The sequence below is a fragment of the Notechis scutatus genome, chromosome 7 (genome assembly GCF_049901735.1).
Source record: "Notechis scutatus isolate UNSWTSFEM ecotype Mainland chromosome 7, rNotScu1.2, whole genome shotgun sequence".
Classification (NCBI taxonomy): domain Eukaryota; kingdom Metazoa; phylum Chordata; class Lepidosauria; order Squamata; family Elapidae; genus Notechis; species Notechis scutatus.
Genome location: NC_142015.1, coordinates 13,678,264 through 13,953,706, shown reverse-complemented (window position 1 = coordinate 13,953,706; position 275,443 = coordinate 13,678,264). Strand labels below are relative to the sequence as shown.

General features: G+C 41.9%; 6 protein-coding genes, 1 long non-coding RNA gene, 1 other non-coding gene and 1 pseudogene across 11 annotated transcripts; 4 read left to right on the top strand and 5 right to left on the bottom strand.

Annotated features, from left to right (window-relative positions):
* Positions 1-9,046: 9,046 nt before the first annotated feature.
* Positions 9,047-35,392, bottom strand: ATP6V1B2 (ATPase H+ transporting V1 subunit B2). Its single transcript, XM_026671357.2, has 14 exons — positions 35,252-35,392; positions 26,614-26,669; positions 16,185-16,283; positions 15,244-15,337; positions 15,031-15,108; positions 14,110-14,249; positions 12,744-12,845; positions 12,390-12,487; positions 11,918-12,041; positions 11,306-11,456; positions 10,539-10,621; positions 10,114-10,218; positions 9,678-9,807; positions 9,047-9,288 (listed from the first exon to the last, which is right to left on the bottom strand). The coding sequence occupies exons 1-14, from the start codon at positions 35,373-35,375 to the stop codon at positions 9,146-9,148; spliced, it is 1,527 nt and encodes a 508-aa protein (XP_026527142.1). The 5' UTR covers positions 35,376-35,392; the 3' UTR covers positions 9,047-9,145.
* Positions 35,393-46,917: 11,525 nt separating this feature from the next.
* On the top strand, positions 46,918-76,293 carry SLC18A1 (solute carrier family 18 member A1). The gene is made up of 15 exons (XM_026671356.2): positions 46,918-47,092; positions 48,194-48,545; positions 49,239-49,297; positions 51,029-51,112; positions 52,111-52,203; positions 53,402-53,491; positions 53,743-53,786; positions 54,122-54,182; positions 55,216-55,311; positions 67,076-67,154; positions 67,682-67,733; positions 72,890-72,953; positions 73,336-73,455; positions 74,433-74,566; positions 75,361-76,293. Exons 1-15 carry the CDS (start codon positions 46,951-46,953, stop codon positions 75,472-75,474), a joined length of 1,584 nt encoding a protein of 527 aa, XP_026527141.2. The 5' UTR covers positions 46,918-46,950; the 3' UTR covers positions 75,475-76,293.
* Positions 76,294-94,084: 17,791 nt separating this feature from the next.
* Positions 94,085-102,382, top strand: MAK16 (MAK16 homolog). Its single transcript, XM_026671352.2, has 10 exons — positions 94,085-94,221; positions 95,102-95,151; positions 96,583-96,692; positions 97,331-97,395; positions 98,597-98,748; positions 98,894-98,948; positions 99,598-99,672; positions 100,456-100,569; positions 101,741-101,797; positions 102,077-102,382. Exons 1-10 carry the CDS (start codon positions 94,207-94,209, stop codon positions 102,269-102,271), a joined length of 888 nt encoding a protein of 295 aa, XP_026527137.2. The 5' UTR covers positions 94,085-94,206; the 3' UTR covers positions 102,272-102,382.
* On the bottom strand, positions 100,574-112,554 carry TTI2 (TELO2 interacting protein 2). Its single transcript, XM_026671351.2, has 7 exons — positions 111,609-112,554; positions 110,976-111,162; positions 105,513-105,605; positions 104,304-104,488; positions 104,067-104,210; positions 103,265-103,427; positions 100,574-102,670 (listed from the first exon to the last, which is right to left on the bottom strand). Exons 1-7 carry the CDS (start codon positions 112,265-112,267, stop codon positions 102,569-102,571), a joined length of 1,533 nt encoding a protein of 510 aa, XP_026527136.1. The 5' UTR covers positions 112,268-112,554; the 3' UTR covers positions 100,574-102,568.
* Positions 112,555-113,379: 825 nt separating this feature from the next.
* LOC113414507 (small nucleolar RNA U13) lies at positions 113,380-113,477 on the top strand. The gene has a single exon (XR_003371189.2). It is a non-coding gene; the product is annotated as a small nucleolar RNA U13 (small nucleolar RNA).
* Positions 113,478-115,907: 2,430 nt separating this feature from the next.
* RNF122 (ring finger protein 122) lies at positions 115,908-181,456 on the bottom strand. 3 transcript variants are annotated; one of them, XM_026671355.2, is made up of 6 exons: positions 181,029-181,456; positions 155,803-155,959; positions 132,692-132,737; positions 128,364-128,405; positions 123,733-123,812; positions 115,908-116,907 (listed from the first exon to the last, which is right to left on the bottom strand). In XM_026671355.2, the coding sequence occupies exons 1-6, from the start codon at positions 181,051-181,053 to the stop codon at positions 116,793-116,795; spliced, it is 465 nt and encodes a 154-aa protein (XP_026527140.1). In that variant the 5' UTR covers positions 181,054-181,456; the 3' UTR covers positions 115,908-116,792. The 3 variants fall into 3 exon arrangements, with proteins under 3 accessions (XP_026527140.1, XP_026527139.1, XP_087826110.1); XM_026671354.2 differs by having other exon boundaries at positions 123,733-123,815; positions 181,029-181,455; XM_087969984.1 differs by lacking the exon at positions 181,029-181,456 and adding an exon at positions 167,747-167,894 and having other exon boundaries at positions 123,733-123,815.
* LOC148130034 (uncharacterized) lies at positions 116,646-117,884 on the top strand. Its single transcript, XR_015750357.1, has 2 exons — positions 116,646-116,752; positions 117,616-117,884. It is a non-coding gene; the product is annotated as an uncharacterized LOC148130034 (long non-coding RNA).
* LOC148130033 (uncharacterized) lies at positions 144,666-147,806 on the bottom strand (annotated as a pseudogene).
* Positions 181,457-203,087: 21,631 nt separating the features above from the next.
* On the bottom strand, positions 203,088-223,025 carry DUSP26 (dual specificity phosphatase 26). Of its 2 annotated transcripts, none has more exons than XM_026671350.2 (4): positions 222,889-223,025; positions 208,763-209,045; positions 205,774-205,988; positions 203,088-203,712 (listed from the first exon to the last, which is right to left on the bottom strand). In XM_026671350.2, exons 2-4 carry the CDS (start codon positions 208,939-208,941, stop codon positions 203,513-203,515), a joined length of 594 nt encoding a protein of 197 aa, XP_026527135.1. In that variant the 5' UTR covers positions 208,942-209,045; positions 222,889-223,025; the 3' UTR covers positions 203,088-203,512. The 2 variants fall into 2 exon arrangements, with proteins under 2 accessions (XP_026527135.1, XP_087826109.1); XM_087969983.1 differs by having other exon boundaries at positions 208,792-209,045; positions 222,889-223,002.
* Positions 223,026-275,443: the final 52,418 nt, after the last annotated feature.

Sequence of the window (275,443 nt, the reverse complement as noted above, 5' to 3'; positions counted from 1 at the left end):
AAGCTACCCCACAGGGCCCCATGGGAGTCTGACAACCAATCAGAATACATTTTTGCCAGAAGAGCAGGAAGCAAGTTAAAAGCCCAGAGAGGGCATAAAACCAAGGGACTCTCAGCATCTCTTCCCTTTTCACTCAAGAGCTCCAAGGTATGTGGTCCTGTCCACCATTAAACCTTTTTCCAAGCAACTTCCATTAATCCAGTGTCTTTTTCCCAATTTGGAACTGAACCCAGAAGGATATTTCTTCCAACAATGGCAAAAATCAAAGCAGTGGGTGAATTTCCTTCAGGCATTATACTGCAGTTGCATTTGAATTAGTGTTAACCAACTTCAGCTGATTTTGAAAAAGCTAGGAGACATGGATTGGGAGCTGAAAAACATCCTGAAAGGCTGTTTTTAAAGATTTTTAAAGCAAGTTTGCAAGCCATTAGTAACCCCTCCCCTACTCACCCACTGGCCCTGGATCACATAGCTGTTATGCCAGCAGCAGAGCTTATTTACAAGCTGGAAGCAGCCCCTCCCCTACTCACCCACTGGCCCTGGATCACATGGCTGCTATGTCACGTGGCTGCACCATAATTGATAGAGCGAATTGAAAGCACAGGAATCTTGGGTGAGAGTGACCATGTCATACTAGAATTCAACACAGCACAAACACAAGCAATGGAACACAATTATATCAGAATCCTAGACTTTAAAAGAGCTGATTTTAACAAGCTCAGGGAGAACTTGGGAAAGATTCCTTGGATGAAAATCCTAAAGGGGAAAACAACTCAAGAATCTTGGGAAACTCCGAAAAATATGATAATAAAAGCCCAGACCAGCACAATACCAATGAAAAAGAAAAACAAGAAATCCAAGAAGAAACTAGCATGGCTGCAACAAAGATGTCTCTGACAAATTGAAAGACAAAAAGGACAAGTACAAAAAATGGAAAGAAGGACACACAACTAAGGCAGAATATCAGCAGATAGCCAGAATCTTCATGCAAAAAGAAACTATAGCCCAACCTACCAAAAACATAACTGTAAAAGACAGACTAGAAACAAAAGTTAAAATAGTAAAAGAACACCTGTCTGATCTTGATGAATACAAATCACCAGGACCTAATGGATTACATCCCAGAATTCTAAAGGAGCTGGTGAATGTCATCTTAGAAACACTGTACCACATCTTTCAAAAATCCTCGAGCAGTGGGGAAGTACCAGAAGAATTGAAAAGAGCTGATGTGATTCCCATCTTCAAAAAAGAAAGAAAAAAAAAACAGGCCCAGGAAACTACAGACCTATTAGCCTAAAATCAATACCTGGGAAGATACTGGAAAAGATAATTAAAAAACAACAACAGATCTGCCAATTCCTAGAAATGAGTAATGTAATAACTAGCAGTCAGCATGGGTTTGTTAAAAACAGATCATGCCGAACCAGTCTTATTTCATCCTTCAACATAATGACTAAATTAGTAGACCAGCGAAATAATGTGGATATAATATATTTAGATTTCAGCAAGGCATTCAACAAAGTAGACCACAACCTACTTCTTGGTAAGCTAGAAAAAAGTGAGATAGATAGCATCACCATCAGATGGATTCATAATTGGCTTACAAACCATACTCAATGAATAGTCCTTAATGAGTCTATGCTTACATGGAGGGAAGTAAGCAGTGGGCTTCCATCTTAGGCCCAGTACTTTCAATATCTTCATAAATGACTTATATGAAGGAATAGAAGGTGAACTTACCAATTTGCAGATGATACTGGCAGGAATAGCTAACATCTTAGAAGACAGGCTCAAGGTCCAGATGGATCTTGACAGACTTGAATACTGCACCCTATCTAACAAAATGAAATTCAATGTAGAGAAAAGTAAAGTCTTACACTTAGGTAAGAAAAACCCAAAGTACTCATATAGACTGGTTGAAACCAGGCTTAATAGCAATAACTGTGAGAGGGATCTTGGAATCTTAGTGGACAACCAGTTAAATATGAGCCAGCAGTGTGCAGCAGCAGCCAAAAAAAAAAAAAGCCAACACAATCCTAAGTTGCATTAACAGAGAGATACAGTCAAGATCAAGTGAGGTACTAGTACCATTCTATAAAGCCTTAGTAAGGCCAAACCTAGAGCACTGCATCCAGTTTTGGTCACCACACTATAAAAAAGATGTTGAGACTCTAGAAAAAGTGCAGAGAAGAGCTACCTGGATGATTAGGGGACTGGAGACTAAAACACATGAAGAACATTTACAGGAACTGGGTATGGTTAGTCTAGTGAAGAGAAGGATCAGGGAAGACATGATAGCAGGGTTCCAATATTTGAGGGGCTGCCACAGAAAGGAATGGGTCAAGCTATTTTCTAAAGCACCTGAAGGCCAGACAAGGAATAATGGATGGAAGTTGAACAAGGAGAGATTCAACCTAGAAATAAGGATAAATTTTCTGACAGTGAGAACAATCAACCAATGGAACAGAAGTTGCCTTCGGAAGTTGTGGGAGCTTCATTGCTGGAGGCTTTCAAGAAAAGATTGAAATAGTGTAGGGCCGTGACTTGAAAAGTTGCCCGGAAGAGCCCCACTGCACATGCGCGCCCCAGCCAGCCAGCCAGCTGACTGTTGGGTATCTGTTGTGCATGCATGGGATGTGCGCGTGGGAAACACACGTGCATGCACAGAGGCATGCGGCATGTGGGGGGGTTGTGTGTGCATGCGCAGAGGCTTGCAGTGTGGGCAGTTATGCGTGCATGCACAGAGGTGCACAGTGAGCATGCAGGGGGTCGCTCTCGCATGCATAGGGGGCGGGGAGTCATGCATGCATTGTATCATGGGTGCAGGCACATGAGCGTGTGCACATGCACATACATGCTCACTTTTGGCATGCAATGTGGGAAAGGTTAGCCATCACTGTAGGGTCGTCTCTTGCTTGGACGGGGGATTGGACTAGATGACCTACAAAGTCCCTTCCAATTCTGTTAATCTAGTCTAATCATAACTACTTTGAATAGAAAAGTCTCCATTTAAATCTAGTTCCCAGCATCTGAGGTTACAATTAACAAATGATGAAAGTTTCATGCTTGAGAAAGAACCTAGAGCTCCACGACCAGTCTTGAATATAGAAAAGAATGGTGTGGGAATTGTTTTATGTGGAAGTCCCAAAGGTGGTGTTTTTTTTTTCCAAAAGGCAACTTAACTTTTGCCTCTTATCCAATAAGCTTTCTTAATTCTGACTGGAGGGGAATGGAAGCATTTAATGGATGAAAAATGAAACGTTTTGAAAGAAAATAACCCAAGAAAGTCCAGTTGCCTTTGGTGGGGGGGGGAAACCACCTTTAGGACAACTATGACCTGGATGATTAAGAACATCCATAGACTTTTATCTGAAAGCTTCCTATTCTCCTAACACTCTGTGGCATGTAAAGCAGAAGCAAATTTACATTTTACTATTTGAAATATCCCATTTAAACCTTTAAATCATTATTTCTCAACCCAGCAAAAGCAGTAGTAAATGAAATAGCAGTTAACTTAGAGATGCAATAAGGGTTCTAACCTATTGCTAACTTTCAACACAAAGCATTCCCTTCTCTGGCAACACCCACTTGATTAAAAAAAACATCTTCCCCCAAAACTAATGTTCCATTGCTGATGATCCACATTTATTCATCATTCCAAGGAAATACATTCCCAACAAACCTTTGGCTTTCAAACAACAAAGAGCTTCTCTTATTTCACCTCGCCAGCCATTCCTCTGATTAGACATAATTATGCCTCACAAAAATCTCCCACGCTGAACTTTTCTATCCTTCCTTTTTACCTTAGTTGCTGTTCTCCCATTGGAGACACTAATCAGGGAGCATGTGTTGCTTACTAATTGGTTTGAGATCTCAGCTGACCACCTATTGTCTTCTAAGATAGCCAACATTTGAATTAGTCCCTGCAGCTATACTTCTAACAGACCTTCCTTGCTAGCAGTTAGCAGATCAGGTTTGGCTTTAAAGTTGCCTACCATTTCTTTCTGCTTAAAATAAATCTTTTATGGTTAAGTGTGCCCAAGCTACCCCTATGGGAGAATGGCCTATTGACTAGGGTTTTTCATGCTTTGCATGGAACAAGCAATGCCTTAATGAAAATCTTTTTACAATGAAATTTTACAATGTGTTTGTCAAAAGATACTGTCCTGAAGGTTGAGAAGTTAAATTCTGGATGAGAAAGCATAACATTAAAAAAAAAAAAAAAAAGTCCAGGTACCTTTTGGGACAACCATGACCTGGATGAATCTCCACAGATATAAAAAGATATTGTGACAACACTGTATGACTTATATTTCTGCTACTATCTATGAACAAATACATAATAACCAATTCTCCATCACATTTACAAAGAGAAAACTAGGAGGGAAGATTAGCACCCCAGTTGTGTTCTTCACTGCTACTGGCAATTCTTTGGGTATAGCAGAGCTTTGCTTTCAATTCTTCAACCACCATAACTACTTGACCATCACAATCTTAAACTGAAAAGTCTCTTTCCTTCTTTCTGAGCTATATGCAGATTAGAAGTGTTATCCAGGCTCACATATCCCATTAAACTATATTGCTGTACAGCAGGGGTGTCAAACTCACATCGCCATGGTGGCATATTGGGACTATTCTCCCTTCGCTACGCTGGGCATGGGTGTGGCCAGCGCATGATGCATCTGGCCCATGGGCTGGGAGTTTGACAGCCCTGTTATACTACTTCAATTTAAATTTGTTCAAAAGAATGCATTGTAATCTATAAACCATGTTCATCTCTTAAGATGTGTGAATAAATGCAATTGAGGTTTATTTAACTCACTGTTAAACAACCCAGAACTCCATAGTGTAAACCCAGTTGTTCTTTGTTAAGAGTAAAGGAACTCTGTTCTTATTCATCCACAAACTTCAATTGGTGATTCTGCTGTTATCTGTTTTTAGGGAATGCTCCTTAATTTCTGGTTCCTATTTTGTCTTGTGATTTCTGGAGATGCTTTGTAGCTGATTCTATCAGATTCATTTCTTCTCTCCCTGCTTCAGTCAGGATCTGTAGTATGTTTAAATATAGACTGATGGATATATTTTGACAATACCTAGACAGTATTGATTCCTCTGTACTCTAACACAGACTCCTAAGAGAGGCCTGTTTAGCATCTTCTTTGTTTTTGGAGAAAAGGTAATCCTCATTTAGCAAATTGCCTTATTTAGTGACTGTTTGTAGTTTTATGGTGTTAAAAAAATAACTTTACAACCAATCTCACACTTATGACCTCAGGTCTATAAAGCAAAGGGAAGCTGAAGAAAGATCATAAACACAATGTAGATGGCCTTTCTTAACAACCAGTTGCGTGTCCCAATCATGAGCACTAAATGAGGATTATCTATAGTAGTTAAAACCTACTTTTCCAGCTGCTTAAATTGTGCTAGCAATTTAAAATGTCTCAACTCTGCGGTCTGGCTCTGCTTTCCATATAAATTGCTTTGTTGCTTATTTCTTATTTTGAAATCATTTGTGATTTGTTGTAGTAGCAATATATTTTGTTGTTTTATTATACTCTAAAGCCCTGAATGTGGTTAATGCGACTAATGAATTGTATGGCTCAACATGCCACCTACCACAATTGTTTTATCATCTTAAAAAAATGTCTGTAAGCATTTCAAATTCCATTTATCTGACATCGACTGTACAATTGTGATTAAAAAACTGTAGTGCAATCTTAATATAGTCTTAGTTGCTTTTGAAAATTATCCAAGACTGAACTGAGAAAAAGAGCAACACAAGTTGCTCTTTTTAGGGGGTGTGCACAAGCACACCAAGGTGCCTATCGTCCCTGTCCTATTTTTTTTTTCTTATATGTATCCATTTCATGTATTCATAACTATGTTTATACTTATACCTGTTATCTTATAATTGCTTCACAAAATAAAATAAAATAAAATAAAATAAATTCTCCTACAGTTCCAAACCATCTGCGTCTTTGCTGATTTGCTGACATATGAATCTAGAAGCAACTTGGTGGCCTCTGGGTAACACATATACTCTTCTTAGGGCCCACCAGATTCTTTGTCTCTCCCGATTTAATTTTTAGAAGATTCTTCTTTCAGATGCTGCAATGCACCAGTCTCTAGCATAATTACTCAGAAAGACCCTGGACCCCCTTCCAGTGGCCCCAACTGGGATAAGAAAAAGGGAAATATTCATGAGATGAAGAATAGAGGCTGTAGGTGGGTGGAGCAACCTTGCCACTTTGTTTAAGGTAGTCAAACAAAGGTAGTCCTTGACTTATAACAGCTCATTTAGTGACCGTCCAAAGATATAACAGCACTGAAAATGTAATTTATGAGTTTTTCACACTTATGACAGTTGCTGCATCGCCACGGTCATGTGATCAAAATTCAGACGCTTGGCAACTGACTCATATTTATGACAGTCGCAGTATCCCGGGGTAATGTGATCCTCTTCTGCAACCTTCTGACCAGCAGTCAATGGGGAAGCCAGATACACTTAACAAGTTTGTGACAAATGTAACAAGTGCAGATTCACTTGACAACTGTGGCAAGAAAAGTTATAAAATGGGGCGAAGCTCACTTAACAAATGTCTCGCTTAGCAACAGAAAGTTTGGGCTCAGTTGTGATCATAAGTTGAGGACTACCTGTATTTTTGATATTTGGCCATGCTAATAATAGCAGTCAGTCACTAGAGACTCACAACCTTCAATGATCATAGGATTTCCACTGTAGTGTAGAAAATCAGTGATCAATGGAAAATGTCAGATGGAAAGCAGAAATTTGCAAGAGTGGGTGATGAAAGATCTCTCCTCATCTTTCTAACAGCTCAGATATGTATGGAGGCAAAGATGAACCACAACGAGCTGATGACTTGTATGGCTACGGGCTAACTTTTGAGTATGAAATAGTTCTTGAGAAATTTCAAGCCCTAAAGGCTCAAGATTTATGAAAGTCCCACCCCTAAAGAAGCTTCCATATGACCAGTACAGAACAGACTCCCATTTTCTTTAACATTTATTCATCATGTTTAACTTATTCAGGTATCACAGTTTTTTTACATTAAAATATTTCCATGCTATTTCCCCATCCCATGATTCCCAACCCTCCCCAGATTCGAAGAAAAATAGAATTGACACAACTTCGATGGAATGCATCAAGAGTAAAGGGGGGGGAAAGGCTACTGCACCCAAGTTACAGAGCACACAGAACAAAACAGTACAAAGAAGATTTGCATAGGACAAAGCTTGGGAGGGCCAAAGGGGTCGACAATCTTTGTAGCCTGAACATCACAAACTTCTCCAAGCAACACCCAGCTGAGACCTGGGATGCTGTCCTGTAGTTTTGTGATCTAGATCACCGAAATTGGGAGTGGTGGAACAGGCCCCCAGGAAAAGTCTGGAAACCAAAATCAAAGTGAAAATATACCTCTTATTTGCCTCTGGGCTTTGAAATTCACGCAAGCCTGTTCTAAAAAATCATTGGGTTGCCAACACCATCTACTGCCTGGTGCCAAAGCAATGTTTAGAACTGTGCTCAATGGCTAATGAACTTCTCCTTTGGAAGATGACTTAAGAAAAATCCAAGGGGGGGATAGGGTTCAAACCTAAATACGTTCCAAAGGGTCTCTCAGTAACAAGACTTCAAAATGGCCATTTGCATGTTCAGTGTGCCTTCTTACTTTCTAGATCATTAGGAATTGAACAAGAAGACTCCTTGGTCCAAACTTTGAAATGATTTACACATATTTCAAAGGCTCCTCAGCATTGTTCAAATATAAGGGTCTGCTGCAGTTGGAAACACTGGGCCTTTTTCAGAGTATTTTGAAAACTAATAAAGGAGAATATCTGTAGCTCAGAATTGATATGAAGGGTCCTTGGTGCTGTCTGAGCTGGTTTGTTTTCTTGCAGATATTTCATGACCCAACTAGGTAACATCATCAGTGCTGGTAAGGAGTGGGTTTGCTCTCAATTTATATTCTGGTGGCTTGCATGTCAGTGTTATTGGGGTGGTCTTAATTTGGTTGGGCTGTTTACTGTTGGCTCTTTGGTAGTTTCTTGATACCCCAGTCAAGTAACTTACGAAGAGCCCATAGTAAACAACCTAACCAAATAATCTCTAAGACCACCTCCACCAACACTGACAGGGCAAACCACTAGTATATAATCCGACAGCAAACCACACTCTTTATTAGCACTGATGATGTTACTTAGTTTGGGTAATGAAATGTCTGCAAGAAAACAACCCAGGTCAGACAGCACCAAGGACCCCTTCATATTTTGAAGACTGATGCTGTACCAAACAAGATAATCGTTAGTTGCAGGCATCCTTACCCTCAACATTTGCCTTGATTACTTTGCATGAAGCATAGGAAAAAAAGGGGGGAGGAAACTCCTGTTTTGCTGCTGTTTCATATTTATGTTCACAACTGCATAAACGTGCAGATGCAACCAGGCAATGGGACTGGCCACCTGGAAAGTAGTCCCTATGCCAAGTTTTCACAGAAGAGGTAGGAATCATGTACTTTTCCTGGGCAGACAACAGGATGTGCAAATATTGCAAAATCACTGTTGGGCCATTTCCTAGCCATACAGTAGCTAAAGCAAATGGTGTTTTGTGGGCTTGAAATTCTACCAGTAGCCATTGTAACCTAGTGGGTAGCTTTCTCTTGCCCACTTGTCTGCAGGATGGCTTAAGAGTGGAGTAACCCCTGAATACCAAAACTCCCAAGTGGACAAAGATGGCCTGACCAAGGAATACAACTTTTCTCAACTTTTGATGGGTCTATCTTTTCCTTCAACGACTAGATGATTTTTCTCATGGTCCAACAGTCCGAAAATGGCATGGCAGCCAACTCTGTGTACTTTCTTCCTTCACGACCACATAAAGGAGAAGAAACAAAAACCCTTGCAGCAAAGCAAAGAAAATTCTAAAAATACACAATTTCCTCCCAGTATATGTAAACCACTCAAGATACCAGTGTTTGAAAAGGAGCGTATTTTAAACTCTTCAAACATCAGCAACACTGGCACAAATATGTCACTTATTCTTGGTTTAATTACAGGGCTGACAAGTAAACACCAATACAAGGGAAGGGGGGAAAATCCAGTATTTTTGAGGGGAAGCAAAAGGTGCAAGCTAATGTTTTGCAGTGGAGTCTCGGGGATAGAACTCTGCCAAAGTGCTCTGAGGAATCCTCTTCAGCATCTCCTTGGGGAAAATACGCAGCAGCTGCCAGCCAATGTCCAGTGTTTCGTAAACAGTTCGGTTTTCATAGGGCCCTGAAACAATAAGAGAGCAGGGTCACATGCTGAGATCCAGATGAAACAACAATGCCCCCTGTCATCTGAGAGTCAGCTTGATCTAGTGATTAAGGCACCAGTCTAGAGACTAGGAAACTGTGAGTTCCAGTCCCACCTTAGACGTAAAAACCGGCTAGATGTCTTTGGGCCAAACATCAGGAGACTGTGAGTTCTAGTCCAGCCTTAAGCATGAAAGCTGGCAGGGTGACTGGGCCAGTCACTCTCTCAGCACACTCTTTCACCACCTCACAGGGTTGTTATTGTGGGGAAAATAGGAGGAGAAAGGAGTATCATGTGTGTTGGCTGCTTTATTTGTAAAAATAATAAAGGCAGGATATAAATAAATAAATCTGAAAGACAATCCCTACCCTGAGCAATGAAGTTCTTCTCAAACTTCTGCAGAAATTCAAGGTAGAGAAGATCATCAGAAGTAAGTGCTTCTTCTCCTACTACTGCCTTCATGGCTTGGACATCCTTCCCAATGGCATAGCAGGCATACTAAACCAAACCAAAACAAAAAATTAAAGAACTGTGAAGTTTGTCTCCATATTTCAAGCAATGCGAGCTTCATAGGAATTTTGAGATTATTTCTGGCATCAAAGGCAATTAGATATACTTGCGATTTATTGGGATCCTACTTCTCATAAAAATTGAGTTTTTATTATTTTATTAAATATTTTTTCTATAAGTAAAAAAATAAATCTAATAAAGGAAAGAGAAAGGAAAGAGAAAAAGAAAGGAAGAAAAGCTTTTTAATGCAAGAAAATGAAGGAATTACAGACCTCTTTTAGTAATTCCACTTACCAGCTGGTTTGATACTTCAGCATGATCCTTTCTAGTCATTCCCTCCCCAATAGCAGATTTCATCAATCGAGACAAAGAAGGAAGTACATTGATGGGTGGGTAAATCTGGAAGAAAAACCAGGTTTTCACAACAGCTCTGAAAATTTGGAAATGTGATTTCCAGTGAAGAAATGATGGACTGAAGAAGGCTCTGTGAAAAGTGAAGCCAGTAATCATGGCAGAACAAAGAGTTGGCAAATAGATCAGCTCTTTGATAATTCCTTCCTGGACAATCAAATGATGGACTGAAGAAGACTCTGTGAAAAGTGAAGCCAGTAATCGTGGCAGAACAAAGAGATGGCAAATAGATCAGCTCTTTGATAATTCCTTCCTGGACTTCATGTATAACAGGCACAAAGCGGTATTTCACAACATGAAATACTAACCTGTCGATTGTGCAGCTGTCTGTCTACATAGATTTGGCCTTCGGTAATATATCCCGTCAAATCAGGAATAGGATGCGTTATATCTTCAAGAGAAATTGAATTAAAGCTTTTCAGTTTCTGTGCAAATTACATGACCAATTACTGATTTGTTTCACATGCAACCTATTGAGCCACAAGAGCTGTGGTAGCATAGTGGTTAGAATGCAGTATTACAGGCTAATTCTGCTCGAAATGACTGTGAGCTGTTCGATTCTCACAGCTCAAGGTTGACTCAGCCTTCCATCCTTCCGAGATGGGTAAAATGAGGAACCAGATTGTTGTGGGCAATATGCTGACTCTGTAAGCCACTTAGAGAGGGCTATAAAGTACTATGAACTAGTATATAAGTCTAAGTGCGATTGCTGTTTATATCTTAGTGTATTCAATGAACCCAGCCATTATGGTTTATTTATGATTGAGCACGAACTATAAATCCAGCCACTATGACACACTTACCTAAGCAGAAGGAATAGAAAAGGTGATCCAAATACAAAGATGGGGAAAGCAAAAACCACCAAATGCTGGGGGAAAACCCCTCCCTTGCCTAAGAAAGCTCTGCAAGGAACTCCTGGAATTACAAACACAGCTGCCCAGATGCTCATAGTACCAGTGTCTGAATTGTGAAATGTTTGCCCATCAGGCTTAATGCATTTAATCTAGCCTGCAGGGCGAGATGCAGAGGTTGAGAGAAGTTCCAGGATTAAAAATAAGCCTGAAAGAGAACTTACCATCATTGGGCATGGTAAGAATGGGAATCTGGGTAATGGACCCACTCCTGCCTTCTACTCGTCCAGCTCGTTCATAGATTGTGGCCAAATCTGTATACATGTAACCAGGAAAACCACGTCGGCCTGGAACTTCTTCTCTGGCAGCTGAGACCTTTGGGAAATGAAGGTAAATAGGTTGGAATAACCAGCAGAAGCAAGAAAATACAAAGGGGTCTTCAAGCCTCTGCCCCCAACGCTACCCTTTGGCCCTGCACACCAGATCACTAGTTTTCATCCCTCTGATCTCTCTGTGAAATTTAAGATTGTTGCCATCGCCTTAACATAAAGAAATATTTTCCTGAAACCCAGAGTCTAGCTAATGGGCATGCAACAGGTTTTCATACCCACTGAGGACTTGAATACCGTACACTTTTACTAAATGCTCTTGTGAATTCATTCATGTTATATATGAAAGACAATAATGTCAGAATATTCTATAGTAATTATTCTCAAAAAACCATAACCTTCAGATTGTTAGTTAATTTTGTGCCTTACAAGGTAGAAAATTCAAGCTGGGGAAAATATTTGGCTGCACAGTTCAACAGTTGTCTAATTAATAGGCTAAATATGTACCTCTCTCAGAGCTTCTGCATAGGAGCTCATATCTGTCAGAATGACTAAGACATGCTTCTCACACTGATAAGCCAAGAACTCTGCTGCAGTCAGCGCAAGACGAGGAGTGATTATCCGTTCAATGCTGGAAAAAATAATGAGCTCTATTAAATAATCGTGCCAAAGTGAAGGACTTGGTTTAACAAAAAGACAGTTTAGAAGAAAAGCCTTAAAACAAGATTCAGGATCCATTGGGAGTAATTAAAGATTAACCCTGGAACATGAAGAATGCATATTCCTCCATGGTCTCCTTAAGGGAGACTGTCTGAACATAATGAGGAGACAAAGGGAAGGACTTCACTCTCCTTTCAGTCACCAATAGATGCTTAGATGTTCTATGAAGGCCTACACAATCAATATCAAAGGCCCCACTTTTGGGTAACACAATTAATAGCCAAGACAAAATCCAAGAATAAAGATTCCAGTCACTTACGTTGGATCATTAGCCAAATTCAAGAACAGGCACACATTGTCCATGGACCCATTTTCTTCAAAGTCGGATTTGAAAAATCGGGCTGTTTCCATGTTCACCTGGAGATGAAGTCAACCAGTTCAAACTCAGCTTACAGAAAATATCATTGTATACTTATAAAGATGTCTACTACGTTCATAAGTTTTGACCTTTCCACCCTGATTTTTATTTGTTTAGCAAGAAAGGAAAAAAAAATGCTGTCAAAAGTTTGCAGCAGTTTCAGAGTAACGGGAACAAGTTACTCTCCCATAGAGGTGCCCATATTTTTTTGGCCAATGAAGGAGAAAATAATTTTGCATGCATTTAATTACTTACTCCCATTGCAGCAAATACAATGGCAAAGTTCTCAGCACTGTAGTCCACCACGTCTTTGGATTTCTTCACCAAGCCAGCCTGACGACAGATCTGAGCTGCTATCTGGGTAAAAAAATGGCAACGTATGACTTCAATGTAATAGTTGATTATTAGGAAGAATGCAAATGATAAGACTATCAAAGTGTCATTTATGAGAGTAACTGCTTTAATACAGGTAGTCCTTGACTTGCGACCACAAATTGATATTATTCTGTTAACTGAACCCAGAATGTAGGAGAACATAGTCATAGCCTGAGGATGGAGTCAAAAGAGTAATCAGCCTAGTCATTATGTTCCCACAAGTGATTCAAGTCCAATTCCTCTTAAATTCTGTTAACTTTAATTTAGTTTTGACCATTAGTTGACTAGATTCTCGTGAGTAGGCATGAACAATAAATCAGCTAAACTAGAATTTAAAATACGGTCCTAATTCTTTGTGCCCAGTACAGAATGACAGTCATAACTCATGCCAATTAAAGAGGTCATCATGTTACCAACCGGATTTTACAACTTTTTGTCAGTAAGTGAACACCATGATTATTAAGTAAGTCCACTGCCTGCAATGGCCTTTTACCAGAAGCCCAAAATAAAAAAATGGGTTTCTGGCAAAAATATATATATAAATATGGAATTGTCACATGACTGCAGGATACTGCAAACAACCATAAATATGATCACAGGACCGCTGGGTACCCTGGGCATCATAACTTTGAATTGTTGCTAAGCAACTGGTCATAAGTCAAGGACTGCTTATATTTGGTTTGATTACACCTAGTAGAGAATGAAGAATAGTAGAGATATGTAGGCATATAAGTGATCTACCTATCCAATCTCTGAGTAATGATGTTCTGGAAGGAAAACTGGATTACAAAGCAACCTACCCTCAAAAAATCGCTAGTCTGAGAGATACTTGAACAGAGAAAGCACGTCTCTGAAGATCAGTCTTCATCTCATGTCCTTCAAGAATTTTTGCAAAGGGAGATGAAGTTGTGAACCACATTCTGTGGAGAGGTGAATTTATTTGAAGTGCCTCTCCGCATCACCAAGGCATCCTTGGATTTCCTATGTCTTTTAAATGAAATATAATGAAGTTCAGCTTTCAGTATGATTTTTAGCTTAATGTTTTGACCTGTCTTAATGTTTGGATTTATTAAACAGTTTTATTTTAAGCTTGTTTTTATTCTTGAGCTCCGTGAAGGACTTGCCAGAGAGTGGCCTCCAGTTTTTTTCTTCTCCTTTTTGATCTGTCCAGGAATTCGACCAGATAGTCATCTCCAAGTGGAGGAACTGAGATGACTACTCCATAAAACGCTATTCAAACCCTTACCTCATTATGGGGCAATCCAGCAGCAGAGAAAATGGGGATCTTCTGGCCTCTGGCAATACTGTTCATACCATCTATAGCAGAAATGCCAGTCTGAATCATTTCTTCTGGATAGATTCGACACTGAGGATTGATAGGCTGACCTATGTCATTTTAATGGGAAAAACAATCCTGTTTAGTCTGAATTTTCCAAGAAAGTATGACCAGCATTTCCCACAAAGAATATGAAAACTCAACATATCCATATTACAATTCAAGCAATTTGTCTAAGGAAGTGGATATTTCTGAAGCATCTATACCAGGGTGTCAAACTTGTTTCCATTGACAGTGGCATCAGAGTTGTATTTGACCTCGGAGGGGGGGGGGGGATGTGGCCAGGGTGGGCATGGCCAGCTCGATATCATTTGTGTTGGGACACCTGTGGTGGCCCAGGCAGGGCTGGGGGAATCCACTGTCTTCAGTGGAGGAAGGCGAGACCAGGGAGAGAGCCAAACCCTTGTCCTCCACGGGAGCCTTGCCATCCCTCTCAGGCCACAGAGAGGATCCCCGGATGGCGACGCAGGCTGTTCAGAGCCCTAGGCAGCAGAAGGCAAGTGCCCGGCCTCGCCCACATGTTCCCAGGGCACCAGGACCCCACAGGCCAGGCCAGCCCCGCTTCCCCAAGGGGATGCCCGGCCGCACTTACTTCCTCCTCAAGGCTGCTGCTGATGTTCTCACTCTGCTGCCCAGGTTGAACATGGTACACATTTTCATTGATGGCCTTTCTGCAGCCCTTTGCCGGCAAAAACGGCAGCCCCTGAGCTCCATTTTCGCTGCCAAAGGCACTGCTGGCTGGCTTCGCTGTTTCCAGGATGGTCCCATGGGCCAGATCTAAGCACCTTATAAGCATTTATATTAATGATATATTGAACATTTTAAACTTACCCATGATATCAAGGTAGTCTTCAGCCAAGACTACAGGACCTCTGTCTATAGGTTTTCCTGAGCCATTAAACACACGCCCTACAAAGATTAAAATGAGTGGGAGGGAGGGATGCATGCATTATTATCATAGAAGCTGTCATCCTGCATACAAAATAGATATCAGGACTAATCACATATAAAGTTTTCTATCCAATAAACAAAATCTGGTACTACCGAGCATATCTTCAGACACTGGGGTTCGAAGGATATCTCCAGTGAATTCACAAGATGTTCTCTTAGCATCAATTCCCGAAGTTCCTTCAAACACCTAGAAAAGGGTAAATATTTTACTTTGTGTTTTTATTTCAAAAATAGCATTATATCCATTATCACCCATGGTTTCCTAGCAAACATTTAAACATAGCAAAGCAAAAATAGTTACGCTTGTCCTTTATTTTAGGCTCCAGCTTCAAGAGCTCAAAAATAGTTTTATTGTCACAAGATTATTTTGATGGGAAACTAATTCCAAGCCCAACAGGAAATAAAATTATGTTAAGCTTTCCTGGAACAAAAATATTGTGAGACCAGAAACTGAATGTACTTCTCTTTCATAAGAAGCCTTGGAAGCACAGGGTTTCTAAAATATTACAGCTCAATTTAATAAGCTCAATGTAAAATCTTATGTAAAAAAGGTATTGGACCCTAGAATAGCAGGCAAGAATACGGGCAGTCCTTGACTTACAACAGTTCGTATAGTGACTGTTCAAAGTTACAACAGCATAGAAAAGTGACTTATGAGTATTTTTCATACTAATGACCATTACAGCATCAAAAACCAGATACTTGGGAACTGGTTCATATTTATGATGGTTGCAGTACCCTGGGCTCATACGATCCCCTTTTGCGACTTTCTGACAAACAAAGTTAATAGAGAAGACAGATTCACTTAACAACCATATTACTAACTTAACAAATGCAGTGATTCACTTAACAAATGTGGCAACGAAAGTTGCAAAATGGGACAAATTCACTTAACAAATGTTTCACTTAGTAACATAACCTTTGGGCTCAATTGCAGTTGTAACTCAAGGACTACCTGTAAAAGGGTTTATCCAACTAGTTCACATAGCTTATTTTCATTGCAAAATTTGAAATATGACTGGGACTCAATTTACCTGAACTACAGCTTTGGATCCACTGACTTCTAGGACTTGTCCACTTCTCTTTGTTCCATCAGGGAGTGTCAAATGCACAATCTCTGCATACCTGGGAAACTGAATGATAATAAGGACAATCAACTAGGCCAAAAGATTTTTCTTAAGAGCAGCAGAGAACACAAAATTAAAGCACAGTACATCAAGGGTGATCAAGTTCATGTCAGGGAGTAAACGTCTTGAGCCCTGTAAAACCAAGAGTTAATTTTTGGTACAAATGAAGGGTCCAGACGCAAAACCACCCGGTTGTCATGAAACATACACAAGTCTGGCCTCACTGAAAGGGCAGCTAATTCAGACACCCTCCTGGATGACGTAATAGCTACCAAAAAGGATACCTTGAGGGTCAAAAGACAAACGTAAAGGCTCAAAGGGAGAGCCCGAGAGGGTTTGGAGAACCTTAGACAGATCCCAAGTGGGATACCTATGCACAACAGGTGGCCGCAGATTCGAAGCTTCCCTCAGAAACCTGCGGACTGATGGGTGGTGGGCAAGGGAAGTGAACCTGTCCCATGAAATTACTGAAGCTAAAGCCGCCACCTGTCTGCGGAGGGTGTTTGGCGCAAGGCCCTTGTCCAGCCTGTCCTGGAGAAACTGTAGGACCTCCGGAACAGATGCTGAGGTGGGGTCCTGGATCCTCTCAGAGCACCACTCACAGAATTTCTTCCAGGTGGCATCATAAAGTTGGGTTGTTGACTGCTTATGTGAAGCCTGTATTGTATTACACTATCTGAAAGGTTGACCTCCCTCAACATTTTCCACTCAACCACCATGCGGTCAGCTGGAACCATTGGGGTTCCGGATGCAGAAGGACCCCGACAGAGAGATCCTCGAGGCCGGGATTTTCCATGGCCTCTGAACAGACAGGTTCACCAGGTCCGCAAACCAGGGTCTCCTGGACCAATGAGGAGCCAGCAGAATCAACTCCGCCTTTTCCTCCAACATCTGGATGATTGCCGGGATAATTGGAAGGGTGGGGAAGGTGTAGAGGAGACCTGGGGCCATTTGCTCCAAAGTGCATTGGTCCCCTCTGCTCCCTGGGTTGGTAACCTGGAGAAAAACCTGTTTACCTGTGTGTTCTGGGGAGTGGCGAAGAGGTCCACCTCTGGAGTTCCAAAAATGTAGGACAATTCTATGAACAGGGGAGGATGGAGTCTTCATTCCAAGTGGTCGACTTGAGTCTGACTCAACCAGTTTGCCTGGGAGTTGTCAACCCCCAAAATATGGTACACCCTGAGGGAGAGGAGGTTCCTCTCTGCCCATCTCCCCAGACGTTCCGCCTCCCGTGTCAAAGCCCTGGATTTGGTTCCCCCTTACCTGTTGACATGAGCCTTGGCTGCTATATTGTCTGTCATAACTAGCACATGGGACCCTGACACTAGGTTCCAGAAACTTCTCAGGGTGAGAAAAATAGCCCTGAACTCCAGGAGGTTGATGGGAAGAGACCTGTCTGAAGACGGCCAGTGTGCTTGGGCCATCTGGCCCTGGGCATGCGCTCCCCAGCCGTGAAGGCTGGTGTCCGTAGTCACTACAATTCTGTCCCTCACCACAAAGGGATGATCCTTTGTGATGGCCTGGGACTGCCACCATCGAAAGGATTGAAGCACCTGTGGAAAAAGCAGTATCCTGCGGGCAGAATGGCTGATCCCTTCTCTTTGGAAGGGGAGGAAGAACCATTGCAAGGTGCGTGCATGTAGGCGTGCCCATGGCACAACTTCGATGCATGAGATCATCTTCCTAAGCAACTGGGACAGGAGGGAGAGTGGAACGGAGTGACTTAGTTGAATTCTGTTGATCAACTCATTGATGCTGTCCTGTCGGTCCTGTGAGAGGAAGACTTTGCAATGATGACTCTGAGGTGCAACAGTCAGGTCGTTGGAGAAAGATGGCTCTTGACCAGGTTGATGGAGAAACCATGTTCCTGCAAAACCTGCATCGTGATTCGAAAATCCTGTTCGGCCGCCTGGACGGAGGTAGATTGAATCAGAATGTCCTCTAGATAACATTGGACCCTCACAGGTAAGGCTCAGACGAGGGCTGCCAATGCTGACAAGACCTTAGTAAAGACCCATGGTGCTGATGCAAGGCCAAATGGTAGGGCCCGGTATTGGTAGTGTTCACCACAATAAGAAAAGTGTAGGAACTGGCGATGGGGAGGCCAAATTGGGATAAAGAGGTACACCTCTATGAGGTCTATGGAAGAGAGGAGATTGCCCTCCCGGACGCTCTGAAGAATAGAATGTAGTGTTTGCATTTTAAAATGCCTTTATGGGATGAATTTGTTCAGGAGCTTGAGATTGCTCTCCACCCCCACCCCCTGAGGCCTTTGGGATAACAATATAGAAGCCTGACCTCCACTGATCCAATGGAACCCTCTCTATGGCTGTGATGTCCGTCAGCTGATGGATAACTGAGTCCATTGGGGCCTGTTTAGCTGTGTCTCAAGAGATCGGACAACTGACAAAGAAATTTGGAGGGGGGAAAAGAAACTCGAGGTGAAGGCCCGATGATATCGTCCTGATGACCCAGGCATCCGTAGTTGATTCTTCCCATCTGGTTTTATAAAAGGTCAAACGACCTCTGATGGGAGGGGAGTGAATCCAGTTACTTAGAGCGCCTGAATGAACAACCTCCTCCCCCTTGAAAGGGCCGCTTACCCGAGAACTGCTGTTGTTTGGGTTGGCGGTCTTGCTGTTGTTCCCACCGAGGAGGATACGTTCTCTGATTGCGATTGAAACGAGGGGTGTTGTCTGGCCGGAAGGTTTGAGGCCTGGAGTATGTGGTGTGTCGAAATTCTGACTCCTTGGAAGAAGTTGACAGCACCTTTCTCTTGTCTCGGGTTTCCACCATGTATGGTTCTAAGACTGCTCCAAAGAGGTTTTCTCTGGAGCAAGGAGCCCCCACCAACTTCCACTTATGTTTAGAATCAGTCTGCCAGTTGCGCATCCAGAGAAGGCACCTGGCAGACACCGAAGAAGCCACTGCCTTTGAAGCGAACTTGGCGGAGCTTATAGTGGCATCGGCGGTGAATTCGGCTGCCGCTATTGAGGTCCTGGTGGGACCTGACATCGGCACTGGGAACTCTGTCCTGAAGCTGACGCAACCAGCAAATGGCAGACCTGATAAAAACGAGGCCGCAGTGGAAGCTTTCATAGCCCAAGCTGCGGCCTGGTGTGTGCACTTCAGAATTTGTTCTGATTTCTTGTCCTCCAGTCGTAAGGCATCCTCCGGTTCCGTAGGAGTGCCTGAGAAAGTGAAGATGGCTACCACTGGAGGATCTAAAGCTGGGAGAGCTAATGCATTGGCCAGGGAGGGACCAACATTAAAGAACCTCTTGTCCTGGGATGAAGGGCGAGGCCCTGACAAGGGGCTGTCACATTGTTCCTTAACTAAATCCAAGAACAACGGGGATGGGAGAACCTCATTTCAGACCACTGGTTTTGAGAATAATGCATCTCCTTGGCCCGAAGGGCCAGACTGTGGTTCTGAGGCTACCTCTTCCGGGCTTAACTGGGCTATAGCTAGAGCCTTTTGTAGTAATGGCTGAAACAAGGAGGGTTTAAAGACAGCCGTAATGGAAGGCTGCTCTGGTTTAGTGTCCTCTTCATAAGAGAGGAAGGGATCTTTAATTTCCCCCTCTTCCTCCTCTGAGGAGCTACCCTGTTCAGAATGGTATGAGGATCCCCTATCGTCCTCTCTCAGGTAGAAGGATGGGGGACATACACAGGTTCCGAAGTGGGAACCTCCCTCCGTAGAGGAGGATTACCCTGACAGAAAGAAGGATACCCGGGCCACCCCCTGGGGGGTGGAATAAGTGTTGGACACCCTCAGCGATGCCCTGTCTGACTGCCACTGAGACTACAGCCTGGATGTCCTGAGGCCTGTTCTCCAGGGAAGGGCCTATGATTTGGGGCCCAGTTCCAGGAGGGATAAGGTCTGTTTCCTCCCTATGTCTATAGACCCCTAGGGGCACAGCCTGTTGAGGATTAGGCTTAGGGACATTCCAGGTAGGTGGTCTGTAATGGGCCTGACAAATTCAGGTCCTGGGGAAGGGTCTCTTCCTGCCTTTCAGGCGACCAGGCCCGTAGATGGCTAGCAGGGTTCCCATCTGACCTTCTCTTTCCTAATGATTGGTCGGTGTAGACCAATGATTGTTCTTGCAGTTGCTGAACATTCTTTGCAAATTGTTTTTCATGTCTCCGTTTTTCTGCCCTAATTTCAGATTTGGAGGCCTTCTTGGGGGCAAGGGCCTTCGCCCTGATCTTAGCTGCGGCCTCCCTGTTAGCTGAGCGGACTCGTGGTCTTTTCCTCTTCAGAGTCCTTTTGGATGCCTCAGAGGCCTGAATGTGCTGCAGGCCTGATGGACCTGGCTGGGCCCAATCGATTTCCATTGCTCAAGGAAGAGCACCGGAGGTGCTGTCAGCTCCTCCTGAGTGTGTCTTCCGAGCTGTATGGCCAGTACAGAGAGGATCACTACCTTGGGGCCCACTAAAGAATGGCACCCGAAGGGACTCGATCACAAAACGGCCGGCCGCCACAAGGCACGGGCCTTTGAGAGCTTGTAAGATGATCTCCTGGGGCCTCACGATGGAGTCTTACTGTAGTAATTAGAGCGATCAGATTATTGCCTTACCATAGGAAGATAGTATTTCCTATCTATCTAGCAGCCTTGGTGGTTCAGATCGGGATCGGCCTAATTTGGTCTGTGGGACCACAGGGTTGTCTGTGAGATCTTGCAGTTTGGGGCCTCAAGAAGCTCGGGAGAGACCCAAGCTGCTGGAATGAGTGTGAGAAGCCGTCCCAGTCCAATCAGCTCTTTACAAGCCACGCGCCCTGGTTTTAGGAGGCTGTGTGATGATAATTAGCCCCAGTAAAAGTTTGGGAGAGATTTCATGGTGTTTTAAACTAGCTCACTTACTGCCGATGTGTCAACGCCGAGTTGAGGCAGTTGACAGGCAGATGAGAGCAGATCCCCGCTCTCCACGTGAGCGAAGCTCTACCGGAGCGCCAGGAGCGGTTCGATGGTGTTTTATCGATTCCTGCTTTGTTCTTTTCTGTGTGAGGAACGCTAACAACTCAGAGTCCAGAGACAATAGCTTTTATGTCCAAGAGCTGAGTCGAAAAGCTGGGGCTCTCAGCGCAGGCTGGCCTTTTTATAGTGGATGATGAGGATTACCCTCTCTGGGAGATTAGTCTCCCTTAGCCGTTGCCGCTCAAGCGCCACACGGTCAGCTTGAGCCACTGGGGATCCGGATGGATCAGGGTCCCTTGATGCAGGGAGATCAGATGGGCTGGGATCCTCCAAGGAGTGGCCACAAACAGGTTGACCAGGTCCGCAAACCAGGGCCTCTGTGGCCAATATGGTGCCAGGAGAATTAGCTCTGCTCATTCCTCCAACAACTTCCATATGACCACCGGAATGATGGGAAAAGGGGAAAAGGCGTAGAAGAGACCCGTGGGCATCTGCACCGAAGAGCATTGGTCCCCTCCACTCCCTGGCAAGGAAACCTGGTGAAAAATCTGTTGACTTGGGCATTTTGAGGAGTGGAGAAGAGATCCACCTCCGGAGTTCTGAATCTGAGGGAAAGATCCCTGAATAGGGACGGGTGAATGGACCATTCTGCCAGTCGGCTTGGGAGTTGTCGACTCTGGAGATGTGATCTGCTGAGATTGACAGCAAGTGTTTCTCTGCCCATAGCCCCAAACATTCTGCCTCCCTCATAAGTGCCTTGGATCTCATCCCCCCCGCCTGTTGACGTGTGCCTTTGTGGCCATATTGTCCATCAACACGAGAACATGGGAACCGGTCACAGAGGCTCTGAAATGCCTGAGACCCAGAGATATAGCTCTGAGCTCTAACCAATTTATGGGACGGGTTCTGTCTGACCTGGACCAAACCCCTTGAGCTATCTGACCCTCCATATGGGAGCCCCAACCCAGAAGGCTGGCATCTGTAGTGATAACTAGCCTGTATGGTTCCTTGAACTGGAGCCCCTTCCAGAGGGACAGGGAGAGCCACCAATTGAGGGACTGCTGGGCCTGTGGAGAGAGCAGGACCTTGATTAACGAGTGGCTGGTTCCTGCTCGTTGAAAGGGGAGCAGGAACCATTGGAGCAATTGGGAGTGAAGCCGTGCCCAAGGGACGATGCCAATATAGGATACCAATACAGGAAACCATCTTTCCCAATAATTTGGACAGCAGCTACAAGGGAACAATCTGTTGCTGTTGAATCTGGCTGATGATCTCTGCAAGGCTTTTCCCACGATCTGGAGACAGGAAAACGTGGCACAAAGTTGTATCGATAACTGCTCCCAAGTGTAGCAATTTGGTCGTAGATGAGAGATGGCTCTTGGTGTTGATAGAAAAGCTGTGGCTTTGGAGGCAGGACAGGGTAATCTCTGGGTCTGGATGGGCAGAGTGGATGGAGGAGGACAGTATCAACATGTCGTCCAAGTAGCACTGGATCCTCACTGGAACAGAATGTAGTGAAGCCACCATTGCTGCTAGAATCTTTGTGAAGACCCTTGTCGCCGATGAGGGGCCGAAGGGAAGGGCTCGGTACTGGTAGTGGGCATTCTGGTAACAGAAATGGAGAAACTGGCAATGATGAGGCCAGATGGGAATATGGAGGTAAGCCTCCGTGAGATCAATGGAAGAGAACGCCCTCCCGAACGCTCTCTAAAATAGAATGCAGTGTTTGCATTTTAAATCGCCTGCATTTGACAAATTTGAGAAATTTTAGGTCAAGGATGGCTCGCCACCCCCACCCCCCCAGAGGCTTTGGGAACAGTGAAAAGACGAGAGTAAAATCCATGTCCCCGTTGTAAGGTGGGGACTGGTTGAATAGCCCTTATGTCGAGTAGGTGTTGAATGGCCGAATTCATAAGGGCTCTCTTTGAAGTGTCCCGTGAAACAAATCAAAAAATTTTCTGTGGGTGACAATAGAAATTCCAACTGTAGCCCTGACCTAACAGTGTTGAGCATGCAGGCATCCATCGTTGACTCCTCCCATTTGGACGTGAAGAAGGCTAAACAACCTCCAATGGGTGGGGAGAATGAGATATTACTTAGAGCGACGGAAGGAACGACCCTCTCCCCCCCGAAAGGGCCGTTTACCAGCAGAAGGTTGTTGTCTGCCAGGTGCTTCTGGGCGTTGTTCTTGGCGTTGAGAATATGCCCTCTGTGGCCGAGTAAAGCGGAAGGTGGTCTCCGCCCAAAAGGCAGGTGGGCGATAGTCAGCTTTTTTCCCCGAGGAGGAAATAATTTTTCATTTATCTCTGGTGTCAATGAGATATGGTTCTAGAGCCTTGCCGAAAAGCTTGTCTCCTTTGCAGGGGGCAGAAGCCAGCTTCCATTTGCGGCGTGACTCCGCCTGCCAATTTCGGAACCACAGAAGCCTTCTTGCTGCCACCAAAGATGCCATGGCCCTTGATGCAAATTTGGCGGAACTGAGGGTGGCATCCGTAGTGAATTCTGCAGCTGCTATAATTTTGTTAAGGTCCTGATGAGACCTGAGGTCAGAGGCAGGCAATTGGTCCTGCAGTTGGTGCAGCCATCGTAGAGATGCCCTCGTGAAAAACGATGCAGCGGTCGAAGCCCGGACAGCCCACGCAGCTGCTTGGTGGTTGCATTTGAGGATCTGTTCGGAACGCTTATCTTCTGCTTTAAGTACAGCTTCTGGCTCGGTGGGAATGCCAGAAGAGGAGAATGATGCCACAACTGGAGTGTCTACAGAGGGCACTGCAAGGGAGTTGGCTAGGGATGTGCTGATATTATAGAACCATTTGTCCAAAGATGATGGACGAGTACCTGCTGAAGGGGAAGCGCACTGCTCCTTGACCATGTCAAGAAACAAAAGGGGGGAAGGCAAAACCTCCATGTGTACTACAGGCTTGGAGAAGAGGGAGTCTCCTTGCCCAGATGGTTCCCCTTGTGGTTCAGGGACCACTTCCTCAGGTGACAGCTTGGCAGTGACCAGGGCCTTGCTAAGTAAGGGTTTAAAGAGGACTGGTTTAAAGACCAATGCAGAGGAGGGCTGAACTGGATGAGTCTTCTTCCTCTGAAAGATTGCGATCACAGATTTCGCCCTCTTCGCGTTCTGAAGGAGAGGAGCAACTGTGTTCAGATGGGGAGGCACCCTCTTCTCCTTCATAATCCTCCCATTCTGCCTGTGAAGAATGGGCCCTGAGGTCCTGGGGCCTGTGGAAATCTCATTGAGGAGGAAAGGAGCCTATGGACTGAGGAGGGAGAAGGGCCTGAACCCTTTCCAGAGGCCGAAGAATCTGTTGAAAAACTTCAGCCAATCCCTTTCTAATGGCCAAGGAAACAACATCTTGGATCTCCCTGGGCCTGCTAGCAAAGGTAGGGTTGAAGGGCTGCTGTGGGTGTAAAGGTGGCTTCTGGCCTGATTTGGGAGGAGGCCTGAACTCTAGAGGGAAGAGGGGGCATAGGGCCCAGAAGCTTGCTGGAAATATGGCTCAGACCTGCTCAAATCCTGAGGATCTACTTGTTCCTCAAATGCCTCAGGAGACCAGGCCGGGGGGGTGGGGTGTCCAAAGGCTCCATGAACAACTTCCCCTCCCGGGGGGGCTTCTCTGGGAACTCTGATGTTCACCTGGCTGGGAAGCTGTTGCAGTTGCCCGTTCATTTTTGAATAGTTTTGTTAAATTGTCTCTCTAGAGCCACATGTCTGCGTTTCTCTGTCCTCAACTCAGCCTGAGTTGTCTTCTTGGGGGCTAGAGCCTTAGCTCTGATTTTTGCAGCCACTTCCCTCTGAGCAGTACACTATCTGCATCTTTTCCTTTTAGTGGGTTGGAGGGTCTGTTCCACTGGGGAGGAAAGCTCTTCATGAGCCCTGTCCTGATCCATTTTAAAATAGGCAAGGCTCAAGCGTTGTGAGAATGGCGCTCAATATGCGCTTAAGGTTGGCAGAGGGTGAAATTGGGTCTTTTGTTGGCCTGAAAATGGCCGCCAAGCCACTTAAAATGGCCGCTCACTTCGTGTCTGAAGAGACTGCACTCCAAGATGGCTGCTGCTCGTCGAGGGCTCCGAAGAAGTAGACGTCGCTCCTTAGGCTATTGCAAGCCCCGAGTGATAGGATCAGCCAGAGAAGGTAAGAGTCGCCACCTAAGCAATCAGCTAGCTGGTGCTGTTATCGGTTTGCTGATCAGTTTTACGATCGCGCAAACCGCAGCTATGGGGAAGGTAGCTCAGACGCTTCCCTGCTTGCCTCGCAGAGTTTGGGAAACGTTAATCCCAACGTTGCAGGAGAACGGAGCCCTGCTCTCCTGAAGTTGCAGCTACCTGGATCCCTGGGAGCTGATTGAAGCAAAGATAGCTTCTGTGAATTTCGCTGAAAACAAATTGCTAACGCTTTCAGAGACACAGCTTGTGATTTAAAGAAGCTGAGTCAAAGCTGGGAATACTCCCGGGGGTTGGCTTTTATATATACAAGAACAGACTCAGCTTAATGGCATCATAAGAAGGAGTCTACCCATCCTGGGCTCTCGCTGCAGCATGGAGGAGAATTGATTTTTTTTTTTCATTGAAATTTAAAATATTTTAGAGGTGGCTTAAGGGGGAAGCGCCATGAGGAATCTGATTGAAAACAGATTTATATTAAAATATACATATTAGGAGATGAATGTTATAGTTGTTTAGGGGGATCATTTAAAAGCAGAATGTTCAATGGGATTTGAAAGAGAACTAACTATAAGATAATCACAGGGGAAACCTTGTTTTGTAATATCTGAAATGTGGAGGGATTCTTTGGGAAATGATGATATAAGAATATGTAGTGAAACTGTAAACAGGACAGATAAAAGTATAAGTATAATAACTGTGAAGACATGGAAATTTTGAAAAGGAAATGAAATAGATCTGGAAATGAATGAGAAAACTATAAAATAAGCCTGAGGGAGGTATTTGAGTAAAAATAGAGAATATATAAAGTAGTGATAAGAAACTGAATGTGAAAAATGAATATGTAACTGAAATTATATCTGTGTGGAGATGTGAAAACCTGGAACCATGTTGTTCACGAAAAAAAGATGTTCTATTTTTCCTTTTGTTTTGTGAAAACTCAAATAAAATTGTTTTTTAAAAAAGTTATTTGTCTATGAATGTTATTTTAGTGCAAAGGATGGGATGAGAGTTGCATGTCTGTCTGCATTGAACATGTTGAGAAATGCTTTCTGTGTCCAAAAGGATGGTATGTCTATACATTGGTTTGAATGTAATTTTCATTACAATATCAACCAAACTAGCATTGAAATGGACACAAAATACACTTAGACATATAGAAATCCTTCTATAATTAAGGAAAACACAACCACAGAAAACTGCAGTTCAAATCAAGTGTTTTACAAACCCATCAAATCTAAAATTTACCTTTACTTGATCCAAGATTACGAGCGGTCCATTAACTCCAGATACTGTTTTATATGCTAAAAAGCCAAAATGAAGAAAAGATATTTAAACAATTTAACGCACTCTTAAGTCAAAATTTACACAAATTTAGTAAGTTATAATGGAGGCTAAGTAGCCACATCAAATACATTCTTATGCTTGATAGATCATCTCTGGAAAAGAGATCACAACTAGCTGAGTCATATGCTAGATATGGAGTGCCAATTACAGATAGTCCTCAACTTACGACTGCAATTGAGCCCAAAGTTTATGTTGCTAAGTGAGAAATTTGTTAAGTGAGTTTTGTCCCATTTTACAACTTTTCTAGCCATATTTGTTAAGTGAATCACTGCAGTTCTTAAATTAGTAACACAGTCATTAAGTGAACCTGCTTTCTCAGTAAACTTTGCTTCTCAGAGGTCACAAAAGGGGATCACATAACTCCGGGACAACGCAACTGTCATAAATGTGAGTTACTTGTCAAGCATCTGAATGTAAATCACGTGAGCATGGTGATGCTGCAAGAGTCATAAGTGGGAAAATGGTCATAAGTCACTTTTTTCAGTGCTTTTGTAATTTTGAATAGTCACTCATTCAGTCAACTGTTGTAAATTGAGGACTATCTATATTGTAAGTTAGCTAAAGAGATTTTTTAATGCCACTGTTTTTTTGCCTCGTCTCTGAAAATGTAAAATCATGTAAATAGGCTATCAACCTGCTATGGAATTCTAAAGTTACTGATCAACTAATTCAAAGGATGTGTGCTATTGTTAAGACTGAATATATCTAAGTTATATTTTCAGGCACTAATTTGATTATAATTAATTATATGCAACAGCTTTCATTTAAATTACAGAAAGACTGGAGGAAAAAAAACAACCCACCTAAACACCATGATCCAAAATCACAATTCCCAGAGTTTAAGTACACCACATTTATAAAGGCTACAGAGCCTGCCCTATACCATGTTAATACCAGCAGAGATAACACAGTTTTCATAAAATCATGAATCCCATTATAGCAGTTCAATAAAAGCCTTCTTTGTTCCACCCTTTGCTGCAAAAGTCATGGGGTGGGGGTATCACCATAAGTTCAAAAGCTGCAGATCCTTAATCTTTAGGACAAAAATTTTGGCACAAGGAAGCAAGTCAGAAGCTGCAATCTTCTCAGAGCACGCTAAGGCTCTATGCCAGAATTGCCTTCAATGAATAGCTGGGAAAGATCATACCCATTTGCATTGGCACCAGTTATCTGCACCTTCTTGAGCGCTTGGCAGTGGGAAAATAATCAAAGGCAGATGTTTGACATCCCAGAGTTTCTTACTCTGTGTTAAGGAGATCTGAACTAGCCTCAGTTGGGCCCACGCATGTCTGGAGGATGTGTTATTTCATTTCATTTCACTTTTTATTCATGACACTCGTAAGGATCAACTGGTTTGAACTAATAATGCATTCATTTTATATTTCCTAAGAAAATGTGCTATAGAGTAGGGGTCCTCAATCCCTGGTCCGCAGAATGGTCCGCAGAATGGTCCGCACTGGTCCACAGAATGCCAGAAACTGGTCTGTGCAAACAAATGAATCTGCGGGACACAGGCAACAAACCAAATCACGCCCCGCAATGGTCCGTGGGAAAACTTTGCAGAACCGTCCCTGGTGCCCAAAAACTTGGGGGCCACTGCTATAGAGCACTATCTCTGCCACTATCAGTCCCTATAAAGAAAGAGCAGAAAAAAGGAGAATAATTGCACATAAACTGAAATTTGATTCACATATCACTTTAAATGAGTAATTTTCAAAGTGTGATCTCAATAAACTCTCAATGATTCTGGGGAGCAAGGAAATTACAATGAAATCAATAAAAAGTAAATATTAAGGAACCATGAATTAATATGAACTCGATCCCTGTACCTTTGCCTGGCTCAATGCTTTTGCCAAAGAAGTTTCTCACACTTATGTCTCTCCCGTAAGAAGAGGCTACTTTATTGGGCGCTTAGTTCTTTATACTTTGCAGTAAACAATCCATTTGTACTTTATAAAGCTAAGCGCTATACAGATAAGTCTTCAACTTACAGCAGTTTGTTTAGTGATCTTACAAAGTTACAATGGTACTGAAAAAGTGACATGACCATTGCAGCATCCCCAAAGTCACATGATTTACATTCAATGCTTAATAAGCAGTTCATATTTATGATGGTTGCAGTGTCCTAGTGTTCTGACCCAGGCTTCATTGAAATTAAGAAAACACATGCTGTGTGTAAAAGCAAACCTTTTTTTAATGCCCTGGGAATTATTTGCATTCCCAGCCAAAACTCATTAAACACAATTGTCTGAGATAAGAGCATGCCTTTCAGGGTTGTAAAAGGCTGCCAAGAAACAGATGTCCACTTAATTAGCAGATAAACAGACAGAAGTTCCAGCAAAGACAAACCAGAGTCCACAGGGCTTTGATGAGGAATCAAGAATCTAATGAACTTCTTTGCTTCCTGCAAAGAGCATATCACTGAGGGCTGGCTTTTATCCCTTATGGGAGGGGCAATCACCTCCCAGCCTTACTCCCAAGTCACCCCTGCTGCTTTAGCTGCTCTTTCCTTCTAGCAGCCCTGCGCACAAGTGCACTGGGAACAGGCTCCCCAAGGTCCTCTGCCTCGCTGCTGCCAGACTCCAAAGGCTCCGAAGGCAGCACCCCACTCTCAGATAGTCCTGGCCCTATCCCTGCATCAGATACAGGACCCTCGTCCAAGTCTTCGCCAGACTCCCTGACTGGTTCCCTTTCATCCTCACTGTCCAGTACCTCTGCCATCCACACCGGCTGCCAGCAAACCACAACACCTGGGGCTATCTGATAACCTTTTGCAACCTTCTAACAAGCAAAGTCAATGGAGAAGCTAGAGTCATTTAACAACCATGTTAACAATTTAAGAACTGCAATGATTCCCTTAACAAATGTGGCAAGAAAAGTAATAAAATGTGGCAAAACTCACTTAATAAATTTCTCACTTAGCAACATAAATTTTGGGCTCAATTGTGGTTATAAGTCAAGGACTACTGTACCTCCCTTTTCCTGAATGGATCCAGAGATTTTTAAAAAAATCTGAGGAATCCTCATAAAAGCCTGGATTCTCAGGAGCTCATAATTCTAGAGCATCTCTCTCATTCACCCTCTAAACAAAACCACCTGGAAACTAGAAACAATCACCAAGTTTCAGTCATTTGCTGGATGATAATCCTTAGCTTTTTTACTTGTTGACTAGAGTAGTGGAAATGGGTTTTAGAAATGCTTTCTCTCTCCACTTTAGCTTGTCTATGAGAAGCTTCTGAAGATTAAAATGTGCATGGCCTAATTTCTTGCAGGTTAGGTTACCATAATGTATAAGGCATGAAGTGTCTTCTAATATTTATACGCTCAGAAATAGTATGACCTGGTTCTTACACCAAGGTTTATCAAACAAGTCGCAGTTAGATGAGTATATATAACATGCCATAAATCAGAGTTTTAAAATGAAAAGGGATGATTTCACAGCAAATCAAAGCCATGGTTTGCTTATAATGCCACAAGGACCTGGATCCATTCATCATGCTAAATTTTAAGTTTTACCTCCACCAACTGTACATTTTGATTTAATACATACCTGTTCATTTTGTAAATAAATAAAACTCTGTGAAGCACTATGGCCTGTTGCCATTGTCAAGAGGGCTATAAGAAAGTCAACTATCTTGGTGATATGCAAAAATTTTTATCTGGGCTCATAGATGCAGCCAAAAAATGTGTAGGAATTATTTTACAACAATCTATTTGGAAAGGAAGTTTGAGACATTGTATAATGAATAAAGGATGGGGGAGGAAGTAAAAAAGAGCGTGCGCAAAGGTATAAGAGTCCTTTATCAGCAAAAGCTTCAATGTAATTCCACATGACTGTAAAAAGAGAAGCACTTCAAAGAGCACAAGGGCTTTATCAGGCTCACAAGACAAAAGAGTAATAATTAATCACTATTCCCAAAAATTAAGGAAACAATGAACAAACCAGATTATTTCTAGAACAGAATAATTGAGTAAGAAGCTGCATCCAATCCATAATTATCTAGAAATAAATCTCATTAGACAATAGTGATACTTAAAATATGCCAAAGGGATTGTCCTGTGAAGGTCATACCTAAGCACAAATCTTCATGGAATCTAACAGAGTCAGATCCAATTAAAGATTTGGTAGACAAGAGATTAGCCATTTGGTCAATGGTTTTCACAGATAACTATGTTATAAATCTGCTTTAGTTGCTGCCACTGTTATTGCTATTTACAAACTGGATGAGGGACAGAATAAATTTGTTCTTCCTTAGTCACCTCACTTTGTCAATTTAAACCAAGGTGGCCACCAGACATTTTGCTCAAAAATTCCATTCAGCATGATCATTAGAGGCTACAGGTAGTTCTTGACATAGAACTATTCATTTTCTGACTGTTTAAGGTTACAAAGGCACTGAAAAAAGTGATTTATTAGAATTAGAATTCTTTTATTGGCCAAGTGTGATTGGACACAAAAGGAATTTGTCTTGGTGCAAATGCTCTCATATGACCATTGCAGCATCCCCAGGCTCATCTGGTCAAAATTCAGATCCTTGGAAACCGATTCATATTTATGCAGTGTCCTGGAATCATATGATCACTTTTTGCAACCTTCTGACAATCAAAGTCAGTGGGGAAGCCAGATTCACTTAACACCCATGTTACTAACTTAAATAACTACAGTAATTCACTTAGGAACTGTGCCCAGAAAGGTCATAAAATGGGGCAAAACTCACTCAGCAAATGTCTTACTTAGCAACAGAAATTTTAGGCTCAATTGTGGTAGTAAGTCAAGGACCACCTGTACTCATTTCTAGTCTCAGGAAAGGTAAACCCAGATTCTTATTTATCCAAAATGTCTCACCAGGTCAACTATCCCATAGCATTATTTTGTTAGGCTTCACATAATATGTTGTATTTGGTGGTTGGCTTAATATGTGTGAATCCAGTAATAATTTTAATGGAACAGTTTGTATCTAGATTAAAACATTTTATGTAAGTAAAATTTATTATCGTTTATTTGTGCTTGGGATTACCATGAGGATGTCTCCAACTTAACTGGAAGAACAGCTATATGAAACTATTCATAGCAAACATGATAGTATGTTACCTGTGTTGTGTCAACACAGTAATATTTACATGCCTGGTGGATTTGTAACAAAGTTTTTGGTGTACAGTAAAGACGTTTTTACAATATCACCAATTATGCTGCTAATATTTGGGTTTTAAATGAAAACAATGTTAAAGTATACACCTTTTAAAACAATTAGTCCTAACTTTAAATATTTTAACATTGTACATATTTGCTGCTGTTCAAAAGATGTGTGGTAAAACAGTTATTTACTCTGTGTGTGTGTGTGTGTGTGTGTGTGTGTGTGTGTTTCATAGCAACTGAAGAGCAATGGACAAGTTTTTTTTTCCTTCTCTACCATATTTGGGTGTTAGCTATATCCTTAAAATCTATTGCACAGCTGCAAAATATAGCTGCTAAAATCTTGCCAAAGTGCAAATCCCAGTCTCTTAGTGCAGGGTCGCCAACCTTTTGGACCTCAGGGACCACCAAACTGATAATTTAAAATCCCGGGAACCACTAATATGAATTTTGACTGATGGTGGCTTGCTGACATTGGTGGTGGTTGTGGGGAGGGGAGAGAGAGAGAGATCTGACGTAAACTCTCTCTCCCTCTCCCTCTCTCTCACACACACACAAACACACAGAGGCAGGGGTGGGATTCAAATTTCTTAACAATCGGTTCTGTGGGCATGGACTAATTTGTGGGTGTGGCTTGGTGGTCATGTGACTGGTTGGGCATGGCTTGTATATAAATATTATATTTATACAAATATTGATTTTTTTTATAAAAAAGAGCAACTTTTACCCAAAATCAATCAAGGCGGGCAGGCAGATTGAGTTGCTCACAGAATCATTCAGAGTTCTATCTATCTGCCTTCACATAAAATTTGCTTGCAGTGAGTCTGCACTGAATAATAGAAGCTTCAGTCCTAAGGAAGGTTCGGCTCTGCTCAAAAGCAGAGCCGAAGATCTAAAGACTAGCAACCATTTCCTGCTTTCTAGCTAATCTAAATCTCCCGGCACAGCAGAACAGCTGATGGTTGGGGAACCCCAAAAAAAAAGGAAAAATAGCAACTTAGCAGGCAAGTTTGTCAAGTAAGGAGTGAGCGGGCAGGGAGGGTTCCTGCAGGCCATGTGGGCGGTACAGCTTTGTGTTCTCGCGCAGCCTGGATTAATTGCTTTGGGGGGTGCTCTGTGGGTGACATTTCTCTGCGGACCACTGTCTTAGAGGTCCCTCAAAAGGTAACATCTAGGATGCTGTTTGAAAGCAGGCTTGTTTTATTGGCTTTGTAACAGTAAAGTTACTGATAATTTTCAGTAACTTCAATATTTCAATATTGACAACCTAAGCACAGTCTTACATATCTTATCCTAGATAACATATTCCTTGCAACTGCAGAAACAATATACAAATCTAAGAACTGTGGTCACAAACACCCAATTTTACCCCTAACCTCCCCAAATAAGAGTTCCAAATTAGTTAAAATGTGGCTTTCCAGGCCAATTCTGTACAACTACCATATAAATCTTATGATTTTTCAGTTCATCCCACTCTTGTATCTGTATGGGATCCATGAAGCAATTTTTCACTGGCGTAACACAGGATGTCCCCGTTCTGGGAGTTCCACAATTGCAAAACTTTATTTGCTGACACACTGCTTTTGATTTATAGCAACAAAATCAGCATCAGGAACATCCCTGTGCCTAATAGTAACCAAACTTAATTTCCCAGGGAATAACTGGGAAATAATAATAGCCTATTTCGCCTTACATCTGATTTAATTGCCTACATTAAACTTGCATACCACCTTATGCAAGCAGGACCATCATAGCTGAGTGGCAGTTGCCAAATAACCAGCCAGCTCAACAATTTGAAGAGATCAGCCTTCTACATTTCCTCTCCCTTCTGATCTAAAGGCAACCAAGGCAATTCCAGATCAAGCAAATGAATAAAACCAGCTGTCTCATGCAACAATGTTGGAACTCTTCCTAAATTAACTCTTGCCTCCATCTTTCCTCCATTTCATCTGGGAACAATAAATCTAAGCCCCAAAAGACCTGAAAGTCTGTCTCATCCTTAGAGCATTTCACACACTGGGATGTGAGAACAAAAACTCAGAGAATGCTAGAGCCATCTTGCTTCCACTGACTGCTTTAATGCAAACCTGCAGTGTGTCACATGATGTTGACAGAATCTATTAGTCAGAAGGTTTCACAATCTCTCATTCTCATTTTAATAGCAAACCAGGATGGTTCTGTTTGAACCTTTAAGAGAGAGAGATACAGAGAAAAGGAAAAAAAGCTAGGCAGGGAGAGTGTACCAGCTTCAAGGGGCAGCAATAGAATAAGACTGGCAAAAACCATCTCTCAGTGGAGGAACGAGAGCATTCTAGTGGTTTTTTTAATGCACCAAATCAGCATGGGGGAATAAGCTGATCAAGAAACTAGAAGACAGCCCATATTAAAAAATGGGGGAGAAAGACATGATTGGGATAAGAAGGTGATAAATCATGTGAGTTATTGCCTCAGATTAAAACCAAGGAAATCATTTACTGAAGTGTATCTGTTAAGAGAATGGGCATGGAGTACCACAAAGAAGCTTATCTGATCCTGCAGGGGGTGGCATTGCAATATAGCCTCCTTTGGGCCTCACCATTCCCAAAATTATCTCTTCACCTTGGGATTTATTTTATTTTAGGGCAATTTACCCTACCCTTGGACATTCAGTTCTAACTATGGGAGGTTTACTTGAAAATAAGCCATCCTGGATTTCACTGGCTTTACTGGAAGCAGAGACTGGCACTTGCAGTCCTGTGTGTGTGTGTGCCTAGCCTGGAGTGTTGGAGGGGTGCGGGTGTCTGATGCCAACCATTCAAGGAAGAGACACTCAACATCCTTGGAGAGAAAACAAAGGTGACAGAGATGCTCTCCCTGCAGGATGACGTGCAAGAAGCAGGTAAAAGGAGGCAGAAGCTGGGCCTGGCTGTGCATGCAAGGTCTGGTCTTCGCTGCAGGGCTTTGGGGCATGGAAACCCCTGGAAAAGGCTTGCATTCCCTTCTCGGGCAAATGCACAGAGCAGGAGGATAGGAACACCCTTTTTGATGCCAGGATGAGATCTGAAGAAGGAGGGGCTGTATCCCGGCCCCCACCCAAGAAGAGCTCCTGCATCGTCGCCCCCACCCCCAATTCCGCCCCAAGCATCATCACAACACACGGACCAAATCGCCCATCATCCTCAGCCAACATGGGATTTACAATCCAACAGAGGACGCCAAGGTTGGACCTGCTGCATCCAGGGGGATCCTCTCCTCTTGCCCAATGAACAAATCTTAGTTTTCCCCCTTTCGAGAGAGAAGCCGAGCCTGTCCGACGGATCCCGGGCGAAGGTGACCCGAACCGCGCTCCCCCTCCCCGGTCTTTTCCCAGCTCCACCAAGGGCTAAAAGGAGAGGCACTAAGGCGCTGCCGGGCCCCAATACTCACTGAGGCGGGGCTGAGAGATGTAATCGCGGGTGACGGCGGCCGCCTGATCCCGCGTCGCGCCTCCGCCGCTCAGCTCCGAGACGGCGCCGTTCACCATCCCCCGGATCGCCCGCATCGCCGCCATCTTGTCCCGTCTGGACTGCCGCGTGACTGCGCAGGCGCTGATAGAAGCGCTTTGCGTCACCCACCTCTCTCTCCGCCTTTCTCTTTCACGCCAACCCGGAAATCGCCGGGAAAGGGGAGGAGGGAGAGGGGCGGGGCAGGAGGAGAGGAGCTGGCCAAAGTGCTGAAGGGCGGGGCCGGGAAAACGGGAGGGAGACGGGCAGGCAAAAGCAGGGCGAGACGCAAAGCGGGCAAGCTGCCCCTGAGCATGTGCAGAGCGCAGAACAGCAGCTCCCTCGTCTACAGGTTGCATTGGAAGCCATAGAAGCGAGGAGAGGCTCCCGACTGGGCTCAGGGTTCTCTGTCCATCCCAGGTGCTACAAAGACAGGCACAGCTTAATCGGGGATCAAGTTGCATCAGAGAGCTGGGACAGTTGGTTTCCAACAATCCCTGATACTGCAAAGTGGTTGAACTTAGCCTGTGTTATATAGATCTGCATCATACAACAATGAAAGGGCTTTTAAGCACCTGCAGAATGGCTTCTCCAAGTGCCACCTGCACATCATAGAGAAGTCAAAGCTCCCAATCTGGACTTTGCTCTATTTAAAACTGTTGTAGAGCAGGGAGATGTGCATTAATCTTGTAAGCCTCAGAGAATTACTGGCAAGATGGATGGCTAATAAATTTTATAAATAAATGAACAAGGACCATGTCCTCCCCTTGAAAATAAAGGCAAAACTCATGTTGTAAAATAGATTAAGATAGCCTTTTCTACCTCTCAGGTTAGTAGCAGTCCTTTCAAAGTGAATTATAAGCAATATAAACAGTTGCAAATAAAATATAAACAATAGGAGAGAAAAAATGTTTTAGAATTTTGTTAACCATAGGAGAGTCTATGTCAATAGCTCTCCAGGTAGAGGTAGAAACGGGGTGGGAAAAGGCCAGATAAGCATGTTATTGCAGTGATTGCCAGTCTCAGTATCCTTCTCTTAGAGTAGTCAATGGCAATGAGTCCCCTATTGTATCCAGAGAACTTGCTGTCTGGGGCTGATGGGAGTTTACCAGGTTTGAAAAAACTGTTTCAAAAAAATAGCACAGAGCACATTTTTGTCCTGAGAGCTAGTAAACAAAAGAGACAGATGGAAATGGGGTGAAGAGAAGGTCATTCAGTCTGTTGCATTTGCCTGGCAGGAGAAAGCAGCATAAGAATTAGGAATACAAATTGGGTTTATATTTGATATACAGCCATCACTGGAATTCTTTCATAATGTCTTGACAGCATGAATTTTTCTTAGCTTTTTTTTTTTTTTTTTTTGCCCTTGGAAATCTCAAATGTTTTTTTTCCTTTGTTAGCTGAGGAAAGACTGATCTCTCCATTGCTAATAAATTCCTAGTGTGGCTAGCATTAATAGTAAAGGCAAGATCTTTTCTCTTTTTCCACTGTGTTTTTGCACTTGATTCCCCTCTTGTATATGTACAAAACTATGAGTTTCTCAATCTCATTTAGCAGCAGGTGGAAGCAAATAGGATTATAAAGCTTCCCTATGCCTTGTCACACCATTGGAGTGCATTGTATCAGTCAATGTTGCTTCCTACAGCCATCCTCTTGAAGCCTTTCAGAAGCATTGGAATATAATTCTCATGCTCATTCTACATGCTCATTCATGACAAGGATCTACTTTGTTATATGGGGGTTGTACCTGTTGAGAAGGATATTTAGAGTGGATTTAGGTAGGAAACTTTCTTGAGGAAGATGGGAATTGAATTTAGGACTTTCTGTATTCAAAGTAGGCCTTCAGATCTTGAGCTATATGCTTGACCCACTCAAGTAGAATTCTTCCATGTTACAAATTCAAGGAAAGAGAAAAGGAAAGGATGAAGCATCATCCTACTTCCCTTAATTTTCATATGAACAACTGGCTAAGTGTCATCTGCTTCTTTCTCTGGAGAAGTGATTAATATATGCATGTTGCAGACTCATAAATGTATCCCAATGGAATAAATGTTCATGCTTTTGGCCTGAAAAATACAGATTGTCCTTGATTTACAACCATTCTTACAACAGCACTGAAAAAGTGACCTATGACAGGTCTTCACACCTATAACCATTGCAGGCTGCTTATAAATTATAGTCACATTTCCAATTAATTTATCATGCTAGGATAATTTTCTTATGGATATCTAAGTCCAAAATAGTTTTCCTCTTCTTTCTCCTTTTGATTGAACAGATTACATAATTTAATTTAAAAAAAAACATGCACATCAATAATCACAATAAGTGGAGCTACTGAACGTTGCATAACTGATCAATTAGACTCTCACACAAAGGATTTATTTCACCCATTTTATTATTTTCCAACTTGAAGCAGTCACTTTTTTAAAAAAATGTTACTAAATTGAATTTAACATTCTTTTATAAAAACAGGTCCTGCAGAAACTAGCATATGTGTGTATGTACGTATTCGAAATTAATAGTTAATTAGAATAACATGATTACTGAGAATTAATATAACTCCTTTTAAAAATATTGTCTATTTTTATTAGACAAAAATTAGATGAAAATTTAACTCGTGACTGTTCTTTGGAAGGACAGCTACTGAATGGCTCAAATACTTTGGCCACCTAATGAGAAGAGAGGACTCATTGGAAAAGATCCTCATGTTGGGAAAGCCTGAAGGCAAAAGGAGAAGGGGATGGCAGAGGATGAGATGGTTAGATAATGTGATCAACACAATGAACATGAACTTGGGCAAAACCCAGGAGACAGTGGAGGACAGGGGGGCTGGTGTGTTCTAGTCCATGGGGTCGCAAAAAGTCAGATCCAATTTAGTGACTGAACAACAACACAAAAACACAGTGTTGTCTAATCCCCCTTAATGCACATTATTAATTACTTCCATAATATTGCTATCAAGCTTCGAAGTGTTTTCAGGCTGCTTTCACTTTTACTGCTTCACAGCTTGTCAACAAACCTAGGGGGAAAGTGAGGGAGAGATTGGAATGTTCATTCCAGACAATAACAAGAAACTGTCCCATGTGAACCAAGGATGTTTCAGCAAGGGTTTGTCAGAGGTGTGGAGGTTTTCCCATTCCAGCACCTGGATATCTAATTGGACAATGTGATCTAAACTAATGTGGGGAGGGATTTACTTTAATTATATTGAATTCCTCAGGTATTAGCCAGAGCTGGTTTTGCTTTCATTCTGTGCCAAACGATGTACTCAATAAAGTTTTGCATTAAGAGATTGGACTGTTTCAATGGAGCCTGCTTGGTTGGGTTTGTCAGTCAAAACTTTGACAATTGCCCTAAGCTGAATTGTTCTCTTTCAGCCCTTGGTTGATATGGGAAAGGATGAAGAGGAAGTACTATGTATAATGCCTGGAGCAAATCTAAGAATTAGATAGAGAATTTAGAGCTGCCTACCAATAGCAATTGCACATAAGGTTCACACAACAATATTTATTTTAAAGCAGACCGATAAATATATAATGTAAGCCATGATTTTGTTTTCTTCAAATGCAGCTTCTCCTGTAGAGCAACCCAGCTTATGTACACATCAGCAGGATATGTTTAGATATGATTCTTTTTGCAAATTCATTTCCACCCTCAATTTATTTATGTAGTTTCTCTGTATGGGCAGATGGGCTGTCATCTTCCAGGTAATTTTTCCCATTCATCTACAGTTTATAACAATGTTTGTTCTTCAGAGATTTATTATTCTTATGGCTGATATCTAATCAAACATCTGAGTAATAACAGTGTCTGGCTCCTATTATAATTTGCAATGACAATGGTACCCTCCTCAGTGTACATTTGGTTAACGTCAGTCACTGCACTAGCTTGTCCCCCTTCACCCCAGCTAAAAGGATTTCAGATGATTGATTCAAAGCATTTCCATCCTACTCTTCAGCCAGTTTGCCTTGATGCTACCATCAATTTACAATTCAATAATTTATCAATATAACTGAGCTGTATATGCCTGTGAATACATAACCAGTTTGTACATATAAAAAACCAAATTTGAACCAATTTTAGTTTCTTTCTTCTTTTATAATTGTGTCTATTTTTTCTTTATTTTTCTGGATTTAGTTAATAAAAGGATGGAGTGGAAGGCCACCTCTGCATTTATATTTACACTCTAAAGCAAACAATAGCATAAAAGGAAAAAGAGATGGGGAGGGAAAAGGAAAATGACCCAAATCAGTGGCCAATTTTTAGGGTATTATAGAACTTTTATGCACAACAGTAGTGCAGAGTGAGTGGTATAAATATAAAGGGAAGGGGGGGTTGTTTTCAGCACCAGCTGGACTTGTATAGTTTGAAGATTGAAGGGGACAAAGGTTGCTGGCTTTTCAGCTGAGCTCATACAATAATATTATTTCCTTTAGCTCTTTGAGCTGAATGGAATAGAGTTTCTCAACCTTGGGAACTTGAAGATATATGTACTTCAAGTCCACACATCTTAAAGCTGTTGAGAAACTTCAAAACCAGTGGATTATGGACAGGTAAAATCCAGTGAAGCTGATTCTGTGCAGGGCTGATGCAGACTCTGCCATTCTTTTTTCCTCTTGGAATGGCTGCTAAAAGACCTAACTATGTTGGAAAAACAACAATAGCATTGTCACAATCTGTTTGTCAAAGGCTGTTCTTTCAAACACAAAACTATCCAAATGTTTTGGTATGTCCACTCTTAGAATTCCTAAACAATATGATCCATTGTTTGAGCTGGATGAGGCTTAAAATTGACAGATACTTCCTCTTATCCTTTTGTGGTTTTCCTCTGTTCTGTATTTGCATTCTTGTAACCCTGTATTCTGATTGGCTAGGACGCACAGCGTTCGGATTGGTTGAGTGTACAGCACTGATTGGCCGTTATGGATCAACCGCGATTGGCCTAGCCGATCGCGGGAAATTCGAACGGCTGTCATTGGCCGCGGCGCCTGGCACAAGTTCTATATAAGCTGCCGCCGAGCTGATGCAAGCAAGCCGATCTACCACTCAATAAAAAGAGCTTGAAAGTAACTGGTCTCGCGTCTCTCCTTGGGACCGATCCACCAACGTAACACTGGCGACGAAGGTGGGATCGTGAGACAAAGACCCACCACGCACGTGGCACCACGGCACAAGCAACTGACAAGATGTCCAGCAGCACCGCGCCACCCACACCCTTCAACCAGGCTGCAGAGGACTGGGAATCGTACATCGATAGATTCCTCATGTTCCTGGAAAGCAGCAACCTTAAGGACGCGAATGGACAGAAAAAAAGGGCCGTGTTCCTGACACACTGCGGGCCTGCAGTATTTAATATGGCGAAAGCCCTCGCCAAACCCGAGGACGTGAAGGCAATGGACTGGGCCGACCTCGAACCCCTGTTGCGGAGCCACTATGCACCCGCTGTACCCACCCTCATCAGATGGCACGACTTCTACCGAAGGGACCAGAATGAGGGTGAGAGCATCAGCGACTTCTTGGCTGATCTACGGAACCTCGGGGGCATGTGTGGCTTCACCGACATCGACGAAGCCCTGCGAGAGACCGTGTCGTCCTGGGGCTCAAAGACCTGGTCCTACAGAGCCGGCTAATGGCAAAGGGCGACATCTCCCTTGCCGACACCCTCGCCGAAGCGACCGCAGCGGAGGCTACCAGGAAGTCGGCGGCTCGGATGAGGCAGACGAGCGCAGCGGACCGGCCGACGACTACCGAGGCGACCCCGACCCCGGAGAAGCACCCCGAACCAGGCCGCCGAGCGACCACCACCACCCATCATGGCGACCTCGACTCCCTCTCCGACACCAAGGACGAGGAGGAGGACATCCACCGACTCCAGGCGGAACGAGATCGGCGCGAGCGGCGAGGTCGTAAGTCGGGGTTCCAGTGCGCCAGGTGTGGGGGTGACCATCCATGGTCAGAATGCCGGTTCCTCGACGCAATCTGCCGCCATTGCAACAAGCGGGGCCACATCGCCAAGGTGTGCCGATTCAAGCGGAACCATAACCCCCAACTATGAGATGGCAGCCCCCGGGGACGAGATGGCACCCCCCCCAGAACCAGAGACCGGTATGCCGAGAGCCGATGGAGCCGGGACGGAAGAAACAGACGTCTCAACGAGGCCAGACAACGAGAAGAAACCCACCAAACGGTCGTCATCGGCCACTCTTCAAACGGGGATGCCCGGAAGGTACGCGTGGAGGTAGGCATTGAAGACCAGCCATGCAAAATGGAGGTGGATTCTGGGTCCTACCTCTCCATGGTTGCATGGCGGGAAATCAAGCGCCTGGTGCCTACCATCCACAGGCGCGAACTGGAAAGCCAGAAGCTCATCCTCAAAGACTACCAGGGAAACCACATTCCCGTGGTCGGAATAGGACACTTTAAGATTGCATTTAAAGGGCGCACCGAGATACTTCCCCTGACAATTGTGGACAAAGACCGCCCTAGCCTCTTGGGACTGCAATGGTTCGTGCCATTGGGAATAGAAGTGACGGGCATCAACCACGTCACCGAGGCGGACTGGGAGGAGCAACTCGCGAAGGACTTCCAGGAGGTCTTCGACGGCAGCCTAGGCAAGTACCGAGGGGCCCCAATATCCTTCAGCCTAGACCCTAACATTGCCCCAATCCACCTGAAACCCCGGCGAGTGCCCTTCGCACTCAGACCCAAGATCGATGAGCAGTTAGACAAGCTCATCGAGCAAGGGGTACTCGAGCCAACAGACCATGCCAGGTGGGAAACCCCTATAGTCACCCCGGTCAAACCAGATGGGTCGGTGAGAATCTGCGGTGACTACAAGGCCACCCTCAACCGCGCCCTGCAACAAAGTGCCTACCCCGTCCCAGTGGTACAGCACCTCCTGCACTCACTGGGGGGAGGCAAGGTTTTCGCGAAACTCGACCTGGCACAGGCTTATCAGCAATTGCCGGTTGATGAAGAAACCACAGAGGCGCAAACCATAGTCACCCACCGGGGGGCTTTTTGCTGCAAGAGACTCCAGTTTGGAGTCAGCGTAGCACCGGGGTTCTTCCAAAGCCTCATGGAGAGGCTACTCCAAGGGATTAAGGGGGTCGTGCCCTACTTTGATGACGTGCTGGTGTCAGCGACCAACCAGAAACAATTAGAAAGCCGTCTAAGTGAGGTGCTACAAAAACTCAAAGACTCGGGGCTGAAAGTCAAAAAAGAAAAATGCCAGCTGTGCACCGAGAAAGTCGAATTCCTGGGGTACCTCCTAGACCAGCACGGAATCCACCCAACGGAAAAAAACATCAGGGCCATCAAGGAAGCCCCTAGACCAAGAAATAAAACCGAACTGCAGGCGTTTCTTGGACTGATTAACTTCTATTATGTTTTCCTGCCCCAAAAGGCGACCGCGGCGGAACTGTTGCATAGGCTGCTGGACAAGACAGCCACCTGGAACTGGGGTAGGCGAGAGGAAAACGCATTCAACCGGACTAAAGACCTACTCACATCGGACGCTGTCCTCATCCAGTACAGCGAGGCCCTACCACTAGCAGTCACTTGCGACGCATCACCCTTCGGCATCAGGGCCATCCTCAGCCACACTCTTCCAGACAGAAAAGAGGCACCCATCGCCTTCTTTTCAAGCTGGACAAGGAGGCCCTGGCAGTCATCGCCGCCGTAAAGAGGTTCCACGAGTACCTCTACGGCAGAACCTTCACCATCATCAACAACCACAAGCCGCTGTTAGGGATTCTGGCAGGGAACAAGGCTCTCCCCAAGAATGACAAGGTGGTCCGAATTCCTTGCCGCCTACAGTTACCGGCTAACTCACCGACCCGGTAAGACAATATCACATGCAGACGCCTTGAGCCGCACGCCCTTGCCCGACCTGGACACCGACCCAGCACCCACCGCGTCCACTCTGAGTATAGAGACCTTACCCAATCTCCCCGTGACTGCATCAGACATCGCCCGCGAAACCAATAAAGACAAACATCTGGCGCAGGTCTTAAATTGGGTGGAGAAGGGGTGGCCGGAAAAAGACGATGACGAACAATTCAGGACCTTTCGAAACCGACAAACAAAACTTTTCACTCAAAAGGGTTGTTTACTGTGGGGGGACAGGGTTGTTGTCCCGGAAAAATTACAGAAAAGGGTCTTGGAATTGTTGCATGAGGGGCACCCGGGCATCGTTAAGACTAAAGCCCTGGCCAGGAGTTACGCCTGGTGGCCAGGGATGGACAAGCAAATCGAAGCCTGGGTGGCAACATGCAGGCAATGCCAAGAATCCAGGCCGAGCCCTCCCGCCGCCCCAATCCTGGAATGGGAAACCCCCAGAGGGCCATGGTCCAGGATTCATATAGACTTTGCCGGACCCACAAAGGGACACACCTTCCTCATAACGGTAGACGCTTACTCCAACTGGTTGGAGGTAAGCAACATGAGAACTACCACCACAGAGGCCGTTATCAAAGAACTCAACAGACTATTCTCAACCCACGGCCTCCCAGATGTAATTGTATCAGATAACGGGCCCCAGTTTACTGCTCTGGAATTCAAAAAATTCCTAGTGGAACGGGGAATACGGCATGCACTGACAGCGCCAGCACATCCGGCGGCGAATTTACAAAAAAAAAACAATCCAAAAAATCGAAACCAGGGAAATACAAGACAAAATTAATAAAATGCTATTCATACAACACATAACTCCAAACACGACAACCAACAAAAGCCCGGCAGAACTATTAATGGGGAGGAAATTAAGGTCCCCACTAGACAGGCTGCACCTCACGTACGACCCAGAAAACCCCCCCGATTCATCTAGCAAGCACCGAACATTCGCACCGGGCGACACAGTATACGCAAGGAACCTCACAGGGGACCCACTCTGGGTACCAGCAACAATAACCCAGATAACAGGTCCCCGCTCGTACCGGCTACAAACAACCAACGGACGAGCATGGAAGCGACACATCGATCAGCTAAGATCGAGAGCTAACACGGGAAATACAACTGACACGCAGACACACAGAAACAAAGAACCCGAAGAAGGAAGGGGAAACCCAAACAGCAGCCCAGAAAGAGAGGGAAACCCCACAACATCAAACAAACAAACCCAACAAAAAGGAAACCAACAATACTCACCAGCAGAGCCACTGACGGACGATCAGCTCGAAGCCTCACCTGGAAGGAGCAGCCAAGCAAGTTCAACCAGCCCGGGAAGACCAGGCGGGAACAGCAGAGCCAGCAGCTCGACCAGCCCGAGTAAACCGGGAGGGAGCTATGGCGAAAAGCCCGACTCACCCTTCCAGGTGGTTCCATCGATGAGGCAGGGAGCAACACAGAACCCAACCAAACCGGTCGGAGATCAAGCAACAACTAACCTGCGCAGGTCCAGTAGACAAGTACGGAGCCCCGCCTACTTACAGGACTACATCACATAGGACCATACCAAGAGGGGAGGGGTGTTCTGTATTTGCATTCTTGTAACCCTGTATTCTGATTGGCTAGGACACACAGCGTTCGGATTGGTTGAGTGTACAGCACTGATTGGCCGTTACGGATCAACCGCGATTGGCCTAGCCGATCGCGGGAAATTCGGACAGCTGTCATTGGCCGCGGCGCCTGGCACAAGTTCTATATAAGCCACCGCTGAGCCGATGCAAGCAAGCCGATCTACCACTCAATAAAAACAGCTTGAAAGTCACTGGTCTCGCGTCTCTCCTTGGGACCGATCCACCAATGTAACATCCTCTGTCATGTTTTTCTTGGATTAACTACTGTATCAGAATGAATTGGGTAGAATAGTTGTTGCTTCAAAGAAGGGAATGAACTAGATCAAGGGTAATTAAACCATCATATTCCAGATATTGCCCACCACTGCGCTTATTATTTGGGGCAACTAGATATGGTAAGTTAGCAGTTTCTGGATAACTTTAGATTGCTAATCCTAGAATGTCTAAGATAAGATTGTTTAATTCCCTTCAATCCTATAAATCAGTAATTTTGGCTAAAAATATTTAGAAAGGGGTATCTAGAGAAGGAGTATTGTATGTTGAATATCAGTTCCCTGAATACTCCTATGGGATTTTGTTATCTGTCCCACTTTAAGTTGGGATAAAAGTGTGTACTTTTGAATGATAAACCCTGACTTTAAAATTGGGTATTTTTGAAGCGGTTCTTAATGCCAGTAATCTCAATAGTCTACCTCCCATTTTCCTAGCTTTGACGCACATGGAGCTGCTTAACTGATTGGGGCATGTTTGAGCTATTAATTATGCCTTCCTGGTCAAGAGATCCTCATATCCTTTTCAGATAAAAAGGAACATTAAATTCACTTGGCAAAGCATTTTCAGAGCACTGCAATAAAGCACCAGGAAGAAAATCAGTGATATATTCAAGAATGGTAAGGACTCCATTTCTCAATATTGGGAAGTATGATAGGGTGGAAATTGACGAGGCCACTAGAAGCCTAATGGCAGGCAGGCAGGCAGGGAGGAAGGAAGCTTAAAAGTGTAATTCGACACTTGCATAAACTCAAATCCAATGAGTTGTACTAACTTCCAGTATCTCTCTTTGCTGTGAATAATATTATGAAACTTCTAAAATACAAATCTCATTCAAAGATAATGCTTTTAGGTTGTTCAACTTTAGGTACCCCTGTGGTTTACAAGAGCCCTTCTTTAAAGAAAGGGTATGTTAGGAGAATGCAGTAAGTTGAATTAATTTGGTACAACTAGCATGCAAACTTTCAAGTTCTACTTATAGAGATTGTTCTGTGATTGAATGTTTTGTAAACTGTGGTGATGGAGAAGACCAGTGATTGCTGCTTGTAACTTTTTAAAAATAAGCTTGTCGGGATTGATCAAACCTAAAAGAATAAGCCTCTGCTAACTGCTCGTGCTAAACAGTTTGCAACTCATACTGCATCAAAGAAACAATAATACGTGTATGTGTATGTTTGTAAGTCTGTACTTGGCTATAATACTGTCTGATTCACACCAGAACAACTGAATAAGGCAGAAGCTGAAATCCAACCTTCTTATTGTTAGTTAATTTTTAAAAAATCATATTTTGCTCCATGTTCGTTCAGGATCCAGAATAAGTAAACAAATTTAAAATGATACTTTAGCAGTCATTCAGGTATGTATATTTGTTTTCCCTTTTTCTTTTCTAATGTGCTCTTTTCAGAAGATTCTTTCAGGAATCATTTTAGACTTTTATATGGATGTTTCAGAATAATTTGGATCAGAGGTAAAGAGAGCAGCAGTTGACTGACAGAATTTTCTGTTGTATTTTTTCATTCTTTGTTTTGGAAAACTGAATGAGAGAGCAGTCTGAATACCTGTGAAGGGTGTGGGAATCGATATCCCAATTAGGTCAATATCTTTAATTACTCAACTCACTGGCATGAAATAAAATGCAAGATTTTTACATACTTGATAACCATTTCTGGAAAGTTTTGCATGCTGTTTTGTGCTTTGTGACTGGTTTCAAAAAGAGGTTGTCCTTAAGTCAATTGTGGAACTGTCCTTTTAGATATATTATTGATGCTGGAGTTTGAGTGGATATTTTGCTAAAATCTTTCCCTTACAGGATACACAAAAATTTCTAAGAAGCAGTGAAAAGAAACTTGGAAAAATGAAGATTCAACTCTTTCCTAAGCTAGCAACTGAATGCTCCCTGTGGTTCTTGTTAAAAGAGGAAAGAGAATCCCGGAAATTGGTTTTACTAGTTGTGTTTGTGGCTTTGCTAGTAGACAATATGCTTTTCACAGTCGTAGGTATGTAGTGTTTTGATTTGCTCATTCTTCCTAAATGTGGAGGCTTTTATATTGCTTTTATATTGCTTTCTCTCACACAGCAGCTTATTTCAGCAGCCACTTTTTAATAGTATCCATTCAATTTACCCAGAATTCCTCATACATCGTTCAAGGGCATTCTGAATAAAATAATATTGGCTGCCAGTTGAAATGATATTAGTTGCTGTATATATTCATGTACAAGCAGATAACCTTATTAGTTACAATATATACTTCTGTATAAGCGGATATGCCACACCCTATTTTTCATGGTACAGTGTATTGGTTAAAAATTCAAGGGTTTGCTTATCTGTAGATAGGTGTATATGCATATGGAATATATGGATGCTATAGTTTAACATATGCAGTGGTGGGTTTCAAAGTAGTTAACCACCGGTTTGGTGGGCATGGCTTTTTGTGTGCACACGCACCAAGCACTCACTTTGTGCAGGCACAGAGGCTTTCCTGCTCACCTCCTGCACTCCTGCACTCTCCCTGTAGCTTCAGCAGCTGATATGCAAAGCAGCTGTGCTTCAAAAGTAGGGAATAAAGGTCAGTAAGGGAGCCTGGATGGGCAAGTGGGCCCAATAGCAGCTCGTTAGAGAAAACCAGTTCGGTCTCCACTGATCCTCGGCACTACTGGTACACCAGAATCGGGCTGAACTGGTAGAATAGATGTACTTATGGATATGTCCATCTGTAAATAAGGCAAACCCAGTTTTGAGGGTACATTTTGGCACCTAAAATTTTCAAGTTTATCCCAAAGTTTATACAACTTTATACTCCAAGTTTGTATTTGACTGCCATCATCCCAAACCTAATCAGATTGCCCTGCAATAGAGCGAGTGTGTATATTAGGGGTGTCCAACCTTTTAAGACTTGTGGACTTCAACTCCCAAAATTCCCCAGCCAACCATGTACAAGTCTTAAACTTGACAAGGTTGGAACCTCTGTGTATGTGTTTGTGTGCATAGATAAAAAAGCAGTTGGTAGAAGGCAGAAAGCAATACATTTAAGATAAAAACAAAGAAACAAACTTTTTTTTGCAGGAGAAATATTGCCTCAGTTTTCTCTTTCTTTCAGTGCCAATCATCCCTTCATTTCTATATGCTGCATACAAAAATATCAGCCACTCTGCAATTCAGGCCACACTTCCCAGGGTTCCTGTGCCTTTCTCAGCTAATCCCTCTACCTTGGTCTTGTTGGACTATGACAACATCACAGTGACAGCCTCAAGCCGTGATACTCTAGCCAGTGTCAGTGGGAGCCAAGAAGGAACAATTGCCTCTCCTTTCCCCATGGAGGCTTTGGACAATAGTTGTGCAGATGGAATGGACTCTCTTTCAAATGAAAATGTTCGTGTTGGTCTCCTCTTTGCCTCAAAAGCTTTGATGCAACTCATAGCAAATCCCTTTGTGGGATCCTTGACCAACAGGTAGGTCAGCTTTTAAACAAACAAATCAGAAAGACTTTCTGTATTATAACACACTCAATTTGCAAACTTTCCAAATACTCAGTAGGAGCTAGTTTGAGCTAGTGGTTAAGCATCAGGCTAGCAACAGGAGACTCTGACTTCTAGTATTGCCGTAGGCCAGTCTCTCATTCTCAGCCTTAGGAAGGAAACAATGGCAAGTCACTTCTGAAGTCTTGCCAAGAAAGAGCTGGCTTCGTGCTCAAGGCAGGACTTCTTGTTATCTTAGCAAAAACTGGGGAGGGTCCTGTCTGAGACACTTTTTAAAATTACATTTCTGCCCTGGACCCAGTTTTCTTTTATCTGACTATTATCTTGCAGTTTTTCTTATTATTCTTCAAGATTACTTCTTAAGCCTGTGTTACAGTTGCCATATTCGCAATAGGGCCTCTATGATGATTCACAACAGAGTCAGAAGACATGCATAATGGCAACTAAAACAGGCAACTGCAATTTGCAGTTTTAAAGCATCTCCAATATCTCATTTGATCTGATATTAGATCAGCCTAAGGATTCAGGAAATGAAAATTGTGTCCCCTACTGCGATAGACTCATACAGGGAAATCTTCTGTTTCCTCGTTCCGCCCAGTCATTCAAGAAATGTTGTGAAGTAGCTTGTGTTGTACAGTGAACTCAGAAACATTTTTGTCCCTGTAGGATAGGATACCATATCCCTATGTTTCTTGGATTTGTTATTATGTTCGTCTCTACACTCTGTAAGTATGAACACCTATACAACATGTATTTCCTCTGATGTTGCTGGATTTGAACCCATGGGAGTAGAATACAGCAGTTCCTTGTTCACCCCATTCAACTATGATTTACAGAATAGAGATGTGAACAATACAGAAACCTGTTCTTTAATTTTAGAAAGTGTGCAGAGAAGAATAACAAAGATGATAAAGGGTATAGAGTTAAATTGTATGATGAACATTTGAGGGAGCTAGGCAAGTCTAGCCCAAGAGAAGGATTGTGGGGGCATGATAGTTGTCTTCTAGTATTTCACAGAGAAGAGGGGATTGACTTATTCTCCAAAGCACCAAGGCCAGGAAAAGAAGTAATGGATGAGAGCTTGTTAAGGACAGATCCAATCTAGAAGTAAGGAGAAATTTTCTGACAGTACAATTAGTGGAACAGTTTGCCTCTCGGTGTTGCAGAGGCTCCATCACTAGAGATTTTTAAGAATAGACTGGTCAAACATTTGACTAGGATGGCATAATGGTATAAGGTCTCCTGCTTGTGCAGGGGGTAGGACTAGAAGACCTTTGAAATCCCCTCCAGCCCCATGATTCTATGCTTGTATAATCTATATTGAATAGTTTTGGTTCTGGGGCAGGCAATCTAGAATCCTGCAAATATTTTGGTCTCCAAACCCATATCTTGGGCCTTAGTTATATTGACTACAGATGCTGGGAGATTAAAACATTAGAACAGCTCAGTTTGCTTCATCTTGATATTTGTCTAATATAATTCAATAAAATAATATGTAACCAGAATTTCAGTGTACTGTCTTTAAATGTAAATTGGTTCTTGTTATTTTACAAATGACTGTTATTACTCAATTGGTCTATTGAATGGATAACTGGCAGTTTCTGCTTTACTTCTCATTTCCCAATATAAAATCAGTGTTGACTTAGGCTTCCATCAATTTATTTTTAAAAAATCTACATGAAAATTCCAGCATATGCATTTCGTCTCATCTGCATTGCTGTATGTAATTTTTCCCCTATATAACACTTTTGTCAGGTTTACAAGTGATGAAATCCATTCAAAAAGAAAACAGCAAAGTCCATCTTCCATAATAATTTCTTTTATTTAGAATAGCATCAAATTGGCAAAGTCTGTTGTAATTCCGGATCTGACACAACCTGAAATTACACCACATAATATTGGAAGTTACATTCTCCAATAGAAAGTCACATTCTCCAATAGAAATAAATCCACATTGCCTGGTGTCATCAAACTCCACCTCTGCGTCTCAGCAAGGGCAGCTTTTGTTCCCACAGGAAGAAACACCACCTAGCCTAAACAACTCTATCTCCATTCCTCCCACCTTACGAATGTGGCAAGACCGAGACTCTTTCCCCCAATAGCAGCAAAGAGAAAGAAAGAAAAAGAATATATAAAAAGGCTAAATAAAATGGCTACACATGTGTCAATTTCAGGCTTGACATACTTTTTGCAAGTAAACTTCTCCTAATGTAATACATTTTTATTCTTTCTTCCTTTTATATAACTTTTTTGTTCTGAACATTGTACAAAAAAATCAGAAAAATGCAGGTTTTGGCACATAAAGTTATTGAGGTTCATGAATTGCTTTGGCAAATCAGACCAATTAATGAACTACAATCATTTAGCAATGAGGCAATCAAGTTCTCTGCAAAAGTCCTTTTTTGAAAGCATCCATAGTTCCAGTAATCTGATTCTGCACCTTTTTCTTCCTTTAGTGTTTGCTTTTTCAAGGAGTTACACCTTAATGTTCATTGCTCGAACGCTGCAAGGCTTTGGTTCTGCCTGCTCATCTGTTGCAGGTAAACGTGCTGGAAGGTATTATTGGCAATGCTATAGATCTTGCACAGCTGGGACAATATTCTGGAGAGCCAGGAAGCACTTATTTATAATTAAATATATTTATATGGCTAACCAACTCACACTTGCTGACCCTGGGTAGTATACTATATTAAAAATCAACAATACAACCCCCCACACACACTGTAGTGGCAATAAACACAATAATAGAAGCCACGCAATTAACTCCGAATCAACCTGGAGTCCCCAAACTGGACTAACAAAATCATGTCTTCAGGGCCTTCCAGAAAAGTAGCAAAGAGAGAGTCAACTTTATTTCTGGGGGAATGATGTTCCAAAGGGAAGGAACCACTACAGAGAAGGCCCCTTTTCTAGGCTCTATTAGGTCTACTTTTTAAATAGATGAGATCTGCAACATTCCCTGTCTTCCCACTCTGATGAGTTGGGAGAATATTACATCTTGAAACTGAAAGCCCTTGTTTAACTTTGGTATCTCCAGTGATAGAAAGAAAAGTTGCCTACTTGGAATCTTTAATTGTTGCTATTCACATCACTTAGCTGGATGACCAAAGATCTCATTCCTTGTTCCCCAAAAGGGACCAAGAAAGATATGCCTCCTGTGATGTATAATTTTGATATCAGTTCTACATTACTTCTTGGAGAAAAGAGACTGATGCTGAAATTATAAAGGGAAAATATATTTATTGAGTTGAAAAGTTTGAGGTCATAAAAGAAATAAAAAAATAAAATCTTCAATATTGGAGGAGATTCGGGGTGGAACATTGGGGGAGCATCCTTTCTTCCGTATCACATGAAATTACAGCTTCCACAACAGCTGGTGGTGAAGAACAGGGGAAAAGAAGAATTCCATAGACCATGAAGGGAGTCTCAGTCTTTCACTTCTGTACAGTGCAATAACCCATGTCTAACACTAACCCATGTCTGTTGCTTATTTCCAACAAATCAAAACTGATTGGCTCAGCTGTGTCTCTGCCTGCAGGTCTGGGGATGCTTGCAAGTGTGTATCCCGATGACTGTGAGAGGGGAAATGCAATGGGAATAGCATTGGGAGGTCTGGCTTTGGGAGTGCTTGGTGAGTAAATGTACATTTAATACTGTTTAGGCATCTAGGAACTCATGCAGAGCTCACTTTGGTGCATCTCCCCAGCTGCTTCCTTTAGGACTCTGTTCATTATTCAGTTGTCTTTGTCTGTAGTTCTCTGGTAGCATTTCCCAACAGCCAAGCTGGAAAAAAATAGATCTGCTGTATATCCAAATGGGTCTTTGCATGTTAGCATGATCTACTGTGGATTATTGCTTAGCATTCCTGGAGAAGAACAAGTAAAGAACATTGGAGTATAGATACTCAAGAGTAGATACTTCTAATAAGGTCACCCAAGGCTCACTCTACTTCTCCCCTCCCAAACACAAGCAGGGATCTATATGGCAAGGATAGAAGAAGATACTGGAAGGTGATCACTTTAGTGATAGTAGTAAAGACATCATTTTCAACCTACTGGGAGAAGGCAATGATAAACCACTCCTGTATCTGACTAAGTAAACTAAATGTCTGGACAATATACTATCATATATTGGATGATGTTCAACATGCTACTGGGGAGAAGCTGAAGTTCTTTTGGAGTATTAGTAGTGTTTATAATGCATATTGTTGGTGATATTTTTATCTATTTGTTTATTAAATCTATATGTTGCCCATCTCACTGATAAGACTACTTTGGTAAGGCTATGTTGATACACAGGAAGAGAAAATCCAAACCTGCAAAATCAGAATTGCAATGGGAACATGAAATATTAGAAGCATGAACACGGGGAAGTTCAACACAATCAAAGATAAAATAAATTGACTACATGCTGACAGGTATCAATGAACTACAATAGGTTGGAGCTGGAAATATTTAGTCAGTCAGCTATGTTATAGCAGAACAACAATGGCAACAAAGAAGGAACATTGTAGCTTTGATAATCAGAAAGGATATAGGCCAGATACTATCAGGTAGACCTCTTGGACAACCATTGTCTAAGTTATCCACTGATGCAGAAGGCAAGGAAATTGATGAGTTTTAGGTCAAGTTCAATCACATCCTGCAAAGAAGGTGTGTTTTTATAGTTTGATACTATTGGAAATGGTTGGACTATTTGATCTAGAAAACAGAAATGAACCAGGAAAAGAACAATTTGCCAAGCAACTAACCCCAAATGCAATGTGGTTTACATTCATAGACTTGTGAGTCTCTTTTCATATTAGTACCACTAATGTGTTTTCTTTGCAGTGGGAGCTCCATTTGGAAGTGTGATGTATGAGTTTGTTGGGAAATCATCTCCTTTTCTGATCCTGGCAGTCTTGGCTCTCTTAGATGGAGGTAAGTCATCCTTTGAAGTAGTCAGGTCAGGGCCCACCTTGAATCATTGATCTGGAAAAGGCAGTTCCATCTGCCAATTTTTCTGTGAATAAATGTCATTGAGCATAGTGGGGCTTACATCTCAGAAAACATTCTAAGAAGATGGCAGGGTCAAGGGAGAACTGAGTTACTGAACAGAAATAAGATTGAACATAATTAGTAGAAAAGATGGAAAGATATTTCTATACATGAAATAATTATGTCTGCTTTAGTTTTGCAGCTTTGTATCCTGCATCCAACAAAGATTTCACCCGAGGTAGGGCAAAAATTCCTCTTCATGTTTCCTTTTTTGTATGTACTATAATATTTTTACCCTACTTATTGATGCAAAGGATCTACACATCTATTTACTGTTACTTTTAATGCAAAATAAGATGATTGTTTAAAAGTAGCAATCTAAAATATCAGATTAGGAGTTATAAAATCAAGAGCAAAACAAGCATTTTACTCAGAGCAAAAATATAGGAACTCTGAAAGCTACGTGAAAGCAAGCTTTTTTTTTTGCAACAAACCAAAACAAAAAACAAAACAAAACAACTCCAATTAACATCTTCCTCTGAAGCATATCTGTCTTCTCTGTGTATTTTCCAGAATATCAAAGGAACCTCCTTTTTGACCTTGTTGTGGGATCCCTATATTTTGATTGCAGCAGGTAAGTTTTATTGCCTCTGTTTTGGGCATTTGGTCTTGAGGATACAATAACCATCATCTCAAGTTAGCTTCTGTGGAACTGAGGTAGAAAAGATTATTCTGATTACTAGCATTTGTTGTTTCTGGTCCTGCCTGCTGGAATAACACAGCATAAAGCATGCTAGTCTCCATATAGTTGAAGATGGTTTTACATCTCTCAAAGCAAAATGCACCCTACTCTTTCTATTGTCCCATGTGGCAAATGTAGAATCAGACAGTCTAAAGGGGGTATTAGTAGAAGAGCAGTCAGAGCCAGGGGCAGAATTAAATGTGTCATCAGCCTAGAAGATGTTTCTTGTATTCTTTGAGTTTTCTTCGTACAAATGGTCTAAGTCCAACCCCTCTTGAATTCTTTTGACTCTTATCTATATCAATTTAGTGCTGAACATTAGTTGACTAGATTCTTGTGTATAGGCGTGAGCAATAAATCTTCTTCATTGCAACTTAACATATGGTCCTGATTCTTTGCACCTGACAGTATTAGGTCATTGCGTGCAGTGCAGATTTTCAAATTAATTGCTGTCCAATGTCTCATTCAACACATCCAATAAATGTGAGCTCAGTCTGTGTAGAAGGTTCCATTTTCAAACTAATAGAAGAATTGTAGGAAGTCCTTACTAAAATTATCTCTGCCTGAAAGGTGTTATTTCATATTTTGCATTTGCCCTCTTGGTCTTTTTCTTGCATTTCTTTGTCTTTTTCTTTGGGATAGCTTTTAGTTACTGAATAAGGGCTATCATGTCCACTCTCACTTGGGGTTTTGCAAGTCCAAGAACATATCAGTTCCATCTATCTCTTGTCATTGGCTTTCAATCTCCCAAGCATGCCAAGAGGGCCTTTCTTTCCATCTGTTTTACTTTCCCCATGCCTTTCTTCAGATGTGATGCTCTTAATACATCCTATAATTGACCCTATAATTGAGGTGGGAGTTTGGCTGATGCTCTGCTAATTGCAAGAAAACTCATAAAGGTTCTGCATCTTTTCTCTTCCTCCAGGTGCAATTTGCTTTGGAAACATGGGAGTTGCTATTTTAGAGGCTACTTTGCCCATTTGGATGATACAAAACATGTGCTCCCCAGAATGGCAACTGGGTATGTTTTTTTAAAAAAATAATTTTCATAGGAATTGGGTGGTAATATGTTTAGATTAATTTAGTGTTTAAATTTTACACTGATACAAATTGTATATATTTAAACTCAATTCAGGAGGAGTTCAAAACTATTTGTGTTCCTTGGGATGAGCTTGATCTTTGAATGGCAAGCTGGAAACCATACTTCAAAAATAACAGATGGGTCAGGAGTAAATCTAGATTTCTTTTCATTGAGTTTAATTAAACTTAAATTAAATTATTTAATTGAAATGAAAATAATGCTTATAAAAAGATAATTTCCTCTTCTGTCCAATGAAAAACATTCAGTAGGAATTGTAAAAGAACTCTGGGATTGCTACTATATTGTATCTTTGATGCATCAGTTTTGAGTATGTTGGAAGAACCATAATTTTCTTCCTGTATGAAACAGGCTCAAAATGGGACATGTTCATGGAGGTTGGCTGTTAGCTTCATCTGGACAGGAAATGCTATTATAAACTTCCTGTTTGGGCTGCAGCCTTGCCCAAACCACAGTAATCTTTCTAATTCTTGTATGGATTTGTGTGTCTCTCAGCTTTATTCCTAGTCTCATATCTGTCTGCCTTATCTTTCAGTGTCATCTTGGCAGCAACACCTGTAGGCTCAGTAAAGCAGTATTAAATTTGAAAAAAAGAGTCTTCTTTTATCTATTAATGAAAATTGACACAGTCAAGAAAGAAAAAGAAAGAGCGAAATCTGGGCCTATGGCTATTGAAGAGTTCCCTACTGATTAAGGAAAAAGCTTCTTTAGAGGCAGAGGGTTGGTGACTCAGCATATGGCAATTATATGCCACCACAGAGATGGAATAATGAAATAAAATAGCTGTCTTGTTTTGTAAAAAGCACTGAAATTGAATTTATGGAGGAATAATGCTCTCAATGACACAACAATTGAATTGCTACCTTGGCTTAGCCAAGTGACTGAGAGTTGCTAATCAGTTTAAAGGCTGGCTAAAGCTAAGGCAGCCAGGAGAAACCCTTGATAAGATGGAGGGTCTTTGAGGATGACTTACCATCTTCTTTATGCCTTTCTGAAAAAACAGCAAGGGGGAGATGAGTGAAGTTGTTATCAAGAGAATGGCAAATGTAGGGATGATGATGGTGAAGGGATGCCCGCACTGGACTGGAGACAACATCCATGCAAGACAAAGTTCTCCAAAAATTTTCTAGATCTGTGTTCCCCTAGTTTTGTAACACTGTCCCATTTTCCTTTCCATATCCATTCTCCTTATTTTTTATATCCCTTGATATTTGCTCTGCTCCATTTGTGCATGGCATCTTTGTTTTATCTTGAATACCTTTTTGGTAGAATCTACATTGATTTTCTTTTTTTTAAAAAATGCAAACAATAAATATGTGGATCCTCAAGTAGTTAGAATCTGAGCAGTTTCTCTGGTCATTACCAGAAGGAACATTCTATGCAGTATTTAATCATATTCTAAGGATTGCTAATAAAACTGGCATTTCAAGACCTTGGAGAGTCTAAAAGAACTTGTATTCACAAGATAGGGCAGAAATTTAAAGTGTCTACTATGCTGGAATCTATCCTAGTTTGTTCTCCCAGGTGCTTTTCTTTTCCTGAATAGACTTGGGGTGGGTTGGGGTGGGGAGCAATGCTTTGATCTTGAGACAAAAGGCATATTTATTTATTTGTTTCATTTATAAAGCTGTCCACCTTACAGCAGTGACTCTGAGTGATGTACCCAGATTAAGACTATCACCACAACATATAATCCATGTCACCCTGATTAAAACAGCCACAATAAAAGACACACCACCAATAGAAAGTCTTGGCCCTTGTCCACCACTTGTCACTGTTTCTTGTAAAGATGTCCAAATCCTTGCTTGTCACCATATTCACTGAGTGATCCTGAGCCACATTTTCTTTCTTAGTCAATTCTAATCTACCAAGTAAAGATGAAAATAAAATGAAAATTGAACCAGGATGGGACTTCCGGTGGTGAGGTCATGGCGGAGCAGAGCAGGAGAGCAATCTCTGCAATCCTGTATCCAAATTTTCATGCTTGGAAGCTCTCAGAGGCATCGTGAAGCTTGGAGAGACACACAAATTAGAAGGGGAAGCCTAGGAGCAGAGTGGAGGAAAGCAACCTCCCACTGCGACGAGGGGAAGCCTTTTGAATCTGGCATGAAAGAAACCCGGCATCTACGGCGGGTCCGAAGCTGTGACAGCCAGCTGCGATTGGGAAGCAGGAAAGTGGATCAACGCAAGACATCAGAAGAAGAACGGCAGACTGGGACAGTTTTTGAGAGGTGAGAGAAGAGAGCCCAGTGAAAGATTTTGACAGAGGGAGTCTCCGGAGAGAGTGAATACAGTGGCTAATTGGCAGGTGATAGCGGAGCAAAAGGGAGAGGAGGAAACAGAACAGTTTGACAGCTGAGAGAGAGTGCCGCAGAAGAAAGGATCGAGACTCTGTGAATAAAATCTTAAAATTTCTACAATTTGGATTGATTACTAGCAAAGCAGAAAAGAAACATTAGAGAGAACAATTGGAACTTTAATGGAGAACTGTAGTTGAACGGAGAGTGGAACCATTTTGATAGAAAGCTGTGACTGTGCAATTTGAGAGTGAAAGTGACTAAGTAATTAAAGACAACCGATGAAACAGGAAATGAGGAAAGTAATGTGACGGTGTGCAGAAGAAAGGGAAAAGAAGAAGGAAGAAAGAAAAAGAAAGCACCAGCCTGAAGATGGTGAGTGGGACCTCGAGGACCTCATTGAAACATTGCCAAGATACTCTCAATCTTACATGGGAAAAGACCCAAACACGCCAAGACCTGCATACCTGTACCTGTGAAAATCTACGAATATATATATATCAGGCTTCTGTATAGAATTCTGTATAGAAGCCTGATGATGGCAGATGAGATTCTGCTGAAACGTTGCTACAACTTTAAAAGAACAACTACAATGACGTGGGAAAATACCCAACAAAGCCGAATGCCATACATGTAAGTACCCTGAAAACTTAACAAATATATATATATATTCTGAGGTTCTCGCGGTATTTGTATGTGGATCTTTGGTTATTCGGGTTTTCTCCCGCGTAAGATTGGAAGTATCTAGGCAACGTTTGATGAAGTCTCATTCATCATCTTCAGGCTTCTGTCTTCAGCTCTGTGCTTCTCAGAGTGATGTGAGCTTGCAGCTGCTTCTTCCTTTTAACTGCTAGTGGGGTGTGACTTGATTGGGTGGGGGCTTGGCTGTGTTCTGATTGGGTGGGGGTGTGTTCTCATTGGTTGGGGGTTTGGCTGTGTTCTGATTGGTTGGGGGTTGGCCATGTTCTGATTGGCTGGAGGTGTGTTCTGTTCAGGTGGGGGCTTGGTTGTGCTCAGGTTGGTCTTAGTTACTGGGGATTTGAGCTGGTGAGCTGTGATCTTGCTGTTTGGCTTCGAGTTTGTGGTCGTGCTGCATCTTCATGGTGGGGGTCAGTTCGCTCATGTATGGCTCAGGGGTTTTAAGTGGGCAGTGATGCAGCTGCAGTGCGGCTTCTGGTCTGTGGTCGTGTCTCATCTTCTGTGTGGGTGTGAGTCTGCTTTTTACGTGGAAGTGTGGTGGTGGCATCTTGTGTGGCCCTCGTGGGTGTGGGTCTGGTGTCATTCATCATGTTAGGTACTGCTGTTCATGAGGCGGGTTTCCAAATGGCTGGTAAGCGGGAGGTGTCATCTCTTTTATTCATGCTGTGTGGGTGTTTTTCTATCTCTATGGCTTCTGATTATTCTGTTGTTGAAGTGTTCGGTAGAATGAGACTTCATCGAAACGTTGCTACTTCCAATCTACGCGGAGAAAACCCGAATAACCAAAGATATATATATATATATATATATATATATATATATATATATATATATATATATATATATATATAATCTGTGTGTGTGTGTGTGTAGGTCTAGGTGTGTTTGGGTCTTTTCCCGTGTAAGATTAAGAGTATCTTGGCGATGTTTTGGCGAGGTCCCACTCGCCATCCTCAGGCAGTGCTTGCATTGGCACAAAGATACTCTTCACCAAGATACTCTTAATCTTACATGGGAAAAGACCCAAACACACCTAGACCTACATACCTGTACCCGTGAAAATCTATGAATATATATATATATATGTTGTGACTCGGAGATTGGAGCCTGCTCTGTTAGAAGACACAGGCTCGAGTGATGAGGAAGATTTGGCATTGAGGTTTGAGCCTGCTTTGCTGGGAGACACAGATGTGAGCCAGGAGGAAGAAGACGATTTGGCTGAGGTTTGAGCCTGCTTTGCTGGAAGTTTCGGAATCATCTTCCTCCCCAGAATCTTCCTCCCTGGTTGTGCCTCAGGTGTCGGCAGATAATCAGGAGAGCGTGCCGGAGTCCTTGGCTCAGGATCAAGCCGAGGAATGCTGGTTTGATGCAAGGCAAAGACACAGGCAGAAACGTGAAATACAACGTAAAAGGAAATGTCAAATCAGGGACTGAGATAAGAGACTGACACGCCCCTCAGGGAATATAAGGGTGTGTGTTAGCTCTGAATCTAAATCAACTTGTTTATTTGAGTTAGCAGTTTGGACAAATTCTCTGTGTGGTGTTTGCCTCTGATTTATGGTTCTGCTCGTTATCAGACTTGGCAGGCAGCTTCTGGAAGACTGCCTAGGACTGCTTCAGCCAAAGGAATTTAACTCTGTCATTCCTGGTTCTGTCTGTTTGTGTATTTTCCTTTGGAAATTTGGACTCTCACCTCTCTCTCTCTCTCTCTCACACACACACACACACACAGACAGATATATATATATATCTCCTTAAGTTTTCACGGGTATTTATATGTATGGTATTTAGCTTTGTTCGGGTATTTTCCCATGTCATTATAGTTGTGCTTTTAAAGTTGTAGCAACGTTTCGGCAGAATCTCATCTGCCATCATCAGGCTTCTGTATAGTGTTTGTCTGTGAACACTATACAGAAGTCTGATGATACAGAAGCCAGACACACACACATATATATATGATTGCTTGCAAGAAGAATTAATTTATGTATGCTATTTTATAGATTGCTACATTCTTTATAACTGCTATACCCTATATATCCTTTATATCCTTCCTCAATTTGATACTTTGGATATCAACTAATTAATCAATTGATGTATAACTAATTAATGGCTATTTATTGATCCATAGACTTAATTGAACTATAAAAAAGTTATAAGATATAGTATACAAGAAAACAATCAAACACATTTTTATCTATATTTATTGAATTATATATGTTTACTATATAAGCTATTATATTATATTTAGGATTATACTTAATTCATTTATTAAAATGATTAAATAAGATTAGAAAATTAAGAGGATTACAACTATCATAGATTGTAAACAATAACAAAATTTGGTTTTACATTGTTGTATAAATACATATATATATAAAAGGTGTGCATAAAATTAAGGAGAGACATTATTAAGTATATTAGACCTTGTAGTGATAAACTGAAGGGATTAGAATAAGATAAAAGGGAAGAGATAAACCCAGAAAACGCAGAAGGGAGTTGATACCACAGATGATAATATTGAAAGACTTTCTTAAGAAAATAGGTAGATTTGAGAAGCCTAAGATGCCCACCACGACAACTATTGCTAAGTCTGGGAAGAAAACAACATCCAACCCAACATCAACGATATAACATCACCAGCAGGATAACGTTCGATAGAGGACATGCTGAATCCTGAGGAGACAAGTCAGGTATCAAATATGCAAACAATTCAAATGGCATTAACAACAATACAAGAAATGATGGTGAGAAACCATGCAGACTTTAAAACTGAAATGAGGGAAATGAAAGGTAAAATATGGAAACTAGATGAGAAGATAAGTACAATCCAACAAACAGTAGCAAAGATGGAACATAAGATGAAAGCAGTGGAGGCAAAGGTCGAACAAACAGATAAAAAAGTAGAATCAATAGAACAGAAATTAATGGGAGAGAACAGGAAATTAGAAGAGGCAATTGCATATTTGGAGATGGAAAAGGCTGATTTCTTCCTCAGATTTCAGAATGGAACAGAAGAAAGGGGGGAGGACTTGCCCAAATTAATGGCAGATCTCATAGCAGAAGCGTTACAAAAAGAGGGCCAAGAGGTTTGAAGGGAAATGGACGAGGCATATAGAATATATACCAACTATGCAAGATGTTTTAAACTTCCAAAAGAGGTTCATATACGATTCTCAAAGAAACAACTGAGATATGAGATATACAAAGTGACAAGAGATGAACTGCTGATATTTAAGGGAACAGAAATTGTAACATTGGAACAAATTCCAAGAAGAATAAGGGAACACAGAAAGAAATACAGATTCCTGGCTGCCCAACTGAATAAGAATAACATCCTGTTCAAATGGCTCATCCCAGAGGGAATGTTAATATCATAGCAGGATAAAAAATGTAAAATAGATAGTATAGGTAGTAGGCTGTTGGGCCAACAGCTCAAGCCAGAGCAGAATAAAGAAAGCGGAAGGTACCCAGAAACACACTACCGCAACCACAAAACAACAAAAACGAGACTTTTAAACCGTTCAGAACCTGGCAAACTGAGCTGTCAATTGAAAAAGGATGTATATTGTGGGGGGATAGGGTTGTTGTTCCAAGAAAATTACAGGAAGACGTGCTGAACATGTTACATGAGGGACACCTGGGCATGGTAAAGATGAAGTCCCTGGCCAGAAGCTACATCTGGTGGCCAGGAATAGACAAAGACATTGAAACCTGGGTAAAAACATGTAATAAATGCCAGACGTCCAGACCTACCTCCCCGCTTTAGCACCGGTCCTTGACTGGGAGACACCCAGAGCCCCTGGTCAAGGATCCACATAGACTTCGCCGGACCCACAAAGGGATATACATTTTTAATCATTGTCGATGCCTACTCGAACTGGTTGGAGGTCAGCATCATGAGTTCAACAATGATTGAAGCCGTCACTAAACAACTAAAGAAACTCTTCACCACTCATGGATTACCAGACGTGTTAGTCTCGGACAATGGCCCACAGTTCACAGCCTTAGCTTTTGAACAATTCCTCGCAGAACAAGGCATACGACATGCCCTGACAGCGCCAGCTCATCTGGCGTCAAATGGACGGGCGGAACATATGGTTCGATACACGAAAGAAGCATTAGAAAAACTTGAAGGGGGTGACATGCAAGACAAAATAAATACAATGCTCACAATTCAACATATAATGCCGTGCACATCAACAAACAAGAGTCCAGCTGAACTTTTAATGGGCAGAAAATTAATAATAAAGAAAAGGAAGACCCTCCTTTAACACAATTAAAAACAGGCCACCAACCAGCAACAGAAAGCCCAAGAACAAATAAAAACTACTTACCAACAGGCGAGTTTGAAAGAAGGGAGCTGGAGGAGAACCAGGGAAGAAGCAGCCGAGCCAACTCTACCTGCCCGAGTAAGCCAGAAGGGAGCGGCAAAGCCCGCTCAACCAACCTAACAAAGCCCGGCGGGAGCGGCATGGCTGACTCACCCTTCCAGGAGGTTCCTGAGAGAAGGGCAGGAGAAACATCGATCCCGTCCGAACCGATTGAAGACAACACAGAGACTGAGCTGCTCAGGTCAAGTAGGACCCACAAAAGCCCCGCCTATTTGCGTGACTACGTCACGTAAAGTTGGACCGTACCAAGAGGGGAGGGGTGTTGTATATAGACATTTGCATACTAGTAATACTACATTCCAATTGGACAATCACTACTGCCTAGCGATTGGTGGTTAACAATAGATTATGATTGGCTGCCTAAACGGCGGGAGGATTAAAATGATGCCATTGGTTGAGTAAAATTAATAAAGGAAATAGAGGAATTTGGCAAGGTCATAGGCCTTAAGATTAATGAAAACAAAACAAAATTATTGACTAAAAATTTAAAAGATAAGCAAACAAACAAACAAACCAGAATTAGAAGGAAAATCAGGAATGCAAAGTGTGAAAAGGTAAAATATTTAGGCATTTGGTTAACAGCAAGATGCTCTTCAATCAAAAAAGATAACTATGACAAATTAATAATACAAATTAAAAAAGAATTAGAAATGTGGTGGAAATTACAGCTATCATTACTGGGGAAAATTGTGGCAATTAAAATGTCTACTCTACCAAAAATACTATATCTTTTTCAAACTGTACCAGTAAGATTGGATAAAGCCTTTTTTAGAGAATTAGATTGAATAATAAGTAAATTTGTTTGGGATGGGAAAAAAGCCAGTATAAAAATGAAATTATTAAGGACAAAAGAGAAAGGGGTGGCTTTGGACTCCATGACTGGGAAATGTATTACCAGGCTGTGGCTATGGTATGGATTAAAGATTGGATCAACCTGGAAAATAGAGGAGTATTGTCAATAGAGTATTGCAGAGAGGGTAGCATAGTTTCTTATGGGATGGGAAATGTAAACAACATGCATATTTTCAGAGACACATTATTAGAGATTCATTAATTCGGACATGGAACAAGATTAAAAAGAATCATTATACTAAAATACCAAACTGGTTGTCAACTATGGAAGCACAAATCTACCCAAACGCAATGGATCTGGGAAAAAAGAGGAATTATAAAGACCTATTAGACACACAAGGAAGATTAAAAATGAGTCAAGAATTACAGCAACAAAATATAAAGATAGATTGGTGGCCATACATGCAAATCCAGGCGAGATACCAGAAGGACAAAGAGCAATTTGGTTTCTGCACAGAAAAGCATCAATTAGATAAAATTCTACAAGAAATGGAAAAGAAAATTATTTCAAGAATATATAGCTTTCTACTAGATTTTAAAATGGAAGAGGAGGTGGTCAAAGAGATGATGGTGGTATGGGCCAAAAATGTTGGCCATAGTATAGACCTGGAAAACTGGGAGAGAATGTGGGGATCAAAATACAAACTAATTACATCCACAGCATACAAGGAAAATCAATACAAAATGTTCTACAGATGGCACCTTCCCCCTGCTAGACTGGCAAAAATGTTTAACTCAGACCCAAATTGTTGGAAATGTGGAAAAGAAAAAGGCACTTATTTTCATACCTGTTGGACATGCCAGGAAGTAAAAAAATATTGGAATACAATTAGACAATGGATCGAAGAAATCACGAAACAGAAAATTGAACTTAATCCGGAAACTTTTTTATTAGGTATAATAACACAAAAATGCAATAAAACAGATAGATATATCATGTTACATATATTAACATCTGCAAGGATCTCGTACGCACAACTCTGGAAGGAAAAAAGGGTTCCACCGGAAGGCATGGTTATAAAAAATAATAATAGATTGTATAGAGATGGACAGGCTAACGATGAAAATAAAAGACAGAAAAGATTCAATTTATTATAGGGCTTCGGATGCCTGGTATGAGTGGTTTAGAAATAAAAAGAAAATAAAATGGCAATTAGGAAAAGAATGAAGGAATATGTAAATATGTAAATATACCATGGAGAAGATTGATATGTAAGGATAAAAGATATTGATTTATAGCAAGAGTAAGACGTAATGGTAAAGGAATAAGTAAATACATATACTGAAACATATACTGAAAAATGTGAGGAGATGCAAAAGATGTCTTGATGTTGATAACAATGTATAAAGTTTTATTTTATGTTTTTAAAATTTGAAACTTAATAAAATGTATTTAAAAAGAAAAAAGAAAATTGAACCAGGATGAATTTCATGGAGAAAGGAAATCCTAAACATGTATTAGTTTTGCTTAACAATTGAAACAGCAATGGGTGAGATCCAGATTTAATGTCATTTAGAGCTGACTCATTGAAAAAAAAAAACCTTTCTTATTGGTATCTCTAGATGGCTCAGATTATGTTTTTTTTCAGTGGATGGGGATGGATGTTTTTTCAGCTATAAAAGAATCATATTTAATATCATATTCAAGGATCTCCAATCCACAATAAATAAATATTAGAACACTTTTGTTTGTTCCTTTAATAAAAAAAACCTTATAATTGCATACAATGGATCTTCAATCAATCAGTCAATCAATCAATCAATCAATCAATCATTAGAATAGAGTTGGAAGGGACCTTGGAGGTGTTCTAGTCCAGCCCCCTGCTCAAGCAGAAGACCCACTGCCATTTCAGACAAGTGACTGTCCAGTCTCTTCTTAAAAACTTCCACTGTTGGAGCATTCACCACCTCTGAAGGCAACCCCTTCCACTGGTTAATTGTCCTCACTGTTAATGAAATTTCTCCTTCATTCCAGGCTGCTTCTCTCTTTGATTAGTTTCCACCTGTCATTTGTTGTTCAGGTGCTTTCAAAAATAAGTTGACCTCCTCTTCTTTATGGCAGCCCCTCAAATCCTGGAATACTGCTATCATGACCATGATTAAAAACAAACAAACCAGGAGATCTGAGAGGATTTATTCTGCAGTGACCATGGTTCCTTTAAATATAAATATATTGAAAAGATATGCTGTAAAATCAGGTTGACACTATTGGCTGACATTTACACACTGAATAGTTTTTGAACAACTAATACTTTTTTGTTTTTAATTTGCTCAACCTGCTGTTTCTTAGCAATATAAAAAGAACGCAAATTTCCACAGAGGACCTGCAAAACAAGTAAAAAATTGATAGAAAAGTAAACATTAATGATTGAATTTCTATAAACCCATTGTGTCATTTTCAGGCAAACAGAGATGCTAGTGATAACATCTGTCACCTGCTGGAGAATAAATTAATGATAAGTGACAGTCTGTCAAATGTTTGATTTTGGTTCAATTATAACTGGAAAGCAAATTATTATCATGTAAAGTAGAAACAAGGGAGGAAGGGATGGGCAGTAGGTCAATACCAGGGGTGGGATGCAAATATATTTTACTGCTGGTTCCATGGGGGTGGCTAGGTGGGTATGACCATGTGACTGGGTGGGCGTGGCTTCTTTTTGTGCAGCACTCCCCCCCTCCCCCCGCACTCCATTTTTTGGCCTCCTGGGCATCAGGAAAGCCTCCTGGGGGGGGGGCATTTTTTGCTCCCAGGAGGCTTCTCTGAATCCCAGGAAGACAAAAAATGGAGCGCAGGGGGGCTGTGCAGCACACCCACACCCACATCACTTTTTGCCTCCTGGACCTCAGGGAAGCCACCTGGGTGAAGCAGTAAGACAGCAAGGGGGATCCCGGCATAGCTGATCATTGGAACAGCTGATAGTCAGGAGGAAAAAAGAAAGAAATATTGGTTCAGCCAAACCAGTACCTGAATGGTAGCATTTTTTTACTACCAGTTCACCCGAACCAGGCCAAATAGGTAGAATCCCACCACTGGTCAATACCTGCAAGGACTTGACCATGAAACTTGTTTTGAATTTTATGAAGCACTAGATAAATTTTGCAGAGATAAGATTAGCTATCTCTTAGCATTATCTAAGAGATAGCTACTGGATGCTGCCTCTAAAAGGTTGAGTTGAATTATCATGCTTAGTATCTTTTGTTAGAACTGACCTCCATATACTGTCTACTTTCAATTGAATACTGAGTTTCTTTATAGGACGACCTGCAGTGACACTCTGGTTTCTTATTTTTGTTGAAGAATATGTCTTTTGCATTCAACTAATTTATGTACAGACACACAAGTACAAACATACACAATAGCATTTTAAGCAAAGGCTCAGGAAGGGACTTTTGCCCTTGGAAATGCTGTGATGCCTTCTTTTCAAATGGTTTTCTTTTGTTTTACAGGTGTAGCTTTTCTGCCTGCTAGTATATCTTATTTAATTGGGACCAATCTCTTTGGGATACTGGCGAATAAAATGGGGCGGTAAGTAGAGAAGTTCAAAAGATTTTTGAATGTTGAAGAATTGTGAAATCTTGTTGCATCTGTGATGGTGTTGTCATGGAGAAAGGAGTGATTTTTGGGAGTGCTTCCTTTGTGATGTTCAGGAGAAAAACAACAACCAGGATTTATCCTAACCTCTGTCTGTCTGTCCTTCCATCCCTCCATCCCTCCATCCATCCCTCTATCTATCTATCATCTATCTATCTGTCATCTCCATTCCTCCATACCTAACCCCATCTATACTTATCTATCCATTCATTCCTTATTCATCTATCCTGCATTCTTTAGCTTGCCTGCAGTAAAAGATCTACGTACCTACCTACCTATTGGTTAAATTTCCACAGATATTTATTGCAGGTATTTTAGGACAGTTCTGACAGGGGAATCTATTGTTGATTTCTGCAAAGAAAGGTATCCCAGTATTGATGGTTTTATTGAATTTGCAAGATGAATCTTTCAAACAGCCTTCAAAACTTTTGATATTGTTTCTTCATTGCTTTTCTTGGCAGCTGGCTGTGTTCATTGATTGGGATGATGGTCATAGGAGTCAGCCTCCTCTGTGTGAGTATGACAACACATTGCATAACCCAAAAATGAAGAAACCAAGCAAAAAGTCTTAATTCTAGCTTAATATCTGCCAACATTGTTGCAGATAGCACAGGAGTTTCAAAGAGGATATGGAGGTGGCAGCCTGCATCCTAACAGAATTTTATAAGAAAAGACATATACTAATAAACAATGACAAAACATGGGGAAATTTAAAAGTGAAGGAAAAAAATTCCTTCCAATCTTCTACCAATTTTTGTGTGATTTTCCCATCCTATGCCACCATTTTCTTCTATGGTCCTTCATGGTTCTAGTCTAGTAAACTCCTTCAAATTAACTAGAATCTGACCTGGTTAGGACATAAACCGAGCTAAGCAATGGTGTTTTATTCTGCAAATCTTATGCAAATCTACTCATTATAGTTTAGAAACCATGATTTATTGTGTATTCTAATTAGTTTTATTAAACCATGAGTAAACAAATCTTAGCATATCTTGGCGTGATATGCTAGGAGATCCAAAAGACTGATAGAAAAATATACTTTGAGGGTTTTCTAAAAGGTTTTAAAGGTTGGAGCTGACTTCAACCCATTATGTCTAATGATTGAATGTTGCATATTCAATATTTCTACTGCCTTATGTCAATGGGTTCCAACTGATGAATTCAACCAATCAAGCACGGTTGAGACAATCCAAACTCTTAAGGCAACTTTATTGACTACATCATTTCTGCACAGACTGAAAGCAAAACCAGCTCTACTTTATTCCCACAGTTTTAGCATAGTTAAATAATAGTTTCTCCCATACCCACCATTAGTGCAGGTCACATTGTCCAATTAGGTCTAGGTATTGTTAAGGAAACCTGTCCAGGTCCTTGCCGACCATCTGGTTAGATGACCTTGGTTCCCATGGGACAATTTCTTGTTGTCACTGGGAACTGGCCTTCCAATCCTAGTCTTCCTTCCCCCCTGGTTCTGTGGCAAGCTGAGAAGTGAAAATGGCTGCAACAGCATAATCACATGTTGAATTTGACAGTTGGACCCCCCTAGCATGTGGAGGGTACCTGGAAAATAGTAAATACATATAACATATCCCATTGTTAAGCCTGGATTCCCCAACGGGTGTTAAGGAAAACAAACTAAACAGAATGTACAGCGAAGTCAGATAGGAAGACAGGTAAATGTGTGAGATAAGTTTTCTAGTTAACACGCAGTAAAAATACAGATACGCTTGTGCTATCAAAAATATAGTTTATTCCATTTAAGAATTATAGCATAGTCAAAATAAACGGTCCATTAGTCATATATCAATTTCATTCAAGTCTTGTCGGGGATACTCTATTTGCAAAGTCCGTGTTGAATAGCCAATGTCAGTTCACTTACAATAAATCAGTCCAATCTTTATCTTCTCTCGTTGAGAAAAATCAACACTCCTTATTCTCTCCCCGTTTCAGCAAGAACGCAGTCATCAATCCATCAAGTAATCTTCAAGCCAGAGAGAGCGAGCTGCAATTGCCTCGCTTCTTATATAGTGCTTTTACAACCACACCCTTAATTACATTCTTGCAATTAAAGTTACACACACTTTAACTAACAAACCATGATACCTTATTTATTATTTTTACCCAAACCAGTTAGGGTAAACAATGTTATCCCATATATGTATGGGATAACCCCACTAGGAAGAGCCCCCAGGTTTTGGGGGATACTTTTCACGGAATCTCCTTATGAACTGGTCCACCTTCATATTCTGAGCTTTAACCCACCATGCTTCTGACATTGGGTAACCCTTCCATTGTACTAAGTACTGGAGGTTTCCCTTATATAGCCTGGAATCCAAAATTAATCTAACTTCATAATGCTTCTCGCTCCCCAGTATGATGAGATCTGGAGCCTCTTTCATCACTGACCTTAGCATGGATAGGGTATTCTGGCACAAATTCTACCCACATTGCTACCTTAAAAGGGGTAAGTCCCCTACTACTATGCAAGGCATTATTGTAGGCCACTTCAGCAAATAGCAGGATTTCTGCCCAGTTAGATTGCTGATAGTTGACATAGCAATTCAGGAATTGTTCCACCATTGTATTAGTATGTTCCACAGCCCCGTTTGTGCTCAGATAAAAAGCCAAGCTAAGCCCCTAGGATGACCCTATCAGTTTGATGAATTTCCTCCAAAATTTGGCTGTGAATTGACCCCCTAGTCCAAGACAATTTGATTTGGCACCCTATGTAGTAAAAAATGCTACCAGTTCAGCTGAACCAGTATTTCCAATGATCAGCTATGCCATGTGATTTAGTTTAGCTAGAAAGCAGGAAATCGTTGGATTTCTTGCTTTCTAGCTAATCTAAATTGGGCATGACAGCTGATCCTCCCCTCGCTGTAATACTTACCTCTGAAGGCTTCAAAATGCTTCTTTTTTCAGTACCCAGGAGACTTCCCTGAGACCCAGTAGGCCAAAAACAGGGTGCAGGAGGGTGCTGTGTGGCCCCGCCATGCCCCATTTTTGCTCCCACTAGGCCAAAAACAGGGTGCTGTGAAAGAAAAAAAGTCACATGACCACATAGCCACACCCACTAAGTCACATGCCCACCTGGTCATGCCCACCTAGCCACACCCATCTATCCACACCCACAGAACAGATAGTAAAAAATTTGAATCCCACCACTGCAGTAGATATGCTGCATAAATATCTTAGCCAATTTATGGGCTGATGGGAGGTTTGGACAAGCTATGAAATGCCACTCGCCAATGAGCCATCCACTTGCTCAAAATTCATAAGGTGGTGTACCTTCTCATTCATAACCCCAACTTCAGCACTGGCTGCAAGCTGATTAAGCATCGGATGCACCCTGAATCTATGAGCGCTTTCACCTCTCCCTGGATTCCTAATTTGGGCGCTAAGATTCTCATGGGGACTGACAAGGGATGATGGTTCCACTTACCTTCGGATCATCCTCCCCCTTCATTGTCGCTCTCATAGAGGTTAAGCTGCTGCTCTTCCTCACTCAGAGTTTCCTCACCTTCGCTGCTAGGGGAAGTGACCTCCATGACCTGGTGTGATTTTTTCTCATCCCTTCTTTTGGGGTTTCTTCCACTAGGGCAGGGCTGGGGCCCAGTACCAGGCACACAGCCGCTCAGTGTTCTTCCTGGCCACATTGGAAGGACAAGCTGGATTTGTGCCTTGGGGCCTCCAGGGGGGCTGGTATTGATGCGGGCAATGGTCTCCTTCCCAATGGGCATCTCTCCTAACTCTTTTTTTGGCCAACTTTCACGCCCCCATGCCTCTTGTATTCCTTTATATTGAGCTCCACCACTGTCGCCAGTCAATACCAGTCACAGATCCAGTTGGGTATTCCCCAGGGCAAGCAGGTGTGGAACAGCTCCTCATTCAAGCCATTTCTAAAATGGTAGACCAACAGCTTCTCCAGCCAGTGCCTCAGTTTCCCTGCAAATTCTCCAGAACTCATGAATGTACCCCATTACCATCTGACTGGTAACGAACAGGGGTGGGCCCACCACCCACCACCCACCAATCCATGCCCACAGAACTGGTAGTATTTTTTTTTTAATCCCACCACTATTCTGTGCGCACCCTGTACTTACCTGCATCCAAAATGGGCCACATGGGGATTCCTGGGAGGGGCGGGGGAGGGTAGGCATGGCCAGCCAGGAGTGGGATTTGGGGGTTCTGCAAACTGTACAGAATCTTAGCTAGAGGATCTCCCAAACCCCTGCGAACCCCCAGCAACCCATCCCTGGTAATGGATGGTTTGCATCTCCTATTCTGGTCACTGGACTTGGGTGTCATCTTCAAATCTGGCTCTGAGCTCCATCAGAAAAGCATCAGCATTCCCTAATTCTGGTGCCCCTTTGTCATGGTACTCCTTCACCCAATCTGCTGCATCCCCCTCAAGGTTAGCGAAAATGGTGTCTACCTTTGTTACCTTGTTGGGTTAAGCCAGAATGTATTGGTCTAGGTGTGCTCACAACTGGTTTAGGAAGAAAGTTAGTTTCTCTGGGCTTCCGTCAAATGTAGTCTTCATTGCCAGAGGATCCATGGGTTGGGGAGTAAGTACCCCAGTGTCCTGGCATCCAGCCATATCCAGGAGGGTAGGGCCAGGGTTGATTGTCAGCCACCACCAGCTGGGGTGGTAGCCAACCAGCAGCACTGGCAGGTGGGATGACGGCTCAGCATGGTCTCATGGCTCCTCATCCTGTGCCACGATCGGGTGGAGGCATGGCCCCTCACTGATGGTAGCCAATGGACTTGGCCCCAGACATAGTGGGGGTGATGGAGCTGGCAGGGCGACTACTTCAGCAAGTGGCACCATCCTCTGCCCCTGTTCCACCCCATGTACTTTCAGGCTGAGGAACTTTTCCCTCAGCTGCTCCATCGAGGGGCTGTGGCGGGCTGCCAGGTATCTCCATTTGCCCAATTCCTCCCATTTCACTGCCCTCTTCACTCTCCACCTTAGTGCTTGAATGAATGATATTCTAGGGGAAATCAATGGGTACTTGGCTTTGCCTGCCTTCGGTACCCTCCTCCGCCAGAATTCTTCCTCTACCTGGTACAGTTCCCCAGTTGCTGTGTTATTTAACCCTCTCCACTCGGGCTTCTGGATGGGTCGCCATTGCCTGGGTTCCAAAATCTGCCTGGGCCACCACTGGGACTTCCTTCACCACTGACTCTCCTTTGTGCTCCATCTCTCTGATCTTCCCTTTGCAGCTCTTCCAAAGGTGACTGGAGCTCAGGATCCCAAATGTTGGTTTGTTAGTTGGATTTTGGCAGAGCTGGGTTAATGTCAAGGATCTGACTGATGAACCCAAGCAAGCACTGTTGAGACGATCTAATTTCTTAATGCAAAACTTTATTGACTACATCATTTCGGCACAGATTGAAAGCAATATCAGCTCTACTTCATTCCTGTAGTTTTAGCATAGTTAAAGAGTTTTCCCCCTCCCATCTTGTTGTCACCTGGAACTGGCAACTACAGTTCCTGGAACTGGCATTTCAAACCTAGTTTTCCCTCCCCGCTTCTGTGGCAAGCTGAGAAGTGAAATTGGCTGCAACAGCATAATCACTCTTTGAACTTGACACCTTAAGTTTTCATCAAAAATAAGAGTTATGACTTCTGAGCTTTAATCCATCCTTTCTCTTATGCACCCTAGATTCCCCTGGCTCATAATATCTATGGACTTATTGGACCTAATAGTGGACTTGGTTTTGCCCTTGGTAAGATTTTCAAAGACTTGGTAACCTGTGACTAACCAATTCAGGACAATTATCTTCAGTTAATTTTACTAGGTACAGATGGAACTGAATTGTTGTAGAAAATGAAGTGAAACTTTCCTGCAGTCAAGCCCAGCTGAGCGATTTTATGGCCACACTAATTCTTGGCAAAAGATCTTACTCTGGGGGTGGGGAAGAGCCACTATTCTGAGGTTCAAAACTGAAGGGAATACAATGTATATTTCAGACTGTTCATGATGGCTATTTCATTCCACATTTAGGGAATGCAAGCATATTTTGGAAGCATCATGACTTGTTCATGAAACATGAATGGGGGATGAAATGCTATTTCTTATTAGATCTTTTTGTTTTATTTTGTGGACAGGCATGGTGGATTCATCAATGATGCCTATCATGGGATACTTGGTGGATCTTCGCCATACTTCTGTTTATGGCAGCATCTATGCCATTGCTGATGTGGCTTTCTGTCTGGGCTTTGCTATTGGTATGGACTAAAATGCATTATAATGAATTACATAAATTACCTTTTTGTTGCATCTATACATTGGCAATTCCTAGGAAACTAATTGACTAATTGTTTTTTTTACAAAAATAAGCTTTTTCTAACATGTACCTGACAGAAAAAGAACGAAAACAAAAACCAGATGTAGTTGTAGTTCAAGGAGACTCATTCCAATCAATATAGAATGTTATCATAGATAACATTTTAAAATGGATTTCAATCAGTCTATGCATGCATCATTAAGTCTGGATCTAAATGGAGAGAACGTGGGGTGGGTGGGATGGATGTTTAGTTTGTTAGAAGTAAGTTTGTAAGTTTTGAATTGATAAGATGTAATTTGCTGGAAGGCAGAGATGTGGCAATTATAATCAATTATTTACTGTGTTTGTTACATCCTGACATTCATATAGGAACGGAAAGTGCTCTCTTTCCTTCAATTTCCCCACACAAAAGTAGGCTGGGCAGAGGGAGTGATTGGCCCAAAGTCACTCATGTTGATCCCATGACTGCATCTGGTCTCCTCATGCTTAGTTCATCGTCTCTCTGTGAGAAGAACAGAAATGGAAGGGCAGAATCTTTACCAGCTGTTTGAAATATATGTGTTCCTAAAGAAGATCTGTACTTCAGCACTTTTACAGCTCTCCCCAAATTGCTGATTCTTCTGGGCACATAGATGCTGTCGCTTGATTGTGGCATTAATTTTTTTAAGATTGGCGATTCTTTTCTCAGAAAGAAGCCTGAGTCCTAAATCCACTCTTAGTGTTTTTAAAACCAAATTTTCTCACCTTTTAATTTTTTGCCACAAAGCAAGCCAATGTAATACTGCTTGAAAACTATGCTGCGTTACAGAGAAACACATTTTAAAAGCAAAGAATCGCTGCACAGTCTTCCTCCACCTCCTTCATTGACTAAACTAAGGATAGTTCTTTACAGTCAGAATAATGTATTGTTTTTGACAGGTCCCTCTACAGGCGGTGCTCTCATACGAGCTATTGGCTTCCCTTGGCTCATGGCCATCATTGCAGGGATCAACCTCGCATATGCGCCTCTGTGTTGGTTTCTACGAAACCCCCCAGCCAAAGAGGAGAAGACTGTGAGTTTGGACAAAAATGGGGGTGGGGTGGATTTCTGGTGGTTGAACCCCAAGGGGAATAAAGAATAAATATCCAAAGGACAGTATTATTTATTATTAATTAATTATTTTTAATTATTAGATACTTAACTAAATATCTCTTTATTTAAAATTGATATTAGACCCATCCCAAGAATGGTCATAGAACAATCTAGCCAAGTTTAGTTCTTTATTTGCTTATATCATATAGAGAGATTCTCAACCTTTACCACTCTCGTCACAAAGGATGCACCGTTAGAAATTCTTAGGAATAGTTGTCCTAAATCTCTTCCTCTTTCCCCGATCCAGCTCTGGGCTGTGTTGTGCCTTATCCTGTCCACTATTCTCCTCAAAATGTGCTCTCTCCATCCTAGGAAACTGCCACATCACTATAGTCCTTCACGCAATCCCCTTTTGTAAACACAATCCCTCACACTTGGTTTTGCTTTTCCATTTGCAAAATACATCGCAAATGATGACAAACCTTGAATGATAATTAGTTTTTTTCTGTGGTTTTTATTTTCTGCCTCACATTTTGTTTTTTCTTTCTTTTTTGAGCTGGCTGGTGACTGTCCTAAAGCAAGAGCCTGAAGTTCAACTTTTTCTCAAATTGTTCTTCAATCCCCTTATGGGAGGGAGGGAAGGAGGGCTGAGGAAATATGTGATCTTAGATACCATAACAGATCGCTTGAAGAACAAATTCTGGATTGATATCACCGGGTGTAACAATGATGCTCATGCTGGTCTTTTGCTTCCCTTCTCGTCTCCTCTCTCAGGCAATTCTAAGCCATGAGTGTTCCATGCAATCCAGAAGTTCCATCACTCAAAAGACCCTTCAAGAGTTTCCACTCACAGACAACACCGATGAAGAAATCGAGACTGATTTCTAAAAAGAGGGATCCACTTTTCCCTTTCTTTCTCTCTTCTAAATCCTCTATATCCTGTATTTTTCCCTGGCAAAGTCCATTGCTGCAACTTATGGAATGACCATATAAAAAAAAACCTCTGAGACACCTCTAGGGAGTTATTTACAGTTCTTAGAGGAAGGCCTACTGTACTGTAAACCTTTCTTCCCTCATCTCAGAACAATATTTGACAGAATAACTTTTTCTTAACACGGTTAGCTGCTTCGCTGCTTTTAACATGGGTTTGCACAACTCTCCATATGATTATTGGCACTATAGTAAAATACGCATTGCAAAAAGAGAAAATTGCCCTTACGTTGAGCTCAGCTCTTACATGTCCTTGGAATTTTCTCAGCAACAGTCTGAGATACATTTGTCCACTTCCAAATCAATTCTGTAGCCCAACCCAGCTCCAAACATATATTGGTAGAGTGACACCTGTTATAGTTTGTCATGATCTCTTATGAAAACAAATGGCTCATGATGTCATTGTGCGAAATATTGGAAGTGCAAAGTCTGACATTTTTGACCCTCTCTCCTTACAGATGCCCATGTGTAAATGACACTGGAAGAATACTTGAATGTTAGAGGCAGCATTTCTCTCATTCTCAAACATTTTATGTTACACAGATTTTGTGATATTTTGGGTAATCCTAATAAAGATATTTCTTAGTTATGTTTCCCTTCCTACCTTTGTTATTTTTTATTTTTTTTTACAGAATATGGTATATTCTATAAACGCATGCTTAGGCCCTCTTGTGGATGAATTGATCAGTGCAGGCTCATCAAATCTATGTATGAGCTATTTGGTGAGCTAACTTTTAATAAGCTTAAAATGTGAATGCTCATCAAGTTGATGGAAAACAAAGAAGATATACTCAGACGTATTCTCGTGCATTAATTTCTTTGGTCTGCTTGCATGTGGAGCAGGGAGGGAAAGAACCATTATACTGTTTGTTCCTGAAATTAAAAAAATACGTAATAAAATGAGAGGGCGGAGCTGGTGTCACAACGATATGGCATGCGATCTTGGAGGTCTGAGATCGCTGCCAATATCTTTGCTCCTGGACGATCCTATCGGATCTAAACCGTCCCGAAGAGATGGTGAAAGTGAAGAGCGCATCCTGTCGATCCCAGGACCGCAAAGTCCCTGGTAGATCCAGGAGAAGCTCTTCTTGCCAGCGGCAAAGAGGCAGCCATTAAAGCTGCTGAAGTTGGGACAGCTCCAAAACGGAAGAGAACAGAAAGAGAGAGTGTGCCGGTTTGGTGAGAACTTTTTCTTTATTCTAAGATCTGAAAGGACACCCTAAGGAAAAGAAAGAATCTGTAAAAGTTTTGACAGAAGTGATTAAGCAGCGATTTTAAACAGGAATGTCAAAGTAATGTTTTTTTTCTCATTGCTGGATTTTCTATACATGATCTTATATTTTGAAACTGGACTGGTTTTTTCTTTTTCATCTATTTTTTTTCTCCTTTTTGATTTTGTAACTATTTTAGGCTAGAGACTCCCATTTAGTTATTTCTTTTTTAAAAATATCTTTTTCTTTTTTTTAAATTAATTCTTATTGCATTTTGCTTGGAAAAAGAGGGGGAAAGTGAAAGCAAAGAAACTTTGTAACACTGCCAACTAGAGGCTTGGAAATATTCTATTTCTCTTGTGACCAGACAAAGCTGAGAAAGAACTGAGACTTTTTTTTCAAGGACATTGCTATTCGATAAGATAGAGGAAAGAGCATGGGAGAGTATTATTGCAGGTGCTCTTCGGGTTCCTATCAACAGCTGGAGTCTGGTGCTGAAGGTTATAGAAAAAGAAAAGGTGATAAGTTTCTGGAGAAGAGTGTTATAACTCTATTCACTGGATGCAATACTGTTGAAGACCATTACAACATATTTTTACTTGAAGTCAAAAGAGTCATCAAACTATATGTACCAACAACAACTCCCAAAACAAAACAAAAAAGCAGATTACCCATAACAATAAGAAAACTTCAATCCAAAAAGAGATCACTCTGGCGGAAAAACAAATCTGGTCACGTTGCCAATTTCAAAAGCCGATACAAAAATTTATGCCACCAGATAAAGACCGAATGCACCAATTATCATATTAAACAAGAGGAAAACCTTCTAAGCACCAATTCCACCCGTGCTTTTTACAATTTTGTAAACAACAAACTAAAAGACTCAAGGTCCATCCCACCCTTGATAGGACCTGATGGTAAAGACTGCAACGACGACACCATTAAAGCCAACATCTTTAACACATTCTTCGGCTCAGTATTTGTAAACAGCAATGGATCATGCCCAGTATTTCCTAGCCGTACCACAGATAACAACAATGATCTAATACATATCGATTTTACAGAAGACAATGTTGAAAAAGCACTACGCAATCTAAAACCATCTCTATCTATTGGACCGGATGGAATATGTGCCTACTTCTTAAAAAAGCTATCCACTGCCATAGCCAAACCTCTAAGCATAATCTTTGAAAAATCTTTCAGGACCAGCTCCTTGCCTAACCTATGGTCACAAGCCACAGTCATCCCCATCTTCAAAAGGGAGACCCAAGCCTAGTTGAAAATTACAGACCAATCTCCTTATGCTGCGTCACCTGTAAAGTCATGGAATCAATTATTAACCAATCCATCATCCTCCACTTAGAGACAAATAACCTACTCTCCAATAAACAATTTGGTTTCAGAAAAAAAACTATCCTGTAATCTGCAACTCTTACACTGCAAAAACATATGGACGACACAACTCGACCAGGGCAAAGCAATAGACGCAATCTACATAGACTTCTGTAAAGCCTTTGATTCAGTGGTACACGACAAACTACTCCTAAAAATAAAATCTCTGGACAACTGAATAACTGGATAGAAGCATTCCTGTCAAACAGACAACAAATGGTCAAAATTGGGAGCGTCCTATCAAATTCTGTACCTGTCAATAGTGGTGTCCCCCAAGGCAGTGTGCTAGGACCAACTCTCTTCATACTCTACATAAATGACCTCTGTGATCATATTAAGAGCAATTGCGTTCTTTTCGCTGATGATGTAAAGCTGTTCAATACCACAGACAATACTGCTACCCTACAAAAAGATCTTGACTATGTATCAGAATAGTCAAACAAATGGCAACTTCAAATCTCAACAAATAAATGCTCTGTCTTACATATTGGCAAAAAAAATCAGAAAATAAAATACAAGCTGAATAGTCAAGATCTTGTTGATGACCCAAGCTCTGTAAAGGACCTTGGAATACTCACCTCTAATGATCTAAGTGCTAGAGCCCACTGCAACTACATAGCCAAAAAGGCATTAAGAGTTGTTAACCTAATCCTACGTAGCTTTTTCTCTGGTAATATCACACTACTAACCAGAGCATACAAAACATTTGCTAGACCAATACTCGAATACAGTTCATCAGTCTGGAACCCACATTACGTATTTGATATTAGCACAATTGAGAAAGTCCAGAAATATTTCACAAGAAGAGTTCTCCACTCCTCTACTCGTTGTAGAATACCTTATGCCACCAGACTTGAAATTCTAGAACTAGAAAACCTTGAATTACGCCGTCTTCGGTCTGATTTAAGCATGGTATATAAAATCATACATTGCAATGTCCTACCTGTCAATGAATACTTCAGCTTCAACCATAACAACACAAGAGCACACAATAGATACAAACTCAAAGTTAACCGCACCAAACTTGATTGCAGGAAATACGACTTCAGCAATAGAGTGGTCAATGTCTGGAATACTCTACCCGACTCTGTAGTTTCTTCCCCAAACCCCAAAAACTTTAACCTTAGACTGTCTACTATTGACCTCACCCCTTTCCTAAGAGGCCTGTAGGGGGCGTGCATAAGTGCACCAACGTGCCTACCATCCCTGTCCTATTGTTTCTCTTATTCTTCTTTTATTTTTCTTATATGTACCCATTTCATGTATTCACAACTATGTATACACTTATACTTATTATCTTGTAAACAATTGGCAAATCAAATAAACAAACAAACAAGAGCCTTGGATAACTAAACAAAGTGCAGTGTTTTTTTTAATTTTTTCTAAGCTGTGCTACCCCTCCTCAACAGTTTACTTTTTGAAATAGCTATTTGGACTTTTAGTTCTTTGGAAGTTGTCTTTGCTTTTTTTATGCTTGTCTTTGGAAGTTAATTTTTTACATTTGTTTTTTATTTTAAAAGAAAAGTTTTAGTATTAATGATTCCCTCCCCTTTCTTTTTTTTTCTTTTTCTTTTTTTGATTTTCTGGTATTTTTGTTTTTCCATCTACCTCCAATACTGTTTTTTTCTTTCTTTTTATCTTCCTGGCTTTTTTTCTCTTTTTCTCTTATGCAGTCTTTTATATTTGAGACCTCTTAATTGGATTAAGGTGTTGAAGAACCTGAAGAATTTTTTCCTTTTTTTTTTTAGCTTTTTATTCTTCACTTTCCCATCTTTTTTAGGATTTTACAACTTTTTCTCCTTTGGCTGAAGCTTTGGAAATAATGGAAGAGAAAATGATGGATGGAATAGATGAGGTTTATCGAGTCTTCACAAGATACGCAATGAGAAATAGCCTACCAAGAGAAGTTCACATCAGATTTACAAAGAAAGCCATTAAAACGCAAATATTGCAAGTGGCAAGAGAGAAAACATTGAAATATAAAGATAAGGAGATTGTGGTTTTGAAACAAGTACCCAGAAGAGTGAGAGAAATGAGAAGAGAATACCGATTCTTGACCAAATTGCTACTTAAAAAAGAGGTGAATTATAGATGGCTGATTCCAGAAGGTTTAATGTTCACATGGCAAGAACAGATACAGAATTGATTCAATTGAGAAAGCTGAATCATTTTATACAGAATTTTTCAGAGGGAAAGCGGAAGAGGCAGAAAAAGAAATTTCACCAATTGAATTCCAAGAGGACTGCCAAATGACGACTGAAAAAGAGGAAGGTGCAGTCAAGGAGGAAGGAGGAAGCCAAAGGTCAACGTGAACAAAGATCCACGAGAGCTGCCAATCCTAATTATAAAATATAACCATGGAAGAGAAAAAATTGATTACAATTAATATAAATGGACTTAATTCAGCCATTAAAAGAAGGAAAACTTTCCATAAATTAGAGAAATTAAAATTTGATATAATCTGCCTACAAGAAGTACATATTAAAAAGCAATGTGAACAATTGTTGATACAGCCAAAACTAGGGAAAATATTTACCTCCTTGACACAATGCAAGAAAAGAGGAGTGGTTTTAAATATTAAAGAGACTATTCCAGCGAAATTGATTTATACTGATGACGACGGAAGAATACTAAAGGTGGAAATAATGGATAATAAAACACTCCTGATTGCAATCTATGCCCTGAATGATAAACAAGAAGAATTTTAGAAAAAATTACATAGCAAAATAATTGAACTGGACTATGCCAATATAGTTATGATGGGAGATTTTAATGGAATTGTAGACAACAAACTGGACTATACAGCACAGAAAACAATAAACCAAAACAGAAAGACTCTCCCTAAATCTTTTTTTAATATGGTAGATGAAATAAACTTAAAAGATACATGGAGAGAAAGAAATGCTAAAACTAAACAATATACCTTCTACTCAAATAGACACTTATCATGGTCCAGAATAGATATGATATGGATGTCAGCAGAATTGTTAACTAATATCCAAGAAATAAATATTGAAACAAGTACTTGGGCAGATCACAATCCAATGACAATTAAATGGAAAGGACAAAGAAGAAGATCTAGATGGACACTAAATAATACTATTTTAAAGGAAAAAGACTTCACACAGTGGATGGAGAAAGAACTGGCTTTTTTCTTTAGAGAAAACAAAAAAGAAGATACATCAATCCAGAATGTATGGGATACAATGAAGGCATATTCCAGAGGCTTGATAATAGACTATACAAGGAAAAGAAATACCATGAAAAGATTAGCCTCTAAGGCATTAGAGGATGAGTATAAAGGACTTGAAAAAGAGCTACAGAAAATGCCACAGAAAAAGGACATTAAGTTAAAAATGGATATAACTAAACATAAAATGGGTCTAATAGAAAAAGAAGAATTAGCACAGAAAATTAGAGGTGCTAAACAGAATTACTTTGAAGATGCAAATAAACCAGGTAGATGGTTAGCATATAAATTGAGAGAGGAGAAAGAATCAAGGAAAATATTGCAACTAATAGATGACCAAGGCCAAGTTTGCTATGGTAGTAAAGAGAAGAAGGAAATCATTCGAGACTATTATGGGAAATATGGATTTCCCATATTCCCAAGAGAATATTGATGTGGAAAGAGTCAAACAGTACCTACAGAATGGTAAGTTACCCCAGATACCTAAAGAGATTGAAACAATGTTAGAAAGCAATATAACGATGATGGAGTTAACTGAAGCACTCAAGAAGCAAAATAATGGAAAGGCACCAGGCCCAGATGGACTTCCGGCAGAATTTTACAAAACATTTCAAGAATCGTTGAATCTTCCATTGCTAGAAGTTATGAATGAAGTTATGTTAAAGAAGAGGATACCTAATTCATGGTCAGAAGCTTATATTACACTTGTTCCAAAAGAGGAGGCTGATCCATTACAAATCAAGAACTATAGACCTATCTCCCTACTAAATGCAGATTATATTTTTTTTGCTTCAATATTGGCAGAAAGACGTAAAAAATACTTAAATAATTTTATTCATCTTGATCAAAATGGATTTCTGCCAAAGAGACAAATTAAAGACAATATGAGAGTAATTTTGGACACTTTGGAATATTACGAGGCACATCCTGAAAAACAGATGGCTTTGCTATTTCTAGATGCACAGAAGCATTTGATAATGTGAATTGGCAATTCATGTTGTTACTGCTGGAACAGATGGGCTTTGCTAGAAAATTTATTCAAGCAATAGAAGCTATATATCATAAGCAAATGGCAAAGGTAATGATAGAGGGAGAACTGACAGACTCTATTGATATAAGAAAAGGAACAAGACAAGGGTGCCCACTGTCACCTCTGTTGTTTGTGTTAACTTTGGAAGTGCTAAATAGAAATATTAGAGATGAAAAGAATATAAAAGGGATGAAAATTAAAAAGGAAGAATTTAAGTTGCAAGCATTTGCAGATGATCTGGTTTTTATTCTAGAAGACCCACTAGAAACAGCATCAAAACTGATAGAAAAGATAGAGACCTATGGAAAGGCGGCTGGTTTGAAAATAAATAAAGATAAGACAAAGATCTTGACAAAGAATATGCTATCAAGACAAAAGGAAGAACTGGCAGACCTATTGAAAATTCAGGTCACGAATAAGATCAAGTGGGGATATACTTGACAGCAAGATGCAGTACACTAAAAGAAAATAATTATATCAAACTTAAACAGCAGATAGTGCTAGATTTGGCAAAATGGGAAAATTTACAACTGTCATTAATAGGGAGAATATCAACAATCAAGATGAATATATTACCCAGAATTTTATATTTGTTTCAAACAATTCCAATTAGGCTTGGAAAAGACTATTTTGAAGATTTAAATAAAATTGTGTTGAAATTTATATGGCAAGGTAAGAAAGCGAGAATAAAGTTAAAACTTTTGCAAGATGCTAGAATAAGAGGAGGATTTGGTTTGCCTAATTGGGAGTTGTATTACCAAGCTACAAATTTGATGTGGGTTAAGAAATGGATAACATTAAGAAATACTAGATTGTTGACATTAGAAGGACATGATCTGTTGTTGGGGTGGCATGCTTTTCTATGGTATAAAGGAACTAAAACACAGAGGTACTTTAGAAGACATTATATACGGGAGTCTCTGTGGTTAAACTGGGAGAAGATTAAAAGACAATGTTATTTGAAAATTCCAGTCTGGCTATCGACTATTGAAGCATTTTCTTATCCTATAAGATACAAAAAGGAACAAACAGTTAGATATGGTGAAATATTGAATGAAAAGGGTGAACTTAAATCTATACAAAAACTAGAGGAACAAGGTATAAAGATGAATTGGTTTTCATATGCGCAAATACATTCAAGGTATGATAAAGATTTTAAAATAGAAGGTTTCTATGATAAACTGACTGATTTAGATAAGATTTTGACAGGTAGTGATGAAAAGGTGATTAAAAACTTGTATGGATATTTATTAGAAATTAAACTAAAAGAAGAACAAGTTAAAGAAACTATGATTGCTTGGGGGAAGAATTTTGGATATGGGATTGATCTAGAGAAATGGCAAAAATTGTGGTCTCAAAATTATAAAATGACAATGTCAACAGCATATAAAGAAAATTTGTATAAGATGTTTTACAGGTGGCATTTCCCCCCGACAAGAATAGCAAGAATGTTCAAGAATAAATCTGAAAAATGTTGGAAATGTCATCAGACACCTGGCTCATATTACCATATGTGGTGGACTTGTGCGGATGCTAAAAAATACCGGACTAAAATCCACACATGGTTGGAAAAAATGACAAAAAAGCATATAGACTTGAAACCAGAGATATTTTTATTGGGAATTTTACCTGAAATATATAGTAAAGATTTGAAATACCTGATTGTAAATGTATTTGTAGAGTGGTAATTGCAGGAATGTTCCAATCTCGGATGGCAAACCTCAGATAAAGAATGTTTCCAAGCAAATACAACTCAAATAAACAAAGTCACTAATCTAAAGGAGGATGAGAGAGAGGAAGTAAACATATGTTAGACTTTAACTAGAGATAATTAATTGCATGGATTACTGTGCTAAACAGTAATGAAAGTTAAGCAGTAACCAAAGTTAACCAGTGATGGAGGATAACTAAAAATGTGTATAAATGCAAGACTAGACTCCAATAAAGATCATCATGATTCAGTTGTTCATGATCAAACAACTTGACTGCCTCGTCATTACAACATGTATTAACAGTGGCTAGAATTGTATTTGCTAAAAACTGGAAAAATGAGAAAATACCATCACAGGAGGAAATTATTAAGAAAATATTGGAATGTGCTGAAATGAGCAGATTGACATTTGAAATTAGAGGACAGGATGATAAACAATTTTATAAAGTTTGGGATCTATTCTATCAATGGTTAGACAATAAAGTATAGTAACGAAAAATGTAGACTTTTAGAAAATACTAAATATATAAAGATGTATTCTTTTCTTATTATATCTACAAAATGTTTTTAGGATAGATTTGGGGTGATAATATGAATTGTCACAAAACAAATTAAGTAAAACATGATTATTTTCCAAAGCATGAATGAATAAAAGTATAGTCAAATGATTGATTAATAATAATACCAATATTGGATTGAAAATATGAGATCATATACAATCTAATTGTAATTGAAGACTACGAAATGGAAGCACAAAACAATTTGTAAACCAACCGGCACACTGTATGTACATATATGGAAGATGGCCTAATGTTTTTATGTTTTGTTTGTTTATCTTTGTTTTAAAAACCAATAAAAAATTTATTTAAAAAAATACGTAACAAAATATGCTCAAACCTGTTGCCTTATGGTTCCTTTATCAATTTGAGAAGTGGAGCAGCAGTAGGATTACAAGAGATCTGAACAAGTAAAAGAGGATGCAGATGATTAGAAAAGAGGAGAAATTGGAGAAAGGAAGATGCTGAAACTCTTAACTTTCTTGGCCTCTGTAGCAAAAATTATGGTGAAAAGCTGCCCTCAAACTCTGGCAGATAGAGTACTGTTGGAAGAAATGTCCATCTGGGTTCAATTCCAAGTGGGGAGAAATATACTGGAAATATGGAGGCTGCTTGGAAGGATGGTTTAATGGTGAAGCAGAACCACCAAGCACATGTGATCTGGGTAGCTGAACACATGGAGAAGATATATTTATATCCTAACTTAGGCCTTGCCTTCGAGCTTCCTGTTCCTGTTCAAGAAATGTATTCTATTGGTTGTTGTAGGGGTCATATGGAAATCCTAGAACTTTGTCTGAGATAAGTTTGATTGAACTGTGCTGGGTGATGTAATGTCCCCAGGTGGTTTTGCCATGTGGTTAGCTCTGCTGATAGATAATCCTATTATGTCCTGGAGGGTCATGTCTTAATCCCATCATCCTGGAACTGGAGGACTTATGTCTTGTAGATAGGCTGGTCCAGTCTTTCTCAATGAGCACCAAATATCTGATGGGGGCAGGGAGCTGCAGGGAAGTACTCTTTGTCCTTAAAAACATGTTTCTCCTGCCTTCCGGTTTGCGAGGCTTCGGCAGCGGCAGGGATTTGCGATCCAGCACGATCCCTGCCGAGCTCACTGCCAAGGTTCCCCCGATCCGTTTGGATCTGGGGGATATAGCTCCTGCAGGGGCAGCTGAAGACAGGGGGATCTGGAAAGGGGGCAAGGGGTGTCGCAGACCCTCCCCAGCCAGCAAAACCCCCTTTTCCTGAGGCAGAGGAGCGGCGGTCAGCAATGGCCGCCATGAAGAAACCTGCAAACGGATAAGATTGTGCAGGAGGAAGAAAATCGGAGAAATTGTGAGAGTTGTTTCTGGACTGGGATAAAGTTGCCAAGGGATAAGAAAGTTTCCTGGGGCTTGAAAATTGCTACGGAGAAGTTGCTACATTGTTTCCAGAGAGAGTTACAAGCGGCGCACAGAATTCTAAAAGGGAAAGTTTTTTCTTTTTCTTCACTCTCCTTCCTAACGTGACAACAGATGGAATAACAAGAGAAATCTGAAAATCTAGGTAATTAAATACTGAAGAGATAAGGATTTCTGAATGATTTTTTTTTAAAAAAGACTTAAAAATTTTTTTTTTTTGCTGTGAGTGGGAAGGGAGAGGGAAAAATTGGATTAGAATTTGAAAATAAGGAGAAGACTGCCTGGATTTTTAAAGAGCTATAAATACTAACAAGGCTTCTGAAAGATATATATTAAATGGAACTTTGTGATCAAACTCCAATCCCAGAAAGAGAAAGTGAAGGAGAAAGTGCTTAAAAGAATTAACCTACTTGGATTGCTTGGTGATTTTACTACTTTTGAGAATTATCTCTGATTAAAAGCACTTGGGTGGTTGCTTGGGAAAACTTTTCTCTTTATAATGGCATTACTTGTGGACAGATTGAAACGTTTATATCAAAAATATGAGAAAGAAAAGCAAGAAGGGAAGGATGTTTTTGATACTCTTTTTCAGTATTTAGAAATGGCGGTCTACACTTATGTAAAATTGAATGGACAACAGGACGACTGGGACAAAGAAGAAGCCATTTTTGATGAACAAGTGACTTTGGCTGGGGAAGGAAAGGAGAAAGAGAAAAAGGAAAAAGAGACTTTAAGACCTATAAAAGCAATCAAAAAAGAGAAAAACAAGATGAAAAAGAGATATTATGTTAGAAGACAACAGAAAGGAGGAAAGCAGAGAAAAAGGGAGGTGGAGAGGCAAAGGGGTAAAGAGGACAGAGAGAAGAATAAGCAAGGGAGAAAGGGGACGAGAAGCCTCAATAGTAGAGAGCAAGATGTAAAGAAACAAGAGTTTTTAGAGATAATGGGTAAACTTTATTGATAAAGGGATTCTAAAGGTACATAAGATTGTTTTTATATTTGTATTTAGAAATAATTTTAGAAAGTTGGAAATAATGTGTAATTTAAAGTGTGATAAAATGTTTAATATAACTTAGTGAAACTTGTCTTAAGAAAAGGGGAACATTTTATGAAATAAGGATTTGAGATATGATGGGGGGGGGGAATAATGGTGGAAAATATATTGGCATGTTATTTAATTGAAATGGATAAAATGGTTAAGATATAAAGGAGTTGGAGAGAAAGATACAAATGAATGTCAATATTAATTAGATTGTGTTATTTCAGTGAAAAAAAATTTTTTGAAAGAGATTTGAAGTAGGAGAAGCAGGAATACCTTAATGAAATAATGATTTAAAATATGTGACGTGGGGGGGAATAATTATGGAAAGTAGGTGCTCCCACAAAAGTATGTTAATTAATTGAAAAGTAATGTGCTAAGTGTTTATGATATAAAAGAATATGAATATTAATGAATAGATCAGTATTGGTATTGATAATATTGTATAATTTTAGAATGTACCAAATAGAATCCCAATGTAAGTTAGGTATTTTATATTAAGTATTATAAATGTAGGGGAAAGAGGTAAAGGCGTCATACTCCAATTAGTGTACAGGAGAAGCTTTTTTTTTTTTTAAAGAAGAAAGATAAATCAATAGCTGGAAATAAACAGACAAAGAATAATAAATATTATGATTTGAATTGAGATGAGATAAATAAAATAAAATTAAGAGAATCTAAGAGAGAGAAGAAGCTATATAAAAAATTGAAAATGCTAATAATGATATGGAATGGCATATAGAATGAATATAAAATTGAGTTGGTGTCTGTACAAAGAGTTTTGACCCGGGATTAAGCAACTTTCAGAAAAGATGTTTTTTTAATGTTTATATGTTTTGTGTTCTTATGTGTTTATGTTTGAATGAGTTAATAAAACCTTGGAGAAAGGTTAGAAAAGGACAATGGAGAGAAAGATAGAAGAAAATAAAGCAAGTTAGAAAGGGAAAATATGTGATTGTAAGGAAATGTGTTAATGTTGTTAAACTTTCAAATAATTTTTAGAAATTTTTAGAAAAAAGGTTTTATGTTTATCTTGTATGTTTTGTATGCTTTTAAAAATTAATAAAATTTGTTTAAAAAAAACATGTTTCTCCTTTTCTCATCCAGGAAAATATAATATTCTGCTTTTTAAAAATATTCCTCAAATATTTCATTCTTCTAAGAGGGGTGGGTGCCAACTATTGTATAGTGGGCTTCAGCAGGTAAGCAACAGGCCAGTATAGTTACAACAGCAATTTATTTACTCAAACTGGGACTGAGGAACAGCAGGCAAATGCCTGTAATTTGTACTCTGGGCCCACAGGGCCTTAACCAATCATAAGACTTGTTCTAAGTTTCCCTCCAAAACAGTTGGAGTTAACATTTAAGGTCATCTAAGTCAGGGTGCTTTTGGTGTTTCTCATTCATGCGCTGGGGCAGAGCATGGTCTTGGTCTAGACTCCTGACAAGGTTTACAAGTAGCAACCCATTCGACTATTTGCCCATCCATATTAGGCCACCATAGCTCCTGGCCAGTGCTTTCATCCTGTAGGGCCTCTAGCACTGGTTTCTTTCATTTTGGGAGTACAACTACTCGGTCCCCCCCACAGTAGAAACCCTTGGGGGCTGAAGAACTTCCGGTTTGCAGGGCTTCAGCGGCAGCAGGAATTCGCGATCGTGTGCGGTTTCTGCTTGCGCTCGCCGCTGGAATGTCCCGAGCCAGCTGGCTTCGGGGCTAAGCCACCCCGTAGAGGTGGCCGAAGATAGGGGAGACCCGGCAGGGTTTGAGGGGAGCCGCACCTCCCCTCCTCAGCTGGCTTAACTCCCTTTTCCGAAGGTGGTAGAGCGGCGGTCAGAAATGGCCGCCACAAAGAAGCACTCATCCAGAAAAGAATGTGCAGGAGGAAGCTAAGAAGTGAAAGTTTTGGCTGACCGGGATAAGAAGCAACATTCAAGATACCCTGGAATTTAAATTTTTTAAAAAAGATACATCGCTCCCAAAGAAGATCCGGAAGCAGCGAATGAAAGTGAAAAGGGAAAGTTTGTTTTTTCTCTCTCTCCTTCCTTACGGTGACAGCAGATGAATGAGAAATCGGAAAAACCTGCTTTGGCACCACCAGGTAATTAAACTGGAAAATCAAGCCAAGGGGACAATAAAGATTTCTGATCACTGAAAAAACTTTTTTTTTTCTGTAAGTGGGAAGGGAGAGGAAAAGAATAAGAGTAAGATTTGGCTGGAGGAGACTGCTTGGAATTTAAAAGAATCTAAAGTTAAATTGTAACAAGACTTCTAAAAGATACATTTTAATTGGAACTTTGTAACTGAATTGTAACCCCAGGAAGAGAAAGTGAAAAAAGAAGAAAGTGTTAAATGAAACAGCTTGTGTGTATTTGGACTGCTTGGTGACTCTGGGACTTTTGGAAATTATATTTCAATGATTAAAAACACTTGGGTGGTTGTTTAAATTTTTTTTTACAATGGCATCACTTGTGGATGAACTGAAAATGGAATTTAAAAAATATAAAGAAGAGGAACAAGAAGGGAAGGGCTCTTTTGGCTCCGTTTTTCATTTTTTAGAAATGGCGATTTCTACTTATGAGAAACTACAAGAACAAGAAGATTGGGACAAAGAAGAAGCCATCTTTAATGAACAAGTAACTTTATCTGGGGAAGAAAGGGGAAAGGGGGGAAAGAGAATGGAGAATTTAAGACCTAAAAAAACAACCAAAAAAAGGGAAAAATAAGGTGAAAAGTGGATATAATGTCAGAAAGCAACAGAAAAGAGGAATACAGAAGAGGGAAATGGAGACGGAGAGACAAGGGGGTAAAAAGGGCAGAGTGAAGAAGCAAGGGAGGAAGGAAGGGAAGAGAAGCTACAAAGGTTTGAAACAAGATGTAAAGAAACAGGATTTATTTAGAGATAATGGGTAAAAATATAACTGAAAAAGAGATTCTGCAAAGGTACATAAGACTGTATTGTTGTATTTGTATTAGAAATAATGTTAGAAAATTGGAATAACATATGATTATAAAATGGGATAAAATATTCAATGTAATTCAGTGAATCTTTTTTTTTCTTGAACAAAATAAATGAAATGACATATGAGAGAACTGAATTAAGAAGGAATGGTAACATTTTAATTACATAATGTTTTAAAATATAAGTGAAATGGGGGGGAAGTAATTACGCAAAATTTATAACTGTTCCCATAGAAGCATGATACCTATTTGAAAAGGAATGTGTAAAATGTTTAAGATTTAAATGAATATTAATTTTAACGATAGAGTTCAATTGGTACGGATTGTTGCTTTAATTATATTATATATTTATAATTTTTTCTTTTCTTAAAATAGCTTTAGAATGTACTAAGCAGAATCTGAATGAAAGTTATGTATTATATTAAGTGTTAAATTTAGGGGAAAGATATAAAGGCGTCATACTCCAATCAGTGATAACAGGAGAAATTTTGTGTTAATGAGAAAAGATAATAGACAGCTGAAACAGGACAGACAAAGGATATAAGTATAATGATTTAAATTAAGATGAAATAAATAAAATAGAATTAAGAGAGTGAAAAGAGGGGAGAAGCTATATAAAAAATGTAGAATGGTAATAAGATATGGAATGGTATATGAAAGTGAGCATGAACTTGAATTTATGTCTGTACGAAGAGATGTAACCTGGGATCAAGCTGCTTTCAAAAAAGATGTTTTATGTTTTTCATGTTTTGTGTTTTGTTTGTATATGTTTGTTTTTTAAAAAATTAATAAAAATTTTTGGGGAAAAAAAAAAGAAACCTTTGGGGGCTGATAACTCATGTTGCCATGCATTAAACGGTTATAGGTCACCCCCCACATGACCCCTTTGGCCACCCGTTCCACACCCAGCTCAGAACCTGTGCTGAAGTTTTATCTCTGGCCGAATGTTTATTTATTTATTTATTTATTTGATTTGCCAATTGTTTACAAGATAATAAGTATAAGTGTATACATAGTTGTGAATACATGAAATGGGTACATATAAGAAAAATAAAAGAAGAATAAGAGAAACAATAGGACAGGGACGGTAGGCACGTTGGTGCGCTTATGCACGTAGGGGTACAGACCTCTTAGGAAAGGGGTGAGGTTAATAGTAGACAGTCTAAGGTTAAAGTTTTTGGGGTTTGGGGAAGAAACTACAGAGTCGGGTAGAGTATTCCAGACATTGACCACTCTATTGCTGAAGTCGTATTTCCTGCAATCAAGTTTGGTGCGGTTAACTTTGAGTTTGTATCTATTGTGTGCTCTTGTGTTGTTATGGTTGAAGCTGAAGTATTCATTGAAAGGTAGGACATTGCAATGTATGATTTTATATACCATGCTTAAATCAGACCGAAGACGGCGTAATTCAAGGTTTTCTAGTTCTAGAATTGCAATGTCTTGCAATCTCGGCCGATATAATGGGGCCAAACACTAACTCCTCAATGAGAAGGAAGGGTGCAATGGGTGCGGGGTCCTCCATGATTTCTGGAAGCAGGCACCGGCTGAGAGTGTTTGCGTGGGCCAGGGACTTGCTGGTGATTTAGTCAGTATTTATAGGCTGTCCTAAAAATTGTCCATTGTGTCATCCACGGCGATAAAATGTTTGGGATCGGGCAGTCCCCAGCAAGCAGTCCCAGCATCAGCTTATGGTCAGTTATCAGTTCAACCTTACCGTAGATGTATTCGTGAAACTGTTTGACTCCTGCCACTGCAGCCAATACCTCCTTGTCCAGCTGGCAGTAGTTCTGCTCAGCCGCCAATAGAGTACTGGAGTAGAAGACAATCGGGGCCTCGGTCCAGTTAAGCATTTGGTGGCTGAGGACAGCCCCAGTGCCAAATGGGGAGGCATCACAGGTCAGGATGAGGGGCAGAGTCTCATTATATTGAATTAAAATGCTATCGGAAGACAAAAGTCTTTTGACTTCACCAAATGTGGTGGCTTCCTTTCAGCCCCAGGTCCATTTCACTTTTTTATCTAGCAGCCAATGTGGTGACACTGTCACCTTCTGCAGCAGAAAAATACTGTAAAAGGCCCAGGAATGCCTGGAGACCCAGGAATGCCTGGAGTTCTGTCTGATTTCGGAGTTTGGGGCCTTCCTTAATTGCCCTGACCTTGCTTTTCATGGGGTGTATTCCCAAACCGTCAATCAAATACCCTAAAAACTCAACCCGTGGCACTGCTATCTGGCACTTTTCCCTTTTTATTTTTAACCTGGCCTCTTGAAACCGGCTGAGAACTATCCTCAATCAATTGAGGAGTTCCCTTTTGTTGGCCGTGGACACCAGGGCATTATCAAAATAGGACACTATCCCAGGAATACCCTATAACAGGCATTCCATTATGGTTTGAAAAAGCCCTGGCTCACGCTGAATTGCAAACGGTGGCATTTAAAGGCACCTCGGTGGGTTACAATGGTCTGTGCCTCTGCGGTGGCTTTGTCCACCAGTAGCTGCTGATACACTCATGCCAGATCGAGTTTTGTGAAAGTTTTATCCTTTCCTAAAGAATGCAATAAATGCTACATGGGACAGGTGCTCTGCTGCAGTGCCTTGTTGATCGTACATTTATAATCCTGCTGACGTGGACTGAGCCACCTAGTTTTATTGGTGTGACTATAGGGGTTTCCCATTTGGCATGGTCTACTGGCTCCAAAACTCCCTGGGCAATTAGCTTATCTAATTGGCTGTCAATTTTGGACTGAAGAGCAAAAGGGACTCTTCGTGGTTTCATCCAGATAGGGGCAATTTTGGGGTCCAGGCTGAAGGAGATGGGTGCCCCTTATAATTGCCCAAACTCCCATTGAAAACATCAGTGAACTCTTTGACCAACTCATCGGTGCTGTCATCTTGGAGGGTGTGGATGCCATTCACCCCCAGGCCCAGGGATGCGAACCAGTCCAAACCAAGCACACTTGGCAAGGTGCCATCTGCCATGGTCAGTGTTAGCGGTCTGACAAATTTTCTAAATTTGATTTGGAAGGTCCCGCTCCCGATGATTGGGATGCAGTTCCCCTGATAGTCCTTTAGCTGCACTCATCGAAACTTCAGATGTTTCTTTGCAATACCTGCAACTGCCTTCTTGATGGTTGTCCATGATATGATGGACGTGGATAACCCTGTGCCCACTTCCATGTCACACGGTGACCTCTCAATGAGGACCCTGACATGGATTTTCTTGGGTGAGCTTGCCTGCCCGATGGTCCTCTGGTAGCCATTTTTTGGTTCTGCGGCACAATCTTCTCTTTGCCTGGGTCTCCGGAGCTGCGTCTTTCAGGGTCCCATGTGCAATATGCGGCTAGCTGGCTGGCACGGCAGACCCTTGCTAGATGCCCCTTCCGGTCACATCTTTGACAGATGACATCCTTGAATCTACATGCTGCTGTAGGGTGATTTCCCCCACATCGATGCACAGTGACAGTTCAGCGCGAAGATGGCAGGCTGCCAGTTTTCTGAATGGCCGCCATAGACCGGTTCAATGACTCTGCTATTCTGGCCTCATCTAGCGCTGTCTGCAGCGTGAGGTTAGGCTTTGCTAACAATCACTTTTGTAAATTGATATATAAATAATCACATTTAACCATTTTCCCTGCCAGAATGGCAGATCTGAGTGAAGCCTTCGTTCCTTGGCTTCAATCTCTTATTAGAGTATTCAACATGCCTCAGTCTGCTTTTTCCATCCATCTCTCTGAAGCTACTTCTCTCTCTTTCCCAGTGGGTACCAGCCATCACTTAAAAGTTTTTCCAACTTTCAAGTGGTGTTTCCCTCTTATTCCTGGCACAAAATCAACCCCAAGTTAAGAGAAATAAGTGTCTTTCATTTAATTTGAGATGCCTTAAGTAGAATTTTTTTTGGTCTGGGCAGATAAGGCCACAGATGGGTGAAAATCAACAGAACTGATTTCTAATGGGGGAAGAAGCGAGCAGGATAAAGTTCCATTGAACCCACCAGCGCACCACAGCGCACATATCTTCCAAAATCTATGATGGAGCATGCGCAGTCGTCGCCGTGCCTCGCGAGGTTTAGTCTTCTGAGTTCTCGCGATATTTCCAAGTTCAGGCTTCCATCCTCGTCTTTCCGACGCATTTCTTTCGCGGTGGTGAGATGCATTCGGACGACGTGAGTTGGGAGAGAGGTGACCGGAGATCCCGGGTGGGTGGGGAGGAGTTATTCTAGGAAGCGCGGTTCCATTTCGGAGGCTCCGGGGACCGCCCGCTGCGCTGCTGCTCCCAGATGGGCTTCTTCCTTCCACGTGGGAGCGGAGCTTGTTGAGCTGCATTGAGCATCGGGATCCGCTCCTTTGGACGCGTGTTGAGCTTTTAGGGAGAATACGTGCCAAGAGCCCTCTTCTTCCTATCTACAGCCTCAAAAGAAGAGAATGCTGTAGCATGTATAGAATGCCACGGCTTTATCCCCGACTCCAACACTAGGATCTGGGTGTAAACATTAACTCTAAGCATGTACAGAATACTATTGCTGCATACCTGACTCCAGCATTAAGATATGGGTGTGGAGAGAAGAGCAACCCTGAGCATTGGTAGAATGTGTGTGTGGAAATTTGCAGACAAAAGACAAAAAAAGGGCAAAGCATATTTATATTTCAGTAGAAAGCTCAACTATATAAGGTACAGATATGCTTTACATAGAATTGCTTGCTTTGATGGCCTTTTAGCTTATATCGCTCCCTCTTTGTACATATTGCCATGTATTTTAATATACTAATAGATCCCTAGAACTGCATTGCTTCGTTGTTCTGCTTGAATAATGTTGTAGTCACATGACATCTTCGTGCTATTTTATTAAGGAAATTGTATGTCCCTGTTAGTAGAGTGCCCAAGGTACCTAATGTAAGATGAAAATGGGTAAACTAAAATGGCATCAAGTGTGCATCATTGTTAAAAGGGAACTTGTTTGGTTCACTAAAAGAACCTCACCAAGATGTTTATATTTTCAGTTGAAAAGCATGGGAAGAATCAGTAACACTGTCTTTCCTTCTTAGATCATTTGGGATACTCTTGGCAACAAACAATTCTGCTCATTTAAGATCAAGTGAGTATTTTTACTATATACTGTATGCTGAATTCAAGAGTTAGAACTGAAGGGAAGATAACTAGGCTCTTCTAGATGTTCTGGATTACATGATTGATGATGCTATGCCAGTGATTAGGTTTTATGAGATTTATGTTCAGAACATTTGAGAAACTCCAGGTGGTTTTTTCCTTAGACTGGTTTTTTCTATAATTAATTTGAATAATGAATTCAGTCACATTTTCCTCCTTGCAAGGAGACTATTATAAAAAATATCAGCAATAGCACTTAGACTTACATACCACTTCATAGTGCTTACAGCCCCCTCTAAGCAGTTTACAGGGTCAGCATATTTCCTCCAACAATCTGGGTCCTCATTTTACTGACCTTGGAAGGATGGAAGGCAGAGTCAATCTTGAACTGGTCAGGATCTAACTTCTATCAGTCTGCAGAATTAGCCTGCAATACTGCATTTTATAACTGCTTCACCACCATAGCTCATTGTGGCCCAGAATATACCTCTTTGCAGTTGAATAGAATCCTTAATGCCACAGCTCAAAGCAACACCTAGCCTAGTGATGGCAAACCTTTTTATTGTGGTGTGCCAAAAGCGTGCGTGCACTGGCACCCACAATGCAATGTGCCCTGCCCCCTGTGCATGCGCGCACAGCACCCCTGCCTCGCCCCCTTACCTGGACTGCACATGTACGTGCCTCCCAGCTGATTTTCGGCCCATTTGAGACCATTTTCGCCCTCCCGAGGCTCGAGGGAAGCCTCTGCAGCCTCGGGAGGCTGAAAAACGGGCCGTATGGAAATACCGGAAATGCCTGTTTTCAACCTTCTGAGGGCCTCTGGAGCCCGGGGGAGGCCATTTTTGCCTTCCCGGAGGTTCCTATTTCAGCACTTCCGGTGTTTCTGGGAGGCTCGTTTTTCGGCCTCCCAAGGCTGCAGAGGCTTCCCTCGAGCCTTGGGAGAGTGAAAACGGCCTCAAACAGGCCGAAAATCAGCTGGAAGGTGCGTGCATGCGCAGTGCAGGTAAGTTTGGCTGGGGCTTGCTCTACATGCCATTTGTGGCACAGATGCCATAGGTTCATCATGGACCTAGCCCATTTTGGCTAATTTTAGATGCTAAGCAAGACAGGACTGGACTTGAGGACACTTTTACCTTTTAGAATTTTTATACTATCCAGAAATAGTGTTTTTGCATTACTCAAATTACAGTATATCTACATAGGGAACAGGAGTGAATTTTTAAGGATTTATTTTTCTTGGCATTCTTCCTACGTACAATGATGCATTTGGGCCATGGGAATTTTGGATATGGCAGTTCCAAAGCACGTGGATTATAGTTGTTGTTGGGCCTAGTGATTCTATGGTAATATTCAATAATGGAGAAGAGAAACAATGCATGGTATTTAAAATGGACTACCTTTACAACTTTTTCCTTTACAGAACAAAAACTCAGAGCTTTTGCCGAAATGAATATAATATAACAGGCCTATGCAATCGCTCATCCTGTCCCTTAGCTAACAGTCAATATGCTACTGTTAAGGAAGAGAAAGGTAAGCATTCTTACTGTGGCTTTTCAATATCACAGTATTTTTGCTTTAATAGAGCAGGACTTGTTTAGATCCATTAACAGTAAGATTTGGAAGAAGGTTAAAGGGCTGCTTAACTTGCTACAAAAACAATAATAGTATACAAATTTACATGCAGACAATGACTGCGTTATTACGGTTGTTAATAACAAAGAATAATACAAAAATACAGAAACAGCTCAGGACAAAAGATAGGAAAGAAAACATGAAAGGTAACAAGGAAAAGAAAGAAAGGGATGTCAGTTGTTCTCACGGAAAGCCTGGCTGAAGAGCTAGGTCTTTAAAGGCCCTTTGAAATACTAGTAAGGTGGGACCTCTTCAAATCTCAGGGGAAACTCATTCCAGAAGACAGGTGCTGTGATAGAGAAGGTGCAATTCCGAGGTCCCAATTTGATGGCATTCTTTAATTGATGGACTAGAATGAGGCGCTTACCCTGAAGATAATTTCCTGGGAAAAGACTGGAATCTTGTGAGCATCAATCACAGGAACTTGTAGAATGTATGAGTTAATGCTTTTGGGATAGATAGCATGTATCTGTAAGTAAGAATGTGGCAAATCTAATGATGTTTCATATCACTGCTTATTTTTGCTCATGTTTTAGGACAATGTTACCTTTACATGAAGACCATTGAACGGTCTGCTTTTCCTAATCGGCTCTGGGAACGAGTAAGTTCTCCTTTTATATGTGCCAGGACTGAATTTGGGATCTTTTAAAAAATTCCTTTTAAGTTTACAGTTGGGACTGACTACCTCAGTAGACAATGATAGCCTTTTAAAAAAAATTAGGTATTAAGTAAAGAAGGTGTGAAGAAGTGTCGTTGTAGGGATCTGATTGTTGACTTGGAAAATGCATTGACCATCGGTGTTCCTGTGAAAGTTAACATTGATGCACATAAAACTATGGTGTGTATGTGACCCTTATTTAGTTCCTGTTGTCCCATCTCCAAAAAGATAACATTCTCTTGCCTGCTGCTGATATTCTAGAAGATTCTCCTGTTTCAGTGTTGCCCAGGATGGATAAAAATTGATGATTTTTTATTTTTTTTTAAAATTTAAATCAGATTTTTTTTTATTTCATCAAACTTATTTTAATAAAATGCCTTTGAAGTAAAAATCTATCTATAGTTTTCTGTTTAAGATACATTAATAATTTAGTTTATTCAGCATGAAATGGAGCTTAGTTATGAAACATGAGGCTGTATATTCTGCAATATTTTAAGTTTTGGTAAACTCATTCAGTGAATCCAAGTTCTGCAAAGTAAATAGGAAACAGTCATTTTGTTTGCAAATAGTATTAAAGATTCTTAACTACCAGCAAGAATGAGTCCTTACATTTAAAGAGCACCGGTCATTTCAGATCCATCATGGCAGCGCCTGTTAGCAGGCATTCACTTATTTGCTGCCCGCTATGTCCTTCACCTTGTGTCACTGCCACATCAACAGCTGTCCCATTAAAGTGGTACTGTCGGTGAGAGCCGCTGCGGGACAGAGATGACAGTTGCTCTTTAAAAATTATGATTTAAATTGAGTAGATTTAAATCAAGCCTTTTTACTAGTTATTTAAATCATAATTTAAATTGTGATGGTGTTGCTCTTTCTCAGAAATAGCAATAGCACTTATACATACCTATATACTGCTTCACAGTGCTTTACAGCCCTCTCTAAGCAGTTTACACAGTCAGCATATTGCCCCCCAAAATCTGGGTCCTCAATTTCCTGACCTTGGAAGGATGGAAGGCAGAGTCAACTTTGAGCCAGTCAGAATCTAACTCCTGGCATTGTGCAGAGAGTCAGCCTGCAATATTGCATTCTAACCACTGTGCCACCACGGCTCTTTGCTGCATGCCTCCTCTTTCATTTCTGGCAGGTCCGATTGAGCAAAAACTACGAGAAAGCATTAGAGGAGATTGATGAGAATCTCATCTACTGGCCCCGCTTCATCCGGCACAAATGCAAACAGCGCTTTACCAAGATCACCCAGTACCTGATCCGAATCCGCAAGCTGACATTGAAGAGGCAGTAAGTGGCATTACCTAGGCCTGTCCAGTTCAGCAGGGGTTATTGCTGTAAGTGTGAGACAAACCTGTTGCTGGCCTGAGAGAGCTGCAGCTTCTTGGCACCTAGTTTGCAGAACTGTTCAATCAACATCTTGTGTCTCTTTCAGGAGGAAACTTGTTCCGTTAAGCAAAAAGATTGAAAGGCGTGAAAAAAGACGAGAGGTAAAGCACCTTATCTGCCAGATTCCTCATTCTTTGCTGTTTTGGCTCTCAAAGCAGCCCCTGTGGAAATTCCCAGGCTTTGCTGCTGTCTTCTTTGGTTGTTGCAACATTTTGAGCATAAAGTTTGGGTGCCGGCAGCTAGTGGACATCTTCGCCCCATAAAGTCCAGGGGTCCCCCTACTAGATGAGCAAATCCTCAGATGGTGATCCACTTTAGAGTTTTAAGATTTTACCCTGTCCACCCCTTTGGGATGTATCTGTTTATACTGAGTTTGTATTGAGCATGATAACCAAGAGTGCACATAGCAATAGCATTTAGACGCATATACCACTTTATAGTGCTTTACAGCCCTCTCTAAGCGATTTAGAGTCAGCATGTTGCCCCCAACCATTTGGGTCCTCATTTTACCCACCTTGGAAGGATGGAAGGCTGAGTCAACCTTAAGCCTGGTGAGATTTGATATGCCAAATTACAGGCAGCTGGCATGACTCTAAAGTTTTTTTTGGGGTGGGGGTGGGGGGTGGGGAATGGCCTTTGGAAAATAGTATCGTTTTTTGAGGAGGATGGAAGGAACCAACCCATTCTCACAAAATACTATTTTTCATCTTCCACTGTCCTGTTGACTTGTTCCTTGTTTTCATCTACTAGGAAAAAGCCTTAATTGCAGCTCAGCTGGACAACGCAATTGAAAAGGAATTATTGGAGAGACTCAAGCAAGATACGGTACGATCTCTTAGCAGGAAGATCAAAAAGGAGTTGGGTTGCCAGGCCATTTGCATAGTGTGGAGGAAGGGCACTCGGGTAGCTTACCTGCTCTGGTCTTTATGTCTCAGAGGCAAGAGCTGAATCATGATAGCAACAGATTCTGTGATGGAGCAGAAAATAATCCCTGGAGTTCAGGAGTAGTAGTTTATTCAATGGCTGGCAAGTAGTCTGGGCTAGAGATTCCCAGCTCCAAGTTCTTAGAGAAATAAAAGAGTTAGGATATAGGACTGTGATGGTGAACCCATGGCAGGCGTGCCATAGGTGGCACGCAGAGCCATATGTGCCGGCACGCGAGCTGCAGGAAAACTTACTTCACTGTGCATGCCCGCACCTCACAGCTGATTTTTGGCTGGTTTGAGGCCTTTTTCGGACTTCCAGAGGCTTCAGGAAGGCTTCTTCAGGCTTTTCAAGTAGGCCCGTTTCATCACTTCCTGTTTTTCCAGAGATACCGGAAGTGACAAAACGGGCCTAGTTGAAAAGCCTGCAGAAGCCTTCCTGAAGACTCTGGGAGGCAGAAAATCAGCTATGAGGCACAGTGCAAGTAAGGGGTGAGGGGGTGGGAATTGCATGTGCATGCGTAGGGGGCGTGGGGGCACCTTGCCTTCTGGGTGCTGGCGTGCGAGTGTGCAAATGCACGGACAATTTTTGGCACAGGAGCCCAAAAAGGTTAGCCACTACTGATATAGGATATTAGGAAATTGTCTTAGTATGTTCCCATTCTTGACATATTTCTCTCATTAGTACGGCGATATCTACAACTTCCCTATCCATGCTTTTGATAAAGCTTTGGAGCAGCATGAAGCTGAAAGCGAAAGTGACTTAGAGTTGGAGAAAGAGGCAGAAAAGGAGGAACAAGTAATGCTTTTAAAACTCTTGATTTATTTAAACCAGTGGGTGGGAAAGAGTGCTTAACAAATATATGTGCCTACAGCAGTACAGGATTGCATGTATTGAGGAAAAAAATTCTGGCTGGAGATTCTAGGAGCTGTAGTCCTAGCTTGGCACTTCAGAAAAGAGTAAGATGATAGAACATGGGCCCTGCTTTATGGCTAACCCAGAACTTCAGATTGTGTTAAAAAAACAACAACCAAGCTTCATAATGGCTGCATTATAGTAGGTTCATTTACTTGGTGTACCCTGCTTCCCCAAATAAAGTGTCCACAGATACTATTTCCTTCCTTGAAGACTGGAAATTGGGGATTGAAATGTCATAAAATTGATACGCTGCCCGATTCTGAGCAACTCTGGGAAAGGGGGGGGGGACTTACAAATTGTTTTTAAGTAATTTTTAGTATTAAACATTTTACATAAGCTTAAAAAACTACAGAAACATAAAAGGTAGGAAAATCTATAAAGATTCCCATATTGATAAATTCAGAGCAACTCGGTGGTGTACAAATAATTCTTTAAATTTTTTTTATCATAAAACAATTTTACATAGGTTTAAACAACTACAGAAACATAAAAGGTAGGAATAGAGTAAAAAAGTGAAAGATAACAAAAGAGAAAGAAAAAAAGACATCTAAATAAGTGTCTTCATAGTAATTGTTAACTCTGCTATTCCAAATCGCATATTGAGGTTCTTTTCCCCATAAATAAACTTTTTAAACCAAAAATCCTCAGTTCATTTTTATTTATTTTCAACAAAAAGTCCATAAAGAGGTTCCAGGCTTTTACAAAAGTAACTAGTTCTCCCACTTAAACAACTCAGTTTAGCCATCTCTGCACACTCAGCCATCTTCACAATCCCTCCCTCTATTACGGATATGTCTGGAATCTTTGTGCATATAACAGCTGTATACTATATATAAAACTGGTCCATGAGACTTCTATTAGACTGTCCACAAGCCCTAGTAAAAATATTATTTCTGGTGGTTTACAAATTATTTAAAAAATACAAGAAAACAGAAAATGAGAACGAAGATAACAGATAACAAATCAAGATATGAACAGAGAAAGGAACATTTTTTATGCATGAACAAGTGCTACTGCTCTGTGGATCAGTTATCTTCTTTCATGCTTGTAGGATTTGAATAAAAGGGAATACATAGAAGTTGATGAGAGTGATCTTAGCGATTTTGAGGTAAGTGCAGCCCATTGAAGATTGCAATTCAACAACTTATAAAATACCAAGATCACGTAAGAATAGCAATGAAGTAATTTTAATGTTAATCTTATTGTCTCTGGGGATCAAAGAGACCTCAAATTGAAAGCAACGACTTCCAGATTTGTACTTCCTGCAGCAGTCATTTGGTGGAGAATGTTGACAGCAAGGAAGTATAGAGAGAGGGCTGGGAGTAAGTAATATGTGTTTGGATTGCCTCCCTGTTGTTTCTAACCTTCCTTTTTTTTTCTATTGAAGGAAATGGATAAACTTGAGTCAAGTAGTGAGGAGGCAACATCCAGTGAGGAGGAAGAGAAAGAATCAGAACTGAAATCTAAGGGGAAAACTCCATTGAAAGGCCCATTTAGGCAGAAACGAGCTTATGTTGAAATAGAGTATGAGCAGGAAGTGGAACCTCTGTCCAAGTCCAAAGAGACATTACTTGGAAGTTGAGGACCAAAAAAAAAACAAAATTGGACTATGAAATAATTGTACAGATCTTCACCATGGAACTGTCTGGAGGCTTTTTGTATAAAAGGAGATGAAGGAATAAGCAAATTAGAACAAGTGAGTCAGTGGCTTTTTGTTTTTAACATTTGCTTCTGCTGTCCTTCCCAACAAGCAGATGTGCAAAAAAAAGTTTCTTTTTAAAACCCGTTGAAGATTAAGAGCATTCTCTCATTAAAAAGCTGAAGTTTTTCCTTCCAGGTTCAAAAAACAGGCATCCCCTTGACCAACATCTCTCTGGAGTTATTCAGTAGACAAACCTGGGACAGGATCCTCTTGTATTTGCTGTAGGCATTCCTTGAAGTGTTCATTTTCACAGTTTTGGTAGACTCCTTGCAATAGGACCTGGCAGAGGAGAAAAAGATTGCTTTTTGCTGTGCCCTATTTGTTTCCCAGACAGCATCACACACTTAGATCACTGATAAACTTAGCACAGTGTTTTTCAGATTTTGTAACTTGAAAAGATGGATGGACTTCAACTCCCAGAATTCCCCATGCTGGTGGAAGAAATATTCTGGAAGTTAAAATTCTTATATCCTAGAATTGCCAAAGTTTGAAAAATACTGACTTAGTTTATAACTGACTGTGCCCTCGTGTTAGATTTCATGTTTTCTGTTCTGAATTCTTGCCATCTTAGCAGGCTGTGCCCTAGAAGAAATACCTTGGGGGGGGGGGAGAGAGGAGGGGACATTTTTAAAGACCAGGGAAAATATCCTCACAGGTCCATTTTCAAGTTCAAATAAGAAAAGGGGAATACTAAGCATGCTTCTAAAATGGGTTTTTAATAGACCTATGTACATTGAGACTTCTACGAAATTAAAGGAATTCTGAGCATGTTAAATCAACTCCTAGCAAAGAGATATACAAATCAAATGTATCCAGTTGAAAACCTAGGCTTTTTCCACACCTTCAGTTCACCTTGAATGAAGTTTGGCTTACCTTCACCTGTCCTTGGGAACAGTGATTCAACAGGAGGAGGCATTTGGTGGCTCTCTGAAGCAAAATTGCTTTCACAGGTTCAGGGGTGGTGCTCCTGTCTGTGACCACATCCCACATCATTTTCAGCAAAGCCTTGAGAATTACAGCAAGACGACAAGTCATTCTGTGGCAGGAAGATGGAGATTTGGTTGGTAGGACTATTTCTGGAGACAAATGATACCCCGGTATACCTGGGAACCCAAACTCAACTTAGCTGGAAAAGCTACATGCCTGGGATCTACTGACACAGGATGACTATGATCATTATAATCAAGATAATACCGTAGCCTTGACCAATTCTTTACTGCAGTGGTCCCCAACCTTTGCAGCTTGATGGCCTGGCTGAGAGAGGAGGGGAACTGGGCCATGTGAATGGAAGGCTGGTGTGTGCATGCAAACTCATGTAGCTCAACTTAAATGAGTGCACGCTTGCGTGGCCAGGTTCTGAATAGCCATGGCCCAATACAGTGGCCCAGGGTTGGGGACCCCTGATTTACTGAGCTGGAATAAAAGGGTCTACTTTCTCAGCATGTTTTCTTGGCATGAATGCCCCTTTGATTCTAAAGCAGCAGTTTGGGTCTTTTTTTTCCTACTAAACTGTACTCCAAATGCTTCTGCCTCATAGGATTACTGATTATTTCTTCCACAATTCTCCCCTTCTGATATACAATGCATATATACCCATCAAGTTTTATGGCAATTTTCTCCAACTCTGTAAGGGAAGCACCCAAGGCTTTTAGGGTTCATGCCTCTTCTTAAATACCTAGGCCAGGCGTGCTCTATTGTACACTTCAGAGTTTCTAACATTGCAATCCGAGCAGCTTCCTCTGGTCCATCAGGGATTTCCAGGTATCCCACAATCACTCGCTGCAGCCGCTTCAGATGATGAACAATCCGGATGCCAAGCCTCTCAAAAGACAAAAATGGTTCAGAAGCCATGTGAGAAGAGGACCCTCCTCCTTACTAAGCAGTGAAGAAGAATGGATGGGGCATTTTTTACCTCTCGACAAAGGCAGGCAGGGTCTTGGCATATATTCTCCGCAAAGAAAGCTGGCTCTCTGCTTCCATGTGGGTCAGTAACAGCTGGAGCACTTTGTCAGAGGCTGTGACACGTCGGGGTTTAGGGGACAACTGTGGGGCTCTTTCCAAGATTGGCAGCACGTCCAGTATGCACAGCAACACAACCTGGGTTAAAGATGAGAACAGCTGGATCTATGAGCGTCTGCTTGGGACAGATGTCCAGAAAGAGTGGCTGAGAGATGGATTCTCTTTTATGCTGTCATGAGATTCCCTGCTGTTCAGCTAGCTTGTCACCCTCAGCCTGATGGACTTAGCAGGTGGTTGAAATTGTATGTTCGAGCTAATATGCAACGTCTTAGAAGATGCAGTACAGAAACTGTATGTATATATGCATATGAATATGTGCGTGTATGTATGTTTGACTCATCTACAACAGAGTTTGGCAGCTTATGGTTCAATCAGGCTATGATACTAAGCCCTAACAGAATTAATTTGGGCATAGTAAGTCACATAAATGCAGTATTTATATTCAATTCACCTTGAGTAAACTCAAGCCACTTTTTTATTGCACAGACTTTGATCACAATTATCCAGAAGTAAAGTAATTCTCAAAGGTTTACTTAAAAATGGAACCTTAAATACTTGTCTTCCTTGCTTTTCCACTTAGGGAGATGTTTATGTGCAATAAATCCCAGATTTAATTCATAGACTCTCTGGAAAGTCAAAAATTAAAAACAGCACAACTACCATTACCATTTTAGAAAAACCAATGGCAAGATTTCTAAAAGAGCCTTCCCATTTCACATCCAAGATTCAGCTTTGCCCCTCAGCAAACACCATAGTGGGTCTTGTCTTGAGAATGCCATGCTCTGTACATCTCTTGGTTATCTGGGCAGCCAAAAGAACAAGCAAGTTTAATGTCAAGAGAAGAAGAGCAGAGTTGCAGGGCCTTTCTTTCAAGGGGTCCAAATTCAGCCCAAAAGCAATTACTTAAATATGGATTAATCACTTTCAAATAGGGATGTTGAGAAGAGAGCAGCAATCTAAAGACTGTATGTTGAGGGGATAGTTTGTAAAAGCAAAGCTAAGGCTGCAATTCTAGGGTTGTTTGGGTAAGGAATGAGTCCAGTTAAAATCAATGACATTCATTTTTGAATAAATACTTGCAGTGGATTATGTTGTACGTTACCTGCAAAAGTTGAGCCTCTCTGCTGTAGAGATGGTTAAAGAGAGCATGATACACAACTTGAACTCTGTTAAATTGGCCAAGGACAGCTGCTGGCTGCAACAAGAGAACATCCATGATTATCTCAGCTGGAGGTATATTTAGCTAGGTTATGCAACAATCATGCACATACACCTCTATCATTCCCTTTTTGTTACATGTATGCTAAATTCAGCTTTTCATATAGTTTTTAGGAAAACAGGTTAGAGTAGAGCATTGGATTATATGCTGTTTTGCATACTGTTTTCCTTTTTGTTTATTTAAACTCCTGTTCCTTGGAGGAAGAGTCATGTGGAAATAATCAGATTACATATACCTCTCTTCTGCATAAATACAATATCTCCATTAATACTGTATACTGATTAGCTCCTGCCTATGCATAAATGTTTATCCCCATTTAAATCTTTTTTTAAATAATTCATGTTTTATTTACAGTTTTCTTTTCACACCATATATATTTTGTGGACAGTGTGTTGACTGGGTCAATGTCCTTTTTAAAGAATGCTAACAATAATAATACAATTTACTATATATAATCCTAACCTTCCAACTTTAACAATACTATTCTCTCTTTAAAGTTTTTTTCTCATTTTTCCATTAATTCATTTAAGCATAAATAACAGTTCTTTTCACCATGTATTTAATATCACCATTAAGTCACTTATATTGAATATTTTAAAAATTACTCATTAGCCCACCATAATTTCAATATCCCAAATATCTAGAACTATTAATCAAACCAAATATTAACAAAGTTTAATCAGTCCCAGGATTATATCTCAAAATCCCCACAATTTCTAATCCTTAAAAGTTTTAAGTTCACAATATATTTTAACACAGTTAGTATTAATAATAAAATTAAATTACCTACCATGTTTCTCATAAAATAAGGCCAGGTCTTATTTTTTTTTGAGCCCCCCCAAAAATGGCTAGGCTGTCTTTTCGAGGGTGGCTTAATTCCCCCCCTTGCATCCTTGCCTAGAGGGCCCCACGGGCAGCAATGTTTCACCACCAGCTGCTCCTAACGGGCGATCATGGCGGAGCGTGGAGAGCTCCCTACTCCCGCCAAGCACCTTTGTTGCAGACATGAGACCTTTGGCGCCCGCTGCTGCTGCTTCCTCCGCCGCCGTTGCTTTCCCTTCTTCCTGTGCCGCCACCGTGTTTGGAGCTGCCGCTTCCGTGTTTGGAGTGCTGCTGCTGCATTTAGAGCTGCTGCTGCCATTTGGAGCAGCGGCGGCGCTCCAAACGCAGGCATGATATTCCCCTCTGAAAAAAAAATCGGGGCCGGCCAAGAGACCCCCACCGCACGCCAAGAAATCGCCCGCCCCCGCCCGCCCGCCGCCGCCCGCCCTGCCCGCCGCTCGTCCCGCCCGCCCGCCACTCGCCCGCCTGCCGCCCGCCCGCCACTCGCAACACCCAGGCGATTCCCAAAAAAATCGGAATTCTGATTTTAATCGGAAAAATATGTCTGCAAACGGTGGCGGCGCTCCAAACGACTGGCGCTCCAAGCGCGGCTGCACAGGCAGAAGGGAAAGCAATGGCGGCAGAGGAAGCAGCAGCGGTGGGTTCCAGCATTAAACAGTATGTCAAAAACAGCTGATTTTCCGTTAAATCCAGGGGGTTTAAGAATACAAATAAAAAAGACAGTTTCTCCCCAAAATCATCTTTCAAGTTGTTTAGCTTTTTTCCAGGCTTTCTATTTTTTAAAACTTCCTTTGGGCATTCTTTCACCTTTTAAATTTCAATCTTTAATCTTCTCCATGTGTCTAATCGCCACTTCCTTAGTGCTTGGAAGTTATTTTTAAAATTCTTATATTTAAATCAAGTCTTTAGAGTAAGAGTTGGATATTATCTCACCCAATTTCAATGCTCTGTCTATGCACTGCTTCAGCATAAATCTTTTAGTTCCGGTTGTCTCAGCTTGTGACTGCCAAAAATGACTTGTCATCCTACTGCCGCTCAGGAGAGCTTGCTTCTGACCTAACGAGGAAATTGTGAACTCCTCATAGTCCACAAAGCGCCTCTCTTTTCTTCGCTGCCCCTACAAGGCGGCTTTGACCTTGTAGGGTCTCCCGACAGCAATTGCCGGCTGGATTTCACGAGGCTCGATGGAGCCTGCTAATTTCCAAGTCGTTCTCATCGTGAGATCAACCAGAAGCCCATCTCCATTTAAATCTAAAATAGCAGTCATAAACATATCTTCTCCTTTCCAAAAAGACTGAGTTAGTGAAATAAGGATATTGAAAACTGAGTTGAATAAGTGATTTAAATAAAATACTAACCCTAATGCTAACCCTATCTGTCTAATGTTGCTTATTCTGATTAATATTTCAATACCATAAAACAATTTTCTGATTAATAGAGTTGGAAGGAACCTTGTAGTCCAGAGGTTGCCAACTGGTGGTCCACGAGAAAATTTTGGTGCTCCACAGCCCACCCGTGTCTACAACAGGGGTGATACTGGTGGCGGATGGATTGATGCGCGCAGGCAGGGAGGGTAGTACGGAGGAGATCACGGCATCGGAGCCCTTTCTGGGTGTTCCCTGGCCTGTGAGGAAGTGAGGGGAAAGGAACCTCTGAACTGGTGTTGCGTCCTGCCTCCCCCTCTGACAGCTGCCAAGCCACCTCCTTTCCGCTGGGCATGTGAGCGCTTCTGGCGAGAGAGGAAGCATGGTGGGAAGAGGCTTGGCAGCTGCCAGAGGGGTGGTGAGCGCTTGGTGGCTCCTAAGGGGAGGGGTTGAGCCTCTCCCTCGCAACATCTTCACTTGAGGGCATCACTGGCAGCTGCTCGGCCTCCTCGATGCAGGATGCAACACCAGTTCAAAGGTTCCTTTCCCCCACCCCTTGCAGGCCAGGGAATACCCGGGAAGGGCTCCAATGCCTCAATCTCCCACGCCTCTCCACTCAGGAGCCTCCAAGCACTCGCCGACCCTCTGGCAGCTGCCAACCCTCCACCCAGCGGGAAGGAGGCAGCTTGATGGATGCAAGAGGGGGAGGCAGGAGGCAACACCAGTTCAGAGTTTCCTTCCCCCCCCCATCCCCACCCCCTCACAGGCCAGGGAACACCCGGGAAGGCTCTGATGCCGCGATCTCCTGTGCGCATCAGTTCATTTGCTGCTGGTATCACCCCTATTGGCCCATGTCCCCACCAGCCATCTGGTCTTCAGCACGTGTCTCAGCCTCCAGACATCAGAATCCCACCACCCAGCACCAGTTCAGAGGTTCCTTCCCCACCACACCCCTGGACAGAGAGGAGAGGGAAGAGAAAGAGAGAAAGAGGGGGAGGGAAAGCGCGAGAGAAATATAAGAGAGAGTGAGAGGAGAGGGGAGAGATCCCAGTGTTTTGTTTTCTGTGGGAAACGGGTCCAAATAACTCGAGTATTTAAGGTTGCAGAAACAGGTAGTCAAGCCAAGTGCCTGAAGGACCCCATCCTGTCAGTGGGAGTCCAGGCGCTTCAGTGAGCGGCACGCTGGATTTGTATTAGTGGTCCACGGGATTTAAAATGAGTTTGGTGGTCCCTGAGGTCCAAAAGGTTAGTGACTCCTGATCTAGTCCAGCTCCTGCCCAAGCAGAAGACCCTACACCATTTCTGACAAATGGTAGTCCAATCTCTTCTTGAAAGCCTCCAGTGATGAAGCTCCCATAACTTCCAAAGGCAAGCTATTCCATTGGTTCATTGTTCTCACTGTTAGAATTTTTTCCCCCTTTTTTCTAGGTTGAATCTCTTTTTGATCAATTTCCATACATTATTCCTTGCCTGGCCTTTGGGTGCCTTGGAAAATAGCTTGACCTCATCCCCTCTCAAATATGAAACAGTGCTATCATGTCTCCCCTAGTCCTTCTCTTCACCATACTAGCTATGCCCAGTTCCTGTAATCCTTCATATGTTTTAATCTCCAGTCCCCTAATCTTCCTGGTTGCTCTTCTCTGCACTTTTTCCAGAGTCTCAACATCTTTTTTATAGTGTGGAGATCAAAACTGGATATAGTACTTTAGGTGTGGTCTTACTAAGGCTTTATAGAGTGGTATTAGTACCTCTCTTGATTGTATCCCTCTGTTAATGCAATTTAGGATTGCATTGACTTTTTTGGCTGCTGCTGCACACTGCTGGCTCATATTTAACTGGTTGTCCATTAAGACTCCAAAATCCTCACAGTTACTGCTATTAAGCCTGGTTTCAACAAGTCTATACGTGTACTTTTGGTTTTTCTTGCCTAAGTGTAAGACTTTATTTTTCTCTACATTGAATTTCATTTTGTTAGATAGGGCCTAGTGTTCAAGGAGATGGATCCTGTCAAGATCCATCTGGATCTTGAGCCTATCATCTTGGGCAGTGGTTCTTAACCTTTTTGAAAGAATTGAGCCATTGAGGAAGTTATCATCGCCCCCCTCCCCCAGCATAACCTCTCAATCACAACACAAGGAAATAATTATTCAATTTATGCAAACACGTTTTTTGTTTTCTTTAAAATTGTCATCAGGACATATTGATGCAAATAATTTATTTCCAGTCTTTTTCCCATATCTCAACTGTGTGAAAAATTCTGATGCCACCCATCACTTTACTCCCAAACTTCATGATGCATGTATTTCATTATTTTATTTATTCAAGACACTTAAATGCAATGAACACTGAAAACAAAATTTGATTGCAAGAAAATGAAATTCCCGAAAAAAAAGTAACATTTAATGATTTAAATACAAGTGAATTTTAAGACGCAAAAAGAAATATAAAAAGGGCATAAGAACAAACCGCAATGCAGGAACTAAGAATTTCAAGACGAAAACTCTTGAAACTAAATTAAGATTTGAGGAAAATATATATTCGTGCACACTGTAAAAAGGGTTTTTACAGGGTAAAAAGGGTTTTTAAAATTTTTACAGAAGGAAAGCAACAAAAATCAGAGCGACAAATTTAATGGGTAGAGTGATAGAGGCTGCTGTGCAACGCGCATGAAGATGAGCGTGCGTATTCACATATGTACAGCGTTCTGTACTGAAGCTAGCTGGAGGAACATTTTAAAACACAGTTCAATCCATTAATAGCGAGCAATCTGATGTTTTTGTACGAGAGATATACAGTGGTTCACTGTACGAAAAAAGTCTCAAAAGTGTCCCCAAAACTTCTTGCTCCATCGCCCCCATATCACCCCCTTTCCATTCCTTTGCCCCCCTGAAAAATGAAATTGCCCCCGGGGGGCAATATCGCCCAGGTTAAGAACCACTGATCTAGGGTGTTAGCTAGTTGTGTCTGCTTCAGGCTGATATAGGAAAATAATTCTTTGCTCTAATCAGGTGAGATTTAATAGCCACTTCCGTCATTTTATTTATCTGTAGGGAGAAGAGAGGATTTAAAAGACTATGGCCTCTGCATGTTTCTGCAGGGAATGGGCAAAAAATAGTATAGGCATGCAATTTCTCCTTACCACATTTTGAATAATATGATGTAGGCACTGTACACCCAGAATTTTATTTTCTACTCGGTAGTCATCTGACAGCAGTAGTGAAGGTGGCAGAACTTTTTCCAGGTGATCACCAAGCCAAGGTCTCTGAATCTCCTGGAGCACGAAGCAAAACACGTACTTTGTTGCTGCGTTATACTGCCATGTTTCTCTGAATCAGAGAAAGAAAATAAGGGTTAGACAAAGAGAATTCCCCATCCATTAGTTACAGGGTATCAAACTCAAGGCCAGATGCAGCCTGTGATGTAGTTGGATCCGGTTCATAGGGCTATCCTGGTCTACCCAGTGTGAAGAGGAAACATGTCAGCTGTGTGAAGAGGAAACATGTCAGGGGAGTGGTGTCCAGCTGCAACAATCATAAATATGAACCAATTACCAAGCATCTGAATTTTGATCACAATTGTGGTGCTGCTACAAATGTAAGTGTGAAAAATGGTCATGTCACTTTTTTCAATACCGCTGTAATTTTGTACGGCCACTAAATGAACTGTTGTAAGTCAAGGACTACCTGTACTGAAGGACATTTTAGACTTTATTTTAGGCTACAATGGGACCTATATCTTTGTTTCCGGAGATCAACACTGGGCTCTCACTCACTTTGTTAGTTCTGGCTTCAGGCACTGCATCACCACAACAAACCAGCCATGTTCACCTTCACATGTGCCTCTGAGGAACTCGGGTATTGATTTATACTCCAAAACACGCAACAGAGTGTTCAAGAGCTCCTGAGCCCCACACTGACTCCTGGGCTGTGTCCATGGTCTCTCTGCCCCATGGGTCACTGCGCAGATGAAGATGGGTCCTGCCACTTGGCAAAGGATTGAGCCAGTCACTGCAGAGTCCAATCCCTCCAGGTCTTTCGCCCCTTCTATTTTGGCCAGGATGTTGCAGAAAACCAGGCTGACTTCTGCTGCTCGCTCAGCTCCTGCCGCACCAGAAGGGTCTTCACTGGGGGATCCTCCCTCTGGCTCCCACTGGAGAGGCGCCGCATAGCGACTCAGGACAATCACCAGTTCCTGAAGCAGGGCCGGAGTGGCCCCAAGCAGCCACCGAGTGTCCGCAGCTTCTAGCAGGGCTGAGAGGTCTCTGACGAGCCCCAGCTTGGCTGTGCAGGGAGTCCCACTTCCAAAAATTCGCAAGAAATGGGGGAGAACCTGTTCTGCTGGGGAAGAAGCAGGGTCCCCCAGGTTCCCTGTGGCAAAACCCACCGAGGGGTGCTGCCCCGCAGGGCTGGGACGGGCCTTGTCTTCGGACATAGCGGCCTCTGAAGGCCTCGCACTCCCCCAGCGCCGACTCCCGCTCTTTCCCGTTGATTCTCCTCCCGAGTCCCCGCCTCGCAGTCCCGGTTGTCTCCCAAATTTAAAGTCCGGGCTTCCTTCTTCGAATTTCCTGGCTTTCAATTCGAATCATTCCCAGCGCCATCCGGACTCAAGCCGAATACGTCAGAGAGGCTCACTCCCTGCGAAACCGGCGCAACGAAGCGCAAAAGCGGCCCAGCTGCAACAGAACGGAAGTCCATACGGATTTCCGCTTTCCGCCGGAAGCGGAAATTTAATCTTCTTTCCTCGGAGATAGGAAAACAGAAAACAGTGTTACGTGACAGGAAAAAAGTATGACGTAAATCAGGGGTGTCCAACCTTGGCAACTTTAAGACTTGTGGACTTCAATTCCCAGAATTCCTCTTTGCTGGCTTTGCTGGCTGAGGAATTCTGGGAGTTGAAGTCCACAAGTCTTAAAGTTGCCAAGGTTGGACACCCCTGACGTAAACGGTCAAGAGGCTCCGAAGAGCGGTAGTTCTCCACTTTGGGTCCACCATAAACTATGTCTTCCTTTAACCCAAAAACATAGCAAAAGAAGCGTTTTCTTTTCATTCTGCGTGTACCGAGGCTCATAAGGGTCGAAACATATACTTTCGGGTTTGAGCGGAAATTAAGACTGTGAATCAGTCTATATTTTCTCTAAGCTTCCGTACGGCCTCCTTGGCGGCTCCGCCGTTTTCATATGTCGCTTTCCTCAATCGAAGCTGGTTCTATTGCAGTTTCCTCTCCTAGGACTGCAAATGTTTGACACTTCCGCCTTCCCTTAATCATTGGGCCCTTGCCTGAAAATCAGCCCCCCTCTGTTGCCAAGAGTATCCGGGGGCGGGGCTGCCGGCGAATATATTAGCACACAGTAATGAGAGTGCCCGATTTTGGTTTCTGTGGGGAAACAAGAAACACGAAGACTCAGAGGAGAGAATCCAAGGGGCGCTGCTTCTGTTTTTAACACAGTATTTTAAATATGGGACAGGATGGTTAAAAACGGGATCATCATAACCTGGAAGCCGGCGGTATAGCTTTGCTAGCGTGGTTTCAGGGTAACTTTTTTGATCCTTCAGGTTCTTTCATGTGATGAGTGGGGTGTTCATGCGCATGCGTGAGATGTGCCGTCCCAAATGTTACGACGGGGCACAGAACCCAACTGACCAGAACCTAGGGACCTCTTCTAGTTGAGAAGTAGAATTATACTGTCTCTTTTAGTGTATGACTTAATTTTTGCTGGTATCCTGTTTCATATTATTCGAGTTTGTTAATTGTTGATGCTCTATACTGTTTATTTCAAGCAAGTGAATTAGTCGATTTTTAGCAAGTGTGTTGTGGCTTTTCTGAGCACAGTGGGTGCAGTAGGGCCGATTAAATCAAGCTGTCACCTTATGGAAATGTGGTTTAATCTGGAAATGACTGGGTATCTTTATATGATTTATTTGTATTTATATGAACCCTTTAAAACAGTTAAAACTTATTCAGAGACTTTACTGGCAGGCAATGAAGGAAAATCATCTAAATTTAAACAGAAAAAGTGTTGAAGACATGCTATCTGCATTAGACTTTATAACAATTATGAAGAGAGTGTTGGAGCCAAACTTCAAATAATTTATTAGAGCATGTCTGTATAAAGCCAATTCTGAGACATGTAATTCACTGTCACCCTTGACCCTGGTTTCCCCCCACCCCTCTGGGTGTATCATAATTCATATTCTCCAGCCGAAGTGTTCATAGCCAAAAGTCATCAATCATGTTCTCCAATTAGAATTTTTTGTGCAGAAATTCTGGTAGCTTAGTTATAATCTTTGCAAGATAAGAATGGAATGCACTTTTGGTTCCAAACTGCTGCACTGCTCTTTCAGATTTCTCCCCCCCTTCTGTTCATGGCAACTCTAAAACAAGCATAGAAATGTTTTATGAGTTGACAGCTGATATTTGGCCAGGTGATATCAATCAAATCTATCTCACCTTTAGGGAGGATAACAAGATAATAACTTGCCAAGTTCATTGTTCTGCACAGAACACTGAGTACAAATGCAACATTGTTAAAAAGCAATTCCTTTGTCCCAAGACACAGAAAAAATGTTCAAGATATATGGCTTCTGGTTCTGCCCTGTGATCTTGAGTATATATTTATGTGGTCCACTGGTTGTGAATGATAGAAAATAATTATGCATGTCTGAATTAAACATGAGTACTATTCTATGATTTTCTGCTTTGCACAGCAAGAAACAAGGCGTTTCCAATGCACAGTAGGCACCTACCCCCCAAAAAGGAGCAGCTTAATATAGATATCTCTTTAAATGTGTCTGAAAATACCTTTGTTCTGCTCTGTTGCAGTCAGAATTTCTGTCTCCATGTTTCATTTAAAGACAGCTCTGTTTTGGTTTAGTCACCTCCTGTCTTCACCAAACAAGGCATGCTTCTAGAGGTGTATCATGTTTCATGTTCATATGTCTTTTAGTTTTTTAACAGCACAATGTAAATCAGAACTGACCCTACACTTTAAAAGTTTAATACCGTATTAAGCAGACTTTTATATGAAAGTTCTGCTGAGGACCTTAGGGACCTCATTCAGATGAAGGACCTCATTCAGATGAAGCAAGCTCTCTAGATTTAGATCTGTGACTTATTTTCTATTCTTCCTTCTCTCTTATACATATAATCCAATATATTTACCCTGTTTTTGTTTCCTTCATTTGCTTCTGTAAGTTTTCTAAAAAGATATTTTTGAATGCATGATCAATGGCCTTTCTGTCACTGTATGTATTCTCCTAGTTCATTATTTCCAATAAGTTTTAGTGCCCAACTACTCTTACTCTCAATTCTGTTACCAAGCCTGTAAGACACTTTTCTTATCTTCATTCCTTATATTGTTTTCTCGCGGATCAAATTTTAGTCTGCTAAAGAGGATGACTGACCAGCACGTAATTCACCTTCATACATGTTAAAAGGACTAATACTTTGATGAAAAATCTCTAAAAATTTCCAGGGAGAAGCAGTGATCAACCACTTTTGCATTGCTGTCAAGAAAAATGAAAATTTATTTCTTTACATTTATGTGCTGCCTGACTCCCAATGCCCACGTAGATAGCAAATGTTGAAGTCAACTAGAGGAAAAGAGCTGTTTTACTTGAGTAACATAACCTTAATTTAGTCTGTTAATCCAATTTTCTGTACATTACATTAAATTAAGAAACTCCATCATAGGCTGAATTTGCAAAACATCCTAGGCTAAAATGTGTTTAGTTTGTCACTGTATTATGCAAATATACTTAGAATTATAGCTTCCCAGGGTTTCATGTAGGAAATTTTGGTAGCTGAGCTGCATTTCTACTTCTGGGGATGGATGAGTATTAAAGTTGTGTACATAGCTATGTTCTTACCTCCATATGCTCCAGAATATCTTCTGGGTATCATATCTGAACCTTTGTGTAGTCCTAGTAGGTGCAATTATGTGTGTGTGTGTGTGTGTGTGTGTGTTGGGAGAAAGTGATATGTTTCAACTCTTTAATGTTGCCCTCATCCCTTCTTCTTGCTAAGTGATTATTCATGTTGCAAACACATAATCAAAAGGGAAAAAAAATCCATCTTCAGAGAAAGTACTTTTATTTTTCTATACAAGGACAGAATAGGCAAAAACAGTTAAAAGGCCACTTACGAAAATAGTCCCACTCATCTTCTGAAAGCTATGAGAAGAGTTTTCATGCCCCTACCTTCATCACTTTGCTACCTCTAGGGGTGACCCAAATGCCACAATGTGGCTCCCTTTCTCCACAATATTGGAGAAGGTAGGCTCTTTGCAGCTCTGCTGGGTCGATGGTGTTAGCTGATTGGTGCCCCTTCTACAGCCCACGGGAAGGCTTTCTGCTTAACTCTTACGTAAACATAGATTTTGCAGAGAAGGATCTAGCCGAAGTCAGCAATATATCTTGTTTTCAAATTGCAGAAGGGATCCCTAAGGAGCCAGAAATAAAGACAACCCAAATGGCAGGAGCTGACTTACTATAAAAAAGAAAGGTCTCATTAGAAATCGGAGAGGATATATTGCCATCTGTGGATTCTGACCAAGTCCTAGAAAATGGGAAGACTTTGATCTCACAGTTGGCATCACAACAACCAGTTGTGGAAACCTGGCACTAGAGTTCAATTGTTCACCAGGGTCATCCTAGGAAAGTTCAGGCTTTCTTGTTTCAAGTCCTTCATTGGTTAGTCATCCGAAATAAAGATTCCCATGCACTTCTGATTAGTCTTCCCCAGAAATGGCTCCCAGATGGTAGATGAAGAACAAGGCCAGCTTGCTTTCCATCTTGGCACTCAGAATGGTCCACTCTGCCTTCTGAGAAGGTTAAGATGAACATCCACTTGGAAACAATCTCAGACTGTGACTGCATGTTGAAGTCCACAATCCCAAGGCAATAATCAGTGTCAGTAAAGGTTCTTTTTTTTTTGGGGGGGAATGTAGGCCAGAAGATGGTCACACTAGTTCATCCAGGAGAATTCCAATGTTTTGGTGAGGCTCTGAGGGACCCCTTATAGGCTTATTGCACATAGGGCAAACACATCGAACTTCCAGCCACTTCACAAGGCACCTGCAGCCAAAATGGGGGGTGGGAGTGTCAAACGTTGGGGAGGTGTAATTTGAAAATACAGATCTAAGAGCTTGATTATGACATTCTGAGAGACCCTAATGCAGCATCTGATTTCTGATCAGCATCCATTCCCAATTTTACCCTTTCTTGGGCCAACTATTGTTGGCCACTTCCCACTGAAGTGCTCATACACATCTTAAAGGTACATTGCTCCTGGTGATACATTAACATACCTTATTTTGGCTGAATGGCTAACTTATGAGGGTACTGTATTTATAGAGTATTTTTTTCTTGTTTTTTTTTCTTAATTTGCTGCAGTTCTACTTAATTTCCTGCTCTCAAATGTGTTGCATTACAATTCCAAAAGCCTCAAGTTTTGGAAGCCAATTTACAGTTATATTAGATTTGCCCAGCATCAGTAAATGGCTGTATACAGAATCTATTATCGCTTCCTTATATCACTATCCCCAAAACATGTATTCAAATGCTCTTAACATCTCAAAGCATATTTACTTTGAGATGATATCAATTCAGTATTTGTTTTTTTAGCAAAGAAAATCTGTGCAGACAGTCAGCAAAATGTAAAAAGCTTATTTGATCAGATGATTTCTAGAAGTTAAGGATTTATTTAACTATATTTTATACATTAAGAGATTATGGGGAGGTATGATCCTTGGTGCTCACTTGAGCTTGGTTATTTTCTTGCAGATATTTCATTATCAAACTAAGTAATAACATCAGTGCAGAGAGTACTGGGAATCACATATTGCAGCCCTCTAGAGAAATATGAAGCTAACTTTGAAGAAGTGATGCAAAAAAAATGAGTAAAATTGGTCATGGGAAAGAAGAGTGGATGAGAAATAAATTCAATATATCCTCATTTTGATTCTCTTTAATACAAGAAAGGCAAAAGGTAATTCTGTCAGTCTTCAAGATTTGATTATGGCACCTAAAAACAATAAAATAGTGTTCTAGTACTCCTTGTGGTCTTTCTCTGATGTGGCATACTTCAAAGAACTGAGAAGCCTTATGCAAAAATTGGTCATCTGAATCAGCCACTTTTGCACATGAACTGTTGAATTGGGGTCAGGGTTTTCAGTCCAAGGAAACCTACTTAAAGGTCTTTCAGCCTAGCAGGACCAATAACAAACTAGTCATAAGATGTAATTTTTAATGAAACATCTGGTGATATTCAGCTGGTTCGCACCGGTTCATCCAAACCGGAAGCAAGGATTTGGCCTGGGTTGCTGAACCGGTAGTAAGGGTAGCAGAGCTGCCAGCCAGAATGGGCAGGCTAGGGCTTTCCTTCCTCCACACCTGAGCAGGATTCTTGCACCTCCGCCACCACTCATTGTGCTGCAGCCACCACATGGTAGAGAGACCTGGGAGAGCTGGCAGGACTAGTCGGTCAGGCGAGGCCATCCAGACCATCCCCCAATGCCCGGAGGCTGCGAGGGTCTGGATGGAGATGAAGCCGCTCCCCATCACTTGGAAGGAGAGGAACAGGACAGGGCTAGGAGACTTGTGGGACCCTGCCCCCCTCTGAGGGTCCCTTCCCGCCTCCCAAGTCAGAAGGGGTGGGTGCCTCCTGGTCCTCTCCTTCCAATAACACCAACTGGACAGATGAAGCTGCCGCCCCTTTTCCAGAGCAGAAAGAGGCTCCTCCGAGGGATTCAGCAGCCTCCCCGACCTCCCCCCAGGATTTGGAGACTGGGCTCTGATGGGGGCCTTTGCAGTTGGATGGCATTATGAAAAGAACACAGATTTTTCTAGACGTTCATTGTGGGGAATTGAGAAATTTGGGGGGGGGGGCAGTTGATTGGCAGGGCAGAGCGTGAGGTTGAAGGGGCAATGCAGGCAAAGGCTTCGTGCTCTGGTTCCTCCCCAATGAGCGGTGAAGGTGTGGGGCAGCGTGGGGCAAGGACTTCAAGGGCGACAGAGGAGGCAGTGGTTTGTTGCTGGTTGTGGCTGGTGCAGCTTGGTCTGGCTGCCCCGGATGCGAAGAAGCAGGGCCAGGAGAGGTGCATGCCACAGCAGTCTATTGGGGCAAGGGGCAAGCAGGGAGGCACAGCTGCCGGATGAGTGTTGGGGGCCTGGGGAGCTACAAGGGGAGCATGGTGGATGTAGTGTTTTTTGCTAAGGGCAGAGTATTTTGGGTGTGAGTGTGGGTGGCAGAGCGAGCGGCGGTGCCCGAAAGGGAAGGTGGGAACTTCTGGGGCTGCTTCCTGTACTCCTGCCATCTGCTGTCCGCTGCCGCTGCCCACCGGAGCACCTCTGTGAGCTTTCTTCATTCTCCCACAGCCTGCTGCTCTCGAGCTCGCCGGATCAGTTCATTCCAGACCATGTGTGCGTGTGTCACAAGAGAGAGTATTTTGTGTGTGTGTGTGTGAGAGAGAGAGAGAGAGAGAGAAAAGAAAGAAAAAATAGGAAGGGAGTGTGTGTGTGTGTGTGTGTGTGTGTGTGTGTGTGAAAGACAATAAAAAAAGCAAGAAAGAAAGGAAGGGAGAGAAAGAGAAAAGGAAAGAGAAAGAAACAAAAAGAAATAGGAAGAAAGAAAGAAAGGAAGAAAGGAAGGGAGAGAAACAGAGAGAGAAAGAGAAAGAAAAAAATAGGAAGAAAGAAAGAAAAATAGGAAGGAAGGGAGAGAGACAGACTGCTTTTCTTTTGCCCAGGTATTTTTCAGGGTTTACAATACATGCATTCAATGTCTATAGTCCAGAGCATAAATACATGTGTGTTTAACAGAGTTGAAAGGGACTTTGGAGGTCTTCTAGTCCAACCCCCTGTTCAGGCAGAAAAACTGAGGATGCCAAACTCTGAGTAGAGGTTCTGGGAAAGGTGTCAGAATAACAGAATAACACTTAGAAGGGACCTTGGGGGGAACCCATATCATTTCAGAGAAATGGCTGTCCAGTCTTTTCTTAAAAACTTCCAGTGATTGAGCACCCAGAATTTCTGGAGACAAGCAGGTCCATTAGTTAATTGTTCTCACTGTCAGGAAGTTTCTCCTTATTTTTAGGTTGTTTCTCTGTTTGTTCAGTTTCCATCCATTTCTTCTTATTTGCCTTCTGATGCTTTGGAAAATACATTGTTCCCCCTTCTTTCTAGCAGCCCCTTAAAAGCCTGTTGCCTATCACACTCTTGGGCAAAGCATGTGAGCCATTTTTTCCTTTCAGTGGTCCATGAAAGTACATCTATAGTATGTAGATAATAAAGTCAAAAAAAGGTGAACAACAGTTTTACAGAACTATAGATATGTTGAGGCTGGGTGTGACAAGAAATGGCTGGAAGGGGAGGGGCCAGGTGAGGCACCCCTTGCCGTGAGTGACATTGAGTTGGCCACACCCACACAGTCACATGACCACAAAGACACGCCCACCAAATAAGCCACGCCCACAGAACCGCTAGTAAAATTTTTTTGAATCCCACCACTGTGAAACATGTTTCAAATGACAGTGCTAGAGGCTACGCATAGGACAGCATAGGACATACATACACATAGCTAAGGTTTCCCAGTTGGAACATAGAAAATTTCTGGTAAAATAGACCCAGCTTGGCTATAGTCAGAAAAAATTGTTCAGAAAACCTGCTATCATTTTTAATTCAGGTTTTTCCAGTGCAAGCAGGATGCTGGCATTTTAAAGACAATTCTTGTTACATTCTTGGGTCAAAATTCCACTGCACATTTTTTGGGACTGCATGTGAGAAAGGAATAAGAACTGAAGGTGAGAAAGTGGGCAAGATAAATAAAGCTTTCAAGTCCTGGCTTCTCCACCCCCCCCAAGAGGTGGGATGAGAGATGATATGGTTTGACTTTCATTGCTTAGTTTTATAATTTTGTTATAGTATTTATGGTGTTTTTACTTTTGATTGGGAGCCATCCAGACTTGGTTATAAGAAGGAAGGAAGGAAAGGAAGGAAGGAAGGAAGTAAAACTCCTAAAATGAATTTGTAATTCACTCTCAACCGGCTTTTAGCCCAGCAATTATCCAACTTTCTGTTCCTTTTAACGAGAAACAGGAACAAGCTCAGGTTAAATCTTTCATATCCGGACTTTCGTGTGACACCAGTTAAGCTGAAAGCAACAGCCATCCATGCTGATTTCAGATGAGGTATGAACTGAAAAGTCCCTTCCCCAGCTGCTGTTGTCAGTAGCATGGATATCAGGGAGAACATCTGATCCTGCAATAATTAAAGCTAAGCATATTTGAGCCTGGTATATGCTAAGATGGGAAACATCTTAGCGACTCTCTCCAAGTCACTTTGAGTTGTGTTATGGAGAAGAAGTGAGACAAACAACAGGATTATTTCACCCTAAATCTGTAATCCTAAGTACACAGGTAAACCTCCAAGTGACGACTGCAAGGAATATACACTGCTCAAAAAAATAAAGGGAACACAAAAATAAGACATCCTAGATCTGAATGAATGAAATATTCTTATTAAATACTTTGTTCATTACATAGTTGAATGTGCTGACAACAAAATCACACAAATATTATCAATGGAAATCAAATTTAGCAACCCATGAAGGTCTGGATTTGGAGTTACACTCAAAATTAAAGTGGAAAAAAACACTACAGACTGATCCAACTTTGATGTAATGTCCTTTAAACAAGTCAAAATGAAGCTCAGTAGTGTGTGTGGCCTCCACGTGCCTGTATGACCTCCCTACAATGCCTGGGCATGCTCCTGATGAGGTGGCGGATGGTCTCCTGAGGGATCTCCTCCCACACCTGGTCTAAAGCATCCCCCAACTCCTGGGCAGTCTGTGGTGCAATGTGGCATGGTAGATGGAGCGAGACATGATGTTCCAGATGTGCTCAATTGGATTCAGGTCTGGGGAACGGGTGGGCCAGTCCATAGCATCAATGCCTTTGTCTTGCAGGAACTGCTGACACACTTCAGCCACATGAGGTCGAGGATTGTCGTGCATTAGGAGGAACCCAGGGCCAACAGCACCAGCATATGGTCTCACAAGGGGTCTGAGGATCTCATCTCGGTATCTAATGGCAGTCAGGCTACCTCTGGCGAGCACATGGAGGGCTGTGCGGCCCCCTAAAGAAATGCCACCCCACACCATTACTGACCCACTGCCAAACCAGTCATGCTGGAGGATGTTGCAGGCAGCAGAACATTCTCCACGGCGTCTCCAGACCATCACGTCTGTCACATGTGCTCAGTGTGAACCTGCTTTCATCTGTGAAGAGCACAGTGCACCAGTGGCGAATTTGCCAATCTTGGTATTCTCTGGAAAATGCCAAACGTCCTGCACGGTGTTGGGCTGTAAGCACAACCCCCACCTGTGGATGTTGGGCCCTCATACCATCCTCATGGAGTCTCTGACCGTTTGAGCAGCCACATGCACATTTGTGGCCCGCTGGAGGTCATTTTGCAGGGCTCTGGCAGTGCTCCTCCTGTCCCTCCTTGCACAAAGGTGGAGGTAGCGGTCCTGATGCTGGGTTGTTGCCCTCCTACAGCCTCCTCCACATCTCCTGCTGTACTGGCCTGTCTCCTGGTAGCGCCTCCATGCTCTGGACATTACACTGACAGACACAGCAAACCTTCTTGCCACAGCTCGCATTGATGTGCCATCCTGGATGAGCTGCACTATCTGAGCCACTTGTGTGGGTTGTAGACTCCGTCTCATGCTCTACCACTAGAGTGAAAGCACCGCCAGCATTCAAAAGTGACCAAACCATCAGCCAGAACGCATAGGAACTGAGAAGTGGTCTGTGGTTACCAGCTGCAGAACCACTCCTTTATTGGGGATGTCTTGCTAACTGCCTCTGCTTTCCACCTGTTGTCTATTCCATTTGCACAACAGCATGTGAAATTGATTGTCAATCAGTGTTGCTACCTAAGTGGACAGTTTGATTTCACAGAAGCGTGATTGACTTGGAGTTACATTGTGTTGTTTAAGTGTTCCCTTTATTTTTTTGAGCAGTGTAAATCCTTCCATTCTCCACCATTCAGTCAGAACTGAAGAAGCTTCTTGGATGAGAAATGCAACATCTTCAAGGAAAAATAAAGTCCAGTTGCCTTTTGAAAAAGTACCTTTGGAACAACCATAACCTAGTTGACTGATAATCTCCATAGACATATCACTCTAAAAATATTGCTTCTAAATCAGATCTGCTGCATATTTGCAAAACAGAGTCCTGTCCTGAAACAGAAGATGCAGAAGATGTATCCTTCATTAGATTTGCATCTCTTTAGAACAGATCTGGGCATTTTATGGTCCCTGGGCCACATCTGGCACTTTGACTGTCCTTGCCTACATATGTGTGTGCCTATGCACCTTCACAGCCCTATTGGTTGGTGCTCCACAACAGTCCCAATTTCTCATTTGATCCCTTGGGAAAATTAATATTCCCCTCCCCCTGCCTTAGAAGTATCATTTTTTTCTTCTTCCCTGATCCAACTCGCCCATCCTTCCCACTTTGGAGCTGAGTCCAAATGCCTCCCCCCCCCCCCCCAATTCAAGTGAACTCTGAAGACAAAATAAGACTAAGCCTAGATGTTCTTGGCTTCATTGTTTGCTTCAGGGTCTTGGCTACAGCATCCTGGCACAATTCCCAAGTGTGATGAATTAGCTCTGATAGGTTTTTATGTATTTAATTCATAGTCTGTGCTCCTACCCCATTTGCTGTCCTTGGTTCAAATATCTCAAAATACAACAAATAGCCTCCCTCTTTATCATCCTGGGTGCCCATCTCCTCTTCTCCACCACCAGCATGCCGGATGCTGAATGAATATTGTGGTTGCTTGCTAAAACGAGAGGCACAACACAGCTTTTTGGGGCTGTCCTTGACATCTACTCACTTTCTGTGGAAGGCATGTTGGCATGGCAACACTCCCAGTTCATCTTTCACTTTAAAGTCTTCCAGGCAGACGGCACAAGTCTGCTGCGGAGAAAGAGGAGGAGGAGAGAATGGGCAAACATTACAAAACAGGAATCAATAAAGAAGAATATCTGTAGCTCAGGGTTGAAAGGGAGGACTCCTTGGTATTCTCTGATCTTGGTGGTTTTTTTTGCAGGTTTCATTACCCAAACTAGGTAACATCATATGTACTAGTTATAATGTAGACTAACTTTGAGGATGCTACTTAGTTTGGGTAATAAAATGTCTGCAAGAAAACCACCAAGCTCAGAAACTGAAGAGCCCCTCAAAGCAGGAATTACGCATGCTTATCTATTGTAGATTTCACAGCAAACTATGGCTGATTTTGGGGGGGCAGATCAATACTTTTGGTGGGAAACAGAAGGAAAAGCTTAGAATGGGAGGGTTCAAGAGGCAAAGTCTGACAAGTCATTTGCTTCTAATCATGATTTATTGGATGCAAAATTACTTAGCTCATGGTTCAAATTTCCTTGGATATCAAGGCAGATCATGTATCTGGGTTTATTCAATAGCATCGCCCTGCAAATGAGTCTTCCACAATCCAGGAAGTATATTTGCAGTCTATAAAACCTTCTGAGAATGTGGGGTTGTATAGATCTGAGAGAACATCTGTTATAGCCTAAATAGTTCTAGGGAATTGTTGTGTATCATATTTTATTATGGGTTTATCAGCATTGCTGGGCATGGCTAGTCTAGTGAAGAGAAGGACCAGGGGAGACATGATACTATTTGAGGGGCTGCCACAGAGAGGAATGGATCAAGCTATTTTGCAAAGCATCTGAAGGCCTGATAAGGAATAATGGATAGAAACTGATCAAGGAGAGATTCAACCTAGAAATAAGGAGAAATTTTCTGACAGTGAGAACACTCAAACAATGGAACAGCTTGCCTTTGGAAGTTATAAGAGTTTCATCACTTGAGACTTTCAAGAAGATATTGTACTACCATTTGCCAGAACGCCCTGCTTGGGCGGGGGATTGGATTAGATGACCTACAAAGTCCCTTCCAACTCTGATAATCTGTAATCTAATCTAGCCTTCCCAGTTTAATGTCTTCTAGATTTATGAGTTTTGCATATCTAGAACTTCCAACTAGCTTGGTTGTGTTGGTTGTGTATTCTGGACATGGCAGTTCCAACATTGATCAGTTGGAGAAGGCTAGTAGATTCCAGCATACAACAGTTCTTGAACATTTCTGGAAAAGATATTCCCTACCATTTACCAGGTAGATTAAGGCATACAAAGTAATTTGCAGTAGATTGTCGAAGATTTCTGATTTCAACAATAGTGGTAATAATATGAATCTCTAACCTCTCTCCTAAATTATGATGCTTTTATGGGTCATCAGAAGATATTTTTGTTTGGAAAGACAATAAGAGGCATTCAGTTTCAGAGTTCAGAATCCTTTAAGGCTGTGTTTACCTAAACCTTTTAGGTGAAGAAGCCATAGCTCTATTTGTACAACATTTAAGCCTGATTAGTGTTAACCTTGATTATGATTTTTGCAACTCAGTGTATTCTATTAGAATGTATTAGGAAAAATTGGAAAATATGTTAATAACTGGATTAAACAGGCTGTTCAGATAACCTATGTTTCTTGCAACAGACTCAGAGAGATATCTGGTAAAGGAATAACACACATTCCCTGGGTATAATCTGCCTGAGCCTGAGCTTTCTGATCTTTTAAGCTAGAGATGCTAAAGTGTGACCTTTTGTCAATTCTCCACTCAACTATATACAATTCTCCACTCAACTATGTTGTCATATTGGGTTTCTTCCTTTTTTGTTTTCTGCTGTGGATTTTGGTTTGTTAGCTGATCATTAAATGGAATGATAAAATTGTACAATTGGAAGCAATTTCGAAGGTCTCCTAGTCCAACTCTCTGTCCAGATCAGGAATTTTCAGACTATCCCCAACAATTGTCCAACTATTGTTTCAAATTCAGAGTGATGGAATACCCATGACTCCAGATGCTGGACCTACCACTACTTAACAGTTGTCAGTCAGGAAAATCCTCCTTATATGGATCTTACTGAATAGTCTTCGAGTTTTTACATAATGGAACCTGCATGTTATGGTTGTAAATCATAGCAGTCATAAAATGTTACTACCATTTTATTATGTTTTTTGTGGTATTCGTTAAGCAAATGGGGTAGTTGTAACCATAAATTCCATGGTCATTAAGCAAACCCATTGTTTGCTATGGTGCATTCCCCCCTCCCCCAAAAAACAAACAAACTGGAAGTGTATGCTAGTTTTCAGCACAGGTTTTGTAAAATGCTTTTCATTTCACCTTACATATTACAAACAGCCATAAATATTGGTTGTGTTGAGCCAGGTACCATCTGTTTTGTACCTGCACACTTCATTTTTTCCTATTTAAGTGCGGCACCATACATTTCTCATCATTGAACTAAATTTTGCTGGAAAGGACTCAAAAGTAAACTTTATTGAAATCTTTTTGAAGATATTTTGTTTTATGAGATGTTAACAATCACCCCCAACTTTGGCAGGGGTGGGATTCTACCGGTTCGCACCAGTTCAGTAGAACCGGTTGTTAACATTCCTGGTAGTTCTAAGAACCGATAAAACAGGCCCCTGGCTGGCCCCGCCCCTCTCCGCCTGCTGCCCAACTCCCAGAAGAGTTTTTCATTATTGTGCATGCGTGACATTTGCATGCATGCGCAACAATCATTGACGCATTCTCCCCCACCCGTCCCTCATTCCTGGCCCAGTTATTCATTATTGCGCATGCACGACATTGCACATATGCGCAACAATCAGGGATAGCATTCTCCCCTGCTGCCAGCCCCACTCCGCCCACTCCTCAGTTCTTGGCTCAGTCATGCGCAACAATAACTGACTGCATTCTCCCTCGCCTGCCCCGTTATGCCCCGCCCAGTCACTAGTAGTACTTATAGCGCATGTGCGCTACACTTCCTACATTTTCCTACCTGGCGCCATCACTCCCAACACCAGCACCAGCAGCAGAAGAGCCAGCTAGCCAGCCAGCCATCATTGCCTGCCTTCTGCCCTCTTGCTTGATCGGGGTGAGTGAGGGCAAGCCGTCACTGCTGCTAGCTGCCCTCACCCGCCTGGACTGCCTTGCCCAGCCTGCCTCCCAGGCCTGCCTGCTTCACCCGGCCTGCCTCCCCTAGCCGCCATTACCAAAGACGCGGATCAGTGAGTGAGCTACAACCAAAACCTGGTCACTTACCTGATGCTGCCCCGGTTGAGTCCCAACAATGATTCCCGGACTGCAGCCATCCTCGCCGATGCTGCCTGCCTCGCCCGCCACCATCTTCCCTCGCCCGCGGCCCTCCATTGTTGCTGCCTTGCCTTCCACCACCGATTGGTGAGTGAGGAGGCAAAGGCAGCAAGTCTACCTCCTCCTCCTGCTGCCAGCCCCAGTCAACTGCTGACTCCTGGGTTGCCCAGCCACCCTTGCTACCTGCCTTGCCCAGCCGGTAGCCGCCATCTTTGGCTGGCCACCATCTTTGCTCAGCTGGCACCATCTTCTCCTGCCCATGGCCCACCGCACTGTTGTTGCTTCTTGCCTTGCACTACCGATTGGTGAGTGAGGAGGCAAAGGCAGCAAGCCCCACCGGTTGCCTATCTTCTTCTGCTGCCACCAGCCCTGGTCAAGTGCCAACTCCTGGGCCAGCCTCCCAGCTGTCCTCGCCACAGCAAGCTCCAAGAAGACCGAGGAGAACCCCAGCATAGCTGGCTAGCCAAGTTGCCTGCCTAATTTTTGGTAAATTGCTTTATTTAATTTCTTTATGTATTTTTTTTAGTATCTGTTTTGGTTTTTATTAATCATAAAAACAAAACAGATACTAAAAAAATAAATAAAAACATAAATCAAAATTATTTTACTATTATTGTTAGATATTGACACCTCTGTTTCTTTCTCCTTTGCTTTTTGCTATTAGGAAAAAGCAAAGCAGAAACATAAGTATCAATATGTAACAACAGTTGTGTAACAAAAACATTTTCATTTATGTATGTATTCAGGTATTCAGTATCTCTACTGTTTTTATGATTAATAAAAACAAAACCTATACTAAAAAATATTACTAAAAATTATTTAAGTAATTATTGATCACCAAACCATGCCCAGATAGACATGTGATCACCAAGCCATGCCTGTCCAGTCACATGATCACCAAGCCATGCCTGTCCGGTCACGTGAACACCAAGACACGGCCAGCCGTCATGTGATCACCAAGCCACGCTCGGCCAGTCATATGACCACCAAGCCATAAATTAGTCCATGCCCACAGAACCGGTTAAGAAATTTGAATCCCACCCCTGAATTTTGGGTTATCTAAAGAGTTTCTAAACATCCCTTCTCTCTCCTAATCACATTTATAAAAATATGGTACGGCCAGGACAGAATCCCAAGCTAACCCACAACAAACCTCTCTCCTGCAGACATATATTTGCATAACCACTCCTGTATATGTTCAAACTATAGATTCATGAAAGGATGTCTTGCTTTCATTTTTGCAGAGAAATCAACTCTTTTGACTCATCTGTGGGTTTACTCACCCCATGTAAATTTAGTTTTTTGGCATCACCTTTCAAAACCACCTGGAAGGAAGAAAGGCAACAGATTAGTATCAGAATGCTGGTGCTGAATGACCAAAGCAGCCAATCCCATTGAACATTGCAAAGACAAACAACAGCAGTTGCTAAACATCAACAATATTGGTTAATTCAGAAACTATAACACAACCCTGGACAGACTTTCTGAGTTGGGGAGATCTGGCCCAGACTATACAATTCTTTATATTTGCATTATTCACATTAGTAGAGTTTCTCACTTCTCAAGCCTTCCTGTTCTCCCTTGAGCATAGTGCATGATTTTGATCATTTCCTCACATTATTTGATATTTATGATCTTCAGGCTCTGTTTTGCAGCATAGTTGGTTACAGGATAATTGCCCACTCCCCAAAAAGGATGCATGAGATTTCTTGTTCCAATCTAGCAAGATAATTTTATTGGTATTATAAATTGTAAATGGTGTTTAATCATTTCTGCATAGTCAATATCAGTTTGGTCATTCCAGGAGTTGTAATCCTACTGTGCCTGGAAAGCAGCAGATGGGGGGTGGGGTTGGAAGAGATATGTGAACAGATCCTGACTATGTAGCCTCAGTTTCTAAATATAAACATACTCTAGTGAATCAGATACCTTTTCTGTAACAGGCAGTCAACAAAAGCTTCAGAGTCTCCAACAAATGATAGATTAGAGCAGTGGTTCCCAAAGTGGCCAGTATTGCCCTCTGGGGGGGGGGGGGTGGGATGCCTTGGGGGATGCTAAGAGGCAAGGGGGCTGGCAGGGGGCGCTAAGAGGCAGCAGGAGGGCGTTCGAGGCGCTGGCTCCACAGGCTCACCCCATTGAGCCCCTTGCACTACTCCGGTGCAACAGACAATGTCATCCGTGGATTACCTAGGGGAGGCAGAGGAAGGGGGCTTTGACCACATGCCCAATATCCAGGATCCCGCTCAGCCAAGCCCGCCCCTCTTTGTAGTTCCTGTGCCTGACAGCAAGTTCACAAGCTGCCCCTCCCGCCAGGGATCAGCCTCCCAAGCTGCCCCCACCTCCCAGGGCACTGACATCATAGAGGGCGGTGCTGTTCCCTCCTTCCTGGAGCTGGTACAGGGCAGGGTTGAGGATGCCCAGGACAGGCAGTGGCAGCTGTACCGGCTCCAGGAAGGAGGGAACAGCACCGTCCTCTACAATGTGAGTGCCCTGAGAGGCGGGGGCAGCTTGGGAGGCTGATCCCTGGCAGGAGGGGCAGCCTGTGAACTTGCTGTCAGGCACGGCAACTACAAAGAGGGGCAGGCTTGGCTTAGCGGGATCCTGGATATTGGGCATGTGGTCAAAGCCCCCTTCCTCTGCCTTCCTACCTGTCTGTCTGTCTTTCTGTCTACCTACCTAGCTACCTACTTACCTGTCTATCAATATAATCTATCTATCTACCAATATATCTATTTATCTGTTTGTCTATCCATCCATCCATCCATCCATCCATCCATCTATCTGTATCAATCTACCTACTTACCTACAAATATATCCATCCAACTATCTACCAATATATCCATCCATCCATCCATCTATCTGTATCAATCTACCTACTTACCTACAAATATATCCATCCAACTATCTACCAATATATCCATCCATCCATCCATCCATCCATCCATCCAAAAGGTCTATTGGTCTGTCTGTCTGTTTGTCTACCTACTTACCTACCTACCTACCTACCCACCCACCCACCCACCCACCCACCCATCCATCTACCTACCTACCTCTATATCCATCTATCTATCCATCCATCCATCCATCCATTCATCCATCTTCCTACGTACCTACCTACCTATCTATCCATCCATCCATCCAAAAGGTCTGTGTGTCTTCTTGCCTGCCTGCCTGCCTGCCTACCTATCCATACATTCATCCAAAAGGTCTGCCTGCCTGCTTACCTATCAATATATCTACCTACCTACCTATCTGTCTCTCTCTGTCTCTCTATCCATCCACCCATATTCGAGGCGCTAGCTCCGCAGGCACATCAGGAAAGTACAGCAAAGTCAGTCAGGGAGGGAGAGAGGGGGAGAGAGAGAGAGAGAGAGAGAGAGACCTGATGCATCAGATTGAAATGAGGCCTAGTTTAGACTGAGGCCCTTTTCCACATTGAAACATCTTTGCCAGCACATTGAAACATCTTTAGCTTCCATTAAAGGTTTTGTGGACGAAACATGGTCAAGACTATCAGGAAGCTCTCACATTTTGTTGAGGCTTTAAACAGGATCCATTGGACCAGACCTCCACCCTAAAAAATTACTTTTCCCAAATGTATTACAGTGCCAATTCTGAAGAAGGCAAAACCAAAATGTACTGGTAAATTACGAGAACGAACACACACACACACACACACACACACACACACACAGACACACTACCTTCTAACCCTACTGGAGCAGGTGATTGGACTAGAATAGATATCTCATTATCTTTCTCCTCCCTCCCTTCTTCTTTATGTCTTTTTCTTTCTGTCCCTTCCTTCCATCCCCCCTTCCTTTGTCCCCTTTTCTTTCTTTCCCTTTTTTCTTCCTTCTCTCTCTCTCTCTTTCTTTTCTCTCTCTTTCCCTCTCTCAGGCTCACCCCATTGACTTGGTGCACCGCTCTGCTCGGATTTGCTTGGGCAAGTCCCTCCAGTGTAGCGGGCTCAATGGGGTGGATCTGCGGGGCTGGCACCTAGAACGCAGCAGTGGCAGCACGTTTGAAAAGTAGAGCAAAGCCAGAGGTCGGTAAAAGAATCACAAAAGTTTCTGAACTATGCACAAGAAGGGACACCACATGTCAATGCAATTCAGCAACATAAAACAAAGAAATACAAATAAAACAAATCAACAAGAATCGGCAAAGCATCTCTGATTAGATTCTATTCACTGCTAGAATCTAATCAGAGATGCTTTGCTGATTCTAGTCCAATGACCTGCTCCAGCAGGGTTAGAAGGGAGTGTGTGTGTGTGCATGGCTGTCAAAACTCCAAAAACAGGTCAAGTAGCTCTGGGGAGGCTAGTCATAAATTAGAACACTTGCTAAACAGCCAGCCATTAAGTGACCACTTGTATTTGGTTTGCCAGTCACCTGGCCATGCCCACCCAGTGATATGACCACCAAACCACGCCCACCCAGTCACGTGACCAGAAAGCCACACCTTCAATTAGGCCATGCCCACAGAAATTTGAATCCCACCCCTGGGTGGGGGGCACCGAGGATGAGTTTGTAGCACCAAGGGGGTGATGGACTGAAAAAGTTTGGGAATCACTGGATTAGAGGGCATGTGACCAGCAAGCCACGCCCAGCCAGCAAGCCATGCCCACCCAGTCACATGACCAGCAAGCCACGCTCACCCAGTCACATGACCAGCAAGCCACACCTTCAAATTAGGCTATGCCCACAGAAATTTGAATCCCACCCCTGGGTGGGGGGCACCAAGGATGAGTTTGTAGCACCAAGGGGGCGGTGGACTGAAAAAGTTTGGGAACCATTAATTAGAGGGCAACTGAATAGCAGGGTTTAGTGTTTCAGATTAATATATTAGTACTAAATGCAGAGTTACAATCAGGAGCTCTTAGAAACTTGTTTTATTCAAGTAGAGTTTCTTGGTTTATTCCACCAGAGTTCATGTGCTTTGATGTGTCTTGCAAGGGCCTCGGCAGGATACTTCTGTATATGTGCAACCCCATAACATCAGGCCAGCATAGATGGCTTTGTGCTGATGGCAACTCAAGAGCAGGCCAGGAATGCTTTACGAGTTGACATAAAGCTGGCATGATCTAGACTAGGGCGAAGCCTAGGTGTGCATGTTTCAGAAAGTCATAGGATGAGGATGAAATCATCTATGCCAGCCTAAATTCTAGTCCTGCCTCAGGTGTGAAAGTCAGCTGCGTGACTTTGGGTCCATCACCAGGTGACTGAGTTTTAGTTCTGCCTTAGGGAAGAAAGCCAGCTGGGTGAATTTGGGCCACTCTCTTTCAGCCCAACTTACCTTACAGGTTTATTGTGAGGAAAATAGAACAAGGGAGGAATATTGTGGGTGTCCGCCACCTTGAGTTATTTATAAAAATAATAAAGACAGAATATAAATAAACAAGCAAATAAATAAATCCTAGATACCAGCTCCCCAGGAAGATAAGAATATCCAGATATTTTTAAAGATAAATTTGCAGTGTTTTTTGCATCTCAAAATTACAAACAAAACTTTTACAATGTGTCAAGAAGGTGACATTTAGGCTCCTTCTTTCACCCACTTGTAAACTTGAAAGGGAAAAAGAGAAAATGACTCAAATTGCTTATTTACCTCTTTGTATCCAAATCTTTCACTTTGTGCTTGATGCCGAAGTTTGCTGCAGAAAAAAAATGGAATATTTTTAGTGATCATCAATGAACATCTCCAATTCGCCTGATTTATGAGGACAGTTCTTGTTTTTTAAACTCAGGATTACAAAACTTTTTGATGTTGTCCTCATGCTGCTAAAGTTGGAAACAAGAGTTTCTTTGGAACTTGCCACATTTACATTGTGGGTGTTTTTTTGCCTTTGAAAACTTTGCTTTATATGCTAAGAGATACCAGCATGTTTAGCTAGCCTTACATTTTTCTAATCCTGGCAAGAAGTTTTTGTTCTATTAACTGACAATTTTGCCATTTGTCATGGAAAAACACTAAAATATATATCCAGTCTCACCCTGCTGTCAATAGCTATTGTCCTCTGGTGGCAAATATTACTGAATGGATTATAGTTTTCCTATAATGACATTACGATCCATTGTGGCTTTAAACATCCGATTAAACATTTGTGTATTTTTTTTAAAAAGGAAACTCTGTCGATCAGTTTAGTAATAGTACACACTCAGCATGGGAAAGACTGTCCTTGATTTATTTCGAGTTTTATTATTTTTATTCCATAGGCATTTTACCTTATTTAATGCTCAGAGTAATTCCCCACTAATAAAATCAAGTTTATAGGCAAATTATACAGGAATCATCATAATGGATCTTATAAAAATGCTGGAGAAAAAGTTTTCAGACTGCAATATTGCAAATATAATGGCTAAATATACAATAGAAAGTTGCTGGATTCTTTCCTTCAAGGATAGATAGAAGCTTCTAACTTGGAGAATGGGGGGAAACTAGATATTAGATTCTCACTCAAACTTCTTGGATAATTTCTGGAGCAGATTCTGAGTCATAAAACAGATTCAAAAGCATAAATCATGTTAAGCAAAGGGATTTATAGATCACAAGAGTTTATAGTACAGATAGTCCTTGACTTACAACCATTCGTTTAGTGACCCTTTGCAGCTTCAATGGCAAGTGACTTATGAGCATTTTTCACACTTACAACCATTGCAGCATCCCTGTGGTCATGTGATCAAAATTCAGATGTTTGACAATTGGCATGTATTTATTGAAGGTTGCAGTGTTCCAGTGTCTTATGATCCCCTTTTGTGACCTTCTGACAAGTGAAGTCAATGGGGAAGCCAGATTCGTTTAACAACTGTGATACTAACCTAACCACTTAATAACTGTGGCAAGAAAGGTAGTAAAAGTCACTTAACAAATGTCTTGTTTAACAACCAGAAATTTTGGGCTCAATTCTAGTCATAAGCCAAGGGCTACCCCGATATTATAAATGCACTTGATCATGATTGCAAAATAACAGACTATTTACACTAGGCCTGCTCCTAGTTCCACTATATTTCTCCATTTGGTTTGTGGTGGAAAGGCAAACTAACAAAACAAAACAGGAAGTGGCTGGAGCAAAACAAATGTGTGTCTACTTATACTTGTACCATGCTTATCTGCTATTTGTAGCAACCTGCAGAATCTCAGAAGACAAAGAGTTCTATGTTTATTAATAAGGCTGTAATATTATTTGCATCCATTTATATGGCTAATAAACCATGAAATATCAAAGGTCTAAGAAGAAATGTATACATCTATAGTACATATTGCCTGTACAGGTAGTCCTTGAGTTATGACCATAATGGAGCCTGCTTCTACAGCTGTAGTTTATGATGGTCATTAAGCGAGTCGATCATGTTACCAATCCAATTTTCAACCTTCTTTTTGAGTGGTGGTTAAGCAAATACTACAGTCATTAAGCAAACTCATGGTTTGCCATGGGGAGTTTTGCCAAAAAACAGAAATTAATGCCAGTTTTCCACAAAACCATCTGAAAACATGGTCATGAGACTGCAGGATGCTGCAAAGGTGGCCTGGTTATCAGGTGCCCAAAGTGATTGCAGGAGTGGTGGTGACCATCAGAACTTTTAATCCAAGTTATAAGTACCCCCCCCGCCAGGTAGATCCATTGGAACTTCAAAGGGTCACTAAGCAACTGGCCATAATTCAAAGGCTACCTATAACTTGTGAATCTCATTGCTCAGAGTTTGTTGGGGGGGGGGGGGCAGCCCAGAAGTGCCATAAATGCCGTCAAACAAATCAATCAACCTCCAAATGGAGATCAATTGCTACAATTACACTTACCAAAAGTGATTTTTTTTTCTTTCAAAAGCAATTGGACTTACTTTGTTTCTCCTTGAAGATGTTTTGCTTCTCATCCAAGAAGCTTCTTAAATTCCAAGCTGAAGAAGCTTCTTGGATGAGAAACAAAATGTCTTCAAGGAAAAACAAAGTCCAGTTGCCTTTTGAAAAAACACCTTTGAAAAAACACCATGACAGAGAATCTCCATAGATCATAGTGTCAAAATCGCTGCGTCACATTGCCATCATGTGATGTTTTGCAACTTTTTTCCCATTTGCAGAGCTGGGGTGGGCATGGTGTCAGCTTTAAAAATTCAGCTGCCACATTTCATGGAAGGAGTTGAAAAGTTCAAGGTTATTCTGTATGTCGTATTAAGAAATTCCAGTTGCAGTTAATTGATTCTCGTGATTTATGAAGTGTAGAAGTGGGAGGAGAGAAGGGAGGAGAGAAGGTGGATTCTGTGTAATGCGTGAAAATAATTTCACTTTGGGAAATTGCCTTAGACATACCAGATCTTTTTCTAAATAAATCAATTGGAGAGAAAATGTCTCGGAGTGATTGATATCATGGATACTTTCTGGATTTATTTCCCAAAGTCATCTTTTATTTTTTGAAGGGGCTTAGCTGATACCCCAGAGTTCTTTTCCCAGAGATGGAGAAAGATCAATAATCAGCCAAAGTTGGAGATGTGCAGAGGGGAGTGTAAGTTGTTATAACCCAGATGTAACCCAGCTGTCTGAAGAGAAATCTTTCTCTAGCCCCAGGCATATTGCTATTCTGTCAGATTGGAGAGAAGAGAGACAATTGGAGTCGGAATTCTCTCAAGAAGACACCCCCCAGATTTATCCTGAAAGTCCATCAAGGACAGTTACATCAACAGTTCCAGAATTTAAAGGTGAGAGGCTTGGTCTCACAGTCTGTTTGGATGGGTGGAAGCTTGAGACCACCCATATCCACTTACCCAAGTATCGTGAGGGACGAGGAGACTATACAGATGCCAGTTGGAGGAAGCTAGGAAGAAGATCAACTGACAGAGGTATGTTGCAGTCTCCAAGGCAATCCCCTCATTTTCCAGAAAGAATTTTGCCCCCTGCAGAGAATATCCCTCCAGGGTGGGGATTTTATCCAGGCCAGGGGTGGATTCAATGCCAATGGCAGCCAGCACCAATATAGCCCTGGTCTGAAGGGGTGTTGCCCAGGCGGCAAACAGCAGCCACTTCCCCTCCATCCGACCAGGGAACCAGGCCACACCCATCTTCCTCCTGGCAACCACAATGGTGAGTGATCCCATCATACCTTTTACAGTCAAGGTCAAGTTAGTGGTACCAAACACAGGGGAGGCCGGGGAGTTAGAAGCTGTCATTGATACTGGGTGTTCTAGATGTCTTATCGGACTCCCCATCATTGAACAATTGGGGCATAAAGACTAACCTGCTAAAGCGCACAATCAGATTTGAGCAAGTGGATGGAACCTTAATTGGGGGCATCCCAGCCACTCAAATGACAGAATTGATCAAGATGGAATTAGGGCCCCATTGCGAACTCATATGCTTCATAGTGGCCCCCAAGATGTCAGAATCAATCATACTGGGACTTGCTTGGTTAGACAAATGGGCCCGTTGATCAAATGGGAGAATGGATTCAGAAAAATCCTTATTGGACCAGGCCCATTGCCCCCTTTTCCACACACTACAAAGCCCCCAGTCAGCTTGAACCCAGAGCCTGAGCCAGCATCCATGGCATCCCACCTTCTCCCAGATAACCCCCAGGTACCTGACCAATACCAAGACTTGGCTGAAGCATTCAGTGAAGAAGAGTGTAATGTTTTACCTCCCCAACAAGCCACTGATTGCACCATAGAATTAGAGCCCGGGGTGAAATTACCAAAACCAAAGATGTATTCCATGACGCCTGCTGAAATGACTGAATTAAGGAAATACTTTGACAGCAATTTGGAACAAGGTTTTATTGAGCCTGCCAAATCAAAACTAGCTGCCCCCGTGTTGTTCAAGGAGAAAAAAGATGGCGGGTTGAGATTGTGTGTTGATTTTAGAAGTGTGAACACCATATGCGTCAAAAACATGTATCCTCTCCTTATGAAGGACTTATTGAACCACAGGGCAAGGTATTCACCAAACTAGATCCCAGGGAAGCTTACTACTGGGTCCACATCAAAGAGGGAGATGAGTGGAAAACTGCTTTTAACTGCCCTCTGGGTAGCTTCCAATTCAAAGTCATGCCTTTCGGACTTCAGGGGGCTCCTGCAGTGTGTTTATGCAACTCATCAATGAGGTGCTACACCCGCACCTTTACCAGGGGGTCCTCGTGTAGCTGAGTGACATCCTTATCTTCAGCGAAACCATGGAAGAACATGTTCAATTGGTCCGACAAGTTCTAGAAAAACTTCTAGCCACCAAATTATATGTGAAACTCTCAAAACGTGAATTCCACAAAGAGTCGCTGGACTACTTAGGCTACCGAATATCCAACTTGGGGATTGAAATGGACCCCAGAAAGGTGAAAGCAGTGCTGGACTGGCAACCTCCCAGAACCTGAAAACAACTTCAAAGTTTCTTGGGGTTTGCCAACTTCTATAGACAATTCATTCCATCCTTTGCTGAAGTTGCCCTCCTGTTGACGGAGCTATTAAAAATAGGCCCGTCAACCACCAAACCGAAGCCAAGTCAACCCCTGGCTTGGACTATGGACTGTCAGAAAGCTTTCGAGACCTTAAAATGCCTCTTCGCAGCTGAGCCCATGCTCCAGCACCCAGACGTGACCAAGCCTTTTATTGTCCAAACAGATGCAAGTGATGTAGCGGTGGCAGCCGTTTTGCTGCAAAAAGACTCTCAAGGCTGATTGATGCCTTGCCCTTATGTGTCCAAAAAGCTGACAGGCACAGAACAAAGGTGGGCAGTCTGGGAGAAAGAAGCATTCACTGTACAATGGGCTTTATTGACTTGGAGGCATTTTCTAGCAGGGGCGCCAGAGGCCTTTGAGGTATGGACTGATCATAACAACCTTGAGGCTCTAAAGACCCCTAGGAGATTATTGCCCAAACAAGTCCACTGGGCCCAATATTTCAAGCGATTCAACTTCAACATTAAATATATCCCCGGAGGGAAAAACGTACTGGCAGATGCCCTGTCCAGAAAACCTCAGTTTGACAGCCACTGAGAGGAAATAGTACAAGCTTCAATTTCAGAAAATCAATCAGTAGGCCAAGTGACCACTCGAACCCAAGCCAACTGCAACCCCAAACGCCTGGAAGATAAGCTGACTGCAGAATTGAAAATGGCCCTATTGACCGATCCTTGGTTCCTGGACCATCAAACCAAGTTGACAATGAATGATGGATTAGCTTGGAAAGGGACTAAGTTTTATGTACCCACAACCCTGAGACCAATGGTACTAAATTGTAGCCATGACTCCCAGCTGGGAGGCCACTTCAGATTCCTAAAAAACCTACATTTACTGAGAAGACAGTTCTGGTGGCCAAAAATGAAACCTAATGTCGAGGACTATGTAAAAAGTTGCTCAATTTGTGCCATAATGAAACACAGAACTGGAAAAACCCCTGGCCTCCTGCAACAAGTTGCTGAACCAACCCAACCTTGGGAAGAGATCGCAATGGATTTTATTGTGGAATTACCTGAGAGTGAAGGGATACGATCATTTGGACTGTAATTGACTTATTCTCTAAACAGGCCCATTTTATAGCCTGCAAAGGACTTCCATCTGCCAAAAAACTTGAAAAGCTGTTCATGAAACATATCTATAGATTACATGGAGTACCTAGTAGAATAATATCAGACAGAGGAGTACAATTTACTGCAAAATTTTGGAGGGAATTTCTGAAATCCATTGGTTCCTCTCAAGGGTATCCTCAGCTTTCCATCCTGCTTGTAACGGAGCAGCAGAGAGGGCTAACGCCATGATTGAACAATACATTAGATGCTATGTAAATTATCTACAAGAAAATTGGGCTGAGTTATTACCTTTTGCAGAGGTTGCTTACAATAATGCAGTACATAGCAGCACGGGATTGACTCCATTCCAAATCAACACTGGAATGGATTTTGTCCTGATGCCAGAGTTACCTAGGCAACCTCCCTCATCCATGTCCCTAACAGAATGAACTCATTAAAGAAAGGATGGGAAGATACAAAAAAAGCTTTGACCGAAGCTGCAAAAAATTATAAAAAACTGGCAGATAAACATAGATCCCTTCAAACGCCTTTTAAAGTAAGGGACAAAGTATATTTTAGGTTGAAATTGCCCAGTAAAAAGCTGGGTCCAAAATTTTTGGGTCCGTTTCTAATTTCAAAGACCATCAATCCGGTCACTGTCCAATTAAGTCTTCCTCGACTATTGGGGAAAATTCATCCAGTGTTCCATGGTAGTTTACTAAAACCAGCTACTTCATCAATGATAGGACCACTGCCAATCGCTCCCCCTAAACCATTAACGGTACAGGGGGAAACACATTATGAAATTCAAAAAATTCTCGATTCTCGATTACACCGTGGCCAATTACAATATTTGGTCTTATGGAAGGGATACCCCCTCTCAGATGCTAGTTGGATCAAGAGTTGGGATGTTCATGCTGATCAATTGGTTAACCAATTCCATGAGGATTTTCCCCGCAAATCGAAGGGTCCTCGTGGAGGGGGGAGAGGGGGTTAAGGACAATGTGTTAACCCCTGTATCTGATTTTTTCCTTTTCTTTTAGGAGGAGGAGTTTTCAAGGGGGGACACCTGTCAGCTTTAAAAATTCAGCTGCGACATTTCATGGAAGGGAGGTGGAGGAAGAGTTGAAAAGTTCAAGGTTATTCTGTATGTCGTATTAAGAAATTCCAGTTGCAGTTAATTGATTCTCGTGATTTATGAAGTGTAGAAGTGGGAGGAGAGAAGGTGGATTCTGTGTAACGCGCGAAAATAATTTCACTTTGGGAAATTGCCTTAGACATACCAGATCTGTTTCTGAATAAATCAATTGGAGAGAAAATGTCTCGGAGTGATTGATATCGTGGATACTTTCTGGATGCCTTACACATTGCCTGCATGTGATGCATCTGGCCCGTGGGTCACCAGTTTGACACCCCTGCCATAGATAATGGCTGGAATAGTTCCATTTAGTTAAAAAAAGACAATGGTTGATGTTCACCTCTTGATAGCTCATAGCACCTAGTGCATGTATTATCCCTGCCCTCCCAATAATTGCCAACATGATGGCTAAATGAGTCAACAAGAATTTGGCTTTTCTTCAGTCTTGTGCTGCCAGAGTCAGCTGCCACAGGACAGTTAAATGTTCCAAGTACATTAACAGTGCACCCGGCATGTGTTCTGCTGCTTGAAAGTTTGGGTCAATGCTTATGCTGGGGTCAAATATTCATTTGCTGCCGAGGAAGACAAACCAGCTGGTCTGAGCTGCAGGAAGCAGAAAATTGATTCTGAATAATCATTCTGTTCAGTGTGGACAGAGGTTTCTTTGTGCCCAAGCTGCACTAAATTGGAACCAGGGGGCAGGATAACAGACAAATACTGATGCTGTTGCTATGGCTGTTCTAGAAGACAAGAGATTAATCTATTGCTCTGTGAGGCTGCAGGATTGTTGAAGGAAATAAAAGAAGAGTGTGTAAATCAAAAGCTGCATTCTACAACTTTGGAAAAAAATAGCTCTTTGAGGAAAGTAAATGGTTCTCTAGATGTATCAGCTGTGCCTCATTCAAAACCAAAGAAAGAATTCCTTCAACTTCATTAAAATAGAGAAAAAGTATTTTTACTAAGTTTTAAGTGATAGCAACAAAAGGAAAGCAAGATCTGAGGCAAATAGGCACGGAAAGTACATATTGAGTTATCCCAAGTTCCCTCCCCTAGGAGTCCAGACTGGCCATCCAATCTGAGATGTACATAATGTCATGTGAAGTACATCTTCAGGTGGTTTCTCACACACCTGGTATGCAAAGACAAATGACCTTGGCCTAGTAGAGATAAGTTTATGCAGTTGCGCAGTAAACAGGAAAGCATCCCCTCCTTTTTAGTTCACACAGGAACGTCTTCGCACTCCAGCAAACTTTCCGTCCAAATACCAAATCCCCCCACCCCATTTCTTTTTTTTTTTATAAACAAGTTTTATTAATTTTTAAAACACACAAATTATCATTATTCATTACATGTTTAAACCTTTTTCATTGTAAATTTAACAAGTCAGATAAATTATGATTCTGTTTTAAACCATTTCCATATAACATACAAAAACCTCTTATTCAATTTCTCTTTACTTCTCTTTACTCTTATTCAATATCATTATTATTATTTCATCTATTTCTTTCTGACTTAGTTACCATTATTCTCATTCTATATTTCTGCAAGTTTTTACTAATTCTCCCCCAAAAAAACATATACACACAACACACAAAACATAAAAAAATCTTTTTGGAAAGTAACTTGGACCCAGGTATCTCTCTCTTCATGGACTTCAATTATATTCATGCTCATCTTACATATCATTACTTATTTTATTTACCCTTCTAAGCCTTCTATATTAACTTCTCCACATATTTCACTCTTCTTAATTCTATCTTAATTAATCATCTTAGTTTGAATCATTATATTTGTATCTTTTGTCCATTTTTTATCATCCCTTTGTCTCATTCCTTATAAAAAAGAAAAAAATAAGTTTCTCCTGAAATCATTAATCAGAGTATGATGCCTTTCTATCTCCCCCTAAGTTAATCAAATTAACCTTTAAGATAACATCAATACCCAATCCGATTTTGCTTGGTACATTCTATCTAACTAGTACATCCAAAATAATTAAATACATAATTAGACAAAAGCCAAAACTTCTATGGTGGCCAAGAATCAAGCAGCAAAGGCTGACATTCTCCCCCTGTTACCCGGCTGCCAGCTTTGTGGCCCCCGCTGCGCCCTGGGAAGGGTTCTACCCGGGAGGGGTCTGCAAAGCCGCAAAGGCTGACATTCAGCCCTCCTGCAAAAGAGGCGTTAGCCTGGAAAAAAAGACATAGTAAGTAACAGGCAAAGAAATATCCCAAATAGGAACAAATAAGATACATATAAGATTACAACAAGGTATTTAGAGCAAAACAACTGTATAAATTGCCCTGACATCACGGTCATTAACCCATTCCGACTGAAGGAGGAAAATGTTTCCAAAAAACCAAATACTGGAGTCTTCCCCTATGTTTCCTGGAGTCCAGAATTTGCTTAATTTCAAAATGCTGTTCACATTCAATCAAGAAGGGAACTGGAGGGGCAGGCTAGTCAGGTCAAAGAGGGGAGGTATATTCAGGTTTCAATATACTAAGATGAGATACAGGGTGGATCCTTCTAAGAGTTTTTGGCAATTCTAACTGTACTGCGACAGGATTTACAATCCATACAATTGGGAAAGGTCCAATGTACTTAGGCCCCAATTTCTTAGACTTCTGGGAGGTCTGTAAGTATTTAGTGGACAAGAAGACCCCCACCACCACTTGGTAGTTTCTCTATAGAACTCTTTTCTTATCAGACTGTAACTTATCTAATGCTTTATGGGTAACTAGCCAGGTAAGCTGGAGCTGGGTTATCCATTCCGCCATCGATGGGATTTTGGGTTTCTCCTGAAGTAGCTCTGGAATGGGTACAAAATCCTGACCAGTAGCTACTTTAAACGGGGTGAATCCAGTGCTACTATGGATGGAGTTATTATAAGCCACCTCTGCAAAAGGCAATAAATCAGACTAGTCATCTTGCTGATAATTTACATAACATCTTTCCCCCCAGTAGGTATTTCAATGAAAAATTAAACCGCTTAAAAGTATTGTGCCCAACAAATTTGCTTGGGTGACAGTTTTCGTGGGGTCTTTAAAGCCTCTAAGTTTCTGTGATCCATCCACACCTCAAAAGGATGTTTTGCCCCTTCAAGGAAACCCTTCCAAATTAATAATGCCCATCAGACAGCAAACACTTCCTTCTCCCAAACAGCCCGTCTCCGTTAGGTTTCAGTTAGTTTTCAGGAGATGTAAGCGCAAGGTTGTAAAGTCCCATTCGCATTTGCTTGTAATAGGACTGCTCCCACAGCAACGTCACTTGCATTGGCTTGTATTACAAAGGGAAGCATCTATATCTGTGTGTTTATAGGTTCGGCTGCAAATAGTCATTTCAATTTCTCAAAAGCTGCTTGGCATTCCATGGACCACTCCAAAGCTCAGTTGGACTTTGGTTTTAGTTTTCCTTTTGTGTTTAGGGGTTTGTAATGGGCAATGCAATCTTTGTAAAAGCTGGGATAATTGACAATAGAAATTAGCAAAACCTAGAAAACTTTGCAACTGTTTCCTGGTGCATGGGGAAGCCCATTCCAAAATGGCTCGGACCTTCTCTGGGTCCATTTCTATCCCTTTATGCGATATGCATACCCCAGATATTCAATTTTCCTTGGTGAAATTCACACTTAGATAGTTTAGCATGCATTTCTGCAGCCTGGAGTTTTTCAAAACTGGGTTCAAATGGAGTTATTATAAGCCACCTCTGCAAAAGGCAATAAATCAGACTAGTCATCTTGCTGATAATTTACATAACATCTTTCCCCCCAGTAGGTATTTCAATGAAAAATTAAACCGCTTAAAAGTATTGTGCCCAACAAATTTGCTTGGGTGACAGTTTTCGTGGGGTCTTTAAAGCCTCTAAGTTTCTGTGATCCATCCACACCTCAAAAGGATGTTTTGCCCCTTCAAGGAAACCCTTCCAAATTAATAATGCCCATCAGACAGCAAACACTTCCTTCTCCCAAATAGCCCGTCTCCGTTAGGTTTCAGTTAGTTTTCAGGAGATGTAAGCGCAAGGTTGTAAAGTCCCATTCGCATTTGCTTGTAATAGGACTGCTCCCACAGCAACGTCACTTGCATTGGCTTGTATTACAAAGGAAGCATCTATATCTGGGTGTTTATAGGTCCGGCTGCAAATAGTCATTTCAATTTCTCAAAAGCTGCTTGGCATTCCATGGACCACTCCAAAGCTCAGTTGGACTTCGGTTTTAGTTTTCCTTTTGTGTTTAGGGGGTTTGTAATGGGCAATGCAATCTTTGTAAAAGCTGGGATAATTGACAATAGAAATTAGCAAAACCTAGAAAACTTTGCAACTGTTTCCTGGTGCATGGGGAAGCCCATTCCAAAATGGCTCGGACCTTCTCTGGGTCCATTTCTATCCCTTTATGCGATATGCATACCCCAGATATTCAATTTTCCCTTGGTGAAATTCACACTTAGATAGTTTAGCATGCATTTCTGCAGCCTGGAGTTTTTTCAAAACTGATTGCACCAACTTTATGTGCTCCTCCATGGTTTCCGTATATATCACTCAGGTAAACCAACACCCCCTTGTATAGATGTTCATGCAACACCTCGTTTATCAGTTGCATGAATACGGTGGAGGCTCCTTGCAAACCAAATGGGAGTACGTTAAATGGAAACAACCCAAAGGGCAATTAAATGCAGTCTTCCATTCATCCTCTTCCTTAATTCAAACTCTATAGTAAGCTTTTCTCAAATCACGCTTAGTGAAAATCTTTCCCTTGGCTAGATAAGCTAACATGTCCTTCATTAAGGGGAGTGGGTAAATGTTTTCCATGCAAATGATGTTTAAGTGTTTATAATCCACGCATAAATGATAAGAGCCATCTTTTTTTTCTCGGAACAACACTGGGGCTGCCACTCGGGGCATAGCAGGCTGAATGAAATCCCATTTTAGTTTTTTATCAATAAAAGACCAAAATTCCTCCAGCTCTCATGGTATCATCGAATACAGTTTTGGCTTTGGGAGTTTCACTTCAGGAAGGATCTTTATCCTGCAATCTGTGAGGCTATGGGGTGGGAGCATGTCTGAAGCCTTCTTGCTAAAAACCTCCCTGAGGTCCCAATATTCTTTCTGAATTTTCTCCTCCCCTGCGATGTGTTCACTTGTCACCGATGCCAGCTCCTTGGTGTCTTTGGGCCTTATTAGGGGCTTCTCCCCTCCTGCGTCTGGGTGGAACAGATGCACAGCAGACCCTTCCTCCAGTCCACCTGAGGGTTCCATTTCCAAAGCCAGGGTAATCTGAGGAAGAGGGGACACTGCATCCCCGGGGCCATGATAAAACAGTCGCTTGGTGTTTCCCCATTGACATTTCCACTGGCTCCATTACAAAATGAGCTCGTCCACCCCCAGCCACTGATTCATCTAACTGGCAAAATGCTATGGCTGTTTTCAACATTCTTAGTTTGAACCCCAGTTTGTCCATGACCTCTGGGCTAATTACGCATCTGACACACCCAGAGTCCAACAGGGCTAACAGATGGGCGCCAGATGAAGACACCCTTAATTCCACTGGGATGGCCCTGGGGCCCACTTGTTGACTTACCAGAGGGTCATCATCAGAGTTGGACTCGCTCTTGCCCGAAGTGGTCAGAGTTCCCAACTCCTCTTTTCCTGGAGGAGTGAACTCAATGACTTCCACGGCCTTCAGAGCCATTTCATGCTGCTTGGCTGGAGGTTTTTCAACTTTCTTCCCTCTGGCCGATGTTCCTTTGATGTCCAGTTTAATGCGGCAATCGGCAGCTTGATGACCCTCTTTCCCACATCGGAAGCACGCTGTGGATTTGGATTTCATCAGTGACCAATCTTTTGAACTTTAGGAGCCTCTCTCGGGGTGGTCAGTGGAGGCTTACTCCAGTTGGGGCCACCCCTGCATCTGTTTCTGGCCAGATCAATTTCCACATCAGCCGCCAACACATACCAGCATTGAAGATCTCTAGGAGCCCCTCTGGAGATACAGCTTTCGCCCTCATTTAGCCCATGTTTGTAAGTTTCCATCAGGGCCTCTTGGGATCAACCTTGCATGTGGCATGCCAACTCTTGAAATTCCTGGGTGTATTCAGCTACCGACCTTCACCTCTGGTTTATGGTTTTCATCCTAATTCTTGCCCTACATTGAGCAAGGGGTTCTTCAAACTGAGTGCGTAAGGCTGCCATAAACATGTCATAATATCTCAGCTGAGGGGCATCATCATTATGAAGGGTGACCATCCACTGAACTGCAGTCCCTTTTAGGGCTTTGGTGACATATCTCACTTTGGCTGCTTCATTCCCATATTCCTCCATATGATTCCAAACTTGGGCTAAGAAGAATCCCAACTCCTTGGAATCCCCTCTGTATTTTACTTCTAGTGGAGGAACTTTTGGAATTCGGTGCCTCTGTGGTGCTGCCCCCCCACTGGGGGGCTTGGGCTACTGCAGCCACTGGCATTCCTGCCACCTGAGCTGGTCCCAGTTGGGCTATGGGAAACACTTCTGAGGCTGCAGATTGCTTCATCAGACTCTTCATGCGCAGGCAATGCGTACCTTTCTCTAGCTCTCAGATTCTCCAGATCTTCATGCAATAAATGCAAAGCTTGGGACAGCAGGACGTCTTCTTTGTCTTCTTCCTGCCAGGCAGCTTCTTCCCGCCAGCATCTGGTAGCCGTTACCCCAGGGGAGATCTACTCTGGCATTTCCATCCATCCTACTCCCAAAGACCATTTGGCTTCTCCTCAATCTGCAACGCAGACAGCAGCTCAGCTTCCTCTTAACTGCAAAGGAGTTGTGAAGGGGTACATCCAACAACTCCCAAATCTTCTTGATCACTGCCTTGGTTAGACATTATTTCTTCAACCCCCCATGGCAGAGGTTAATCTTGGGGTGGTCTAGTAAAGAGAGATCTTGCTTTATGTCAGCTGTGCCTCATTCAAAACCAAGGAAAGAATTCCTTTGACTCCATTAAAATAGAGAAAAAGTTCTTTTATTGAGTTTTAAGTGATAACAACAAAAGGAAAGCAAGATCTGAGGCAAATAGGCATGGAAAGTACATATTGAAAGTTATCCCAAGTTCCCTCCCCCAGGAGTCCAGACTGGCCATCCAATCTGAGGTGTTTATAATATGTGGGGTACATCTTCAGGTGGTTTCTCACACATCTGGTATGCCAAGATGGTTGACCTTGGCCTAGTAGAGATAAGTCTATGTAGTTGCGCAGTAAGTAGGAAAGCTTCCCCTCCTTTTTAGTTCACACAGGAATGTCTTTTCACTCCAACAAACTTTCCCCCCAAATACCAAATTTCCCCCACCCCATACCATTTCTATGGCAGCCGACAAGAATCAAGCAGCAAAAGGTATCAAGAAAACTTATTGGAGTCTGTCAAGATGAATAATTGGATGCTTCATCCTGAAATTGACCAGTAAAATTTAAAGGTGATGGAGCAGGCAACATTTTCTTGCTCTCAAAAGAAAATTGTCTAACTGGCATTTTAGCCACAAGTGGCATGTTTTAGCAGTAAACATGCTGGGGATAGAATGAGAACACCAATTATTTTTGAAGTAGAGATGGGAGATAGCCAATGAACTTGAGGACAGGTAGTCCTCGACTTACAACAGTTTATTTAGTGACCTTTCAAAGTTGCAGCATCATTGAAAAAAAGACTTATGACCATTTTCACACTTATGACCATTGCAGCATCCCATTGTCATGTGATCAAAATTCAGACAACTGATTCATATTTATGACCTTTGCAGTGTCCTAGGATTATGTCCTCCCTTTTTATGCCTTTTTGACAAGTCAATGGGGAAGCCAGATTCACTTAACAACTATGCTACTAACTGAACAACAACTTAACAGCTGTGGCAAGAAAGGTCATAAATTAGCAACATAAATTTTGGGCTCAATTTTGGTCATAAACTGAGGAGTACCTGTAGTAAGATTTTGAGGAACGCTAAGTGTAGTACCAAAGGGATGAATGCTATAACTAGCCTATGGAACTGAGTTCAAAAAATACTCAAATGATTGGTTTCACCCACTTCATTACTTTGACAGTAACTGTACCTTCAGAATCCCTTTTTAGCTTGTATTTCCAAACCATGCCTGGAGGTCCTGGGCACTTTTAGCACTTTTGTATGCAAAAAAGATGCTCTGACCTATTGCCATCTCGCATCTAAAATATTAATCAGTAAACAAGGAAGGATACAAGCAGCAATAGTTGTTTTATGTAGTGTTAAAAGGGCTACAGGTGTACATTTAGGTGTCTGTTTTAATGAAAAGAAAGACTAGAGACAACATGATAGCAATTATTCTAATATCTGAGGGCTTGTCACAGAGAAGAGGGGGTCAGTCTATTTTCCTAAGCACTTAGAGGCAGGACAAGAAGATGGAAACTAATCAAAGAGAGAAGCAACCTAGATCTAAGAAAAAAATAGAATCAGTGGAATGATTTGCCTCCAAAAGTTGTTGATGCTCCATCATTGGAGGTTTTAAAGAAGAGACTAAACAACTATTTGTCTGAAATGGTATAGGGTCTCCTGTATGAGCAGAGAGTTGGACTAGAAGTCCCCCAAGCTCCCTTCCACCTCTATTATTTATTCTTTAGCAAAGTTCTATAGTGGGAATGTCTACAAGCATGCATAATCCCCTTCTCCTGCATGTGCGAATGGCAACTGAAGTATGCAAACCACACAAAACAAGCGCTCAGATAGGTGGGAGTTGCCATTCTTGGCTCCAGAAATGGCATTTTCCCTGCCTCCTGATGTGTTTTTCATGCAGGGAATTTCAATCCTTTGAGACAGAAGCATAGGATGTGGCTGTATTTGTTCCAGCAGATCTTGATGATATCATAGCAAAGTAGAGTCTTCCTCTTGGTTCTCTTCATCATTGATTGCTGGATAAGATCTCTCTCCCTCCCTGCTTTTGTTTGTGCATTGTGGTTCTATTTGGCATACAGAACTTAGGGAAATGAGGATAAATATGCATTGGCTGTTCCATTGCCTGCACAGATGTATCCTGCCATATTACAAAGATATAAAGCTCCCTTACATCAAACCAGGAAACTGGTCCATCTTGAGCAAGATGATCTATTTTTCTTTGCATCACCTGCTCTTTGAGACAATGGCAGCTGCCAGTGACTGAATATGTAAACTCCTGCATATGTAAATCATAATCTGTACTTCCCTGCAATAGCTTCCATCTGGAAGGTGTTCTGAGGCAAAAGGTGCCTCCACTTCCTACTTTGGTATAAAAGGCCAGCCATTTCGATGAGCATCTTGGGCTTTCAGCCATATGGATTATGATCAGAGAAAAATGAAGAATTGTGCAATTCTTAACCAAAGGAATGAGAGTGCTGATAACAGTTGGAGCAAATGTGGTGGGTCCAACTTGGGGTGCAAATGTGGACACAATTCTGCAGCGTGCATGATAGTTGTATTGCGACACCCACAATTGATGAAACTGCAGCCCAATCACATTCAAAGGATACCAGATTGGTGACAGATGGTCTATTGATCCACTTTCAAGTCCTAAGTTTTGAACTGAGTGACCAAAGCAAGGCTGAAGACTACTCTAAGCCCCTGACAGAGCAATGCAACATTTGAAAAGCTTGCAGTAAATATTGTTGAGAAAATTTCAGCTGTGATTTATTAATCTGACAGCTCAGTGTTCACACTTCAAAACTAAGAAGGTTGAAGTTTGACCTTAACACTTACACCCCAAGGTAATATTGATTAGCTGGAAAAAGGCAAACTTGATCACATATTTCCTGTATGTTTCCACTTAATGTTCTGTGGTCCCAAAGTTCCAGAATGAGCTGGATGACAGCAGTTCGGTGTCATTCACCAGGCTCTTTCTAGACATTCTGGCTGCAGATGACAGTAAAGGTTAAAAATAAGCTTTCCATAAATAGATAAAGAGCCAGGACATCTTCCATAGAGACAATAGATCTATTCCAGCCTTCTGAATAAGACCCTTCCCCCCGCCAACTTCCTATCATTTCCTGCCAGATTTTTAAACAAGCACCAGTCCTCTGAAATGGCTGGCTATTATTCTCAGGATTGGGTCACAATTATATCCTTGGAAAGGTTTAAGTACTCAACTGCAGGATCATGATGAAGTCACCATTCATTTGAGAAATGATGATGAAAATATTTTGGAATTTTTAAGTTTGGAAGGAGAAAAAGAATGCATGCACATTTCCTACAGTCCCTTGAGGCCTGATGAGAGTTGAAATCCAAACCATATGGATAGCAAAATTGCTTATCCCTTAGGTCGACCCAGTTAAATCAGTGAGCAAAGAAAAGAAAGTAATTTTTCAGGAGCAGTATTCCCTGCTAATAATAAGTTGCAGTACAGGTAGACCTCAAGTTACAGTCATTCATTTAGCAACCATTTGAACTGTCGGTTTAAGATTTGTACCTGTTTTCAGCCACTGTATTGTTTATATCTTGTGTGTGTGTGTATGTGTGTGTGTGATGAGCAACAGTTTGGTTTGAGCAAACTAAAGAGAAGCAGCATCTTCTCCAGTGTGCTGACGAGAGAATCCAAACAATGGGTTAACTCTGCCTTTCAGCCTAGAGACTGAGTCCTGTCAAACTTTGTAGCCACGCCTCTTGACTGTGTCTGCAGTTTTGACTCAGTCTTAGCTCAAGAGAGACGTTTGGAAGACAGCTTCTCAGAGCAAACAGGCAAAGCTAATTCTTTGGATTCTCTTAAGGACATTTAGACTGTCGAACTGTTCGCAAGACAATGAACACCTTGGCTGGCTCCCCAGTCCATCCCGCATAGCCGCCTTGCTTCAACTAGCTTCCCGACCTGGCTGGCTCCCCAGTCTGTCCAGCATAGCAGTTGCAATTATTTGGCTGGCTCCCCTGGTCGATTTGGCATAGCCGCCATGTTCTGGCTCATCCAGGCAGAGCTGATGCCTTCCAAGCAGTGCAGGGGACCAGAGTCACTGCCTGGTTAATTCCAGATGCATACTCTGTAGTGGTGAAGCAGGGAAAGCCATGGCAACAGGGTTCCTATTAGGAATGAGCCTGCGTTTCAAAAGTGTCTGTCAAAAGTGCTGAGAAACTCAGAATGGAGGATCCTGTGGCATCAGGGAACCACGAGGTGACTGACATGAGTGGGGAAGACCGGGGTTTCCCAGTCCAGCCCCAGATTGCCCAGAAAAGCTCCTTAGTGCCAAAATCGGCCAGTAAAAAAGTAGCTGCCTGAATAAGGGCAAAAGCACTCCAAAAAAGCCTCTAAGGCTGAGGAAAGGGACGCGGAGGTGTCAAAAGGCCCTGGGGAAAGAAATCTCCAAAGCTGAGAGAGAAGCTGAGCAATGGAGACAAGCAAATTCCTCTGGGGCAGGACCTGTTATTCCCTGCTCTTTGCAGTCTGAATTGTTAGTTCATGTGAATCCTGCCCTCAGGATATTCTGAGCTTCCAGGCTTGGTCACCAGATGGCACCAGAGAGCAATCTTCTCAGCTACCATTTACAGCAGACAGCAATGAGGATTTTTTTTGCTCCACTGTCAAACCTGCTACCAGCAGAGAGACATTAGGAGCCTACCTTAAAAAAGAGGAATCCTACTTCCAGTTTGAGCTTCTTCGGCAATGGACTGAAATCCGCGATTGTGCACAGTTTTGATCTGTGCTCGCCGCCAGAGTGCCCTGAGCCGGCTGGATTTGGGGCAAAAGCCACCCTGTACAGGTGGTGAAGAGTGGGGAGACTGCCAGCAGGGTCGAGGAGAGCTGCATCCCCAGCTGGCCATTACTCCCTTTCCCAAAGGCGGTTGCAGTGGTGGTCAGAAATGGCCACCTCAAAGAAGAACTTGACTGGAAAAGATTGTGCAGGAGGAAGATAAGAAGAACAAGTTTTGACTGACTGAGTTGAACTGAAAAACTGTAAGGTACCCTAGAATTTAAATTACAAAGAATAACTTGTTCCCAAAGAAGATTTTTGAAGCGGCGAAGGAAAGAGGGAAGGGGAAAGATTTGGTCTTTTTTTTCTTTCCTTCCCCATATTGACAGCTAAGAGACTTAAGTAAGAAATTGATAAAAATTCATTTTGACATTAATAGGCATTTAAGCTGAAAATAAAATGTCAAAGGGATAATAAAGATTTTTGGATATTTAAAAACTTTTAAAAGAAGGAAAGAAGAGAAAAGGAAAAAATAAAAGGGTGGGATCTGGAAAAATGGAGGAGACCATCTGGAAGTAAAAGGAATTAACAGTGAAACTTTAACAAGATTCCTAAAAGATATATTCTAACTGAAACTTTGTAACAAGATAAATAAAACCCCAGGAAGAGAAAGTGGAAAAAAGAAGCAAGAAGAAACAGCTTTGGATTATTTGGATCATTTGGTGATTTTTGGATTTTTGGTTATTGGATTTAAATGACTAAAATCAACCAGGTGGTTGTTTAAAAGTGTTTAAAATGGCATCACTCTTGGAAGAACTGAAAATGGAACTAAAGAAACAGAAAGAAGATGCACAAGAAGGAAGAGGTTTTTTTGGCTTCGTATTTCAATTTTTAGAAATGGAGATCTTGAACTATGAGAAACAACAAGAAATGCTTCCAGAACAAGAAGGGCGGGACAAAGAAGAAGCCATTTTTAATGATCAAGTAATTCTATGTGGGGAAAAACAAGGAAAGGGGGGAAAGAGAGTGAAAAATTTAAGATCTGAAAACAACAACAACAACAAAAAGAATAGTTTGAAAAGCAATTACAATATTAGGAAGAAACAGAAGAGAGGATTACAGGAGAGAAAATTAGTATTAGAGAGACAAGGGGAGGGAGAAGAAGAGGGGAGGGTGAAGAAGAGGGGGAAGAAGGAAAGGAAAACAAATTATAAAGGACAGAAACAGGATATAGAGATACAGGGGAAACATACAAGGATTAAAGGTATAAGCCCATTTAGAAGACATAGAGAAAATGGGTGAAAATTTAATTGAAAGAGAGGATTCTGCAAGGGTACATAAGAAAGCATTTTTATATTAGAAATAGAAATGAACTCAGAAAACATGAAACAAGTGTGATTAAAATGATAGATAAAATACTTATTGTAATGGAATAGAATGTTTGTTAATAAATGAAATAAAGAGAATGAGAGAATGAAATTAGGAAAGGATGGGAACATTCTAATTGTTATCAATGATTTATAAAAATTTAAGTGAAGAGAAATATGAAAGAAATATGAAAAAAATTATGGAAATATTATAAGTGTTCCTAGGGAAGTATGATATTTAATTGAAAAGAAATGTTAAAGAGGTTAATTAATATTAATGGAAGATTGTAATTAACATTAATGGTTGAGCTGAATAGGAATAAAATAAGTGATTTATATACTATTATTATATACATATTTTCTCTTTAAGAACTTAGTGTGTATTTTAAGAATGTACCAAGCAGAATTCGATTGGCAAAAGTTATGTGTTATAAAATAGAGGTTAGATATTGAATGTTATAATTGTAAAGGCATAAATTGAAATTTAAATAAGAGTTGAATGGACAAAAATAAAAAAATACAAAGGTGTCATACTCCAATCAGTAACTACAGGGGAAAACTTGTTTAATGAGAAAAGAAAATAAGAAATTGAAACAGGACAGACAAAAACATAAATATAAAGATTTGAAAGATATTGAAACTTAGAAAAAGATATATAATTGAATTTAGAAAGGAATGAGATAATTAAAAACAAGGTTGAGAAAACTAAGGGAAGGGGAAAATCACTGAGAAAATGCTAAAATAGTAATAAGATATGGAATAGAATACAAAGATGAATATGAAATTGAGTTTGTGTCTGTATGGAGAAGTGATAACCCGGGATCATGCTATTCTAAAAAAAAAATATTTTATTTGTATTGTTTTGTGAAACCCCCCCCACCAAAAAAAGTCTTACACACAAAAAAAGAGAGAAATCCTGCTCCAGAGGCCACTTTTATACTCAGAGCAGCGGGGCTCTGCCGAAGGGAGAGCCAAGGGCCTGAAATTTCTGACCAAATGAGACTTCTGATTTCAGAGGCCATAGTACAGGGGATTGCTGCAGGCTTGCAGCAAGGCTGTCAGACTGCTTCTGTGGCATCTGACACCTCTCTTCAGCAAGGCCAACACCTGGCAGCCCAGGTTCAAAGAGGCTTGGCAGTCTTTCAGGGACCTCACTCACCCACTTTATCATACAGAGCAGGGGATCACTCTCAGGGGACAAGGACCAGAAAGAACTGATACTTTACCAACGTGCCTACCGTCCCTATAGTTTCTCTTATTCTTCTTTTATTTTTCTTATATGTACCCATTTCATGTATTCACAACTATGTATACACTTATACTTATCTTGTAAACAATTGGCAAATCAAATAAATAAATAAAAATAAATAAATGAAGGGTTGACCCCTGATCCCCTAGCCTTCACAGGGCTCTTTTGCCTGGCCCTCTTTAAATCTCCCCTAAAAAAGGCCAAAACCACAGCTCAATTGGGAGCTGATCCGAATACATCAGAGTCAGCATTGGGCCTACCAGACCCAAGTGAGCTGCTCTTTTCAGAGCCAAACATGGAGAGTGAAGAGATTCCCTCACCCAAATTATTCCTGGATGTGGTCCAGTGGCAATGGACCCAACTAGGAACATAACCCACCCCAAGACAAACAAAATTATAACGTGTCCCCAGACCTCGCTGAGGTGTTACAACTGCCAACAGTAGATGGGTCTGTGGTGGCCTTTGCATCCTCCATCATCCTGTCTAATGACATGGCAGATGCCCTGAAGACAGAGGATAGAAAGGCAGAACTGACCCTCCACAAGGCACATCAGGCAGCAGCCTGGGCAGTCAAGGCAGCAACAGCCACCTCCTTTTTCAATAGAGACTCTTTGCTCTGGCTTCTCCAGATGCAAGCTAGAGTGTCAGCCTCTATAATGTTTTCATGAGGCCTCATGCTGTTTGCTTACTGTCGGCTGCCATAGAAATGTGGGAAGGGGAAGTTTGGTATTTGGGAGGGGAAGTTTGCTGGAGAGTGGAGATATCTTCTGTGTGAACCAAGGGGGGTGGGGAATGCTTTCCTGCTTACTGCACAACTGCATGGACTTATCTCTGCCCAGCCAAGGTCAACTGTCTTGGCATGCCAGATGAGGGAAAACCCACCTGAAGATGTACCCCACATGACACTATAAGCACTGCAGATTGGATGTCTAGTCTGGACCCTTGGGGGAGGGAACTTGGGATAACTTTCAATATGTAATTTTCATGCCTATTGTCTCAGATCTTGCTTTTCTTTTGTTGCCATCACTTCAAACCCAGTAAAGGGCTGGTGATGGTTGGGGCGATGTGTGCGAGGCAGCCTTGTCCTGCATGGGCAGGATTAATGGCTTCAGCGGGCCGTATCTAGCCTGCAGGCCTTACTTTGAGAACCTCTGCACTATCTAATCTATTAGCATAACTGACATAACAATGGGCAATTTTTTTCTAATATTCTATCTTTCTACTCACCTATGTTTACATTTTTCATAATGGAGGCTTCAATCAAAGTCAACAGAAAAGACAGACAAAATCAAGAACAGCACAGTTGGTTATCTTGAATGAACAGGGCTGATTTCATGTCCTGCCCCTCCGGCATGTGATTTGAATGCCAAAGGACCATACATTTCCATGGCCAATCCCTTTGCACGCAAAAATATCCAGATTCAGTTCTGGCCCTGACATTTAGAATCAAGTAGATTAGCAAGCAAAAGAGTTTTTTGCCTGAGACAATGCAGAGCTTCTGCTTAGTAAGTCATGATTAAAATAAAGAGTAGTTTCTTACGATATATAAACCCAACTGAATGTTTTATGGAAGACTCCACAATAAGCTGTGGATCTTACTGTTGACCTTGGAAATTAGTTTGAAAACTGCTGCTCTAATTTAGAGAGGTTTAAAATTAAAATTACTGCAAGCATTGATTCTTCTTCAATCTAACTAGGGATTAGATTGAAGAAAAATCAATACTTTCAAGTAATCAATTCAGTTGAAAATAGCAAGAGGACACAAAACTATAGCCAGTAGCCTAGGCACATTTGTCGAGTTTCCTTTCTTTTGCCAACTGCACTCAAGACTCCCTTTGGAAACGTGACTCACCTAATGAAGTAACAGCAGAAAATAAGGCTGAGTACAAAGATGAAGACACCTGTGCCAAAAATCACCATATAGATGTTCAGTGGCAAGTCCTGGAAAGTTATGGGAGGCATGGTGCACGTTTTGTTGCTGTAGATCAGTCCCAGACCACAGAAGCATCCTAGAAATGAGAAAGAGAAGGGGGTAAAGTTGTATTTGTATCTAATGCTGAACCAAGATCTACTTTAACCATAATTGGTTGAACATGCCTGTAACAAGCTAGGCTCAATCTTGTGGATGGACAAAGTTCTCAGAGCCTATTGAACTAATTTTAGAATTGATATATCATATTATCTATTTATCATCTGTCTATCTAGATATTGCTTGGAACATATCAGAAAAAAATGAAAATTATGTTGATGCTACATCTAATATCCATGCATAACATTCTTATATAGCCACTGGGAACTCAACACTACTACAAGGCTCATTGGCACCAATACAGATTGAGAGAAACCATGTAAACCATGATCCTTTAGAGCACTGTTGATCTCTAAATTGTGGGAAAATTGAATAGGTGGTGACCAACACATATTAGATGATAACTTTCTTTGGTCCTAAGTCAAGTCAGAAAAGGTGCCTCAGGAAGAGGAGAAGATCAAAGAGGTAGCACAATAAGCCTTCTCTTGGCAATGCCCAGAAAATCTGCTTGTGCTAATTCATTAAAAAACTAAGGAATGAATTTTGTGAAATTGTGGCAGCCATTGATTATGCAACTTCTAAAGCAGAGATGTGGAGTCTATGGCCATCTGGCTGTAGAACTCCCCATATCTCCCATCACTAATCATTTTCACAGATGCTACTGGCAATGGTAATCCATCAATAACTGCTTGCAACCAAGCTTGCAGTTATAATGTTAAGCAGAGTTGGATGTACATTTATTTTCATACATTTATCTAAATAGTCCTATGGTGCTCAAGGTATTATGACATTTAAAATGGCAAAGCAAAAGGTAGCTGGAAGACAGCATGAGTACCACACAAAGCATTCCTTCCTCAAGGAGCTGAGTAGCAAAACTGTGCAACATACGATATATGTTGGTAGTTTATATCTTCTAACCCAGATGGCTATGCCTTGAAGAGAACATCAAGTAAAATAGTAACATAGTATTTTCCTCAGCAACAACTTAACCATGACAGGCAATTCCCCTTAAAGGCTCAGAAGACCTCTTGTTACAGCCAATCTGGATATGTTGGTTTAAAATCTCATCCTCACCAACTAATACATTAGGAGGCCATGGCAATTAGACTTCCATGGTTGGAAGCAACTATAGAAACCACTGAAGTCAACTTCCCCCAGCCTAAAGTATGAAGCAATGAAAGCCCAGTCAAATGAACTATTTTAAAGAAATGGTACAGAAATAGAAATTGTTGATTTCATGCATAACACAGATAATATAGAAGTAGTAAGAGGAAGACTGTCTTAAAAGCCCTACAAACGCAATTCAAAACATCAATATCGGGTTCCAGGCAGAAACCTATAAGTAAGGTATGAAATGAATTCAGAGAGATTTCATTCTGAAGCAGAGATAATTAAATGCTAGCCATTCAGCACCAAGCAACAGACGGAGAGTAGAAAAGGTGATTTTTCAGGATGAATGCACTGTTTTAATTATCCAAACAACAAGCATAAGTACACATAGAACTTGACCTTTGCTTTCCCCAAAGAGGGTGGAAGTGGCAGTAATAAGGCAGGAATTTTAAAAGCAAGGAACTGGTGTACTTCAAGAGGTGCTGAGTGCAGGAATGCTCTGAGCCCCAAGGCAAGAGGGGAAGATGGGGTCTCCTTTGATAAAATACCTTATTTTGCAGAAAATGGGCATTGGTTCTAACCTGACACGCCATTTCTCTTCGAGCTGCGAGGAGCATCCAGAAGTGGGTGGTGCTTCAGTCTCTGCAGTTGTAGGCTGAGCTTAATTTGAGGAACACTCCTCCCACCATCACGTGGCTCCAGTGTAGCGTTCCCCAGTTTTGCGAAGACGAGAGGAAACAAAATTCATGCTCTCATCCTAACAATCTAACGGTTCATTGGCCGAAACAAGACCCCACCAGACGGTGAAAGATAAGGGAGGGGCTGGATGCTCCTCGCAGCTCGAAGAGAAATGGCGTGTCAGGTAAGAACCAACGCCCATTCTCCTTAGAGCTGCTCGGAGCATCCAGAAGTGGGACATACCAAAGCTGGGCCTGTCCTACGGGAAGGGCGCCGTCTGGTCTGTAGTCCCTTTCGGTTCTGTAAGAACCCTCTGTAGAACCCTTCTACCAAAGGAAGCCTCGGCTGAGGCATACCTGTCAATCTTGTAATGCCTAATGAAGGGAGATGGGGAGGCCCATGTCGCTGCCCGGCAGATGTCGATTATTGGAACCTGGGTAGCCCAGGCAGCCGAAGTTGCCGCACTCCTAGTGGAGTGAGCCATGATGCCCCTGGGCACCTGAAGGGCCTGTGACTGGTATGCTTTGGCAATGGCCGCCCTTATCCAACGGCCTATGGTTGTTGGTGGAACCTTGAGCCCTTGAGATTTAGGTTGAAAGGATATGAACAAGGCCTCAGACTTTTGAAAGGTCTCAGTGCGTTTAATGTAAACCCGCAAGGCACGTCTGACGTCCAGAGTGTGCCATTGCTTCTCCCTTTCCTGAGTTGGCTTGGGGCAAAAGTTAGGGAGGATAAGTTCTTGAGCTCTGTGGAAAACCGAATTGATTTTGGGCAAGAAGGAAGGGTCAAGCCGGAGGACCACTCGATCAGGATGGAACACACAAAGGTCCTTCCTAATGGACAGTGCAGCGATCTCTGATATCCTACGGGCTGAAGTGATCGCTACGAGGAAGACTACCTTGTATGATAGAAACTGAAGGGGGACTTCCCTTAAGGGTTCGAAGGGTGGTTTTGTGAGTGAGGTAAGGACCTTGTTGAGGTCCCAGGTTGGGTACCGGTGGAGGGTCGGAGGGTGTGAATTGGTAGCCCCCTTCAGAAAGGCCCGAATATGGGGATGGTGAGAAAGGGAACCGGCTTCTGTATAGGAGATAACTGTAGACAAGGCTGCTACCTGACGTCTTAATGTATTGGGGGACAGTCCCTTGCTGAGGCCCTCCTGCAGAAAGTCAAGGACTTGGGCAATAGAAGGGGCAGCTGGGTCGATATGAAGCCTGACACACCATTTACGGAAAATGGACCAGGTGGCGTCGTATATTCTTGTAGTTGAGGGTCACCTGGCCGCAAGAATGGTGTCAATGACCTTGTTAGAAAGGTTCTCCCTCTTCAAACGTTCCCGCTCAACCTCCAGATGGCTAGTTGGAGCCATTGGGGTTCGAGTGGAGAAGTGGGCCTTGAGACAGGGAGATTCTGTCTGCTGGGATCCTCCAGGGAGGGGCCACTGATAGGCTGCGAAGGTCCGCAAACCAAGGGCGTCGGGGCCAATAAGGAGCTACAAGAAGCAGTTCCGCCTTCTCGTGAAGAACCTTTTGAAGGACTATGGGCAGCAGTGCCGGGGGGGGGGAATGCATAAAGTAGTCCCGAGGGCCACAGGCACCGTAGGGCATTGTGGTTCTCCGCCCCTGGGGAGGGGAATCTTGAGAAAAACCTTGGAAGTTGGGTATTGAGGGGAGAGGCAAATAGGTCCACTACTGGTAGACTGAAGATGGATGCTGCCTCCCTGAACAGTGATGGGTGGAGACGCCACTCCGACTGGTCTATGGTGGCCCTGCTCAACCAGTCTGCTTGGGTATTTGATACCCCCGAAATGAGATCTGCCCTGAGGGAAAGGAGGTGGGACTCCGCCCACCGACAGAGATGCTCGGCCTCCCTCATCAAACATAATGATTGAGTGCCCCCCTGTTTGTTGATGTGTGCTTTGGCCGTGATGTTGTCTGTGAGGATGAGGATGTGGTGGCCGCATACCTGGGGAAGGAAGCTGCGGAGGGCCAGGTGGATGGCATGGAGCTCCAACCAGTTTATGTTGCACAGTTTTTCTGTCGCTGACCATCTGCCCTGTGCTGTAAGGGACTGAAGGTGAGCGCCCCATCCGGACAGACTGGTGTCTGTGGTGACGGTGAGTCTTGGGGGCTCCTTGAGGAGGCAGCCCTTGTTGATGGATGATTTGCTCCACCAAAGGAGGGACGTGAGCACCCTTGGTGGAACCCTGACCTTGAGTTTTGAATTGCTTGATCCGGTTCTTTGGTACGGGAGTAGGAACCACTGGAGGGACCTGGAGTGTAAACAGGCCCAGGGAATAATGGAAAGACATGATATAGTTCTAAAAGGGAAGCCCTCTTAAGGCGCCTGATGGTTCTGACAGATTTTTGGATGCTGAGGATTCTCTCAGAAGATAGAAACACCTTCCCCTTCACAGTGTCGATTACCGTCCCCAGGTGGGTTATCCTGGTGGAAGGGGATAATTGGCTTTTCTTCCAATTGATAAGGAACCCATGTTCCTGGAGAGTGGCTAGGGTAATCTGAGTATCCCTCACTGCTTGATCCCTAGAGGGGGATAGGATGAGGATATCATCCAGGTAACAGTGGAGGCGCACCGGGATGGTTCTGAGGTGGGCAGCAAGTGCGGCCAGGACCTTGGTAAAGGTTCTGGGGGCAGAGGCTAACCCAAATGGGAGAGCCACGTATTGAAAGTTATTGTAACAGAAACGCAGAAATTTGTAATGAGAAGGTCGGATTGGTCTGTGTAGGTATGCCTCTGAGAGGTCAATAGATGACAACCAGTCCCCCTGTCTAACGCTCAGCAGGATGGAATGCAACATGTGCATTTTGAACTTGCGATATACCAGATAGCGGTTAAACCGCTTTAAGTCCAGAATCGCTCTCCATCCCCCTGAGTGCTTAGGGACCACGAATAAAAGGGAATAGAATCCCTGCCCTCTTTGAGACTGAAGGACGGGCTGGATGGCTTTTATGTCAAGTAGGTGCTGAATGGCTGAGTCTATGAGGCTGCGCTTAGTGCGGTTCTTGGAGAGAGGGCATGGTATGAAAAAGTCAGGCGGGACAGATTGAAATTCGAGGGCAAGGCCAAATCTGATGGTATCCCTAACCCAGGCGTCAGAAGTGGAGGCGTCCCACTGGTTGGCGAAGGCCTTAAGTCACCCGCCAATGGGAATTAGATCATATGACCTATCTGGAGCGCCTGAAGGGCCTGCTGCCAGAGCCCTGGAAGGGCCTTTTGAAGCTACCGCCCCTTCTGCTTCTATCGGAGGAGTTGGTCCTGTCCTGTGGCTGGCCCGACCCAAAGTGAGGAGGCCTTGGGTACCTGGGAGAGAAGGAGGCCTGGAAAAAGGGACGAAAGGGAGCTCTCCAAAAGGGCTGCAGGGATCTGGGTTCTGACTGATGGTGAGGGATGGAAGAAATTTTTTCTTATTCCGCTCTTCCACTAAAAGGGGATCCAAGGATGGTCCAAACAATTTGTTTCCCACGAGGGGAACGGAAGCCAATTTTACTTTATTCTTGAGGTCTGCCTGCCAATGCTTTAGCCAGAGCAGACGGCGGGCGGAGACATGGGAGGAGAAAATTTGACAGAGTGGAAGGTAGCGTCGGCTGAGAACTCAGCTGCGGCCGTGATTTTGGCTATGTCCTGATGAGCTCGGACATTGGAGATTGGGACATGTTGCTTAAGCTGGCAGAGCCAGCGAATGGATGACCTGGTAAAGAAGGAGGCGGCCGTGGCCGATCTGATAGCCCAGGCATCTGACTGGTGAGCCCGGCGCAAGGCCAGCTCGGCTCATTTCTCCTCCAGCCTCAGGGCCTCTAAGGGGTCACTGAGGGTGGAGGAAGAGGCCAGACCTACGATGGGCTCATCAACCTCCGGTGTTCCCAATAAGTTGGAAAGTTCTGGATCTAGATTGAAAAACTTTTTATCGTGGGCCGATGGGGCAGGGGGGGCCACCGAAGAGGCCAACTGCTTGGACACCAGGTCGAGGAAGATGGGAGGAGTTGGGATGACCTCGGCTTCCACTGCTGGCTGTTTGAAAATGGAATCCTCTGGACCTTCCGGGGCAAGAGGAGAGGGCTCAGAGGGGATCTGAGTCTGTAGCCCTGAGATATTTCTGGCTTTGAACAGGAGGGATTTGAATAATTGGGGCTTGAAAAGCCCTACAAAGGCGGGTTGGTCGGGAGTGAGACCCTCATCCTCGGACATCTCCGCCTCTGATGGATCCACGTCGGAAAGGGGTTCATTATATTGTAAAGACCCTAAGTCAAATTCCTCCTCCTCCTCCCTACCTAGATCTAAATCCCCTTCTGCCTCCGCCTCCTCCTCCCTTACTGAAGGGGAAACATCCCCCTGAGGGGGTACCTGATCCTGGAGCGGTTCCGATCTGAGTGGGAGGGATCTTATGGAATGAGACTCAGATTCGGGGGCCAGCGGATGTAGACCTGGCCTGACTATCTGCTGGAGTCCTTCCGCGATTCCTTGGCGGATAGCCAACTCCATCCAGGATCTCAGTTGCTCCGGAACCTCTTGTATGAGTGGTTCCTCCTGGCGTAGGCTGGCTGCTGTGGGTGTGAAGGTAGCCTCTGGTGTTCGTCTGGCCGGTGTTCCAGGAGCCTGATGACCCAGGGAGGGTGAACTGCGCCTGGATAGGGAGGAATGGACTAAAGGAGGGGGGGTTGAGTAGAGGTAGAGGGAGTGGAAGGTGGTAATACCGGAGGCACTGAGCCTGTTTGCCTGGTGCGTCTATCAATTTCTTTTTCAAGTGCCTTATGGCGTCTTAAGGCATCCCTCTGGGAGGCTTTGGAGGTATCCTTAGCCTGCCTGCGCAGATGGTGGGTTTTAGATTTGGCCTTCAAAGAAGGGCCTCTGGAGGGATTGCCTTCTGCCATTTCAAAGATAATTGAAGAGGATAAGAATCAATATGAGGCAGTTGGCACGCCTAGGGGTCGACCTACAACAAAGGCCAGGAGCCCTGAAGAAGTTTTTTCATGCCCCCCCCCTTTTTACTTCTTCTCTATTATTATTAGAAATGTTATTTCTTTTTTTTCTTTTTTCTTTTTATATAAAATGAAATATAAAGAAAAACGGGTCCAATCGACCAATGAACGCCAGAGGCCTTGGAGAGATAGCTAGGCCTTACCAACTGCCTTCCCAGGCGGGACTGGGCGGAAGTGATGCTGTTATTGCCACGCTAGCTAGGGCAGGCTGCGGGGGGCCAACAGGTAGAGTGGGAAATTAGCCTCCAAAGCGAAAAAGGCTGGAGCTAGGATTAATTTTGGCTCTGAGCAGGCCTATGGGTCCTGCTGCTTGAGCTGGAATCACACCACAGTGCCAGATCGAGAAAAACAAAAAAACAAAATGGTGCCTGACCACGAGGTGGCGCTTAAAATGGCGGCCACCTGCGAAGTGGAATTACGGAGCCTCTCAGCAGCGGCAAGAAACACCTCTCCTGGGACAAACAAGGTCCGCAACAGAAGAGGACAGGCAAGGAAGAGGCAAAGAATTCTTCCGGAGAGAGAAAAAAAACGGCATTCAGTGGGGGGTGGAACGGAGCGAATCGAAATGAGCTAAATCAAATCGTTAGAACTGATCAGAAAAAAGGGAAAACGGCAGGATTTAGGCAAGGAGAAGGAATGGGGGGGGTAGCGTGGGGACACTGCTAGCCCTCCCCTTTGTCACCCACTGGGGCGAGAAAAAACGCTTCCCAGGGGAAATTGGCAGTCCAGACCAAATGCGCAGGGCTAAGAGGAATAAAGAAGGAAAAATACAACCTGAGAGGATCGAAAACAATGAGTCAATTAAGGATTTCTTGAAACGGTCAAGGAGAACTTCGAAACAATGCCTAGTCTCGCACGAGGCTGAGCATAAACTGGGGAACGCTACGCTGGAGCCACGTGATGGTGGGTGGAGCGTTCCTCAAATTAAGCTCAGCCTACAACTGCAGAGACTGAAGCACCACCCACTTCTGGATGCTCCGAGCAGCTCTAAGGAGAACAGTGAAGCTTCCTTGTCTTTTCCAAAACACTTTCCCTTGGATGAACTTCTACATTCTTGCTGCCTCCTCAGTGGTGCTAGGGAATCACTTTGGTAGCAAAAGCCAATTTGCAGGCTGATGAAATGAAATGAAAACAGGAGTGAGCAGCTCACTTTCTCCCAACCATTGCAAAAGTTTGCCAGGATGATAAGTCTCAAAAGTTCGAATCAGTTCTCTGGCCTTAATCCTGTCCTGTATCCCACTAGTGGTAGGTTTCCATAACCACTAGGTAGAACAACTCTTGTGAAACTATGGCCACCATCTATGACAACAGCATTCCTGGAGTTCATTTCCTCTCTAATCAAAATATATGTTTTTATTTTACCTTTCTTTATTAAAATTATATGACAGGTCCCCAACTCCAGGAAGTAAATTGAAAATCAAAATGCTTCAAGGAGGGCATGATTTGCTCAAGTCACTTGAAAGCTGCTATTGACTTTGGCTCAAATAGGAAGCTGTTTTAAAAAACCTTTGTAGAATAAAAAAGTTTTATTTATCTCCTAGTACTCCTTGACAGTTTCTTTAGCTCTAACAATTGTGTTTTAGCTTGACTGGCCCATGTGCTATTTGCTGCTTCTGAAGTTCTGGAAAGGTGAGAAATGGGGTGTTAGTCTTACCTGACATGCTCCTTCTCAGTGTGCTGATAGAGGATCCAAGGAATGGGCTAACTCTGCCTTCCTGCTGATTAGACTGAATCAATCAAGTCTTTGTAGTCCTGCCTCTCGTGTCTACTTCCCTAATTTTTGAAGAGGGCATGATGATTGACTTGAACATGATGCTAGACTTGACCACCCCTAGACTCTGGCCAGACAGCTGCCAGGGTGGTGTTGGATTCTCTCTCAGCACACTGAGGAGTGGGTCAGGTAAGACCAATGCTCCTTCTCCAAGGAATGGGACATACTGGCATGTCCTAAGGGTAGGTAGCAATCTGGTCCAGAGTCCCCGAGTTTGTGTATACCTGGAGAACTCATTTACCAAAAGCTGCTTCAGTGAAAGTGAAGGTATCCAGCTTATAATGCCATATAAATGGGGATGGAGAAGACCACGTTGCTGCTCTGCATATCTTCTCAATAGAGGCCTGAGTGGCCCACGCAGCTGTGGTGGCTGCACTTCTAGTGGAGTGAGCTGTCACTCACCTAGGCAATAGAAGAGCCTGAAGTTCATATTATTTGGCAATGCATGCTTGTGTCCATTGGCCTATTGTTGATACTGTGCCTTTATTACCCAACGTGGAGGGTTGAAATGACATGAACAGGGACTCCAATCTGGAAGGAAGCTATACTCTTGATATAGATGTGGTAAAATCAGTTCCTGTGTCCTATGAAATAAAGAATTGATCTTGGGCAGGAATGAAGGGTCCAAGTGCAGAACAACTCTGTTGGGATGGAAAATGCATAGATCCTTCCTGATTGAGAGGGTTGATAACTTGGAGATGCATCTCGCTGAGATGATAGTTATGAGAAAGGAGACTTTGCAGGTGAAGAAATGAAGGCTGGTGAAGCGCAAAGGTTCAAAGAGTGTAGAAGAGAGTCTGGAGGACCATAGCTGGGATATCGGTGTACTGTTGGAGGCTTTAAGTTAGTCGTGCCTCTGATAAAGCTGTGCACAATAGGGTGCTCTGCAAGGGACTCCAGATCCTCACAAGATAACACAGACAACAGGTGGCCACTTGTCCGCATATTGTATTGGGCGATAGGCCCTTGTCTAGCCCAGGATTTGGGCCACCGATACTTAGAGGGGATCAATAGAGGTTTTGGAGCACCAGGCACAGAAGGATTTCCAGGTGGAATCATAAATCCTATTGGTCAATGGCCTCCTAGAGGCTTGAATGGTATCACATGGCCAGAGAAGTTGTCCAGCCTCAGAGCTCTCTGCTCAAATGCCAAACAGTCAGCTGGAGCCATTGTGGGTCTGGGTGGAGGGCAACTCCCTGACTGAAGGAGATTTTGTCTGGTAGGATAGCTGGCTGTTTGACAGGGTGGCAAACAGGTCCAGGATTGGAGAGCCAAACCTTTTGGACAGTGTCCTGAACAGGTCAGGGTGCAGGCACCATTCTGCATGATCGACTGTGGCCTGGCTAAGCTAGTCCACCCAATATATGTTCTGCTCACAGGGATAGAAGATGCCATTCCATCCAGTGAAATAACTAACCAGAAATGTGGCTGGAGTGGATGCTCACTGGAAGATAAGGCCCACAGTGAGAGGCTGGATGAAGGGCTTAATCCCACCACTCCACGGGCCAGATACTTTGCATTGATGGGCCATATCCATCCCATGGGTCATAGTTTGAGGATCAGTGATCTAGATCAACAAAGCCAAAGGCCCAGCACCTGTGGCAGGTACTTGACTAAGGAATGTCTATTTAAAGAGCATCTCCTAACCCAAGTTGGAAGATGACTATAGAGGAACCAGAAGTATTTCCAGACAACTGCTTTGGTTTGTTTTGAAGTTACACCTGTTCTCTTAAGATGAATAACCAAATAATCTTAGGAAACTGCACAAGGAAGGAAACATTGTCACTTCTTTAATAGGCCACTTCAGTAAAAGCTGATTAAGGATGTTATCTAGGGGGTGACATAGATTAGTTCAAGTGTTGCAATATGCTCTACACAGAGGTGGTCTTCAGCAGGTTCTGACCAGTTCTGGAGAACAGGTAGCAGAAATTTGGAGTAGTTTGGAGAACTGGCAAATGCCACCTCTGACTGGCCCCACCCCCACCCATTCTCTGCCTCCCGAGTCCCAGCTGATTGGCTGGGTCTTCTTTTGTTGCCCTGCACAGGAGAACAGAGCTGGAAAGCAGGTTAGTGGGGTGGGTAAGGAATGGGATTTTGCAGTAAACTTCCCCTAGGAGTGGGGAGGGAATGGAGATTTTACAGTATCCTTCCCCTGCCATGCCCACTATGCCATGCCCACCAAGCCACGCCCACAGAACCAGTAGTAATTTTTTTGGAATCCCACCACTGGTTCTAAAGCAAATCCTCAGAAACAGCATGGTACAGAATTCAAATCCATTACCCCGTACTAAAGACATTTTTTTCCAACTGCTGTAGAATTTGAAAGATACACAGGAGTTTTTCTCAATGGTAGCAGTTTGAAGATGCATGCATGACAATTCCCAGAATCCCATAGCAAGTTGAATTCTGGGAACAGAAGTCCACATATCTTAAAGTTGCCAAGGTTGAGAAACACTGACACTTAGACTAAAAATAGTTATTATATTCCATAAAGACAGATGTTACTGATACGACTAAGACTGCTTCTGATTGCCCACATGCCAAATCAGAAGGGGAAAGTTGTTTTATTTTGAAGGAGTCAATCTTATCAGAAGGAAGCAGGTTTACTGGTTGGTTTCTCCTACCATTCTTTCTGATATGTTCTAAAAAAAAAAATCACATTTCTTCATTTTCTGGGCCCAAGGAGACAGCATTACTGCTCCCAAGGAGACAGCAAGAGGAAACTTTCTCTTGTTCATTTGTTATGCAGTCAAGGATGACAGATAAATCATAATAAATAATAAAATAGAAGAGCCCAATTGAGAAGAAGATTTGTCATTTGTGCCTTGCTGCATCAATACATCACACCACTGATCTATCTGTCTCCCTTCTGCCTGCACAAACAGCAATGATTCACCAGCAGGAACCATAAAAACATTCCAAGCCCACTCTATGCCCCAATCAAAATATGCAGATTTCAGGTGTCTTTGTCCATGCATGCAGTAAAATAGTTGCTTTGTTCTAGGCAAGTAAGAGAGCAAAATCCCAAAGACATTAGCAGCCAAGGAGGAAGAAGGATAGGTTACCAGGAAGATTGGAGGTGGATAGACAAGATGGTGGGGTATAGTCTATCAAGAAAGGTTAAGAAGGTAGTGTTGAGAAGGATTAGAAGAAACCTCAGGTTATTTCTCCATCTAGCTGGCTACAGTTGGTACTGATAGATGGTTTACTAACCTCTGACTGATGTTTCTTCCACCACCTGGTGCCTAAGACTGTCCACTGAGGACTGCACAGATGGTTCCTAGAAGCAGGCTGCCTCATCAGTAGAACATCAAGAAACAAGAAGGAGTTTCCTTCTTTTCCCAGTTTGAACACAGTTTTTCTACGTGATTTAATAGCAACAATAAAGTTTACCTTGTGAAATTCATTGTAAAAGAACGGAATGTAAAATCAGCCTCTCCTAAAGGAAAGTTAGAGAATGTATAGCTTTCTTTTTCAATATTTCCAGAAAATTTAACATACCACATTTCTCCCACCCTGACTCTCTTAAAAGTAGGTTAATTAGGATAAAACAGAGTTCCTTTCAGGTCAACAGTATAGAATAACACAGTATTGACAATAAAAAATTTTTTCCTTTTGTTTTGGATTCTGAAGTTTGCCTGATTGCTTTGGCATAGTCTGTCCTCCACTGTTTATCACCTTTAAGAAAAAAAGTTGGTAACTGAATTGCTCTACAATTTTGATGTAAACTGTAAAGGCAGTGTTGCCCTTAAGTTGGATCTTGTCCCCAAGTGACTTCACAAAAGCATTTGTGCACATTGATCTCAGCAAGAGACTAGAAATTGATATTGGTATAATAACAGGAGCATGATTCAGATGTGTTGGTGAATCAGAAAGCACAGGAGCTGGGCCATACTGTGGCCAACATGCCTATGGCTTATTGCAAAACATGACTGCAGCCAACATGTAACTGAGCATTCCTGTGTTACTTCTTCTTTCCCAGGCTTTTCTTCTTTTCTAGAATGATTCTGACAAATTCAGGGTTAAGGGAGGCAATCTTAACTAGTTGTTTCTATCCAACAGAATGGGGGGAGGGGATTCAATTGATAGTTATTTGCAAGGCCACTTCCAAGCATTCCTACCCAGAAGAAACATAGACAGAATAAATCATCCCAGACAGTAATTTAATTTAATTTCATGTAAATTCCAGATCAGACTTGGATGCATCATAAACTTAGCAGATTCCAAACTAAAATGGAATAAATGTCAAATTCAAAGATAGAATTCACCATGCTACAATACCAGGAATGAATCATAGGCTTTTTAAAAAGAAAGCCTGAAAAAAAAATGGACATTGATAAGTAGGTTTGTCCATCTTGATTTCCCTAAGGCAAATCTTACCTCTTGAGAAAAATCTTATGAGGTGAGAAGTCCATTCCCTAATGGATCAGGACAGTAACTTGACTGAGGCCTCAAACATTAATGGTCCTCATCTGAACATTCCAATCTTCTAGCAAAAGGACCAACTCTCCTCTGATTTTATTGAGGGAGAAGTGACTTTCCAGTAGAGATGCCTAGTACTGTGGCACTCCACAAATTATATTTATCTATCAAAAGTTTTACAGCTGGCCATCTACCTCAAAGAAGGATTCTTATCAATATACTTGTCAAGCTCAACCTACCTAGCATTGAAAACAGCCCATATTTATATTTACTTCTCAAACTCAGGGGCTGAATAGCTTGTTTGAACAAAGAGAAATGTAATTCAAGATATAATGGACAAATGTCCTGGGGCCTGGCTGTAGTAATTCCTTATCTTTGCATTTTGGAAGGTGCATTATACTAACTTGACCCAATTCTAACCCTGTCATGCCCCTGGTGGAGACTGACTCTGAGGGAAAGGAGGAACAGCCGACAGGGAATGGAAGTGTGGCTCCAGAGGTTGTGGAGGAGGCTGGGGAAGGGCAGAGGCTGGCTGAGCAGTCAGAGGAGGACCCAGGCCCATCCCTTATCCATCCTAGGGCATGCAGGGAGCAGAGGATAAGGGAGAGATGTGGTCTCCTCGGGAGGAGAGGGCCTTGATCCTCTTCATGGGCTGCAGGTATGACAACTGAATAAGAGTTTGGACCTGTGTACTGGCAACGCTGGAAACAAATCGTGTAAATATCTCTAGTTTATAGTTCCTCTCTAAGTTTGGTGTCCTTCCCAGTGCGTGTTATCTGTGGACATCCTCCAGCCCTTATCTTGCCTGGTTTGTGTTTTTTTCCTTCTTCGTGTAACTGTGTGGGAGTTTTTTTTTGTCTTCCATCAAAGATATTCAGAACTTGGAAGGAAACGGAATGAATAAAGGGGGCTTCAGCTGTTTTCTGTGACTGTGTTTGTTTTGTATCCCACCCTGGGTCATCACTATTATGATATGTACAGAATAACCCTTGAGTAACAAGGATATGCACATGGAAACATTTATGAGAGTAGTTATGAATAATTATTCAGCCACACACAGATACACTAAATTGAGTTAAAGTTTACTTTAATAAACGGTCCAGGTCATATATGTTCAACAGTCCAAAGAATATCCAATTACAAAGTCTTCTTACCGGTTGCCTTTGTCATTTACAGTAAACAAAGTTATCAAAGTATAAGCACAGCATAAATACAACAGAGAACCTTAGATAGCAACAGAATGTCAGAAATACAGAATGTCAGAGAGAACAAGCCATGATCTCTAGCTCCCTCTTATGGCAATTTGCAATACAATCAACCAATTGGAATATAGCACAAATCAATACAGTGATTTTGTCTTAAAGCTACAAACATACATTGTTGGTTTATATATTGCCAACCCAACTAATTAGTGGACAGATTCCTAACATTCTCCCCTTTGGGTAGGTCAACATATAATGCATTACATCTTTAAACCAAAATTCTCACAATACTCTTTATGCTTAATTGCACCTTGAGCTTTCGTGAAATGATCTGCAATATTATGTTCAGTCATGCAGTATTCTAACTGAATTAATTTATTTTGAACACACTGTCTAACGTTCAAGTATCTCAAATCAGTATGTTTAGACCTTGTTTTAACAGCTAAATTAGTAGCCATACTAATTCCAGATTGATTGTCTTCATAAACAATAAACGGATCACGTACAGTAATTCCAATATCCTTCAACAATTGTTTATAATATATCAATTCTGTACACATTAATGATAAACATGAGAATTCCGCTTCCATAGTGGATAAACTAATATGTTGTTGCCTAATAGACTTTCATCCTATTAAATAAAGCATTACCCAACATTACCACTATACCTGATGTTGACTTACGAGTCATTATATCAGTAGCAAAACTTGCATCAGCATATGCAGTTAACACTAATTCATTACTTGGTTCTAAATATAATGAATAATGGATTGTGTGTTTTAAAAACCTAATTATTCGCTTAGCTGCTTGCCAATGCCTTTCATTTGGTTCAGTGTTATACCTAGCCAATTGGTTTACACAGTAAGATCTATCTGGTCTAGACCAATTACACAGATATGATAGACTACCAATTAAGTATTGATATATTTCCTTATCAAACATAGGACTTTTAATATCACTATGTGTAAATTCCTTACTCATTGGTGTCTTAGCAGATTTACAATGCTCCATGTTATAGTGTTTTAATAATTGGTTAATCTTCTTGGCTTGCGAAATTTTAAAACCTTTATTCATTTTCACTATATCAAGACCCAAATAATGCTTAATTTCCCCTAAATTTCTAATCCTGAACTTTTTCTGTAATGTATAAATAATATAATTTGCTTCTTGTTCAGTTTTAGTTATAATTGCTATGTCATCCGTAAATAACAGTAATAGAGAAATTAAACCATCTTTTTCTCTTCAGAAAAAGGATCAGCTATACCAGCTTCAAAACCTATTGGAACTAATTCCTTTACAATACATTTATTCCATTCATACCCAGATTACTTTAGACCATAAAGACTTTTCTTTAATTTCCAATAATCAGTTTTTCCATCATCCTTTAAACCTAATGGCTTTTTCATATAGATGGTATGTTGTAAAGGTGCATGTAGATATGCAGTTTCAACATCTACATGGTTTATTTTACCGTATTTGCCGTATAAGCGACTTTTTGCCCGAAAAACATGCCTCCAAGTGGGGTGCGTCTTATCGCCGGTTTCACTCCGCTTTCGGATGCTTGTTGGGCGCGCGGCGCCTCTGGCTTCCCGGATCCCTGTGTCGCTTCCGCTTCATCCCGCTCGCCTCGCTCCGCCCGAGGCTGCAGCCTTCCTGCTCTTCCACGCCCTGGCACTCCGCCCTGCCGCTGGCGGGGATTTCCGGAGCGTTTCTGGTGGTGGTGGGTGCGTCTTATACGCGGTCGTCTTATACGCCGGCAAATTTTATTCTTAGCTGCCCAAACTAATGCTGCTCTCAATGTATTTGCTCTCAGACTAGGTGCAAACACTTCATCATAGTCCTTATCTGACTGAGCAAATCCTTGAGCAACTAATCTTGCTTTATGGGTAATAGTCCCATCCACACCAGTCTTTATCTTATACACCCATTTTGCAACCTATTGCATGCTCACCTAGTGGTAATTTTACATCCTCATACACCTTTAAATCCTTTAATGATTTTAACTCCCTATTCATAGCTTCCTGCCAAGCTACCTGATCCTTTGTAGGATACAGTTTTATAAGTTAGAAGGTTCTGTATTAAACTGACATACAATGCTTGCTTGAAATCTGTCAGGTGGACGTCTCTCCCTAGTTGACCTCCTAGGCAACTCAGTACATGTTGTTGGCATGTCCTCTTCCTTTCCTTCCCCTATCAAATCTTCATCTTCTACAGTCATAGAGGGTTCTCCTATTGATGATTCCTCCATTGAGGATTCCTCCACTATCTTATCATCAATATTATTATCATCAGGATTATCAGTAAACAATGGAGTCTCAACAACAACACTATCTTGTTCCTTATTATATTCCTGTTCAAGCTTTGTCCAGCCAACATGCTCCAGAAATTTAGCACTTGCACTACAATATACATTAGTAGTACCTGGCTCCCAAAATCTAAATGATCTATGATTAGCTTCAAAACCTACAAAATATAATTGTCTCGCTCTATGTTGTCCCTTTCCCCTTACTTGCGTGGGAATATGAACCCATGCTGGGGTTCCAAATGTATGTAAATAACTGAGATCTGGCTTTTCTCCATTCTAATGAGTAAATGGTAATTCACCAGTCATTGAATTCACTACATTATTCAAAACATGGTTAGCACACATTATTGGTTCACCCCAAAGTTTCTCTGATAAACCAGAATCTGAAATCATAGTCCTAGCCATGGCCTGTAATGTTTGTCCTCTACATTCAATATATGAGTATTGTGGTCTATAAGGAGCAGAACGCTTATGTTAAATGCCAGCTTTCTGTAACATGGCTTCAAATTTTCTATTGGTAAATTTAGTACCATTATCTGTTATTAAACTAATAACTTTCTGTTTCTTTTTCCTTTCAGCAAATTTTAGCCAGTTTACAAGATGCTGGTATGTTTTTGTCTTCATTTTCATTAAATAACAGAAACCATATCTGGAAAAACGATCAATTATACTTAATATGTAACAGGCTCCACCTAAACTAGGTTTTTTAGGTCCAATAATATCAGCAAAAACAACCTCTAATGGTTCACTGGTTTTGTATCCATTTACCCTGTTTTCAGGAGTTACCTTGCTTTTTTCTTGATTGCAAACATTGCAATTTAAATACTTCGTACAAGGTTTTAATTTTATACCATTAGATAACTCAACAGTTTTCTTTAGCATTTTGAAATTTATACATCCCATAGATGTATGGAGCAGAAGAATACATTCATCATGAGGCTTTGTATTCTCATAAACTGAGTTAGCATTAATTAATGGATTATCATGTATAATAAACAAACTATTATCCAATCTTGCAATAATGCTTTTACCCTGTTTTTCAATTAAACATTTATCTCCCTGAATGGTTACAACAAATCCTGCTTTTACCATTGCTCTTACAGATAGCAAGTTAAATATCAGTCTAGGTACATATAACATTGGTAAACGTTCATTAATACATGAACAATATGCAGTACCTTCTCCAGATGGTCTCAATTTTCATCCATTAGCTAATGATACATGCTGTTTACTCTTTTTCATGTTAACAAACCTCTCTTTACTTTTAGTTATACACTGCGATGCTCCACTGTCAACTACCCATATATCATGATTTACAGTTGTAGTTGTACGTGATATGGCTAAACTAACATCTTTATAAGCTCTCTGTATATTAATAGCATTCTGTTTCTTACCCTTTTTACAGTATCTGGCTATATGAAAAGAAGAAAAACATTTCCTAACAATATAGGCAGTTGAAGACAGTTTTTCTTCCTGTGGTTGTCTTTCTCTCGGTTGATTTCTATCTTGCCTTCTTCTTGACTCTTTTAACAGTCTTCCAGTTATGCCAGTCAATGTAAGTTCACCTCTGTTTAAAACTTCCAGTGAAGACACATAATCATCATAAATTTCATCCAAAGAAGAAAGAATGATGTAAACTTGATGCAACTCTGAGAAAATTAGCTCCTTTTCTTGTAGATCTTGTAAAGTCATTTTCATAAACTCCAAATGAGCTAACATATCACCACCTTTTATAAGACGGGCTCTAAACAGTTTACGTGTAAGGTGTATGTGTGGACTCACACTATCTCGAACATAAACCCTCTTCAAAATGTCCCAACATCTAGCAGCAGATTCTTCACCACGAATATGGACTAGCTGCTGATCACTCAGTGTCAGTCCAATTATACAAAGAGCCTTTTCATTATCCCGGTTAAAGTCAGCTATTTTCTTTTTATCTTCATCATTCAATGGGTCCCAAGCTGTTACATCCGGTGGACTATTAACTACAGTCCATAATCCATCTTTACGCAGAAGAAGGTGTACTTCATAGACCAGGAAACATAGTTTGTTCCATCCAACTGGATTATCTGGGATATACTGGTTGACTGTTCTTGTGCCATTAGTAGTTTAACAATACACCACAATCAGCTGTCTGAATATTCACACTTATTGTCAATATCTCTCTGGGCCCATAACCAATGTTAAGATATGTACAGAATAACCCTTGAGTAAAAAGGATATGCACATGGAAACATTTATGAGAGTAGTTATGAATAATTATTCAGCCACACATAGATACACTAAATTGAGTTAAAGTTTACTTTAAGAAATAGCACAGTCCAATAAATGATCCGGGTCATATACGTTTAACAGTCCAAAGAATATCCAATTACAAAGTCTTCTTACCAGTTGCATTTGTCATTTACAGTAAACAATGATATCAAAGTATAAGCACAGCATAAATACAACAGAGAACCTTAGATAGCAACAGAATGTCAGAAATACAGAATGTCAGAGAGAGCAAGCCATGATCTCTAGCTCCCTCTTATGGCAATTCGCAATACAATCAACCAATCGGAATATAGCACAAATCAATACAGTGATTTTGTCTTAAAGCTACAAACAAGCATTGTTGGTTTATATATTGCCAACCCAACTAATTAGTGGACAGATTCCTAACAAGCACAAACCCTTTCAACTGCAGCAGCTCTTAGATCCTCCCACTCTCTGATCCTCTTGATCTAGAGAAGCCAAGATCTAGCCTGGAAACCTGCTGTTTTATCACTGAGCTTCATCTTATTTCTCAAAAGCCCATTTGTCCCCCAATCTTTCAGATTTACAGTCTCCACGCCAGGGCAATCAATTATTCATAGCTCCTTAGATGCTGCCAAAACGTTTTATCCAGGATTTTACTTCTAAGAGCCATACCTGATGTGTAAAGGATAATCTATAAGAGAAGAACCATTTTCCTCTTTAAGCAACCATAGAAAGCTTTGATTTTGATCTGATCACCAATCCTGACTGAAAGAGTCACTGTCACTGTGTCACTGTCTTGATCTCTAGAAGTTGTAAGTATTTGTTTTCTGGATTAAAAGTGTTGGGATAATATAAGAACTACACTCTCACTTCCAAGGATGCTGATACCGCTTTGGGGTATGTGTGAATCTGGCCTGGCTGACTCATAGTTTTAAGTCATGATTTATTGTTTAAAGAATCAATCAGATACTACATTAACCACAAAATAAAGAACTGATGATGTGTGAACACCATCTAGGTTCATGAGTGTCTGCTGCTCAACTTCTATCAATTTAATTGTATCTTAACTGTGCTGTTCAAAAGGTAACTGGACTTTCTTGGTTTTTCTCCTTGAAAAAAATTTGCTTCTCATCCAAGAAGCTTCTTCAATTCTTCAGTTGAACTAAAGAAGCTTCCTGGATGAGAAGTGAAATGTTTTTAAGGAGAAAAACCAAGAAAGTCCCATTGCTTTTTGAACAGCACCTTTGGGAAAATCATGACCTGGGTGATTGAGAATCTCCATGAACAAGTTAATTATAGTTTTACTCTAAGTAACTTTATCCCTCACTTTATAGTTGGGGATAAGGAAACATACCAGTTTTGCTTACTTCCCACCAAAATGTTTAAAACTGCAAATTGTTTCGAATGATGGTATCTTAGTATCATCCAAGGATCAAATTCTCACCCTCCTTGAAGTGCCATATGGAATAGACAATTACTTTCAGCATGGATGTTCCTGCCTGAAATGTAGCTGCTAAAGGTGAGAAGTCTGAGAGATAAAAAGAGAAAGCAACTCTTGTTCCACGTCATAAAGATGGTTCCAATTCTGACTTTTAAAAATTAGACTTCAAATGCTCTGCCTGGAATGGTCAAATCTTCGTTTCTTTTCATCCTGTCTGTGGAAGAAATGTTCCTCATTTGATAAGCTCATATTATTTCTTTTTCTTTAAAAAATAATAATGGAATTCTTACATGTTTATCCTTATCTTCAATAATGAGAAATAACCTGTTTACATTGCAGGATTGTTGTACATGAAATATACATATAGTGACAGATCATAGTCCTGAGCACATAATAGCTCAATATTTGTATCATTCAAAGAAGAAGAGGAAGAAAAAGGAAGGAGAAGAAGGAAGATTAAGGAGGAGGAGGATTGTTCAAGCAGGGCTACCATCAAAATTGGAAAAATAGAAAAAGTCCTTGATTAACATAAGGAACATAGGTCCTACTAAGAAAAAATTGGATTTGATTTAACTAGCAGGCCTGCAAACCTACAACTGAAAATCAACTCTATTTTATTTAGACTTTACTGAAAAGATTCCAAAACATACTTTGTTTACCACATCTTTGCAAATAGTCCTGACAGTGGGACTTTTGTCCCAACCCAGCTTTGTTCTAATCCTATCCATGAAACTGCAGGTGGTGGAAGAAGCTGAATTTGCTTCAAGCAAAACAGAAGAGGTTAAAGGAGTCTCTGACTTTGACTCTATGTCTCTGTGGATACTCAGAATAGACCATCTCTTCTCCTGTTTCCCTTCCCTTCCATTGTCTGGGAAGCATATGGCTCAGAAATTGCGGGTTTGTTAAATTTCATGAAATAGGCGAGACGAAGAAGGGACAAAAAAGAGGAAATGAAGGATGCCACACAACAAAAGCTGCTTGAAATAATTCATCCCAAGTACAGCTTTACCCTTTTATTTAACTGATGATAAAAGCAATCACCACCTGCTAGGCTTCTGAAGGGAACCAGTCTTTACCCCACTACAAAATGCAACATGCAAAATAGGATTTTAAGAAACTTCCCCGGCTAACCTGTGCAAGGTATGGGGAGTGTTGTGCTTCTCCTTTGTGCCTTCAGCCAAGATGGATTCATTCTTACCCACCTCTCCTCATTTGGAGTGAGGAAAAGAAACATCCAAAAGCCAAATACAAAAAGTTTGAGCAAAAAGAATGTGCCTGCCTGCCTGCCAGCCTGCCAGCCAGCCAAGCAATTTTCCTTGGAGTAAAAACATATACGAAATACAGACTGCAACGACACCATCAAAGCCAACATCTTTAACACAGTCTTTGGCTCAGTATTTGTAAACAGCAATGGATCATGCCCAGTATTTCCTAGCCGAACCACAGACAACTACAATGATCTAATACATATCAATTTTACAGAAGACAATGTTGAAAAAGCACTACGCAATCTAAAACCATCTCTATCTATTGGACCGGATGGAATATGTGCCTACTTCTTAAAAAAGCTATCCACTGCCATAGCCAAACCTCTAAGCATAATCTTTGAAAAATCTTTCAGGACCAGCTCCTTACCTAACCTATGGTCACAAGCCACGGTCATCCCCATCTTCAAAAAAGGAGACCCCAGCCAAGTTGAAAATTACAGACCAATCTCCTTATGCTGCGTCACCTGTAAAGTCATGGAATCAATTATTAACCAATCCATCATCCTCCACTTAGAGACAAACAACCTACTCTCCAATAAACAATTTGGTTTCGGAAAAAAACTATCCTGTAATCTGCAACTCTTACACTGCAAAAACATATGGACTACACAACTCGATCAGGGCAAAACAATAGACGCAATCTATATAGACTTCTGTAAAGCCTTTGATTCAGTGGTACCCGACAAACTACTCCTAAAACTAAAATCTTATGGTATCTCTAGACAACTGCATAACTGGATAGAAGCATTTCTGTCAAACAGACAACAAACTGTCAACATTGGGAGTGTCCTATCAAATTCTGTACCTGTCAATAGTGGTGTCCCCCAAGGCAGTGTTCTAGGACCAACTCTCTTCATACTCTACATAAATGACCTCTGTGATCATATTAAGAGCAACTACGTTCTCTTCGCTGATGATGGAAAGCTGTTCAATACCACAGACCCTTCAAAAAGACCTTGACTATGTATCAGAATGGTCAAACAAATGGCAACTTCAAATCTTAACAAATAAATGCTCTGTCCTACATATTGGCAAAAAAAATCAGAAAATAAAATACAGGCTGAATAATCAAGACCTTGTTGATGATCCAAACTCTGTCAAGGACCTTGGAGTACTCATCCCAAATGACCTAAGTGCTAGAGCCCACTGTAACTACATAGCCAAAAAGGTGTTAAGAGTTGTTAACCTAATCTTACGTAGCTTTTTCTCTGGTAATATTACACTAATAACTAGAGCATACAAAACATTTGCTAGACCAATACTCGAATACAGCTCATCAGTCTGGAACCCACATTACGTATCTGATATTAGCAGTTGAGAAAGTCCAGAAATATTTCACAAGAAGAGTTCTCCACTCCTCTACTCGTTGTAGAATACCTTATGCACAAGACTTGAAATGCTAGACCTAGAAAACCTAGAACTATGCCACCTTCGGTCCGATCTAAGTATAGTATATAAAATCATACATTGCAATGTCCTACCTGTTAATGAATACTTCAGCTTCAACCAAAACAATACAAGAGCACAACAATAGATACAAACTCAAGGTTAATCGCACCAGACTTGATTGCAGGAAATACGACTTCAGCAACAGAGTGGTCAATGTCTGGAATATTCTACCTGACTCTGTGGTTTCTTCCCCAAACCCCAAATACTTTAACCTTAGACTTTCTACTATTGACCTCACCCCTTTCCTAAGAAGTCTGTAGGGGGCGTGCATAAGCGCACCAACATGCCTACTGTCCCTGTCCTATTGTTTCTTTTATTTTTCTCATATGTACCCATTTCATGTATTCATAACTTTGTATTTTCTTATTCCTATTATCTTGTAAGCGATTGACAAATCAAATAAATAAATAAATGGGATCAGCTCAGCAACTTTTGTGAGGTATATATAGGATAATAGTTAAATCGCAATTGCCAGGATAAAATTCAAAAGATTGGCTGATCTCATTAAATCCCTTTTCACTGTTTTAACTGTCCGGTTGCCATTTTGAGACTGTGGCTGTTCAAAGGTTTTGCTGTCTGTCTTTTTTGACAGGAGAAAAGTTTTGCACATAGTTCTCTGTATGAAAATCCAGCTTTATTGCTTTTATCAAGAGGAACTAAATAATATTAATGGGAAGAATTGGCCTGCAGCCTCATGTCTACCCTTTATTTCAGTGTTCATGTTCTTGAAATATTTGGCTGTGGCTGATGGGAGTCATAGTCCAAAACTGGCAGCACTAGATACTATTCAACATGGAACATGTGCACCCAATGGAATTGACTAATGATATGAACACCTTTCTTTACCTTTGAACAACGGGACCTAGTTACTGGATTAAACTAGAGTTTGTACTCACACAGAATTGTGACCAAATTAAACTAGAGTTTGTACTCACCAGAAATGCCACCAGACTTGAAATTCTAGAACTAGAAAACCTTGAATTACGCCGTCTTCGGTCTGACTTAAGCATGGTATACAAAATCATACATTGCAATGTCCTACCTGTCAATGAATACTTCAGCTTCAACCATAACAACACAAGAGCACACAATAGATACAAACTCAAAGTAAACCGCACCAAACTTGATTGCAGGAAATACGACTTCAGCAATAGAGTGGTCAATGTCTGGAATACTCTACCCGACTCTGTAGTTTCTTCCCCAAACCCCAAAAACTTTAACCTTAGACTGTCTACTATTGACCTCACCCCTTTCCTAAGAGGTCTGTGGGGGGCGTGCATAAGCGCACCAACGTGCCTACCTTCCCTGTCCTATTGTTTCTCTTATTCTTTTATTTTTCTTATATGTAACCATTTCATGTATTCACAACTATGTATACATTTATACTTATTATCTTGTAAACAATTGGCAAATCAAATAAATAAAATAAATAAATAAAGAATTCTAAACCAACGAAAGAGGCTGGGTTTCACAAGGTGATAACAGCTAACAACAAACCAAGATAAACACCAGGTCATCCAATCCAAGAGCTCCCATGCTGGGCAAAGTCACCAAGCAGATTTTTGATGTGTGTTTCATGTGCCAAGAGCGAACAGACTTTGCAGTTCTAACCTAATAAGGTTGCTATCCCACAGGATTGGCTTCAGAGGCTCTAGTGGTAGGGTCGCGCGGCTTCCGCGCAAACCAGTGTTTAGGGTGGAAAGGAACATACAGTTCCTGCCTTCCGATATTAGGGAGAGGGAGCCCTAATCCTGCCACACTAGCCAGAGACCCGCAACAAAGACATTCAACCCCGTCCGTTCGGCGACGCATCGACCCACTCTACCATCGCTGTTTGGAAGGGTTGGGGAACCTCAAGGCGGTGCTGTTTCCTTAAGCGGAGACAAAGAACAGCCGGCCGATTCGCTTCTGGAAGGGGCGGACTCATCACTCTTCCCTCCACCCGCAGCAGCTCCCCTTTTGATCATCCAAATACAGTGGCAGAGGGAGGGAGAGGATTCCACACACCCCCTTTAGGCTAGCAGTTCTGCCAATAAAGGGGAAGCTCTCTCCCACGAGTGGATCTGCCTACCCCCATCTGGACGAGGAAAGAGAAGGGTGTCTTCATGGGAGACTTGCGAGGGGGCTTGCTTGCCCTTCCTCATCCCTGCCGGGGGTCGGGCGGACTTACCGTTACACCACTGGAAGGGGTGCATCAGAGGCCCCAGAGCACAGCTGCTTGGCGGAACGAAAGGCGAAACAATACCCCGAACTGCGCGGGGCGCCTATGGCAATCTCGCTTTACCAGGCGCTCTGCCCACGTCCTCCGCCCAGCCTTGGAGCTGGACACAGCATTCCAATCGCGGGGAATCTTCCTTCCCCGTTGGCAGACTTTCCGAAGGAAATTATTGCAGTTCGGCCACGGGCGGCTTTTTCGAACGGCTCAATCAGAAATCAGCCACCGCTGAGCGAGCGACCCGAGTTGCAGCTCCTTTCTCAGGGTTGCGTCCAACATACCGCTTCGGAAACCAACCCTCCGCCTGGTCAACCCCGCCCCATCCCAATCAACCATCAAATCGGGGCTCTGGACAAGAGGAGCCGATTAGCATCTTCGCTTTTGAAGTAGGCAAGCAGTGAGTCGGGATTGGCTGGCTTGGGACGTGGCTCCAGCCTATAGCGTTGCGAACCAAAAGAGGAAGAACGAAGAATGGGGATTAGAAAAGAATGGGGAAGGGAAAAAAAGGAAAAAGAAGATCGATCAATCATAGCTGCGCTTAGGATCGCTCGCGTTGCAGGTAGCTTGATGGAGGTGCCGAATCCCGATTTTATTAACATTTTAAAAGGATCACCTTTCCAGCTCTTCATCCCAAGGGACCTGGCAATTCTTCCTTTCTTTATTAGATTTCTATTCCTCCTTTAACCTGTACCAGAGTAAAATTATAGACACAATTTACATAGACTTCTGCAAAGCCTTTGATTCAGTGGTACACTACAAACTAATGTTAAAACTAAACTCTTACGGCATTTGCAGATCCCTCCATAAGTGGATTACTGCATTCCTGTCAAACAGGCAACAAATAGTAAAAATAGGGAGTGCTATATCAAACTCTGCTCCAGTTAACAGCGGTGTCCCACAAGGCAGCATTCTAGGACCCACACTCTTTATACTCTATATAAATGACCTTTGCGATCACCTTATAAGCAACTGCTGGACGTAAAACTATTCAACACCACTGACAATACTACTATCCTTCAAAGTGACCTTGATTATGTGTCTGAATGGTCAAACATCTGGCAACACCAAATCTCGACCAACAAATGCTCTGTCCTACACATTGGGGGAAAAAATCAGTACACCAAATACAAACTAGGTGGATATGACCTCATTGATGACCCTCACTCTGTCAAGGACCTTGGAGTTCTCATATCTAATGATCTAAGCACTAGAACTCACTGTAACAGCATTGCCAAAAAGGCATTAAGAGTTGTAAATCTAATCTTACGAAGCTTCTTGTCAACTCTAGGATTCATCGTTGCCATAGAGTTCTGGAGGGAGGAAGTGATGTATTGAATAGTTTTAGGGGGAAAAATTATTATGAGTTATTAGTTCAAGGTGACAGAGAGTGGCGTAGCAAAGAATTGAGAATGCAGATCATTGGCTCATGTGATTGATGAAGTGTGAAAAAGGGGGTGGAGGTAGGTGGAATTTTGTGGGATGAGCTGGTAGGATTCCAGTACTGAAATTCCACTGGACAATACCAGTCTTTTCTTTGTTTTGAATAAATCACTGAGAATATGTCAGTCTCGGAGTTAATGTTTCAAATGAAGGATTGCTGGAAGTCTGAGACTTCTCCTCCAGAAATATTGAACTGCTAACTAGAGCATACAAAACTTTTGCCAGACCAATAATCGAATACAGCTCATCAGTCGAATCCGCACTGCATATCAGACATTAATACAATTGAGCGAGTCCAGAAGTATTTCACGAGAAGAGTACTACACTCTTCTGCTTGCAACAGAATACCCTATATCACCAGGCTTGAGATTTTGGGCTTGGACAACCTTGAAGTACGCTGCCTACGGTTAGACTTAAGCGTAGCACACAAAATTATCTGCTACAATGTTCTACCAGTCAATGACTACTTCAGCTTCAACCACAACAATACAAGAGCACACAACAGATACAAACTCAATGTAAACCGCTTCAAACTTGTTTGCAGAAAGTACGACTTCAGCAACAGAGTGGTCAATGCCTGGAATACACTAGACTCTGTTGTTACATCCTCTAACCCCCACTCCTTTAATCTCAAACTGACCACTATTGACCTCACCCCATTCCTAAGAGGTCTGTAAGGGGCATGCATAAGTGCACCATCGTGCCTACCATCCCTGTCCTATTGTCCCCATTTATTCGTACCTATTTTCTGTATTCTTACTCTTGTTTATACTTATATCTATTATCTTGTAAGTAATTGACAAATCAAATAAATAAATAAAAATAAATAAAAGACAAAGAGGATTGCATCCTGCACCCTCTCCTGCACAATAACAATACTTTACCTGCATCCCATCAATTGACTCAGACTACTCTTCCTCTTTCCCATTGTCTTTTTTTTCTGGAGGTGGACACACTTCAAAACTAAGTCCAGGGCTCCTTTGAGCTATTATACAATTATAGCGGTTATATTTCCAGGGGTAACTCAAGTTACTGCATCAAGGTGATGCCAGAAGTTTGCAACATCTATGGATTAAAAGTGAAGAGATGGAAAGGAACCTGGCAGATCTCAAGGGAGCTGTTCTGGAACTGGTGGAAGTCACGGTGCTGATGTCTGCTGCAGGGTGCCAGGTAGACATTTCTTAGACCTAATCAAGATATGTGACATGGTCTTTCCTGCAAATAAGTCACACAGGACTAACCAAATCCCCCCCAAATCAGTGGACTGCAGGGAAGAAAGGAATAACTACCGGAAATCTCCTGAAATGGAAGATTCTTCACTGCGACAAATGATGGCACATGCCACGTGAACACTGAACTGTTCACTGAGATCAACTCTTCCATAGAAGACCTTGCACTTTCCTCTACCTACTGGGCTGCACCTGTAATCCACCACCAAACAAATCTGACCCAGTGGGTCACACCTTGCTGATCTCAGTTTTGGCAAACAATGGTGTCCCATCTAATGAGCTGAAGAATAAACATGGAGAAAGGTCACCACCATGAAGCCATGCAATTCCATCAAATCCTTTCCCCCTTGTGCTGGTTTATTCCATTCTATCCAGCAACAAATATGATTAAGGGACTGAATGCTAAAATGTATGAAAAATGGTTTCAGGAATTGGGTATGTCTAGTTTAATGAAGAGAAGGAGTGACATGATAGCAGTCTTCCAATAACTTATAACTAAGAAGCAATGGATGGAAATTAACCAAGGAGAGAACCAACTTAGAACTAAGGAGAAATTTCCTGACAATGAGAACAATTAATTAGTGGAACGTCTTGCCTTCAGAAGTTGTGGGTTGCTCTAACACTGGCGGTTTTTAAGAGACTGAGCAGCCGCTTCTCTGAAATTTATTTTATTTATTTATTTTTGTCAATTGCTTACAAGATAATAGGTATAAGTAAAAACGTAGTAATGAATACATGGATACATATAAGAAAAAAATAAAAATAAAATAAACAATAGGACAGGGGCGGTAGGCATGTTGGTATGCTTATGGTATAGGGTTTCTTGTTTGATCACATTGGAGGGGTGTGTATATGTGGGAGAACTGAAGGAAGGTTGAAAAGTGGATGGATCAATTATAGCAATAGCACTTAGACTTATATGCCGCTTTACAGTACATTTATAGCCCTCTCTAAGCGGTATACAGAGTCAGCATATTGTCCCCAACAATTTGGGTCCTCATTTTACCCATCTTGGAAGGATGGAAGGCCGAGTCAGCCTTGAGCCTGGGGAGATTTGAACTGCCAAATTGCAGGCAGCCAGCAGTTAGCAGAAGTAGCCTGCACTCTAACCACTACGCCACTGTGGCTCACTATAATCACAAAGTTAGGGAATCTCACCTGTGCACTGCAAAGGTTCAGTAATTTTGGTGGAAAAATCATCATCATTGTTAGGGTTTGGGAATTAACCCCTAGCAGAGTATTGCAGCAGTAGTCAAACCAAGAAGCCAAAGGAGAGCGGAAGGGCCCCAGAGTATACACACACTGAACACAAACACTGTTTGTAGTTTAAATAGTTTTTAATCCAGTTAGAGTTTAAGCATTGTCATTCAGTCCATTAAGTCATTCACAGTATTTCCATCCAGTAAGACTCACTAGTATAGTCCAAGTTAAGAGTCCTTGCAATATCTTTATCAGCCGATAAAGATATCTTCTCCTTCTCCGGTTTCACTCTCCAGAGAAACAAACGCTGGATATTCAGCAAACAGTAGCAAACAATAACAGTTCAGTCACAGGCACTCACAGTCAGTAATCACAGTTAGTCGCAGCAGCACACAGTAACAGTTACAGCCAGACAGTAATCTTTCCAGCTTCTAATGCTTCCTTATATAGTAACTTCTAACCGCACCCTTAATCGGCTAATTGCCTGCTGCATTGTGCTTAAAGTGATAAGCACTTAAACCATGATATCTAAGTTTTATATATTTATTCACCCAAACCATATTTGGTATCAATGTTATACCTAACATACTCCCCTTTTGGGTGAAATAAATATATAATACCTTTACAATCTTATCCCATATTTTTCACAACTCTCCTGGTGCTCACTGGCACCTTGGGCTTTAGTAAAATTATCAGCTAAATTGTCCTCCGACATACAGTACTCTAGCTGAATCATCTTACTTCTTACAGATTGTCTCACGTTTAGGTATCTTAGATCTGTATGCTTGCTCCTTGTTTTTACTCCAATATTTGTGGCCATTTGAATTGCTGCCTGATTATCTTCATGTATAATTATAGGATAATCTACAGTTATACCTATATCAATTAACATTTGTTTATACATTATTAATTCTGTACATAACAATGATAAACAGGAGAATTCTGACTCCATAGTAGACAAACTTATATGCTGTTGTCTTATTGACTTCCAGCCTATTAATGTCTTACCCAGCATTATGGCTGTTCCTGAAGTCGACTTTCTAGTGTCTCTTTCTGATGCAAAGCTAGCATCTGCATAAGCACACAGAATTAAATCACCCTTTGGCTCTAAATACAATGAATAATTCATTGTCTTTTTAAGATATCTTAATATCCTCTTAGCTGCATTCCAGTGTCTTTCACATGGTGCAGAATTGAATCTAGCCAACTGATTCACGCAGTACGATATATCTGGTCTAGACCAATTACTAATATAACTCAAACTACCAATTAAAGATTGATAAATCACCTTATCAAACTCAGGGCTTTGTACATCAGTGTTGCTAAACTCCTGACTCATTGGAGTCTTAGCTGGCTTACAAAGCTCCATCTTGTAATCTTTTAGCAATTTGCTTATCTTATCTTCCTGAGATATCTTAAAACCTTTCCGTGTTTTCTTTATATTCAAACCGAGATACTTCTTTATCTCCCCTAATTGCTTGATCTTTATTCTCTTTCCTAATGATGCTATTATTTTATTTGCTTCATCATTAGTTTCAGTTATCAAAGCAATGTCATCTGTGAATAGTAATAATAATGATACTTTCCCATTTGTCTCCCTCTTAAACAGACATGGATCGCTAAACCAGCTTTAAATCCTATATTGTCTAGTTCCTTTACAATATACTGGTTCCATTCATAGCCTGATTGTTTAAGACCATAGAGGCTTTTCTTTAACAACCAACAATCATTATTATCCTTATTTTCACTTTTAATACCAACAGGTTTTTTCATATAAATAATATGTTTTAATGGGGCGTGCAAGTAAGCAGTTTCCACATCTAGATGGTTAACTATATAGTTTTTACTAGCTGCCCACACTAAAGCTGCCCTCAAGGTTGCTGCCTTAAGACTAGGTGCAAACACCTCATCGTAGTCATTAGCATTCTGCCTAAAACCTTGGGCTACTAACCTTGCCTTATGGATTAAATTACCATCTTTATCTATTTTTACCTTAAATATCCATTTGCAGCCAATGGATTTCTTTCCTACAGGTAATTTGGCATTTTCATACACCTTCATATCACTTAATGAATTCAGTTCCTTATTCATTGCTGCATACCATCTTTCTTTTTCCTTATTAGGATACTTTTTAATTTCTTCAACAGAATTAGGAACTTCATTAATCTGGCACACTGTGTTAGCCTGGTACCTATCAGGCGGTCTAGATACACGTGTAGTTCTTCTGGGAATTACAGGGCTTACAGGAGGACTTTGTTGAACTACTACCTGTTCATCTTCCTCATCCTGTTCAGCTATTGAATCTGTTTCTTCCTTTATGGGCACTATTTCATCCTGTATTTGTCTCTTTACTTTATTTTTAAAGTTACAGGGATAACTAATGGGATTTCTATAGGATTCAATAATTACATCTTTATTGGCATCCTGTTCTAATTTCTCCCATCCTTCATGTTCTAGAAATTGGGCACTAGCACTACATAACACTTTAGATGTGCCTTTCTCCCAAAATCTATATGCCCTATGGTTTGCCTGATAACCAACGAAGAAAAATCTTTTAGCTCTATGTTGCCCTTTTTTCTGAGTTGTGCAGGAATATGCACCCATGCTGGTGCACCAAATGTGTGCAGATAACTTAGATCAGGTTTCCTGCCATGCCATCTGGTGAATGGAATTTCACCTGTTGTTGTATTAACAACGTTGTTCAATATGTTATTAGCACACATTGTAGCCTCCCCCCACAAAGAATCAGGTAACCCAGAATCATTTAACATTGTTCTAACCATTGCCTGTAGTGTTTGGCCTCTTCTTTCAATAAAAGCGTTATGTTCTGGCCTGTATGGAGCAGACTTTTATGCTCTATTCCAGCTACTTTAAGTCTGTTCTGGAATTTGTTATTAATAAATTCCGTGCCATTATCTGTCACCAGGGTTATCAGTTGTCGCTTAGACTTTCTTTCAGCAAACCTAAGCCAATTGAAAAAATGTTGATATGTTTCAGTTTTGCTTTTCATTAAATAGCAAAACCCATATCTAGAATAATGATCCATAATGCTCAGTATATATCTAGCACCCCCATACTGGGTTTCTTTGGACCTATTATGTCTGCAAATACTACTTCTAAAGGTTCTTTTGTTTTGAAACCATTTAGCCTATTTGCAGGCAATACTTTGCTCTTATCTTCACAGCAAACATTACAACGCAAATATTTATCACAAGGTTTTAACCTTATTCCTTCAGATAACTCAACTGTACGTTTTAGCATTTTAAAATTTACATGCCCCAAACGCCTATGCAATAAATGGATACATTCTTCATGAGGCTTTATATTATTAAATACAGTTTGAGCCTCCCCTTTCTTACTATTATCTAAGACATATAATGTTCCATTTAAAGCTGCAGTTACCCTTTTGTTTTCTTTTTCAATTATGCAATTATTATCCTTAAAAGTAATTACATAACCTAATTTATCTAATACCCTTACTGAAAGCAAATTAAACTTTAGTTGCGGTACATACAACATTTTTATATCCTGGTTTATGTACGGACAACGTGCAAAACCTTGACCTTTCGCTTTCAGTTTCCAGCCATTGGCAAGTGATATATGTTGAGAACTTGTAGACATTTTTATAAATTTTGTCTTATCTCTTGTGATGCAGTGGGATGCGCCACTGTCAACCACCCATAAATTATTCTTCACATCAGAGTTGCTAATCGTGGCTAGTTCAAATGCTTTCTTTGGCTTTTTTACATTCTGGCTTTTTCTCTTTTTGCAGAATCTTGCCAAATGTCCTCTGCCTCCACAATTAAAACACTTTTTAATTGTGTATGCCGTCGAAGATAAATTCTCTTCTTCCAGGTGCTTTACTTTGCTTTGCTGGTTTCTTTCAAGCTTTGAAGATAATTTCTCTTCTTTCTTATCTTCTCTCAGCTCGTCACGCTCACGCCTTCTTCTGGCTTCTTCTAGTAGCCTGCCTGTAATCTCGGTTAATGAGAGGCTTTCTTTTGGCAATACCTCCAACGAAGTCACATAGTCATCATAGCTTTGATCTAATGAAGATAATATTATGTAGACTTGTTGCAGTTCATTAAATATAAGCTCTTTTCTTGCAAATCTTGAAAAATGCTCTTCATACAGTTTAAATGAACTAACATATCTCCATTCCTCTGAAGATGCGTTCGAAAAGCTTCCGTGTAAGATTTATATGTGCTCCTACACTGTCCCGAACATAAATCTTCCTGAGGTTCTCCCAGCAGTTTGCAGCATTTTCTTCTCCACGAATATGGACAAGCTGCTGATCACAGAGAGTCAGTCCTATGATGCATAAAGCCTGCTCATTCTTCAGTTTAAAGTCTTGTAACTTTTCGTTATCATCATCATCAGCAGGATCCCATCTACTCACATCTGGTGGGTTTGCTATAATGTCCCACAAACCTTCTCTGCATGTAGAAGTAAACTACATTTCATTGACCATGAAACATAGTTTGTTCCATCCAGCCTGGATATCATGGACAGTTGTGACAAATTTACTTGTGCCATTACTCTTCAGATATTTTGACTATTTTAAACTAATTAAAACAGTTTGTTTTTACAGTAATGTGCAACTCACACCAACTCTCTCTGCTATATCCTGGTTAGTTAGACTATGCTGCTGGGCCCATAACCAATGTTAGGGTTTGGGAATTAACCTCAGCAGAGTATTGCAGCAGTAGTCAAACCAAGAAGCCAAAGGAGAGCGGAAGGGCCCCAGAGTATACACACTGAACACAAACACTGTTTGTAGTTTAAATAGTTTTTAATCCAGTTAGAGTTTAAGCATTGTCATTCAGTCCATTAAGTCATTCACAGTATTTCCATCCAGTAAGACTCACTAGTATAGTCCAAGTTAAGAGTCCTTGCAATATCTTTATCAGCCGATAAAGATATCTTCTCCTTCTCCGGTTTCACTCTCCAGAGAAACAAACGCTGGATATTCAGCAAACAGTAGCAAACAATAACAGTTCAGTCACAGGCACTCACAGTCAGTAATCACAGTTAGTCGCAGCAGCACACAGTAACAGTTACAGCCAGACAGTAATCTTTCCAGCTTCTAATGCTTCCTTATATAGTAACTTCTAACGACACCCTTAATCGGCTAATTGCCTGCTGCATTGTGCTTAAAGTGATAAGCACTTAAACCATGATATCTAAGTTTTATATATTTATTCACCCAAACCATATTTGGTATCAATGTTATACCTAACAATCATCACCAACTCTGGCAAAAGAGAGAAATAAGAGGAAAGAATTTTGAGGAGGTTGGAGTGCAAACATTACATTAATAATTTTTAAAAGGCCTAAATCATAGCATCCTGTTTCTCAAGGTCACAACTGAATAATTTGCACACTGAATTTTCCATGTGGCAAAATTATATTTAACAGAAGATGATAACATTCTTGAAATGGGTTCACTTGCCCTGAAATAAAATCCCTGGTCTCTTATATTTTATTTATGTATATAAATATTTATGTCTCATGTATATAGGCAGTTCTCAGTTCATGCAGCATTTAAAATCAATTCACGGTGATATTCATCTACCAACAGCTGATAGTTTTGTGTGATTGATTCTCTCATATTTTTTAAAAATTACTACAGCAAAGAATTTGATTGATATAGTGACTCTAGAGATTTTTTAAAAAGTTTTTCCTATCAGGGTTTTTCCCCCAACTGTGATTAAAAGCTTATCTAAACACGGAGGAAAGGGCTGGAGAAGACATGACAAGTAAAATCACTGCTGGTGACAGAATTAATAAACTTGAGCTGAGAAGTAACCAAGTCAGAATTGGTATATGCTTAGACAGGAGACCACAAAGCAGTTGAAAAACATCTTAGAAGAAGTATATTTCAGATTATTTATGTATTCCTGCTGAAAAATAATATCTATATTTACATAGTGAATAGGAGCTGATTTTTTTTTTTTAAAAAAAATAGAATAACAGAGTTGAAACTTGACTCAAAGGCTATATTTCACAGCATTATTAATTCAGGTTCGTGTTTGATTCTTCCAAAAATTAGGCTTTTAGTATCATCTTTTCTGACCAGTATGTTTTACTAAAAGGGATTTTTGCCAGCATGAACTAACATATCTCTCCTACAAGTCCCAAGAGGTACCCAAGAAAAGGAAGTGTTCCTGTCCCTCCTCATGTCTCTCTCATGCTCTCTGTTGAACCTACACAAACTGGATTCATATAGATTTATAGTCCGAGACTGCAATCTTTCATGTCTTAGGCACATTACCCTAAGCTCTGCTGAAAACAATGGGCATTTTGAAACAACAATAAATATGTGACATTGCTTTCAAATATTTGTTTGAGGAGGGACTTGCCATATGCCAGTGCCAGTGTGTCTTTGAACAATGTTGCCATTTCAAACAAAGGCTGGGCTAAACCAGTATTCCATTATTTATTTCCAGCAATACTTCTCTCTCTGTTTGTCTCTTTCTCTCCCTTCCCCTTTCTTTTCTGTTTTGGCAAAACAGGAGCATTGCCTGTAAAATATGAGTTTAAAATATGAGTTTTTGAAGAAAAGCTATAGATTTTTATGAGTGGTAGATCTCCCTTGATATTTATTTATTTATTGCAGCTCTGGGGCCAGATACAAACAAGATACTGAATAAAAGTATATATACTCCCTATTTAGAAATGTATTCAAGACAGGATATGTAAGGGTCTGTTTGGAGTCCTTATATAGGGAACAGTTTAATAGTCCATGATCTAAAGTTTCTGTTGAACCATCACCACATGGATTATAACTGAATATGTATAGGAATACCCTTAAAACATCCAAGAAGGACTGAGGGGAAAGTATTCATCCTGGCTAATGTGAAGGCTTTACACAATTTTAAAATTGGAATGGATAATAAATATGTGTCTGGAAAGGACCTTTGGAAGAAAAGGATAAATGTTGGGGTGTGACCTTTATTCATTTCCCCACCTGAAGTTTAAAACTTCCAGGAAACTGCTGCCCATCTACTATAGATGAAAGATTTAAATGCATGTAAAAGTTGCCAATTAAAGACAACAAAGAGGAACTTGGTTTGCCAGCCTGCCCATTTCCACTGTAATTGAGTTAGCCTTAAATTCAGCATGATTTTCATTGGAAGAGGCCTACTCAGGATAGTTCTTTACTCTCAGTGTTGACACATGTTGTTGTGTTGGTGGATCGGCTCCAAGAAGAGAAGCGAGGCGAGTGACTTTTAAAAGTTCTTTATTAGTTAGGTAGATCTGCTTACTTGGCTTGGATCGGCAGCGGCTTATATTGGTCTCGCACAGGGTGCTGCGGCCAATGACAGCCGTTCGAATCTCCCTCGATCAGCTCGGCCAATCGCGGTTGCTTCGTAACGGCCAATCAGTGCCGCACACTCGACCAATCAGGTTGCTGTGCGTCTCAGCCAATCCGAACGCAGGTTTACAAGAATGCAAATACAGAACACCCCTCCCCTCTTGGTTCAGTCCTACGTAACGTAGTCCTGTAAGTAGGCGGGGCTCCGTACTTGTCTATTGGACCTGCACAGGTTAGTTGTTCCTTGGTCTCCAGCCGGTTTGGTTGGGTTCTGTATTGCTCTTCGCCTCATCGATGGAACCGCCTGGAAGGGTGAGTCGGGCCTTTCGCCGCAGCTCCCTCCCGGTCTACCCGGGCTGGTCGAGCTGCTGGCTTCATTGTTCCCACCTGGTCTTTCCGGGCTGGTGGAACTGGCTTGGCTGTACCTTCCAGGTGAGGCTTTGGGCTGGCCGTCTGTCTCTGGTGAGTATTGCTGGTTTCTTTCTTGTTGGGTTTGTTTGTTTTGCGTTGCGGGGTTTTCTTCTCTTTCTTGGTTGCTGTTTGGGTTTCCCCTTCCCCCTCTGGTTTCCGTGTCGGTTGTATTTCCCACGTTGGTTCTCGGTCTTAGCTGATCGATGTGTCTTTTCCATGCTCGTCCGTTGGTTGTTTGTAGCTGGTATGAGCGGGGACCTGTTACCTGGGTTATAGTTGCTGGTACCCAGAGTGGGTCCCCTGTGAGGTTCTTGGCGTATACTGTGTCGCCCAGTGCAAACGTTCGGTGCTTGCTGGATGAGTCGGGGGGTTTCTCGGGGTTGTATGTGGGGTGCAGCCTGTCTAGTGGGGACCTTAATTTCCTCCCCATTAATAGTTCTGCCGGGCTTTTGTTGGCTGTCGTGTTTGGAGTTATATGTTGTATAAATAGCATTTTATTAATCTTTTCTTGTATTTCCCCGGTTTCAATTTTTTGGATTGTTTTTTTGGTAAATTGTACCATTCGTTCCGCCCTCCCATTCGCCGCCGGATGTGCTGGCGCTGTCAGCGCATGCCGTATTCCCCGTTCCGCTAGGAATTTTTCGAACGGTAGCGCAGTAAATTGGGGCCCGTTGTCAGATACAATTACATCTGGGAGGCCGTGGGTTGAGAATAGTTTATTGAGTTCTCTGATAACGGCCTCTGTGGTAGTCGTTTTCATGTTGCTTACCTCCAACCAATTGGAGTAAGCGTCTACCGTTATCAGGAATGTGTGTCCCTTTGTGGGCCCGGCGAAGTCTATGTGAATCCTGGACCATGGCCCTCTGGGGGTTTCCCATTCCAGGATTGGGGCGGCGGGTGGGCTTGGCTTGGATTCTTGGCATTGCCTGCAAGATGCCACCCAGGCTTCGATTTCCTTGTCCATCCCTGGCCACCAAGCGTAACTTCTGGCCAGGGCTTTTGTTCTAACGATGCCTGGGTGCCCTTCGTGTAACATGTCCAAATCCCTTTTCCGTAGTTTTTCTGGGATAACCACCCTGTCCCCCCAAAGTAAGCAACCTTTTTGTGTAAAGAGTTCTGTTTGCCGGCTTCAGAAAGTCCTGCCTTGTTCATCGTCGTCTTTTTCCGGCCACCCTTTCTCCACCCAGTTTAAAACCCGCGCCAGACGTTTGTCTTTATTGGTTTCCCGGGCAATGTCTGACGCGGTTAGGGGGAGGTTGGGTAAAGTCTCTATGCTCAGGGTGGACGTGGCGGGTGCTGGGTCAGCGTCCATGTCGGGCAATGGAGTGCGGCTCAAGGCGTCTGCGTGTGAGATTGTCTTACCGGGCCGATGGGTGAGCCGGTAATTGTAGGCGGCAAGGAATTCGGACCACCTTGTCATTCTCGGGGATAGAATGTTCGGGGTGGCCCTGTCCCCCGCCAGAATCCCAAGCAGCGGCTTGTGATCGGTGATGATGGTGAAGGTTCTGGCGTAAAGGTACTCGTGGAACTTCTTTACGGCGGCGACGATTGCCAGGGCCTCCTTATCCAGCTGGCTGTAATTCCTTTCCGGTTTTGAGAGGGTTCTTGAGAAGAAGGCGATGGGTGCCTCTTTTCCATCAGGGAGCATGTGGCTGAGGATGGCCCCGATGCCGAAGGGGGATGCGTCGCAAGTGACTGCTAGTGGTAGGGTCTCGCTGTATTGGATGAGAACAGCGTCCGATGTGAGTAGGTCTTTAGTCCGGTTGAATGCGTTTTCCTCTCGCCTTCCCCAGTTCCAGGTGGCTGTTTTGTCCAACAGCCTATGCAACGGTTCCTCTGCGGTCGCCTTTTGGGGCAGGAAAACATTATAGAAATTAATCAGTCCCAGAAATGCCTGTAATTCAGTTTTATTTCTCGGTCTGGGGGCTTCCTTGATGGCCCTGATTTTTTTTTCCGTTGGGTGGATCCCGTGCTGGTCTAGGAGGTACCCTAGGAATTCGACCCTCTCGGTGCACAGCTGGCATTTCTCTTTCTTGAGTGCAGAAGGTGCTGTACTACTGGGACGGGATAGGCGCTCTGTTGCAGGGCGCGGTTGAGGGTGGCCTTGTAGTCACCACAAATTCTCACCGACCCATCTGGCTTTACCGGGGTGACTATGGGGGTCTCCCACCTGGCGTGGTCTGTTGGCTCGAGTACCCCCTGCTCGATGAGCTTGTTTAACTGCTCGTCGATCTTAGGTTTGAGTGCGAAGGGTACTCGCCGGGGCTTAAGGCGGATTGGGGCAATGTTAGGGTCTAGGTTGAAGGATATCGGGGCCCCTCGGTACTTGCCTAGGCTGCCGTCGAAGACTCTTGGAAATCTCTTGTGAGCTGCTCCTCCCAGTCCGCCTCGGCGATGTGGTTGGTGCCCGTCACCTCTATTCCTAATGGTGCGAACCATTGTAACCCCAAAAGGCTAGGGCGGTCCTTGTCCACGATGGTGAGGGGAAGTATTTCGGTGCGCCCTTTGAATGTAATTTTAAAGTGTCCAATTCCGACTACGGGGATGCGGTTCCCCTGGTAGTCCTTGAGGATGAGCTTCTGGCTTTCCAGTTCGTGTCTGTGGATGGTGGGCACCAGGCGCTTGATTTCCCGCCAGGCGACCATGGAGAGGTAGGATCCGGAATCCACCTCCATTTTGCATGGTCGGTCTTCGATGCCCACCTCCACGTGTACCTTTCGGGCGTCCCAGTTTGAAGAGTGGCCGATAACAACTGTTTGATGGGTCTCTTCTCGTTGTCGAGCCTCATTGAGACGCCTGTTTCTTCCTTCCCAGCTCCATCGGCTCTCGGCGTGCCGGTCTCTGTTCCTGGGGGGGTGCCGTCTCGTCTCCAGGGGCTGCTGTCTCGACTTCGGGACTCTGGTTCCGCTTACCCTGGCGATGTTGCCCCGCTTGTCGCAGTGCTGGCAGATTGCGTCGAGGAACCAGCATTCCGACCGTGGATGGTCACCCCCGCACCCGGTGCACTGGAATCCCGACTTACGACCTCGTCGCTCGCGCCGGTCCCCTTCCACCTGGAGCCGGTGGATGTCTTCTTCGTCGTCCTCAATGTCGGTGAGGGAGTTGAGGTCGCCATGATGTGTGGTGGTGGTTGCTTGGTGGCTGGCTTCGGTGTGCTTCTCGGGGGCTGAGGCTGCTTCGGTTGTCGCAGGCTGGTCCGCTGTGCTTGCTTGCCGCATCCGGGCCACCGATTTCCTGGTCGCCTCTGCTGCTGTTGCCTCGGCGAGGGCATCAGCGAGGGATATGTCGCCCTTCGCCATTAATCGGCTTTGCAGGATGGGGTCTTTGAGTCCTAGGACGACACGGTCTCGCAGGGCTTCATCCAGGTCGGTGAACTCGCACATGCCCCAGAGATCTCGTAGATCAGCCACGAAGTCACTGATACTCTCACCCTCCTTCTGATCCCTCTGGTAGAAGTCATGCCGGCGGATGAGGGTGGGCACAGTGGGCGCATAGTGGCTTCGCAACAGTGGCTCGAGGTTGGTCCAGTCCATCGCTTTCACATCGAGGGGCTTGGCGAGGGCTTTCGCCATCTTAAACACTGCGAGCCCGCAGTGAGTCAGAAACACGGCTCTTTTCTGTCCATTTGCGTCTTTTAGGTTGCTGCTTTCTAGGAACATGAGGAATCTATCGATGTAAGATTCCCAGTCCTCTGCAGCCTGGTTGAAAGGTGCGGGTGGCGCGGTGCTGCTGGCCATGATGCCGATCGCCGGGCCGCGGTGCCACGTGCAGGGTGGGTCTTTGTTCAGGATCCCACCTTCATCACCAGTGTTGTGTTGGTGGATCGGCTCCAAGAAGAGACGCGAGGCGAGTGACTTTTAAAAGCTCTTTATTAGTTAGGTAGATCTGCTTACTTGGCTTGGATCGGCAGCGGCTTATATTGGTCTCGCACAGGGTGCTGCGGCCAATGACAGCTGTTCGAATCTCCCTCGATCGGCTCGGCCAATCGCGGTTGCTTCGTAATGGCCAATCAGTGCCGCACACTCGACCAATCAGGTTGCTATGCGTCTCAGCCAATCCGAACGCAGGTTTACAAGAATGCAAATACAGAACACATGTGTTTGGAGGGTTGGTGTGTTGTATGAACAGTATAACCCAGGCCACCCTGGACTTAAGAAGGGTTTAAATTAATTTTCTTCATTCAGCTTTGTTATCCAGATCTGGAAGGAGAAAACACGGGAATCGGGTGGGATCATATCACTGCCACTGCTTTAGTTTTGTTTGGGCAAGTAAAAATAGCAAAAAAAATAGCAAAAAGTTGTTGTGAATCCAGGTTTATTACATTGATGCTTTTCTTCTTCTGCCCTGTCTCCAGTTATTTGACAGATGTGAAATATCTTCTGTTTTCTTTCCGCCTTTCCTTCCCATCCCTTTTTCTGCATTTATATCATATTGAACTTCTGAGCCAAAAGGCAGAGATCATCTGGCTTTTATTATTTTGTGGACTTACTTTAGAATGAAGAGAGGATCATAAAACATTTTCAACAAAGAAGTAATGATTAGAACATCTCATTTGGAACCCAGACAGGTCTAACATTCTGTTTTTAACTCTTGAAACCTTGTAGCAATTGAAGATTGGTTATTTTAACACTCTGGTATCACCCACTACTCAGTTAAGGTTCCTTGTTTCAAAAAAGTCCTCTCTGCAAGGCCAACACTACAATAAGAGGAATTCTCAATATGTTGGCTGTATATAGAAAAGTGGTCATTAGATGACCTCAGATTAGGCTTGGTATTGGTGAGTCCAGCCCTTTGAAGAAGGGCTTAAATTTCACCAAGTGTGCAGTTCCTCTCTTTCTTTGTGTGTATAATTGTGCATCATTACTACACACAATAAGAACTAAGCATTGCTTGTCAATAGCCCAGTCTGGCATTGATTAGATTCTCCCAAATGAGGCTTTCATTTACAGTGTTATTGGATTATGATGCCCACACTTCTAGCCAGGTCATCTTCATTATTTCCTCTATAAATGTACATGCTGCTCTTTCGGGAATTTGTATCCAAGGATATTTTGCAAAATGAAAATATCTCAAGTGATTGTTCTCATCATTGTAATATGACTCCATTGTACTGCTATATCAAAACAAAATTCTGGTGTCTTATGTAGGTTTGTCAGAGTTTAAATCAGCTGGCTTTAAAAAGCTAGCAAAAAGGTATGAAGGCAATAAAATCAATATATTTTGGAGAAGCTGATTTCATGAGCTTTCTGAGAGATAAGTATAAAATACATTTGCATGTCTGTAAAACAGGATGAGACATTTTCTGTGATCGTCTCAGTGCATACAGATGGCGGGGTGTGTGTGTGTGTGTCAAAATTGTTTCGCATTTTTAAACTAGTGGGCTGAAAGTGATATATTACGTGAGATGCCTTACTTTGTTTCCAGAACTTTATTACAAATTTTCTCTCATTAGGCAATTAAAAAGGGGAATATGAAGGGGATTTTGATTCCATTTAATCCCTTCCAAATTTTCCAATTTTTGTACCCAAGTTTACATGATGATATAAGGCCAATGTAGCTTTTCCAATGTCCAGCCTAATCTTTAGTATGGAAGCTGAACAATCAGTATTTAAGATATGCTGCCTTTAATTCTAGATGAAATATAATGTAATATAAGCTACTGGGATCAGCAGCCTTTGATCATTCTTTTCTTGGCAATTTTTTCTGGACTGATAACCCAAATTCTTTCAAATCAATTCTCTGATTGCTGTATTTGGTCAATGGAGGTACACAGGGCTACTCTAGAAGCTAAAATCTTTGTGTATATCCAGGGGTGGGATCCTACCAGTTCGCACCTATTCACCTATTTGCTAGAACCAGTTGTTAACTGGAGAACCGGTTGTTAGAAAAAATTACTGGCCCAATCCTGTAAGGAAGGCAGGAAGGAAACATTCTGGTGTTGCTTACAGAAACTGCCTCTCCATTAACCCTTATTACATTCTTGGCAGGACTAGACTTCCTGTCTCAGGAACTTCTCTGGAGTTTTTTCCCCCTCCTTTGCTGGTACTTTGCTTGTGTGGAGTGACCGTTCAAAGTTACAATGGCACTGAAAAAAGTGACATGACCATTTTTCACACTTACGACTGTTGCAACATCCCCACAGTCATGAGAGACCAGGCGAGGAGCTGCATGGCTCGATGTGAGTGATATTGAGTTGGCCACACCCAGCCAATAACATGACCACCAAGCCACGCCCATCAACTAAGCCATGCCCACAGAACCGTTAAAAAATTTGAATCCCACCCCTGTGTATATCTATTTGTGTATATAACTTTTTCAAGTACCTTAGGGAGGGGTCTGACCCTATAACTAACCTTTTATATCAGGGATGAGGATCCTCCAGAAGTTACTATGCTACAGCTCCCAGCATTGTCCCCATCAATGAATACATGAATCAATCAATTCAATCAATCAATCAATCAGAATAGACCTGAAAAGGACCTTGGAAGTCTTCTAGCTCAACCCCTGCTCAAGTAGGAGACCCTATACCATTTCAGACAGGTGGATGTCCAGTCTTTTCTTAACCTCCAGTGATAAAGCACCCAAAACTTCTGAAGGCAAAGCTGTTCCACTGGTTAATTGTTCTCACTGTTGGGAAGTTCCTCCTTAATTCCAGGTTGTTTCTCTTCTTGATTAGTTTCCATCCATTGTTTTTTTGCCCCTGGCACATATCAGATGGGCTTCTAGGATTGAGGAATATTAATAACAGAAGGACTTTTTTTTTTAAAATAAAAGTTTTATTTAAGTTTTCACAAAACATACAAATACAAATAAAATACCTATTTTTGAGAACAGCATGCCCCCGGGTTATCACTTCTCCATACAGACATAAACTCAATACATATTTATCTTATACATTCTAATCCATATCTTATAACTATTTTCGCAATTTTTTCAATAGCTTTTCCCTTTCTTTACTTCCTATAGCCTTATTTTAAATTATCTTATTCCTTTCTTAATTCAATTATATATCTTTTTCTAATTTTTAAAATCTTTCTAATCAATGTTTTTATACTTTAATCTGTCCTGTTTACAATTTCATATTATCTTTTCTCATAAAACAAATTTTCCCTTGTAATTACTAGACTGGAGTATAACACTTTTGTATCTTTTTTCAAATCTTGTTTAAAAATTTAAGTTACATCTTTACAGTTATAACATTCATTTTCTAACCTCTATTTTATAACAGATACGTATTTTCAGTTGAATTCTGCTTGGTACATTCCCTTAAAAATATACCACTAAATTCTTAAAAGAAAAAAGTATATATGTATATATATCTGTGTATATATGTATAACAATAGTAAATGGAATAATTATTCTATTCAAGTACAGCTCTGCCATTAATATTAATAACAATCTTTTACATTTCTATTTCTTTTAACAAACATTACCTAGTAATATCAGTTGTCTTTCACTTTAATCATCTATATTTCATATTTTACTTATTACTGTCTTTAAATAAAAAAACAAAACAATAGTTATTAACAGTAGTCAATAAAGTTATTATTCTTATTCAAATTCAACTTGTCAACTGATAAAAATCTTCCATGTTTCTTTTCAGTTTTTTTAAACTTTAAATCATTTTTAAACTTTTTAAATCATTGAGAGCCTTATTCTTTTTACAAACAAATATTCCACTACACATCAATACAAATTTTTTCTATCACTTTAATCATCTAACATATTTTCTAACCCTTTTCTATTTCTAATATACCAATGCTATCTCATGGACCCTTGCAGAATCCTCTCCTTAAGTTAAATTTTAACCATTGTCTGTGTCTTTTAAATAGGTTTATACCTTTAATTCTTGTACTCTTTTCCTGTACCTCTATATCTTGTTTCTGTCCTTTGTAGCTTCTTTTCCTTTCCCTCTTCCCTCTCTTCTTCTCCCTCCCCTTTTTATTCCCTTTTCTACATGATTCTCCCTTCTGTGATCCTCCCTTCTGTTTCTTCCTGATATTATGATTACTTTTCAAACTTAATTTTTTAACAGTGAAGCCAAATAGAATTGTATATTTCCATTTCTGTTTCTCTGTTTTAACTGCTATCCTTAGTTCTCTAGGTTCTACTGCCCCTTGCTGTTTATTCTGAAGTATGACAAGCTTCTTCTTTATTAAGCCTGGCATTTATGCACATAAAACTATTGCACTAGAGATGCTGATGGGTTTTGATTCATCCTCCAGTTTATTTTAAGGCTAAATGGAGCCAGAAAAATTCCAATATAGGAAAAGCTTTCATCAGCATGCAAACAAAAAAAAATCTATTTTTTTAACCAGACAGCCCATGATCTATCTTCAGTGAATAGATATGCCTGCTATTCTTTTGCCTTCTGAGTTCAACCCCAGGACGTTTGCTTTTAGAAGAAAAAAAAATCACTGAAATTCTCAGGGGGGAACTTCAGTGCCCTTCCACTTACTAAATACATACCTGCCTTTTGCCCAGGACAGGCTCCCTGCTGACCTGACAGATTCTTCAAAGCTAAGCAGACTCAGGCCAGATTAGTATTTAGAAGGGTAGCAATTTCAGGACTGTAGATTAGATTGACATCTCTAAAACTTTGCTAGAAAAAAAGCAATTGAAAGCTGTTTCTACCATTCTGTCAAGATGGATATCTGTATAGACATCAGGGGTTGAGCTTAATTTGATGGAGGCTTTTTTTTTATCCAATAGGCAGTCTTCAATTTACAATCATTTGTTTAGTGACTGAAGTTACAACATCATTGAAAAATGTGACTTATGACTGTTTTTCACACTTATGTTGCTGATCCCCATGGTCACCTGATCAAAATACAGATACGTGGCAACTGGGGTGTGATGCTAGTTCGCCTCCTCATGGTGCACCCTGGATAGCATGGTAGTGTGAACCAAACAACTAGCAACAATTGGCAGCCAGATTACATTGAAGAATTGACAGTTAACGACAGTTGGCAGCCAGACATCTTTGTAGAACTCCTGGCTCTCTAAATACATGGCAATGGATAAACCACCTAGAGAGTTATAAACACAGCACAAAAAAATATCAGTTGCTCTCTTTCTTCTTTGGAAGAGATTGCGAAGACCAGATTCCTCTCTAGAACACTAAAATTCTCCACAGACCGTTCTCATCCTGGATATTCATATTTCGAACTGTTACCATTAGGGAGGCATTATGGGTGTCTCAAAATGAGGACTAATACCCTGTTTCTCCAACAATATGGCCTCCCCCAATAGGAAGTCCCAGCATGTTTTATAGGCATGAAATGAAATTAAGCCCCTCCCCCCAAATTAAGGCCTATATTAAAACATGCGAAATGGGGGGGGGGATGGTGGGGGGGGCTTGCTGTTAGGAAGTACTTTTGTTGCACACCCGGATATGGTGCTGCCTGCATTGACCCCGATACGAAGTGCCCCACCAACGCCGAGGTCAACATCCAAGCCGTCGCCACCCGCCCACCCAAAGATGCAAGGGGGGTGGGAATTAAGTCACCCCTGAAAAGACAGCCTAGCCATTTTTTCGGGGCTCAAAAAAAAATAAGACCCGGCCGTATTATATGAGAAACACAGTAGATTGAGAAACAGTTTTTTTTCCAAGGCAGTAATTGTCTTGAATTAAACAGTGCATTTGTGATTTACTATATTATTATTATTATTATTATTATTATTATTATTATTATTATTATTATTATTATTATTATTATTATTATTATTATTATTATTATTAAATACTCTGTAGTGTGATTGTGATGTGGTGTTTGGGGCACTGTGCTGGAGTTGCTTTCAAATTTCATTGTATTCATGGAATGCAATGACAATAAAGGTATTCTATTCTATTCTATAACATCCTGTCCTTGAATGGCTGGGTGGACTGGACATTAACTGAACCAGTATAAGCCCATCTATTTGCCATACGCTAAATAAATAAATAAAATGTGGCAACTGACTCATATTTATGATGGTTGCAGTTGTCTCAGGGTCATATGATCTATTTTTGTGACCTGACAAGCAAAGTCAATGGAGAAGTCGGATTCACCTAACAACTGTGTTACTAACTTAAAAACTGCAATGATTAACAAGCACTGTGGCAAGAAAGGTTGTAAAATTAATAACTGTCTTGCTTAGCAATACAAATTTTGGTTCTATTATGGTCATAAGTTGAGGGGCATTTTATAACATTCTCTTCACTGGTCTGCAGCCTTTCTATTTCTATTAAATACCAGGGGAAGGTATCATAAACCAAGTTCTCCCTTCACATCTTTTAGTAGTGGTGTTATGAGGATGTTTTCTTTTTTCTAGTTCAAAGAAATCTTCTAGCATATTTTCCATTCATAAATGTGGCAGAAATTTCTGAAAGGCTCTTTCAGCTTGGATGTGAAAAATAAAAACCATTTAGCATCCTTATGTTCTGTAGAACTTTATTTTGATTGTTAAAATACATTGGGGCTTGCCACTTTTTAAAACAAAAGCTAGAAGCAAATAGGAGGAAACAGATCACAAGACATATCACTCCATGGGAATTTCAGCATTAAAAGCTTCCTCAGTATGAGGTTGGGACATTGTCTTGGAAAATGGCTTTGGAAAGTCAACAGGGAGAGGGAGAAAGAAAACCTCTTCCTCTCAGAAACCTGAACTTGCTCATCTCTAGTTGAGTCCTGAACCTAAACACTGAGAACATTGGAAGTACATCTTGAAATGTTAGAGCTGAACTTCTGTGAGGCAGGATCTGTGGAAGGTTGGTATTACCTGAGCCCAAAGTAGGCTAGTAATGCCTCATGTTTACCAACACAAATTATGCTATCGTGGTTTCCCAATGACACCTCTGCTTACAGTCTTCTCTTCAGCCTGAGGGAGTTGTCCAGGGTGGTCAACTGGCGTAGGAAACCCCGATTGGGAATAATACCTCGATGGTCCTTGACGGTCTTTATGGCCTCCACCAAGGTCAAACGGTGATAAATCATGAGGTAGGCAAGGACCAGGGTAGCTGATCTGCTTACCCCCACGGCACAGTGAACAAGGATTCTCCCTATGGGAAGAAGGTCAATTTAAGAAAATGTCCATATCAAACATCACAAAGAAGTCAGGGGCCCAGACATTCAGTGGAAGTCATTTATTTCAGACTTTTGTCAGGTGCCCTGACAAAGAACCTCATAGTACACTATATCTTATTAGCTTTCCAGCCAGTGGTGGGATTCACATTTTTTTACTACCAGTTCTGTGGGCATGGCTTGGTGGGCTTGGCTTGGTGGGCATGGCAGGGGAAGGATACTGCAAAATCTCCATTCCCACCCCACTCCTGGGGGAAGGTTACTGCAAAATCCCATTCCCTCCCCACCCCACTAACCTGTTTTCCAGCTCCATTCTCCTCTTCAGGGCAACCAAAGAAGACCCAGCTGATCAGCTAAGACTCGGGAGGCAGAGAATGGATGGGGGTGGGTCCAGTCAGAGGTGGTATTTGCTGGTTCTCCAAACTACTTAAAATTTTCACCACCGGTTCTCCAGGACTGGTCAGAACCTGCTGAATACCACCTCTGGTTTGAACATAATTTGAAATTATTTATTTATTGTAGAAGGAAAGGGATAATCCAGGGGTGGAATCAAGAGAGGAATCAGCTTGCAGTCTTTATGTTCCCACAAGTGGTCCCAGTCCAACCCTTCTTGAATTAACACTTATCTAGTGCTGAGCATTAATTGACTAAATTCTTGTTATAGGTATGAGAAATGAATCAGCTTAACTGGAACTTAATGTATAGTCCTGATTCTTTGTGCTTGACATTTATTTAATCAATCAATTTACATGGTCACCCAATTCACAAACCGTGACTGTTGGCAGCTTCCATAGAATTGCAAACCAGAAACAAACAAAAACAACACAAATCACAACATATCTCCATCAATCCCATACTACAATCTTTCAATTTCAAATGATTAAAGATGGGATCATCCAATATTCTGGCTTTATATCTGGGAGGAAAAACCAATTCTTCAAGACCTTACAGAACACCAACAAATTTGAATTACCCACATCTTAGGGTAAGGGTGAGGGATAGGTCATTCCAGGTGGCAAGTACCAAAACAGATGGTACACTTCCTGAATCCCACCAGATGTTTTATAAAGAGGATCCAGAACATGTACATACTGTTAGATCTTGTGGGCTGAGCAAAAGCCTTCTAAACAGACTATTAGCTGTTTAGGCAAGAGCTGAGAATCTAAAAGGATCCCTGAGCTACTTGCCAACTCTGCCTGGGGAGAGTGCAACCTCACTGAGAACTACAGATGGAAAATCCACAGGTTCAGATAGTCCTCAACTCACAACCAGTTATTTAATGACTATTTGAAATTACAATATCAGTGAAAGCAATGGGGGTCACTTATGATTGGTCCTTACAGCAGCAGTCATGTGATCAAAATTATTGCAGTAGTCATGTGATCAAAATTTCGGTGCTTGGCAACCAACATGTATTTACAACTGTTGCTGTCATGTGATCACTATTTGTGACCTTCCCAGCCAGCTTCCGACAAGCAAAGTCAATGTGGAAGCCACTTTAGCTTAACAACCACAATTCAGTTAACAACTGCAGTGATTCACTGAACAATCGTGGCAAAATGGTTGTAAAATCGGTTGCAACTGGTTTAAGAACTTCCTTGCTTGGCAATGTAAATTCTGGTTGAGGGCTACCAGTACTCTACATAGACATATTCATCATCAGAGGTCCAGCTTGATTTCAAGAATTCCTTACTTTGTAGTTTGCACTTCATTGTTTAAAACTTTATCACCTCCCCCATGGCTCTGATTTAGCTGTAAAAAGAGCTTAGAAAGCAAAAAAAAAAAAAAAAAAGAGAGAGAAGTAAATAAATCTGCTAAATACAAATTGTTATATTTTGGGGAAGCTGCTATAGGTCAAACTCAAACTGGTTATACAACCTGAGAATATGAACTGGATCTCAGCAATGTTGCATTAGAAAGATACTCTATTTTGTAAACAATGGAATATCAATTGATTATATAGTTTGAATGAGAAACATGCACACATACTATATACCTATTCTAGTCATGGGTCAAGTCACACTTTTCTGTGGACTCACCTCCACTCTTGCTCAGGGCTTTGTGGATGAAATCTGCAGCAGGCTGAAAGTAGGGGCTCATATCAAAGGTGGGTGAGTCATGTGCCTCAATGCCCAGGTAGCAGATGCCAGTGCCTTCATAGTAATCTGCGCCTCCCCGCCACTTGTTGTGAGAAGCATTGAGGATGTGGGTGATGTTCAATCGGGCCAGCTCACCTCTATTGGCTGCTATATCTCTACATGGAGGGAATGATAAAGTAAGGGTCATTTACAAATTCTCAATGAAACAAATCACCGGGACCTTACATCCCAGAAGACCTTACATCTAAAGGAGCTGGCAGAGGTCATCTCAGAACTACTGCTCGACATCTTTCAAAAATCCTGGAGCACCGGGAAACTACCAGAGGACTGGAAAAGAGCTGATGTGGCTCCCATCTTCAAAAAAGGAAAAAAAAAACCAGGAAACTACAGACCAATCAGCCTAACATCAATACTCGGGAAGATACTGGAAAAGATAATTAAAAAACAGATCTGCCAACATCTAGAAATAAGTAAAATAATAACTAGCAGTCAGCATGGGTTTGTTAAAAATAGATCATGCCAAACCAATCTTATCATTTTTCAACATAGTGACCAGCGAAATACTGTGGACATAGTATACTTAGACTTCAGCAAGGCATTCGACAAAGTAGACCACAACTTACTTCTTGGGAAGCTAGAAAAAAGTGAGATAGATAGAATCACCTCCAGATGGATTTGCAACTGGCTGACAAACAGTACTCAATGAGTAGTCCTTAATGGATCGAAGTCTACATGGAAGGCAGTAAGCAGTGGGGTGCCACAAGGTTCTGTTTTAGGCCCAGTACTCTTCAATACTCTTCCTCGGTGGCATAGAGTGCAGTACTGCAAGCTACTCCTACTACAATTTGGCAGATTGAATCCCACCAGGCTCAAGGTTGACTCAGCCTTCCATCCTTCTGAGGTGGGTAAAATGAGGACCCAGATTGTTGGGGGTAATATGTTGACTCTGTAAATTACTTTGAGAAGGCTGCAATATAAAGTGGTATATAAGTCTAAGTGATATTGCTAATATCTTCATAAATGACTTAGATGAGGGATTAGAAGGGGAACTTACCAAATTTGCAGATTATACTAAACTGATAGGAATAGTAAGCACCCTAGAAGATAGGCTCAAGATCCAGATGAATCTTGACAGACTTGAACACTGGGCCCTATCTAACAAAATAAATTCAATGTAGAGAAAAGTAAAGTCCTACAATTAGGCAAGAAAAACCAAAAGCACACATATAGATTGGATGAAAGCAGGAATATTAGCAGTAACCGTGAGAGGGATCTTGGAGTCTTAGTGGACAACCAGCTAAATATAAGCCAGCGGTGTGCAGCGGCAGCCAAAAAAGCCAATGCAATCCTAAATTGTATTGAAATAGGGATACAGTCAAGTGAGGTACTACTACTACTCTATAAAGCCTTAGTAAGACCACACCTAGAGTACTGCATCCAGCTTTGGTCACCGCACTATAAAAAGATGTTGAAACTTTACAAAAAGTGCAGAGAAGAGCAACCTGGATGATGAGGGGACTGGAGTCCAAAACAAATGAAGAACTGTTACAGGAACTGGGCATGGCTAGTCTAGTGAAGAGAAGGACCAGGGGAGACATGACAGCAGTGTTCCAATATTTGAGGGGCTACCACAGAGAGGAAGGGGTCAAGCTATTTTCTAAAGCACCTGTAGGCCAGACAAGGAATAATGGATGGAAACTGAATAAGGAGAGATTTAACCTGGAAATAAGGAGAAATTTTCTGACACTGAGAGCAATCAACCAATGGAACAGCTTGCCTTCGGAAGTTGTGGGAGCTTCATCCCTGGAGGCTTTCAAGAAGAGATTGGACTGCCATCTATCAGAAATGGTGCAGGGTCTCCTGCTTGGGTGGGGGGTTGGACTAGATGACCTACAATGTCCCTTCCAACTCTGTTAATCTGTAATCTGATCCTTCTCTTGTTCCCAGAATCATTGCTTCTATCCATTCCTTCTCAAGTTTTTTTTCAATCTGCATTTAGCTGGCCTTTTTAAAAGAATATATGGTGGAGTTTTGCTAAACCAATTCCTAGCAAATGGCAGTTTTGCAGTCAGATTGATGCCTGGGATTGCGGAGGTTCATTTTATTTTGGACCAGTTAACACAGAAGCTCAGAAACCACTGTGCAAAAGATCCTGTCTGATCTTTGATTCCTGCTGCTCTTTATCATTTGTTGGGAAAGCCTTTCAGACTGAGCTACACAGTAACTTTTTTACCCAGTTGAATGTTTCCCAAATCTTGTGAGAGTATCTCCTCTGTCCTTGAAGACAGCAAATGAACTTCCTGTGCACCCAGCATCTGTTATGACAATTTTCTCCTCTATCAGTGTCTTCCTTCCTCCAAATTTGTCCTGAGATAACTATAGTAACTAATACTATAACCGCTGATGATAGAATCCTTCTTTCAAATTTTGTTGCATTATATATTTAACAAGTGATTTGTGGCAATATAGTACAGGTAGTCCTTTACCAACATTTATTTAGTGACCAATGTTATGACAGTACTGACATGATTGGTTCTCATACTTACGACAGTCACAGCATCCCCATAATCACATGATCAAATTCAGGCACTTGGCAACTAACATGTATTTATGATATGATCATCATTTATAAGCTTCTTAGTCAGCTTTATACAACAAAATCATAAGGAAAGCCAGACTCATTTAATGACTGAAGCAAAAAAGAAAGGTAATAAAATCAGATGCAATCACATGATAACTCAGTTAATGACTGCATCAGTTAGAGATGAGATTCTGGTTTCAATTGTGATTGTAAGGTGGGAACTACCTGCAAGTTCTTTCTTTTCTTTCCCCATCTGAATCCTTTCCCTAATCGCCACTATGTTGCCCCTTTGCTTCTTCCCCAACCTCCTGGAAGTGGCCTGTCTCCAGCACTGGGATCAATACGTACTGATCTCCCAGGTAAAGTCCTGGACAGACCTCATCCACATGGTTACAGGCTGTCTTCCCCGTGTACAGGAGTCTCTCAAGTTCAAAAACACTGAGGATGGGGTGGCTGACGGTGTCATCATGCGTCCTCCAGACAGGAGATCTAGATGTATTCCTGGAGAACCGAGACATGAATGCCATGGGTGCCACTGTGCCCCCTGTTGCATCCCGGGCTGCTACAGGGGGCTGGGCTGGGGCCCAGATAGTATTTCTGCTATGACCAACACCCACGGTTGGTTTCTAATCTGAAAAAGAAAGGAGAACGGTATCAGAAGCATCATCTCCTGAGATTCTCATGAAGTTGGACATTTCCTGTATCAGCTGCATTGTAAACGTTGATCCTGATCCTGTAAAGAAAATTTTAAAAAGGCATTTTTAAGAAGATTCCTTCTTCCACCACCCACGGTATTTATTTTTTTATTATTGATTTATTATGAAATTTATTTGGCACCCATCTCGTATCAAAAACTCTTACAATATAAAACATTAAAAACATTAAAGTCATCAGTTATAAAATAACAAAGTTGATAAAACCAGATAAAATCATTAACATAAGATAGCAAAGGAGGTGCCAGGAGGTTCATGGGGATGGGGTAGGATTAGATTTTAATTAGTCAAACACCTCCAGTGTGACGTTCCCCCATTAGGTCACCAAGCCATCTGGCAAATCCAGATCTTAAGACTCTCACAAAAAGTCAGGAGGATGGGAGCCAGTCTCACCTCAGGAGTTAAGATGTTCCAGTGAGCAGGAGCCATGGCAGAGAAGGCTCTTCTCTGGGATTTCATCCAAATCAAATTCCTTGGCTGACAGGATCTGCAATCTGCTCCTTTGATTATAGCTGAATCAGCACTAGCATTGTGTGTGTGTTTGTGTGTGTGTGTGTGTGTAGAATATTCTAACAGAGCAGAGGGAGGGAAAATTTCAGGGGCTGCAAGAGAGGCTGTAGCCAGAGGACACTTTAACGTACAAAGGATAGGAAGGGATGGTGAGCTCAGAACTAGTCATTTATTGTTAATGGCCTAAAGTCCCTGGGAATGGGTGGCCAAACAATTTAGTAAGTGAACAAACAAATGAATGAAAGTTTGGCTAATGGTAGTTCTCACGCAGGGTTCAAGCCCTGAGTTAAAATGTAGGTTCTTTCCACTAAAGAAACCAGCTTCCTTCTACATCATAACTTTACTCAACTTACCTCCTCAACTTACAACCACAATTGAACCCAAAATTTCTATTGCTAAGTTAGACATTTATTAAATGAGTTTCCCCCCATTTCTTTCTTCCTACATTTGTTAAGTGAATAACTGCAATTAAGTTAGTAACATGACTGTTAAGTGAATCTGGCTTCACCATTGACTTTGCTTGTCTGAGGTCACAAAAGGCACTGTAAGGCACTGTAAGACACTGTAACCATCATAAATATGACTCAGTTGCCAAGTGAATTTTGATCACATGACCCTGGGGAAATTGCAATGGTCATAAGTGTGAAAAATGGTCATAACTCACTTTTCCAGTGCCGTTGTAACTTTGAATGGTCATTTAATGAACTGTTGTAAGTTGAGGACTACCTGTAGTTTCTGAATAAGCCCATTTGCAAAATATTATGAATCAAGATCTAACCAAGCATTCAGGCTCATGCAAGCAAACTGTCAGGGTTCCAGAAAATGCCACTCCAATTAAAAACTCAGAGACAGGCATTTTCTCAGTTTCCTTTTATTAGAGTAGGTATACTAACATATCTGGGAAATCCTGAATCTGAAAGTTCTGGGTTTCCCTCCAATAAGTAAAAAATTACAAATCCACCCCCTGCCCCCATCATTCCATCACATGCCCCAATCACCATCCGTCCCAACTTGAGATGTCCCCTCTACTACTACTCAGCCAGGTGATTATGTCTAATCACATACTCTCCATAAAATCCCCTCTCCCATCTTCCCATGCTCAGGAATGTGGCAGCATGGAAGCTTCTAGTGCTAATATGGCTTCAAAAGCTGTCAGTAACCAGTCTTCAACTCATTAAACTTAGCATATTGTGCCAACGTAGTCGCTTGATTTAAAATTATGGGAACACTATTAATGATTTCCTTATACAGATATTGCTTCCATGTAGAAAGCTATGTGTATATGAGAAAATTATTGTTACAAGTGCATGCAGTTAGAACACAAAGTCATCTTAGTGTGCCTTTTCCTATTGTTTTGCAGTTGCTGGTTCTCTTAGGTGAAGCTGGCAGCCATGAAGGAAATTCAGTCCTTGAGTTACATCAGTTCCTCTATTAGGAAAACAAGAGCTGGTACATCAAACTTCATTCCGATGATTGATGGATTGATGGATTTATCAATGGTTCAACTTGGAACAAAATACATCTTCAGTAAATAATAATTAAATCCTTACAAAAACAATATGATGGAGAAACATTAAAAACAAACTATGAAGACCCAAGGATGAAAAATACTGGGAAACATTCCTAGTCGAACCACAGACAACTACAATGATCTAATACATATCGATTTTACAGAAGACAATGTTGAAAAAGCACTACGCAATCTAAAACCATCTCTATCTATTGGACCGGACGGAATATGTGCCTACTTCTTAAAAAAGCTATCCACTGCCATAGCCGAACCTCTAAGCATAATCTTTGAAAAATCTTTCAGGACCAGCTCCTTGCCAAAACTATGGTCACATGCCACGGTCCCCATCTTCAAAAAGGGAGACCCCAGCCTAGTTGAAAATTACAGACCAATCTCTTTATGCTGCATCACCTGTAAAGTCATGGAATCAATTATTAACCAATCCATCATCCTCCATTTAGAAACAAACAACCTACTCTCTAATAAACAATTTGGTTTCAGGAAAAAACTATCTGCAACTCTTACACTGCAAAAACATATGGACTACACAACTCGATCAGGGCAAAGCAATAGACACAATCTACATAGACTTCTGTAAAGCCTTTGATTCAGTGGTACATGACAAACTACTCCTAAAACTAAAATCTTACGGTATCTCTGAACACCTGCATAACTGGATAGAAGCATTCCTGTAAAACAGACAACAAATGGTCAAAATTGGGAGCCCTATTCCAGAGAGGCAACACCCAGCCAGGCTTCAGGGGCCCTGTCCAGCCTAGATACGCTGCCCGCCCGGCTCCTTTCATTCCAGTTCAACCTGCAGGTGCTTGGTATGTACCACCTCCCCAACCATGACCCAGGCCGGACCAAATATCATTTAAGGCTGTATTCGATGGCTGCCATGAACATTTCAATTACTTCCTCACTCGAATCCAATCTCATATAGAACAATTTGGGAATCAATACGCCACAGAGCGCGATTTGGTTATGGCCATAACAGATGGGATGAATGAAGGGGATGCTTCAGACTGGGTGGCCCAATTACACAACGAACAAGCCCCCGAATTATACAATGTAAACAGATTTATTCAATGATTAAGACTCAGATTTGAAAATTCAGGCAGGGTGGCAGAGAATGAAAAGAAATTAATGGAAATGAGGCAAGGCAAGCGACCCTTGTCAGAATTCATTTGGGACTTTAGAAGGGTCACAAGCCACCTCATGGACTGGCCTGAAAGAATGACTTTACACTATTTTTAAAATGCCATTGATTCAGAAGTAACAAAGGCCTGTGAAATTAGGGGAATCCCAGAGACCTTACAATCGTGGTATGTCATATCCCTCAGCTTAGTTCGCAGCATCAGCCCACACAGGAAACCCCTTCCAGCAGCCCTGCCTAAGAGAATTGTGGCTAGGAGGCTATTTACTGGGTCAGCTGAACCTGCTCGTACCTAACCTACCAGGGTGCTGAAATGTTACGTATGTGGCCAAGACAGCCATAGAGCAGCAGACTGTCTGGCCCCTGCTCCTGTACCACAAGCTCCGCAGTCAAAGTCTAATCCAGTTGTTAGAGGTCAGAAGAATCAAGAAAGATCTCCAGCTGAGAAAGCCCCCTCTGCGCAGATGGGAGCAACGGACCACCAGACCGCCACCACGTCCCCAAGAACGCGACCTGCGAAGACGACCCAATGGTGAGTGATCCCATCATACCTTTTACAGTCAAGGTTAAGTTAGCGGTACCAAACATGGGGGAGGCTAGGGAGTTAGAAGCTGTCATTGATACTGGGTGTTCTAGATGCCTTATCAGACTCCCCATCATTGAACAATTGGGCATAAAGACTAACCCGCTAAAACGCCCAATCAGATTTGAGTATGTGGATGGAACCTTAATTGGGGGGGGCAGCCACCCAAATGACAGAATTGATCAAGATGGAATTAGGCCCTCATTGCAAACTCATATGCTTCATAGTGGCCCCCAGGATGTCAGAATCAATCATATTGGATCTTGCTTGGCTAGATAAATGGGCCCCTACAATCAAATGGGAGGATGGATTCAGGAAAATCCTCATTGGACCGGGCCCATTGCCCCCTCTTCCTCCCACAACAGTCAACTTGAAACCAACCCCTGAGCCAGCATCCACAGCATCCCACCTTCTCCCAGATAACCCCCAATTACCCAACCAATACCAAGACTTGGCTGAAGCATTCAGTGAAGAAGAGTGTAATGTTTTACCTCCCCATCGAGCCACTGATTGCAGCATAGAATTAGAACCCGGGGCAAAACTACCAAAACCAAAGATGTATTCCATGACACCTGCTGAAATGACTTAATTAAGGAAATACATCAACCAAAATTTGGACCGAGGTTTTATTGAACCTGCCAAATCAAGATTAGCTGCCCCCGTGTTGTTCAAAGATGGTGGGTTGAGATTATGTGTAGACTTTTTTGACGCTGTGTACGTCAAAAACATGTACCCTCTCTCCCTCATGAAGCACTTATTGAACCACCTGTTGAAAGGCAAGGTATTCACCAAGCTAGATCTCAGAGAATCTTACTACCGGGTCCACATCAAAGAGGGATATGAGTGGGAAACAGCTTTTAACTGCCCTTTGGGTAGCTTCCGATTCAAAGTCATGCCTTTCAGACTTCAGAGGGCTCCCACAGTGTTTATGCAACTCATCAATGAGGTGCTACACCCAGACTTTTATCGGGGGGGTCCTCGTATATCTTGATGACAAACTTCTAGCTGCCAAATTATATGTGAAACTCTCAAAATGTGAATTCCACAAACAGTTGCTGGATTATTTAGGCTACTAAATATCCAACCTGGGAATTGAAATGGGCCCTGGAAAGGTGAAAGCAGTGCTGGACTGGCAACCCCCCAGAACCCAAAAACAACTTCAAAGTTTTTTAAGGTTTGCCAACTTCTATAGACAATTCATTCTGTCCTTTGCTGAAGTTGCCCTCCCTTTAATGGAGCTATTAAAAATGGGCCCGTCACCCACCAAACCAAAGCCAAGTCAACCCCTGGCTTGGAATATGGACTGTCAGAAAGCTTTCGAGACCTTAAAACACCTCTTTGTAGCTGAGCCCATCCTCCAGCACCCAGATGCGACCAAGCCTTTTATTGTCCAAACTGATGTGAGTGATGTAGTGGTGGCAGCTGTTCTGCTGCAAAAAGACTCTCAAAACTGATGGATGCCCTGCGCTTATGTGTCCAAAAAGCTGACGGACACAGAGCAAAGGTGGGTGGTCTGGGAGAAAGAAGCATTCACCTTATGATGGGCTTTATTGACTTGGAGCCATTTCCTAGAAGGGGTGCCGGATCCCTTTGAGGTATGGACTGATCACAAAAACCTTGAGGCTCTAAAGACCCTTAGGAGATTATCACCCAAACAAGTCTGCTGGGCCCAATACTTCAACCGGTTCAACTTCAACATTAAATATATCCCTGGAGGGAAAAACATATTGGTGGACGCCCTGTCCAGAAAACCTCAGTTTGACAGCCACTGAGAGGAAATAGTACAAGCCTTAATTTCAGAAGCTCAATTGGCAGGCCAAGTAACCACTCGAGCCCAAGCCAACCGCAACCTCAAATGCCTGGAAGATAAGCTGACCGCAGAATTGAAAACTGCCCTATTGACTGATCCTTGGTTCCTGGACCATCAAACCAAGTTAACAATGAATGAAGGACTAGCTTTATCTACCCACAACCCTAAGACTACTGGTCCTAAATTGTAGCCACGACTCGTGGCTGGGAGGCCACTTCGGATTCTTAAAAAACCTACATTTACTGAGAAGACAGTTTTGGTGGCCAAAACTGAAACCTGACATTGAGGACTATGTAAAAAGTTGCTCAATTTGTGGCACAATGAAACACAGAACTGGAAAAACCCCTGGCCTCCTTCAACAAGTCACTGAACCAACCCAACTATGGAAGAAATCGCAATGGACTTTATTGTGGAATTACCTGAGAGTGAAGGGATACGATCATTTGGACTGTAATTGACTTATTCTCTAAACAGGCCTACTTTATAGCCTGTAAAGGACTTCCATATGCTAAGAAGCTTGCAAAGCTATTCGTGAAACATGTCTATAGACTACATGGAGTACCTAGTAGAATAATATCAGACAGACGGGTACAATTTACTGCAAAATTTTGGAGGGAATTTTTGAAGTCCATTGGGTCCTCCCAAGGATTATCCTCAGCTTTCTATCCTGCTTGTAATGGAGCAGCGGAGAGGGCTAACGCCATGATTGAACAATACATTAGATGCTATGTAAATTATCAACAAGAAAATTGGGCTGAGTTATTACCTTTTGCAGAGGTTGCTTACAATAATGCAGTACATAGCAGCATGGGGTTGACTCCATTCCAAATCAACAATGGAATGGATTTTGTCCCTATGCCAGAGTTACCTAGACAACCTCCCTCATGCATGTCCCTAACAGAATGAATGAACTCATTAAAGAAAGGTTGGGAAGATACAAAAAAAGGTTTTACCGAAGCTGCAAAAAATTATAAAAAACAGGCAGATAAACATAGATCCCTTCAACCGCCCTTTAAAGTGGGAGACAAAGTATATTTGACAGCCAAGTATCTTAGGTTGAAAGTGCCCAGTAAGAAACTGGGGCTAAAATTCTTGGGTCCGTTCCCAATTTCAAAAATAATCAATCCGGTCACTGTCCAATTAAGTCTTCCACGACTATTAGGGAAGATTCATCCAGTGTTCCATTGTAGTTTACTAAAACCAGCTGCTACATCAATGTTAAGACCACTGCCAATCGCTCCCCCTGACCCATTAATGGTACAGGGGGAAACACATTATGAAATTATGAAAATACTTGATTCTAGATTATACCGTGGACGATTGCAATATTTGGTCTTATGGAAGGGATACCCTCTCTCAGATGCTAGTTGGGTAAAGAGTTGGGATGTCCATGCTGATCAATTGGTTCCCCAATTCCCTGAGGACTTCCCCCACAAATCAAAGGGTCCTCGTGGAGGGGGGAGAGAGGGTTAAGGACAATGTATCTGTTTTGGTTGTTTTTCTTTTAGGAGAAGGAGTTTTCAAACGTTCAAATGTTCTACCATCATCGCAGTGCCAAAGAATCCCTCCATCAAGGAACTGAATGACTACAGACCAGTTGCTCTAACATCTGTAGTTATGAAAATCTTTGAAAGGCTTGTGCTGTCCCACCTGAAAACCATCATGGATCCATTGTTAGATCCCATGCACTTTGCATTCCGAGCAAATAGATCTACAGATGATACTGTTAACATGGCTCTGCATTACATCCTACAACACCTTGAATCTCCAAATACCTACGCAAGGGTCCTCTTTGTAGACTTCAGTTCAGCATTCAATACCATCATTCCAGACACTCTTCTAAGTAAATTAAATCAACTAGCGGTACCTGAACACACTTGTAAGTGGATCATAAGCTTCCTAACAGACAAGAAGCAGCAGGTGAAGCTAGGCAGAATCACATCCGATACCTGTACAATCAGCACAGGGGCCCCCCAAGGCTGTGTGATATCTCCACTTCTCTTCTGCCTATATACCAATGACTGCATATCAAATGATCCATCTGTTAAAATACTGAAGTTTGCTGATGACACAACAGTAATTGGTCTCATTCGAGACAACTATGAATCTGCATATAGACAGGAGGTTATACAACTTGCCTCATGATGTAACCAGAACAATTTGGAACTGAACACACTCAAAACTGTAGAAATTGAGGTAGACTTTAGAAGAAACCCTCCCATACTTACAATAGAAAAAGAAACCCTCCCTCTTACAATACTAGACAACACAGTATCAACAGTAGAAACCTTCAAATTTCTAGGTTCTACTATATCACATGACCTAAAATGGACATCTAACATCAAAAACGTCATCAAAAAGCACAACAAAGAATGTTCTTTCTGCACCAACTCAGAAAGCTCAAACTGCCCAAGGAACTGCTAATGCAGCTCTACAGATGAATTATTGAGTCTATCATCTGCACCTCTATAACTGTCTGGTTTGGTTCTGCAACCCAACAGAACAGACACAGACTTCAGAGGATAATAAGGGCTGCAGAAAAAACAATTACTACCCACCTGCCTTCAGTCGAGGACCTGTATACTGCATGAGCCAAAAAGAGGGCTGTGAAAATAGACCCCTCACATCCTGGACATAAACTGTTTCAACTCCTTCTCTCAAAACGACGCTATAGAGCATTGCACACCAGAACAACTAGACACAAGAACAGTTTTTTCCTGAAAGCCATCACTCTGCTAAATAAATAATTCCCTCAACACTGTTCAACTATTACAAAGTCTGCACTACTATTACTGTTAATTTTCTCATCACTCCTTATCACCCATCTCCTCCCACTTGAGATTGTAGGACTGTAACTTTGTCACTTGTATCCTTATGATTTATATTGACTGTTTTCTAGTATGATTTGAGTGTTGATTGTACCCTATGATTATCATTAAGTGTTGTACGTTATGATTCTTGATTCTTAACAAATGTATCTTTTCTTTATGTATACTGGGAGTATTTACACCAAGACAAATTCCTTGTGTGTCCAATCACACTTGGCCAATAAAGTATTCTATTCTATTCTATGGCAGGGGGAGAGGGGTTAAGGACAATGTATTAACCCCTGTATCTGTTTTGGTTGTTTTTATTTTAGGAGAAGGAGTTTTCAAGGGGGGGGGACACCTGTCAGCTCTGAGATCAGCTGCCACAAGAAAATATGTGAACAATGAAGGGGGGTGAGGGAGTTGAACAGTTCAAGGTTATTTAGTATGTTGCATTAAAACATTCCAGCTGCAGTTAATTGGTTCTCATGATTTATGAAGTGCAGTAAGTGGGAGGAGATAGGGTGGACTTTGTGAGATGCGCTGGGAATGAGTTTCAGTTTTGGAAATTTCCATCGCCCTACCAGAGCTGTTTCTAATAAATCAATTGGAGATCATGCTTGTCTTGGAGTGATTGTTTACTATGGATAATTTCTGGATGCCTAACACTCTGCATGACAACTTGGTCAGATCTTACCAGAGAAAAAGAAGTAAATGAAGATAGACAATCCAGCAAAAAAACAACAACCTTAGTCCTATGAAGGGTTTTATAGGTAAGAACCAGCATTTTGAACTGCAATAATAATCAGTTAGTTTGGTTGATTTTTTTTGTTGGTTTCAAGTTGTCCTTGACTTATGACCACAACTGAGCCTGAAATTTATGTTGCTAAACAAGGCGGTTGTTAAATGGGTCATGTCCCATTTTTCAACCTTTTTGCCATGGTTGATAAGTGAATCACTACATTTGTTAAGCGAATCATGTGGTTGGCTTCCCCAATTGACTTTGTTTGTCAGAAACTCCTTAGAAAGGTTAAGTGACAATCCCAGGACCCCAAGATGCTGCATCCATAAATACATGCCAGTTGCCAGGCACCCAAAGCTATGGTAATGGGGATGCTGCAACAGTCATAAATGTGAGAACTGGTCATAAGTCACTTTTTTCAGTAAAATTATAACTTTGAACAATCATTAAACAAACAGTTATAGGTCAAGGACTACGTGTAATTAGCTTGATTTTTCAGCAATCTTTTTCTACAGGTGTCTTGGGTTCTGTAGTGTAGTGTAGCACTGTGCTTTATGTACTGGGCTTCTCTTTTGAAAGCAGAGAAGTCCACCAGATATATTAAATGTTGCATTCTCTCCTGGCCTTGAGCCCTGGCAAATGCTCAGTATTGATGTCCTTGTAAGCAATCTCAACTCCTGCACTTATTATTAGATTTGTCCAATGTATATATGATTGAGGCTCTCTTTGAACATAAAAAACAGGAAATCAGAAAAACAGAATGCTTTTGTCAAATAGAAGAATTGGAACAGGTTTGATCTGATCTTCAAAAGATCTATAAGATATGCTGACAATCTAGGCTAAAAAAAAATCCATGATGCCTTTTACATATTACTAAAGTGAAGACACAAAACACTTTCTGTTGAATGACTATTTTTACTCTGTCTGTTTCCATCTACTGAACTACTTCTTTGCTTTCAACTCCATGCAGAGTTGCTGCTGTCCAATTTAGACAAATTTAGCCTGTCTTTTGTTAAAAACAAATAAGCAAGCTGAGCCCTAAATGCCACCTCTGGATTTATTAATAGGTTTTCTAACATTTTGCATTAGCTTTAATCTAATGAAGGTGGGAGGACTCTTTTCTCTTAATGCCTGTACTGACAAAGTTAAATGAATCAGGGTCTGTGTGGGCTCAGTTGTTGCTTTCCTTCAAAATGAGGTTTTGCCAGCCACAGTTATGCCAATATGAGGGAGGGCTGACAGGGCAGAATGTGCATGAAAAGGTCTGGCAGGTGCTAACACTTTGGACAGAGAGCTAAGAGCAACAGAGGAAATATGCTAAGAGCTAGGGAGGAGAAGAAATTGTGTTTTCCTCCTAATGTAATCTCTTGTAATAATGTTTTGCTGGCAGGACCTGGAGAACATTTTGAAGAAACCCATGGAATTCCAGTAAGGGGAGACTTCTATAGATTCTGGCTTGCTATATTTGGTCAGAAATGGCAGCCAGTGATAGAAGTGCAAGTTTAGAGAGTCAGTTTCTGACATTTTCACTTAATAAAGAATGGCGTAGTAGTGTTAAGGAAAAATTCATTTGAGTTCACAAAGAAACACTCTTGAATATTTACTGAATCTGGTTATTAAATTTTCTGGGTTCACATGATACAGTGAATCATAAACTAATCAAATGGGCATGGTTCACCCAGCAGGCTAAACAAAGAAAAGAAAAGAACAATAGAACATTATGTAGACTTATGCAAATTCGCCTACTTAAACATTAGGTTAAGGATAATGGCATGAAGAGAGGGATTCCAGATACTGTATCTTGTGTCCTTCGGTTGTTTCCATAATCCTTGATGACTGTCCATACAGGATAGGGCTTATAAAAGGCTTAGTCCAAATCACCTAGAGACCACTGGATTGCTTGTGATGTTTTAGACTTAAACTTCCATAATCCTTGACTGTTGTCCTCCCAGGATAGGATTTAAGAGAAGCTTAGTCCAAAGCATCTAGAAGACACTGGGTTGCTTTTTCCTGGATCACAACCAACATTAGGCTAAGCCAGGGAAGTGCAATCTGATTTAGAGTAAAGACATAGTAGGCTCAGAAAAAAAATGCCCAAAATCAGGGCAAAGAAGTCAGAAGGGGAAAAAATCATGCTATTTAGTTTCATCATTTAATCATTAGATTTAGTTTCTTTTCATCTTATAATTACATTAAAAGTTCAATGGTAGCTTTTATAGGTCTTCTGAAGAGTCATACTCAAGACTTAAAGTTGCCAAAGACCAAATTATCTACCCTTAAGTAGCTGGACCAAATGTTGGTTGCAAAAATAAAACATATTTTTGCACAATCGGCTTCTGAATAACAGAACACAGCTTCCTCGCTTTCCAATGGGGCCATCTGGGATCATTCAAAGCTTACTGGGAAACTCAGTTGAGAATGTTTCTGGAGAAGGTGTGAAGTCATACAGGAGACAACCCTGGGATATGTGGAATTCTGTTTTCTCCCTATTGAATAACTGCATCCAACCTCCATAGAACCAGAAACTTAAAGAACTCTGATCATTCTCATTTTAGAAATTGTGCCAAATAATCACATCATGATAAATCTGCCAAAGACTACTGTTGTTACTGAGGATATATGTAATCCTTTCACTAGTTCCCAATTACTAACATTTCTCCACTGTTGCCAGCAACCTATTTTCTGTGCTTGGAAGACATTCAGGGGTGGGTTTCTACCAGTTCTGTCCACCTCTGTAGAACCGGTCGCTCTGAAGAGCAGCAGACATAGAACTGGTTCTATGTCTGATGATGTTTTTGTCCACCTGCCCACCCGGGCTCTTACCTGAACTTTATTTCCTGATTTTTCAATTTCAGCTGCTGAACGAGCCACAGCTGCAGTTAAAAAAGCAGGAAAACAGGGCTGTTTCAAAGGCTGCATCTCTGCACACAGCATAATGATGATGATTTACAGGCGCGCAGCTCACAGCATGCTGGGAAGCTCGTAAATCCCAAATCGGTAGTTAACCCTGTCGTATCCCACCCCTGAAGACATTTAATGGTCCATTTCCCAGTTCTCTCCATCACCCAAAATCAGGATAATGGCACTGGCAAGTATAATCCACATTTTAGTAATGGAGACCATCTGGAGATGTTGGTGTGTGTTTATTTATAAATGAAATCTATAGGCTGCTCAACTCAGAGTGACTCTGGGTGGTGTATAAGATAAAAACAATCTAATATGATTCAAAGAAAAGAAGACAATAACCCAGAGATCCTTACACTGTGAACAAGCTAACAAAATTTCCATAGCAGCCCAAACTTCCTTACCAAGGGCCTGGAGAAAAAGGAAGGTCTTTCAAGTGTTGAAAGCACAACTGGATCAGAACAATTCAAACCTCTGGGAGGTGGTATTCCAGAGGGCAGATGCAGTGGCCAAGATGACTTGCCATCTAGGTCTAACATAGTTTTAATGATAAGTACTACATCATGCTTACTTTGTCAGATTTACTAGACAGGCATACATTTTTAGCATTTAGGAATATTTAACCCACTTAATCACACTTCTACAACACAGTTGGATAAAGTTTCAGACATACATCTTCATTCTATTTTATCAAACATCCTTGGATACTGTAAAGTTCTATGCTATTCTCACTATGTGAACAAATGTTTATTCATTATTTTAAAGCAAGTTCAAACCAGTGACCATTGCAACATGGCGAAGCATTTGGGTGTATCTTCAGCTCCACCTTTCCTTCTGTTCCACAGTGTTGTATGTGCCATGCATTTCTCTCTTAATAATCCCCATGGATCATTAGAAGAGAAAAAATACTGACTTGTTCCTCCTCATTGTTCAGTTTGCCTCACTGCCTACTCCCACACCCTCATGTGTGCAGGCAAAGAAGCCATATTTTCATCCTGTGCATTACACAAGGTTCTTTTGCAAGCATAGAACCTGATGTATGGATTATCTGATCTATCTTTACAATCATGCTGTATGGGAGACCATTCATAGTTTCATTTTACATAGGCAGAATAACTAAGTACAATTTGGATTTGGGGCATCTTGTCTTCAGTGTTCAATTCAACCTCTGGATGAAGTCAAAGGTCTTCATCTTTTCCACCCTTCTGCCACCACTTTGCTCCTCCTGCAATGGTCTCCTGGCCCAATAACCATTTCAATTATATAAGGACCCTTTGGGCTCTGACAGGCATTAAGAAAACAGGAAAGTCACTGAGGACTGTGAAGGCTGAGATGGTTAGGAATGAAATCAGTTCCTTCATGCTTAGAGATAACAAGGGATGTATCCTACAAAAGTCCAGGTATCTGCCAAAATGATCTAAATTCCTTTTCTGAGTGAAGTTGTTTAAAGGAATGACCCAGATCACAATTGCTGGAGCACCACTCAGTCTCAGATCTTTCTCCCTCTCCTTCACCATCCTTGAACTTCCAACACAACCAAATCCATTCAGCCCTAGCCAGACAAAAACATGCACAACATAGAAAGCTCTCTTTCTCTTGGCAGCTTCTCAGAGGCAAGAGAAATCAGACATAGACTTCTTTGGCCCTGAGGAGGAGAGGAGTGATCAATTCTGCACACTTGGCAGTCAAAGAGAGAAAAGCAGAACACAAGACAGGAGACATCCCAGTTCTCTTACCTTTGTTAAAGCTGTGATATTTTTTTCTCAGGCAGCTGGCAAATCTAGCCAGCCATTTCTCCCCTTTTCTGTGCTGCTGTTCCTGCTGTTGCTGCCACTCCCAATGTTATGGCTGTGAGGAGGAAAAAAGGCTGCAGTCTTCACGTCTATTTTAAGCCCCGGCATGTCCAGGGGCACATTTGTTTCCTATCCAACAATGGATGGCAGAGAGAGAGGGAGGGAGTCAAGGCAGCATAGAGGCAGTTGCTTTGACTGAGAGACACGTGGAAGCACACACCACACAGGAGAAGCACAGCTACCCTCTCATCCACTGTGTGTTTCCCAGGCATGTGGGGTTGCTCATGCTGGCTTAACAGGATAAATGCCCTTTGCAAAGCATTCCTGGGAAGTGTACGTGAAAGTATACAAATGACAGTAGGCCCATTGTCTGACAGGGAAGTGGGCATTTGAAGGTGACCCCAAAGGGCAAATTCAAACTAGGTCTTGGTTGCTAGGTCAGGTTTGAAGTTAAGTAGGGAGAATCTGTTTTGGTTAACATAACTGGACTAAGAAAAATGGAGAGAAGGGCTGAAAAGAGTCACAGATTTCCAAACAATCTGGAATGAGAATTTTCTTTGTGTTCTTCTTACCCTCAGTCTGATGAACATGAAATTATTTTAATTTTAATTTTTGCAAAAGGATATTTTGGTGCAATTATCATTGCTGAATGCAGAGATCTTCCACTAGCTTTTAGTATAAGGTGAATAATGCAGGTTTTCCCTAGTATAACTATCTCTTTAAGGTTGGGCAGCTTCTCTAGCATTCAAATCTTCTACAAAAATATAAAAAAGACAGAATTGTCCATAGGAATCTTTTTCAGATCAGTAAATACAAGTCATTGTAGAAACTGAAAATTGATGAAGAAACGTGCAATTAAAAACAGCTTTTGTTATTTTGCAACAATAAAATTTGCTATCATGTCACCCCTAATGTGTCAGCTACTGAACTTTTCCCATTCAACCGAAAGAATGAACTTCTGGAAGCTAGATGTTTCAAAAGGAATCCTTTATTGAGATAAGACAATTCAAGTAGGGTTTCAAAGCAGAGTCTAATGGCTCCCAGGCATGCAGTGATACTTAAAGGAAGTTAGGACCCCTCCCCTTATCTTGATGTGTATTTTGTCAAACAAAGAACCAACGTGTTAATTCCCCCTCCCCTCCTCTGGGAATGATCTTTTGAAGAGTTCTCAGGAAGTATCTTCCGGAGCTGGAATTTTTATGGTCCCTTCTTCCCTTGCTGTCTCTTCCAGAGGTGACAGGTTTCTGGGGCATCTGGCTCCAATCCTTCAGTTGTATATCATTGTGTAAGTTATACAAATTCAATATAAGATTTAATATATTCAGGTTACATCAAAAAGGATTTCTTTACCAACTTCCCTCCCCCCTTCTTCTCCAATTGAAGAATGGCAGTATCAGCTGGTGCTCCATTCAAAATCCAAGAAAGAAATACTTAGACTCTTGTAATTAGAGGAAAGATATCTTTTACTGGAAGTTAGTGGTAGCAACGGGAAAATTCTGAATCTGGGGAAATAGGCACATACACCACATATATCAAGGGAGTGAAATGTTCCCACCCCCAATAGTTCAAACGGTTCTTCCAATTAAAAGTTGTGAACTTCAGCATGTGGACATCTCCAGGTGGTGATGATTAGTTGACCTTGGCTTACTCAGATAAAGGTTTGCAATTGTGCAAAGAAGAGAAAGCTAAGCAGGAATGAGAAACCCTCCCCAGTTTATACAATATCAGTTATTAACACTTTCAACACTTTCCACCCCCCGTTACTCATGGCAGCCAGAAAGAAGCAAAGGAAAGGAGGAAGATCTTGAAGGCTGACAGGCAGATACACGGATCTGAAATAATGTTTCTTATTATTAGGCTACAAAACCTACAAAATGCTTATTGTACTGAGAGCTACAAAGGTGTTTTTGGACACAACCTGGATTTGTATCTACTCCATGTTCTTAATATGAAACATAATGAGTTTTAATATCCATGTTGACCTTGACTTTATCATACCACAAATATCCATGCCATCTAAATCTCATGTTATGTGCTTCTAACTCCAAAAGCAGCATCCACTCTTTCATACAAACCAAACTGAAAGCTGGAAAATATAATTACAAATCAGGTAAATCCAATGCTCCTCTTTCTTCTGCATCTTGATTGACTCAGCCTTCGTACGAAGCCGAAAGCACCAGCCTGAAGATGGCGAGTGGGACCTCGTCAAAACTTTGCCAAGATGCTCTCAAGTCTTACACGGGAAGAGACCTGAACATGCCAAGACCTGCATACCTGTACCCATGAAAATCTATGAATATATATATATGGTATTCAGCTTTGTTCAGGTATTTTCCCACGTCATTATAGTTGTGCTTTTAAAGTTGTAGCGACGTTTCAGCAGAATCTCATCTGCCATCATCAGGCTTCTGTATTATGTTCATCTGTGAGTCAGACTTTTACAGCCATTTCTGTTTTACATTTGGTGCTAGCCTACTGCTGTGTTAGAATGGTTTTTTCTTCATCCTGATTGGTTGGGAGTCTTGGTCTGTGTTTATTGGTCTTGGAGTTTGCTGTGTTCTGCTTGATTGGTGTTTCTAATATCTTCTGTCTGTTTTGTAGCATTTTTTGATTGGCTGGCAACATTGTGTTTGCTGTATTGGAGGCTTTTAGTGCAGCTTGGCTTCGGGTAAAAAGACGGCTATCATTTATTAGGAAGCTAGGTTTCATCTGGGTGCCTGGTTGGGGTGTGTTTGAGCTGGAGGTATCAGGTGGGGTCTGTTTGTGCCCAGGTGTTTGCTTGGCTTGTGGTATGGAGATTTTTTTGTTTGTGAGTGCAGGCTTCCAGATAATTGACATTCTGGTGGAGTCATCTCTTCTATTCATGATTTCAGGTCTTTTTTCAATCTCTATGGCTTCTCTGATAATTCTGTAGCTGGGGTTTTCTATAGTGGCTAGGGTTTTGGTGCCATTGAAGTTGATGCTATGACCTGTGGCTTTCATGTGTTGGACTAGTGAGGAAGTGTGTTCCAGCTTTTTTACTGCATTTTTGTGTTCATCCAGGCGGGTACTTATTCTTCTATTGGTCTGTCCGATGTATGTGGCAGGGCATGATGTGCAGGGGACTTCATATATGCCTTGGTTTTCCAGGTCAATCTTATCTTTGGGTTTCTTAGGATGGCTGTTATTTTTCTGTCTGTTTTGAAGGCAGTCTTGAGGTGATGCCTGTGTAGTATCTTATTGATTTTGTCTGTGGTACCTCTTATGTAGGGCAGGACAGCTGTTCCATAGGACAGCTGTTCCATGTACCATTCTGGCACAGCAGTAGGCTAGCCCCAAATTTAAAACTGGAACGGCTGTGAAAGTCTGACTCACAGACAAACACAATACAGAAGCCTGATGATGGCAGATGAGATTCTGCCGAAATGTTGCTACAACTTTAAAAGCACAACTATAATGATGTGGGAAAATACCCGAACAAAGCTGAATACCATACATGTAAGTACCTGCGAAAACTTAAGAAAACACACACACACACACACACACACACACACACACACACAAAATATATATATTTGTTTTTGTAGATTTTCATGGGTACAGTATGTGAATCTAGGTAATGGTCTTTTCCTATAAGATTAAGAGTATTTTGGTGACGTTGGCGAGGTCCCACTCGCCATCCTCAGGCTGGTGCTTTCGGCTTTGTGCCAATGCAAGCACTGCCTGAGGATGGTGAGTGGGACCTCGCTGAAACATCGCCAAGATACACTTAATCTTACACGGGAAAAGACCCGAACACACCTAGACCTACTATCTATCTATCTATCTATCTATCTATCTATCTATCTATCTATCTATCTATATATATATATATACCGTATTTATCGGCGTATAACACGCACAGGCGTATAACACGCATCTTCATTTTAAGAGGGAAATTTCAGGAAAAAAATTAAATTTCTAAATAAAAACTTTGAAGCAAAATAAGGGTAGCTCAGAACTTTTTTTATTAATATTATTACCACTTATAAGGTAAATCAGTGGTCCCCAACCTTTTTGTACCAGGGACCGGTTTCAAGCAGAAAATTTTTGCAAGGACCGGGGAAGAGAAGAGAAGGAGGCTTCGCTCTCTCGCTGCTCCACCATCCAAGGAAGAAACTGCTTCAAAGAAGCGGGGGGCTTTTCCTGTCGCCGCAGCTATTCCGCGCCCGCTTCACCCCACTCCCACCCAGCAGCGCGCTTCAATCCACAGTGTCCCATTCTGCCTGCCTGCCTGCCTGCCTTAGTTTCTGGTTGTTTGGGAGCAGCTTCGCTGAGAATAATAACTATTCGCCTCTTTTACTCAGCCGAAGCTGTTCCGATTCAACCATTAACGAAGGCAGGCAGGCAGGCAGAACGGAGCACTGCGGGCGGGCGGGCGGGCGGACGGGGTGGGGGTGGGGAGAAACAGGCGCTTCAGGGAAGCTGCGGCGACAGGAAAGCTCCCCCGCTTCTTTGAAGCAGTTTCTTCCTGTGCTGGTGGAGGAGCGAGAGAGCGACTGAGAGAGCTGAGCCAGAGAGAAGGACAGGCTTGGTTGCTTCCTCCCTCCCCTTCTTTCATTTGTGTCCTTGATCCCGATCCCAGCAGCATTCACCGAAGGCTCTTAACATTATATCGGCGTATAACACGCATCATCATTTGCCCCTATTTTCAGGGGGAAAAAGTGCGTGTTATACGCCGATAAATACGGTAAATGTTATGACTCCCCCTCAAAATTCAAGCGAGCAAAACAGAAAGCAGCTGTTTCAAAAGTAAATCAAACAGAAAGAAGTCTCACAAGATAACGGCTGTCATAAATCACAATCCACAGCAACAATCTTTGCTCTGTTCGGCAAACCAGTCCTGGCAAAAATCTCAAGCCTCAGAGCTTCTGCTGTAATGTCTTCACGCAATAAGTCACTTTGTTCCTGGCAAATTTTACCAGCCCAGCTGTGTCCTTTTATACTCATTGAGGCAACGTGCTAATTTCCTTAATTATTGACTTGCCCTCCTCCTTCGTTCTAACTGGGTTTGCCTCCTTAATCGTCTTCTGTTCCTTACATTTAACCACAAGTTTTCCAAGTTCTCATCTCCACTAGAAGACTCTCTCAAAACTTCCCTGTCAGCCATTCCCGGCTGTTGATCAGATAAGGAACCAGAGGAGGTCAAAGGTCCTGACAATTCTAATACATCAGGTCTGTCTTCCTTTGTCACATCCATCTCCTCATCCTGGTTACTATTCCAATCACTGAGCTATGCCAGCTCATATTTTTCTGCCATGTCCTCCTCACTTGAACTCATATCAGCCACAGGAGCTGAATCCAAGCCCGGAGCCACAACACTATCCCTCACCGCAGGGCCCTTCCCCCGGGTCTGACGATCCGGATGCGGTTTCGAAGGGAAACGTTCATGAAAGTCCCGAATCATGTCTGGAGCATGAACTGCAGACGCATCCGTCCATGAGCAAATCTCCGAGTCATCCACTCTCCTCCCGACTAAATACTGAAAACGACCCTTGAGCCAACGCGAATCAGTAACGCTGACCACCGTTTCATCAACAGCAACCTCCTCACGGGGCGTCGATGGGGAAGTCGTACCAGCGGGAGCACGCAGAGGACACTCCAGGGAGTCAGGAACCAAAAGAGAGCGATGGAAAACAGGGTGAATACGCATGGAGCGCGGTAAGGTGAGTCGGTATGCCACAGGGTTGATAACCGCCTCAATCGGGAATGGACCGATGAAACGATGGTCCAACTTCCTAATTGGGCGATCGATCCGAAGGTGTTATGTGGATAACCACACCTTGTCACCCACAGCTAACGGAGGCGTTGCTCGACGTGATCAGTTGGCAAACCGTTTATAATTGTCTTTCACTCTTTTGAGTTGTTGTACTACTAAACGGTGGACCGCTTGTAGTTCCTCCAGAAAATCTTGGGTCTCAGGAACTGGAGAATCCATCAACGTTAATGGAAAGAAGCGCGGATGATAACCTACATTCGCGAAAAATGGCGTTACCCGAGTGGAGGTGTGCTGCGAGTTATTAAAAGCGAATTCTGCCAATGGGAGGTATTTCGCCCAATCGCTTTGTCGCTGATTAACAAAACACCTCAAATATTGGGTAAGAATGCCAATCACCTTCTCAGTCCCGCCATCAGTTTCCGGATGGTGCGCTGACGCTAAGCACACCTGAACTTGTAGCACTGCCATTAACTGTTTCCAAAACTGCGCAGTAAACTGAACCCCACGATCAGAAACCACTCTATCCGGCAGTCCATGCAGACGAAAGATATGCTGTAAAAATAGCTGAGCCGTAGTGAGGGACGATGGTAATCTCCGACAGGGAATGAAATGAGCCATTTTAGTCAGCATATCAACTACCACGAGCACCGTCGTGAAGCCCGACGAGGATGGTAAATGCGTGAGAAAGTCCATGGAGATTGCTCCCCATGGTCTGTCCGGAGTCGGCAATGGTTGGAGGAGTCCAGGGGGCGCACCCGACGCCACTTTCGCTTGCCTACACTTGATGCAAGAAGCGACGTAAGAGAACACATCGTGACAAACCCGAGGCCACCAAAAAGTCCGGGTGACCAAATGCAAGGTTTTATAAAATCCAAAATGGCCAGCAGCGGGGTTATCATGACATTGTGTCATGATGAGAGCTCTCAACGACCTGGTAGGTACGTATAATAAACCCCGATGTCGGAGCAAGCCCTCTTCAAAGGACCATGGAGAATCAGGTCCGACGTCCCCCCATCTCTGCTGCGTCCATGCATCCAATCATTGCGCCTCCCGTAGGCGAGCCCGTAAGTCTACTGGATCTTGCAGTACGGCCAAGGATTCTGGTGGTAACACCGTTCGTAGAGGAAGAGGATCCTCGGGACCAATATACTCGGGCTTCCGAGACAACGCGTCTGCCCTCCGGTTCTGTCCACTTGGAACATAAGTAACGGAGAAATTGAACCTGGCGAAAAACAACGACCACCGAATCTGGCGTTGGTTCAATTTCTTAGCTGTGGTTAAATGTTCCAATTTTTGATGATTCGTCCGAACCTCTACCTTGTGCCGAGCCCCCTCTAAATGATGTCTCCAGGTCTCAAAAGCAGCCTTAATGGCCAACAACTCCTTTTCCCAGATGGTGTAGTTGCGCTCTGAAGCTGTGAGCTTCCTAGAATAGTATGCACATGGGAAAAGAGGCGCGCCATCCTTCGAAGCTTGTAACAGTACCGCTCCGATAGCGACATTAGAGGCATCGGTCTCGACCACAAATGGACGATTTGGATCAGGATGCCTCAATATCGGCTCGGCTACAAATGCTTTCTTTAAAATGTCAAAAGCCTGTTGTTGCGGGGGCCCCCACACAAACGAGACCTTCTTATGGAGGAGCTGAGTTATGGGGCCCATTACTTTAGCAAAGTTCGGGATAAAAGTCCGATAGTAGTTGGCGAATCCCAAAAGACATTGTACGTCCTTGACTCGACGAGGGGCTTCCCAACTACACAATGCCTCAACCTTTTTAGGGTCCATAGCAATGCCCTCGGGAGAAATGATGTGCCCTAAAAACTCTATCAATGACTGAAAAAAGAAACACTTCTCCAGTTTCGTGTAGAGTTTATGCTCCCGAAGACGCTGAAGCACTTGGCGAACCTGCTGAAGGTGGTGATCTCTGGACCGGGAGTAAATTAAAATGTCAGCCAAATACACTACGACAAACCTATCCAGCATGTCCCGGAAAATATCGTTCATCAAATGCTGGAATACAGTGGGAGCATTGGTCAGACCAAATGGCATGACGGTGTACTCAAAATGACCATAACGAGTGCCAAACGCCATCTTCCACTCATCCCCCTTGCGCATCCGAACCAGGTTGTAGGCCCCACACAGATCGAGTTTAGTGAAGATAGTAGCCTCCCGCAACCACTCCATCAATTCCGGAATGAGAGGCAAGGGATAGCTATTCCTCACGGTGATAGAGTTTAGTCGTCGATAATCACAGCAGAGACGAAGTTCTCCCGACTTCTTCTTAACAAAAAGAACGGGAGCCGAAAGAGGGGACGACAAGGGTCGAATAAATCCCCGAGCTAAGTTTTTATCTAAAAACTCTCAGAGTGCAACCAACTCGGGCTCCGACATGGAGTATAATCTCCCCTTTGGCAATGGAGCGTCCGGTATCAGGTCCACACAATCGGCAGTGGGCGGTCTGCCTCCTGTTCGCTGAAAACATCCGACAGCTCCGAAGGAATTGAGACAGCAGGAGCGGCGATATCTTGGCCAGCGCAGACATGCCTCAGGTGGTCCACACATTGTAGGCTTGGAAAAGAAATGGCGTTCTGCGCCCAAGCCACCAACGGATCGTGCAAATGCAGCCAGGATACTCCGAGCACCAAAGGGAGATGGAGGTTCGAGGTGACATAAAAACTTATCGCCTTCTCATGATCCCCAATAAGCATATGCACTGGCTGAGTGGTGAAGCGAATGGGTCCCAACTTGAGTTCACGCCCATCTACGGTTTCCACCTTAATGGGTGGATTCACAGGAATCAAAGGAATTCCAAAATGTTTAACAAAAGCACAGTCCATAAAGCTGGTTGTAGCCCTGAATCCACCAGCACAACGGCGGGAATTCCCTCCTTCTGGGACTGCAAAAAGATACGAGTGTCCAAAAGTAAATGCCGAGGAGGGCCAGGATTTACTTCGGCAATTTGGGATGGGGGTGTAGGATGTGCCCGACCTAGGGTTTCCCCGAGGTCAGGCCTACCCTGTTTCCCGATGGCCCAGGAGTGGTTTTGGGCACAGGTCTGCGAGTCCCTCTCCGAGTGCAGGAATTTGCAAAATGTCCCGGACCCCCGCAATAAAGGCACAAGCCTTCCTGGAACCTTCTCAAACGTTCTCGCACCGTTAAGTGAGGGCGGAGTGCGCCTAACTCCATCGGCTCCTCAGCCTTAACCGTGGGTTGGAAAACTCGGTGGCGTGGGTTGTGCACGAGAAAATGAAGGTGGTTCCATAACGGGCCGTTTGCTTCCACGTTGCTGTAAACGAGCTTCAATACGTAAGCACTGGACTATCAATGCATCCAAAGTTGAAGCCCGCTCTGCATGGACTAGCTCATCCTTGATGGCATCAGACAAGCCTTCCTGGAATGCAGCCATATGAGCCGGTTCGTTCCAGTTAGAGTCCATACACAACAAATGAAATTCTGCAACGTATTCCTGCAGGGGACGTTTCCCCTGATTAATGTCCCGTAACCGTCTGTCCACAGTTTGTATCTTAATTGGGTTCTCAAACATCACTCTCATTTGTTGGAGAAAACCCTGGAAATTGTCCAACAACGGGCTACCTTGAACTAACAAGGGAGTAGCCCATTTGGCAGCTTGCCCAGTTAATAAACTGATCATAAATCCTACCTTAGCCCGGTCGGTTGGGAAGTCTTCAGGCCTCAGAGAGATAAACAATTGGCACTGACCCATAAATGCCGGGAACATGTCCATTTGCCCAGAAAATTTCTCCGGCATGGATACCGGGCTTTTATTTATTTATTTTATTTTATTTATTTATTTGATTTGCCAATTGTTTACAAGATAATAAGTATAAGTGTATACATAGTTGTGAAAACTACTTTTCCTCAAGGGAGGGGCAGGGGGAGCAGCAGCAGGGCTTTGTAAGCTGGAAACATAATTCAGCAGTTGTGTTACCTGATTCTGAAGCGTCACATTGCTTTGCAGTAGCTGATTTATTTGTTGTTGTTGCTGCTCTACCAAACGCTGCAGTTGGTTTGAATCCATCTTGCTTTAAAGTAGGTTTGTTTGTGGCCAGGAACAAAAATGTTATGACTCCCCTTCAAAATTCAAGCGAGCAAAACAGAAAGCAGCCGTTTCAAAAGTAAATCAAACAGAAAGAAGTCTCACAAGATAACGGCTGTCATAAATCACAATCCACAGCAACAATCTTTGCTCTGTTCGGCAAACCAGTCCTGGCAAAAAATCTCAAGCCTCAGAGCTTCTGCTGTAACGTCTTCACGCAATAAGTCACTTTGTTCCTGGCAAATTTTACCAGCCCAGCTGTGTCCTTTTATACTCATTGAGGCAACGTGCTAATTTCCTTAATTATTGACTCGCCCTCCTCCTTCGTTCTAACTGGGTTTGCCTCCTTAATCGTCTTCTGTTCCTTACATTTAACCACAAGTTTTCCAAGTTCTCATCTCCACTAGAAGACTCTCTCAAAACTTCCTTGTCAGCCATTCCCGGCTGTTGATCAGATAAGGAACCAGAGGAGGTCAAAGGTCCTGACAATTCTAATACATCAGGTCTGTCTTCCTTTGTCACATCCATCTCCTCATCCTGGTTACTATTCCAATCACTGAGCCATGCCAGCTCATATTTTTCTGCCATGTCCTCCTCACTTGAACTCATATCAGCCACAGGAGCTGAATCCAAGCCCGGAGCCACAATATATATATTGATTGGCCAGCCAATCAAGATACAAAAAGAGCCAAAAACAGACAGAAGATATTAGAGACACCAATCAAGCAGAACACAGCAAACTCCGAGACCAATAAACACAGACCAAGACTCCCAACCAATCAGGATGAAGAAAAAACCATTCTGGCACAGCAATAGGCTGCCCCAAATTTAAATCTGAAACCACTGTAAAAGTCTGACTCACAGACAGACACAATACAGAAGCCTGATGATGGCAGATGAGATTCTGCTGAAACGTTGCTACAACTTTAAAAGCACAACTATAATGACGTGGGAAAATACCCGAACAAAGCTGAAGGCCATACATACATACATACATACATACATACATACATACATACATATCTATATCTATATCTATATCTATATCTATATCTATATCTATATCTATATCTATATATCTATATATCTATATATCTATATATATATATATATATATATATATATATATATATATATATATATATATTGTATATATATGTGTATGTATTGTGTATGTTCTGTCTCACCTTTCTTCTTTCCCAAAAGATGAAAGAGTACAAACTCACACAAACACAGGCAGGCAGGTTTATAGGAATACATAACTTTTGAATCTGACCTCGGATTTCAAAATTAAGCTCATTTTCCTGTTCTTCGGGTGGAATACATTCAAAAAACGACATGGTTTTCGTAGGCGAGCTTTTCCTGTGGAGTTATCCCAAGGCATATCTCAAAATGGCGAAAGAACTCAATGTATGGGAAAGAATTTATAGGAATACATAACTTTTGAATCTGACCTCGGATTTCAAAATTAAGCTCATTTTCATGTTCTTCGGGGTGGAATACATTCAAAAAACGACATGGTTTTCGTGGCGAAGCTTTTCCTGTGGAGTTATCCCAAGGCATATCTAAAAATGGCGAAAGAACTGAATGTATAGGAAAGAACTCAATTTATAGGAATACATAACTTTTGAATCTGACCTCGGATTTCAAAATTAAGCTCATTTTCATGTTCTTCGGGGTGGAATACATTCAAAAAATGACATGGTTTTCGTGGGCGAGCTTTTCCTGTGGAGTTATCCCAAGGCATATCTCAAAATGGCGAAAGAACTCAATGTATGGGAAAGAACTCAATTTATAGGTATACATAACTTTTGAATCTGACCTCGGGATTTCAAAATTAAGCTCATTTTCATGTTCTTCGAGGTGGAATACATTCAAAAACGACATGGTTTTCGTTTCGTGGGCGAGCTTTTCCTGTGGAGTTATCCCAAGGCATATCTCAAAATGGCGAAAGAACTGAATGTATAGGAAAGAACTCAATTTATAGGAATACATAACTTTTGAATCTGACCTCGGATTTCAAAATTAAGCTCATTTTCATGTTCTTCGGGTGGAATACATTCAAAAACGACATGGTTTTCGTGGGCGAGCTTTTCCTGTGGAGTTATCCCAAGGCATATCTCAAAATGGCGAAAGAACTCAATGTATAGGAAAGAACTCAATTTATAGGAATACATAACTTTTGAATCTGACCTCGGATTTCAAAATTAAGCTCATTTTCATGTTCTTCGGGTGGAATACATTCAAAAAACGACATGGTTTTCGTGGGCGAGCTTTTCCTGTGGAGTTATCCCAAGGCATATCTCAAAATGGCGAAAGAACTCAATGTATGGGAAAGAACTCAATTTATAGGTATACATAACTTTTGAATCTGAGCTCGGATTTCAAAATTAAGCTCATTTTCATGTTCTTCGGGTGGAATACATTCAAAAAACGACATGGTTTTCGTGGGCGAGCTTTTCCTGTGGAGTTATCCCAAGGCATATCTCAAAATGGCGAAAGAACTGAATGTATAGGAAAGAACTCAATTTATAGGAATACATAACTTTTGAATCTGACCTCGGATTTCAAAATTAAGCTCATTTTCATGTTCTTCGAGGTGGAATACATTCAAAAATTGACATGGTTTTCGTGGGCGAGCTTTTCCTGTGGAGTTATCCCAAGGCATATCTAAAATGGCGAAAAGAACTGAATGTATAGGAAAGAACTCAATTTATAGGAATACATAACTTTTGAATCTGACCTCGGATTTCAAAATTAAGCTCATTTTCATGTTCTTCGGGGTGGAATACATTCAAAAAACGACATGGTTTTCGTGGGCGAGCTTTTCCTGTGGAGTTATCCCAAGGCATATCTCAAAATGGCGAAAGAACTGAATGTATAGGAAAGAACTCAATTTATAGGAATACATAACTTTTGAATCTGACCTCGGATTTCAAAATTAAGCTCATTTTCATGTTCTTCGGGGTGGAATACATTCAAAAAACGACATGGTTTTCGTGGACGAGCTTTTTCCTGTGGAGTTATCCCAAGGCATATCTCAAAATGGCGAAAGAACTGAATGTATAGGAAAGAACTCAATTTATAGGAATACATAACTTTTGAATCTGACCTCGGATTTCAAAATTAAGCTCATTTTCCTGTTCTTCGGGGTGGAATACATTCAAAAAACGACATGGTTTTCGTGGGCGAGCTTTTCCTGTGGAGTTATCCCAAGGCATATCTCAAAATGGCGAAAGAACTCAATGTATAGGAAAGAACTCAATTTATAGGAATACATAACTTTTGAATCTGACCTCGGATTTCAAAATTAAGCTCATTTTCATGTTCTTCGGGGTGGAATACATTCAAAAAACGACATGGTTTCGTGGGTGAGCTTTTCCTGTGGAGTTATCCCAAGGCATATCTCAAAATGGCGAAAGAACTCAATGTATAGGAAAGAACTCAATTTATAGGAATACATAACTTTTGAATCTGACCTCGGATTTCAAAATTAAGCTCATTTTCATGTTCTTCGGGGTGGAATACATTCAAAAAATGACATGGTTTTCGTGGGCGAGCTTTTCCTGTGGAGTTATCCCAAGGCATATCTCAAAATGGCGAAAGAACTCAATGTATAGGAAAGAACTCAATTTATAGGAATACATAACTTTTGAATCTGACCTCGGATTTCAAAATTAAGCTCATTTTCATGTTCTTCGGGGTGGAATACATTCAAAAAACGACATGGTTTTCGTGGGCGAGCTTTTCCTGTGGAGTTATCCCAAGGCATATCTCAAAATGGCGAAAAAACTGAATGTATAGGAAAGAACTCAATTTATAGGAATACATAACTTTTGAATCTGACCTCGGATTTCAAAATTAAGCTCATTTTCATGTTCTTCGGGTGGAATACATTCAAAAACGACATGGTTTTCGTGGGTGAGCTTTTCCTGTGGAGTTATCCCAAGGCATATCTCAAAATGGCGAAAGAACTCAATGTATAGGAAAGAACTCAATTTATAGGAATACATAACTTTTGAATCTGACCTCGGATTTCAAAATTAAGCTCATTTTCATGTTCTTCGGGGTGGAATACATTCAAAAAACGACATGGTTTTCGTGGGCGAGCTTTTCCTGTGGAGTTATCCCAAGGCATATCTCAAAATGGCGAAAAGAACTCAATGTATAGGAAAGAACTCAATTTATAGGAATGCATAACTTTTGAATCTGACCTCGGATTTCAAAATTAAGCTCATTTTTATGTTCTTCGGGGTGGAATACATTCAAAAAACGACATGGTTTTCGTGGGCGAGCTTTTCCTGTGGAGTTATCCCAAGGCATATCTCAAAATGGCGAAGAACTCAATGTATAGGAAAGAACTCAATTTATAGGAATACATAACTTTTGAATCTGACCTCGGATTTCAAAATTAAGCTCATTTTCATGTTCTTCGGGTGGAATACATTCAAAAACGACATGGTTTTCGTGGGCGAGCTTTCCTGTGGAGTTATCCCAAGGCATATCTCAAAATGGCGAAAGAACTGAATGTATAGGAAAGAACTCAATTTATAGGAATACATAACTTTTGAATCTGACCTCGGATTTCAAAATTAAGCTCATTTTCATGTTCTTCGGGTGGAATACATTCAAAAACGACATGGTTTTCGTGGGCGAGCTTTTCCTGTGGAGTTATCCCAAGGCATATCTCAAAATGGCGAAAGAACTCAATGTATGGGAAAGAACTCAATTTATAGGAATACATAACTTTTGAATCTGACCTCGGATTTCAAAATTAAGCTCATTTTCATGTTCTTCGGGGTGGAATACATTCAAAAAACGACATGGTTTTCGTGGGCGAGCTTTTCCTGTGGAGTTATCCCAAGGCATATCTCAAAATGGCAAAAGAACTGAATGTATAGGAAAGAACTCAATTTATAGGAATACATAACTTTTGAATCTGACCTCGGATTTCAAAATTAAGCTCATTTTCATGTTCTTCGGGGTGGAATACATTCAAAAAACGACATGGTTTTCGTGGGCGAGCTTTTCCTGTGGAGTTATCCCAAGGCATATCTCAAAATGGCGAAAGAACTCAATGTATAGGAAAGAACTCAATTTATAGGAATACATAACTTTTGAATCTGACCTCGGATTTCAAAATTAAGCTCATTTTCATGTTCTTCGGGTGGAATACATTCAAAAAACAACATGGTTTTCGTGGGCGAGCTTTTCCTGTGGAGTTATCCCAAGGCATATCTCAAAATGGCGAAAGAACTGAATGTATAGGAAAGAACTCAATTTATAGGAATACATAACTTTTGAATCTGACCTCGGATTTCAAAATTAAGCTCATTTTCATGTTCTTCGGGTGGAATACATTCAAAAACGACATGGTTTTCGTGGGCGAGCTTTTCCTGTGGAGTTATCCCAAGGCATATCTCAAAATGGCGAAAGAACTCAATGTATAGGAAAGAACTCAATTTATAGGAATACATAACTTTTGAATCTGACCTCGGATTTCAAAATTAAGCTCATTTTCATGTTCTTCGGGGTGGAATACATTCAAAAAACGACATGGTTTTCGTGGGCGTGCTTTTCCTGTGGAGTTATCCCAAGGCATATCTCAAAATGGCGAAAGAACTGAATGTATAGGAAAGAACTCAATTTATAGGAATACATAACTTTTGAATCTGACCTCGGATTTCAAAATTAAGCTCATTTTCATGTTCTTTGGGGTGGAATACATTCAAAAAACGACATGGTTTTCGTGGCGAGCTTTTCCTGTGGAGTTATCCCAAGGCATATCTCAAAATGGCGAAAGAACTGAATGTATAGGAAAGAACTCAATTTATAGGAATACATAACTTTTGAATCTGACCTCGGATTTCAAAATTAAGCTCATTTTCATGTTCTTCGGGTGGAATACATTCAAAAAACGACATGGTTTTCGTGGGCGAGCTTTTCCTGTGGAGTTATCCCAAGGCATATCTCAAAATGGCGAAAGAACTGAATGTATAGGAAAGAACTCAATTTATAGGAATACATAACTTTTGAATCTGACCTCGGATTTCAAAATTAAGCTCATTTTCATGTTTTTCGGGGTGGAATACATTCAAAAAACGACATGGTTTTCGTGGGCAAGCTTTTCCTGTGGAGTTATCCCAAGGCATATCTCAAAATGGCGAAAGAACTGAATGTATAGGAAAGAACTCAATTTATAGGAATACATAACTTTTGAATCTGACCTCGGATTTCAAAATTAAGCTCATTTTCATGTTCTTCGGGGTGGAATACATTCAAAAAACGACATGGTTTTCGTGGGCGAGCTTTTCCTGTGGAGTTATCCCAAGGCATATCTCAAAATGGCGAAAGAACTCAATGTATAGGAAAGAACTCAATTTATAGGAATACATAACTTTTGAATCTGACCTCGGATTTCAAAATTAAGCTCATTTTCATGTTCTTCGGGGGAATACATTCAAAAAACGACATGGTTTTCGTGGGCAAGCTTTTCCTGTGGAGTTATCCCAAGGCATATCTCAAAATGGCGAAAGAACTGAATGTATAGGAAAGAACTCAATTTATAGGAATACATAACTTTTGAATCTGACCTCGGATTTCAAAATTAAGCTCATTTTCATGTTCTTCGGGGTGGAATACATTCAAAAAACGACATGGTTTTCGTGGGCGAGCTTTTCCTGTGGAGTTATCCCAAGGCATATCTCAAAATGGCGAAAGAACTGAATGTATAGGAAAGAACTCAATTTATAGGAATACATAACTTTTGAATCTGACCTCGGATTTCAAAATTAAGCTCATTTTCATGTTCTTCGGGGTGGAATACATTCAAAAAATGACATGGTTTTCGTGGGCGAGCTTTTCCTGTGGAGTTATCCCAAGGCATATCTCAAAATGGCGAAAGAACTGAATGTATAGGAAAGAACTCAATTTATAGGAATACATAACTTTTGAATCTGACCTCGGATTTCAAAATTAAGCTCATTTTCATGTTCTTCAGGGGTGGAATACATTCAAAAAACGACATGGTTTTCGTGGGCGAGCTTTTCCTGTGGAGTTATCCCAAGGCATATCTCAAAATGGCGAAAGAACTGAATGTATAGGAAAGAACTCAATTTATAGGAATACATAACTTTTGAATCTGACCTCGGATTTCAAAATTAAGCTCATTTTCATGTTCTTCGAGGTGGAATACATTCAAAAATTGACATGGTTTTCGTGGGCGAGCTTTTCCTGTGGAGTTATCCCAAGGCATATCTCAAAATGGCGAAAGAACTGAATGTATAGGAAAGAACTCAATTTATAGGAATACATAACTTTTGAATCTGACCTCGGATTTCAAAATTAAGCTCATTTTCATGTTCTTCGGGGTGGAATACATTCAAAAAACGACATGGTTTTCCTGGGAGTGCTTTTCCTGTGGAGTTATCCCAAGGCATATCTCAAAATGGCGAAAGAACTCAATGTATGGGAAAGAATTTATAGGAATACATAACTTTTGAATCTGACCTCGGATTTCAAAATTAAGCTCATTTTCATGTTCTTCGGGTGGAATACATTCAAAAACGACATGGTTTTCGTGGGCGAGCTTTTCCTGTGGAGTTATCCCAAGGCATATCTCAAAATGGCGAAAGAACTGAATGTATAGGAAAGAACTCAATTTATAGGAATACATAACTTTTGAATCTGACCTCGGATTTCAAAATTAAGCTCATTTTCATGTTCTTCGGGGTGGAATACATTCAAAAAACGACATGGTTTTCGTGGGCGAAGCTTTTCCTGTGGAGTTATCCCAAGGCATATCTCAAAATGGCGAAAGAACTCAATGTATGGGAAAGAACTCAATTTATAGGAATACATAACTTTGAATCTGACCTCGGATTTCAAAATTAAGCTCATTTTCATGTTCTTCGAGGTGGAATACATTCAAAAATGACATGGTTTTCGTGGGCGAGCTTTTCCTGTGGAGTTATCCCAAGGCATATCTCAAAATGGTGAAAGAACTTAATGTATAGGAAAGAACTCAATTTATAGGAATACATAACTTTTGAATCTGACCTCGGATTTCAAAATTAAGCTCATTTTCATGTTCTTCGGGGTGGAATACATTCAAAAAATGACATGGTTTTCGTGGGCGAGCTTTTCCTGTGGAGTTATCCCAAGGCATATCTCAAAATGGCGAAAGAACTCAATGTATAGGAAAGAACTCAATTTATAGGAATACATAACTTTTGAATCTGACCTCGGATTTCAAAATTAAGCTCATTTTCATGTTCTTCGGAGTGGAATACATTAAAAAAACAACATGGTTTTCGTGGGAAGCTTTTCCTGTGGAGTTATCCCAAGGCATATCTCAAAATGGCGAAAGAACTGAATGTATAGGAAAGAACTCAATTTATAGGAATACATAACTTTTGAATCTGACCTCGGATTTCAAAATTAAGCTCATTTTCATGTTCTTCGGGGTGGAATACATTCAAAAAACGACATGGTTTTCGTGGGTGAGCTTTTCCTGTGGAGTTATCCCAAGGCATATCTCAAAATGGCGAAAGAACTCAATGTATAGGAAAGAACTCAATTTATAGGAATACATAACTTTTGAATCTGACCTCGGATTTCAAAATTAAGCTCATTTTCATGTTCTTCGGGTGGAATACATTTAAAAACGACATGATTTTCGTAGCGAGCTTTTCCTGTGGAGTTATCCCAAGGCATATCTCAAAATGGCGAAAGAACTCAATGTATGGGAAAGAATTTATAGGAATACATAACTTTTGAATCTGACCTCGGATTTCAAAATGAAGCTCATTTTCATGTTCTTCGGGGTGGAATACATTCAAAAAACGACATGGTTTTCGTGGGCGAGCTTTTCCTGTGGAGTTATCCCAAGGCATATCTAAAAATGGCGAAAGAACAGAATGTATAGGAAAGAACTCAATTTATAGGAATACATAACTTTTGAATCTGACCTCGGATTTCAAAATTAAGCTCATTTTCATGTTCTTCGGGTGGAATACATTAAAAAACGACATGGTTTTCGTGGGCGAGCTTTTCCTGTGGAGTTATCCCAAGGCATATCTCAAAATGGCGAAAGAACTGAATGTATAGGAAAGAACTCAATTTATAGGAATACATAACTTTTGAATCTTACCTCGGATTTCAAAATTAAGCTCATTTTCATGTTCTTCGGGTGGAATACATTCAAAAACGACATGGTTTTCGTGGGCGAGCTTTTCCTGTGGAGTTATCCCAAGGCATATCTCAAAATGGCGAAAGAACTCAATGTATGGGAAAGAACTCAATTTATAGGAATACATAACTTTTGAATCTGACCTCGGATTTCAAAATTAAGCTCATTTTCATGTTCTTCGGGTGGAATACATTCAAAAAACGACATGGTTTTCGTGGGCGAGCTTTTCCTGTGGAGTTATCCCAAGGCATATCTCAAAATGGCGAAAGAACTGAATGTATAGGAAAGAACTCAATTTATAGGAATACATAACTTTTGAATCTGACCTCGGATTTCAAAATTAAGCTCATTTTCATGTTCTTCGGGGTGGAATACATTCAAAAATCGACATGGTTTTCGTGGGCGAGCTTTTCCTGTGGAGTTATCCCAAGGCATATCTCAAAATGGCGAAAGAACTGAATGTATAGGAAAGAACTCAATTTATAGGAATACATAACTTTTGAATCTGACCTCGGATTTCAAAATAAGCTCATTTTCATGTTCTTCGGGGTGGAATACATTAAAAAAATGACATGGTTTTCGTGGGCGAGCTTTTCCTGTGGAGTTATCCCAAGGCATATCTCAGAATGGCGAAAGAACTCAATGTATGGGAAAGAATTTATAGGAATACATAACTTTTGAATCTGACCTCGGATTTCAAAATTAAGCTCATTTTCCTGTTCTTCGGGGTGGAATACATTCAAAAAATGACATGGTTTTCGTGGGCGAGCTTTTCCTGTGGAGTTATCCCAAGGCATATCTCAAAATGGCGAAAGAACTCAATGTATAGGAAAGAACTCAATTTATAGGAATACATAACTTTTGAATCTGACCTCGGATTTCAAAATTAAGCTCATTTTCATGTTCTTCGGGGTGGAATACATTCAAAAAACGACATGGTTTTCGTGGGCGAGCTTTTCCTGTGGAGTTATCCCAAGGCATATCTCAAAATGGCGAAAGAACTCAATGTATAGGAAAGAACTCAATTTATAGGAATACATAACTTTTGAATCTGACCTCGGATTTCAAAATTAAGCTCCTTTTCATGTTCTTCGGGGTGGAATACATTCAAAAAACGACCTGGTTTTCGTGGGCGAGCTTTTCCTGTGGAGTTATCCCAAGGCATATCTCAAAATGGCGAAAGAACTCAATGTATAGGAAAGAACTCAATTTATAGGAATACATAACTTTTGAATCTGACCTCGGATTTCAAAATTAAGCTCATTTTCATGTTCTTCGAGGTGGAATACATTCAAAAAATGACATGGTTTTCGTGGGCGAGCTTTTCCTGTGGAGTTATCCCAAGGCATATCTAAAAATGGCGAAAGATCTGAATGTATAGGAAAGAACTCAATTTATAGGAATACATAACTTTTGAATCTGACCTCGGATTTCAAAATTAAGCTCATTTTCATGTTCTTCGGGGTGGAATACATTCAAAAAATGACATGGTTTTCGTGGGCGAGCTCTTCCTTTGGTGTTATCCCAAGGCATATCTCAAAATGGTGAAAGAACTCAATGTATGGGAAAGAATTTATAGCAATACATAACTTTTGAATCTGACCTCGGATTTCAAAATTAAGCTCATTTTCATGTTCTTCGGGGTGGAATACATTCAAAAAATGACATGATTTTCGTGTGCGAGCTTTTCCTGTGGAGTTATCCCAAGGCATATCTCAAAATGGAAGGTAGAATTCAATTTAGTAGGAATACATAACTTTTGAAGCAGAACTCAGATTTCAATATTAAGCTCATATTTATGTTCTATGAGGTTGAAAGCATTGAAAATTAACTTGATTTTCATGTGCGAGCTTTTCCTGTGGAGTTATGCCAAGGCATATCTCAAAATGGAAGGTCGAATTCAGTTTAGCAGCAATGCCTAATTTTTGAAGAAGAGCTCGGATTTCAAAATTGAGCTCATTTTCATGTTCTGTGGGCTGGGAAACATTGAATATCCACATGATATTCTGATGCTAGCTTTTCCTGAGAAGATATGACAAGGCATATCTCAAAATGGAAGGTCCAACTCAATTTAGCAGCAATGCATAACTTTTGAAGAGCAGCTCAGATTTCAAAATGAAGCTCATTTTCAAGTTCTGCGGGGTGGGACACATTGAACATCCTCATGATATTCGGATGCTAGCTTTTCCTGAGAAGTTATCACAAGGCATATCTCAAAATTCAAGGTCCAACTCAATTTAGCAGCAATGCATAACTTTTGAAGAAGAGCTCGGATTTCAAAATTAAGCTCATTTTCATGTTCTGCCGGGTGGAAAACATTGAACATCCACATGATCTTCGGATGCTAGCTTGTCCTGAGAAGGTATAACAAGGGATATCTCAAAATGGAAGGTCGAACTCTGTTTAGCAGCAATGCATAACTTTTGAAGAAGAGCTCAGATTTCAAAATTAAGCTCATTTTTATGTTCTATGAGGTTGAAAGCATTGAAAATCCACATGATTTTCGTGTGCGAGCTTTACCTGTAGAGTTATGCCAAGGCATATCTCAAAAAGGAACGTCAAATTCCGTTTAGCAGCAATGCATAACTTTTGAAGAAGAGCTCAGATTTCAAAATTAAGCTCATTTTCATATTCTGCAGGGTGGGATACATTGAACATCCACATGATATTTGGATGCTAGCTTTTCCAGAGTAGTTATCACAAGGCATATCTCAAAATAGAAGGTCCAACTCAATATAGTAGCAATGCATAACTTTTGAGGAAGAGCCCGGATTTCAAAATTAAGCTCATTTTCACGTTCTGCGGGGTGGGAAACATTGAACATCCACATGATATTCGGATGCTAGCTTTTCCTGAGAAGATATGACAAGGCATATCTCAAAATGGAAGGTCGAACTCAGTTTAGCAGCAATGCATAACTTTTGAAGAAGAGCTCGGATTTCAACATTAAGCTCATTTTCATGTTCTACGGGATGGGAAACATTGAACATCCATATGATATTCGGATGCTAGCTTTTCCTGTGGAGTTATCCCAAGGCATATCTCAAAATGGAAGGTAGAATTCAATTTAGTAGGAATACATAACTTTTGAAGCAGAGCTCGGACTTCAAAATTAACCTCATTTTCATGTTCTATGGGGTGGAAACCATTGAAAATCCACATGATTTTCGTGTGCGAGCTTTTCCTGTGGAGTTATCTCAAAATGGAAGGGAGCATTCAATTTAGTAGCAATACATAACTTTTGAAGCAGAGCTCGGATTTCAAAATTAAGCTCATTTTTATGTTCTGCGGGGTGGGAAACATTGAATATCCACATGATATTCGGATGCTAGCTTTTCCTGAGGTTATCACAAGGCATATCTCAAAATGGAAGGTCTAACTGAATTTAGCAGCAATGCATAACTTTTGAAGAACAGCTTAGATTTCAAAATTAAGCTCATTTTTATGTTCTGCTGGGTGGGAACCATTGAATATCCACATGATATTCAGATGCTAGCTTTTCCTGAGGTTATCGCAAGGCAAATTTCAAAATGGAAGGTCTAACTCAATTTAGCAGCAATGCATAACTTTTGAAGAACAGCTCAGATTTCAAAATGAAGCTCATTTTCATGTTCTGCAGGGTGGGACACATTGAACATTCACATGATATTCGGATGCTAGCTTTTCCTGAGGTTATCGCAAGGCATATCTCAAAATGGAAGGTCTAACTCAATTTAGCAGCAATGCATAACTTTTGAAGAAGAGCTCGGATTTCAAAATGAAGCTCATTTTCATGTTCTGTGGGGTGGGACACTTTGAACATTCACATGATATTCGGATGCTTCCTTTTCCAGAGTAGTTATCACAAGTAGTTATCACATATCTCAAAATGCAAGGTCCAACTCAATTTAGCAGCAATGCATAACTTTTGAAGAAGAGCTCGGATTTCAAAATTAAGCTCATTTTCATGTTCTGCGGGGTGGGAAACATTGAACAACCACATGATCTTCAGATGCTAGCTTGTCCTGAGAAGATATCACAAGGGACATCTCAAAATGGAAGGTCGAACTCCATTTAGCAGCAATGCATAACTTTTGAAGAAGAGCTCAGATTTCAAGATTAAGCTCATTTTCATGTTCTGCTGGGTGGGATACATTGAACATCCACATGATATTCGGATGCTAGCTTTTCCAGAGTAGTTATCACAAGGCATATCTCAAAATTGAAGGTCCAACTCAATTTAGTAGCAATGCATATCTTTTGATGAAGAGCCCGGATTTCAAAATTAAGCTCATTTTCATGTTCTGCGGGGTGGGAAACATTGAACATCCATATGATATTCGGATGCAAACTTTTCCTGAGAAGATATGACAAGGCATATCTCAAAATGGAAGGTCGAACTCAGTTTAGCAGCAATGCATAACTTTTGAAGAAGAGCTCGGATTTCAAAATGAAGCTCATTCATGTTCTGCAGGATGGGACACGTTGAACATTCACATGATATTCGGATGCTTCCTTTTCCAGAGTAGTTATCACAAGGCATATCTCAAAATGCAAGGTCCAACTCAATTTAGAAGCAATGCATAAGTTTTGAAGAAGAGCTCGGATTTCAAAATTAAGATCATTTTCATGTTCTGTGGGGTGGGAAACATTGAACATCCACATGATCTTCGGATGGTAGCTTGTCCTGAGAAGATATCACAAGGGATATCTCAAAATGGAAGGTCGAACTCTGTTTAGCAGCAATGCATAACGTTTGAAGAAGAGCTCAGATTTCAAAATTAAGCTCATTTTCATGTTCTGCGGGGTGGGATACATTGAACATCCACATGATATTCGGATGCTAGCTTTTCCAGAGTAGTTATCACAAGGCATATCTCAAAATGGAATGTCCTACTCAATTTAGTAGCAATGCATAACTTTTGATGAAGAGCCCGGATTTCAAAATTAAGCTCATTTTCATGTTCTGCGGGGTGGGAAACATTGAACATCCAAATGATATTCGGATGCTAGCTTTTCCTGAGAAGTTATCACAAGGCATATCTCAAAATGGAAGGTCCAACTCAATTTAGCATCAATGCATAACTTTTGAAGGAGAGCTTGGATTTCAAAATTAAGCTCATTTTCATCCGAAGATGAAATAGTTCTTCCAACGTTGTCCACGATGGAGAACATGAATACATGCTCCTTTGCAAAATCTGAGCTCTGTGAAAAAAGTGGGGTTTTCTGGCTGAATTGAGGAATACCCACCACTTTGAGACGAGCCTATGCATACTCTCCTCAGGGAACGCTTGAATCCGAAGATGAAGTGGTTTTCCCAACCTTGTCCTCCCTCGGGAACATGAATTGGTTTTCCTTATTGAAATCTGAGCTCTGTGTCAGCTCTGTGTCAAATGTTTGGTTTTCTTGCTGAATTGAGTTCTACTTACTACTTTAAGACGTGCCTTGGCATACATTGCTCAGGGAAGGCTGACATCCAAAGATGAAGTGCTTTTCCCAACCTTGTCCACCCTTGGAAACATGAATTGGTGCTCCTTATAGAAATCCAAGGTCTGTGTCAAACGTGGGGTTTTCTTGCTGATTTGAGTTCTACTCACCGCTTAAAGATGTTCCTTGGCATACATTCCTCAGGGAAGGCTGACATCCAAAGATGAAATGGTTTTCCCAACCTTGTCCACCCTGGGGAACATGAATAGGTGCTCCATATCGAAATGCAAGCTCTGTGTCAAAAATTGGGTTTTCTGGCTGAATTGCGGTCTACCATCCACTTTAAGACGTGCCTTGACATACATTCCTCAGGGAAGGCTGACATCCGAAGATGAAGTAGTTCCTCCAACATTGTCCACAGTGGAGAACATGAATAGATAGATGCTCCTTATCGAAATCCAAGCTGTGTCAAAGTAGGGTTATCTGGCTGACTTGAGTTCTCCTCACCACTTTAAGACGTGCCTTGGCATACATTCCACAGGGAAGGCTGACCTCCGAAGATGAAGTAGTTCTTCCAACGTTGTCCACGATGGAGAACATGAATAGATGCTCCTTTTTCGAAATCCGAGCTCTGTGTCAAAAGTGTGGTTTTCTGACCGAATTGAGTTCTACTCCCCACTTTGAGACATGCTTTGCTGTTATGTCTCATCTGTATCCACAGGTGAGCAATCAAAAACAATTCCCAATAAAGATAACAGCTGCGGTTTCTCCAGTCCTCAGCAGTAGTTCTGAAATCTGTTTGGCAATCCTGAAGTGCCTATAAATCACAATGCCTCAGATAATCTTCACAGTACTTTCGCTCTAATAAGACACTTTGCTTCTGGCAAATTTCTCAAGCCAATCCGTTTCCTTTTATCCCCTAAGGGGGCGTGTTATTCTGATCAATTAATCATCGGCTGAACACCTCCTTCCCAATTGAGATTGAAGTCTCAATCTCCGGCTATTTCTCACATCAAGCCAGGATCCCTCAAAGCCCTCCTCCTCTTCTGAAACCTCTTGCACATTTTCCTGATTATCTGCCACCGGCTGCTGCATAATCAGAGAGGGAGACTCGTGGTAGGTAGAAGACTCTGACAGCTCTAATAAATTAGGTTCGTCTCTCATAGCCAAGTCCACTTCCTCATCCTGGCTACCCTCAAAATCACTCATCAATGCAGGCTCAAATTTCACTGCCAGATCCCCAGATCACTCGAGCTCACATCTGCCAACGGAACAGATTCAAATCCCGGAGTCACAACACTTTGCCATACCCTCAGGGGAGGCTGGCATCCGAAGATGAAGTGGTTTTCCCAACCTTGTCCACCCTGGGGAACATGAATACGTGCACCTTATTGAAATCCAAGCTGTGTCAAAGTAGGGTTTTCTGGCTGAATTGCTAGAAAATTGTTCTTCCCACCACTTTAAGACATGCCTTGGCATACATCCCTCAGGGAAGGCTGACATCCGAAGATGAACTGGTTTACCCAACCATCTCCACCCTGGGGAACATAAATAGGTGCTCCTTATCAAAATCTGAGCTCTGTGTCAAAGTGGGGTTTTTCGGCTGAATTGAGTTGTACGTTCAGAAATGCCTATACATACCCTCCTCAGGGAAGGCTTGAATCCGAAGATGAAGTGGTTTTTCCAACTTTGTCCACTCTGGGGAATATGAATTGGTCCTCCTTATCAAAATCCGAGCTCTGTGTCAACCTAAGAGTTTTCAGGCTGAATTGAGTTCTACTCACCACTTTAAGACGTGCTTTGGTATACATTCCTCAGGGAAGGCTGGCATCCAAAGATGAAGTAGTTCTTCCAACGTTGAACAGGAATAGATGCTCCTTTTCGAAATCCGATCTCTTTGTCAAAAGTGGGGTTTTCTGGATGAATTGTGTCCCACCCACCACTTTGAGATGTGCCTTCGCATACCCTACTCAGGGGAGGCTCGGATTCAAAGATAAAATGGTTTTCCCAACCTTGTCCACCCTGGGGAACATGAATAGGTGCTCCTGACTGAAATCTGAGCTCTGTCTCAAAGTAGAGTTTTCCGGCTTAATTGAGTTCTACTCATCACTTTAAGACGTGCCTTGGCATACAATCCTCAGGGAAGGCTGACATCCGAAGAGGAAGTAGCTCTTCCAATGTTGTCCATGATGGAGAACAAGAATAGATGCTCCCTTTCAAAATCTGAGCTCTGTGTCAAAAGTGGGTTTTTCTGGCTGAACTGTGTTCTACTCACCACTTTGAGACATGCTTTGGCATACCCTCCTCAGGGGAGGCTGGCATCCAAAGATAAAGTGGTTTTCCCAACCTTGTCCTCCCTTGGGAACATGAATTGGTGCTCCTTATCGAAATCTGATCTCTGTGTCAAACGTGGGGTTTTCTGGCTGAATTGAGTTCTACTCACCACTTTGAGACGAGCCTATGCATACTCTCCTCAGGGAAGGCTGACATCCAAAGATGAACTGGTTTCCCCAACCTTGTCCATCCTGGGGAACATGAATACGTGCTCCTTATCGAAATCCAAGGTCTGTGTCACAAGTGGGGTTTCTTGGCTGAATTGCGTTCTACCCACCACTTTAAGACATGCCTTGGCATACATTCCTCAGGGAAGGCTGATATCCGAAGATGAAGTAGTTCTTCCAATGTTGTCCACGATGGAGAACATGAATAGATGCTCCTCTGCAAAATCTGAGCTCTGTGTGAAAGGTGGGGTTTTCGGGCTGCATTGAGGTGTACTCACCACTTTGAGACATGCTTTGGCATACCCTCCTCAGGGGAGGCTGGCATCCGAAGATAAAGTGGTTTTCCCAACCTTGTCCACCATGGGGAACATGAATAGGTGCTCCTTATCGAAATCTGAGCTCTGTCTCCAAGTGGGGTTTTTTGCTTGAATGGAGCTGTACCCAATACTTTCAGACGTGCCTATGCATATGCTCCTCAGGGAAGGCTTGAATCCGAAGATGAAGTGGTTTTCCCAACCTTGTCCTCCCTTGGGAACATGAATTGGTGCTCCTTATCGAAATCTGAGCTCTGTGTCAAACGTGGGGTTTTCTGGCTGAATTGAGTTCTACTCACCACTTTGAGACGAGCCTATGCATACTCTCCTCAGGGAAGGCTTGAATCCGAAGATGAACTGGTTTTCCAACCTTGTCCACCCTCTGGAACATGAATATGTGCTCCTTATCGAAATCCAAGCTCTGTGTCAAAAGTGGGTTTTTTTGGCTGAATTGCATTCTACCCACCACTTTAAGACATGCCTTGGCATACATTCCTCAGGAAAGGCTGACATCCGTTGTCCACGTTGGAGAACATGAATAGATAGATGCTCCTTATTGAAATCCAAGCTGTGTCAAAGTAGGATTTTCTGGCTTAATTGAGTTCTACTCACCAGTTTAAGACGTGCCTTGGCATACATTCCTCAGAGAAGGATGAAGTAGTTTTTCCAATGTTGTCCATCTGAGCTCTGTGTCAAAGGTGGGGTTTTCGGGCTGCATTGAGTTCTACTCACCACTTTGAGACATGCTTTGGCATACCCTCCTCAGTGGAGGCTGGCATCTGAAGATAAAGTGGTTTTCCCATCCTTGTCCACTCTTTGGAACATTTATAGGTGCTCTTTATCGAAATCTGAGCTCTTTGTCAAAGTGGGGTTTTTCGGCTGAATTGAGTTGTACCCAATACGTTCAGACATGCCTATGCATACTGTTCTGTCTCACCTGTGACCATGAGGTGAGAGTCCAAGTTTTCAAAGGTATACAAATAAACAGACAGGACCAGAAATGACAGAGTTAAATTCCTTTGACTGGAGGAATCCTTGGCAGTCTTCCAAAAGCTGCCTGCCAAGTCCGATAACAAACAAGACCATAAATCAAGAAGCAAATGCCACATGGAGAATTTGTCCAAGCTGCTATCACGAATAAACAAATTGTCCCGAACGGGGATTGAGAGCTAACACGCCCTCTTTTATGTCCTGAGGGGCATGTCCGTCTCTCAAATCAGTTCCTGATTTGACATTTCCTCTTACATTGAATTTGCCGCTGCTGCCTGCGTCTTTGCCTTGCATCCAACCAGCATTCCTTGGCTTGATCCTCGGCCAAGGACTCTGGCACACTCTCTGACACCTGAGGCACAACCAGGGAGGAAGGTCCCGGGGAGGGAGATCATTCTGAAACTTCCAGCAAGGCAGGCTCAAAACTCAAGGCCAAGTCCTCCTCTTCCTCATTACTCGAGTCTGTGTCTTCTAACAGAGCAGGCTCAACCCTCCGAGTCACAACACTATCCCTCACCGCAGGGCCCTTTCCCTGAGTCTGACGATCCAGATGCGGTTTCAATGGAAACTGTGCATGGAATCTCCGGATAAGGTTCGGGGGTTGAATTGTGGAAGCATCTTCCCAGGAAAGAGCCTCCGATCCGTCCCCTAGCCACTCGACGAAATATTCAAATCGTCCTTTCAACCAGACAGAATCTTTAATGCCGACCACCATGTCGTCAGCAGCAGAATCCTCACCGGGTATAGATGGAGAACTCGTACCAGCGGGGGAACGGAGAGTACACGATGGGGCATCAGGAACCAGAAGGGAATGGTGGAAGATGGGATGAATGAGCATAGAGCGCGGTAGGGTGAGCCGATATGCAATGGGATTGATGACTGCCTCGATAGGGAAGGGACCAATGAAATGATGGTCCAACTTCTTGACCGCACGGTCGACCCATAGATGCTTCGTAGATAACCACACTCTGTCTCCCACAGCCAACGGAGGCGTCGCCCGATGCAAACGATCCGCGAACCTTTTGTAGTCCGCCTTAGCCCGTTCCAATTACTGCAACACCAATTGATGAACCAAATGCAGTCCCGACAAGAAGTCCCGTGTCTCGGGAACCGGGGAATCCAAGATCGACAATGGGAAAAACCTTGGATGGAAACCCATATTTGCGTAAAAAGGTGTTACGTGAGTGGAGGTGTGCTGAGAGTTATTGAAGGCAAACTCCGCCAACGGGAGGTAAGTCACCCAATCGTTCTGTCAGTGGTTAACAAAACATCATAAATATTGGGCGAGGATGCCAATCATGTTCTCCGTCCCACCATCAGTTTCCGGATGGTGCGCCGACGACAAGCACACCTGCACCTGCAACGCGGTCATCAGGCTCTTCCAAAATTGCACGGTAATCTGGACACCGCGATCCAAAACCACCCTGTCCGGTATACCAGGCAGACGGAACACGTGTTGCAAAAATAACTGGGCAGTAGTACGAGCTGACGGTAACCTCCGACAGGGGATAAAATGAGCCATCTTAGTTAACATATCAACCACCACGAGCACCATTGTATACCCTGACGAAGAGGGCAAATGCGTTAAAAAGTCCATGGAAATTGCTCCCCACGGTCTGTCCAGAGTCGGCAGTGGTTGAAGGAGACCAGGAGGTGCACCCGTCGCAGATTTCACTTGCCGGCACAGTACGCAGGATGCAACGTAAGCGTAGACATCATGTCGGACTCGAGGCCACCAAAAAGTCCGTGTGACCAGATGAAGGTCACAAAATGGCCAGCAGCAGGGTTGTCATGACATTGAGTCATGATGAGGGCTTTAAGTGTCCTTGTGGGCACGTACAATCGGCCCCGATGTCGTAGTAAGCCCTCCTCCAGAGTCCATGGAGACTCAGGTCCAATTTCCCCCATTCTCTGCTGTGACCAAACGTCTAAACGCTGCGCCTCTTGTATCCGAGTCCGCAAATCCACCAGTTCTTGGATAATGGCCAAAGATTCCGGTGGTAGTACCGTACGCGGAGGAAGAGGGTCCTCAGGACAAAGGAACTCTGGTTTACAGGACAGGGCATCTGCTCTCCGGTTCTGACCACTGGGGATATAAGTCACAAAAAAGTTGAACCGAGCAAAGAACAACGACCACCGAATCTGTCGCTGGTTCAACTTCCTCGCAGTGGTCAAGTGCTCCAAATTACGATGATCCGTCCAAACCTCCACCTTGTGCCGGGCCCCCTCAAGGTGATGTCACCAGGTCTCAAACACAGCCTTGATAGCCAGCAACTCTTTCTCCCAGATAGTATAATTGCGCTCGGATGAAGTGAGTTTCCAAGAATAGTAAGCGCAAGGAAAAAGAGGAGCGCCATCCACTGGGGCTTGCAACAACACCGCCCCAATAGCCACGTTGGACACATCCATTTCTACCACAAACGGACGATGTGGATCAGGATGCCTCAGGATAGGTTCTGCGACAAAGGCCTTCTTGAGAGCCTCAAAGGCCTGTTGCTGCGTGGGCCCCCACTGGAATGAGACCTCCTTTCTAAGGAGCTGAGTGATGGGATCCGTCAGCTTGGCAAAACCCGGGATGAAGGTCCGATAATAATTAGCGAACCCCAAGAGACATTGAACATCTTTCACTCGACGAGGGGGTTCCCAACTACACAAAGCCTCCACCTTACGCGGGTCCCTGGCAATGCCTTTGGGGGAGATGATGTGCCCCAAGAACTCTATGGAAGTCTGGAAAAAGAGGCATTTCTCCAGCTTTGCATAGAGTTGATGCTCCCGAAGACGCTGTAAAACCAAGCGAACATGTTGAAGGTGGCTGTCCCTAGACCTGGAATAAATTAAAATGTCGTCCAGGTACACCACCATGAACTGATCGAGCATGTCCCGGAACACGTCGTTCATCAGGTGCTGGAAGACGCGGGAGCGTTGGTCAACCCGAACGGCATTACAGTGTATTTAAAACAACCGTATCGGGTGCCAAACACCATCTTCCATTCATCCCTTTCTCGCATCCGCACCAGGTTGTAGGCCCCTCAAAGATCGAGCTTGGTGAAAATAGTGGCCTCCCACAACCGATCCATCAATTCTGGAATGAGCGGCAAGGGATAACTATTCCTCACCGTAATGGCGTTCTACCGGTGGTAGTTGCAGCACAAGCGCAAATCTGCTGTCTTCTTTTTCACGAAAAGAACAGGAGCAGAAAGAGGGGATGACGACGGCCGAATAAACTCCCTTGCCAAATTCTTGTCTATGAAATCATGAAGGGCACCCAATTCAGGCTCAGACATAGAATACAGGCGTCCCTTGGGTAGTGGGGCATCAGGTAGAAGGTCCACAGGACAGTCATAGGGTCGATGCGGGGGTAACCGATCCGCCTCCTTTTCGCTAAATACATCGACGAAATCAGAGAATTCAGGAGGTACGGAGATGGCGGGGGTGGCGATGTCCTGGCCAGCACAGGTATGTCGCAAATGGTCCACACACTGGAGGCTCACGAATGAAATGGCGTTCTGCGCCCAAGCCACCAGAGGATCGTGCAACCGTAGCCAGGCCATACCAAGGACCAAAGGGAGATGGAGGTCCACAGTGATGTAAAAACTAATCGCCTCCTCACGTCCCCAATAGCCAGGTGTAACAGCTGGGTGGCAAAACGAATGGGCCCAGCCCGAATCTCCCGCCCATCAATTGTTTCCACCTTGATTGGAGGCTCCACCGCAACCAAAGGGACATCAAAATGTGTTGCAAAGATCTGGTCCATGAAACTGGTTGTAGCCCCCGAATCCACCAATGCAACTGCAGGAACCCCCTCCGACCGGGACTGCAAGAAAACCCTCGTGTCTAAAAGCAAATGTCAAGGGGGACCAGAGTTCACCTCCGCCACTTCGGGCAGTTGACTAATATGTGCCCGACCTAGGATTTTCCCAAGGCTGGGCCTGCCCCATTTCACCCTGGGGAACATGAATAGGTGCTCCTTATCGAAATTTCAGCTCTGTCTCCAAGTGGGCGTTTTTGCTTGAATTTAGCTGTACCCAATACTTTCAGACGGGCCTATGCATATGCTTCTAAGGGAAGGCTCGGATCCGAAGATGAAGTGGTTTTTCCAATGTTGTCCACTCTGGGGAACATGAATAGGGGCTGCTTTTCAAAATCCAAGCTCCATGAAAATAAACATAAGGGTTTTCTGGCTGAATTGAGTTCTACCCACCATTCTGAGACGAGCCTATGCATACCCTCCTCATGGAAGGCTTGAATCCGAAGATGAACTGGTTTTCCCAACCTTGTCCACCCTGGGGAACATGAATACGTGCTCCTTATCAAAATCTGAGCTCCTGTCAAACGTGGGATTTTCTGGCTGAATTGAGTTCTACTCACCACTTTGAGACGAGCCTATGCATACTCTCCTCAGGGAAGGCTTGAATCCGAAGATGAACTGATTTTCCCAACCTTGTCCACCCTGAGGAACATGAATACATGCTCGTTATCGAAATTCGAGCTCTGTCTCCAAGTGGGGTTTTTTCTGTTGAATTGTCCACCCTGGGGAACATGAATTGGTCCTCCTTATCAAAATCCGAGCTCTGTGTCAACCTAAGTGTTTTCAGGCTGAACTTGGTTCTACTCACCACTTTGAGACGAGCCTATGCATACTCTCCTCAGGGAAGGCTTGAATCTGAAGATGAACTAGTTTCCCCAACCTTGTCCATCCTGGGGAAATCATGAATACGTGCTCCTTATCAAAATCCAAGCTCTGTGTCACAAGTGGGGTTTTCTGGCTGAATTGCGTTCTACCCACCACTTTAAGACATGCATTGGCATACATTCCTCAGGGAAGGCTGACATCAGAAGATGAAGTAGTTCTTCCAACGTTTTCCACGATGGAGAACATGAATAGATGCTCCTCTGAAAAATCTGAGCTCTGTGTGAAAGATGGGGTTTTCTGTCTGCATTGAGGTCTACTCACCACTTTGAGACATGCGTTGGAATACCCTCCTCAGGGGAGGCTTGAATCCAAAGATGAAGTGGTTTTCCCAACCTTGTTCACCCTGGGGAACATGAATTGGTCCTCCTTATCAAAATCCGAGCTCTGTGTCAACATAAGGGTTTTCAGGCTGAATTGAGTTCTACTCACCACTTTAAGACGTGCCTTGGTATACATTCCTCAGGGGAGGCTGGCATCCGAAGATGAAGTAGTTCTTCCAACGTTGTCCACGATGGAGAACAGGAATAGATGGTTCTTTTCGAAATCCGAGCTCTTTGTCAAAAATGGGGTTTACTTGCTGAATTGTGTCCCACCCACCACTTTGAGACCTGCCTTAGCATACCCTCCTCAGGGGAGTCTCAGATTCAAAGATAAAATGGTTTTCCCAACCTTGTCCACCCTGGGGAACATGAATACATGCTCCTTATCGAAATTCGAACTCTGTCTCCAAGTGGGGTTTTTTGCTTGAATTTAGGTGTACCCAATACTTTCAGACGTGTCTATGCATACGCTCCTCAGGGAAGGCTCGGATCTGAAGGTGAAGTGGTTTTTCCAACGTTGTCCACTCTGGGGAACCTGAATAGGGGCTGCTTTTCCAAATCCAAGCTCCATGTCAACATAAGGGTTTTCTGGCTGAATTGAGTTCTACCCATCACTTTGAGACGAGCCTATACATACCCTCCTCAGGGAAGGCTTGAATCCAAAGATGAAGTGGTTTTCCCAACCTTGTCCACCCTGGGGAACATGAATTGGTCCTCCTTATCAAAATCCGAGCTCTGTGTCAACCTAAGTGTTTTCAGGCTGAACTTAGTTCTACTCACCACTTTGAGACGAGCCTATGCATACTCTCCTCAGGGAAGGCTTGAATCTGAAGATGAACTAGTTTCCCCAACCTTGTCCATCCTGGGGAACATGAATACGTGCTCCTTATCAAAATCCAAGCTCTGTGTCACAAATGGGGTTTCTTGGCTGAATTGCATTCTACCCACCACTTTAAGACATGCCTTGGCATACATTCCTCAGGGAAGGCTGACATCAGAAGATGAAGTAGTTCTTCCAACGTTGTCCATGATGGAGAACATGAATAGATGCTCCTCTGAAAAATCTGAGCTCTGTGTGAAAGATGGGGTTTTCTGTCTGCATTGAGGTCTACTCACCACTTTGAGACATGCGTTGGAATACCCTCCTCAGGGGAGGCTGGTATCCGAAGATAAAGTGGTTTTCCCACCCTTGTCCACTCTGGGGAACATGAATACGTGCTCCTTATTGAAATCCGAGCTCTGTGTCAAAGTGGGGTTTTTCAGCTGAATTGAGTTTTACCCAATACGTTCAGACATGCCTATGCATACCCTCCTCAGGGAAGGCTCGGATCCGAAGATGAAGTGGTTCTTCCAACCTTGTCCATTCTGGGGAACTTGAATAGGGGCTGCTTTTCAAAATCCAAGCTCCATGTCAACATAAGGGTTTTCTGGCTGAATTGAGTTCTACCCACCACTTTGAGACGAGCTTATGCATACCCTCCTCATGGAAGGCTTGAATCCGAAGATGAAGTGGTTTTCCCAACCTTGTTCACCCTGGGGAACATGAATTGGTCCTCCTTATCAAAATCCAAGCTCTGTGTCAACATAAGGGTTTTCAGGCTGAATTGAGTTCTACTCACCACTTTAAGACGTGCCTTGGTATACATTCCTCAGGGAAGGCTGGCATCGAAGATGAAGTAGTTCTTCCAACGTTGTCCACGATGGAGAACAGGAATAGATGCTTCTTTTCGAAATCCGAGCTCTTTGTCAAAAGTGGGGTTTACTTGCTGGATTGTGTCCCACCCACCACTTTGAGACGTGCCTTAGCATACCCTCCTCAGGGGAGTCTCAGATTCAAAGATAAAATGGTTTTCCCAAACTTGTCCACCCTGGGGAACATGAATAGGTGCTCCTAACTGAAATCTGAGCTCTGTCTCAAAGTAGAATTTTCCAGTTTAATTGAGTTCTACTCACCACTTCCATGATGAAACATGAATACATGCTCCTTATCGGAATCCGAGCTCTGTGTCAAAGAGGGGTTTTCTGGCTGAATTGAGTTCTACTCACCACTTTAAGATGTGCCTTGGCATACATTCCTCAGTGAAGGCTGACATCCGAAGATGAAGTCGTTCTTCCAACGTTGTCCACGATGGAGAACATTAATAGCGGCTCCTTTTCAGAAAATGAGCTCTGTGTCAAAAGGGAATTTTCTGGCGGAATTGTGTCCCACCCACCACTTTGAGACGTGCCTTGGCATACCCTCCTCAGGGAAGGGTCAGATCCAAAGATGAAGTGGTTTTCCCAACCTTGTCCAGTCTGGGGAACATGACTAGGGGCTGCTTTTCAAAATCCAAGCTCCATGTCAACATAAAGGTTTTCTGGCTGAATTGAGTTCTACTCACCACTTTGAGAAGAGCCTATGCATACACTCCTCAGGGAAGGCTTGAATCGAAGATGAACTTGTTTTCCCAACCTTGTCCACGCTGGGGAACATGAATACGTGCTCCTTATCGAAATCCAAGCTCTGTGTCAAAAATGGTTTTTTTTGGCTGAATTGCGTTCTACCCACCACTTTAAGACATGCCTTGGCATACATTCCTCAGGGTAGGCTGACATCCGAAGATGAAGTAGCTCTTCCAACATTGTCCACAATGAAGAACATGAATAGATAGATGCTCCTTATCGAAATCCAAGCTGTGTCACAGTAGGGTTTTCTGACTTAATTGAGTTCTACTCACCACTTTAAGATGTGCCTTGGCATACATTCCTCAGGGAAGGCTGACATCCAGAGATGAAGTAGTTCTTCCAACGTTGTCCACGATGGAGAACATGAATAGATGCTCCTTTGCAAAATGTGAGCTCTGTGTCAAAGGTGGGGTTTTCTGGCTGCATTGAGTTCTACTCACCACTTTAAGACAAACTTTGGCATACACTCCTCAGGGGAGGCTGGCATCCGAAGATAAAGTGGTTTTCCCACCCTTGTCCACTCTGGGGAACATGAATAGGGGCTGCTTTTCAAAACCCGCTGAATGTCAACATAAGGGTTTTCTGGCTGCATTGAGTTCTACCCACCACTTTGAGAAGAGCCTATGCATATCCTTGTCAGGGAAGGCTTGAATCCGAAGATGAACGGGTTTCCCCAGCATTGTCCACCCTTGGGAACATGAATGGGTCCTCTTTATCAAAATCTGATGTCTTTGTCAAATGTGGGGTTTTCTGGCTGAATTGAGTTCTACTCACCAGTTTAAGACGTGCCTTGGCATACATTCCTCAGGGAAGGCTGACATCCGAAGATGAAGTGGTTTTCCCAACCTTGTTCAATCTGGAGAACATGAATACGTGCTCCTTATTGAAATCCAAGCTTGTGTCAAGAGTGCGGTTTAATGGCTGAATTGAGGTCTACCCACCACTTTAAGACGTGCCTTCGCATACATTCCTCAGGGAAAGCTGGCATCGAAGATGAAGTAGTTCTTCCAACGTTGTCCATGATGGAGAACAGGAATAGATGCTCTTTTTCGAAATCCGAGCTCTGTGTCAAAAGTGGTGTTTTCTGGCTGAATTGTGTCCCACCCAACACTTTGAGACGTGCCTTGGCATACCGTCCTCACGGAAGGCTTGGATTCAAAGATAAAGTGGTTTTCCCAACCTTGTCCACCCTGGGGAACATGAATAGGTGCTCCTACCTGAAATCTGAGCTTTTTCTCAAAGTAGGGTTTTCTGCCTTAATTGAGTTCTACTCACCAGTTTAAGACGTATCTTGGCATGCATTCCTCAGGGAAGGCTGACATCCGAAGATGAAGTGGTTTTCCCAACCTTGTCCACCCTGGGGAACATGAATACGTGCTCCATATTGAAATCCAAGCTCTCTGTGAAAAGTGCGGTTTTCTGGCTGAATTGGGTTCTACCCACCACTTTGAGATGTGCCTTGGCATACCCTCCTCAGGGGAGGCTCGGATTCAAAGATAAAATGGTTTTCCCAACATGGGGAACATGAATAGGTGCTCCTAACTGAAATCTGAGCTCTGTCTCAAAGTAGAGTTTTCCGGCTTAATTGAGTTCTACTCACCACTTTAAGACATGGCTTGGCATACATTCCTCAGGGAAGGCTGACATCTGAAGAGGAAGTAGCTCTTCCAATGTTGCCCATGATGGAGAACATGAATAGATGCTCCGTTTCAAAATCTGAGCTCTGTGTCAAAAGTGGGTTTTTCTGGCTGAATTGTGTTCTACTCACCATTTTGAGACATGCTTTTGCATGCCCTCATCAGGGGAGGCTGGCATCCAAAGATAAAGTGGTTTTCCCAACCTTGTCTAGTCTGGGGAACATGAATAGGTGCTTCTTATCAAAATCTGAGCTCTGTCTCCAAGTGGGGTTTTTGGCTTGAATTGAGCTGTACCCAATACTTTCAGACGTGCCTATGCATACGCTTCTCAGGGAAGGCTCGGATCCAAAGATGAAATGGTTTTTCCAATGTTGTCCACTCTGGGGAACATGAATAGGGGCTGCTTTTCAAAATCCAAGCTCCATGTCAACATAAGGGTTTTCTGGCTGAATTGAGTTCTACCCACCACTCTGAGATGAGCCTATACATACCCTCCTCAGGGAAGGCTTGAATCCGAAGATGAACTGGTTTTCCCAACCTTGTCCACCCTGGGGAATATGAATTGGTGCTCCTTATCAAAATCTGAGCTCTGTGTCAAACGTGGGGTTTTCTGGTTGAATTGAGTTCTACTCACCACTTTGAGATGAACCTATGCATACTCTCCTCAGGGAAGGCTTGAATCCGAAGATGAACTTGTTTTCCCAACCTTGTCCACCCTGGGGAACATGAATACGTGCTCCTTATCGAAATCCAAGCTCTGTGTGAAAAGTGGGGCTTTTTGGCTGAATTGCGTTCTACCCACCACTTTAAGACATGCCTTGGCATACATTCCTCAGGGAAGGCTGACATCCGTAGATGAAGTGGTTTTCCCAACCTTGTCCAACCTTGGGAACATGAATACGTGCTCCTTATTGAAATCCAAGCTCTGTGTCAAAAGTGCTGAATTGCGTTCTACCCACCACTGGCTGAATTGCGTTCTACCCACCACTTTAATACGTGCCTTCACATACATTCCTCAGGGAAGGCTGGCATCGAAGATGAAGTAGTTCTTCCAACGTTGTCCATGATTGAGAACAGGAATAGATGCTCCTTTTCGAAATCCGACCTCTGTGTCAAAAGTGGGGTTTTCTGGCTGAATTGTGTCCCACCCAGCACTTTGAGACGTGCCTTGGCATACCCTCCTCAGGGGAGGCTCGGATTCATAGATAAAGTGGTTTTCCCAACCTTGTCCACCCTGGGGAACATGAATAGGTGCTCCTACCTGAAATCTGAGCTTTGTCTCAGAGTAGGGTTTTCTGCCTTAATTGAGTTCTACTCATCAGTTTAAGATGTGCCTTGGCATGCATTCCTCAGGGAAGGCTGACATCCAAAGATGAAGTGGTTTTCCCAACCTTGTCCACCCTGGGAAACATGAATACGTGCTCCGTATTGAAATCCAAGCTCTATGTCAAAAGTGCGGTTTTCTGGCTGAATTGCCTTCTACCCACCACTTTAAGACGTGCCTTGGCATACTCTTCTCAGGGAAGGCTTGAATCCGAAGATGAACTGGTTTTCCCAACCTTGTCCACCCTGGGGAACATGAATACGTGCTCCTTATCGAAATCTGAGCTCTGTGTAAAACGTTGGGTTTTCTGGCTGAATTGAGTTCTACTCACCACTTTGAGGTGAACCTATGCATACTCTCCTCAGGGAAGGCTTGAATCCGAAGATGAACTTGTTTTCCCAACCTTGTCCACCCTGGGGAACATGAATACGTGCTCCTTATCGAAATCCAAGCTCTGTGTGAAAAGTGGGGCTTTTTGGCTGAATTGCGTTCTACCCACCACTTTAAGACATGCCTTGGCATACATTCCTCAGGGAAGGCTGACATCCGTAGATGAAGTGGTTTTCCCAACCCTGTCCAACCTGGGGAACATGAATATGTGCTCCTTATCGAAACCCGAGCTTTGTGTCAAAGTGGGTTTTTCTGGTTGAATTGAGTTCTACTGACCACTTTAAGATGTCCCTTGGCATACATTCTTCAGGGAAGGCTGACATCCAAAGATGAAGTAGTTCTTCCAACCTTGTCCACCCTGGGGAACATGAATTGGTGCTCCTTATTGAAATTTGAGCTCTGTGTCAAACGTTGGGTTTTCTGGTTGAATTGAGTTCTTGTGGCTATTCAGTATTTTTCCATAAGAAAAATCTTGCTTAAGCACGTATACCTCTCAGAGCAAAGTTCACTAAACTGACAGGAAAATAACTGACAGGAAGAAGCTAAATTGATAAGATTAACACAGAGGTCTGTGTCAGATAAAGTAAAGACATATTTCACAAAAGCCTGTGAAAGGATGTATATTCAAAAGTCTGTCAGATAAGATGTGTATTCTGTAAAGACATGTTTACGGAAAACTATTAATCAATAACAGCCAAGAAGTTCGTTATTTGTATCACTTGTAGCCTGGTCTAAAAGATAAACTTTGTAACTTCTTTGTCTTTCTGTAAAACCCCCTCACCCCCCTCTTTTCAGCATAATAAAAGAGCACAGCGTAGAGCAAGGAGCAGCCTAAACATTCCATCTGTCTTAGGCTCAAATGAGGCAATCCCATCTGCCTCAAGCAATGCGCTGTCTCACCTAAAGAAATCTTCGTCTTGTGTTCTTTTTTCTTTTAGCTTTGCAATCACTCTTGCGAGAGTCCCTCAATCACCCTGGCTAGGGTTACGCTGCTCAAGCTCATCCTGGATAGGGTCCTGCTTTTGCCAAACTTCGCCCTTGCGAGGGCTTCTCTGTATCTCACCCTTGCGAGGGTCCCTTTCTGAGAGGAATTCAGCAATCAACCTGAAGATCTAAACAACAGACCGGTCGCTCAACGCAACAAATGGGGGCTCGTCCGGGATGCCTTGATTCGTCTGGGATCTCTTCGATCTTCAGGTTCCAAGGTGTGACTTCTGTCTAGAGGTGCATCTCCTTCACTCCCATTGCTACGCACCTGGCATAGGTTTCGTACGAATCGTAAGTAATGGGCTCCTCACTTTCTCAAGTTTCGTCAGGGCACAGGGACGAACTTTATAGTCTAGTGAAGAAGGCTAATTCCTTTCAGAAAATTAATGGTACAACTGTGTACCCAATTTCGAAGAAATCTTTAAATAAATTTATAATTTATATTGAGGCGCACTGTCCAGCCTATCCATCTGCTGGAACTCTTAGCCATTCTCAATGGGAAAAATTAGGAAAATATTTACATGAAATTCCCAGAGCTCCCATGGATATACTTATCTCTTGGAGAGCAATAATGGCTGCTATAACAATTGTTTATCCATCTTCTAGTCTTCCTGAAAAATCTTTTTCTCCTGTTTCCTCTGATTCCCCTTCTTCTAATTTAAAAAATTCCAAGCCTCTTGCAGCTCATTTTGATACAAATTCTTCCTTATCATCTCCTTATCCAGACATTTCTTCCCCTCCTCCCCCTCCTCCCTACAACTCACCTCACATTCCTGATGTTAACCCTATCAACTCCACTGATTCTCCTGCCTCCTTGCCTGTTTGTAATACCTTTCAGAAGGCACTGATTAAAGGATTCTTTTTTCTGACATCTTCTCAACTTGCTGCTTGGCACAATGACTATCGCTTAGCAGTTCAATTTGTTGCAACAGCTGGCTTTCTTCAAGCTGTTAGCCTGGACCATCTTCTTTGTCAGGGAGCCATCCCGTACTCCACAGGATGAGATTCAGATGGGGGCAAGGGGTTATCCCATCATGAGAAAGGTCCTTCTCAACCTTCTTTGTCTTTTAACAAAATTCTTCAAGGACCCCACAGATTTTCATTCTTATTCTCAGTGTGTTCCATCTTAGAACAAATCATTTAACTGTCTTTTATAACTTCTCTGTTGTGTCTGTTCAACCTGTGGGGCCGTGATCTTATGTCTCAACTTAACACAAAACTCATTATTGATTAATGGAATCTTTTGCTAAAACTCTACCATGTGTCAATACTATGTAAATAATGTCTTGCTACTCTATTGTTCTGCTTTTTCACAATAAGGCATCTCCTGATGCTATTTTTGCTTTCCTTACTGACACTGTTACTTTTATTTTTAAAGATAATCTTCTTTCTGCATGTAATTATGTTTTCCAACACAATGGTAGTTTTCTTTCTCCTACTTCTGACATAACTATTTACTATTACTATTCTCCTTGTTTAATATTTTTAACTATACATGTTACTCAACTTACTATAGGTTCATATTCTTGCTTAGGATTTTTCACAATCACACTTATTTCAATCACACTGTTCTATTGCTTTCAACTTCTTCAGTGGCATCTACTCCACTATCTTCTGTTTTACTTACATTGCCATCTCAAGCTAATTCTGAGAAAACTTTTCCTGGAGATAAACTACGCTGGCATCTTCGTTGCTGCTTTCCACCCTGTGATGTCACCAAATGCATATTGCATCATTCATCTTCCTGGGTTCCTGATCACTACAAACCACCTGTCGTGCGAAGACGATACCTCATCCCTGATGACATCCATCGCAAGACTACAGCTCTCCATTCGAGCTCGCCATCTTGGGTATCCTGCCTTCATCGCTGACAACTCCATCTCTAAGCAGTCTGCATCTCATGCTGTTCCAAGATTTGGCTATCATCGCATTCCTCGAAGCATACAATCATCTTCTACAAATGAACATCAACCTCAAAACTTACACCTGGACTATCCTTGATTTTCAAGGAAAAATTTTAAACACCACCACTAACTATATTCATATTACTATCGTGCTCAAGCACATCTTCCCTGCTCTCAATGGCCTTGTTGTGGACAGAGAATAAATCCACTCAGAATCACTTTTACTGCACAAGGAAAGACACTTGCAAGAAAACAATGGATGGTTGGGTTCACTTGGGAGAGGACGTCAGTGGGATGGTCAAGGAGATGAAGGGAATATTTTTACAATTCGTCTTTCTATATCTATGTCTCATTATGATGTTGGTCCCAATCCTAATTTGAAATCAACCTTTCTACAAAAACCCAATATTCAGGTCAATTCTTCTTACACATTGCTAGCAATTACACTTAATGATTCATCTAAAACTGATAGTTTGAAAACACTTGACAATAAAGTTAGCTTTCTCACATCTGTAATTGAATCAAAAGACCTTGTCAAAAACCTTTGCTGAATGGTACTCTGACCAAGAGTCAGAAGAAGAAATGGACACTAACTAACCTTTTCTCCAAAAGAAGTTTTGTTAACTCTGCCAAGTCATGATTTGGGGGATGAGGACTTTTCCTCGTATGAGTTAGATCTGCAAGGCACCAACAAACTGAAGGGTTTGTTGTCACCTTGTGGGACTACTCGGGAGGAGAAAGGACTCTACCTAGAATCATGAGCACAAAAATAAAGAAAAGGAGGAATTGTGGCTATTCAGTATTTTTCCATAAGAAAAATCTTGCTTAAGCACGTATACCTCTCAGAGCAAAGTTCACTAAACTGACAGGAAAATAACTGACAGGAAGAAGCTAAATTGATAAGATTAACACAGAGGTCTGTGTCAGATAAAGTAAAGACATATTTCACAAAAGCCTGTGAAAGGATGTATATTCAAAAGTCTGTCAGATAAGATGTGTATTCTGTAAAGACATGTTTACCGGAAAACTATTAATCAATAACAGCCAAGAAGTTCGTTATTTGTATCACTTGTAGCCTGGTCTAAAAGATAAACTTTGTAACTTCTTTGTCTTTCTGTAAAACCCCTCACCCCCTCTTTTCAGCATAATAAAAGAGCACAGCTGAGAGCAAGGAGCAGCCTAAACATTCCATCTGTCTTAGGCTCAAATGAGGCAATCCCATCTGCCTCAAGCAATGCGCTGTCTCACCTAAAGAAATCTTCTAGTCTTGTGTTCTTTTTTTCTTTTAGCTTTGCAATCACTCTTGCGAGAGTCCCTCAATCACCCTGGCTAGGGTTACGCTGCTCAAGCTCACCCTGGATAGGGTCCTGCTTTTGCCAAACTTCGCCCTTGCGAGGGCTTCTCTGTATCTCACCCTTGCGAGGGTCCCTTTCTGAGAGGAATTCAGCAATCAACCTGAAGATCTAAACAACAGACCGGTCGCTCAACGCAACAAGTTCTACTCACCACTTTGAGATGAACCTATGCATACATTCCTCAGGGAAGGCTGGCATCCGAAGATGAAGTAGTTCTTCCAACATTGGGGAACATGAATAAGTGCTCCTTTTCAAAATCCAAGTTCTGTGTCAAATGTGGGTTTTTCTGGCTGAATACCGTTCTATCCAACATTTTGAGACGTTCCTTCCCATAGGCTCCTCAGGGAAGGCTCTGATCTGAAGATGAAGTGGTTTTTCCAAGCTTGTCAACCCTGGGTAACATGAATAGGCACTCCTTTTCAAATTTCGAGCTCCATGTCAACATATTTTTTTTTTTGCCTGAATTTAGTTCTACCCACCACTTTGAGACATACATTGGTATACTCTCACCAGGGCAGGTTTGGATCTGAAGAAGAAGTGGTTTTTCCAACCTCGTCCACCTTGGGGAACATTAATATGTGCTCTTTTTGAAACCCACACTCTGTTTCATAAGTGGGGTTTTCTGGCTGAATTGAGTTCTACCGACCATTTTGAGACATGCCTATTTATACACTACTCTGGGAATGCTTTTTCAGCCTATTTGTCCTTGTTTTTATTATTCTGTACCATCTGCCAGATGGTAATAGTTCAAAAAAAAGGGTTCCCAGGATGAGATGAATCTTTGAGAATGTTCTGAACTTTCGTAAGGCAGTGAGAGCTATAAAGCTCTTCCAAAGAGGGGAGAGGGCCACCAGTTATTTTCTGGGCAATGATGTTAACCTTCTGGAGTGCTTTCCTAACTGACACTGTGCAATTTGGAAACCACACAGAGGTGCAGCGGGGGAAGGTCACTAACAGTTTTTCATTCAGTTGTTGTTTTCTGAGAAGTCTCAGGTAATATAATCTCTGCTGGGCCCTTTTGACCATTGCTGCAATATGAGCACCCCAGGTCAGGTCCTCTTCTATGGTAACACCCAGAAACTTAAAACTGTCCACTTGCTCCACTCAGTGTCCATTGATAAGCAAGGGCTGGATGTCTGATCTGTTCCTTCTATAGTCCACTAAAAGCTCCTTGGTCTTATTGGTGTTGAGGACCAACATCACGAAACCAACCAGTCCATCTCATCTTGATAGTCAGACTCATCTTCCCCAGAGATGAGTCCCACTACTGTTGTATCGTCTGCAAATTTAGCAATAGTATTACTAGCATGAGTGGGAATGCGGTCATGCACATAAAGAGTATAGAGTAAGGGACTCAACACACAACCCTGTGGTGTACTAGTGTTAAGAATGGCTGAAGAGGTATGATTACTAACATGGGCTGCATCCTGCCCATACCCTTTTATCTTTCTTGGTGATTTCAATCTACCTCATATTGACTGGACCCTAAATGATTGTACAACTGAAATCATACACACAACCTTCTACAATGCTACTACAAATCTGGGACTGGAACAACTAGTAACCAACAACACTAGACTAAACAACTGCCTCGATCTCATCTTCTGCAATAGTTTGAATTTAATTTACGGAATACAAACTAAAGAACCCTTTTCCAGTAGCTGACCACAATATGATTGACTTTTGTCTCAACATGCGTCCACACAAAAATCACCACAATGATGTAATTCCCAATTGTAACTTCAAAAAGGCAACTATGATCTTATACACAAGATCTCTCATCCCTTGATTGGCAATCTCTATTCACTGGATGCAATACTGTTGAAGACCATTACAACATATTTTTACTTGAAGTCAAAAGAGTCATCAAACTATATGTACCAACAACAACTCCCAAAACAAAACAAAAAAGCAGATTACCCATATCAATAAGGAAACTTCAATCCAAAAAGAGATCACTCTGGCGGAAAAACAAATCTGGTCACGTTGCCAATTTCAAAACCCGATACAAAAATTTATGCCACCAGATAAAGACCGAATGCACCAATTATCACATTAAACAAGAGGAAAACCTTCTAAGCACCAATTCCACCCGTGCTTTTTACAATTTTGTAAACAACAAACTAAAAGACTCAAGGTCCATCCCTCCCTTGATAGGACCTGATGGTAAAGACTGCAACGACGACACCATTAAAGCCAACATCTTTAACACATTCTTCGGCTCAGTATTTGTAAACAGCAATGGATCATGCCCAGTATTTCCTAGCCGTACCACAGATAACAACAATGATCTAATACATATCGATTTCACAGAAGACAATGTTGAAAAAGCACTACGCAACCTAAAACCATCTCTATCTATTGGACCGGATGGAATATATGCCTACTTCTTAAGAAAGCTATCCACTGCCATAGCCAAACCTCTAAGCATAATCTTTGAAAAATCTTTCAGAACCAGCTCCTTGCCTAACCTATGGTCACAAGCCACAGTCATCCCCATCTTCAAAAAGGGAGACCCAAGCCTAGTTGAAAATTACAGGCCAATCTCCTTATGCTGCGTCACCTGTAAAGTCATGGAATCAATTATTAACCAATCCATCATCCTTCACTTAGAGACAAATAACCTACTCTCCAATAAACAATTTGGTTTCAGAAAAAAACTATCCTGTAATCTGCAACTCTTACACTGCAAAAACATATGGACGACACAACTCGACCAGGGCAAAGCAATAGATGCAATCTACATAGACTTCTGTAAAGCCTTTGATTCAGTGGTACACGACAAACTACTCCTAAAAATAAAATCCTATGGTATCTCTGGACAACTGAATAACTGGATAGAAGCATTCCTGTCAAACAGACAACAAATGGTCAAAATCGGAGCGTACTATCAAATCCAGTACCTGTCAATAGTGGTGTTCCCCAAGGCAGTGTTCTAGGACCAACTCTCTTCATACTCTACATAAGCGACCTCTGTGATCATATTAAGAGCAATTGCGTTCTCTTCGCTGATGATGTAAAGCTGTTCAATACCACAGACAATACTGCTACCCTACAAAAAGATCTTGACTATGTATCAGAGTGGTCAAACAAATGGCAACTTCAAATCTCAACAAATAAATGCTCTGTCTTACATATTGGCAAAAAAATCAGAAAATAAAATACAAGCTGAATAGTCAAGATCTTGTTGATGACTCAAGCTCTGTAAAGGACCTTGGAATACTCACCTCTAATGATCTAAGTGCTAGAGCCCACTGCAACTACATAGCCAAAAAGGCATTAAGAGTTGTTAACCTAATCCTACGTAGCTTTTTCTCTGGTAATATCACACTACTAACCAGAGCATACAAAACATTTGCTAGACCAATACTCGAATACAGTTCATCAGTCTGGAACCCACACTACGTATCTGATATTAGCACAATTGAGAAAGTCCAGAAATATTTCACAAGAAGAGTTCTCCACTCCTCTACTCGTTGTAGAATAACTTATGCCACCAGACTTGAAATTCTAGAACTTGAAAACCTTGAATTACGCCGTCTTCGGTCTGACTTAAGCATGGTATATAAAATCATACATTGCAATGTCCTACCTGTCAATGAATACTTCAGCTTCAACCATAACAACACAAGAGCACACAATAGATACAAACTCAAAGTAAACCGCACCAAACTTGATTGCAGGAAATACGACTTCAGCAATAGAGTGGTCAATGTCTGGAATACTCTACCCGACTCTGTAGTTTCTTCCCCAAACCCCAAAAACTTTAACCTTAGACTGTCTACTATTGACCTCACCCCTTTCCTAAGAGGTCTGTAGGGGCGTGCATAAAGCGCACCAACGTGCCTACCGTCCCTGTCCTATTGTTTCTCTTATTCTTTTATTTTCTTATATGTACCCATTTCATGTATTCACAACTATGTATACATTTATACTTATTATCTTGTAAACAATTGGCAAATCAAATAAATAAATAAATAAATAAATAAATAAATAAATGATTACCTAATCTGACCCTCTGTGAGTGGCCAGACAGGAAATCCATAATCCAAAGGCAGATTGAATAAGAAAGGCCAAGGTCCAGAAGTTTAGACACTTATTTTAGAAGTTTTAGTTTAGAAGTCCTTTTTAAGGAAGGGACAGATATTTCAGACATTGCGATCATATTCCTTTAAATATTTACAGTTTCATTTATCGTGGAACTCCATGATATAGACTCTGTTTTTATAATGATTCAATAAATATAAACTAGAGAGAAAGAGCCCCATTGCCAGAATCCCAAGGGCAGAAATAACATTACAATGCTAATATGGTCTGTTGGAGACTGCAGTAATCCAGATTACCATACATAACTGTCTCCCAGAAACTAATTTGACTTTTATTGTGCTGCTAAATGAAATTATTACATGAGCTATAGATTATTGGGCCCTGTGGCAACATAAGATAGCAAAGCACTGAAATATTTTTAAAAAAAAAATAGAAAAGAAACTTTTTAAAAATCTCCGTTGCATGTTTTATTGAAACGGTTTGCACTTGAGTTGAATAAAGAATGATCTATCATTTAGCTGTGGTAAAGCAAGCAGATGATTGTCATTCATCTTGTGAGGGAGTCAGGGAGCTTATAAATGTATAAATACATAAATATTAATGATCCAGGCAAGAAGGAATCATCTTGACAATACAATATTCAAAATGATGTGATGTTGCCAGCATTTTTTTGTAAAAGGCACAGAATATGGGAACTACTGTGAATCTAGCCAGGTATCACAAAGAAGAGTTCATCATGGTGATCAAGCTTTGAGACTTCATAGAAGCTAATGTGCATACAGTTCTAATGGAAAGACATCCTCAATACAAATCTCCATGTGCAATATGTTAATGTGAACATCAGATACAATGTTAGGTTAGAGCTTATCATCACTATTCATGAATAAGTGTATTTGTAATATGTGAATAATATTTGTGATAATCCTCTGTCAAGAAAGCAAATACTATTTTCCCCATGGTTCTTTCATTCTATATCATGCCCAAAGGGAAATTATTAAATTACTAGTTACTAAAGACATATATTAAAGATATACACTTTCTGCATAGTTAGGGATAATATCTATAATCAGAAATTATTGATGGCTTATCTGTTATCTCATTCCGTAGCTTGATGATAGAAGGCTTGCAGTAAAAAAGATCAAGGAGGTATTTGTCTCCTTGGAGATTTTTTGCTGGTCAGTGTACCAGTGGACAAGACAGAATAAATTGCTAGTTAGGTTTTGAAGAGTATAGATTCTTCAATCCAGGTAAATTAGCAATGCTAGGTAGTGTCAGTCAGCCTATTGCTTACTGCCATGGGGGAGGGACTTGGAGAAGCTCACATTACAGCTTTGCAACTATGGTTAACTCCAAGGCCAGGTCCATTGGCTCTGGTATGCGGTGGCCTCTGGTTGCCTAGCTACAAGGGGGTTGGGCTGTATTCCGTGTTTGAAGGTGCTATGTTCATGTTTGCTTGAAACTAACTGCTTTTGGTTTGTTCCTAGTAAAAGTACTTTTCTCTATGAAGCCAAAGATTTTTCTTTCCTAAGAAATGAACAGAGGCAGCCCAGACATTAAGCAAGGTCTTCTTTAATGGTCAATTAAATGGTCAACCCAGAGACACCATGGGGACCAAGCATCCAACGTCCAACCATGGGAGTGAGTTGGAGGAAATTGGGGGTATGGCTGGCTCCCTCACTAGACCATACCAAGCTTGAGATAAGGAAGAATGATGAGAGGAGCTGGACTTCAGTGAGAAGCCCACCAGGCTCAGGTGGGCGAGAGGCATGGGGCAAAGGGAAGAATCTGCCCCAGAGATAAGCCCAGAGGAAGCCATGCTGAACCAGGCTGTGTTCTTGGTACAACAGGTGAGGGGGAGTTGAAGAGCCTAACAGACAGTGCACAGACAGTTTCTCAAGATTCCTGGGTCACCTGAGACCAAGCTACACAGGAAGGCCTGCAAGCCTTCCACCTGCAAGGACCACTTCTTGAAGGCACTGGGCCCCAGCCTTTGGGGTTAAATATGGGGAAGATCCTGAGCAATTGGGGTTCTTCCTGGTGCAAGTCTGGAACTACATGGAGTCAAAGTGGAGACAGCAGAAGCCCAGATAAAAGGAGTAAACATGGTCCTGGAGGGGGCGATGGCACTGGAGTGGATGGTTTCCCTCCACAATGACAATGCCCCCCCCAACTGCAGAACTATGGCAACCTTTCACCAATGGTTCAAGGATCCACTGAATGCAAGGCTAGGATCTGGACAAAAAACATAACCCAAGGGTGACAGTTGGTGGCCACATACATCCAGGAGTTTGCAGAATTGGTTTGCCAGTTGGCCACATGATCTGAAGACATCCCCATTGAGTGCTTCAAAGATGGCTTCAATGATGACATCTACCACACCTGAATCTCGTATGGGGCCTCATGAACCCTACAATGAGTTGGCAGTGGAAGTGGAGATCAACCTGGCCTGGGATCGATGCTGAAGGACTGGAGGATGGGGTGAGTCCTTCCCTCCCATGTGTGAGAAACACCCCAGGAGCATGACATGCCTCAGACATGGGGGGGAGGGTCACCGAGCTGTGGCGTGTTGATCCAGCAGACACAACCTCAGTGCCACTGCAACCTGAAAGGAGGAGGCAATGAAACCAGCTCCAAGGACCCAAGAGATGGTACTGAAAGATCTGAAGGTTCACCTTTCCTGACTCTGAGGGGTTGGGAACTCTGACCAACTCAGGTGACGCTGACAATGACGGCAATGATAATCCCTTAGTAAGTCAGCAGGTGACCCCTGTAACCCTCCCTGTGGAGTTAGTGGTGCCCTCTTCAGGGACCCAGGGAGGATGCTGGCTTTATTGGACTTAGGCTGTACTAGATTTAGCATAGTCAGCCCTAAAGTTGTTGAAAAGCTGGGACTGAGACTCAAATGGCTCAAATGGCTGAGGGGGTCCATAGTGTTTTGCCAGCTAGATGGGACTGTAGCTAGAGAGGGCTCAACTCACTTTATAACTCAACCAGTAGAGATGAGAATGGGAAATCATAAAGAGACTCAGAGTTTTATAGTGGCACCAGGGATGGAGAGGTACCTCCTGCTTGGACTGTCTTGGCTGCACAAATAGAATCCCCTGAAGTGAATTTTTAAAGGTTTAGCAGAAAGTGGTCAAGGAAGAGGAAAAGATCCCAAAACCCAGCGGTGAGGGCAAAGGAAATTGGGGGCAGCAGCTCAGGATCACTCAATAAGTGAATCCCAAATACTGAAGGAGTACTGGGACATGAGAGGTGTGTTTAGTGAGAAAGGCTCTGATGCACTCCTGTCCCATTCTCCCACAGATTTCAGTATTGAAATCCTTCTTGGAGCTAAACTCCTGAAGCCTAAACTATACTTGATGACTCCACGTGAGCTAGGAGAGCTTTGCACAAGAACTTACAATGTGGATTTATCCAACTAGCAAGACCACGAGTGGCAGCCCTGGTTTTGTTCCAAGAGAAGAAAGATGGGACCCTTCATCTATACATTGATTATAGAGAGCTAAATGTGTTGTACATAGAAAATGTCTACCCACTGTCCCTGATGGACATGTTGGCACATTTAGCCAAAGGAAAAATCTTCACTGTTAGACTTGCGGGAAGCTTACTACTGGGTTCAAATGAAGGCGGACAACAAATAGAAAACGGCATTTAATTGCCTCCTGGGATTCACAGTTCCAGGTACTTGCTTTCAGCTTACAGGGGTCCCCAGCAGTGTTTTTTTTTTGGTAGTTTTTTATTTTTTAACAACAAACATAAACACAAAACATAAACCCTTCTTTCCATTGTACAGTGTGTTTGGTATAAATCTTCTTGTGTGCAATATCAACAGTCCTTCCCTTCTAACTACATTATTAAAATTTATTTTACATGAATATGCATATTATATTGTTATTAATTACTTATTGGGCTTTACTTATAAACTATATCATCCTTTTTGAGCAAATTTCAGTTTCTAAGATATCTCAATTCATAATATCATTCACTCCATTATAATTCATTATGACATATTATATTGTCTTATCTTTACTCTATCATTGTATTTATACTGTATTATATCCTATTTCCCTATTCTCTTTTCTAACCATTTTATCAAATAAACCCCAAATTTTATAATATTCTTTTTCTTGCTCTCTAATTGCTAATGTCAATTTACTCATTTCTGCACATTCCATTATTTTCATCATCACCTCTTCTTCTATTGGTATTTTCCCGCTTTTCCAGTTTTTAGCACATACAATTCTAACTGCTGTCAAAACATTAATAATCAAATATGTCAGTTCTTTACTGTATCATTCAGATAGGATACCCAATAAAAATATTTCTGGTTTCAAGTCTATATGCTGCTTTGTCATTTTTTCCAGCCATGTATGAATTTTAGTCCAGTATCTCTTGGCTTCCACACACATCCACTACATGTGATAATATAATCCAGGTATCTGATGACACTTCCAACATTTCTCTGATTTATTCTTGAACATCTTTGCTATCCTTGCTGGGGGTAGATGCCGCCTGTAAAACATATAAATTTTCTCTATGTGCTATTGACATTGTTATTTTATAATTTTGAGACCATAGTTTCTGCCATCTTTCTAAATCTATCCCATATCCAAAGTTTTCCCCCCAGGCAATCATTGTTAACAATCTAGTATTTCTTAACAAAATCCATTCTTTTACCCACATTAGTATTGTTGCCTGGTAATATAGTTCCCAACTGGGTAAACCAAAACCTCCTCCTGATCTAGCATCTTGTAACAATTTTAATTTGATTCTTGCTTTTCCCCCTGCCATATATATTTCAAAATTATTTTATTTAAGTCTTCAAAATATTCTTTCTCTAATTTAATTGGAATTGTCTGAAACAAATATAAAATCCTTGGTAGTATATTCATCTAAATTGTGGATATTCTCCCTATTAGAGATAACTGTAAATTTCCCCATTTTTTCAAATCTGTCACAATCTGTTGTTTGAGTTTATGATAGTTATCTTCTTTAAGATATTTTGCACATCTTGCAGTCAGTTGTATTCCTAAATATTTGACTTTTTTGTGATCTGGATGTTCAATCTCTCCATCAATTTTTTCTTTTGTTTTTCCACCATATTTTTAATTAAAATTAAAATTTAATTTCATCTTTGTTTATTTTCAATCCTGCTACTTGTCCATATTCTTCAATCTTCTCTAATAATCTAGGTGCGG

What these genes read in the sequence shown, in the direction of transcription:
- MAK16 (XM_026671352.2), top strand. An exon ending in TTCTGCTCATTTAAGATCAA is followed by an intron (nt 95,152 to 96,582) that starts GTGAGTATTTTT and finishes TTTCCTTTACAG; the next exon opens with AACAAAAACTCAGAGCTTTT. An exon ending in AGAGACTCAAGCAAGATACG is followed by an intron (nt 99,673 to 100,455) that starts GTACGATCTCTT and finishes TTCTCTCATTAG; the next exon opens with TACGGCGATATCTACAACTT.
- SLC18A1 (XM_026671356.2), top strand. Translation starts at nt 46,951, where the DNA reads ATGAAGATTCAACTCTTTCCTAAGCTAGCAACTGAATGCTCCCTGTGG. An exon ending in TATGCTTTTCACAGTCGTAG is followed by an intron (nt 47,093 to 48,193) that starts GTATGTAGTGTT and finishes TCTTTCTTTCAG; the next exon opens with TGCCAATCATCCCTTCATTT. An exon ending in TGGACTTGGTTTTGCCCTTG is followed by an intron (nt 72,954 to 73,335) that starts GTAAGATTTTCA and finishes TTTTGTGGACAG; the next exon opens with GCATGGTGGATTCATCAATG.
- DUSP26 (XM_026671350.2), bottom strand. Translation starts at nt 208,941, where the DNA reads ATGGCATTCATGTCTCGGTTCTCCAGGAATACATCTAGATCTCCTGTC. An exon ending in GGACTTTACCTGGGAGATCA is followed by an intron (nt 205,989 to 208,762) that starts GTACGTATTGAT and finishes CCCTCCATGTAG; the next exon opens with AGATATAGCAGCCAATAGAG. An exon ending in AGCCCTGAGCAAGAGTGGAG is followed by an intron (nt 203,713 to 205,773) that starts GTGAGTCCACAG and finishes TTCTTCCCATAG; the next exon opens with GGAGAATCCTTGTTCACTGT.
- ATP6V1B2 (XM_026671357.2), bottom strand. Translation starts at nt 35,375, where the DNA reads ATGGCGGCGATGCGGGCGATCCGGGGGATGGTGAACGGCGCCGTCTCG. An exon ending in AGTGTCTGAAGATATGCTCG is followed by an intron (nt 15,109 to 15,243) that starts GTAGTACCAGAT and finishes TAATCTTTGTAG; the next exon opens with GGCGTGTGTTTAATGGCTCA. An exon ending in CTGGATTGCCCCATAATGAG is followed by an intron (nt 12,846 to 14,109) that starts GTAAGGGTTTGA and finishes TTTTTTACCCAG; the next exon opens with ATAGCAGCTCAGATCTGTCG.
- RNF122 (XM_026671354.2), bottom strand. Translation starts at nt 181,053, where the DNA reads ATGCACCCCTTCCAGTGGTGTAACG. An exon ending in AAAAACTAAATTTACATGGG is followed by an intron (nt 123,816 to 128,363) that starts GTGAGTAAACCC and finishes CTTTCTCCGCAG; the next exon opens with CAGACTTGTGCCGTCTGCCT. An exon ending in CAACATGCCTTCCACAGAAA is followed by an intron (nt 116,908 to 123,732) that starts GTGAGTAGATGT and finishes TTTTGGCTGCAG; the next exon opens with GTGCCTTGTGAAGTGGCTGG.
- TTI2 (XM_026671351.2), bottom strand. Translation starts at nt 112,267, where the DNA reads ATGTCCGAAGACAAGGCCCGTCCCAGCCCTGCGGGGCAGCACCCCTCG. An exon ending in CTGCCTGCCTTTGTCGAGAG is followed by an intron (nt 104,211 to 104,303) that starts GTAAAAAATGCC and finishes GTCTTTTGAGAG; the next exon opens with GCTTGGCATCCGGATTGTTC. An exon ending in GTTCCCAAGGACAGGTGAAG is followed by an intron (nt 102,671 to 103,264) that starts GTAAGCCAAACT and finishes CTCCTCTGCCAG; the next exon opens with GTCCTATTGCAAGGAGTCTA.